The sequence below is a fragment of the Neovison vison genome, chromosome 2, assembly GCF_020171115.1.
Source record: "Neovison vison isolate M4711 chromosome 2, ASM_NN_V1, whole genome shotgun sequence".
NCBI classification, from domain to species: domain Eukaryota; kingdom Metazoa; phylum Chordata; class Mammalia; order Carnivora; family Mustelidae; genus Neogale; species Neogale vison.
This window is the reverse complement of record NC_058092.1, coordinates 1,944,515-2,212,617: the sequence shown is the minus strand read 5'-3', so window position 1 is coordinate 2,212,617 and position 268,103 is coordinate 1,944,515. Positions and strand designations below refer to the sequence as shown.

Below are 268,103 nucleotides of genomic sequence, written 5' to 3'. Positions count from 1 at the left end.
ACCTCCTCCCTGAAGCCCCCAGCTTGCCCCACCCAGGGCTGGCCTGTCCCCCAAAGGCCTGCACAGCTCCCAGCTCCAAACCCACTGTCCTCGCTCGCATACAGACCTTGGGCCTCAGGCCTCCCGACGAGGACAGAGTGAAGCCTTTCATCTCTGCTCCTCCCCCGTGGAGCACCTGGGCTCAGGTGAGGCCCCCGGAGAGGACCTGAGGTCATTCGGAGCCCCACACACAGCTGGCTGGAAGCCGCAGTGTTCTGCTAGTCAGGGCCCATCACCCGCACAAGCAACTGCCTAGGCAGAAGCACGGGGAGCCCGTCTGTGGGAGGGAGGCCGGGAGGCCGCGCCTGCCTCCAGGGCCGGCTGTGCACCTTCCGGCCACCAGCAGAGGGAAGAGATTGTGCTGGAAATACAAAGGGGCCCAGGTACTCGGCGGAGCCCCAGAGGCCAGGAGTCCCCTGCCCGTCCTTGCAGAGGCCCCCAGCTCCAAGCCCCAGACTCATGACCCTGCTCAGTAGCCCCTACTGGAAAGTGGCGCCTCTGCAATTTCTCCGGGTCTCCGGGCGAGAGGCCCAGATGCTGCTTCTGGCTGCTGTGACCCCGCCCCCTGCCCAGGTCATGTCTGGACACAAATCCTAAAATCTGAGCTGCCACCTAGAAAGTGGTTTCAGAAGCTGGGAACTGTCTTTATGCGCCCATCCCCCTTTTCCCAATGGGAGCCAAGGAGAGGCCTCCACTCGGGACGCAGCCGTGCACTCCCAGCCCCATCAGTGGTTCTCAAAGGAGGGCCCAGAGGCGGGGCAAGGCCGGGGAGGCTGTGGGAAGGGCTGCTGGACCAGCAGCGGGGCCGGGAAGTGGGGTGTGGTGCGCCAGCCGTCAGGCAGGGAAAGGGGTTCCAATGCCACTGAAGTTGGAGAGCACTGGCTGAGATGCCCGGAGGGAAGCCCCGGGAGGGCGGGCGCAGCTGCCGCCTGGGCAGCCCCGGGACACTGGGCGCACCTGGCAGCAGAACCAGCCCTCTGGCGTGCAGAGCCGGCGGCCGGCCTTGGCGCCTCTGTCGAAGTAGGTGCCGTGGTACTGCGCCGCCCTGAGCTCCCGGCCCATGACGGCCACGATGCGGGAGTACTCCTCCTGGGCCTCCACGCTGACCACAGAGGCGTAAGAGCTCACCTGGAAGAAACCGGGGACCCTGCTGGATGCTGGCACACGATACCCCAAAGCCCACAGTTGGGGGGGCTTCATCGCCCCTGCCCCGTGCCCCCCGTACACCTGCATACCCCGTGCCCCAGCATCCTCACCCCACGCCCCACATGCCCATACACCTGCACACCCTGTGCCCCCTCTACCCCCACACCCTGCGCCCCACATGCCCGCACCCCTGCACGCCCCACTCCCCCCACACCCCACCTCTCTCAGGTAGCTCCGGATCCGGCTCTCACAGCTGTACCTCAGGTACCCAGACTTAGTCCTGAACCGAGACTCCAAACCTGCCAGGATCAAGAGAGACCAAACCACTCTGGGATCCGCGGCCCTGCCCTCCCGGCGGCAGCCTGTATGCACCGCTGGCCTCGTCTGAGAAACATGTCCTGCTCGCAGGCTCCGGTTCTCTTTGCCTGGGGAGGGGATCCCCAGACCCCTGCATGGGCATCTGGACGCCACCGAGGGCCTGCTGCTCCTGCCCCACAGCCCCCTCATGCACGGGGCTGCAGACTCCTGGGGCTGCTCCAACCCGCCCACAGGCCGGTGACAGACCAGCAAATGGGGTCCAGGCACGCAGTAGAATGTGAGCCAGCCTGAAGAAGGAGCGAGCCTGGGACACATGGGGACAGCACACGTGGCCTTGAGGGCTGGTGCAGAGTGAGACCAGCCAGGCCGAGGACACCCGCTGTGTGACCGCGAGTGAGGCCCAAGGAGGATCAGATCAGAGACAAAGCGGGCAAGCGCGGGCACCGGGGCAGACGTGGGGGACAGCGTCTGCAGTGGAGGAACCTGAGGAAGTTCCGGAGACAGACGGTGGTGACGGCTGCTCGCCAAGGTGAACGTACCCAACCCCCAGATACTACACACTCACACGGGCTGACACGGAAAACTTCATGTCACGCACACGTCCCCAGAGTTCCGAAACAGAAAGGCCAGCCCCAGGGTTGTGAGAGCAGGGGAGCCCGGCAAGGCCGGCCCGGGAGCTGCAGTGGGGATCCAGTCCCCCCTGTGCGGGGCTCTGAGCCCACCCGCCCCCCGACCCCCAGCTACCTTCGAACCACGGCGGGTCCTCGGCCCTGGTCTCGGCCGCGATGTTCCCGCTGACGGTGTGCAGGAGGTCGGCCAGCAGCTTCTGCCGCAGCGGGGCCTGCTCGTCCGACAGCAGCTGCCGCGCGGCCTGGATCAGCCCCTCATGCGGCTTGTGGAAGGCGCTGAGGAGGCGACGGAGGTCACTCACGTCTGCCGGCAGAAGAGGACAGAAAAGCCCGCAGCCCTCGAGCACGGTGCTGGGGAGACACGGAGGCCGTTCAGCCCCGCCTCGCTGCTGGGACTGCCCAGCCTCAGAGATGTCCTGGGCCCCAGTCCTTGCCCAGACACCGGCGAGCCGCTGCCCACGCCTGGGCCAGTGCACCCGCCCCGCAGGTGGTGCAAGGTCGGATCTGGCGGGAGCCACACCAAGCGAGTGGCTGCCCTTCTCTCCCTACACAAAACCTCCCACGTCCTTGGGCTTCCTTCTAGACCGCCCCCTGGGTCTCCCCGCCACGGCCGCTGCCCCGGGGGGCCTCCCACACACCCCTGCTCATGGTCCTGTTCACACCCCTGCTCACACCCCTGCTCAAACCCCTGCTCTCTGCGGAGCAAGCACTGAGCACGTGGGGCACCAGAGTCTACCGAGAGCCTCAGAGACGCCTCGGCGGGCAGAGACAGCAGCACACGGAACGACGCCACCCCCTGCCCAGCAGCGTGGCGCCCGGAACCAGAGGCTGTTCGGTGCACGACAATCAACCGGTATCACCCACCCTTGATGGGCTAAAGAAAAAAAATCCCCAACCACAGTCGCTGCTGCAGAGAAACGCTCCCAGGATGAGGGCTTGGAGAGAAGTTTCTGGACTTCACGGAGAGCCTGAGCACAAGAGGAAAGCGCAGAGAACGTGGACTTCGTCAAAACGGAAAACCTGCGCTCCGTGAAGGAGCCTGCTCCGGGCTGCAAAGACCAGGGACAGAGCGGCGGGAACGCCCACGAGCCACACGCCTCCCACACGCATCCAGAACACATGGTGGGAAAAGACCAAAACGCAACAGTTGCAAACTCCAGTGAGAAGACGGACAAAAGACAAATGCACAGAGACACTTCCCCAGAGAGGACAGCCAGACGGCCGACTAGCTCAGGGAAGGAGCCAACCGCACGTTCCACGGGAGCGCCAAGTCGCCCGCGCGGAGACAGCTCTGCACACCCGTCGGGGCGGCTGCACGGGAGACGGCCGCACCGCCCGAAGCTGGACACGGGACAGGGCCGCGGCTCTGCAACAGTCCGTTCCTCTGTTTGAACAAAACCACTTCACTGAGACGGGTCCCCGCCCCTCACAATGCACCGCGTGAGAGGCACAACCCGTGTCTCCTAGTCCTCGAAAAACAGGCAAAGGTTACATACTCCACCGTGGAACACACCACACTCCCCACAGCTGTCTCCTGGGGGCGCTACCTGGGGCTGCACCTTTTGGCCACGATGAGTAAAGCACCTAATAACAACCGTGCGCCAGTTTTCCTGTGGACTTGCGCTTTCGGTCCTCTGGGGTACACGCTAGAAGCGGGGTTGCGGGGTCACAGCTGACCAGTCAGCAGAGCTGACTCTGCTGGATCATCGGGGGACCACCAGCCCGTCCCCCAGGGCAGCGGCACCGCCTCACGCCCTCCAGCAACGGGCAAGCATCCCAGTCCCTCCAGGTGCTCAGCAGCCCGTGCCCAGCCCCGTGGGGTGTGGGGTGCCCCCCTCGGTGCAGTCTGCGTTTCCCGGGGGGCGAACACTGTGGAGCATCTTGCTATGTGCTTGCTTGCCATCAGAGTATCTTCCTTGGAGAAATGTCTACTCACAACCTCTGCCCGATTTTAAACTGGGTTTCCCTTCGCCGATGGGCTGGAGGACTTCATTTACTCCGGTACAAGCCCCTTACTAGATACGCGATTTGCTCATTTCTCCCATCCTGCAGGTGATCTTTACACCGCCTTGATGGGGTCCCAAAAGTCTTGCATTCTGAAGTCAAATGTATCTACTTTTTTCCTCTGGGTGTTCACGTGTCACGTGTAAGAACCCTTAGTCAAGTTCAAGGTCATGAACAGTGCCTGCCCTGTTTTCTTCTCAGGGTTTTAGATTTCTAGTTCTTGCACTGAGGTCCCTCACCCATCTTGAGTTGATTTTTATGTATGGTGCCAGGCGAGGGTCGGGCCCACTCTTCGGCATGTGGGTGTCCCACAGTCCCGGCGACATCTGGTAAAGGGGGGATTCTTGTCGCAGCGGACGGTCTTGGCACCCCTGGCACCTTCAGCTGATCACAGACACATCAGTTCATTTCCGGACCATCTTTCAATCCCCTGTCTCGACTACCGCTGCTTTGTAGTAAGTTTTCAAATTAGGAAGTGTGAGGCTCCTCCTGTGTTCTTTCTCAAGAGTGCTCTGGCTATTCTGGGTCCCTTGAAATTACATATAAATCACGGATTAGAATCAGCTTGTTGATTTCTGCAAAGGAATGAGCCGGAGTTCCAGGAGGGGCCAGGACGACTTGCAGACCAGTCTGGGGAATGGGGTCAAACCTTCTGACCCATAAACACACTGTATTTTCCCATGGATTTAAATCCTTTTCTTGCAACAATGTTTTATACGCTTCAGAACATAAGTGTTGCACTTCTTTTGTTACATTTATTCCTAAATATTTTACGCTTTTTGATACTATTGTGGATATAATTGTTCCCTTAATTTCATGTTTAGGGTACTCGTTCCAAGTCGGGTTTTGGGTGTATAAAACCTCCAGTGCGATGTTACAGAGAAGTGATGAGAGGACACCGTCGTCTTGAAAATTTAAACACACACTTACGCCATGACCCAGCCCCTGTACTCCTGACTTCTATTCCGAAGGAATGCAAATGGGTGTCCACACAAAAACCTGTACGTGACTGGCCACGCAGGCTTCATATGTAATAGCCCAAAACTGGAAAGCAAAACGTCTCTCAGCTGGCAAACGGGGAAACAAACTGGGGCCCAGCCGCATCACGGAGCGCCACGCAACGGTCCACGGGAACTCACAGCACGTAGACGCTCTCAGGGGCTTACTGCCGAGTGAGAAAAGCCCATCTCAAATGATCACACACAGTGTGATTCCATTTCCTTCATGTTCTCGAAATGACAATGTTACAGAGACAAGAACACGTAAGTGCTTGCCAAGGAGGAGGGACAGCAGGGCTGGGAGGGGTAGGCATGGTTACAAAGGGGCAGCGAGCGAGAGAACTTTGCCAGCGGGGGGGCACACTGGCAAGCACCAACACAGACCAGACACTGGGCACAGCTCCAGCGACCACCCCTTCCCTAGGAACTCAACGGCCAGCCAGGCTGCAAGGAATACGGCCCCTCTCTCTGGTCGGCCTCACTGACAAAGCAGCGCAGGCCCCAGCCCACCCATCCCTCCCTTCTGCCCTCAGGAGTTACTAGGATAGTCAGATGAACATAAAATTTAAATAATGTCAAAAAGAAGAAAGATCATCTAAAACACCCAACTGGACAACGGGGCTCCTGGACAAGAGGAGCGGCAGCTCTCCCTGATGCTGGGGGCTCCCCCTTCCGAGTTCTGTGCGGGAAGACCCCCGGCAGGTCGGTGTCCGCGCCCCCCTCCCCCAGCACCTACCAGGCCAGTCCGGCTTCCCTGCCACGCTCCCGCATCCGCGCCACTTACAGCCTTGCCAGGTCTGGCCCGCGGTGAGAAGCACCAGCTCCGAGCCGTCGGGGAAGCTCCAGAAGTCATCAGCGGTCAGCTCCGTGCCGTCTTCGTACAGGCACAGGCGGGAGCCGGCGACAGGGAGCTGCGGGGAGGCAGGGCGGGAGGCTTCAGTGGCGGGTCCCGAGGGTCGTTCCGTCCGCCGTGCTCCCCCAGGCCCCATGCGCATGGCACCGGCGGACGAAGACCGGGCGGAGCGCGGTCCCGAGTGGCCGCGTGCGGAAACAGACACCCTGCGGGTCGCTCCAACGCACAAGCCACGGGGCCGTGGATCACGGCGGGGGCGCCGTGCAGGACACGCCACGCTCGCCCTCTGGACAGGGGCGCCCGAGGCCCGACCCCCAGGCTGTTTCCGAGAACAAGGCCTGAGGCCTCCACTCGGCCCGCGGGCACCCCGTCAGCAGGACGCACCCCCGGGCGTCGGCCACACGCGCCCGGCGCACCCCGCTTCCCCGGCGGCCACGGCGCGGGGACGGCTCCTCCGGGAAGGGACTCGGGGCCGCGGGCGGACACGGGCAAGCGGTCGGCTCCGGGCCGGCAGCGCCGCGCACACCCACCCGCGCGCCGCGGCGGTCCGGGGCCGGCCGGGAGAACCGCGGCGGTGGGGGCCGGCCGGAGCGACGGGCGAACCCGCGGGGACAGCGGCGCCGGGAGGCCTCTCGGGGGCCCGCAGCTCCGCCCTTCCTGCTGCAGAGGGGGAAACTGAGGCCGCGCAGGCGCACGCGGCGGGCGAGCAGGCGCGCGCGGGGAGCGCGCCGAGACCCTCGGGCAGAGCCGCCGCCGTCCTCGCCGTCCTCGCGGCCGGCAGCGGGAGGCGCGGCCCCGGGAGCCCCCACGCACCGCCGCGCAGCGGGGCTCAGGGGCGGGGACACGCGAGCGCGCGCCGGGTCGCCGCACCCAGGCCACGGGCCCCGCACGGGGCGGCCCCCGCCCCCGCGTCCCCCCGCGCGGGCACCTGCAGGAGGAGGCAGCCCTTCCGCAGCACGTCCTGGCAGCTGCTCCCCGCCACCCCGAACTTCTGGGGGCCGTGCAGGGCCCGCAGCTTGAACGTCTTGGGCTTCCGGGACAGCGCAGACATCCTCAGGGCCTCCGACCCCGCCGGGGGTCCGCGCGCACGCCGCAGAGATCAGCCGAGCGGCGGGGGTCCCGCGACCTGGCGCCTCTGCTGCCGGGACCGAGGGCGCGCGCAGTGCCCCGGAAACTCCATTACCCAGAAGGCCAGGGAGAGCGGAGGCGCGGCCTGGCCTTGTGCGCAGGCGCCGTCCCCCAGAGACTCCATTTCCCAGAAGGTACGGGGAAACGGAGGCGCGGCTCCCCCTTGTGCGCAAGCGCCGTCCCCCAGAGACTCCATTTCCCAGAAGGTCCGGGGAACGGAGGCGCGGCTCCGCCTTGTGCGCAGGCGCCGTCCCTTAGAGACTCCATTTCCCAGAAGGTCCGGGGAAACGGAGGCGCGGCTCCGCCTTGTGCGCAGGCGCGGCCGGGCCGGGCTGGCCTGGTTGTCATGAGAGCGGCGCCGGCGGCCCTGGCGCTGGGCGCAGGCCTGGGCTGCTCCTCGGCGGCCACCGCCGCTGCGGCTCGGGGGTACAGGACGGCGGAGGAGGCGCCTTCTGAGGTCCGGAAGGCGCTGCCGAGGGGCTGCGAAGGGCCCTGGGACCGTGCAGGCGCCGAGGTCCGGGCGGGCCTTCGGTCCTGACAGGTACCCGAACCCCGGCAGCGCGGACCCGGGATGCGCGGCCTGGCGGGGTGGGCGCGGCCGGGGGAGTCGGGGGCCGGGGGCTGGGCCCAGGAAGTCGCGGGCCGGGGGCCGGGAAGCCGGCCGGGGGCGGGCGCCGCCCAGCGCAGCCCCAGGTCCGGTGTGCCGCGGCCTCCAGCGGGCGCCGGGTTCAGCGTCGGGTCCGGCCAGCGCGTCCGGACCTCCCTGTTCCGCTGACCCAGACCCCGGCGGAGCCGCGCGAGAGTGTGGCTCCGCCCGGTGCGGGTCCGGTTTCTCCCGCCCGGTGCGGGTCCGGCTTCTCCCGCGCGCCCTGCGGCGGGTTCGGTCTCAGCCGGGCTCTGCGGACACTGACCGGACGTTACGCGCTCGTGTCTCGTTCAGGTCTCCGCAAAGAGAAGAGTGGAAACGGGGCTTGTCTCCTGGTCTTGTAGCCAAATGTGGCCAAGTTGCGGGGGTGTTTGGGCTTAATTCGTGGATGCCCCAGTCCTGGTGCGTGACTGGACGGCGCCCGCTGCCTGCGCGAGGGAAGCCTTGCGCTCCGTGGGTCGGCGCAGGGGCGAGCAGGGGCGAGCAGGGCAGCCAGGACGTCGTGGACAGCAGCTTGCGGGCCGCTTGCTAATCGCTGAGTCTGCCAGAGAGTTTTGATTTTTCCCAAAATGTCAGTGCTGATTTTTTTTTAAATATTTTATTTATTTATTTGACAGAGAGAAATCACAAGTAGACAGAGGCAGGCAGAGAGAGAGAGAGGGAAGCAGGCTCCCTGCCGAGCAGAGAGCCCGATGCGGGACTCGATCCCAGGACCCTGAGATCGTGACCTGAGCCGAAGGCAGCGGCTTAACCCACTGAGCCACCCAGGCGCCCCGTCAGTGCTGATTTTTATAGTCCGACCGCAGTGTCCTTCGGTGAGGGCGCAAGCGGCGTGCAACACTCCCGAAGCTCTCCCAAAAGGGACCCTGGGGTCCGCGGTGGCAGGGGTCTGGAAGAGGGCGGCCAGAGAGGAATCCTTCCCGGCTGCTTAAAGTGAGGCAGACATGTTGTGCTTGGGGCGCCCAGGCGTGTCTCCTGCCGGTGCTCTGCTTTGAACTGTTAGAGGCAGTAGGCGCTCGTGGACGCGAGACCAGGGACGCCTCTGTTTGGACTTCAGAGGTCCTGTTTTGAGTGTGAGAACCGTAGACTGAGTGTGTGGTCAGGATCAGACCCTGGCTCCCAGTCAGCTGAAGGCACTGTGCCTGCGGGGCTTCCCAGCCGCGTTACCTCGAGCAGGGCCTCCCTGGGCCTCCGTTCCCACGTCTCTAAGGTCCTGTGACGAGAGACCTGTGTCAGAGCTGTGACGAAGCTACTAGCAGGTGTCTAGGGCTGAGGACCGTCCCTGGCGCACGGTAAGTGCTTGAAAGGTAGCACCCCCTGCGAGCCAGAGTGGGCGTAAGAGAACGTGTCTGCGCGCGCGAGGGCGACCCGAGTGGTATTTCAGGTTTTAGAATGTCAAGGGACGCCGTCCCCTTCAGTTGAAAATATTAGTGGACGCCTGCTCACCTCAAGGTGGGCCGGAGGCAGCGGGCCCTGCTCTTAAAGATGATCGAAGGATTTGAGAAACTCAGAGCAGAGAGACAGACGCGAGCTTTTTGGTTCAGGTTGGCAGGACTTCGGGATTCCGAGAGCAGGTTGGTTGGGACACGGTGGGCACTTCAGCGCTGGGCAGGAGCGCGTCGGGAGCTCTGCCTTACGACACGGATGCGGCCGGCCCTGGCTGGGCTTGAGAGGGAACACAGGACCACTGGGGGGAGGGCTCCAGGTGGGGGAGACCTGGCCACCGTCGTGGTCCTGCTCTAGAAAAGACGGTGGGCTCAGTCACAATCAGTCATCTGAAAGGCAGGATCGCGGAGACTTGGCTCGTGATGGGTGGACGTGGGGAGGAGGAGACGCAGGGTAAGTCTGGGCTGAAAGCCCAGGCTCTGGGAGGAGCTGCGGGTGTGGAGGACAAATCCCGTTCCGATGGGAGCACGGGTGGGGCTCTGCAGCCCACCTGTGGACAGCCTCACTGTTCCGCCTCGGCGCTTGCTTTCCTGGATGTTCTGCGTGGAGTTACCTCAGCGTTCCTCTGCTCTACTGTGACATTGTCCCGCTTGTGTCGGGAATTACCGTCTTTAATAACGGGATATTATTCTGTTAGTATTTGTTCAGACGCTCGAAGAAGCCTTGGCAGGTACCAGCCAGTGATTCATTTATTGGAGTAGGTCGTTTGAGGTTCTGGATGAAAGGAAACGTTCTAGATCAGGCATCAGGGATATTAAGATAAGCAAAATCATGCAGGATATGTTTCTATGTTCCCTCCTATTCAGGATTTCAGTTGATCGTATGGCCTATCCCAGAGAACGTGCTGGAAAATTCTTTATTTTCTTAGTGAGGGCTCTTCTTGTTGCAGATACGTAAAGCTAGCTCAAACTGGCTTGCTGAAGGGGATTTGACTGGCTCAGGAACTGGAAAATAACCAGAAGTTTACAAGTAATTTGGGCCTTAAATGTGGCTGAACCTCAGGGTTCCCAAGGCAGCTGTTTCCCCGTGTCAACCTGCTCTCTGGCAAGACCCCCCCCCCCCGGTAGCCGCCAGTAGTCCTCCAGAAATACTCTACAGCTCCAGCCTCAGCAGGAAGAAGGCTTCTCGGGGCGCCTGGGTGGCTCAGTGGGTTAAAGCCTCTGCTTTCAGCTCAGGTCATGATCCCAGGGTCCTGAGGTCAAGTCCTGCATCGGGCTCCCTGCTCAGCAGGAAGCCTGCTTCCTCCTTTCTCTCTGCCTCTCTGCCTGCTTGTGGTCTCTGTCTGTTAAATAAATAAAATCTTTTTTTAAAAAAAGAAGAAGAAGAAGATGAAGGCTTCTCATTTCCTTGTAGCCCCAGCAGAGTCCAGGGGTGGAGCCACACGGGTCTAGCTCGGGTCCTCCTCTCGAGGTCCCGTCCCCAAACCAGCCGCTGCGGTGGGGCGCAGACCCCACAGACCGGCCGGGCCCGGGAGCGGCGCCGGCGGAAGCTGCCGCGGAGGTGCTGTTCTCAAGCCAGGACCGGGCGGGCGCTGACCCAGCTGAACCGGCCGCCACAGCATCCGCCCTCCAAATGATGCTCAGCTCCGAACGGTCCGCCAAACAATGACATAGAAAATTCACCCGACCGGGGCGCCTGGGTGGCTCAGTGCGTTAAGCCGCTGCCTTCGGCTCAGGTCATGATCTCAGGGTCCTGGGATCGAGTCCCGCATCGGGCTCTCTGCTCAGCAGGGAGCCTGCTTCCTCCTCTCTCTCTGCCTGCCTCTCCATCTACTTGTGATTTCTCTCCGTCAAATAAATAAATAAAATCTTTAAAAAAAAAAAAGAAAGAAAATTCACCCGACCGGCATTTGAGTACGTCACGCAGGCCCCGGGTGCCCACTCTTCCCCTGGCCCGGAGCTCCCCGGAGTCGCGCCCTCCCTGCTCGGGCCACGCATTGGCATCCAGAAGCTACCGTGCTGTCGATTAAACCGCTCCTTTCCTCCTTATTTTAGTGTAACTTGTTAGCACACTGGGTATGGTAATTTCTTAACTAACGTAAAAAACTCGGTGCTTATATCTTAACAAAACTCTTCGGTTTTGCCATAACAAAGTGCCACAAAGTGGGTGCTTTAGAACGTCAGGAATGTGCTCCGGGCTAGAAGCCCGCTCTCCCGGTGTCCGCGGGGCCTGCTCTTTGTAAAGGCTCCATGGGAGGGTCCTTCCTGCCTCGTCCACCTTCTGGTGCGGACCGCAGTCCTGGCTGTTCCTGGCTGGTCTCCTTGTCCGTGTGCCTGTGTCTCTCGGACGGACCCCTGCTCTCCTGGCGGGGCCCGCCTACTCCCGCACGACCTCGTCTTCATCCCGTTACGTCTGCAAAGACTCCGTTTCCGACAAAGCTCGTACCCACAGTAGTGGGAGTTAGGACTACATCCCGTTTGAGGGGATACCATTCAACCCACAACGCTGGTCAAGTTTTTAGGACAGGCATTTGGAAAAAGTCAAGATAAGTGGTACTTTAAGTAGAGGTAGAGGCTCCTAGGAGAAACACTTAAACCAAAAAACTGGCTTTTTTCAAAGCAGTGGGAAAATCCTGGTGTGTTGGGGATGATTTTGTCTCTGAGCAAGGTTGAGCCAACACATTCGGTGTTTGTTGTAAAAGGTTACCGGGTTCCTCTGTCTCAAAGAAGTCTTTCTTGTCCTGTACCCAGCCCAGTGCCCAGGATGCCCCACAAGATTGGCTTCGTTGTCGTCAGCTCCTCTGGACATGAAGACGGCTTCAGCGCCCGGGAACTAATGATCCACGCGCCAACCGTCAGCGGGTGGAGGTCACCGAGGTGGGCCAGGCTGGGGCCGTGGGCCGGGGCGGCGGGCTGCCTTCCTCCGAGATTTGTGCTTTGTGTCTCAACTCGGGCCTCAGAACCACGCGCTGTCTGTGCGGTGATGGGCTGGGTTGTTTCCATCTTTATATGTTTCTAAAGAAAATTTCGGGGGCCTTTTTCCCTAAAAGATTAACTGACCTTCACTTAAGAAATATGCCACAGAGGACAGGGAGAAGGGACTGCACACGGCTGTTTAGGCGGCTTCCCTGGCGGCCCACTGGGCCTCCCGCCCCATCCACGTTCTGTGCCAGGCCCCCGGGTGTCACAGCTGTGCTCCTGTGGGTGAGATTTTGTGAACCCCAAACTTCAACCAAGAGCGTCTCTTTCTAGTGATTGTCTAGAATATTTGTATGCCTTTACAAATGCCCCCGGCTTGAGTAACATGATACTAGTTAGTATCTCTCTGTGACCTTCTCTGAAAGTAAGCCTTCTTTGAGGGGTCTTCGGTCGTCGCCAAGGGTAGAGTCCTGGGTGTTCAGGAGCCCAGGGGCCTGCTCGGGCTTCCTGCCCGTGAGGCCGGCTCCCCATCCCCATGTGGCCCCTCCCAGTCCCTGCCTCTCATGTTCCCCACCGTCCTATCACCTCTTAGTGTCCCTGAAGGACAGCTGTGATGCATGCTTGAGCTCTTCAAATGACATTTGAATAACACAGTCCTAGACCCATTTTTTGAAGGATCTTAAAAAACATACAACTTCCAAGTTTAGTCCATGGTTTTCTTTAAACCACTTTGGAGGGGTCTTTTCACAATCGATCCGTAAGTGTCTTCGTGCCCGGAGTGACCTCACCGGCGGTCGTACCGGACTTGGGCAGCATTCGAGGGCAGTAAATACCTTACACACCTGGGGCTGCGCTTGACCGCCGTGGGGACTGAGGAGGCTCGTGTCACAAGCCTGTCCTCGCTGTCCTCCTGCCCCGGGCGCATCTCTTAGGGGCGTTTCATCTCTGATAACTCCAGGCAGCCACACCTCTGGGGTGAGAGTCCACTTGATCTGAGCTCACCCACCCCCTCCTCACCGCACGCCCTCCCCCAGCACCCCTGCGCACTCCCGGAGTTAGACGCGGCGGCTGCCCAGACCGTCCTGCGCTCAGCCTGGTGTTCCCGTGCGCTCTCCCCTTCCTCTCCTCTGTCGGGCTGCTGTGAGACTCACTGTGCAGCGGTGGGTGAAGAGGGCCCTGGGCGCCTTTGGGGCCAGTGCCCAGTGGGCAAAGCAGGGGGATGAGGAGACGGGCTGCCACGGGTGGAGGAGGGTAGCTGGTGCCAGGAGTTGGTTTTTCTGTCACATCTCGTGCCTCTCAGGTGTCCGCACGGAGATGTCAGTCACCAGCTCAGTGATGGGCCTGGACCTGGGGTGATGTCTAGTTGAGGTTCCTAGACAAGCAGGAGGTTTTTAAAGCCAGGATCAGTGTAGGGAGGTCAGTGTAGGGAGGGGAAGGAGCCTGGAACCCAGCCCAGGAGCAGTGCAGGCCTGGACAGAGGTCGTACGGGCTCAGGCCTGTGGGCTGCGTGAAGCCGGGACCGGGAAGTACGCTCGCACACAGCATCGGGGGGCGCAGCGGTGGCCTTGGCAAGAGTAAGTTGTAGAGATACAGGCCAAGTGCCCTGGAGGGGCTGCGGAGGCGGGCATGACAGAACAGCGCAGGTTGTGCCTGCGCAGCCAAGGGCTGGCATGGGACTGAGAGGCTGTGGGCTCACAGGAGGGTTTCCAGAGGTTTCCAGAGTGCTTGTGTGTTGGTGGGAGCGAAGGGCAGAGAGAAGCCCCCCTACCAGTGGGGGTAGGCAGGCTCTGGTGCCGTCCAGGGGAGTGAGCGGGGGATGGGGCACCGGCAGGAATGCTGGTCCATTCAGGGAGCAGTGAAGGCAGCCCCATTCGAGGCCCGTTTTCTCGTTTTCTCGGTGGAGGTGGGGGCCGCTGGGAAAGGTGGCGGAGGGAGAGGGAGCCTGGCCAGTGGGCTGGAGTGGACTCCCCCACGAGGCCGCTGGGCCCTTTGCAGCTGTTCTGTCCTTTGCGGCTTCCCCCTCCCAGGGCCTTCAGCACCCCACTGTTCTAACAATGCAGCGTTTGCAGCTCGACACACGCAGCAGCCGCCGTCTGGGCGCTGTGCTCTGTGGCTCAGCCACATTCAGCTCCTGCAGCCGACGCTTTGGCTGTCCAGCCCGTTCTCATGCAGGCTGCTAATGTGCTCTGTCACTTAGGAGGCGAAACTAGCTCGCCCGTGGACATCGCAGGCTTCTCCTGCAGACCCCTGAGCTCGCGCAGTAGACACCCCCGCTCGGAGTCCCTGAGCAAGTGGCTTTCCGGAACCGGTGGGTTCCTGCACGGAGCGCTTTGGCTCTGCCCTTCCCACCACTACAGCCATTTAACACGATGGGTCTGTCTCGTGCTGAACGTCATTGCAGACCGTTTCATTTCAGACCATTTTCCAGCTGCCAAAAGCCTGATTCCTCTCGGGGGTGGGGCAGGCAGATCCACTTCGAATGGGAGCTTCGGCCCCTGCGGACAGCCAGGCGGTGTGCGGGGCGCCGTGCACGCTGCTGGGAGCCCGCGCGGACTGCGAGAGACCCCACGTGTTTGCTTTCAGGTTTTGCCAGTTTCCACAAGAAATCGTTCTTCAGATGGTGGAGAGGTGTCGGATCAGGAAGCTGCAGCTGCTGGCCCACCAGTACATGATCGCCAGCAAGGTGGAGTTCTACGTCAGCGAGAGCCTGCCCGAGTACTTCGTGCCCTACCAGGCCGAGCGGTTCCGGAGACTCGGGTAGGTGACACGGAAGGCTCGTGACGGGAACTCTTAACCCGACGCTGCATGTCCGAGCGGCGGGAGCGAAGGGCCCGCCTGTGCCGTCGGTCCCGGGTCAGGCTCCCGTGTCGGTCTGAGCCGCTGCCTCTGGGGACGCGCTCGGAAGCCGCGTTCTCGGTGACAGCAGCGTCCGTCTCTGCGCTTGATGCAGAACTTGGTTCCGGAAAGCTGCGTAGACGACAGCTGCTGGGCCTTTCCCAACGCGTTTCCGTCCTAGACTTGACTTTGACCGAAACCCGTTGAGTTCAGTTCCGTTGCGCGCACGTTTTCCGCCCGCGTGAATCGGGCGTGTGCTGTCCCTTTCAGCTACGTCTCTCTCTGCGACAACGAGAAGACGGGCTGCAAAGCCCGGGAGCTGAAGTCCGTCTACGTGGACGCGGTGGGACAGTTCCTGAAGCTGATTTTTCACGAGAACCACATCAACAAGTACAACGTATACAACCAGGTGAGACGCGCCCTCGCCGTGACCGCACCCACCTCCTCGCAGCGTCGCGGGGAGGCAGCGGCGTTTCAGATCGCGTTTAAGTTGCTGGCTTTTGTGGAGGAGTGACAGGCTGTCCGGGAGCCACTGCCCCTCGCGAGGGGGCACGCCGGGCGCTGGGCCGACCCAGTGCGGGGGGCGCTCAGGCTGGCGGGTCGCCCCAACCCAGGGCCTTCGCGTGAGGGACAGGATCCGTTCTGCCGTGACACGGTGATGTTGTGATGTCAGGTTTCAAGTCACTATCCTCTGCTGCTTTTTACAATCCTGTACCGTGTCCACTTGAAAACTTAGAACTACCTCCGCGGCTGGTGGTGTTTCTGTGACGTGACGCTCTTCTGGACACAGCCGCTAACGCTCCACAAGACGAATCCCCTGCATGCACTTGGAGATGGGGTTCACGGTGGCAGCCCGGCTCCGGGTCCTCGTTCTTGTCTCTCCCTCCTGCGCCATCTTTCCGTTCCTTTCTCTCGTCGTTCAGCTCTGTTTCGGCACGACTCACGTAGTAGAAACAGTCGTGTCCGAAGCAGAGTCTTCAGTCACGTCCCGCTGACAGCACCCCCCGCCCCTGTAAGAGGAGGGCCGTCCCCGAACGAGAGTTGCACAGCCAGCATGTGAGCTGGGGACAGCTCTGCGGTGCGGTTCCATGGCTCGGTCCGCCGCAGTGCGCGACCGCAACCCCGAAGACTGTCGGCCCCACAGTAACAGCCCGTCACTCACTTCGGCCGCACTGATGCTCGAGGGAGGGAGCGTGTGGGAAGGGGAGTCCTCCGCCTTCAAGGGGAGCCACGGACCCAGACAGACTGAGCCGTGCTGGCATAGGCTTTCGGTCCCTTGTCCGGTTTTCTGACATGGAACAGACGGGACCCCGTGCTGGACTCTGCGGCGACGGTTCCATGCGATGCTCTGTTAAAACCAGGGAGGTGGTGAGCCATGACCATCTTAGTGTACTGTAGATGTTGAAATAACCATCCGATTAGGCGCTAGAACATTAACTTACATCCTTTACGAGAACTAGTAATGATAAACGTTTAACGTGACATTTCACAGGTAACGCGCTTCCGTGCCTGTCATCCCATCTGCGACGCGGGGAGCACACACCTTGCAGTAAAGGTGTGCGTCACCACGAGCATGTCACACTTAATCTCCCCGCTTCCCTCTCTCTTAGGTCGCTCTGGTTGCAGTGAATATCATCGGAGACCCTGCGGACTTTGGTGATGAAAGCAACATTGTAAGTTTGGGGAGTTTCTTTTTTTTTTTTTTTTTTTTAAGATTTTATTTATTTGACACAGAGAGATCACAAGTAGGCAGAGAGAGAGAGGGAAGCAGGCTCCCCGCTGAGCAGAGAGCCCGATGTGGGGCTCGATCCCAGGACCCTGAGATCATGACCTGAGCCAAAGGCAGAGGCTTAACCCACTGAGGCACCCAGGTGCCCCAGGGAGTTTCATTCTTAAAGAAGAAAATGTATTTCTAAAAACAGAGGATTGATTATTTTTGTCCTAAAAAGTGTGAAAATCTTTATGAAATAGTTGACTAGCCGATAATTTTTGGCAGCTGTAGCGTATTAAACTTTATTTTACTCAAGAATTTTAACTGTGTCAGGGCACCTGGGTGGCTCAGTGGGTTAAGCCTCTGCCTTCGGCTCACGTCATGATCTCAGGGTCCTGGATCGAGCCCCACATCGGGCTCTCTGCTCACGGGGAGCCTGCTTCCTCCTCTCTCTGCCTCTCTGCCTACTTGTGATCTCTGTCAAATAAATAAAATCTTAAAAAAAAAAAAAGAATTTTAACTGTGTCTCCAAAGACTAGGATTCTTGAAGCCTGCAGACGTCTTTATATCACACACCGCCTTTTGGTTCAGGTTTCACGTTGTTCCTGTTTTCCTCTGAGACACTAAGCAGAGCTTTTTCTCCCAAAGACCTCTAGAGAGAAGCTGATTGACCATTACCTGGGGCACAACAGCGAGGATCCAGCTCTGGAAGGAACTTGTACCGGGTAAGAGTCTCCCCACAAGGCCATCGCTCCTAGGACTCTCCTCAGAGTGGCCGAAGTGTGAGTCACCTGCAGAGGATTGCGGGTTCAAGACCCTCTGAATTCCGTTTGGAACTAGATAAGCCACTGATGGGATTGCCTTAAAGACTCTTAAAGATTAAGGTCACTGTTGGACTTAGCACACCTGCATGTATGGCCCAGCGGAGACTGCTCCATTTCCGGTGTGCTCACATCCTGCTTGAGGGCTCCTCCGTGCGCGGGAGAGGTCTGTTGCCATCCTGTGATATTTTATTGGCACGGCCAGCGTCACAGGCAAGAATGGAAGGAATCAGTGAGCCCAGATCGTCAGTCACTAGAGCGTCATCTGATGTCCACTTAAGCCCTCCCCACTCTCCTCCGCCCCGTGATGGTGTGGCTCCTGCCTGCCTCGGGCTGCTGCCCTCGGGAAGCCCGGGCTGCAGGCCCAGGGGAGGCTCCCCAGGAAGCAGGGCTCACTGTCCACCGGCTCGCACACTCGGCACAGCCAGTGGCTCCAGAGTGACCGCAGAAAGAATCTCTCCATGTTTTCTGTAAGCACAAGAGCCCGGCTTCAGAGTGAATCGCCTTGCCGTTGCTTTGGACGGTCTTGCTTCCTGTGGAGCCTCCCTGGGCCTCCAGCCTGGCTGCCACGGGTTGGCTGTCAGTAGGGAGGGCTTGAGAAGTAGAGGTTGTCCCTGAACAGGTGTCCCTGAACGTGTATAGAATGGTGAGGAGAGTGACCTCTCCCCTACGCAGCCCTCGGTCTCCCGCAGCCTCTCCCTGTGCCTGGCAGTAACAGCAGTGCCCTCCTTACCTGTCCGGGTGGGGGACCGCCACACTCCTGTCGGCCCCACCCCTGGGACAGCTCTTTGGCTCTGCCCTCAGTGAAGCTCGAGCTGCGGACGGCGGGCAGCCTCCCCAGTGGCCAGTTTGAGGGTCTCCCGTGGGGGTCATTCAGGTCACTCGGACTCTGATTAAATGAGCTGAGGGCAGTGCGGCCCCACACATGCCCCACGAGTTCCTGATCAAGTTGGCCCCTGGGACGGGCCGACTGCGGTTTGTGTGTCCTGACTCCTCGGCAGTGCTTTCTGGTCTGTGGAAGGCTTGTGTGCGGGGCCCAGCCAGGGCCACCGCTGGGGGGCGTTCGTGAGTCGAGCAAGACCTGTTCTGGGGAAGCTGCCAAGGCCTCAGAACTGTGAGTCCCAGGCTGGATGATGACGCGTTTTTCTGTGCAGCGTTTTCATAATGAAGTCTTTGTTCTCTTCTCTAGGACTTGAAGGCAAAGTAACTCTGACTTAGAAGTACAGTATGGGTTTCGGTAGAAATAGTTAACCTTGGGCCAGTACCAAAGTGTGTTGCTCTTTGGTCCTCGTGAGATTAACTGATGTTCTGAGCTGTGGAGGCTGAGCCCACCACCAGGCCTGGTGGAGCTGCTCTAATGCGTGTCCTGATCTCCAGGAGTCGGGAAGTGTTGGGGGGAACGTGTGATCGTTCCGAGAAACGATGTCATCCTGGGTCCAGTTTCAGTTTATTTTTAGACAACCGAATCTTGTGTGATAAGTCATACTGCCATGGAGACTCGCCCGGATCTATAGGTATCCACGTCACCACCAACGGCTGGCTTACTCTGTGCAGCTGGTGCGGCAGGCGGAGACTTGGAACGCGTCCTCGGTCCGCACTGCTGTTGGGCGCTGAGCCAGGCGCTGCGTCTCAGGCCCGGGAGAAAGCTGCGGCCGCTGTAGGATTTGGAAGGAAGAATGAGACAATGAGGAACGGGCTGCTCAGGTCACTGAGCCGCGCTGGGACCGCTGGGAGGACCTTTCTGCTCTCCCAGGACTTGGGATACTGCGCAGCCTGACCTCCGAGCTGAGGCCGCGGTGTAGCCCGCCTGCATCTTGGTGCAGTCGCTGTGGTGCTGGTGCCGAATGCGGACGCCTGGACCACCCGGGACCCACCGAGTCAGCCTCTCTGAGGATGGGGCCTGGCGGTCTGCTTTGGCTGGGGCTTTCCCCTAGCCTACAAGGGATTCGTGGGCACAGTTGCATCCCTGATGCCCAGAACAGAGCTGGGCAGCGTCCACACTCAAAAGTATTTATGGAAGAATGACTGCACCAAAGGCTCAGATGCCCCTGGGGCTGTTTATCTAATGTCCAGGAGACCTGCCTGCCCGTAAGAGCTGGGTGGCCTGAGGCCCCTTCCTGATTTTTCTGAGCCTCCACTGTCTCGGCAGGAATGCCCCGGGAGCAGGTGTGTGGGCTGCCACGGCTGTGACCGAACCCCTAGCAGGAGAGCAGAGGGCTCCCTCTACCACTGCCCTGGCCCCCACGGCAAAGTTAGTTCTAAAATGTTCATTTTTTTCTTTTAGGAAATCTGACTATATTTCTCCGCTCGACGACTTAGCTTTTGACATGTACCAAGATCCAGAAGTAGCCCAGATCATACGGAAATTAGATGAGAGGAAACGTGAAGCTGTCCAAAAGGAGCGTTACGACTATGCCAAGAAGCTAAAACAAGCTATTGCTGATTTGCAAAAGGTACTGCTCCTGGAGAGAACGGTCTTCGCTCGGGTGTGGGAGAAGGCGGTCAGTGGTCCTGACCGCTGGCGCAGCAGAGGCGTAGGTCGCTGAAAGCTGTAGACACTAGTGTGGGTCCGAGGAGGTCAGCAGAATAAAGTTAGGGACGGATGAGCGCCTAGATGAAACGTAAGTGAAGCCCACGCTTAGCTTGTCTTGACGCCGTCCTAAAGTGATAGACCCACTGAGACGTCTCCTGTCCCCGAGAACTTGCGTGGTGCAGTCCAACGCAGCTGCCGTCACGGGGCCTGGGCGCGGCGCCCCCCCCCAGCGGCTCCGCGGGCGGGAGGCACCCCGTGCCCCGGGGCCTCGCTGCACGCCAGCGGGGGGGCGGGGGGCGGAGGCACGTTTGAAGCGGCGGCCCGTGTGCTTCAGGTCGGGGAGCGGCTGGGGCGGTTCGAGGTGGAGAAGCGCTGTGCGGTCGAGAGGGAGGACTACGACCTGGCCAAGGAGAAGAAGCTGCAGATGGAGCGGTTCCGCAGCCGGGTGTACGAGCAGCTGCAGCAGCACAGCCTCGTGGACGCCGAGCCGGTGGGTGCCCGGCCCCGCCCCGCGGACCCCCGTGTCCTCCGAGGGCGCAGGGGAGCGCACACGGCTCCGTCGCGGGCAGGCCACGGTTCCGACGGGCGGCGGCAGCTCCGGCCCCCACGCCGGAGGGGCTGCTGGGCGCGCGCTCGCTGGCAGACTCGGCGGGGGGTGAGGGGCAGGCCCGGGGTCTCGCCTCTCCTCCCCGGCTGGCCCCCCTCGTTTGTAAGATGACCTGAGGGCAGTGCTGCCCCACGTATGCCCCACGAGTGGCCACGGTGGGGCGGGGGGTTGTGTGAGGAGAACCCTAACAGCTCGGCTTGTAGAGACCGTGTGTCCTGCGAGACACTCCGCCACTGAACTCTAGAAGCCCCAGAGCAGCAGGTGTGCAGCCCGCATGGCACCGTCGCGCGGGACAGGACAGACCCTGGAGCCACGCTGCCTGGGCTCTGATGCGGCCTCCTTGCTGGCAGTGTGGTCTCCGGGTCCTTCCTTAGCCGCTCTGCCTCAGTTTCCTTCTCCCATTTATGGGGTAACATTGTGCATTAAATGAGAACATCTGTCTGGGACGTTTACTACCATGGCAGGCACGCGGTAGCCAAGGTGCAATGACCCAACACAGCCTGCTCTTGCCCCCATGGGGTACACGGCCACGCCAGGGCTGGGGACGCCCAGGTGCTTCCCTACCCCACGTGCCGCGTCCTTGCTGACAGGTGTGTGTGCGTGCTTCCACGCTGGGTGACCTGGGCCCCGGGCTTGGCATCACGCCGGCGCCCGGGTGTGCTCTGTAGGGCACACAGCCGCCATCAAGAGATAGTGGAAAGCCTGGGATAGGACTGGGGCACGATGGGTGCAGATCGTCTCTCTGCCTTCCTAAATGCTTGTGTCACCCCTGCCCCCGAAGGGTGTGGCAACAGCACTAGGAGTGAAGTGTCCCGTTTGTCCCCAGATGCGAAGGGCTTCTGACCTGCCCCTCCACCCCCTGGCTCACTCCACCAGTCCTCGCCACCCACAGCCAGTGCCTTCTCTACCGCAAGAAGAAGGTGCAGCAGAAAGCCGGTTTGCAGAGCCTTGCCTTCAGGACAAGCCTCCAGCGCATCCCCGGGGCCCTTCTCAGCACTCTGCAGTGGACCTCTCCCCGCCCGCCGCAGACCCCCATCTCAAGACCCACGTAGGTGACTCGGTTTCGGGCTGTGTGCGGCTCATTGCGCAGACACACGGGGAGGACCTGTGTGGTGCCAAGGGTGCACGGCGGCAGAACCTTCCTGGCCTGCGTTCCAGGAGAGGGTAAATGTTGACGCCAGAGCGTGGTGGCAGACGCAGCCGGCAGGTAACGACATGTCACTGGAGGTCCTGTCCACAGTCAGAAGTGTCAGGCCTCCCTGCTTCTGTCCCATCAGCCGGTCGTCCGGGACACCCCATCCTTCTGAGCCTCTGCTTTCCTCTCTGTACAAATGTGTAAGCATCTGCTTGAAGGTTTGTTTCCGGGGACAAACGAGACCGTGTTTGTAGGGTGCCCTGCACGAACCGGCTGCAGGAGAACCTCCACGCGAGTCACGCGTGGTTACCGTGTTTGGAGGGTTTCTGTGCTGTGAGTCCCAGAGCACCTCGCTCAGACGGGGGCCGCTCAGGACGTCAGAGCTCGTGTAGGCTTCAGGGCTCGGCAGCTCCGCAGTGTCCTCAGCAGCTGCTCTCTTCCTGTCCGCCCTCTCCATTTCCGTGGTTCCCAGTCTCCCCAGAGCTGGGGCTGCCCCATGCTCTCAGCTTCACGTCTGCGCACTGTCCCCTCAGAGCGGGAGTGCGTCCCACTCTGAGCAAGAGTCTTTGAGTTTGTCGGTCACATGCCTGCCTCCGAGCGAGGATGAGGACCGAAGGAGGACCTTGCTGGAGCCCCAGCCGGCGTGCAGGGCGGCATGGCCAGTGGACTGTGGGGAGGGAGACGGGTGTTGGGTGGGCAGGGGCAAGTGGGTGCTACAGCCCGAGGCCGGGAAAGCCGGCGAGGATGGCACGGGCGCTGCTGCCCTCCCAGGGCACCGTTCTGAAGGCCCCATCTTCCCCGCTGGGAGCATCTCCTCTGGAACATCATTATGCCGAGTCACCTTGAATCCTTTGCTCTAAAATGCCCTAATTTTCCCTTTGTCTGTGTGTCAGCGTGTTTTTACAGCAGAGTAGATTTTAGAACACGAGTAACTCACCTGCGCGCACCCAGTTAATAACTCGGCGGGTGTCCGGTGTGAGTGTCACTGGGACACCTGCCTCGGAAAAGGACTCTGGAATCTGTTCCCGCCTAATTTCCCGAAAGGTTGCCACCTGTGTACGTGTCAGGGGCCCTGGGGATGGAAGCCCCAGGAGGTGGGTGTCCGTGTCGCCCATCGCATGGCGGGAGCCCAGCGAGCCTCTGCGGGGTTGGGGGGTGCGTGTGGCAGACTGCCGTCCGCCCAGAGCACAGGAAGGCTGTGAAGGCTCGTGAGCTTGGCTGGCTGCTTTAGTATCTGTCTGCCAGCTAACAATCACATTTAAAATGAGGCCTGATACCTATTTCTAAGTCACAGACTAAGGAAAAGAACAGAAGTCTTGTCAGGGAAGAAAACATAATCACTTTCCCACTGTTTAAGCTTCATGTCGGCTGAACTGTGGTCACTAGTGCTAGGTGGCAGCCGAGGCTGAGTCTGGGTCGCTTTTCCATTGGGTCTGCAGGGCGCTCAGAAAGGTGTGGAAACCGTGATCTCATGTTTTCAGCTGAATTCTGTCATATAAATTATTCTGATCTGATGCATCTGCTGTCGTGCGGAGCAGGAGGCCTGCGGTGTAGACGTGGTGGCGGCAGGCGGGGAGCCGGGCGAGCTCTGCAACGCCCTTCCTCTCCCGTAGCTCCCGACTGTGCCCTACGACGAGCGGCCCCTTCCCGCCTCGCGGAAGCAGCCGGCGGCGGCCGCCCTGGAGCCGGAAAAGAGTGACACTGATATCAGCGAGGCTCCCAGAGGAGGAGCCGCTGGAGAGCCCGAGCCCTTGACCGAGAAGGCCCTGAGGGAGGCCGGCCCTGCCGTGGATGTGCTGGGAGAAAGCCTGGTAGGCCAATAGGAAATGTCCAGGGACGCAGCCTGGGCCTTGTGACATCGTTGGCTTCCCTTTGGCCTCCGTATTCAGCCAAAGTCTTTCAATGATTATTAATTCTATAAAACACCAGAAACAGGCTAGAATTTAAGATTCTCTGAACGCATGTTCCATTTAGACTGGGGGTTTCTGCTCGTACTGACAGAGCTGGGGTTGAATATCTGCCCCTCCTGGAATACCTGCCCGTCCCAGGGGAGATGGTGGCAAAGAGAGCAGAAGACAGAGGTGTCTCCGTACAGAAATGAGCCCAGTGGGTTTTCCCCTCGTTCCCAGGATTTCTCTCCACGGAACTTCTACTTCCCGTACTTTAACAGGCTTCAGGCTTCAGCATTCAGTGTTAGAGAAATCACTTCCCTAAACACACACGCTTATTCCGTCCCCAGAGACTTTTCTCGGCGTGCCGGGTTGCGCGTTGTCGGGGGGCGGTGTCGCTGCTGTGCCCGCTGAGTCGGGTGGCCTCCGCTCTGGTAGGTGGCAGGGGCCTGCTCCAGGACGTGGGCCTGCCGGGAGGACGCGCTGCTCGCCCTGTACAAGCGGCTGATGGAGACGCCCACCGGGGCCCCGAAGGACGAGCTGAAGAGCACCCTGCGCGCCTCGGTCCTCCTTGTGAGAAGGGCCCTCAGGGACATAGTGACCCCGGTGAGTGCCCTCCACCCTCAGAGTCCCCGCGGCGGTGCCCCAGGGGCTCGGGTGGCCCGGGGGTAGCACAGCGTGTCACTGGGCATGAAGGTTCTCCAGCAAGAAACGTGGTCAGCGAAGAGCCTGTGCCGCCTGTCCTCGGCAGGCCATGTGCGCTGCCCTTGACCGCCATCAGCCTCCCCACGCCCGAGAAGCCAGGGTCCGCAGAGGCCCGGCTCCCGAGGACCGATGAAATGCTCGGTTCCCGATTTTCCTTTTCGCGGAACCCGAGGAGCTTGGTTTTATTCTGGAGGCCCTGGGCCGAGAGAGTGAGCACGCCCGGCGCACACCGCTGCACAGCCGCAGCTGGGAGGGCTCGGGGTGCGGCCTCCAGGCCACCGCTGCCGTCTGACACGCGGGACGAGAGCGCGCCCCTTCCGGACGCGGCGCCGCGTTCAGCAGGTGGTTTCCAGCTCGCTGTCTGCAGCCTCTGGGGCGGTGCGGATGGTCCAGCGTGACGCTTGTGTTTGTCACTGGGGTCAGTGTTTCCCTTGCTGGAGCGCAGTCTGGGACTCCTCTGCTGTGGCCGCTTTTTTCTAGGTTTTTCAGGCTTCTTTAAAATTGTTGAAAATGATGATCACGCAGTACATTCCTAAACACAAACTGAGTAAGCTTGAGACCGCTCACTGTGTGGAAAGAGCCATCCCCGTCCTGCTCACCAGGACTGGAGACTCTTCTGCTCGCCTCCGAGTCGTCGCCTCGAATTTTATTCAGGTACGAAGTTCGTTGTAAAATTCGAAACAGTCAGTGAGGGGCCCATTAGGACGCTATTTGTGTGAATACCTTACCCGTCCCTGCTCTCCTGAGAGCGTTATCGATCCTCCTCGTGACCCCCCGTCCTGCTTGCCTGGTGCTCCGAGAGCCGGAGTCCGCCTCTGACGGGAGCCCGACGCGTCGGATACCGCTCCGCTCAGCACGCGCTGGGAGCTTCGGGCAGAAGGACGTGGAAAACCAAATGGGAATAGAAAACGGGGGGTAAAGAGATAGTAGCTGTGGAATGACTCCGTCTAAAGAGTTTTGTTCGTTCGACGGGCGCGCCTCCTCCAGGCCAGGTGTTGTGGGGAAAGCGACCCTGAGTGAGACCCGAGCGCGGGCTTCCGCAGGTGCCCGGGTTCCTCCCGATCCCATCAGCAGTCTGTGGGGACGACTCCGCAGCTTTCCCGCTCTCTCGGAGGGTCCCAGTTCCAGGGTGAAGAGCCCCCGTCCCGCTTCCTTTAACCTGAGCTCTGGGGGAGGGTGGGGGCAAGTAGGCTACACTGACAGGGAGGCGACACGGTGCCCCAGTCCTGCGAGGGCCCCCGCTCCGTGGGGCTCCGAGTCTGGGGGAGGTGGCGCCTCGCAACAGGCCCTTTGAAAAGGAGGGTGTGTCATCCCTCCGTTTCCTCATGTATTTTTTAAGGGAGGAAGAGGAAGTGGAGACGAGGGGCGAGGCTGAGGGGGAGAATCCCAAGCAGGCTCCCCACTAAGCAGGGACCCAGTGCAGGGCTCAATCCCGTGACCCTGAGATCAGGACCTGAGCCGAAATCAAGAGTCGGGACTCAACCGACTGAGCCACCCGGGAGCTCCCAAGACTGATTTCTGGGTGTGTCGCGGCCCACATGCTTCGGCCTCTCGTCAGTGCTGCTCCTGCGTCCGGTGCCCGAAAGACTTGCTCCTTCCGTGGGCCTCCCACGCCCCTGTGAGCCCAGAGGGGTCTCACCACCCAGAGACCGTGCACCACTACCCTCTAGGCCGACAGATCATAAATAGTGACACAATATCATTTGATTAGAGTTTTAGAAACTAGAAAACCTTTTTCCTGAAGTTGGGAAATCTTGAGGAGTGAAATCTTTAGTTTTAGATCACATTGCTTGTAAAGGCATCATTTGTCTGGGAGTGATCATGTTTTATTTTTTTATGATTTGGGGTTTTGTTTTTAATCATTTTATGTTAAATAGAATACACGCGCATTAGAGATAAACTATTACCGCCATATTTTATTCCCTATTTTTTCCTTTGACATTGACCTCAAGGACTGAACTGAAGTGTACTGAGCTGCCTCTAGCATCTTCCAGTACAGATTAACCCAGTCATGTTGGTTTCCATAGGAAATGGCTTTGTTCAAGGAAGTCAGGTCTCTCCAAATTATCCCATCGTACTTGGTGCAGCCGTTAAAAGCCAACACTTCGAACCATCTGGCCATGAGCCAGGTAGGCCTCCTGGCCCGGCTTCTGAAAGACCTGGGCACCGGGAGCTCGGGCTTCTCCATCGACAACGTGATGAAGGTAAGCGCACCTCTGGTGCCATGCGGCCGAGGCCTGGGCGCTTGCGATGGGCCTGGAGCGGGGTGGGTGTCTGGTCCGTCAGTGTTTGTTGACTGAGCAAACGCGTGAACGGCTGCAGAGAAGTAGCCACCGCTTCACCTAGCAGAGGAGGACACCAGAAGGCTCCGGCTCCTCACTCTGCCGCGGGGCGGCACACACGTGTGGACGCTGGTCCGCGGTGGTGGACAGACTGCAGAGAACCCGTGTCCGTAAGAGAGAAGCACAGAGTCCCTGAGGACCCCCTGTGGTGCAGCGGGACGGGATGCCCTAACAAAAGCTCGGACGTTCTGGGAGAGAGACCACCGGCGCAAGGAGTCCCTCCCTAATTTCAGATGTGCGGGAAGGGAACGCGGAGCGCGGCCTGCGCGTGGCCAGACGCCGAGCTGTGACGCTCTCACGACAGCTCGTCCCCGGCAGCCCCCCCACGAGCGCTCCGCGTTCGCTCCCGTCCGTGAGGGAAGGGGTGGGTCTCTGTGGATCTCACGTGTGCAGCGACTCAGAAGCCTGGACTGGGTCCTCATGGAGTCACATGTGCCATCAGGAGAGGCAGGAGCAAGTCAGGCCACTTCCATCCCTGTGTTTTCTCTACCAAAGTGTGATTTAGATGCTGAAGTAAAGAAGCCTTCGGACACTCCCTCCCCTGGCTTCTGGAGCTCCGTGCCCCACTCACCCCACGCCTCGTCTGGGTCCCTTTTCTGGTTTTCCTTCATCCTCCTGATCTCGTTAACTTTGGAGTGTCCAGGCCTCCTTTTCTCATTTCTGTGCACACACCCTTGCTCAGTGACCCACCCGTGGAAGACACAGTCTCTGCGCCTGCCCTCCCCGGACGCCTGACTCCTCCGGCAAGCCGTGTCCGCCCCTCGTCCCGACGGAGCGCCTGCCTCCCTGGACGCCTGACTCCTCCGGCAAGCCGTGTCCGCCCCTCATCCCGACGGAGCGCCTGCCTCCCCTCTGACCTGCCCCGTCTCGGCCGTCCCTGTTTCTGTAAATGGCAATGGCGTTCTTCTCTTTGCTCAGCAAGTGCTGTGGGCTCTTCCTGCGGATACATCCAGATGCTGGCCAGGCGCCCCCTCTCCCCTGCTGGCCTCAGGTCCGGTCCCCGTCATCACTCGTCTGGCCGCCGCTGCCGGCTCCCCAGTGCACTTCTCCTCCTGACTCGCCCTGCAGTCACGTGGACCACTCTCTGTCTTGCCTCCAAGTGCAGTTTCCTTGTTCCCCAGCACAGAACACGAAGCCTGCCCCGCACCGGTCTGTTCCCGTTACACAGCGCCCTGCTTTGAGATGCCAGCGTTGGTGTCCGTCCCAGTGCGCTGCAGCGGCAAACACACATCTCAGCGGGGTAGATCGGGGAGCGCCGGTCACACTCCGGACAGTCCTGTGCAGCTTGCCAGGAGAGCGGTCCCTGTGCCCCACGCCGGCCTTCGGGCCCCCGTCTCCTTCCACTAGGACACCACCAGCTTCTCACACGACTCAGAGGGCACCAAACAGACGAAGTGAGTCGGGGTGGTGAGGGGGTCTTTATGGGCCGGGCTGCTCCCACCCGCCCTTCCCTGGATGGGCACTTGGGCCCGGGACACGTGGCATAGCTGTGCCCGTGGAAGAAGGCAGCCGGCTGGTCAAGCACGCGGCTGTATCTGGGTCCCCCTGCACGTGGGAAGGATGGATCCAGATGGAGGGAAGAGAAGAAAGAAGTAAATGGAAGTTGAAAGGAGGGGTCAGTTCCGGCTGGAGCGGAGTCCCCGAGCGGCCGACGGGATTGGGCTCTGGCCTAGCCGCAGGAGGGCTGGCTGCATGTGGAGTGGGGAAGTGCACTCTCCACGGATGAGGTCCGCTTGAAGCCTGACTGGACACTGGAGTTTGAGAGACAGGAGCGACGTATGAAACTGCCCCTTGACGTCCAAGAAGCCGAACTGACCAGAAATGCCTCAGGTCGGGTCACCGTGCGCTGCCCAGGACGCCCGTGGCACCTGTCGGGGCAAGTGTGGCGCGGGGCCAGTCAGCATGCTTCTCGGGTCTGCGGGCCCGCTCCGTCTGGCCCGTGACTACACAGGAAGAAGGGATCCCGGAAGTGACTTAGTGACGGACACGTGGGGCAGGAAAGCCTGGAGGGAGGTGACAGATGGTAGAAGACAGGTGGGTCCAAAGCGGACCAGAGGCCCCAGTGGGGCTGAGGAATTGTCCCACAAAGAAGTGGGACAGGTAGAAGGTGAGCTGCAGAGGCCAGGACTCCTCGGGGCAGTGCCCCAGCAGGTGGCCCGGCCCGGGGTAGAACCAGGAGCCTGTAGCCGGCCGAGACGGTGGGAAGTGCGAGGCCAGTGCCCAGAGCCCCACGGGCAGAAATCGAGTTTCTGAGCATGGTAGGGACAGCGCGGGATGGGACAAAGGTGTCACGACGGGTCCTTGTGAGAGCAGTTGAAGTGGATCGTGGCCGACGAACGTCCGTGACAGGAATGTGGGGTAGGGAAAAGGGAGGTTTCAAAGAAGGACAAGCCGGTGTACTGCTTAGAGTATCCAACAAAACCCCGTGTGTGCACCCAGCACGCACGCGCACACACGCACTAGTGAGCGCGCGTCTGGGTGGGCCCCCGAGGCTTCTGCTACCGTGTCTCGTGTCTTAAAGATCCGAAGCAGACATGGCCAGATTACAACGTCGGTTAACGTGGGTGGTGGACACGTGAAGGTTCTTGTTTCCTCTTCCCTGTGACGGGAAGATTTTATAGTATGTAACTGAGTATGAGTCTACGCGAGGGTGGAACCTAGAAAGTGTTTGTTGGCCTGTGAGCGCACAGCTGCGCGCGTACAGCCGGCGTGAGCTCCGCGGCGTGTATGAGGCAAACGGGGAAGAATTCTGTGGGTGGTGGTCTTTTTTGTCCTTTTCAAACTTGTGTAATGTGCCTCTATTTCTTTTATGCTGGGGAAAAATAAACTCTGTTGTTGTCAGACTCCGTCACCGCAAGAACCCCTCCCGACCCGTGTTCAGTTTTCAGTGAGCGCCCTGGAGCACAGAGTGTATGAGGTCCGGGAGGCCGCGGTTCGAGTCATTTTGGACATGTATAAGCAGCACCGGGCTCTTATTCTGGACTACCTCCCTCCAGACGACACCAGCACGCGCAAGAATGTTCTCTATAAAACAATTTTTGAGGGATTTGCTAAAATCGATGGCAGACCTACAGATGCTGAAATTAGGGTAAGTCAACTTTTATGGAATTACGACTTAATCCTCTGTTGAAGCTGTTTGGTCACCCAGTAACCCGGCAGATTGCTCAAGGAGCTTCAGGTGCAGGAGACCAGGGGAAGATCGTCTCCTGAGTTCAGATCCTGGCTGCTCCGCACCCTGCCTGGGAGACTCCGTCTTCCCGTCCGCGAACAGGAACAGTGACAGCCGGGTGGACGTGTGTGGTTTTATCCGTTTATCGGGGAAGCCGGGCAAGGTGGTTTGAGTATCGTTAGTCTCAGTAACTGCCGCAACGTGTAAGAAACGTAATTCATGTGCCATAACGCTCTCCCGATTTGTAAGGCCGCCCTAAAGTGCTCTTCTAATGGCATTTTATTCTGATTTTATTCTAATTCTAATATTCTAATTTCCATACCAGGCACAGAAGAAAGCAGCTACAGAAGAAGCTGAAAAACGAAAGAAAGAAGAGATTAAAGCTCTACAAGGGCAGTTGGCCGCACTCAAGGACACCGAGGTCGAAACCCAGGTTGGGAAGGCCACCGTGTCCCCTACCCACGCGCTCGCCGACGCCCCGACTGCCGTCCCACAGACACAGACACAGCGAGCTTGCTTTCCTCTCACAGGGCCATGTAGATGAGACCTGTAGGCTATGTCGCTTTTTAAAAACGAGCTTCGGGTTGCATAAAAGGAACCGTCCGTCAGCTCGTTGGAATTAGGTACTGATTCCAGGGAGGGGCGTGAGCTGCTGGCGATGGTTAGAGAGGAAACTCCGGGACTAAAGGCAGGAGGGGCAGGCCAGAGTTCCACTTCGCAGCTCCTAGCCTCCCTCAGAGGCCAAGGACAGAAAGAAGCTTGTAAGTGAAGATCCGATTTCCATGCACTGAAGAAGGCAGGTTTCAGGGAACTGTCCCCCCTCAGGAAGTCCCTGGTCTTCAGCCTCCGGGAGACGTCGTCCAGGAGGGGGTCAGAGAGTGATTGCCCTGTTTCTGGGATTTCCACCAGTTTCAGGATGTTCACTCTGTCATTCAGGCCCTTAAGTCGAAAGAAAAGGGGAGGGGGTGGGAGGAGCCCATCAGGGAGCACGAGGTTTCAGGGGTGCAGGAAGAGAAGGTTCTAGAGTGTGCTGCATGGCCCGTCCCTGGTGACAGGACCGCACTGTGCCCACACAGGCTGCTAGGAGGTCGGAGCTCGCGGTGAGGGTTCTCGCCACGGCTCCGAGAGAGAAAACAGCTGAGCGCCTGCTGGAGCGCCTGTGGCCCGGAGCCGTAGTGACAGTTCGGGAGGCGCTGGCCACTGGGAAGAAGAGGACAGAAGAGGAGGGGCTGTGGGGGATGGGGCTCCTGGGGATGGGGCCTCACACCATGGAGTCAGGGTGGTTTGTTTGGTTTTTTTTTAAGATTTTATTTATTTTGAGCAAGAGAAGTGGGGGAAAGGCAGAGGGCAAGGGAGAAGGAGGCTTCCCGCTGAGCAGGGAGCCCTATGCAGGGCTCAGTCCCAGGACCCTGGAATCATGACCTGAGCCGAAAACAGATGCTTAATGACTGACCACCCCCCTCAGGCATGGTCCTTTAGGGCATCCATGTTTCTTCCGATTCTCACAGCCGCCTGCCAAAGCAGGTCCAACTTCCTAATGTTATACAAACAAACAAATTTATTTATATTTTGAGAGAGGAAGAGAGAGAGCGTGAGTGGGGGAAGGGACAGAGAGGGAAAGAGAATCTCAAGCAGGCTCCACACCCAGCACAGGGCCCAACACAGGGCTTGATCTCACGACCCTGAGATCATGACCTGAGCCAAAATCAGGAGTCAGACGCTTAACCCACTGAGCCACCCAGGCGCCCCAGTGGGGAAGCAAATTTTTAAAACTGAAGTGACTTAAAGCACAGATCTCTCAGGGGTTAGCCAGGACAGCCAGGCTGTGCTGCTCACCAGCCCCTCCCCATCACAGCACTGAGCCACAGGGAGTCCCCCACCCGATGGTGCAGATTCCACTGAGGCCACGTGCGCCCCACAGGAATCTGTGGACACGCTGCCGGGTAACCTCAGCCTTCAGCTTTCCCAGCACCTTCATCACTTCTCCGTTTGTTACGTGTTTGCTGAGCACCTGCGCGGTGCCAGGCATGGTGCTGGGCTCCGGGAATAAGCCGGGAACAAAACCAAGTCCTGTCCCCTCCCCTGGGCCACGGCTCCAAGGGGAAGAGACAGTGAAAGAAAGTGCAGCACAGGGTAGCGCGCACAGCCGGCGCGGACGTCAGCCCGCTATCCTCGAACGGTCGCCGACGGTGCTGGGATCTCTTTCTCTGTTGTCTTTATCGCCGTAAAATATCCATAGCATGTTTTAAGCCATGCCTACGGTATCCAGACGAACACTGCGTGCCACTCGGTGCCCTCCCAGGGCTGGCACCAGGCCCACCATCCAGCTCCAGCACTTCCGTGAATGACGGAATTTTTAGACCGTCTGATTGCTCCAGAGTTTTAGAAAAAAGGATTTAAAAGTTACTGATAGGTTTCCTAAGCTCTTCAAAGCACCAAGAAGGTAAAACTTGAAACTAAAATTCAGCTTTCAGCATTGTTTACTTTGTCTCCCTGCAAAACGCACAAACCCATCTCTCAAGAGGTTTTGGTGCCTAAAATCCAGTGCCCCTGAGTTTGCCTGCTGTGTCGGCACAGAAATCGTGTGAGCCAGGTGCCGGCCTCACGTAGTCTGCTGTCCCTCACCAGCTCTAGGGTAGTATCCTGCGCTGGGTCTTCTTCTCCGGGCCCGGCCGTGACCTAAGTCCGTTACTCTGATGCGAAGCTTGATTCTCTGCAGATGCGGCAGACCGTAGCCATGTTTGTAGCCGGCCCCTCACATGCTAGCGTAGGGCCGCCCTGTCACTCGTCTCTGAAGCCGAGAGTCCAGGAAGGCCTTCAACCTCTGTCCCAGACCAGGCCGGTTGGCCCCCAGGGTGCTGTGAGGCGCTCCCAACATGGTCAGTCTTTGTAGGGACGATAGCCGTGTGCGGAGAGCTGAGGAGGAGACGTGCTAACGTGGCTCCCAGAGCTCTGGCCGGGGGAGGACGGTGGGCAGCCCAGGACCTGCGGGGGGAAGGCCTGAGCCCTTCCCAGCTGGCCACCCGCAGTGACATCAGCTGCTCGCGAGGGACCCCTCTGTCCACTCCACGCATTGGAGCTCCCCTGCGCGCTTAGCACCCCAGACACTGTCTGGCCCAGGGAGGGGCCTGGCGGGAGGAACAAGGCCCAGCACACCAGTGGCTGCCTCGCTGCCCAGTATCTGTCTCAGCATGGGGACGCTAGTATGCCAAGTTACCTGCTGAGTCCCCAAGTGTGCTGGGGACCGTGTGTGCCAGAGCACAGAACAGACAGAAATCGCTGTTGTCAGGGACCCTCACCTCTTTCAGTGGCGTCCGATGGTGATGAGGACACACAAGGGAGTGTGTGACAGCAGCCAGGGCTGACGAAGGGCTCCAGGAGGGGCTGCTGGCTGATCCCTCGCCCTCAGGGGACTGGGGTGGGGGGAGACCAGGCCAGAGGAGGAGAGGGCCGAGCTTGGGTGCCAGGGTCCTTGGAGGGGCGGCTGGAGCCCGGTGGCTGGTGTCCAGAGACCACTGCAGACACGAGAGGAGGGGACAGGTGACTTAGGAAGCCGGCTGAGAGTCTCGAGTAAGAGTAAATTAGCCTGGCGAGGCTTTCACGGACCCACCGGCCCTTGCATGGAAGGGCCCCCGGAAGCAGGACCCCCAAGCTGGTGAGAGGAGGCCTGGCCTGAATGGAGAGAATGGGAGGCGTCCGTGGTCTCCCACAGTGTGCGCCGGGGGCTCCGGAGCCCGATCTGCAGCCAGGCAAGCTGGGGCAGCTGCTCAGCCTGGGCAGGAGAGGCTGGGTCCTGGGAGAGAGGACGCGAACCCTTGGTCTCCCCCACAGAGGGCTGTGAGCCTGGGAACTGGGAAGAGCACACCCAGCGTGAGAGCCAGGAACGGGGAGGCAGCTAGGGAGATGGGGCTCGTGGGGCGCCCCAGGCATCCGGGGACAAGGGTGATAATCCTGTGCTGCCCAGAGCCCACGGGCACTGAGGACAGTGAGCCGCTGGGAAGCAGCAGCAGGGCAGGAGCCCGTGGCAGGGCTTGTGAGGGGAAAGCACACGTTTGGGCATTGACAGCACACATCGAGCTGCTACTTGTTGGTGGAAAATTGGAAAGCAGAAGCACTTACTCCTGGACCGACTCTCGCGTGCAGCCGTCTATCCCTGACCTCTCTGTTTCTGTTCTCAGGGGAAAGGAGCCCCCCCGGTGGAGGCGGACAGTCAGGGTAGGTACCAGGCACGGGGCTCCTGGCAGAGAGAGCTCGCACCCAGGAGCCTGAGCGGGGGGTGGGGCGGGGGGGGAGGGAGATGCCGAGCGCAGAGCCCGACACGGGGCTCAATCCCACGACCCCGAGACCATGACCCACGCCAACACCGAGAGTCCGACTCTCACTGATGGGGGCACGCAGACGCCCCTCGACTCGTAGCTCCTAAACGTGTTTCACATCAAAGTGGCTACTACCCATTTGGAAACGTTGACAGAAAGTTACTTTAAATGATTTCTTGTCTCGTTTCAGACACACAAGGAGGGAAAGCAGCCCCACCGCCGGCTGCGGAAGGCCCAGACAATCACTACTTGGAGAAGTGAGTAGCGTGTCTCGAGCGCGGCCCGTGCGCAGGGAAGTGCTTCCTCGGGCGCGGCTGGGTTCTGTCAGCCGACGGGCTCTTCCCCGTCGTCCGTCACCCCTAAGGAAGGGCGATGGCCCTCCCGACCCACGGGCCCCCTTTGCCCCCAGAGACGTCCGCAGCCCGTTTGTCAGACACGGAGCACTGTGACCGCAGATACTTTCCCCTTTGAGTCAGATGTCCTTGTCCTCGTGACCTCGCTGGCGGCTGTGCTAGGTTATGCTGGCAGGGCAGAAGTTGAGGAGACCTTGAGCTTATTTGTCCCCAACACCCGCTCCTCCTACTGCGCGCGAGCGGGCTGTGCCCCCGCGGACCCGCGGCCAGGGCGGGCGTGCGCGTACCTGGACGACTCCCGAGCCTGCGTCCGCGGCTTGTGCTCTCTTCCAGTCTGTGCATCTTCTGCGGGGAGAGGAACGAGGCCTTCACGGAGGAGGGGCTGGACCTGCACTACTGGAAGCACTGTCTCATGCTGACGCGGTGCGCCCACTGCAAGCAGGTCAGTGCCGCGCGGCCCGAGCTCGGCGTCTCGGAGGACCGGCCCGGGGAGAGCTGGCGGGGAGCTCCCCGAGGCGTGCGGGGCTGTTCTCTCCGAGTCTCCCCGAAGGACGGACACAGACGTGACGCGCAGACACAGCTCGGGGACGGTGTGGGTTCTGCTCCAGACCCCCCGGAGAGACGGACCCGCTGTAAAGCCGGTCGGTGACGTTGGGGCTCCCCGGGGCGCACGCTGGCTGCGCGCACACTGTGCAGGGTCTGTGCGGTGCACGACAGCGGGGCGTGCGAAACAGCTTCCCTTCTGGACAGACGCCTCACTGCTAAGAGATGCTGGCCGCCGCCCGAGTCCCCCGCGAGCCGCGGGTCACTGTGACTAACGTAACAAAAACAAGCAAGCTTGAGAGACCGTGAGGGGGACCAGAACGTGACGGACGCACACAGTGAGCAGACACTGTTGGGGACACAGCGCCAACACCACAGAGTCGGCACGGACCCTCCTTCTGTAAACCGCCCGCCGTACTAGGGGCCCGCACGCAAGTCAGAAGCCTTCAAGCCCATGAACCCCGCAGAAGGGCACGCCGTGCCCCCAGCTCCCTGGCCCTCAAAGCCACCACCTCTCCCCGCAGAGTCACCACCGTCCCGATTCCTGACCCCACAGGTCGGTGTTGCTCTTCTTGAGTTGATACAAACGGAACCGTACAAACCGTAACCATCTTGTCTTGTGTCCTGCTGGTCGTCCTGCTTTGTCGCAGGCTCTGTTTGACAGTCCAGGGCCCATCCCTCCGCCCTGCTGTTTTTGGAAATCAGGCCGTGTCCCGTTTGAGGCTTCCATGAATAGCGTTCCTCCGGGCGCTCCAGTGTCCGTCTGCCGAGGCGCCTGTGAAAGCTCTGTTTGGGGTGCATCCCGGGGGTGGAGAGGCCGGGTGCACCCGTGGGGCTGCAGGGCTGATGCAGGCAGTGCTCGGAGGGGCCGCACGTCCACGTCCCGGCCAGGGCCACCTCCGTGCTCCTGCCGCTGGTGAGGTGTGGCACGTGGCTATCTGCTGACTGTTCAGCTGTCCTGTTCTAGAAAATACCTTCTAGTCTCCCGGTGCTGAGGTTTTTTAAAACATTTTCTTTATTTGTGTTTACAAGGGAGAGCGGGAGAGCAAGAGCGAGGGGAGGGGGCGGAGGGAGAAGCAGACTCGCTGCTGAGCAGGGAGCCCGACGCTGGGCTCTGTCCCGGGGCCCCGGGCCGAGACAGATGCTTCACCCGCTGAGCCACCCAGGCGCCCTCTGGTTCGCGTTTTCAGTGAGCTCGCCGGCCTTGCTCTCCTGATCTGCGGTCACTGTTGATGTGTCCGCACCACAGTCCTTGCCAGATTCAGAGCCCACAGCCGGCCTCTCCCGCTTGGGGTCCGGCCTGCTCGTCTTGATGTGTCCTTTGAGTTTAACCTTATCTACCTTGGGGGTGCCTGGGTGGCTCAGTGGGTTAAGCCTCTGCCTTCGGCTCAGATCATGCTCCCAGGGTCCCAGGATTGAGTCCCGCATCGGGCTCCCTGCTCAGCGGCAAGCCTGCGACCCCCTCTGCCTGGCACTCCACTGCTTGTGCCTTCACGGTCTCTGTCTCTCTCTCTCCGACAAATAAATAAAATCTTAAAAAGAGAAAGAAATATTCTCCTATCCCCCAAATTTGGATCCCTCCTGATGCAGTGGCCTTTCAATAACAGAGGAGAGCCGAGGAGAAGGAAATCCGCCTCTGCCTCCTGCCGCTCCTCCTGGGGTCCTGCGCGCATCCTCACGTCCTCACTCGCGTCAGGGAGGGGGACTTTGAACGCAGAGGCCACACGGCTAAGCTGTCCTGCGCTTACCACCCGTGCCCTCTGGAGCTAACTGCCGCTCCTCCAGCCCACCCTGCGCTGCGGCCTCGCGTGCCAGCGCAGGAACCTGACGAGGGGACGCGGGGGTGGAGCGGGGCACCGTGAACGACGGCGGCAGCCGTGCCGGCGGGTGGGGCGGCGTGTGTGAGCTGGGGGGCACCGGCCGGCGGGGGCAGCCCCGCTCCCGTGTTCCCAGACACGTGCTTCCTTCTGCGTTTCGGGACGCAGGTGGTGGAGATCTCCAGCCTGACGGAGCACTTGCTGACGGAGTGCGACAGGAAAGACGGGTTTGGAAAGTGTTACCGCTGCAGCGAGGCCGTGCTGAAGGAAGAGCTGCCCAGACACATAAAAACGAAGGCGTGTAACCGTGAGTGCAGGCTTGGGCGGTGCCCTGCGTCCGTGGTGCCCTCGGCGTCCGTGGTGCCCTCCGCCTCCGTGGTGCCCTGCCCAGGGGCCCTGCCGGGATGGGGTGTCTGGTCAGGTGTCTCCTGCTGCTTGCACGGCTCTCACGGGAGGAACTAAATCCTGTCTCCTTGACGCCATTGCAGCTGCCAAACCAGAGAAGCTGGCAAACCGGTGTCCGCTGTGCCATGAGAACTTCTCCCCGGGAGAGGAGGTGAGGGCCCGGGCGCGGGGGTGGCCAGCCACACATGGGTTGCAGTGGCGAGATTGCTGGGGTCGGGCCGTGATTAGGGCACAGGGAGCGTTCAGAGAGCTCCCTGGTCTGTTCCCGCGCCGCTGGAACGGTTGCTGTGCTCACCTGTCCGCTCAGGTGATTTCCTCCCTCAGCACTGTGGACCCACGGGGGCGGGAGACCCACGGGGGCGGGGGCCTTCGGCTCTGGGGTGGTGAGTGCGAGGGGCTTTGGCCACTGTCCGTCTCCACACTCCTCTGGGTGCTGGGGCCCCAGATGGTGTCCCGGCCAGATCACAGCACACCAGTCCTTTGTCGTGGCTGAACCCGAGCCCAGTGCAGCCTGGAAACTGCAGGTCACAGTAAGTGCGGGCTGTCCTCCTGTGCCCCTTACCCGCCACGCGGACGCCAGCCGGTGCACCGGGGCAGGGCCGTCCACTCCCCACCCGCCAGCAGGTAGTGCGGCTTCGGAGGCCTGCCTCTGCTCGGCCACTTCCGCTCCGACACCCTTAACCACTGCCACCGGCCGGCCACCACGGCGTCCTGCTGCTGGGCTCTCCCTATGCCAGCCCTCTGGGACGGGGCACCACGAGACAGCTCAGACCCAGCTGCGCTCGGCAGAAAACTCGTGCACCCAGCAGTCAGCCTGTACCAGGTGTCCCTCCGTCTCCGAACGCCAGAGACGTAAGGAAGTACACAGCAGAGCACAGGCGCCACGGGCAGGCTTCGCGTCCCACCCCCCGCTTGAATGACGGGCACACATTCCGTCTGCACCCACCGTGTGCCGCCTTCTCGTGCGCCCGGGGACACAGCCAGCAGCGCGTCCCTCGTCTGCACGCGGCCAGCAGCAGGGGCGGACGCGCTCCCGCGGGGCTCACGCCTCCAGCCTCGGCGCAGTGCCGGACGCCGCACGCGGGCAGCACATCCTTGTCCAGCTCTTTCCTCACGGTGGGGACGCGGCCGGCCCGCAGGGCTTCGCGCGGCTGGGTCTGCCGGTGGAATCCCCTGCTGTCGTTCGATGGGCTCTCGTCCCCTCCGTTTGCTGTGACTTGGAGGTTGGCCGGGTCAGATGCACCTTCGAGTTTTAAAACTTAGTTTCTCCTGCGGTTCTCGTAGCTGGGAGTGCGTTCTTCCGAAGCCAGCGGGTTCTGAAAACGAAGTCCTGTGACGACATGAAGTACTTGGCTCGTTCCAGGGTCTGTAAAGCGGGACATAGTGAGGGAACCGAGAGCAGCTGCTGTCCCTGCCCCTGCTCACTGCCCCTCCCGCCTTACAGGGCTCCTCCTTTCCGACGGTCTGGCCTGGTTAAAGGATGCCTGAGTGGTCCGCACAGGCACATGTTCTCTCTCGCCGTTTATTTTAGAATTTCAGCGCCCTTGCGTCTGTGCTCCGCTGGCTTCCATGGCACGGACGCTGCCCTGGGACACCCGCCCCCTCCTCTGGCCGCTGTGTGTTGCGCCGGCTCCGAGTGTCGCAGCCCCCGGCCCCTCTTCCTGCCATGCCCTCCAGTCCCCGGGGAGCAGCAGCCTGGCTCCTGGCTCCCAGCTGTGAGGCAGTCAGCAGGCCTCTCCTTCCCCTCTGCTTCCTCAGCGTCCAGTCCTCCGTGCCGGCTGCCGTGTGGCCGCACCCTTTTCCTGTCTCACGGTTTCTGGGGTCAGGAGTTGTGGGCACAGCAGAACGTCTCTGTGGCTGAGGGTCTCACCAGGCTGCGTTCCCGTGTGGGGCCGGTCTGGGAGGGGACGGTCCAAACTCATCCGGTGGCTGGCAGAATTCCTCTCTTTGTCACGCTAGGACCGAAGTCCCCGCTTTCTTGCTGGCGTCGACCAGGGGCTGCGGTCCGCTCCTGGAGGCCCCCACAGCCCTGTGCCCCGTGGGCCTGCGCAAGGGCGCACACTCCTGTGACAGTGCTCCAGCTGCCGGGTCGGTCCGGGGCCGTGGCTGCCCCTGGTTTCGGCTCTGGCCGGAACTCATCTCGCTTGTCCCTCGGTGCCTGGTTGACACCGTGTGCCTCCTGCTTTGTTTCAGGCGTGGAAAGCTCACCTCATGGGCCCGGCCGGCTGCACGATGAACCTGCGTAAGACCCGCGTGCTGCACAGGGCGCCTGCTCCGCCGCCGGGTAAGCCCCGTGCCCTCCTGCACGTCAGCACCTGCGTGCCAGCGCCCCCCACCCCATGGCACTCACTCCTTGTGTTCTGGCTCCAGCTCTTGCCGAGGAGGCTACTTGTGTGACCAGAACTGCCTTTTCCACACCAAATTCTTGCCGTGGGTCCTGCCCTTCCTGGAGGTTCCCCAAGGGCGTCCTCGAGGCGACGGACACAGGCCCTGAGTGTCCTCGGGCTACAGAGCCCGGTTCTCGGCATCTTTGTCCGTCACCGACCAGAGTATTTAGAAACGCAAAATGAAATAGCGGATGCACAGATCATGCCCCTGTTTCATGAATCATAATTTTCTCTCTTTTATGTCAGATTTAGAATGCGTTTCAGGAAAATACATGTTTCATTAGAAAACTAGTCCTGGCCGCAGCACGGCTGGGGCACAGGTTTGCGTTAGGGAACCTTAGTGTGAAAGCAAGAGAGTCGGCAACACGCGTCTGATGAGACGCGGGTCCTGGGCCGGGTCCGTGCCGGGTGCTGTGACGGACGCCGCCCGGCAGCAGCCTCCTCCGTGAAGGAGGAACTCGGCCCTGGGAGGGCCCGGCCTGAGGCTCGTCAGCCCGGAAATGAAGCTCTTGTCACATAGCCGCTCCTTTTCATTTCCGGAGCTGAGTTTCTGAAGCCCCAGCTGGTGAACGGCCCCGCTCTCCTCCGTCCATCCCTGACGTCCGGCTCCTCCTCCGAGCCCTTTTCCTTCCTCTTCTGCCGGCTCACAAGCCTGTCCTCCTCGGCCGGTGCCGCCACCTGCGGACCGAGGGGCCACTGTGGCGTCCCCGTGGCCTCGCACTCTGTTCACGTCTTGTCTCCCTCCTAACGCAGGGCCTGTGTTGTGTGTGTGTGTGTGTGTCCAGCAGGTAAAGGCCCAGCCGTGGCCAAGGCAGGGACCTCGGGATCAAAGGTCGGAAGCAAGATCCCTACCCCGAAGGGACCGGGCAAAAGCTCCGGGAGGACATACACGAAGCGATGACACAACATGCGTCCTGCCTCCTTTGTCCCCGCGAGGAGCGGAGCAAGTTTCCTGACTCAACCATTTCTCCTAAAATCCACCCTTGGACATGGTGACCGTCCCCCACCCCCGCTGACCCTCGGCTCTCGGCCGTGCTGGTCCTGACTTGTTGCACCGGCCGTGGGGCCGACGGAGAACCTACGTCCCAGGGTCAGATCTGGACCCGCCGCGGCTTTGAGCCGCCAGGCGTCTGCCCCCCAGCCCAGCACATGCAGGAGAGCGCCCGTCTGTTCAGGGGGTGCCAACGCGATGCCCGCGCGGGCAGGCCCTCTTCCCAAGTGCTTGCAGTGATTCCCATAAAGACTTCCCCGGAAACCGCGGGCCTCTTCATCTCTCTCACACGGGGCCGAATTCCCGCCGGTCCATGGCCCCCCAGCAGCGGTGACCATGAGTGTCCCCGGGTGCCTTACCCCAGCGGGGCGCACTCTGCCTACCCCTGCCCGGTGCACCTCCTCACCGTGTCTGCGGAGCCCGTGCTCCCCGCTGTCACAGGTCACTGGGCATGGGTCCCCCTGTGCCCCTTGCCCGGCCAGAGGCCCATGAGGAGTGCGCGGTCCGCGGCGGTCACCACCCTCCCACGGCAGCACCCCCGCCCCACGGTAACCCCCCAGCAGCCGTCCCCCCGCGGCAGTCCCCTGGGCGAGCTGAGGTGGGCACTGTGAGGCTCCAAGGCAGGGCCGCGCCGGGGGTGCTCACATCCCTTACCCACGTGCTGCCCTCAGCAGAACTGCAAGGTGACTGTCACGGGTCCTGTGCTCGCCTGCCCACAGTGTCGGCCGGAGCGCCCCGCTCTTGAACCCCAGGGGCTGACGTGGCGCCGCTCTTGACTCCGGCCTGGGGTATCTGCTCCTTCACGCACGTCATCGGTCGGCCCCTGCAGACCCAGCGCGTCTGCCTCGGGCCTGCCCCTCGCTCGTCTGCGTTGGAATTGGGGCTCCACGTTCATTTCCTCGGCTGGTCCCGTGATACTTACGCACCAGACGTCATTTCAAACGAAGACACCAGACCTCGAAGTCCAGCCCCCTCACAGCTCCCCACCTGCCGCGGGGCAGGGGAGCGGTTCCGCGTGCTTCCCGTGCAGGTGGCCGGGCTGACGGGCCGGTGTGGGTCTGCAGGGAGGGCCCCGTGTCTCGCCGCAGCCGAATCTCCCAGGGGCCCGAGGCGGCTGACCCTGTCCCACCGTGCAGCCGGGACGTGCCCCTCCCCCCCCCCGAGCGCCCGCGGGCTTTCCCAACGGACACCCGGGGTGACAGATGAAGAGTGGGCTGGGTGATTGTAAATAAATACTGAGTTTCTGGCCGTGTGAAACCACAAAGTGTGTCTTAGAAAACCCCTAACAGCTGTCAGAGTCCGTCTGTGACCGTGAATTTGCACGACTCACTCTCTGTCCCGGGAAGGCTAATACCTTCTCGTACGCAGCAAGAGTGAGAGCGAGAGAATTACCAAAACCTGTGACCCCGCCTAACCACGAAAGCGCCCGGGGAGAGAGGACGCAGACCTCCAGTGGGCAGCGCAGAGCGCGGATGCCGGCAGATGGCACTCGGGCCTTTCTGGCCCCGGGGACAGCGGCTCGACCTGCGGCCCGTCGTCCTCCACGCGCGGACCAGCCGCTTCTGTCACGCGAGCTAGTGAAGGAACCATTCCTTCCTCTCCAACCAACACTTCCAAATATAGAAGTCTTATTTCCATATATTGTAACTTGAAAAAGCATTTGTAAAGATATTTAATTTTAGTGACTGGCAAGCAAAATCGGGTGCATTTAAGACCAGTTAGCGCTGCCGGTTCCAGAAGACTCGAGCGGCGGGATTGAAATGATCCCGGGCCGGGACTCGTGGCTGCTGAAAGCCTTGCAGAGCTACAGACTAGTAAGGAACCACAAATAAAAAACAAAAAATTGGGAAGGAACTATAAGATCCCTTGGCCATTTATAAATAAATCTGTAAATTTGGGACAGGAATTAATAATTGACTTTTCACTCCTGAATATGTTGTGCATATTTAATATTTATTTCTATTATTTTCATATTTCAGGATACTTTATCAAGCTAATTTAAAAGAAATGTGTCTATAAATTTGGCATCAGAATACACATGTAAATACTTTTAATGAAAATTTGCAACTTTTTAATGTTTTAACATAGTTTTCTATTTGTCTTTATTTCAGGTACCAGAGTTATAATATCTAACTAATATATTTTTGTTGTTATTTTAGGGCCTAGGGGTCCCCTCACCCTGAGCATATGAACATAATAAAATGGTCACTCAATGTTCTGTCACTTTTATTTCAAGTTTACCATTAAAAGGCAAACGGAGTGTCTTCCACTGTGGCGCGCGGGCCAGGGGCGCGGCTGGGGAGGCATGGGGGGGCAGGGAGTCCACTGCGGGAACGGGGACAGAACTGGCCCCACGCTGCAGGGGATGCGTGGCCACGAGCTCCCTGCTGAACAGGGTGAAGGACAGTCAGCTCCCTGGGACTTGGAGGACGTGGTCGCCCAGCTGTGCCTGCGGTGGAGTCGGCGGGTCCCTCTGACCGTCTCGCTGTGCCCGCGGCGCGTCCGCACGCCTGCGCCCCTTGTCCAGAGGGACTTACCGGCCAGCACGGAGATCTTGCTTTCAAATGAGCAAAAAGGCAGTATTTTCTCTGTTCATTTGTGGAGTGACTTAAAGCTTTTATCAATTTGGGGAATCATAAAATTGCCTCCGTTTTGAAGTTACAATGTGCAGGTTTTCCCTTCCACGAATACTGTTCACGTCAAGCCGACGGCACTGTGTTTCCTCCTGGTTTGGAGCCCAGGACCCTGCGTGGCGGAAGGGCCAGGCGTGTGAGTCGCAGGGTGGGCACGGAAGAGCGCACGTTCCTGAGAAGCACTCCACTCACCCCTGCAGGGGTGTCGGAGAAGAAGGAGCCCCTCCCTCCATGGGCTACTGGAACTGGGTGTGCTTTTGTGCCATTGCGTGTTTGCTCTTAAAAACCAGGTCGGGGGGTGCTTGGGTGGCTCAGTGGGTTAAAGCCTTTGCCTTCGGCTCAGGTCATGATCCCAGGGTCCTGGGATCGAGCCCCACATCAGGCTCTCTGCTCAGCGGGGAGCCTGCTTCCCTTCCTCTCCCTCTGCCTGCCTCTCTGCCTACTTGTGATCTCTCTGTCTGTCAAATAAATAAAATCTTTAAAAAAAAAAAAAACCCAGGTCGGTTCTCCAGAAAGCCGAGCATGTGGTACCCAGCAGCCTTCCTGGCTCTCGCTGGGCCGTGAGCTGAGCCCACTGCATCCGGGATGCAGTTGGAGTGACCTTCAAACTGCTCCTGCTGGGGCAGGGTGTCCCCCTTGGGGTCTTCCGGAATCCTTGCAAGGACCAGTGAGGTTATCGTCAGTGGCAGGCGGGGACACCAGCCCCCTGGAAGTCAGCGGCCCCAGATGAGAACTCTGGATCCTGATAGACCCAGGAGGCCTGTGGACAACAGCTCGTAGTCCCTGCCTCGGTTTCCCCTTAAGGAGTGGAGCCAAGGAGAAGGTGCTGATGAGGCCCAGCCTGGCTAGTGGGTCTGCAAGTTCGGGGAGGGAGCCAGCCCCTAAGCTGAGGGGTGCCCCCAAGCCCTTCATCCCGCATTAGCCTGTGCCTACAGGGGTAGGAAAAGAAGAGACTGAGGCGTGGACCACCACCAGCCAGAAGACCTCAGAACTCCACCCAGCTTCCCAGGCCCCAGGCCCACCCACCTGAGCCTGAGCCCGCAAGTGCTGGGATTGCAGGGGAGGGGCAGGGAGAGTGGGGAGGACCGAGGTCAGATGCCCCATGGAGTGAATTTCCCTGTGCACAGAAGCAGCTCACCCCCAAGCAACAAGCAATGCTCTTGTCTGGCTCGGGTCCTGCAGACTCCCCAGGAGAGGTGCCCTGGCTCCTCTCGGTGTCTTGGAGGGAGTCCAGAGAGGGAGGGCTGGTGTCCTGCCTGAAGGTGGGGGACATCACGGGAACCAGTGCCAGGGGTCTGGATAAAGACCTTACTCTCCCCTTGGAGTATTTGTTTCCCAAATTCCGGGATCCTAGACTGGGGTGGGGGTTCCCCAGCAGTTGGGGGAGGCTGAGGGCGAGCCGGAAGGGGTCCAAGCCTCATTCTGGGCGGGGCCAGGCCAGGAGCAGGGCCAGGAACAGAAAAAAATCACAACCTGTCTTCTTCCTACTGGAAGTTTTAGAAGTTTGCTTTTTCACACTGCCCTCGGCCACCGACCTGGAGCTGTCCTGTATTTTCTGTTCCTGAATGAGGTGGAGATTTGTGAAACCAGACGCAAACACAACAGCTAGACGATGGAGCATTTGACTCTGTTACAATCATGTGGCGTCTCAAGATGCCTTTACGGAAACAGAAACCAGGAGAACACATTTATTCACAACATGCAACCCACAAAGAGCTGGTGCCCAAAAGACACAGAATCTCCTACACATCATTAGGAAAGGCCAAGGGGCTTCCGGCCTGGCTTTGGGAGTGCAAATAGGGAACCAGTTCCAGAACACAGCACGCAGGGATCTGCTGCCACGGTGACAAGCTATCACAAGTGCCGGGACTCAGGGCACCCAGGACTAAGACCAGGGCTCAGCCAGGTGCGGGGGTCCCGGGGGAATCCAGTCCTCACAATCCCAGCTTCCAGTGGCCCCCACTTTCCCGAACTCAGGGCCTCTCCCTCCCTGCTCAAGGACAGCCCCACACCCCACACAGCCATCCCTCTGGTCCTTGGTCTCCACCTTCCTCTTCTACTGGTAAGGATCCTGTGAGCTCACTAGGTCCACAAGACGATCTCCCCATCGCAACGCCCCTCTGAGACTTCAAGTTCCCTGTGCCCTAAAACCTACCACATTCACAGGTTCTGGGGATTAGGATGTGGACCTCTCTGGGGGCCGCCATTCCGCCCAACACACCTGTAAGAACGCCATCTAACATCTATATTGCTTTTCTTTTTTAATATTTTGGCTCTGAATAATATTTTTTTTGAGTTGTGGACAGAACCTGTTATTAGTTTCTTATTTACAGGCCATATCAGTGCTCCTGGTAGTATCATTAAAAGACCATTTTACCTACCTTAGAATATGCCAGTCTTTTCAACTGTAGTCATTTCCTGCCTGTGGCTGCTACGATATGCATTTCACTCAGCATTGCTTGCCTACCAGGTTGTCCTCTGCTTTTTGCCACAATTCCAAGCTGCCTGATGAATTTCCCTTTCATAAGAAAAAAGCCTATTTAGAGAACTAAGTTCAAATGGTCACGATTCAGTTGTTTTATCAAATGCACCAGTGTTGAGAGATTTGCCAGCTATCTAAAGCCAAAAATCGGATGGTTGTCACCCAAATACTATTAATTTACCAATTACTACATGCTATTATCAAATCACCACAGTAATCTTCGAAGAGCTTTGTTCATCCTGTTCATTACTTCCAATTATCATTCAGTATTCCGTTTTTGGAATGACACTTAGAAAAACCTCCAAAACACCTTCAAACTAAAAACAAAGCTTACCCTACACTCCAGTAAATTATCTAATTGAGTATCTGCCCATCACATCTCTTCAAACTGGGCTTAATCTCCAGTGCATAATGTTCCCTCTTCACCCAAACTTGCTCTTTGAAGATGAAAATTCCTATTTTAAGTGGATTTCTAGTTCTTAAGTGACCGTAGAAAACTTCTAGACTTTCTTCTAAAATCTAGAGAAAAATGAACTCTACCATTAAGAATGTTACCGAATGCCTCATGTTTTAGGTATTTTAAACTACTTCACAATATTTATAAATGGGACATTAAGCATTCCAGTAAGTGGGAAGTTAAAATGTGACAATGTAGCAACAAGTTTACTCCCTAGTGATAGAAAGTAAGTTTTATATGCAACACACTAACTTTGGTTTTATAGAATTTCTTAAAGATTTTATTTATTTATTTGACAGAGAGAGACACGGCGAGAGCAGGGAACACAAGCAGGGGGAGTGAGGGAGGGAGAAGCACTGAGCCCACCAGGCGCCATACATTGGTTTTCCAAAAGGCCCTCAGCACCTGGAAGATAGGCGGAGAAGTTTAACAAAGACGAGTGATGGCAATACCAGGAAAAAAAGAACAATACTAGCATTATCAGTATTTACGTCACATAAAAACAGTATTTGCACTAAAAATGGTTCACAATTCATGATACAAATACCAAGGCAACTAACAGCCAATGCATTTAGAGTAACATATAAACAAATCACAAAACATGGAATGAACCGTAAATTCATAAAGGTAAAGACTGAGTGCAATTAATCATTCAATAGGTAAAACAAGTTGATAAAACTTACAAAAATATTTTTTAAATACACTAAATATGCAAGTGGGAAAATGCGGTTAGTGATACCCATTCTCAAATGAAACCGTATTTTCTTTTCAGTACATGTAGGTGGAGTTCTCAGAAAGTGTACTGTAAGCCCCAAGGGACGAGCGTGGAGCCGCTGAAAACGTCAGCAGTGTTCCCGGTCCTGGGCTGTTGAGCACAATGGCCCCGAAGCAACCGGACCCCACGATCCCCAGGGGCATAGGTGAGGAGCCCTGAACGCCTGTAACCCTTGGGTCCCCTTCCTGCGCCTGACGGTAACCAGCACGAACGTCCTGCTCCTCCCTTATCCGGTGACGGATGCCCCGCGTGCCTACACGTAGGGGAAAACACAAGCACACTTTATGGCTTCAGGACACATGCCCTCTCTCTGTACTCCTCTGCCATGCCCGGAGGCATCTGTCCTTGCTTTTCTGATGAAAATCAAAAGCTACGCGCAGAATCCAGCCCCCGTCTCTCCCGGAGGCAGCCTGGCGCCAAGCTCAGATCCTTGTCTGAGAACTTTACTTCAGTGCATGACGATCTAGGGGCTGCTGAAATGAGGACAACTTCCTCTTTTTCTAATTATCATTTTTTTAAGAGAGCGGGAGACTGTGGGAGCAGGGAGGGGCAGAGGGAGAGAGAACCGCAAGTGGACGCCACACCCAGTGGTCGTGAGATCATGATGACCGGAGCCAAAAGAAGAGTCAGAAACTTAACCATCAGGCTAAGCCTCCCATCACTGCTTGGGGTCAGACCTGGGTGGGGGGGGTCCATCACTGCTCAGGGTCAGACCTGGGGGGGGTCCATCACAGTTCAGGGTCAGACCCAGGTTAGGGGGTCCATCACTGCTCAGGGTCGGACCTGGGGGGGGTCCATCACTACTCAGGGGCGGACCCGGATTAGGGGGTCCATCACTGCTCAGGGTCAGACCTGGGGGGGCCCATCACTGCTCAGGGTCAGACCTGGGGGCGTCCATCACAGCTCAGGGTCAGACCCAGGTTAGGGCGTCCATCACTGCTCAGGGTCGGACCCGGGTCCATCACTGCTCAGAGTCAGACCTGGGGGGGTCCATTACTGCTCAGGGTCAGACCTGGGGGGGGTCCATCACAGCTCAGGGTCAGACCCAGGTTAGGGGGTCCATCACTGCTCAGGGTCGGACCTGGGGGGGGGTCCATCACTACTCAGGGTCTGACCCGGGTTAGGGGGTCCGTCACTGCTCGGGGTCGGACCGGGGTGGGGGAGGGGTGACCCCGTCGGGCTGCGGGTCCCAGCCCGTCCCCCACAACCCCGGGCAGCCCCAAACGCCGGCGTAGACCCTTCCCCTCCACCGGGAACCTCCCCGCCGCCTTCTCCCGGAGGTGCCTGGGGCTCTCAGCTCCCCAACGCTGCCGCCGCGGGGCCGCCCCTTCCGGTCCTGGGCGGAAGTGACGCGCCGTGCCCCGGAAGTGCCCCGGGAGGGGCGGCGGAAGCGGCGGCGCGATGGCGGCGGCGGCGGCCCCGGCGCCCGAGGCCTGGCCCGAGCTGGAGCTGGCGGAGCGCGAGCGGCGGCGCGAGCTGCTGCTGACGGGGCCGGGGCTGGAGCAGCGGGTGCGCGCGGCGGGCGGGCGGCTGCCGCCGCGGCTCTTCACGCTGCCGCTGCTGCACTACCTGGAGGTGAGCGGCTGCGGGAGCCTGCGCGAGCCGGGCCCGGGCCTGGCGCAGGGCCTCCCGCAGCTGCACAGCCTCGTGCTGCGGCGCAACGCGCTGGGGCCCGGCCTGAGCCCCGAGCTCGGCCCGCTGCCCGCGCTGCGCGTGCTCGACCTCTCGGGCAACGCCCTGGAGGCGCTGCCGCCCGGCCAGGGCCTGGGCCCCGCCGAGCCGCCGGGGCTCCCGCAGCTGCAGAGCCTCAACCTCAGCGGCAACCGGCTGCGCGAGCTGCCCGCCGACCTGGCGCGCTGCGCCCCGCGCCTGCAGACCCTCAACCTCACGGGCAACCGGCTGGACGCCTTCCCCGCCGAGCTCTTCCGCCCCGGCGCGCTGCCGCTGCTCAGCGAACTGGCGGCCGCCGACAACCGCCTGCGGGAGCTCAGCCCCGACATCGCGCACCTGGCCTCGCTCAAGGTCAGCGGGCGCTGGGCGCGGGCGGGGCCCTGGAGGCGCGGCGCGGCGCGGCGGGGCGGGGAGGGAGCCGTCGGGGCCGGGGCCTGCAGCCTGCCAGCCGGGCCGGCGTGTCCCGCCTCCGGGCCGGGGCCTGCAGCCTCCAGGCGCCTGCCACCCGCTGCTGGGCGGGAGTGGGCAGGCGCGGGCCGCGGTCGGGAGCAGGTCAGCAGCGGAGCCCCACCTGTCCGTGTCTCTGGCTCCAGACATTTGTGATCGTGGCGGGGGTCGGCCCCAGGCACGGCTCCGCGTGAGGCCGCGGGTGTCCGCGCAGTGCCGCTCACTGTGATTTCGCCGATCGTGTTTCCGTCCCGGGGGAGGAGGTTATTAGTCCTTCAGAGGCGGGCGGGGCTGCCGGCAGTCCACAAGTGCTTCGGGTTTTCCTCTAGACCCCACTGTCCAGGGGCTGCTTACCTCCCCCTCCCCAGGCCCCAGCATGATGCAGGGCAGACGGTGCCCGTGAAGCCTGGGAGGCCTGGGGGAGCTGGACACTGCGCGGCCACACCCCCCTCCAGCTCAGAGCCCCCCCTCCCAAGCCTGCCTCCCCCCCCAGCCCTGCCTCCCCCCCCTCCCCCTTTCAGCCTTAAAGAGGCAGATTTGTAGTGGTTCTTCCTCCGAGTTTTCATTCTTTTAACGCAGACGTCGTGAAGCGATAAAGTCCGGGCTTGTGTCACAGAGGTTACTCTCAGGGTATCGTACGCTGACCTCGCAGGTCCGTCTGTCTGCGCAGATCTGAGCGCTTGTGTGCGCGTGTGTGGGTGTGTACGCGTGTGCAGGGGGACAGGAGGGCCTCGTGCTTGCTGGCGTCTGCGGACGAGGCTGGGGCGTGACGCCGGGCGCGGTGGTTGTCCAGGGCTGGAGGCTTCGCTTTGGGGCTGACATGTGACAGACCACGTGTGACAGACCACGTGCGACCTCCCATCTGTCCGATCTCGGCTACCCAGGAGGTCCGTGTACCAGACACGCAGCCGAGGACGGCTCTCCTGAGCACAAGATCGGTTGCTCTGTTTCTCTCCAGATCCGGAATGTCTTCCCGGCGGTTAGGTTTGTTTTCAATGTTCTCTACGACGTGTGCCCACCAGGGACATCCGTGGCCTTCGCGTGTCCCGACACCATCGTTCGGGGGTGTCTTCCCTGCCGAACCCCCACTCGCTATTGCCAGGCTTCCGTCGATCTCTACCACCTGAAGAGCCTGTCTGTGTCGCGGAGGGTGCGGTGCCACAGCTGGTTGAGATCGCCTTTGGGTTTCCATGTCCTCCCGGGGCCTTTTCGCACGGACGCCCCCGGGAGCAGTGCCCCAAGCACGGTGGGAAGCCGCGTTGCCGCGCACGCTGGGGCCGTGCGGTCAGACGTCCTGTCCCTGCTCACGCTGTGGGAAGGCTGGGGTGCGGAGAACTGACTCAGAGGCAGGAGTGTGGGCTCCCCCAGCATCTGGGGGCCGTGCCGCCGGCTCCTGCGCTGCGTCCTTGCCTGTGAGGGACTTGCGGAGACAGCCACGGTGCCGTGAACAGGGAGGACTACGGGACTGGGCCAGAACCGCAACAGTTGTCCCCTGCGCAGCGGGTCTCCGCCCGGGCTGGCTCGCTCACGAGTGCCGCTGGTCCGCGGGCGGGGAGTCAGGTCGGGGCTCCGCTGCGACGCTCCAAAGACTGCGCGCTGTCCACGATGTCCTGGTGCCGCTTCCGGCCCAGCAGGCTAGTCCACGTCTCACGTGGTGGCTCAGGGCTCCTGAGAGTACGACCGCAAGAGCGCTCCCTGAGGCGCAGGCTTGGAGCCGGCGGCCAGGCGTCCCTGCTGCCCCTGGCAGGGGAAATGAGCCAAGCCCCATCCACGTCCCTGGGGAGACCTCGCACGGGTCCCTCGGGGCCACCGGAGCAGCCGCACACGTGCCTCTGCTTGTCCCTCCCCTCACTTCCCGAGTGGGGAGACGAGTGCCTTGGTGCCCGCCCCCTACCGCCCCCGGGGAGCTGCCCCAGACCCAGGTTTGGGGAAGGCCTGACCCTCCTCCCCACTCCGCGCGGCAGGGACAAGGGAGCCCAAGAGAAGACGGAGTTCACTCACCGTGCCGGGCCTCACCGGCTGGACAGCCACCTGACTGAGCCGGGTTCCGTCGACGTCCTGGTGTCTGGCCATTCAGCAGGGCGCCCCACGAGAGGCTCCAGAACATGGGGAGGGGTTTCTCTCCCGGGGCATCTGTCCCTGCACTAGGCTTCTGTCACCCATGGGGCTCAGCTGGCCAAGGATGGCGGCCCTCACATCACTCCTCCCTGCATCACGGGTAGCGGGCTGTACTCTGCCCAGCCAGGGTTCCCTCCCCTCCTCCCGCACCCACTGGTGCCCACACCCATTGGGGCCACCCAGGTCACTCACAGGTGGGAGTCCCCTGGGGTCAGGCTTCACAGAGAAGTTCCACTTGGATTGTGAGACTCTGTCCGGCGCCCAGACCCTGCAGTTTAGGAGTCCTTCCTCCATGCCCTGTCTTCCCCCGTGGCCGCAGCGGTGATGGGCTGCTCGGTGCCTGGGTGGGGTCTGGGTGCCCCTGCCAGGCATGCCCGCTGGAACGAAGCTGGAACAAGGACGGTGGCTAGCTCCCCTCCAGGTGGCCGAGGTGGCGTGTTAGTCTCAGGGTCACACAGCGAGGATTGAGGACCCCTCCCCAGCACACGGCCCGCAGCGGTGGTGGTCCCAGAGGCACTCAGTGGCCACGGCCAGCTCAGACATCTGTGTGACCTGCAGGAAGGGGGTAGATGGGGGGTTTATGAGTCGGCCCCGGGCAGCAGGCAGGTTTCGGGGCACGCGTCCTGTGCAGTTAGTTCCGCTCCGTGTGTCAGCGGTGGGGGTTGGCGCGCGGGGTGAGCCGGGCTTCCGGGCCAGAGACCTGCCCTCCTGCAGGCGGCGAACTCCGCACGACACTCCCCGACCCCCCAGGGCTCCTCCTGCCGCTCCCTTGCTCCCTTCGTGTTCTTTTCCAAGCGTGAACCCGCGCTGAGTCCGCTGCTCTTACCTGCCGGTGCCCACATCGCCACAGGGCTCCCAGCTTCCAGAACCCCGATCTGCCGCCTCCCCCTCCCTGTCCGCATTCCCACGGGGCCCAGCTCGGGGCCTGAGGGGCCCTCTGGGCTCTGACCGCTGCCCCAGCTTACTGCTCTGAGATGTACACGATGTGCTCGTCGCCCCTGAGAGAAGCCCCCCAACCCGGGACCCTCGCACTGTTGGCCGCTGGGGTGGGGGCGGCGGCCGGTGAGGCCCAGCCCCCCCAGTCTCCCTTCCTCGCTGCTCCTCTGCGGCCGGCACATGGCATCCACCTGGCTGGCCTGTTCCGTGCAGCTGCGACGGTGACCCCGATGGAGCCCTCGGGCTGACCAAAGCCCATCAGACAGTGTGGCGGACCCCAGAGCCGGTGTGTGCGGTGGAGCTGGGACAGGCCTCGCCAGACCTGACCTCAGGACGGCAGCCCTCGCGGTGGCTCACAGGCCCGGGTGGGGCCCTGGAAGGGCTCTCATGCCGTCCATCTCCCCACCCTCCCCAGTCCCGACTGGGTGAGGAGAAAGGCCTGGCGAGGCACAAAATGGCCACAGGTGTGGGAAATCGTGTTGCCCACAGCCCCTTGGGGCCTCTTGGTCCCCCCCCAGGGTGACCAACGGCCAGGTCTGGCTTCCTCTCTTCGCCCCGGTCCTGAGTGCGAGACGGAAGCCTGCTGGAGCTGCCCACTCTCTGCGGAGCTCAGGGAGAGGCTCCTCAGCGACATCGGGCCCTGGCCCGGCGTGACACTGCGCGGACTCCCCCCCGTCCCAGCAGCCACAGGATAGCCTCATCCACGGTGGGGGTCAGACTTGTCCCCTCCGCCAGCCGAGCAAGCGGCCTCTTCTGGATCGCCAGAGCCCCTGTTCCCTTCTCAGTTCGTGACCGAGTCTGTCACCAGTTTGGCTGGGCCTTTTAGTCCTGGTCAGGCCCCGGGCTGCAGCCGACCTCGCCCAGCGAGCGGTGCGTGTGTTGTGGGGGGGCGGGAGGGAAGGCCAGGGGGAGGCGCCCCCAGCACTGGGCACACGGGCCTCTCTGCTCCAGAGCCCTCCCCCGGCCGCTTGCCACCTTCCCCTGTGCTCCTCGCAGCTGACCGGCTAACGGGCTTCTCCCACGGCTGCCCCCGCCTGGTCTCCGCTGCGCCGAGCAGGGCCAGTCCAGGGCGCCCCGCTGGCCCAGGAGGAGGACGAGAACGGCCGTCCTAGTGCGGTGCCCCGGGCCGCTGGCTCGGGCGTGCTGGGAAGAGGCGGACGGTGGCTGGGCTCGCCGGTCCGCCTCCCCACAGCTGCAGAAGGGGAAACGGCCCTACGCCGGCCCCTGCGCTGGAAGACCGCTCCGTTAGTGTCCCTCCTGCCCACCGGGCCCTGGCGAGACGGCCCTGCGAGGTGGCTGTCGGGGGTTTCCGGCCTCTCGGCGAGTCTGATGCCGGCCGTGCGTTTTTGTCAGAGCCCGGTCGCTCGCAGTGCCGGAAGGTTCTGCGTGGGCCGGGGGGCGTCACGCGCCTCTTCATACGCAGACAGCAGTGGCGCCGCACCCTCTCCGGGTCAGGGTTGGGGGCAGGGAGCGCAGGCCAGTCGGAGCCGGGCAGCGGGCGTGGCGTTGGCGCAGCGTGTCGTCCTGCCGGGGGCCCTGCTGGGGGCCCTGCTGGGGGCCCTGTGCGTCGGTGCGGAGCGTCCCGCTTGTTACTCGCGCCGCGTTCTTTCTTTCCAACTCGCTTAAAGAGCGTGAGCCCCATTTTGTGGGGAACCTGTTTCTCATCTCCGGTGCTTATCTGTCACCACATGCCCTTGTCCCGAGCTCCTTCCTCTGCTCCCTTCGTCCGTCGGGGTAGTCGTCGCCGCAAGGAACCTTGCAGGGAGCAGGAAGTGTTTCGTGGGGTCTGTTGGCAGCCGTCCCTGCGGCCGCGTGGGCACGGTAGCAGGTGTCAGTCTGGGCGTGGAGCTGGGGACAGGCCACGTGGGGTGGGGCAGTGCTCCGGGGGGCGAGCTGTGACCACGCACCCTCCGTCTCCCTCCCAGACGCTGGACCTGTCCAACAACCAGCTCAGTGAGGTCCCGGCGGAGCTGGCCGACTGCCCCAAGCTCAAGGAGGTCAACTTCCGGGGAAACAAGCTGTCGGACCGGCGGCTGGAGAAGATGGTCCACGGCTGCCAGACCAAGTCCATCCTGGAGTACCTGCGCGGCGGGGGCCGCGGTGGCGGGCGGGGCAAGGGCAAGGCCGAGGGCCCCGAGAAGGAAGAGGCCCGCAGGAGGCGGCGCGAGAGGCGGAGGAGGGAGAGTGGCGAGGGGGAGGAGGAGGAGGTGGACCACGCCGGCAGGCTGCTGCTCCGCGTCCTGCACGTGTCTGAGAACCCGGCCCCGCTGACCGTGCAGGTCAGCCCCACGGTCAAGGACGTCCGGCCGTTCATCGTGGGGGCCGTCGTGAGAGGCATGGACCTGAAGCCTGGGAACGCACTCAGACGGTTCCTCACCTCCCAGGTGGGTGCCCACGGCCCACGAGGGGCTGGCGCAGGCGGCCCTGGGGCCGGTGCGGTGTCACAGTGCGTGTGCCGGAGCGGGCCGGCCCTGGGCCTCGGTCGCAGGGATGGGTGCCGCCTGCTCCTCCGCAGACGCCTCTCCGGTCCTGCCTTGTTTCTGAGATCGGCATTTCCCGAGCTTCTGATGGCTTGGGGGATTTTCTCATGTCTGTAATGGGTTGCACAGTCCCCTACAAGGTGGTATAAAAACGGTCATGTCTTCCCAGCTGTTCCCACACTAGACGAACATCCTGATTTGTTTTCCTGTGCAGTTTGCCCAGCTTTTAAAGTAGGAGCCCCATCTTTGATGTTTGCAGAGCGGCACGTGGCCCGCGGGGGTGACGCCGCTCCCCCCGCGTCCGAGTCTCCTGTGCTCCCGGCCAGGAGTTCAGAGCTCAAACCTCGGTGTTTCCAAGAAGAACTTTGGAAGCCTGTTGTCGTTTGTTCAGGCTCACATTTCGGTTCAGGGAGGCTTCTCTCGGTCTCAGATCCTCCCTTACAGAAAGAAGGGCTTCTGCCCTGAACAGTAAGACAGTTTCCCAGTGCCGGACCCGCAGGATGCATTTGGGCCAGGGAGGCTGGGGGCGGGGGCGGTGGGCAGGTGCTGAGCTCCGCGGGTCTGGCGTTGCAGACGAAGCTCCACGAGGACGTCTGTGAGAAGAGGACAGCGGCCACCATCGCGACCCACGACCTCCAGGCTGTGCGCGGGCCCCTGCTCTATACCGCCCGCCCACCGCAGGACCTCAAGGTGACGTCCCCTGCTCCCTCGGTTCGCACTGTTTCTGTGCGGTTTCCTGGGACGCAGCCGCGCTTGTGCTCTGGGGCAGGTCGGGCGCTGGCGAGGGCTCCCGGGTCACACACGGGCCGTGTTTATAGTTTCCTTGAAAGTCCGCCTGTCGGAGGAGGGAGTGATGAGAAAGTGGTTTCCTGGATTTCCTCAGCTTCCACCAAACACTGTGGTTTGTGGACGGATTGCAGTACCCCTCGTTTGGAGTGGACAGGCGTGAGCTTGGGTTGTCCAAGTCCCTCCACGGGTCTAACTCCCTGTGGCGTCCAGGGTTCCCGGGAGCCGCCGTAGCCCTGGTGCCCAGCAGCAGGCCTGGTTGACCGGTGCCAGCCCCTACCCCTCCCCTCTTGGCCTTCCGGGGCCACAGGCCTGGGAGATGCCGTCGCGTGTGGCATGTTGAAGGTTCAGCCCAGCTTGGAGAGGACTGGCATGTGTGGCCGTCAGGTCCCTGAGTGGCCTCCGTGGGCCCCACGTGCTCACCCCGCCGTCACAGGAGAATGGAAAGGGGAGCCGAGGGGACGCCAAGCGGATGTGCCATGAGCGGAGGACGGGAGTGGTGAGGTGGCGGTGGCTGTAGGGGAGCCTGTTTCCATCCGAGCTCACCAGCAGGTGTCCACCCCACAGATCGTGCCCTTGGGGCGCAAAGAAGTCAAGGCCAAGGACCTGGTGCGGCAGTTGCAGCTGGAGGCGGAGGAGCACAGGAAGCAGAAGAAGAGGCAGAACCTCTCGGGCCTGCACAGGTCAGCGCGCTCCCTCCGGCCCCCGCCCCACGGGCAGCTCCGGCCTTGCCCCTAGGCTGCCCCAACTTGCGACTTGCCCTTATGGGTGTTAAGGGAAACCTCGCGGATGTTGTTCGCTGTGCTGGTAGGGATTCCGCGTGGGTCAGCAGCCGTGGCAGACAGCCTCTGCTCTGGCGGAGCCGGGGCTCAGGCGCTGCTCTGGGGGGATGAGGCTTTCTTAAGCACGCAGGCCCTCACCTGGAGGGACGGGGTCGTCCTGCCCAAAGCACATGCACGGGGATGGGGGAGGGCAAATGCGGTCACCATGACGCCAGGAAAGCCGTCCGGCCGACTGCATCTTGCGCACAGCCCCCGCGGCTGGGGCAGGGTATGGGTGGCCCGCTGCCCTAGACCCACGTGAGCACGGGCTTCAGCACGTCTCCCTCCCCGGCTCTCGGACGTCATGACCTTCCACAGATCCGTCTCAAGAGCTGGCATCGGTCCTGTGCTCCCATAGTTACGCTTCTCTGCGATTCCTGCCCCACAGATACCTGCACTTGCTGGACGGGAAGGACAGTTACCCCTGCCTTGTGGACGCGGATGGCGACGTGATCTCTTTCCCACCGATAACCAACAGCGAGAAGACGAAGGTAAGGCCGCGCATGCGATCCCTGCGTCGGTGGCTGCGGCACGGTGACGTCCCGTCCACCCCCGGACCGTGCAGGCCCCGAGCCTGGGTCCCTGTCCCGCGTGGTGCTGCACCGAGAGTCACCGCGTGTGCGTCCCCGCCTCTCCTCTGGGAAGGGGACGGGCCTGGTTTGCGTGGCGCTGGTTTTCATAGGTTTTTCCTCTGAGCATTTGCTGATGTCTCTGGTAACTTGATTCTTCTCTGAAACTCCTCGGATTTAAGATTCAGAAAACCACTTCTGCTCTGTTTTTGGATTTAAGATTCAGAAAACCACTTCTGCTCTGTTTTTGGAAGTGACAAGTGCTACGAGTCTGCAGACCTGTAAGGAGGTCATGGACGCCCTCGTGCTGGTGAGTCGTCCTCCTGCCCCGTCGGCACTCTGGCCCCAAGGGGCGGTCGGACCCCCCGTGTTCCCGCCGCCCCTCACAACCCCCACCCCCGGTCGCCTCTGAAATGGTATTTTTCCTTTGCAGAAAATGGCAGAAATCAACAAGTACACGCTAGAAAATAAAGAGGACGGATCCCTTTCAGATCCTGACGCCGACACGGTCTCCGGGCAGCCCCCGGATCCCAGGGGGAGCTCAGGTGCCGAAAAGGCCGGGAGCACCCCGCTGGTCGTGGAGCAGGTCCGGGTGCTGGACGAGGACGGGCACCTGAAGGTGGTGTACCCCTCCAAGACGGACCTGGGCCTCGCCGCGCCCCACGTGACCGTGATCCGCTGAGCCCTGGCGCCCGCCAGCCGCGTGGGTCCTCAGCTCTGCCCGATGTGCGGACGTTAAGTCCCTCGTTTCTCTCCCGGTGGTTTGTAAGACCTACCCCTCCCCTGCGGCCGTCCAGCCCGTCCGTCCTGCCGCGGCGAGACCCCGTTGCCGTGGACTTGAATCGTTTTGCCTTTCCGCCGCCAAACTGTTGTACTGAGGCTTTTTACAAAATTCTCAAATATCAGAATTAACTGTTCAAAACATTCTGAAATCATGTGAACTCGGCCACTACCTTCATTCAGGGGAGGAAACACACGGATTGGCCTGGATCTTCAGCTCCAACCCGGGAACCTAAACCGCGTGTTTCAGCGGGCCGCGCCGGGATTTTTCTGCGATCTGGCGGCTTTGGAAACCTCAGCGTGCAGGGGCACAGCCTCAAGGTGTGGAGAGACGCCCCATCCCTAACTAGTTGGCCCCAAATCGTTCTCTTTTTATGAAAAAAAAATCTTTTAGGTGACCTTAGAATTGGCAGCAGCATTTTTTTTCTTGCTCTTGTGGTTGGACGTGTCAGGGTTAGCGTCACAGGCCCCCCGTGCAGCCCGGAGGGCGCAGCCCACGTCAGAACACGTGGCTCGGGGCTCACACGCGGCGCCCTGTCGTGGACTCGGTGTCCGTGGACTGGCCATTCTGCCGTCCACCAGCTCGAGGACAGACGGGGGTGTGCGCAGAAGGCGAAGTTGGAAGCCAGCAGCCATAACGCATGGCCGGTGAATGGTTCTTCAGCGTTTTGTGTTTTAGGTTCTTTCCAGTTTTGAATGTCTTGGGCCCCACACCCACGGCGTGAGTGTGTGTATTTGTGTGTGCAAGTGCACGTGCACGCCCCTTCCTGGAACCCCAGGCCGCAGCCGGCCGCAGGGTAGAGGCTTTCGCTGACCTCCCTGCTTGTTGGCCGGGCTGGGTTACAAGACACCGACTCTGGCTTTTGGTATTTCGTGATCCCATCGGTGTCACTTTCTGTGACCTGCAAGAGACAGTTCGTGTGTTCTGCTGACTTGGGGAGTGTTTGCGGGAGGCTCACTGAACCCGTGCATTTAGCCATCAAAACCGGACACAGGGAAGCAGGGGCGCTCCCAGAGGCACGAGGTTCTCCCAGAGCTCAGCCAGGCCGCTTTCGAGGACCCAGCGGGCTCTCTGGACATCTCCAGGCCCTCCCTTCGGTCCCTGGGCTGAAGGTGCCAGATGGTGGCTTTTCCTTGTTTTGTTAACCCCAGACCTAACCAACATCTGCGCTGGTGGCTCTGGCTTGTCCTCTCACGCGCCCTGGGCTCCCGGGGCAGTGACTGCTGTGGGTGGGCTGGCTGGCGTGGGTCTGCGGCTGGGCAGGCCACATGCCGTCAGCCGTGACCTCGCTGACGCGGGCAGAACTGCCAGCCTGGTGCCTTTCGGACGCAGCCCAGCCCGGTGTGAGGTATGCGGATGCCCCGAGCTTACGACCAGAAACCAGACATCCTTCCTCTTTGCCGGTCCAGCCCGCTAATAAAAGTCCTTTAATAAAAACATCTGTGCCCCTCCCCAGCAATTCCTTCCTTGGCAGTATTTCAGGGTAGTGTCTGGGGGGAAACAGAGGACCTGAACCCCCCCCTTCCCCACCCAGATCTTGCCAGCAAAAAGCAAGAGACACTTAACAACCACACGGGCTCTGCCCAGGGAGGCTGCTGGATCCTCCAGGCCTAGAGTGCCCCTCACAGGGGTACCTGTCCCCGGCAGGTCTCATTCATGAGTCAGATGTGCGAGGAAAGATCTCCTGACAACTCAGCAGGGGGCTGCCCCCTCCCTGGCCAGGGCCCCGGGGCCCACATCTGGCAGAGACAACTCACAAGGTGGCTTGTGGCCTGAGGGCCTCTGCCTGCAGCCTCGCTGCACATCAGCCCGGCTGCTGGTGGGGCCCACGGCAGGGGACATGCGTGTGCGCCAGGGAGCCCCGCTGCACCTGCTCTGTCCTGACACCGCTGGGCCTCGGGGTGCATGGAGCACGAAGGCCGGGTCTTGATGGCTTTTGTCATCGACTAGCCCACGCGGTGCCTCCCCCAAGCCAGGGAGGACCCACAGGGGTCACTGGGCAGTGCTGGGCTGAGCTGGAGGGGCCAAGGGCACCGTCCCAGGACTGGCTCCCCATAGTGCCCCTCGCATGTGGACCACATGTGCTTGCTGCCCCCACCTGCTCTGTGCCCCCTCCTTGCTGTTGGGCCCTGCCCCCAGCCCCTCCAGTCTGACCTGTCCCACACACTCACTGCGCTCTGCCTGGGGCTGCTGAGGCGGGGGGCGCTCTGAGGCCTGCTGGGCGTTTTGGAAGTGGGGGGGGGTAGAGTGACCTCAGAAGTGCTGGGCAGGCAGCCGCCAGGGGCCCTCCTCTTTTGTCCAGAGCCCTGGCCAGGCTCTTGGCAGAGGCCGCACCCAGTCCTGGGGAGACCCAGCCCCTGCACCTCTGGGGAAACTGCCAATGTCCTAGAGCCCATGGAGGCTGTGCAGCCCAGCCGAGTCCCCCCTCCGTCCTTGGGGGACATCCGGCTGGCACCCCTCTGTCCTCGAGTGTGGCCCAACAGGGCTGGGAAACAGTCTTGGAGACAGGTGCCGAGGCCCAGAGACTAGGGCTGACTGGACCAGCCCCTCTGCCCCTTAACCAGCTTCCCTACCCCACAGCCGGCCCCCATCACTGCTTGGAGACCCCAACCCAGGCCAGGCCCACCAGGCACCCCTCCCTCCCGTGGGCAGAGTCGGGGACCACCGGCATGGTGCAGCCATCCCTAGCAGGCAGGCCAGTCTTGAGGGGTCTCTGTCCGCCCCTGCCAGCTTGGCATCTAACACCCAGGTCTGCCCTGTGACCTCCAGTCTCGGGGCCCAAGAGGACCGTGACTGTCCGGCATCTCCTGCCCTCAGCTGTCTGGGAAGCACTCTGCTAAGGTGTTTCTGGCAAAGGTTTTTGGGGCCTGAGCTGTGAGCTTATAGTCTGTAGGTGGGGGTGAACAGAGGGCCCAGAAGGTACCTACTGGGAACAAGGCAGGGGGACTGGACTGAAGCCCTGAGCCGAGAGGCCTTGTCCGAGGCCAGTCAGGTGAGGCAGGAACAGGTCCTACCGGTGGCCAGTCCTCAGGCCTGCCCCCAGGGGCTCATGACCCACAAGAAGGTCCAGCCGGGCAGAGACACATTCCAAGACCCAGAGCCGAGAGGGAGGGAGGACAGGCCCTTCCCACAAGCTTCCCACTGTTGTCCCAGTGCTCTCTAGCTGGCCTCACGCCAGGCAGGCGCTGGGTCCCGGTGGAAGAGGCTGTCACCCATCCTTCATTCAACAGACTTTTAATGGCTGCCTTGGCAGGGAAGTGCCTTCCCATTGGATCTGCTCCCTCAAGAGGGACACCCCCGTTCACAGCATGGAAGACTGGACCGTGGGCCCCAGGCCCGCCCGGGGAGGACCTCTCCCTGCAGGGGCTGTGGGGGTGTGTCCTGCAGCCCCAGCTCCAGCGGGCCCCTCTCCCAGCCACGCGTGTCCCGGCCAGCCACGTGCCGCCAGGCATGTGCACCTGTGTGCCCACGTGCTGGCCAGTGACCACAGCATGGTGGGGGGCGGGGGGGAGGCGTCTGTCCAGAGAGAAGTAGTCTTCTATACACGAGGACTCTATATATGGGGTTCTTTGTACACAAAAGGGTGCTGGTATACAGGGGTCGGTCCGTCCAAGCCCACGTCCCCACGCACGGGCAGCCAGCCCCGAGCGTCCGTGCTGGGCGGCCTCATTTGCACTTGTGCACGTAGTAACCGGTGAGATAGCCGAGGATGAAGATGGCCCAGAAGACGGCCACTCCGCCCAGAACCTTCATGGCGATGCCCAGCTTGCCCGAGCACAGCTTCCGGGAGATCCTAGGGAGAGAAGCACCCACACATGAGCCCGTCCCCGAGTACACTGGGGGGCTAGGCTGGAAGGGAAAGGGCCCTAGGGCAGGGGGACCCCAAAGGAGGGTGGCCTGTGCACTCTGCCGACTCGGGAGACAGGAGGGACCCCAGCGAGGGAAGCCGCACGTGGAGGTGCAGGGCCCAGGCTGGCCGGGACCGCTGGGGCTGGGGTGGGGCGCCCTGCAGCACAGAAGCCACCAGAAGGGTCGAGGAGCCTCCTCCCGCCGGCCTGTGGGCCCTCACCGCTCCCAGCTCCAGGGCGCCTCTGCGCTGGACCCGGCCGCCACGTGGACCTCGTCCCGGCTGCGGTCATCCCACCTGCTGTACTGGACGCTGCTCTCCTGGGGCTGCATGCCGTAGGGCTACGGAAGGAGGAAGGAGGGGCAGGAGGCGGGCTGAGGCACTCACGGGCAGGGAGACCAAGGCAGGCGTGCCTTGATCCCGGTGAGCGCAGGGGCTGGGGCTCTGTGTGGGGCTGCGGTGAAGGCCAGGGTCTGTTGGGGGGGTTGTGGGCTGGCTCCCCCGCCCCATCTTCTCACCTGGCTTCCCAGGGGACCAGGACGCCAAGTGGTCCGGCCACTTGCTCAGGGTCACATGGGAGGAGGCCAAGGCAGAATTCCAACCCCGGGAGGCCGCAAACCCTTCCCACAGGAATGTTAGAGGCTGTCCCCACCCAGCCCAGTCCCAAGGGGGAGGAGAGGGGGCTCTGGCATAGCTGAGGCCGCCCTGGCCGAAACCATGGGTCCTTGACCTCCTAACTGCCTGCCTTCCCTCCCCATTCCTGACTGATAAGGCCCAGAGCGTCTCCAGAGGCTGGGAAGACCAGGCACGGGGCTGTGGCTGGTACGGGCCAGACCCTTCCCGGGAGGCCTGGAGCGTCCAGAGCACCGGCAGCTGTGTCCTGTGTCCTCCAGCCGGTCCCAGCCGGTCCCAGCCGGTCCCCCCTCCCCACTCCCTCAGGAAAAGCCAGAGCCTGTGGGCCTGGGCCTGCCAGGAGTGCAGGAGCTGGAGATGCAGGGGTCTCCCTGCTAGGGACCCCCTTCCACGGAACCCCGGAGAGAGGCTTAAAGGCACAGCAGGCCCACGAATGGCAAGAGGCTAACCCAGAAACTCACGAGATGGCAGTTCGTACCCTCCCGACGCGCTTCTGCGTCCACCCTTCCCCCATCCCAGGCCAGCGGGAGGAAGGAAGGGAGCTTGTCTCCGAACCACAAGACCTGCCTCTCAGGTTGTCTCAGCTCGGGGCACCTGCTTTGCCGTAGCCACTCAGATCAGGGGCTGTTCTCAGGCCCAAGGGAGGCCGCGTGTCTGCACAGTGTGGGCTGCGCTTCCCCAAGCGTGTGTGGGAAAGGGGCTCCAGGTCGACTCTGGGGCTGCCTACCTGACGTCCCCTCCTGCCGCCCATGGGCAGAGTCCCCATTCTGTCCCAGCAGCAATGTGCCACCCCAAATGACAGCCGGGGCCTAAGACAAGCTTCATACCTTGGCTCTTGCTTTCCCACGTCACCAGGAGGCCCGCAAAGGGCTGGAGTGCAGCGGAGCTCACAGTTTCTCACTTTGACCAAAAAAACAGCAGCCACTTTCCTCCTGCCCTCGCGCGATGGCCGGAGCTGCAGCAGCCACACTGCAACGCAGATACCCCTGCAGCACCAGCCCTCTCCCACTCTGGGCTTCTTGAGAAGAGTGAACCCCACCTGCTCAAGCCTGGGCTCCTGCGGCGGGCAGGGAAAGCACTCCCGCCTGATGGAGACTAGGTGGTGGCTCTGAAGCCACCTGGGCTGGACGGAGCCGCCAGAAGCTGGGGAGGTGCTCAGAGCAGGGATCCTGAGGGCCTGGCTCTCCAGCTCCCATCCCCGGGTACCAGGAGACACCCAAGCTGGGCACCCTCTGGGGCTACCACCGCATACCTCAGACCCCTTCTCCCCCAAAGCACCTGAGGCGCCCACAGCTTACGAAGGGAGAGTCCTGGCGTGGGGGCCCGGACTCCGGCGCCCAGGAAGGCGGTCATGCGGTCAGAGCCCGGCCAGTGGACCTCGCCCGCCTCCTCCCAGGCCTCAGGTCAAGGTCCGACGTGCAGCGGATCCCCGAGGCCTCAAAAGAAACAAACAAACAAAAAAAAAACCACGAAACAAAATGAAGAAAAGGTGAAGGGGAGCGGCCCTGCGAGCAGCGGGAGGGGAAGCGGGCGCCGGGGTGTCCCCGCTGCCAGCAGGAGCCGGCGGACATTTCCCGCACGTGGCCTCCCCGCCGGGTCAGCGCTACGAGCCCCCCACCCCCGCCCACCCCGCAGCTCCGGGACTCCCGGGAGGCCCCTCGCACGGCAGGGAGGCCGCGGCAGGCCCACCTCCTCCGCCAGCCTCACCACGAAGCTGCCCCTGACGCGCGCTCCACCGCTCTAGGTCCCCCGCGCGGCGCAGACGTGTCCCGGAGGGAGGGGCGGGGCGGCCGGGGGCGGGGCGGCCGGGGGCGGGGCGGCCGGGGGCGGGGCGGCCGGGGGCGGGGCGGCCGGGGGCGGGGCGGCCGGGGGCGGGGCGGCCGGGGGCGGGGCGGCCGGGGGCGGGGCGGCGGCGAAGACCGCACTGGGCGCCCACCCGAGGCCCTAGGTGTTCAGAGGGCGCGGCGGGAGGGCGCGCGTGCTGCCGGGGGAAAGGCTGTAGGGGCTGCAGGGGAGAGGCAGGGCTGCGGGGGAGCGGGGACCACGAGGGAGAGGGTGCCGCGGGGGCGAGGGGTAGGCAGAGGAGGGGGGGCCCCCGTGGGCTGGGGTCTGCAGGGGAGGGGGCTGCCCGGGCAGCAGGGCCCTCGGGGGTCCCAGGGGTGAGGGGGCCGGGCCACCCCCAGACCGCGCGGGTGCCGGGCACTGGTGCAGAAGCGGGCCCTGGAGCCTCCCGGCTCTGCTCCGACCGACGAGGCGGCCCAGCCCGGCGCCCCCGGGGAGCCTGCGCGGGGGTCCCCGCTGTTCCTCGGCTCCCGCACTGGGCCCGCGGCGAGCGCGAAGCAGGAAAGGCCGGCTGCATGCACAGGCGGGCAGAGGTGGGGGCCGAGACCAGCCGCCCCGCTCGGGTGCCTGTGTTCAGCGCGTCGCAGGGCCGCGAACCTGCGAGGTGCGAGACGCAAACCCGGCGAACGCGCAGATCAGGGTGCGTGGCCTCCTAGAGCTTTCACTCCCGCAGCAGTGACGGGAACAGGAGTCCAAAACGGCCGCCACCGTCTTCCAAACTGGTCCAAGCCGTTCCCCAGCCAGGGGAGCCCCCACCTCATGGGTTTGTGCAGCAGAGGGAGGGAAAGAGCGGATGGGCACCGAGTCTCAGGCCTCCCAAGCCTGAGGTCTCGGGGGTGGGCCCTGGCTCAGTGTGGGGGTCTCCCAGGAAGGGGGGCAGTGTGTTTGTCCCCCAGGCCCCCATGAGTCCCCAGAGAAGGAAGAGCTGAGTCCATGGCCAAGGACAGAGTTTAATTCTAAAGCGAAAAGGCCAGGCCACACAGGGGTGGCCCTGAGCTGGGTCCCCACGTCCGCTGGGCGGGCAGGCAGCGTCTGGGGGCCCGGGCTGCATCTACTTGGAGGTGGTCTTCTTGGACTTGTTCAGGGAGGACAGGGCCTCTGTCTGCTGCAGGGGAGGCACTCTGACGCCTTTCTGTTTGAGCTGATTGTAGTAGTCGGCCCTCTCAGAGATGATCCTCTGTAACAGAGCCGAGGCCAAGGCTGCAGGGACCCTGCCTCTCCCCCCACGAGGGCGGCCGGCCCGCAGCAATGGTGTGCACGGACCGTGGCTCTGTTCTCCAGCGGGGAGAGCTCTGGTCTGTAGTGTTTGCTAACTTCTGGGCTGGAAACACCCGCACCGGCACTGAGCCCACGCCCGAGATGAAGCCACAGAATTCGGAGTTGGGAAGGGATGGCTGCCACAGGCGGGCAGGAGTCCCCTCTCCCCTGAAGCAGCGCCAGCTCCACTTACGTCCTCCAGAATGTGGAGCCACCCAGACCAAGAGACCTCAGAGGCCATCGAGTCTGTCCCGCACACAGGGAGATGGCCGGCCCCTCCCTCACCTCTCCTGCTTTGGCGCATCACTGTTCGGTGTCCAGCAGAGGAAAGGGCTTCTTTCCTGGCTACTGGGGGCTCCTGATGACTCCTCCCGTCCCTCGCTCCTTCCCTCGCTCCACACCAAGCAACAGGAGCCGGGGGGCACAGGCCTCTCCCCAGGCCGTCTTGCAGGTCCCCCCACCAGGCTGTCGCTACCCTACAGGGCCCCACCCCACGACACAGAGGAAGGAAATCAGGGCTCGGGGAAATGTGGGTGCTGGAAGGTCATAGGCACCTGCTGAGGCACAGGCCGTGCCATGGGAGGCTCGGAGCGTGGGGACAGAAGCGGCCCCTAAGGAGAATCCACGGGGCCCTGCGAAGAGCACGTGACAGTCGGGGGCTCTTCTCCCAGATCCCCGCCCCCAACGCCGTGCCCAGAAGGCAGACAGGCTCTCTCCCATGTGCAGAGGGCGGCTCTAGGGCTCAGCGAACCCAAGAGGCAGCCCACCGCTTGTCAGCCGAGGCCCACGGACGTGGGGGGCTTGCTCCTGCCAGCCCCAAAGCCTGCACTGTTTCTCCTAACGCCCTCCCGCTGTGAGGCCTGTGCTTGGGGTCAGCGAGATGACAGCCTGAACCAAGGCCAGGGAGGGGGGCCATGGCCGGGTCCTGCTGAGGTCCTAAGAAGCACCCCCCAAAGAGGACAGAAGCTGGTGGGGGGGTGCTCCTGCTGCTGGCGAATCTCCAGGACCTCAGCAGCTTGGCCCCGTCCCCACTGCACCCGGGAGCTGAATGCTGAGAGCAGCCCAGCCTCACCAGAGGGAGATCTGGTCAAGGATGATCCCGGGGTACACAGGGAATGGTGACACAGCCAGGACAAGAATGGGGATCCCCTCAGTCCCCAGCCACAGATCAGCAAGGGGCACCTTGGAGACAGCCTCAGGGACCAGGAGGCAGCCCAGTGCTGGGGATACCTGCAAAGCTTCTAGAATGTCATTGTCAGAGATCTCAGTAGCAAAAGACTTGGCCCCGGAGGTGCTGAAGGTGGCCTGGATGATCTTGTTTCTCAGTCTCTCAAGCTGTGAGCAAAGGCAAGGGGGGAGCCAGTCACGCCCACCCCTGAGGGAAGCTTTCCAGATGGTAGATCTTCACAGCTTTAGGAAATGGAAGTGTTTGGAGAGGCCACAGGTCCGCCAGTGAGCTAGAAGGTGCCCGATCAAAACCCAGACCCAGGGCACTGGGCACTCGGCCTTTAAGACTTTCTACTACCTTTTTTTTTTTTCATTGAAGAAGTAAACCTGTACAAAAAAAAGAAAAAAACAGTACAAGGTCTCCAAAGCGTCCCCAGGCCATCCTGTCCCCAAGGGCACTGGCATGGCCCCTCCTGCCCTGGGGGGAGACTCTGTGATGCCCCCGGGGAACACCCTGCCCGCGGATGAGCCCCTCACTGTTAGCAGCGAAGGGAACACCAGGCCCTCCGTTGTCCCTCCTGTTGCCCTCCCACTGTCCTCCAAGCCCTTCCTCCTGCTCTCGGGAGGGTGAGGCAGTTTGCGCTTGGGGTCAGTGAAAGAACCCTGTTTGCATTAGGCAGCCAGGAGCCAGGCGGTAACCAGGCGTTAACTAGGATGGAGGTAAAGCTGTCTAGTCTTGCGGCCGACAGCATTGTCATGCGAGTGCTGTGTCCCAGCCCACCTCCTCCAATCTGTACCCCAGAAGCACTCAGACGGGTCCCCCAAGTTCCTCGTGAACAGAAGCCCTGACAATGCAGAAGTGCCACATGGGAGCCAGCCTCCAGGGAGCCTGCCCCACCTCCATAGGGCTGAAGGCGGGTCCACTTTGCCCCAGGACAGCGTTGAAGTGACAGAGGGCATGTTAGGAGCCCCTGGATCTTGGGTGGGAGGGGGCTTCCTTTCTTTCCAATGTGGATTGAGGCTAGCTCTGAGCTCTTCCCTATGGGGTGTAGGGGTTACCAAGCGAATGGGGGCCTTGCCCCCTGTACTGGGAGGTGACTTCTGCTGGGCAGGGGTGATCGTCACCTGGGTGTCCAGCCACAGTGCCCCACGGCCCGGGCTGTCTCAGGCGTTACTCATGGGTCACGGCATGGCACTGTTCCCTGCAGACCCCAGACCTGCCCCATAAACTTTCTCAACACGGCATTCCAAGCACTACCAGACTCCAGGGAGAACCAGAGGGGGCCACCACGACTCACCCACACTCTGGCAGGGGGACCACCGGATGATCCCAAACAGTTTTAGGAGAGCGAGGGTGCCCTGGGTGATGCTGCCAAGCTACGCACCGGGAGGCTGGCCCCTGCGGGAGTGGGGGCAATCACGCCCGCCACAGCAGGCACTGGAGGGCGGGGTGTCCCTGCGAAAAGGACTTTCTCTTTTCTGGTTTTTGGATTCTGGATCGGGTCGGCTCTTGGCTGATTTCCTTCCGGCCCGACGGCCCTGCGCCTCTGTCGGTGCCTCTGCTGGCCTGCAGCATGGGCGCTCTGACACGGGGTGGGGCTCTCCGCACCCCAGCTGCACCCCCGCGCAGTTCGAGGGGGCTGGAGGGTTCCTCGCCCCTCCAGCTGCAGGCTTTTGTGTGAGCAGCGAGGACGCTACGAACACCGGCTTCCCCGCACCGTCCGACGGGTCGGGAAGCTTCCCGGAGCCGCCCGGAGCCGCGCCGGACCCACGCGCGCTCCCCGAGGACGACAAATAGACGGCGTTGCCCCGCGCGCCCGTCCCGGAGCGCTCCTTCCAGGCCGGCTACCCCAACCCTCGTGCCCCTCACGGCGCAAGCCGGACGCGGTCCGCCCGGCCTCGGGACCCCCTCCCGCCACCCCGCAAGCTGTGCGAGCCCCAGCACCCCTTCGCGCTCCCTGCCAGAGTTCCCGGAGCGCCTCCCCTCTGCGGGGGCGGGGCTAGGAGGAGGAGCGCGCCGAGGCCCCGCCCTCCCCGCGCACGGCCCCGCCCACCCGGCGCGCGGTGGCCTCCCGCGGGGCGGGGCGGGGCGGAGGGGCGGAGGGGCGGAGGGGCGGGGCGGGGCGGAGGGGCGGAGGGGCGGGCGGGGCGGAGGGGCGGGGCCTACCCGGGACTGGGCGCTCTCCAGGGCCACGCGCGCCTGCTGTTCCGCCTGCTGGATCAGTTCGTTCTTGCTCAGCATCTCCTCCTGCAGCCACTTCCGTCTCTGCAGGTGGTTCTGGTTCTGGCTCACCTGCGCCTGCAGCTGGCTGACCTTGGCGTCGTACTCCGCGATGGCGCGCTCCTGCTTGTCCAGTTGGCTCTGCAGCTCCGACACTTGCTGCAGGGAGCCGGGGAGGGCAAGGGAGTTGGCCCCTCGGCCCAAACGGGTCGCCTGCGTCCCCGCCCGCCCCTCCCGAGAAAAGGCAGCCGACGTTCACGGACCCCCGGTCGGTCTGGAGCCAGCGACGGCGGAGGGGCTGCGGGAGCGCGCGCTTCCCGGCCCGGGGGGCTGCCGCAGCCGGGGCCCGACTCACTGCCAAGGGCTTTCCCACTCGTCTTGCCGGCGCCGTCAGGACTGACGGCCAGAACAGCGACCGGGCTGTTCAACCACACCTGGCGGCCACCTGGCGGTCACCTGGCAGAGAAGAAGGTTGTCCTTCTCGATGATGCCCGTCATCTCTTTGAGCTTCTTGTCTTCCCTGAGGTTGGAGAACTGGAAGGCAGACGGGGCGGGGGGGGGGGGGGTGGGTTGGTTCAGGGGACTTGGGCGCAGGGGGGGACAGATGGAACGCTTGAGCCTCAGCAGAAGAGGGGAAGACAGCAAACACGTGGAGAGCTGGAGAGCAGGGCCTGAAAGGCCAGATCGTCAGCCAGCAGGGGCGGGAGTCGAAAACAAGCCCAGCTCACTCTTCTGGTCCCTAAATCTCAGAAAACCCGGTGCTTCTGGATCTGGAGCCTAATGTGGGGAGGATTGGTGGGACTTTTCCACAAACCGAGAGCTGCAGACCGGTCCCTGCCCTCAGACGGCCGGGAGCCTGCACCATGGTCACGTATCAGGAGGCTGGATGTCGGGGGCACAGCAGAGGGTCTCCGGCTGCGGAGGTGCCAGGCTCAGGGGAGGGTGGACCCCCCAGGCTCCAGAGGGTGGATGCGGGTGCCAAATGTGGACGCCCATGCTGTCTTCCCGTTTTGGCTCCCAGAACACCAGTAGCTAGGCCTTCTCATTCTAGGCAAGAAATTTCTAGGTTCCCAGAAGAACTAACAAGATGACCTTCAAACGCTCGACCCACACGTGCCCATGCATGTGAAGCATAAACTTACTACCACGTGCTCAGAGACCCCACTCAGCTCTGGCACGAGTGAGGCTCATGCCAAGACAGGGACGCAGGGCAATTGCAGGGGATTACAAAGGTTGGGGAGGTTGAGCCCAGCTATGGTGAGTGTTCCGTAAGGGACAGACAAGATACTGAATCGTGAAATGAAAGAAGAAAGGACGTTCAGAGAACAAGGGAGAGCTCAGAAGCCATCCGTGGGAGAAAGCAGAGCACAGGAGCTGACTGGGTAAAGTGCTGGGAACGTGGGCAGTAGAGCAGATGACCCGGAGATGGGGAGCAGAAGGGAGCAGGCAGCAAGAGGAGGTGGTACAGGGGCCCGGGGACTCCAGGAGGAGGGTTCAAGAAACAAGACAGAGGGAAGAAAAAACAAAATAAACAATGTAAACTTCCAGAGCGGAGTTTCAGAACACCTGGGACAAAGACAGAGCCCCGCGGTTTTCTGTAGAGGCAGCAGCGGACCCAGACCGCAATCCCAGGCAAGCCAGAGTTGGGAACGTGCAGGGCTTCCCCCGGCAGCCCCTGCTGCAAGGGCGCACGGGCCGTGCCTTACTGCGGATGCAAAGTGCTCTCCCAGCTGCGGTTTGGTATCCCGCCAAATTTATTGATGTGTACAGTAAGGACATTAGCAGAATAGGTGCCCCCCAGATTTACACACAATCATTCTTTCATCAGAAGACTTCTGCAGGATGCGCTCCAGTGAAAACACAGGAGTAGATCAGAAAAGAAAAGAAACCTTAATCCTCTTCGGCAAAACCCGTATCTGAGTCCCAGATGGGCATGAGCTGCTGACAGCCATACCCCGAGCCCCCCATCGTGGTGGGACGGCACTGGCGGGAGGCTGACCTCCTTGTGCTGGGGGGCCCAGGAGGGGGAGTGAAGAGGGAAGCACTAGACCATGCGAGGATGGAGAAAATTCCAGGATGGACATTAGAAGCATGCCATCTGGAGACCTGCAAAGGGATTCCTAAGGAAGAATTGAGAGCAGTTGGCCCCGGGGCTGGGCACACGAGAGGGCCAGGATGGGACACGCCCCTGTTGGATGAGAAACCTGTGAGATTATTTCATTTTTTAGACTGTGCTCATGAATAACTTCGATAAAACGAAACGCTTAGCACAGGCGGGGCTCGGGGGACCGGCATGTGCTTAACCCCGGGACCTGAGCATGTGGGGATGCTGGTGAGATGGCCAGGAGCCAAGCAGGCCAGGGAGGACAGTGCGGGCCAGTGGGCAGTGCAGGGCCAGGGGGTGTGTGTGACCCAGGACGGGCCGTCCCGGCTCAGGATGGCGGGGGTGGGTGGGGCTGCTGGTGCCCACTGCGTAACGGGCACGGCCACCTTGTCGGACATGGCTTGTAACTGTTCCTTCCGCTCCCGGAGCTCCTTCCGCAGGGTCTCGTTCTCCGTGCTCAACGTCTGCAGTTGGGCTTCCTGGAAATCCACTTGGCGTTGTAAAGATGCGATGGCCCCTGCGTGAGGCGTGGGGGGGAGGAGAGAGAGGGCCGGGGGCTGGGACGCCGAGACAGATGGGCTCCGTGGCCCCAGGCTGAGGACGGCTGCCTCCTGCCTGTGTCCCTCAGTCCCCTGGGCCTCCCTCCCTCCGGGGGCCCCCGGGCCCCCAGCGCCCCACCTGTTGCGAGCGAGTATCTGGTCCTGGTGATCTCCAGGTCTGCCTGGAACTCCTGGATCACCTGCTCGTACCCCTCCAGCTGGGCTATCAGCTCCTGCTCAAAAGCCTCCTCCAGGGAGCGGGAGCTCCGCCTGCACTGGTCCTCCTCCTCCTCCTCCTCCTTCTCCTCCAGCTCCAGCTCCACCTCCTCCTCCACCTCCTCCACCTCCTCCACCTCCTCCACCTCCTCCTCCTCCTCCAGCTGCTCCTGCTCCTCACCCCCCTCCTTGGGTGCAGCCCCCTTCCTGCCTGCTGGGCCCTTCCCTTCCTCGTCCTCCGCAGCCTCTGCCTCCGCGCCTGCAGCCTCTTCCTCTTGGCCGCCAATGTTGTCCAGGTCCTTGCCAAGGCAGATCAGGGCAGACTCCTCCTGACACTGGGAGAGGGAGGGGGTCCTGGGCAGGAGTGCAGGGGCAAGGGAGCACACCGCCCACTACCTCGACAGTCTCTGGAGACCACCACTGCCCAGCCTCCCTGGGGCAGGAGGGCTGGAGTCCCTTTTCTGGGAGCTGCCCCGCCACCCTGCATCTGGTTCCCGCAGGCGTGGTTGAGGCCGATGTTCGGAGCTGCAGGGAGCACACCAGCATTGCGCAGCAGCCCCGGACAGCTAGCCCGGGGCCCGCCTGCCCGCCCAGGGTCCGGCCCGCCCGCACCTGCCTCCAGTGCTGCAGCAACTCCTCGTCTCTGAAGAAGGTCTTCAGGATGCTCAGCCTCCCAGCAGGCTTTGGCACAGGGTCCTGGAAGAGTCCGCATGAGCCCCAGGGTTCCGAAGTGCGCCCTCAGCTCCCCCAGGTGACCTGCTGAGACCTGTCCTTTTGCAAGGAGACAGTAGCCTCTCCACATTGCCGGGGAGAGGGGGACCCGGTGTCTTCCTCCCAAGGGCACTGTCTTGGTGAGAAAGTGGGTGTTGACCTACAGATGGGCCCTGCCGGGGGGATGGTGACCAGCCAAGGGACAGCCCTGGGAACAGTGTGGTTTCTGGCTCCCCTGGATCAGCCCGAGAGAACGGCCTTGCAGCAGTGGGCAGCCCTGCTTTGATCCAAGAGTGGAGGGCCAGCCTGATATGCCCCCGCTGCCTGTCCCTGCAGGCCCAGTGTGGGCTTACGCCTCTCTAACAGCCCCCAGAGGCCCGGGAACAGTGAAGGCAAGTGATGCTCCCAGGCCTCTTCAAACGCCTGCTACCTCTGCCTCCCCCCGCATATGATGCCATCCGTGTGTGTGGCAGCTTTCTCGGGTGGCATCTTGGGGATTATGTGGTGATCTGAGGCCCCACCCCACCTCATGCGTGCCCCTGGCCTAATGCCCGGGTGTACCCCCAGGTATGAAGGAAATCAGGTTTTTAGAAAGACCAGGTGACCGACTGCCCCCCACCCCCAGCCCCAGCCCAGGATCTGCCTCATTCAGTCCTCTGCCCAGACCTGCGGAGGGGCAGCTCCCCGCTCCCTGCTTTATAGGCAAGGACCCTGAGCACCCGGCAGCCAGAACAGATGGGGTGAATCCGGGCCACCATGCCCACGGGGACCATGGCTAAGCCGGGGCTGGAGGCTTCAGCTGCTGGGGGCCTTTCGACCTCCAGGATCTCAGAGGGGCCGGCCCTCATCTTACAGGTGAGGAAAGTGAGCCCAGAGAGCCACATGACCTGTCCCAGGTGTGAGAGCAAGCTGGCAGCCTAGCACAGGGGTCTGAGCTCCCGTGAGGACATGGCAATCTTCCAGGATGATGGGGCCTTAGCCAGGGCCCTGCGGCCACCAGGACCTTCAGGTGATTGGAAGCAGAGCCTGCGGCTCGGCCCCTACTCACCTTCACGCACTGGCACACAAAAGTCTCCTGGCCTTTGCTTTTCAGGAGGCACTTCAGCTGCCTCTTCAAGTCCTCCCTCTCCTCCTGGAGGGCCAGGACCTCCTCCTCTTTCTTCCGCAGCCGCAGCTCCAGCTCGGACAGGCGCTTCACCTCCTCCCCCAGCGACAGCAGGCAGTGATCCTGGGCACAAAAGCATGGGCAGCCCTGGATGCCGCACGGGCTCCCCCGACCCCCCCTGCCCTCTCTGGGCACCGGCACAGCCACATCTCCAAGCCCACAAAGAGCTGACATCCCAGCCACTCCTGCCCACAGGCAGGGCCCAAATCCTTGCTGGGAGAGGCTCGAGCCACCTCCCTTTCAGGCCTGGGCCTGACCAGCCCCCAGTCGCAGTGGGGGACACCGTTCTTCCCTTCTTCCGCTCGGCCCCGCACCGAGCCGGCAGCAGCCTCCAAGAACCACCTCCTGGGGCGGGTCGGGGAGCCAGACCCTCCTCCCCTCCCCCTTCTAATCTCATAATCTCAGCAGTGGAGACGGGGTATGACGTGTTTGGAGACAAGGACTAGCCATCGGCACTTTGAACAGAGAGCACAGAAAAGGAAGACCCTGGGGCCGGCGGTGGACCCCACACCGTCCCAGGAGGGAAAGGAAAGGAACTCAGAACTCCTCCAGATATCTGGGATTGAAGTGCTAGGCTCCTGTGAGGCCCGTGCATCCAAGAACCAGAAGGCACAGAGGAAGTGAGAAAATGGCTCAAACAGAACGATACTGAACATGATCAAGATTCAACTCCACAACTTCAAGATATCAACGCCAAGTATTGAGACTGAGCTGCGGTGAGGACAGACTCACAGCCGCCCACGCGTGGGCCAGGGCAGGCAAGGAGACCACGCCTGGGCATCCACCGGAGGGATCCGGGAAAGGGCTGCGGGCTATGGCGGAAGGGAGGGGGCAACAAGGCCGGGAGCGCAGAGGCCCAGGCGGAGGCGGGAGGGGGAAGGGGCAGGTGTGGCCGGACCGCGGGGATCTCACGGGTGCACGGGATTATGTACACGATTTAGCTAAAATAGCTTGGCAGAAAGCACACTCCTTCCCCCGGGGCCATGGTGATCCAGACCCATGCACCTGCCTCGCAGCGGAGACAGAAGGCTGCCGGAAAGGGAAGGCTCGTGTCCCCCCGGGGCCGCTGAGTGGGCATTGTCCCAGCGGGTCGCTGTGGGTGGTTGTCTTGCCTCCAGGGGAGACGCGCTACCTCTGCCGGCTCAGACCAGGTGGAGACGAGAGAAAGAGAACCCTAAGGACAGCTTCCAAGCTCCTGGAGGCAGCCAAGCCTGAAGCCCCTCCCGTGGCCCCCTCCCACGAGGGAGCGTTCTCCTTCCCGCGGTTTGCCAAGAACTTCGGTCGACATAGACCTGCGTGTCTCCGCTTCACTCTAGCCTCGGGCTTTCCCGAAAGCTGTCCCAGGATACGGCACTTCTGATCGCTTCTCGGCCTTTTGGCTAAGATCAAGTGTAGGATACGGCACTTCTGAAACGGCGACGTCTGTCAGAAAATGCAGAGCGTCGGGAGTAAAGGTGACATGAAGGCCCGCGGAGCCGCGCCTGGGCGTCCGCACCCACCAGCGGCCCCACACGGCGCGGGGCTCGCTTGCGCCCCCTGTCGTTGTCTCCCCTGCCCCCTGCAGCCAGGAGCGGGTCTGAAGAGACCATCGGGCACAGGCTCGGGCGAATCCATCTGAAAGTTTACACGAAGCAGACGCATTCCTTGAAAAACATGGAAGCAGGAGGGAGAAGGAAGCCGGAGTCTCTTCCCAGGAAGCGAATCTGAGTCGGCAGCCCCGGCCCGTGGGGGCTGTCCCGGCCATGGGGCCTCGGAGCCGGATGCCTCCCCTCACGCAGACTCTGCCAGAGAACACAGCAGGAAGGAGACGGCGCCTCCGCACGCCCACGTCTTGACGGCTCCCTTTAAGGCCACAGTGACTCTGACGCCGGAGGCCCACGAGGGAATGACGGGACCGGCGGGCCGGGCTGTCGCCAACAGTGACGCCGAGTGTGACATCACGGCCGGTGACCTCGCAGGCGGGCCTCTGCTCACGGAGCCGATCACTACTGTTTCCAAGAATATATCCTCTTCAGTGGAAAAGGTGGGTCAGAGGTATGGATGGTGACGTCATGAGACGTGCGGCCCCAGCTCGCCGGCGGGGACAAGACCCTGTCGGCTCGGCCCGCCAGAAGGCCCGAAGGTCTGGAAAAGAGCCGAGTCCTGGGAGCCTAAGGAGGGTCCTGGGGGTCCTTTTTGGCTGCGTCTGGGGACCTGCTTGGACAGCTAAGCAGACACCCGAACAAGAGGGCTGGCCGGGCCTCCTCTCAAGCCGGACACGCGCGGGGGCACCAGGGTCGCGCTGCCGCTCAGGGCTCTGCACCCGCGGCCGTACCTTCTCGTGGATGACCGAGATGTACCAGGGTAGCCGCTTCTTCGGGTAACTCCGCGCCAGGACCGGGCTGCTGGGCACCGGGCTCATGGTCTGGGATTCGCTCCTCTTCCGCAAGTAGTTGAACTCACAGGCACTCTTACTAAAGGGAAGGAGGTGCCCTGTGGAGAAGTCACGGGCGTCAGACTCTTTGCGGGCTGAGCTGCCCTGGGGCCTTCCACGGGGGTGTCCTCCTCGCAAGACCCCGCAGGGAAACCCTTCACTGCCCAGCTGGGCTCCTCCACGCCTCCTCCTGCTGGCCGTCTACGTCCGTCCCTCCCCATCTGTCCCTGTGTGTCGGAGAAATGGAGGGAGATGGTCAAAACAGCCCTTGGAGACCCCCAGAGGGTGGGAGCCAGGACACCAGGGGTCACGCTCATGGCCTGGACATTTGTGTGGGGTTTCCTCGCATTCAGACCTCTGTGTGCCGAGATCATCTTTGGATAGACCGAAGCAAGCCCATTTGTGTGTGGGAGCAGCACATTGTACTCATGGAGGGACGCATCCTCTGTAAGGGCCGTAGGGTCGGGCAGGGGGTCCTGGGAAGGGAGTCCCATGCGGCCATGATCAGGGAGCCCCGGGGGGAGCAGCGGCCCTAGCAGGTGCAGGCCGAGGCCTCAGAGCTTGTGTGCCACGGAGAGGACCCGGGGCCATGCTCATCCCGGCGCAGCAGGCCCTGCCCTCACCGTCCACCGTCGTGTCCGAGGCCCGCTGGCTGCAGGACGGGTCCTGGGTCACCTTCCAGGAATCAGAGCCCGTGCACAACTCCTCAGCCACCTGGGCCGAGGTGGCTGAGCCTGCAGAGGGTTAGAAACACCTGCTGAGGACAGCGAAGGCCACATCTTCCCGAGAACTCCCGGGCAGGGACGACGATTTCCTTTCTTTTTAAACTTCAAGTGGGGTTGAAGGTGACTTTTCTCGGTGGATGTATGGGATTGAACCCTGCGACTAAGTGCAACCACGGCTCCGTCGTCCTGCCTGCGACTAAGTGCAACCACGGCTCCGTCGTCCTGCCTGCCATTTCTGTGCCCACCGGGAACAGCCCAGGTGCAACTTAATCTCTGCAAACTCGTGGTCCTCCTGAAAGGTCCTGGAAGAGCCCGAGTTCCCTTCTGAAACATGACTCAGCCTCAAAGTCTCCAAAAGGCCCTTCTACCCAGAGGGGCAGACCCCATCTCTCCCCAGCCATCAGGAATCACGCCAGTGGCGGGGGCCCCATGGACTGCGTGTAAGACACAATGTGGCCCCTCGGCCCACCCCAGCGCTGCCAGAATTCATGGACTGGGAATGCTGGCTGCTCTCTGAAGTTCCAGCCCTGAGAAAGGGGAGCTCAGGGCCTGCAGGGGTCAGGGCTCCTGCTTCTGACATGAACAAGGCCCCCCATCGCTAGCCACAGGCGCTAAGCCTCCATGTCCCTGTCTCTGAGGACAAGGCCATGTGTGGGGATGTGGACCAGTGCAGGCCCAGGCACTGGGAGGTGTGGGGGCACTGCCCGGCCTGGCCACTGTCCCCTGTGACCTCTGAGTGCCTGGCTGCTCTCTCAAAGCCTCCTGCTCTCCCAGGTCAGAACGACGTGAGGTCACCCCAGACGGTGGCTGGGCCCCTTACCGGGGTTTGTTCCTATCTTTGGTCTCATGACCTCTTTCCTGCAGCTTCTAGAATTTTGAAGCTTCTCCCTCTCCCCTGCTCCCAATCCTACTGAGTCTGGTGAGTGAGACGAGAGGAGAGCAAGAGGCTTTTCCTTCCCCTAGCCCTGCCTCAGCCGTGGGCGCTACGGCCGCTGCTTCTGCGCGCACAGGGAGTTCCCACCACGGGCCGCGGCTCTGGCTGACCAGGGTCGGGAAGGTCATCCCGCTCCTCCTGGGAGGGAGGTCGTTTCCACGGGCGGGGGCCCCCTCGTGGGCGGCTCTCACCATAATGCGACATGGACGTGGCCTTGGTGCTGAACTGAGGGCAGCCAGGGCGCTCGAGAAATGCCTTTCTCAGCTCATCCAGTTTGGCCGTGAAGCTGGTGTCCTCGGGGCTCGGGGCTTGCTTGTACTCGCCCTGCTGGAGTGGGGACAGCAAGACCCTGGAAGCCATGTGCACCAACCACAGCCCTCTGCCCCCGTCCCCAGGAACCGCAGACTTCAGGATAGGCACACGCTCCCACTGGAGAAACTGCCGGCATCCATCTGGGGCCCGACTCTCTTGTCTGCCTGAGCCCGCGGTGGATTCGGGAGCCGGCCGGCTGTTCTGTCCCATCCTCCTCCTCTCTTCCCCCTACTTCGCTTTTTTTCGAGCCGCCCCACCCCCGAAGGCTTAGGGCAGAAGGCCACCTTCTCTCCCAGGCTTCCGGGCTGCCAGTTCTTTGCACGGCCGGAATCAGCCCATCTTCGTCCATCATCAAAGCCTACTCGGAAAACTGTGTGAGGCGCCCAGGCCCTGAGGTTTTCCGTCAAGGGCGGGAAGCAGGCCAGCCCCGCATTAGCTGCGCCGTGGCCCGGCTGTCGCCCTTCCCAGACCCCGCACCTTCTTCCTGTAGAAGCGGCTGATGGCCTGAGCCGACTTGCTGAGGGACTGCTGTCTCCGGCGGAGCTTCCACTCCGGGACCAGGTTGTCCCGGCTCGCCATGCACTGGAGCAGCATCAGGCCCTTCTCCATCAGGTTGGGCACCGTGCTCTGCTTCTCGGGAGGGCTGGCTCTGCCGACCGGCAACATCCTTGGGGCAGGGCGGGAGGACCGGGGGGTGCCCTGCACGGACAGCCCCGTGCGCCTCTCTGCCTACAACAAGGTGTCGAGGGGAGCAGGGGCTTGAGGGTGGACCCGCTGCCAGGCACAGCCCTGGACACGACCAACTTTGGAAGCTCTACGTCCTGTGGGATCCTGGGAGCGCGTGTGGCATCACAGATGTCTCCATAGCAACCACGCGGGTCATCCGTCTTAACTGGCCGGGACCTGTCCTCACCGGGAAGAACGGTGTATCTCAGCCTTTCAGCCGTGCGAGGGGCTGCTTCCCTCTGGGGCAGTGCGCAGCCCACACCTGCACCCCTGGCTCCCCTCGGGGTCAGCCGTCCACGTCTCGGGACTTCGGTCTTCTAAGTACTTCACCTCGTCTCTCCACCTGTATCCCCGATGCGACGGTCACCGCTCGACTCTGTCACCTTTCCCTTGCAGTAATCTCCCCGCGAGTTTTGTGTGACACACTCTTAATTTACGTTCACTCCCTCTACCTCCGTCCCCGCCTGTGCCCAGCAGCCGGCCCGCTCCCTCCCCTGCGCGTCCCCTTGTCCCAACGCTGGGCTCGGGTGTCACTGCCGGAACAAGTAGCGTGCTAGGCACCCGGGGTTGAATGAGGTTAGAGGTGGCCCCCTGGGCTCCTGGGGAAGACCCCTGGCACGGGCACCACTGTCCTCACCCCCTCAGTCTGACCTTCTGCACCCCCACACTGCGGAGTCCTTGACAGCAGCACCTGGGCAGCCCACTGTGTCCCGCCAAACGTCGGTGAAGCCTGCGGGTGCTGGCCTGCGGTGAAGTGCGCCTGGTACTCGGTGCAGACGTGGCTCCGGGCATCTGCCCACAGTCCTCCTTACCTGTACGGTGCACACGCACGTCTGCGCAAACATCTCCCCTGTGCACACAGTCCCCCAGGAAGCACATTCGGTGATGATGGGATCCGGGGCGGGGAGGTCGGAAGGCGGCTGGAGCCCGGCGGCCGGAGGTCAGACCCCAGCGCCGACGTATTGGGACCTGCACGTCCCTGTCTAGCCCCCCACCCCTCTGCGCCAGCTTGCTTGTCTCTGCCGTGGGGGTGCGAATGGTACCCATCTCCCAGAGTCGCTGTGCGGATTTACTTGGGAAACAGAGAGAGAGAGAGAGAGCTGTAGGGGCACCTGCTCAGTGGAGCCCTGACGCCGGCTGCGCTCACCGCTGCGGTCCTCACCCTCCTTCGGCGTCACCGCGTCCCTGTCCGGGCGACCAGGAGCACCCGGCGGTGGAGGCTGCGAACCTCGGGGGCGACTGTGAGAAGCCACCGTGCCGGCTCCTCTTCACCCGTGCGCGTCGGCGGCGATCTGGATCCCACGGACACCATAAAGCAAATTCCCGCTGCCTTTGCCTTCCTTCCTGTCGTTTCGACGCCCTTGGTTCCTCACTGAGTCCTCCCTTACGGAGCGTCTGCCAGGCGCCAGGCACTGCCCGAGGCCCCAAGGGCACCACGGAGGCGCCCAGACGGCCCGCGTGGCGCTGTGACCCAGGCTTCTCTTGACCACGGGGCCTGTCCTCGCAGGGCTGCTGCTGGCGGGATTCCGGAGCAACGGCTCTGACCTGGCTTAGACGCGTAGGGAAGACTGTTCCAGGACTGCCGCAGGGACAGAGACGGAAACTCCACGCTGAGTACGGTGGGGGGCGGGGGCTTCAGTCCAGGAGCAGCAGGAGAGGTCGTGGGTGGAGATTGCTCAGAGGGGACCGCAGGGGCGGGGGGAGTCTCACTCAGGACAGGCTGAGCGCTCGGACGGAGGGCCTGGCACTGGGGGGCTCGCAAGAGGCACTTGGTCACTGTCGGCGCTCCAGGGACTCTCTGGAAACAGGTCTAGGATTCTTGCTGGAACCCGGCTTGGCAAGAGTGGGGGGGGGCAGGAGGGTGGCCCCGGAGAGGCCTGACAAGTGCCTCCCATGGGCCAGGCTCGGCGATCCCGGCTGGGAGAGGGTCAAGCAGTGTGTGCCAGCCACAGCCGGTCAGGGACCCGGGCTGACGAGGATCGACCTCCTGGCCAGCGTCTGGACCTGCATCCAGGAGGCAGGAGGAGGGGGCTCTGAGGGCCCCTGGTTAGCAGTGCTTTGGCCTAGAAGTGAGGCCCTCATTTCTGCTCACCTCCGACCCCCACAGCAGACCACCGGGCATGCAGCGTGACAAAGGCGAGGGGAAGCGCAGGCCGACCCCGAGGGCCGGCATCACCCTACGTCTCCCCAACACCCTATATTGAAGTCCTAACCCCGGGACCTCAGCATGTGGCCTTACTTGGAAATAGGCTCATTATAGAGGTCATGAGGATGGGTCCCAGTCCGAATGGCTGGTGTCCTTACAAAAAGGGGAGACCGACGCAGACTCTCATGGAGGGAGAAGTCTCGCGGGGGTGGAGGACCCGAGCAAGGGCCCTATTCGTCAAGGACTGCCGCAGAAGTAGGGGCAGGCAAGGAAGGGGCCTGCCTCCCCTGCAGGTTTCCCAGGCAGCGCGGCTCTGCTGACACCGAGACTTTGAACTTCTGGCCTCCCGCACTGTGAGAGCTTGGGAAGCTGGTATAGCCTCCCTGTGCTGGCCCTGAACATCGGCATTCGTGGGAGCCACACGGCTGTTCCCGCGACAGGAGACACGCCCCAGGGCTGGGCTCGTGGACCTAGCGAGGCGTGCAAAGTGCCCAAGTGGAGATGGGCCTTGAGGCCACGCGCACCCATAAGAGGGGCATCCCGCAGTCTTGGAGGGGAGCAGGGTGAGGAGGACCCTGCAAAGCTCCCTTTGGGAGGTACCCTGAAGCTGAGTCCTGAAGGTCGGGTGGGCTCGGGCCAGAGGTACCTGAACCTTCAGGCAGGAGGGGCGGAATCCTGCAGGATCTGAGGCCCCTCCCTGGTCCCGGGCAGCTCAGTGCACCTGGGCCTGGAGTTTACATGGACTGAGGGCAGCTTCTCAGACTGTGCCCTGCGCGGGACTTGCCTGGGGAGGGGGGCGCTTGTGAAAATGCCGATTCCCCTTCACCAGACCTCGGAGCGGCTCCTTGCTGCCCAGCTCTGCCAGCTTTCTCTCCACCCTGGCACTGGGTACCCCAGGGTGGGGCACAGGGGCCCCGGTGTTGCCCAAAGCCAACCTCTGACCCCTGGCAGCCGACCGCGGCTCTTGCACCTGTTCGGCCTCAGGAGAGAGGCTGCCAGTCCCTCTGAGGGGCCTCCGGAAATGTAACTCATCTATGCCAAGCCGACTTTGCCTACAGATGACCCCCCAATTTATTGAGGAACCGTGGAGATATTTTCACATGAGGCAGCGGTAAACCATCTCATTTTTACAGATTCATACCAAAACCCCACCAATAAAGTACGCAACGCCAGTGACGTGCTTAACATGCTGGACTTTTCCTGGTCTATGCAAGCCTTGAACAGGCTTCCTTTCGTCCTTCTTTTCCCCTCACAAACACGTATGCCTCCCACGTGCCGGGCTCAGCGCTCCCAGCTGGGAGAGGGTGAAAACTCCATCTGCTGGGTCCCTTCTCTCAGGAGGCCTGCAACCCAGACATCATATGAGAAGATGAACAAAACAATTGGCTCCTTAATAATGCAGAGTTCCAAATAGAATCATAATCGCTCTGGTTGCAGATTAAAAAGTTAGAGAAGATATTTGCATACCCATAGTCACAGCAACATTGCTCACCATTGCCAAAAGCAAGAAGTGACCCAAAGGTTCATTGGTGGGTGAATGGATCAGGAAAATACAGTATGGCCACTGCAAATGGAATATTACTAAGCCCTGAAAAGGAAGGGCGTTCAGAAGCATGCCACAACATGGAGGAATCTTGAGGCTATCATGCCAAGTGAAACTAGCCAGCCATGAGAGGACAGTCACCGTGAGTCACCCAGACGCTGTGCCGAGGGCAGTGAAACTCACAGAGACGGAGAAGGTGTGAGGGTGGGTGTGGGGTCTGGGAGGGGGAATGGGGGTTAATGATGAGCGGGCAGAGCTGCAATCTTGCGAGATGAAAAGCATTCCGGAGACGGACAAGGCACAACAACGTGACTGTCCTGATGCCACCGAGCTGTATGTGTAAAACAGCCAATTTCGTGTTACTTCTATTTTGCCATGATTTTATTTAAGGAATAACTTTTTTAAAGGGGTCAAAGAATCCTTTTCTTCCCCTCTGACCTTTCTTCCTTCTCTAGCGGATGGGGAGGCGACAAGACAGCATGAGGACAGGTCGGGAAGGGCCCAGAACTCTCCAGGTTGTCACGGGCTGAATGCCCACATTCTGTGTGTTCTAAGGTCCCCCTCGGCACCTGTTGGAGGCAATCACACTGCTCCCTGTGTGGTGGGAGCATCTCCTGCAGGCCTGACCCTCTTCTGGGCACTGGGATGGAAAGATGGTAGCCTTGTCCTTCCTCTTCTTAAGTTCCAGCAGAGGGAACACAGAAGCACAGCAGTAGACACACAGACGCATTGTGGCTCGTGGTAAAGGGCTCCAAAGGAGAGATACCCATGGGAGCAAAGGGGGAGGTAGTGGCAGATGCCGTGGGCAGGAGAGGATGGACTCTCATGGCGATGTCAGGGCCCAGAGCTGATGCCAAGGAGTCCAGCCCCAGAAAATCAGGAAGAAGAACATTGCTGGCCGAGAGCTGCCCATCAGCTGTGACTGGGAGTGACCTTGGTCTGCTCAAAGAGCAGAAGAGGCCAGGTTCTTGGGACCTGGACCCCTCATGGTGGAGGGGGTAAGAGCTTTGGGGGTACAGCTAGAATCCCCAAGGGTGACTCCTACTGTCCTGGTTTCCTGGGGGCATCATACATAGCACAGCAGACCGGGCTCACAAGACACACGGCTGTTCTCGGGCACTTCCAGAAGCCCAAGGTCAGATGTCAGCAGAGCTCTTTCCCTCTGAGGACTGTGAAGGAGACCGTGTTCCCAGCCTCTCCCTTAGCTGCTGGGGGTTTGCTGGTGGTCGTCTGTGACCCTCGGCCATAGGGGCCTCTTCCCTATCCTGGCTTCTTCTTTGCAAGGCGTCCTCTCTGCATGTGCCTCTGTATCCAAACTTCCCCTTTGCATGAGGACGCCAGTCATCCTGGATGAGGGGTCCCCCTAATCACGTAAACCTCATCCTAACTCAACCAATTCCATCTGCAATGACCCTGCTTCCTAATAAGGTCATGTTCATGGGTATTGGGGTTAGGACTTTAACATGTGAATTTTGGGGAGACACAATTCAACCCTGGGGCGGGGGTATGGGGTAGCTGGTGACACCTGATATAAGGAGACAGGGTGTCCCCTGCACTTGGTGGATCCCTGAACTCTAGCTCTGGAATTAACAATACACTGTATGTCAGTCAGGCTCTCCAGACCCCATGCCCCAGCCTCAGGGCGCCGCAAACACGCCAGGGGCATAACAGGCGCTTGAAAACCGCGGGGCTGAACGAAGCAGCACTTCAGGCTTCACGGACCGGGAAGAGAAACGCAGTAAACGCGGAGGGCGCTCCAGCTTTTTCCTTACTTGATTCGGTAAACTGTCAGGGCCGGTGCCAGGGCCCGCCTCGTGGGTACTGGGGACAGCGCGGTGACGTGTGACCTGCAGAGCTTAGTCCGTCCGCAAACATTGGCTTTACCTTCCTTGTGACTCCGCCGTGACCCAGGACGGCCTCCTGAGTCCCCGGAAGGAGGCCAGATCCCGAGCGGGCCGCGGCTTAGCCGGTACCGGATCCCGAGCGGGCCGCGGCTTAGCCGGTACCGGCCCGTCCTTGAGCAGGGCCCGGCGTCGTGCTAAGACGACGGTCCTCAGCGGCGCAAAGGAAGGCGCTGCGTGTCCAGGGAGGTCGTGGCATGGACAGGGGCTCGCTCAGTTTCCAGCTGCGGTCTTTGCACCTTCTGTTTTCCCCGCCCCTCAGCAGGAGCCCGGCCCCTAACCCCGCCGAGGCCCCGCCCCTCGCCCAGACCCAGCCCTTGTCAGAAGCGCTCCGGCTCCGCCCCGCTTCGACCACCCCCGTAGGCCCCGCCTATAGTCCCGCCCCTCGCCCAGAACCAATCCCTTCTTAGAAGGGCCCAGGCTCCGCCCCGCGCCCAGAGCCCCGCCCCTCACCTGGAGCCCAGCTCCCCAGCCCCGCCTATACACCCGCCCCTCGCCCAGAACGAAGCCCTTCCGGCCCCGATCGCGCCCCAAGGCCCCGCCTAAACCCCGCCCCTCCAAGAGCCACTCCGGCCCCGCCCCGCGCCCGGAGCCACGCCCCACGCAGGACCCGGCGCCCTACCGCCCCCGCGCTTCCGGTTCCGGGGCGGGGCGGGGTCGCGGGGGCTTTCATCCGCAGGGCAGCGGCGGGGGCAGTGCGCGCCTGGCCCTCAGCCTCCGCTCGCTGCCGGGACACCCCCGGCCTGCGGACCCTGCCCTCCCGCTGGCCTTGCTTGTCCCTCCCGCCGCCCCCACGCCGTGGGCTCCTGGCCACGTGGCCGTGTTCCCGGCTCCCGGAGGAAACGGCCGCCGGCCCTTGCGGCGACCCGACGCTCCCGCTCGCCCGGCGGTGTCCGCGGAGCCCCGGGCCGTCGGCCGTCCGTGGGCTGCGACGGGCGTGGGGCGAGCCGGCGGCGCGGGGCCGTGGCCCGGGGAGGCGGGGGCCGGGGTCCGCGAGCCGCGGGGGATGGCGGTCCGCGGGCGGGCGGGGCCGGGGTCGGGGGAAAGACAGACGGACAGTCAGACGAGCAGATGCGCGGAGGCCGCGGCCCCGGCCGCCAGGCAGCGAGGGGAGCTGGGGCGAGGCGGGAGCGTGGAGAGGCGCGGGGCGCGCATGTGGCCGCGCCGGGTGGGGCTGGGTCCGCCGCCGGCCGCGCGTGGAGGAGGCGCCCGGTGGACCGAGGAGACCCCGCGGGGCTTGTGCCGGGGTAGCCGCGCGGCGCAGCCGGCAGGAGGGCAGGGAGCGGGTGGTCGGGGCTAGCAGCGGGTCGGAGGGCTGCGCGCCGACGCCGCGGGTCGTGCTCCGAGCGCCCTGACCGGCGCCCGCGCCGTGCGTGGACGGCGGCCGCTGTGCTGCGCTGCCCCGCGGGTCCTCGCGCCGCTCTGGGGGAGCCGCCCTGGGGGGCCGGGCGGGGCGGAGGCGGGAGACGCGGGGTGGGGGTGGGGCAGAGTGGCCGCGGAGTGGGACGGGGTGTCCGGAATGGAGAGCCTTGGAGGCCTGCAGGGTTCCTCAGGCCCTGCCCCGTCTGTCGCCCTGCGGAGTGGGACCTGAGTCCTTTTCAGGTAGCCGTGGCCAGCAGCGGAGCCGGACCCCGGAAGCCGGACCCCGGAAGCCGGTGGCATTCGGGACGCGCGGCCGGAGCCGTCTGGCAGGATGGCGGCGGCCCGCTGGTGCTGTCAGGTGCAGCCCGGCCAGCGCGGGAGCAGGGCCGGCCCCTCCCAGCCTTTACCGTCGCGGGGCCTGGCTGCCCGGTTTGCTGTCACACTGACGGCGCCTGTCCACCGGTGACTGTCCCCCGAAGCCGGAACTGCTCCGGAAATCTGATCCCAGTTACCCCCTTAGGAGGGTTTGAGCCCAACGTAACACACACAGCCCATTCGGAAAATGTTCCGCTGACGGGCGTACAGTAACGGGCTGTTTATCGCCTAAGCACGTCCATGAATGTTGAAGTTCCCACGTTTCTGGAAAGCTGGCAAAGCGTAGATTGTAGGTTACGTATGATGCTCCCTGCACGCCCTTCTCGACAGAGTGTTCCCGGGTTTAACTGAAGCGTGGCGCACGCGGAATGAACACCCTCTACCAGAGCCGTACAGGGACAAGGGCCTGAGCTCCAAGCATAAATGTGAACTGAACAACTTGTCTGGCCAGCCCCCTCCCCTGTCCCCAAGACCCCCTCGGGCCCCCTGCCGTTTCAGACCCAAGGGTGACGGCTGTCGGCTGCGGAAGGAGCTCAGCAGATTGTTACCGTCTGCTGGGCGCGTGGCATGCTGGGCTGCCCTGCCCTGTGCTTCCGCAGAGGCCGGCGGCAAGTTAACCGGGGCCCGTTGTTTACCTTGAGGGCAGACACTGGGATGCTGCTGAGGTGACCGTCAGAAATCCATCCCGCATTGCTCGGATCAGCTTCCCTACCTTGTCAGCAGCACTGCGCCCGGACTCCTGGGGTGTCCAGTAAGGGCAGGTGAAACGAGGCGGCACGAGTCCTCGGCTCGTTTCCCTGTTGCTGGGGCTGCTCTGGATGGTTGGCCTCACGGTGCGCAGCCAGCACTGCGACGGAGATCGCTCTGAGTCCCTAGATCGGCCCCGGGGAGAACGGACACCCTCAGCGTAGGGTCACCGCCCAGCTCTGCATTTACTGTGGTCTTCGCGGATTTTCTTCTTTACTGTTCTGTACTCATCCGTGTCTAGGTCTCCTGCACGTCTTGTCAGATGTTTTTGGAGCCGTTGGAACTATTACTTTGGTGGAGATTCATAAAGAGAAGCCTCGCCGAGATGCAGTCTCACACCTTACTGCTCCCCCACACCGATACTGAGTTACTGCCCCCGCAGGAGGAAGGAGGGGCTCCGCGCCCCAGCCCCAAAGCCCAGCCAGTGAGAGACAGTCCCAGTGCAGACCCTGAGCTCCCAGTTTGCTACAGTGGACCCTTCCTTTAGCACAGCCCTCCCAGCTCCCCGTTCCTCTATAAAGTGTACCTCTCTTCTGTTCAGACCTGCCCGTGGTTTCCCCGTCACATGCTTGTCCCAGGTGGCTGTTCCCCAGAAGCCCATCTTTTTTTTTTTTTTTTTTTGGTTTTTTAAATTCATGACAGAGTGAGAGAGGGAACACAAGCCATGGGGGAGCTGGAGAGGGAGAAGCAGGCTCCCCACTGAGCAGGGAGCCCGATGCAGGGCTCGATTCCTGGACCCCGGGATCATGACCCAAGCCCGAGGCAGAGGCTTAACAACGGAGCCACCCAGGCGTCCCTATAAACCCATCCTTTGCCGGTAGAAGCAGCTGCCATTTTAGTTTTACAGTTAACACTTTTTAAATTTTCTTTTTTCATTGTTTCATTGCTAGTGTATAAAAATATGATTGATTTTCGTGTAAGAAATTGTGTTCTACGACGTCACTAAATTCCCACGTTCTGTTGATTCACTGTAGGGACGACTTTCTTCTTTCTTCCTAGCTGGTTTGCTTTTCCTTTTCTTGTCTCATTGCACTGGCGGGGACCTGCCCTGTGATGTGGAGTAGGAATGTGAAGAGCCTCGTGTTGTGCCCCGTCAGGGTGGAGGCCTTGCTCGTTTACGAGTGCGGTGCCCGCGGTGAGTTCTGCCAGGGGGGAATTTGCCTTCTGTTCCTACTTCACTGAGCGTTTTTGTGATGAGTGGATGTTGAGTTTTATCAAGTGCATTTTCTGCATTAGTTGAGACGATGAAGGAATACGCAGTCAGCCTTGCCTTCTCCCAGAAGCGCGCTTGATTGTGCTGTATTACCCTTTTTATACATTGTTGGGTTCCATTTGCTGAATTCCTGGTAAGAATGTTTCCGTGTTGATGAGAGGGTTCTCTGTAGCTTCTTCATGGCGTCTTCACGTGGTTTTGGTTTCAGGGTAATGTTTGCCTCACCGGGTAAGCTGGGCGTGTTCCCCACCCCAGCCCCTCCGGCTTCCTGGACATGATCGGGCACTAACTTGAGCTCCATAGGGTGCTCCGTAGAGTGAGTCGACACAAACCTGTAACACCAACTTTTATCTGAAGTGGACTTCTTCAGTATTCCGTAAGAGGCTTGGGCTCTTAAGTCATAGCCTTTTTACTCAGAAACTGGGGGCTGACCATTACTTATGGGAAAGAATTCTGGAAACACTCCGGGCCTGTTTCTGAAGGACACAGAGAGTGCTTCTCCCAGAGGGCCACCTCACCTAGGACTGACCTCTTGGCCAGTCAGGGACAGGAAGGCTTAACGACAGAAGGGGCCACTGTGCTTCTCGAGCTGGGATGTCCTTTGAGATCTAAGATTTTTCTGCAAACATTTCATAACTCCGCATTTACGTTTTGGTGATCTGAATATTAGACCATATTTGGTCATCTCTAGGGGCTGCATAGACTCAGGCCACTCCCCTGGGGTCCTGCCCTGGCCTGGCCGCTCGGAGCCGTGGGACCCCGCCGTGTCTCAGAAGTGGGAGCTCCTGCTGGTTTGCAGCGCCGCGTTCCGAGTCCGTGCTCGGTCGCAAGTGGCGGTCTTGTCGCAGCTCCTGACCGCTGGGCGAGCACTCGGCATTCAGTCCCGTGGTGTGATTCCAGGGACCGAAGGGTGGCGTCCGCCGGCATCGACACACGGACTCTGATCGGCCTGACGTGCTGTGAGGGGAACACCTGTGGCAGTGGGGGCGGGGCCAGAGTCCTCAGCTGGGAGCCGGGGGCCCTGGGAACTCCTCTCGGGGACACCAGCAGCTGGGGGCGTTCTCTCCGCGGGTGTTCTCTCCGCGGGGCTGCTCATTGCCACAGAGTGTCAAGTGCACGTGTTCTGCGTTTAGCGGTATTGCGATTTTGGGATTTGGTTTTGCAAGTTAGTTTTGGCTTAATAGTTACGTGAGGAATTAATACCTGCTTTTATGTTACGTAGGTTATATTCAGAATAGTTTAAGTCAATGCTGGAAACGCAGGGAAGTTTCTTCCTTCAGAAGGTGTTTGCATGTTACTCAAGTTTGAGAAATACCGATCGAGATCCCGTCTGCCCTGACAGACTTGGAGGTGGATGTATTTTTCTGGGCCTTGTGCTGTCCTGTTAAAGGCCCGTGCCTGACCCCTTTTGTCTCCAGGCATAAGGCTCTGAGCGCCAGCTGCCAGGCCTGACGGTGGTCCGGGACCGTAGAGAAAACACGGTTGGGATTTCCAGGCCGATCTGTACTCAGTGCTGGGATTTCCGGGTGTGGCGTGGTTTTCAGGGAAGGGATGTTCTGCGGGACACCTGCTTTGGACGGGCGACCGCTGTCCTGCTCGGGGGCGCTGGCGGTGGCCGGCCTTCAGTCTGCGGTGCTACCCCAGCAGCCTCCTAGTGACTTTTGTTTTCAAGGACATACAACGATGTCTCCTACTCAGGGTACTTTTTTCCAAAAAGCTACCCTGCAGTCTCGAAATGATCTCTCATTTCCAGAAGCGAGAGTTCACTGGCTTTTTCTGTCCGAGTGTTCTATGTTCTGAAGACGCCTGCTGGCAGCGGGGTCTCGAGGGGCGGGTGCCGCTCAGGCTTCAGGCTCAGTCCGGCCGGGTTCTGCCCCTCACCGGCTTTGTGACGTTGGGCCCAGCCTCTCCGAACTGCTCTTGCTTTCTCTGAGACGCAGGGAGTGTGGGTCCCATTACTGGGTCTTGACCAGCGTCTCAAACCGCTCCTAGTTCCGCAGGAGCGCGCTGGGCGGGGGGTGTTTACTGAGGGATAAAACAGAATGGCCTTTGCACTGCTGAGCTTAGGATCTGGGAAGAGGGATGGCTGCCGAGCAGGTGAACGGCCAGGTACCTAATTACAAAACTCACACGGTGCCTGAGGCGTTAGCATCCAGACGACAGCGTGGCGGGCCACTGTCCCGCTTGTGTCCAGCGAGCCGCGTGGCTGCTGGCCTTGGAACTTACCAGCTTTGGGTGGGCATGGAGGGCTGTGGTCCCCAAGAGACTCTGGTGCGGCATTTGGCCCCGGGGCTTGGCTGACCAGAGGTGCTTGCAGTGGGCAGGGACCAGGGCAAGCCCAGGCTCGGTTCCGTCCCAGGCGCTCTGAGCCGGCTCCGCAGTTCTCACCGGAGCAGACCCGCCGGGCGCGCCTTGGGGAAGGTCCATCGGTTCCGCCTTCAGCGGTCTGTGCCCAGCAGCTTCCTGGGTCTCCTGAGGAAGTCAGATGAGGACCCCCATCGTGGATGTGCACCTCGCTTCCCTTCTGGCCAGAGGGCCCTGCGGTGATGCTCCGGTAGCAGCCCCCCAGGCTGGCTGCCGGCGTTGGCAGCGTTGGCTCACCTGTGACATGTGACATGGATGTCATCAGCTCGTCGCTGGGAGGAGTCCCTCCAGACACAGCGTTTGCCCTGGGGAGCGCCCTCTGTGCGGGTCAGACCGCGGTGTTCCTTTTAGGGCTCTCCTACCACCGTCCAAGAGCTGGGGGTCCGTTCAGGACATGCCCCCCCACCCCAGTTTGAGGAGCAAGTAAAGGAATGCGAAGCACGTATCAGAAAGTCTGAGGAGTTAGGACCAAGACGGGGGCAGTATCGAATCTCTCCACTGTGACAAAGGGCTGAGATGCGTCACACGGAAACGTTGCGTGTTCAGTGGACTTTCAGATTCAGTATTTTAATACGCTCTGCTCTCACGGCTCTTCAGTGACCGGCCCTTTTCTACTCTCTGAGTCGGAAAGCTGAATGCCGGGGAGGGAATCCCAGCCGGGCAGGGCGCGCGCAGAGCAGCGGGCCACCTGTCAGCAGCATGGGACAGTGAGGCCAGCGGAGGAGAACCGGAGCAGCGGGCGGCTCATCTGTTGCCGTCGCGGGCCCCTCCCTGGAGCTTTGCCCTCGCCCTCTGCTTTGCCTGGATGCGTCCGTCCTAGGCTCTGTCCTAGGCTCTGCCGTCCTGCAGAGGTTTCCTCGGATGTCATCCCGCAGGTCTCTTGCTGACCTGACTTAGTGCTCTGCTCCACTCATCCCTGCCCCGCGTGCTTAGCACCTGGCCCTGCCTCGGTCCAGTGCCGACTGTAGCTCACTGCACACACACGGTGCCTTCTCCGTGTTCACACATTCCAGTCGGGTCTGGCCACCGCGGCCTCAGGTGCACGGTTCTCTGGGCACCTTCCAGACCCCCTGGGCGTCTCCGGCTGGGGCGTGGGCCTCTCCCCGCTCTCTTAGACCCCGGCCAGGCATCACTGGGAGGGGTACCGAGAGCTCTTCGGACATGGTCTCAGAACCTTTCAAGGTCGGGGAAAGTCACAGGAGGAACTTGGATACGTGTGAGGGAGGTGCTTCCGGCAGGAGCCCCTGCAGCGTGGGGCCCGGGGGTCAGGGCAGGATTGGCTGGGTGGGCTCCGCAGGGGCAGCTGAAGCTGTCTCGGGGGGAGGCGCAGAGCTGGAGGTGGCTGGGCACGCTGCAAACTAAAGGTCACGTGCAAGAAGCAGGCTGCAGGGTCCCCTGGGTGTCCGGGGCAGTTGTGGCGCAGCGGTGCTTAGAACCAGGCGGTCATCCGGGAGCATCTGCGCAGGAGGCAGGCAGGCGTGGGAGGGCACCTTTCCTCCAGGTCCAAGAGCTGTCCCAGCGCCCCGTCAAAGCCCGTCCTGTCCTTGCCGGCGTGCAGACTTGGTCTTCGGAGGTTGGCGGGGCGATGCGTGGACGCCCTTCTCCTCCGGGGGCGGGGATGTGCCGCCTCCTTTTCCTTCTGGCAGTTCTTGCCGGTCGCCGGGACGCACGGCTTGCGGAGTAGCCGGCCTCCTTTTACCCGGAGCATCGTTTTTGCCTCGTGCAGTGGACACGGGGGAGATGTTTTTATATATCTGTAGTGATTGGCTGTATTGCTCTTATCCTACTTAAAAAAAAGTGTTTCTGAACAAAGATACGAAAAGCACCTTGTGCTGCGAGCGTTACCGTGTTTGTTCCTCAGACGCTACCTTTCCCCGTTTCCCGTCCAGTCCAGAGGTGTCGGCGGGCTTGTCGGCGGGGTTCCTGTGTCAGTGATGGGGTGAGGGCACGGTCCGCTCAGCCCTCCACAGTGGGCCTGGGATAGACAACAATTCTGGGAACGGGACGAGCAGCTTTGGCTCAGAGGAGCGTGTGTGAATCAATGGGCCCAACCAGAAAGGTGGGGCTGGGGCCCCGGTTGGTACATCTAACCCCTCCTGGCCCCCCCCCCCCCCGCTTCTCCAGACCCCTCTTGACCCCGCTCCCCGGCCTCTCCAGATCCCTCCTGGCCCCTCCTGGCCTCTGCTGGCCCCTCCTGGCACCCCCTGGCTTCTTCAGATCCCTCCTGGCCCCTCCTGGGGCCCCCCACCCTGGCTTCTCCAGACCCCTCCTGGCCTCTTCTGGCCCCACCTGGCCTCTCTGGGCCTGCCTGCCTGTGGGGTCCCCGTGGAGCTCTCCCTGCCTCCATGAGTGCCAGAGGAGTGTGGGGATGGCTCCTTCTGGCCTTAGTGTGTTTTCTCTTCTGCTTAGTTTTAGCCTAATGCCTAAAAGACTTGGGCCCCCGCAGGGTGAGCGGACTCAAGAGGTCTAGTTTGCTGGGGCATCGCCCCGTCTCCTACAGGCCGGAAGTGCAGAAAGCTGAGAACCAGGAGAACGCAAGGGAAGCCCGATCCGCGTGGCTCCGGCCCGAGGGGGCAGACGGAAGCTCGCCAAGTTTTGCAGAGAAGCGTGAACGTGCTGGACTCCAGGCCGCTGGGGGGCTGGTAGTGGCCTGCCTGCACCCTGCGTGAGCTTTCCGAAGTCGAGACCTCTGGCCGTCCCTTGGATGAGGGGTCGTGAGCTCGAGGCCGAAGTCAGGCCGGTGAGGTCAGGCAGCTTTGCGCCGACAGAACCCCGTGTGGGCGCCCGGGTCTCTCTTGTGACTAGGCAGCCTGAGCTTGCGGCTCTGCGGTACCCGCGGCCTGATGCCACCGGAAACCCCGGAGATGCCCAGAGGGGCTGCTGCAGGCCACAGCCCCCGCCGGTGGGAAGCCGCTGGCGCGTGCCTGCTGTTCTCTTCTGAGTTACTCAGAGACCGCCTTCAGAATGTGCTCTTTATTATGTTACAAAAACAAAATTTCCCACAAAACACAGCTAAAAAAATAACACATTTTCCCAAGATTACATTACCAAAAAAAGTTAATATCATTGGAGTAGATCCATTAATACTGCTTGAAGGAGCATCAATTACATTAAAAAATGGGTGTTTTTGTTTTGTTTTGTTTTGTTTTTTTTGTAACCTTAGAGCATTAAAGTGCTTTACCCTATGGAAATAGAGAGGTGGCCGTCTGCATTTGAGACCTATCCCTGATCCGTGCATGTGGGGTCCTGGGCCATGGAAATGACCGCTCCCCGTGGCCCAGCCCTGGTGACGAACTTTGCACGCAGCCAAGCCTGTGGGGAGCCGTGAGGGGCGCAGGCCCCCCGGCCACAGCGTGCTCACTGGCCCGAGCCCAGGCCGGCTGGAGTCCGTCTCCAGGCCGCTTCCCAGCCAGAGCGTCCCTCCTGCCCCTTCGCCCCTGGAAAAAACCCCGCCCTCAAGGCTTATTCTTGGTCTTCGAGTTCTGCAGACCTGGAGTTTCAGACCCGCGTGGTGTTGCTCCCGACCGTCAGCACCGTCTCCTCGGCAGGCCCGATTCCTACTCAAGTGATTCTCATGCCTTGTTCTCCCCAAAGGTGCTCACTCCGCAGCACAGAGAAAGGCTCCAGGACGGCGTGTGCGGCCTGGGGCTCCGTGGCAGGATGACCTCCTCCCTCCCCTCTTGATGTTCGGGGCTCTGCCTGCCGCACACCAGCCCTTTCCTGGGCACCCAGTGGGGCCCCTGTGGCATTTCCTGCTGGATTCGGGCCAGCGGAGCCCTGGGCTTGCCCCCTCCATCCGGGTTCCAGCCAGGTTTGCGGACCGACCCCAGCGAGTTGGGGATGAGTCCCCAGCACCTGTGGTGGAACAAGGGGGCACCACTGGGGAGCCCCAGGGTGTGGCCACGGGAGCACTTGCCAGACCCCAGCCCAGCCTTGCCGCCCAAGGCAAGAGCACGATAGTGTACTTCTTCCCCGGCCTCGCGGTTGGGGGTGGTGCATGACGTGAGAAAACCGTGGCAGGGGCAGCTGCACGCAGCCCTGAGTCCGCGGCCCGTGACCGTGGTCCTCTAGTGCAGTGCGCACCTCCCTGGGGAGACGGCAGAGCCCCATGCGCACGGAGCCCCCCTGGGCTAGGGAGCAGAGTCTGCTGCACGTTGGAACGAGCAGGTTCTGTTGCCCCGGTTGGCCCCTGCTGAGGGTCAGAGCCTCCTGGTGCGCGGACAGCCCTGGAAGCTGGTCCCTCGAGGGCACGGTGCGGGGCGGGGCTGGACGGCATCACCCCAGACGCAGCCGCTCACATCCGCACAAACGATGCTTTCGGTCGGTGTAGACTGGCCACAGGAACGGGCATGGCTTTCCAAGGCGAAGTCCTGGTCTGGAGGTGGCCCCCAGGGTGGGCTTGGGGTGGGGCTGGCCCGGGTTCTCTTCTGGGGCTCCCTTCCCCTGCTGGCCAGACTCTGAACCACCACGCAGCAAGGACCACACCCCCTCCTCCCAGGGCGGACCGAGGGAGGGGAGCTGGCGCTTTCCCACCACTCCTGGTCCCATGTGTGCGGAGCGGGATGGAGCTGGAATCCTGGACGCCCGTGAACACGGGGTCTGAAGAGGAAGGCGCCCCCCGTGAGGCTCAGGGCAGCAAGAACGAGCGAGGGCTGCGTGTCCACTTTCCCCAGCCTGGAGGCTTGCCTGCCTCTGTGGGGCGTCGGTGGGGACCCGCGGGGGAGGGGCTCACCCATGTTTTGCAGGCGTGGCAGGGGCGGCTGAGCTTGGGAACAGCCACGCACTGGCACCCCCACGGGCCTTTCTCCCGCCTGCTGGAACAAGGCGGCATCTCTGTGGCCGCATGTCCTTCCGCGGACATGGTGCTCCGTCTGTCGTGTGCTGGCCACAAAGGCTCATGAGGTTCCTTGCAAATGAAAATGGCCCCATGCCGCCCCCAGCCCCCAGTCTGCTGCCCCCGGGGGTCCTCATGAAGGCCTACAGCCCCACTGCCTGCCTCAGGACCACCCCTAGAAGGACAGGAGGGCCCTCCCCAATCGGGGCTTCCTCGAGTCCCACAACGGGTGCACCTTCCTGCCGACTGCTCCCTCCGCCTGGAACGGTTCTCCCCGCGGCCCTGAGAAAGGTGACCCACTGCCCTGCCCCCAGTTTGCCAGGGCGGCCAACAAAGCGGAGCTGTCCCATGTGGAGAGCTTCGCAGCCACACGGCAGGTGTACCCAGCCCACCCCTCCACCGCCCCACCGCCCCGTCCAGCGTCGGAGCGAGAAGCTACCCTACCCTCGCCTGGCTTGCCCTCTGTTCTAGCACAGCTTGTTGTACAGACCTGGGGAGCCAGGAATGCAGGGTGAACTTTGCAGGGAATATCAAGGATGAAAGCAAAAAATAAAATGAAAGCTGACCCACCAAGTACAAAGAGAATCATTTTATCAAATATGGACAATTTCCAGTAGTCCGACGAGCATGCTGTCCGCCGAAGGGAGGCGGCTGTGGCCAGTGGTGTTGGCGTGGGTGTTGGCTGGTGGCCACTGACCAGAAGTGTCCTTGCCTCCCGGGAAGGACCGTGGCAAACGCACTGGCCCCTGGGCCCCTCCATTTCCAGGGAGGTTCTGGTTTTCCTCTTTGGGCAGGAGGTGGAAGGTAGCTGGTTTGCAGAGTGAGGGACAGACTGACCCTCCAGTCCGGCAGAGGGACCCAGCCTTGGGCAGAGACAGGGTCTGAAGCATCGACCCAAAATAAACACGTTTTAGATACAATCCTGGAGCCGCTCAAAAGACATGGAAAAATACTTTGGCAGTCCGTCAGCAGAGGCGATCCTCGTGTCCTGAAGGATCCCGCTGGGAAGCCGCGGAGCCCTAAGGAGGACGAGGCCCATGGTGGGTGACGCCGGCCCTCGGGAGCACCCAGGGCACAGGTCCCGGCCCTGGCACATCACGCCCGCTGTCCAGGGTGCTGCGGGGTGGGCCTCGCCTTTTCCTGCGGGCACCGCCTCCACAGGCGGTCTTGGACAAAAGCAAGAGGAGACCAAGCCAGGCTTCCCGGGCAGTGCAGGCCAGGGCCGCCGCCCGCCCTGCACTGTGCCCTCGGCGCCCGCTGTCCTGCGGAGCCCCGCTCCTCAGTGAATCTCGCTCTCCGTGAACTCCTCTTTGATGGACTGTTTTCGGGACTTGCAGTCCGGGAGGTCGAAGCCAAAGTCGGCCCACTCATCCGGCCCCGCGCCCCCGCCCGGGCCCCCGCGGTTGGGGATGGTGATGGTGTGGCGCACGCGGAAGTGCACGGCCTCCATGACCCGCTGCCGCTGCAGCTCCCCGGAGCCACCGATGGAGAAGGTGGAGGCGTTGGTGCTGGAGCGGATCAGCTGCGGGGCACCGCCGTCCTGGCTCTGCTTCAGGTCCTGCAGGCCCCTCCAGATGGTCATGCGGTACTGGTCCGGGATCTTCAGGGCGCCGAGGTCCTGCGGGAGCCGCGGGCCACCGTTAATGGCCCCGGCTCAGGAGCCCCCCCCGCCCCCCAGGAGTGGACCGCGTCGGGCAGAAACGGCGCAGCCAGTGCCGCACGCACGAGGCCCTGGCCGTCCGTAACCGTAACCGGACAGCTGAGAAGGTGTGTGTGCGTGTAGGGGTGACGTCGCTCCTGGGCTCCTGGGTTCTGTGGACCGGCCGAGCCCCTCCGCAGCAGGCCCTGTGAGGGCCAGAGCAGACCACCCAGCCCCTGCACCCTCCCCGCCAAGCCTGGTGCCGGAACTAGCCCGGGCAGGAGTGGGTGGGGATGGGAGGGGGAGGGCTTTCACCTGAGCCACTGGCCCGCAGCCCTGAGTGGGGCGCCGAGCCCCTGCCGGCCGCCGAGCTGGAACCCCCCGGGATCTGAGGCTCCCGAGGCTTGAGCTTGGCTAATCACACGTTAGAGCTCAAGACAGCCCTAGGCTGCGAGCAAGTGACGTCTTTCACAGTTCAGGAGGGACTCCCTTGTATTCCCGGTATTCTTGTCCGACCCAGAGGTCGGCCATGGCCCTTTGCTTCTAGCCTGGCACCGTCTGAACCCAGGACCCACCATGGTTGTGGGCGCACAGCAAGGACTGTCTTGCTTTCTGTGGGCCTCAGTTTCTCCCCGTGTAGGTGGCACTCAGCTGCACTAGCTCCGAGACCCTTCTGGCTTTCGCAACTCTCCGTGCTTTGGGAACAGCCTGTCCCCCACATCATAGGCAGGTCAGCCGCTGGGTCTGAGGGCAGCTTCGCAGCCACATGAGCCACGCCCTGCCAGGGGCCCGGGGGAGGGAGAGTGGGGGGCCCCATCCAGCCACGGCCTGCGCAGCTGACCTCGCCCCCGCCTCAAAGGCTGACTCGCTAGGAAGCCAGACGTGAGAGAGGAGGTTGGGCTTGGTCTCAGAAGAAGTGTTTTCCTGGATTTCCCCGCCTCCCCTCCCTCGGTGAGAGCAGGAAACCGGGCGCTGGGAGCCAGCAGAGGACGGCCGGGACTGGGCGGGGCGCCGGGCGCCGGGTCCGGCCTGCCGGCTCCGGCCTGCGCGCGGGCTCCTACCTCGACGGTGAGGTTCTGCAGGTGGTAGACGCTCTGCAGGCCCTGCGACGTGAAGTACTCGATGCAGTTCGGACACCCCAGCCCCGTCAGGAAACTGCGGGGAGAAGGCGGTGTGCACCGGCTCTAACTTCCCAGCTCACGCTCAGTTGTGTGGCCTGGCGCCCCGCCTGCCCTCGGCCGCCCCACGAGCCCCTTGTTTCATGCTCTCTCCCAAGCACCTGTTGGGCGCTCCCTCCCGGGCCCTCCCCGGCCACTGTCTGGGCTCGCGCGGGCGCAGCGGATGGGCACGAGGACAGGCAGGAGGGGCCTGAGGTCAGTGGCTTCGTGGCAGGACCCGGCAGCAGCCCACGTACCTGACCAGACTGGGGTCAGCATGGTAGGGGGGTGGTGGGGTGCAGTGGGACCCCGAGACCATGGACTGGGCACTGTGGCTGCCGTTCATCTCCCCGCCGGTCGGCAGGGTGTGGCCGTGGTTGTTGAGGATCCCGGGGCCTAGGCAGGTGGCAGTGGGGACTGTCAGGGCCCGTCGGATCGGGCCTCCCTGGCTCTGCAGGGCTGGGAAGAGCACACAGTACGGACCTCCCCGTGGCGGGGAACGGACAGAGGGGCTGTCCCGGCTATGCCCGTGCGAGACAGCCACCGACGGCTCCGAGCTGGGCGGCCGTGTCCGCAGCCGGACCCTCGCTCTGTGCCTTCCCAGCCCGCTCCGGGCCCCGCCCTGCCCGAGCCACGCACCCACGCGCCCCAGGTGCTCACCCATGGGCCCCAGGTTGGGCCCGGCCGCTGAGCCGTGCGGGGGCGGCTGGCCCACCAGCTGGTTGACGGAGGGCAGCTTATTGACGCCCCCGTGCGCTTTGCTCATGGGTGACAGGACAGGCCCGTAGGGCGCCGGCTGCAGGTGGCTCCTGCTCAGACAGCGACGGCGCCTGGTCACTTCCCCGCGACGTCCGGGTGCTGGGCGCCCCCTCCTCACCCGCGTTCCCACCCAGACCTGGGCCGGACGGCCCCCGCCTGCCCTCCAGAGCAGCGAGGGGCGAGCCGGCCCTGCCGCGGGAACCAGCCCGTGGGGCTGCCGTGCTGAGCCCCCTCCCCACTGCCTCCCAGTCAGTGGACACTTAGGAGGCCCCCGTGGGAGAGGCGGGGCGGAGGCCCAGACAGCGTGGGGCACAGAAGGCTCCCTGGAGGAGGGGGCACCAGGTGGGGGCCCCGGGTACCTGCCCTGGCGGGGGCGGGGGTATGAGGGTGTGGGGGGTGGGAGGGCGGCTTGGGGCCCTTCCTGGCCGTGTCAGCAGGGCGGGGGCGGGGCGGGGCGCACTCACTGCCGCTGCAGGAGCTGCTGCTGCTGCTGCCGGTACGCGTCCACCAGCTGCTGCGGCACTAGCTCCATCAGCTCCAGGCTCTCCTTCACCTTCATCAGGATCTCGAAGTTCTCCCGGCCCCGCACCTGAGCACAGACGGGGACCCTCGGCACAGGTGCCTGTGGGGTCGCGGGGGCCTTTCGCCGAGCCCCCTAGCGTGCTGCGGCCCGGGAAGCCCCTGTTCCCCAGGAGCAGGTCTGCAGCCCGGTGAGCGCCCACCGTGCCCCCCTCCCCGTCCCCGGGGCTCTGCACACTCAGGGTGCCGGGCGGGCACGCACCAGAGAGGGAGCTTGGAGAACCCGGGGCCTCTTGTGGAATCAGCGTCACGTAACAGAAGAACCGTCCCAGCAGAGCTCCTGTTGCTCTGACCCCGCGGTGGCCGTTTAAAGTGGGGTCACAGATACCGTGATCCCTGACGCACCGTCCCCTGGAGGGGTCCGCGCCCCCCACCCCGTCAGCAGGACTTCTCATGTGTGGGGGAGGGTAGCCCGCAGAGTCGCTGCCTCGGAGCTGCTTCCCCGGGCGCCCCGTCCGCTGCCTGCCGAGCCCCGGGTCTCAGCCCTGAGGACGCCAGGGCCACTCACGTGCATGTAGTACACGTCCTCGTCCCCCTGCCTCCTCTTCTTCACGTTGGTGCCCAGGGCAGGGACGGCAGGGGGGCTCTGTTTGAAGGCTGCGAGGGAGGCAGGCCACACGCAGGTCAGGCCCGCAGGATACCCGCCACCCGGTGCGAGCTGACCCTCACGTGAGTGTGACCGTGGACGGGCCCCGAGACCAGTCACCCATTCGAGAGGGGCCGACCCAGGGTGGGGTCGTGCCGGATGGAGCTGGAGCCAGGGCACCCCGCGGCTCGCACCCCGAGGCTGTCCCGCTCTGACAGCCGGGGCGGCCCCCACGCCCCCACGCCCCCACGCCCCCGCCCGGGCCTCACTGCGCTTGCCGGCGGCACCGTTCTTGGCCGCACTCTCGCTCAGGGCCTGCTGCTCCCGGAAGTGGTCCTCGTCAGCCTTGCGGTCTCGGCCAGGACAGGCGCAGATGCGGCCCTCGAAGGACCGGCGGCCCAGCACCTGTCCGCTGGCGGGGGGCCGGCGGGGGGCACAGCCAGGACCATGAGCCTCGGGGGCCTGCCTCCAGCCCTGCCAGCCTTGCTCACCCTCCCCAGCCACCTCATCCAGGGGGCTCTCGATAAGCCAGTGAGGGGACGCCTGAGCTCCCGGCCGCTCTGGGACACCAGGTCCCCTGCCGTCCTCCCAAAGCCCAGCTCCTGCTCAGGGAGCCCTTGTGGCCCGGGGTGGGGCTGCGGGGGGGGTCCGCCCCTCCTTAAACTCACCTCCAGGGCCAGCGCCATCCCTTACCATGCCCTGGATTCAGGTGCAGCCCCCAGCAGCACTGCCCCAAGCCCCCACTCCAGCCGCCCTCACCCACGTGCCCAGCAGACTCACTCCCGGGTCTCCAGCGTGATGATGATGAGGATGGGCCGCCGGTTCATGCCTCCCACACAGCTGCTGTTGCACATGAAGTTGTACAGGATGGTCGTGAATTCTGTCCCCACCTGCACACGAGAGCAGGGTGGGGGGCCAAGGCCGGGCTGTCAGCATGCGGGCCCCAGACCACACCGGCGGGGGCTCCTGGGCTGGGTCCTGGCTGGGGAGGCACGGGATGGAGGCGGTCCCTGCCCTGTGGTCCTCGGCCCTCCACCCACCCACCTGCCTGCATCTACCTCCTGTCCACCCCCCACTCATCCATCCATCCGTCCACTGTCTGTCCACCCACCCGTCCAACCCACTCACCTGCACGCACTCGTCCACCGCCGTCCGTCTGTCCGTCTGTCCAAATTATCCACTCCCACCATCCGCCCACCTACTCATCCACCATCCAGACCATCCATGCATCCCCCCGCCCGCCCGTCCGTCCGTCCATCCGTGCAGTGCACAGAGCGCCATGTGCCACGCAGGCTCCCGGCACAGAGCCCCGTGGTCTGGTTGCTCCAGCATCTCCCGTAACACAGACTAGCGGTCAAGCCCTGGAGGCTGGGTGTGGGCAGCAGGTGCACAGGTTTCTGTGGGCACAAGTGTGTGTTCTGCTTGCTGGGGCTCTCCTGGGCAGAAGGGAGCACAGCCCTGCTCTGGCAGAGGGATGGACCAGAGCCATCTGAGTGGACCCCCATCTCCAGCTCTTGTGCTGTTTCCCAGGGAGTCTGTGGACAGCCGAGGCATGTACCCAGGACTTTTGACCCCTGGGCATCCCAGGACCACAAAATGGGCAGTTGTCATGGTCTCCCTGGGTCAGAAGAGAAAAGTCAGCCGCTGGGTCGGCAAACCTGGCCTTTCACGGAACTGCTGGCACACAGCAGCCACCAGGGGGCAGGAGAGCCCCGCTTTCCTGGGGGCTCCGGCCCGTGGGAGGGGTGCTGGGGAAGGAGGGACGGCGGGTGGGCGCCCTGGGGGGTCCGATTGGCCAGGTACAGGGATGGGGTTTGAACGCGGTCTGGGGGCCAGAGTCAGGCAGAAGAAAAGTGGGGGCTCCCGGGGCCCACTCACCCTGGGGAACACGGTGCACAGGCCGGAAGGCTGCGACCCAGCCCCTCCCCCATCCTACCCCCAACCCAGCATCCCTGCTCAGCCCCCACCCCTACGTGACTCCACTGCCAGCTTTTCACTGCAGCTGGACCCTCACAGGAGCCCCCAAACCTGCTGCTGCCTTCAGGTCACAGCAGAGCCCCGGGGCAGGGGTGGGGGGCTCTCCACCCCACCCACCTCCCACTCTGGCCTCACCCCTCCCCTCCAGACCCTGCCTGCACCCTACCCATCTCTCTCCCACAGCCAGAGAGGGCCCGAGAGGACCCCACCTAGACCTGTGCACGAGTAGTCAGAAATGGGTACTGGGTGCCGGGGCGGTGGGTGAGGGCAGGGAACTGCTCCCTGGCAGGACTGGAGACGCTGCGGCCACTGGGCAGGCTGGCGGAGGGGACGGAGGGGACGCGACCGCTCTCTGACCGCCGGGCCCCCACCCCCGTGCCGGCTGCAGGGGCCCCGGCCTACCTGCGGGGGCTCATAGGGAACCATGACGCTCTGCCTGCCCGTGACGGGGTCGTCCACGTACTGGGAGAGGCTGTTGCCCTCCACGCGGATGAGGTGGCTGGCCGGAGCAGACTGTCCTGCCGGGAGGGGACAGCGCTTCAGAGGGGTGCCCGGCTGGGGTCTGGGGAGAGGAAACGGGGAGCCCGCACTGCCCGCCCCTGCTGCCTCCCAGCCAGGGGGCGAGGCCAGCCCTCCCCTGGTCGGGGTGCCCGGTGCATCCCGGCCGCTGGGCACAGGGGCTGGAGGTCTCACCCTCGTTGAAGTCCCGCCCGAGCTCATGGTTGGGGCAGCGCTTCACGACCTCGGTCACGTGCTCCGCCTTCTTGTAGACGGGCATGGCGCGGATGATGGTGCCCGGGGGCGGCGGGCTGGACACCTTGATCTGGATGGGGCAGGTCTTGGCGATCTGGCAGTAGAGCTTCTTCAGCAGCGGGGAGTACTGGAGGGGGTGGGGGGTAGGGTTCAGGCCCAGCCCCAGCTCAGCGCCCCCAGTCCACAGCCCCGACCCTGGCCCTCTGACGACCCGCTGGCCCCTTCGCTGAATGCCTCCAGCCATCCTTCCTCCAAGTGCCCCCTCCGGGCACCTCTCACCCACGTGCTGGCACCTGGCCGGTTGGGGTGCAGGGAGCGCAGTGGGGCTTCCTGTCTGGATCTCTCTGGCTGGAGAGGTTAGCACCACTACGTCCCTCTTAGGGGTGAGGACGGCAAAGGCCAGGAAGTGAGGAGCTGCTGGAGAGTGCGGGCTGGGAGGCGGGTCTGCCTAGCCAAGCCCGGCTCTCCCCACGGTCAACCTTCAGCCCCCGGACCGCAGGGGTCTGAAGGAGGGAATCTGCAGCATTACATTTGTTTTTAAAAACCCAGAGTTAGGCTTTTCTGGCATTTTGATGAAAAACGTGGGTGAGACAGGCTGGGAGCCCCTGTGCCCCGAAGCTTCAGGAAGGAACTGCCTAGAGCAGCGGGTCAGCGGTTGAGCTCTGCAGCTCGGCAGGGGCCACTGGTGTGGGGGCCTCTGACCTCAAGGCTCCAGTCCCTGCCGCTCGGGACCCTTTTCCAGGGAGGAGCAGCGCCCAGGGGACCACATCACCCACCTGAGGACCCTGGCCAGCTCCTGTGAGTTCCAAGGTGACCCTGATGGTGGTCACAGGGTGCCCACGGGTTGCCAAGCAGACTGGCTTCTGGGCACCCATCCAGGCTCCTCATGCCTCGTGCTCCTATCCTGACTCGCAGGACACTTCCTGTTCCTGCCCCTTAATCCCCATGCCCCCCACAAAGCTCCAGAGACCTGGAGTTGCCCATCACACCCCACAGCAGTACAGCCAGGGAAAGTGTACTGAGCCAGGAGACAGTGCCGCACAGAGGCTTCCGGCTGGGGTCTGCCACCACCACGTGCTGCATCGCAGCCGACTGGGACCACGGACCGGGGCTTAGGGTTTACGGCGGGACCTGTACCCACCACGGTGTAGTCAGGGCAACACAGGCTGGGTGCTGGAGCTGCTGGGCAGAGGCAGGCCTGGTCTAAGCCCCCAAGGAAGCTGGGGGCCCTGACACCCTCAATCCTGCAAAGATAAGACCCCCACTGGCCACCAGAGCTCCCTCTCTGGTCATCAAGGGACACTGTGGCCCCTCAGGGACTCATACCCTTAGCAACTCCCAAGTATACAAAAGACAAGGGGTGGCAAACGCAGGGCGATGAGGCTGACCCACAGCCTGAGACCAGGGGGACTCCAGGGCCCTCAAAGCCCTGGGCCCCACAGTGGGAGCCATCCCTCCCCTGACGAGTTGGCCGGGGCTCCCTCCCGGAAACACTCACCCACCCCCAGAGTGGAGTCCAAGGGGACACGGGGGGACACGTGGGCTGAGGTCTCCCTAATGGCATCCTTGGGGTGCTGGGCCCTGTTCAACTTTCCTGTGGTGCTGAATTCAGTATGTGCCCTTCCCGCCCCCATTATGGATGGGAATTGGATGCCCCTGGGGCTCACCTCACAGGTGCCCCACTCACTGGGGTCCCCCGAGCCCAGTGCAGCCTGCCACCCCATACCTGAATACCTGAGATCCCACCTCTGGGAGGAAGCAGAGTCCCCAGACCTATTTCGAATGCAGGAAAGAATGATTCCACACAGCCCTGTGAAGGGGAAGGGTGAGGCACGGCTGGGAAAGCAGAAAACAGGGCTGCCTAAGGGTGGGCTTGGGGGGCCACAAGGGGAGTGAGGGGCCACCTGCTTGTTGTTGTGGGGTCAGCCCTGCTTCCCAGGGGTGCCCACTGACCTCTAGTATCCCCATCACTCCCCAAAGCACCAGGGTGGGCCATAAGCTTGGCACCCTGCCCAAGGACTGTGCCCAGAACAGCCCAGCCCAGCCCAAAGCAAACACTGGGTGCCAGTCAGTTCACACCAGCTCTCTGGTCCATCCACAAGCGAGGCTTCAGAATGGGTCCCTGACCCTCACACAACGTTCAGGTAGTGTCAGGCAGGGAACTGCCTGGCAAGCATCGTGGAGGCAGGAGAGCAGTCACCCAGGGGACCTTCCTGGTGGAGGAGGGCCCCACAGGCAACCAGGAGCCTTAGCTGGATGGCAGGGACCTTCCTGAGCACGACGGACGACACGGTGAAGCCCGCAAGCGCTGTGGGGGGCTCCTGCCTGCCAGGCCCTTCGACTCTCTAGGGAAGATGGGCTGAGCACTCCTTCCAGCTGCAGAAGGATCCAGACTTACTGGAGGCACCTGGACACCACGCGGCCTGGTACTGGCCGGACTCAGCTAGTGACCAGTGGGTCCGAGCCCTTCTGAGGCAGCTGTGGATTCCCGGGGGCATCCCTGTCCCCTGCAGGGTCAGCAGGGACCCCAGCAGGGCCCACGGAGGTGTCCCGTGAGGGGTGACCTGGGGCTGCGGGGGGCATGCAGAGGACGCTCAGAGAGGGTCCTGCTTCATCCCTGAGTGGGGGCCGAGTGGGCAGACACGCTGAGGAAAGGCCTGGCCTGGGAGGGGGACAGGTCATAGTCACAGGTGAGCAGTGGGAGAATGGCCTTTGAGGTCCCGCTCTGGTGCTTGGCCGCTGGGACGCTGTAAACCGGTAGACCAACCTCTCCAGGCTTTGGCCAGGCGTTGACTGACCACGCGTAATACCCATGGACTCCTCTGTGCCCTGATCATTGCCACGGGAGAGGGTCCCTGTCCCCTCTGGGAGCAGTTCTGAGAGTGCCCCCAGGGGCGTGCAGACCCTGCAGTCCCCTCCCTGGAGCGACCACCCAGCGGCCCCTGTCAGTCAGTCACCGACCTCCAGCTCCCTCCGCAGCTGCCCCGAAGGGGTCTGTAGACCCCACAAGGGTCAGGAGACTTGGCTCCCCGGCCAGCAAGGATGGTGCAAGACTCCAGGCGCAGCCCCGGGCTCCGAGCCCCGCTCTCGAGGTCCTGCAGCCCAGTGGGGCGGGGGTGCCCCAGGGGTGCTCTTCGTGTCAAGACTCCAGCGGCGGAGGTTTCCCGGGAAAACAGCGAGACCCGCGGCGGCGCGGGTGGGCGGGGGACGGGCGCGCCAGGGTCGCCCCGCCCCGGGGAGGAGCCGCCGGGAGCTGTCCGCGGTACCGACGCCGGAGACGCTGGGCGAGGAGAGAGCGCGTGGCTTCTCCCTCTGCGTCCCCGGCAAGGCCACCACCGGCCTTGGGCCTGGCCCCACTCCCACAGGGGTGTCCCCAGTCCCGGTCCTGTCCCGCCATCCCCAGCTGGCTGCTAATATGTCCTTGGGCACGTGCACAGGCCAGCCCCATCTCTGCAGGGGGTTGAGCCCAAGGAGGAAGCTGGGCCCTGTCGGAGTTTCTCTATACCCTGAGCGTGTGGCTGGGCTACAGGGGCAGGAGGGGGCCCTGGGGTGGCCAGACCTGGGGTAGGGCCAGGTGGGGGCCTGTAGGAGATGAAAGCCTTCTCAGATAACCAGGTCTGTGTTGAAGAGGGCGTGAGCCCCCACCCTTCCGACAGCTCCATCTCGCCTACCCCGGTAGCTCCTGGGCCCCAGGCACTGGGCAGGTGGGGAGGAAGACTCTTGGGTCCCATCTATTCTATAGAAAAGGTCACGTAAAGACACTTCCTTTCCCTCCCTCCCTCTTGCCTCTCCTTCCCTAGAACCGCTAGATGGATGTGTTTCAACAGATTCTGAGCTGATAAAATCTTATTTATCTTCGGCTGTTGACACAGAGCCGTCTGGACTTGCCTGCCCCGGGATGTGCGTATTCCTCTGCGCCTGCAGGAAATGGTTTGCCCGAATGCTGGTGTGTGCCCACCCCTGCCCTCCCCCACTCGGGCCCTCCCCCTCCCTCCCCCCGTCAGAGTCCGCGATGGCCCAGTCTGGCTAGGAGCCCAGGGCCTGGCGGGGCTGGCGTGGGGGTTGCGGGTGGCAGGCGCGGGCAGCTCTGTGGCGTTAATTTCCTCGCGCCCGCTCCCGGCAGCTGGGTGCCCGGCACGGGCAGGTTTGGGCAGGGGAGAGCGGAGAGGTGATAATAAGTTGTCTGTCATTTTCCAGGGACGTGTAGCGTCTTGCAAACCGCAAATACCGTTAACCAGCTTGGGCGAATCTGTTACAACAGATTCTGGAAGACGGGGCCTGCGGTGGGGGGGGAGCTTTTATTTTTTTTAATTATTTTTTTTTTATATAGTCCACTTTTATCTGCTTCCCGTGCGTGCCTGGGAGTGTGCAGAGCACATTTCTGTCCTCTCCCTGGCTACAGGCTCCTTTGAGGACCTGCTCAAGGCCACAGACCCATCTCTCCCTAGAGAAGCTGTGGGTTCATAGGGCAACCCTCGAGATCCACAGGGAGCCTAGGCCCACAGCCCCATTGACAGACCTCCTGGGTCCCCTTCTTTCCAGGTAAGGAGGGGCCTCATGAGCTACATTGCTGCACCCCGTCCTGTGTTCTCTCCCATCCCATGGAGTGGGGAGCACGGGGTGGGCTCTGATCCATGTAAAGGAGGCCTGGACAGGACAACGGGGAAGCTGCCAGCCCAGTAACAATCACCCCAGCCCACTTCAGAGCCCCCAGGGTCAGGAAGCAATGAGAGTCTGGGCACAAGGAAAACCACGGCCAACACCCCACCTTGGCCTCAGTCCTGCTGGTTGGAGGCTCCGGGGAGCTGACCCACAGCCAATGCCTGCAGACGTGTCTGATGAAAAAGGCTGCATGATCCCCCAAGAGCTCCTGGCTCAGCGAGGGGACAGATGCATCTGTCGACAGACTGGACAGCGGGGACTCCCCTCGCTGAGAGCCCAGAGGATAAACTGGAGGCAGAAACAAGGCTTTGCAGGTACCGAGTGACCCTGACCACTGTCCAGGGGTGTCCCCAGAAGCTGCTACCTGGAGAGGTTGGTGTGGCGCTGGCGGGGACACCCCTTGGGAGCCAGGTAGCCTATCCTACCACATCCTAGGGCCAGGTCCCACACAAGAGAGCAGGAGCCTGGGACTCTCGGGATCTGGAGGTACCGTGCCCCGGGAAATGGAGAGCATTCCCCTCTCAGTCCCTAGGCCACAGGGCCTTGGTCCTGCTCAGTCCCTCGTGGCACACATGGCTGCGGGCCAGCAGGGACACCCTCCAGTGGCTTCCATCCTGGGCTAAGATCAGGGTGGGCAGCTGTGTGCATGGAGCTGAGCCGGGAGAGAGGTGTGTGGACACCAGACCAGGTCTACCGTGCAGAGGGCAAGAAGGCCTGGGAGGACAGCAGGTCAGGAGGGAAGCCCCCCCCCCCGCCGCCACCTGGGCATTGAGAGACGCAGTGGGCACAGAGGGCATGGGAGGGCCCCGGGGTTCTGGGGACACCATGTGGGCTGCAGGAGAGACCGGCAGACTGTGAGCCCCGAGACAGGGTGTCTTTACCCTGTTTCTCTAGGGCTCCCAGGGTATCCCTCGAGGCGACCACTGACACCAACACCTCCTCTCCGCTGGGTCCACACTCCTGGTCTCCACCCTCAAGGTCATGCGCTGACACCAGAGAGCTGCTTCCGAAAGCTGCTGACTCAGCAGGGGGAGACAGCACCGAGACCCCTGAGCCCCATTTGTCGGCACCAGGCGTGACCTGGTCCAGGAAGACTCAGAGGTGCGCAGGGGGACAAAGCCTGGACATGGTGCTGGATGTGATGCGCTTCTTCCTCTGGCCTGGGGTCAGGGGCAAGGGGACCAACAGGTGGGGCCCTGCCCTTGGCCTCAGTGATCCGGGCCAGGCACTGTGGGAAACTCTGGGCCTCCGTCCAGTCCTTATTCTGTAACCCAGGTGTGTCATCTGGCTTCCCCTGGGCCCCAAACAGGGGACCTTCAGGATAGAGTGGTCGGGGACACAGCTGGGCTTGCAGAGAGCCCCAGCACCCGCACCAGGAGCCACCCTCCTGCTCCAAGGGCACAGAGGGCGGCCACATCTGCAGCACCGAGATCTGCCTCGGCCAGGCCCAAACCCAGGTTCCTCTGCCCCTGAACTTGGTTTCAAGCTTTGCCAGCTGGAGAGCCCTTGCCTGCGTGTCCTGGCCTCCTGGAGGAGGCAGACACTCCACTGGCTGGCCCGGCAGGGAAAGCACTCTGGCCAGGACCCAGTAAGCAGGGCTGAGAGCCAGCCCACAGAGCTGGCGGCTGGGGACGGAACAGGGAGGCTGGCCAAACATGGGGCTCTGCTTGCCCCAGAGAGTCCCCTCGACTGCCAGGGGAAAGAGTCGCCCCCCCCCACCTCTGACTTGTGGCCTTTTGAGAGGGCTTGTCCTTGTCCACAGCGTCTTCTGCTCAAAGACCAGTCACTAGATCCTCTGCCGCGGGCACACTGTCCCGGGACACGCCGCTGGTCTGGCGAGCGCAGGCATGACGGGCCGTCTCCTTCCCCCAGTGTCCTGAAGCTTCCCGATCGCCTGGGACTGGGGCCGGCCCAGCGGCAGGTGTGTCAGAGGGGGAGAGCTGCAGCCACCGGCCACCACCGCGGGAGCTGGTGTTCAGGAGGGGACCCAGAGCCGGGGCGGGTGGGCTCCAGCGGGGTGTCCCGCACACACGGCCCTAGTGCCTCTGACCCTCCTGCCACAGAAGCTGCAGGCCGTGTCTCCACTGCCAGACCTCAGTTCAGGAGGTGCCCTCCGGCCAGGAAGCCATGCCAGCCGTGTCTTCGGTGTAAAACTGCACTCAGCCAGCAGGAGAGGAGCCCGTGGCATCTCTAGTGAGCTCTGGGACACCCCAGACGTGTGTGTGTGGGGGTCATTTTCCAGCTTTTAATGCAACAGTTGGCTGGAATCCAGTTTTCACTGAACCTTGTAAATATCCAGGGATGTGCGTGGGGCAAGGAGAGTTTGGGCCCCTGAACATCTCGTCCCCTGCAGAGTGCAGTGGCTCCTGTGCCAGGAGGGATGGGCCCACATGACCTGACTTCATTCCCCCCATGAGGAGTGGGGAGAGGGCACCGCGCCCCGTGCCCCACGGCAATGGTGGAGGAGGCAGGTCTGCGATCCCCGGGGGGGAACCTGGGCTTAAGGCCACTGCAGGGTCCCCCAACAACCTCTGAACGTCTACTTCACTGAAGCCCAGAGTGCTGGCCACTTTTTCAAGGGGGCTCTTGGGCTCTGACATGAGCCATAGGGTCATAGCCCTGTGGCCCCCCTGGAGGTAGGGGGTCTTTCACATGCAGCCTGGGCCTGCCCCTCCCCCTCAAGGGAGCGGCTCCTCTTTCTAGTTCCGACACCCTAGGCTTTCTGCCCCCTCCTCCTCCTGGGGTTGCCTGGACAAAGCCCAGGTGTGGCCGAGGGGCTTCCACCTGGAGGCCAGGGGGGCCGTGGCCATGGAAATTCTGAGGCCTGGGATCCGTGAACTTGAGCTTGGCTTCCAAGTTTGGGATCTGAGAAAATCCTGACACAGATTTCCCCCACAACTGACCACGGAAAAGCTCCCCTGGCTGCTTGGCCAAGACCCTCATCCAGAGGCCCCCAGGGCCAGAGGGGAGGATGCCCAGGAGAAGCTTTCCTCCTCCAGAGAGGCTACTGAGCCCGGGGGTTGGGGAGCCCGGCTGGGAGACGCACAGGGAGGGATGGGGACCAGTGGTGGCCCCAGCCCCTCCGGCATGCACGCCATCCCTTCCTCTGCTGGTCAGCCAGGAGTGTCCCGTAGAGCAGCTTGTTGGAGGACGGTCATTTGTCACCCCACACCAGGCAGGGAGGACAGGTGCTGGACCCTCCCCGGGGGGTGGAAGCTGTTACTCACTTGCGGGCAAGCAGGAACCCAGGCTCCTGGGGCCCAGATGGATGCTCTGGGCCTCTGAGGGTCAGCCTGTCTTTCCGGCAGCTCACTGGGGGTCCCGGGACGTCCCCAGAGCTGGGAGAAGACTGCTCACTCAGAGCGCCCCTACACCCACAAGGGCGCACAGATGCTCCCCCCAGGCTGCTTGACGAAAGCCAGAGCTCGGGACCCCCTCCCCTCCTGCCTTTCCTGGGCCTCGGTGTCCCTACCATGACTGCCGGGAGGCCGGGCCTCTCCCGCGCACCGGGGTGGGGGTGAGGGGGTGGCCAGCCCCTGTCACAGTCAGCCCTGCCAGAAGGACATTCTAGAATCTACGGAGCCAGATCCATTTTGGGAACCAGTCCCAGAAAATAGAATTCTTCATAAAACATTGATTATATCAGAACGCATGGACACCCACCCCCCAGGGGGCTCTCCCTCGAGGCCCCTACGGGAGCCCAGGTGGGGAGGGGTACAGGCTGCCCTGGGCGCACCCCTCAGCCCCTGGGACTCCGGGCTTCCCGGCCCCACTGGGGCGTCCAAGGCCAAGTTCTGTGACCTCCGGGCCCTGGGGCTCCAGCTACACAGATGGAGAGAGAAGAGGTGATGCCCGGCTCAGGCCAGGAACCGCGGCCGGCCTGCAGGACACAGGTCCGCCCCAGGACCTTCCCACAGTACAATCCGTGCAGTCTCCCCTGCTCACTCCTCACCCGTCTCCACGACAGACAGAGCTCTTCCCGGGCCTTAAATTCGTGTAATTGCTTCTGGTGCCAGTAAAAGGTATTAATTCCTCTTATGCATTCCATAAACTTTTAGGATAACGCAATTGATACCGTGATCATGTTGGGACACCTCCGCTATTATTTTCCTGCTTGCAAACCTCCGAGGGGCTGGAAAGTTTTCTCCTGAATCCATTAGTGTTGACTCAGCCACATTCTGCCAAGAACCCCAGGGAGAGCCTTTGAGCCTCCCCGCTGCCTGCTTTTCCCGGACCCTTCCCCACCAGGAGGGTGAGGTTCACCCTGCGTGCACTGGCTCACCCCTGGGACGGAGGGGCTGGCATTCACCCACGGTCACGTGTGGGACAGCTGGAGGCCACTCAGGGGGGCGGGCCACGGGGAGCCCCCCAGGGACTCGCTGAGCCCTTCTCCCACCCTGGTCCACCCTCACTGGCCTGCCTCACACTGCCCGGCTGGACCAGGGCTCCAGCCATACACGCCTCTTGGCGGACCCCGGAGTCCCCCTCACACCTCCCAAAATGCGAGGGCAGTGCCCTTCCCTGGCGAGGCCCAACCCGGGAGCCGGAGGAGACGGAGCGGAGCGAGCAGGCCGGCATCCAGATGTCCCATCATCGGCTGCTCCTCAGGACTCCTGGGTCCGGCTGGCCGTGTCATTGCCGGCCCCTGGGGGACCCCGGGACAGGAATGGCCGTCAGGGCCCAGAGGCCAGGCTGGAGTGTGCTGGGTTTGGAGATAGGGACAAAGGCACGAACACTGCCATCCCTGGCCGGGCTCTATACCGCCCACCGGGCCGAAGAGCATCATTGCCCTGGGGGACCAGCCCCCGCCCACAGCCCTGGCCATCCAGCGTGTGTCTCCCCACAATGCCCCGGACACAGGACAAGCCCCAGACAGAACAACCCCAGAGCGGCCACGTGTGGGTGCTTCCTAGGCACGAGGCCTGTCCGTCCGCAGCGGTCCCAGGAGCCAGCGCGCTTGTCTACAGGGACCGGTCGGGCTACAGCCCGCTCTCAGACCCAGGCCCACAGCCCTGCAGCAGATCCGAGGCCTGAACCCTGCCTGGTTTAGAACCTCGGAGGCTGAACACACACCCTTCCCGTGCTCTGCGATGCGCCACCCGGCCGTCCTGGCCTCCTGTGGGGGAGGAGGCCTTTGTTGAGCCCTGGGTGGCGACTAGAAGCAGCCGGCACCCGGCACACGTGTCTGTGTGCATGTATGTAGTCTCACGTGTGCATGGAGTGCGTGCATGGCTTCACAGGTGTGCGAGGCGCCTCATGTGCGAGCTTCGTGTGAGCACGCTGGCCTGCGAGCAGAGGGTTCGCCTCGGGGCCCAGGGAGCACACGTGTGAGATCTGGGCGCAGAGGGACCCCCTGGGGCCGGGGGCACTCGCCGGGGGCCTCGGCCAGGCAGAGGCCAAAGACCCCATTAACAGCTGTGGTCCCCGTGAGGACCGGAGAGGGTGTTTTTCCCGAGCAAGGAAAGGAGTGAAGGCAACAGTCGATTTGGAATTGTACTTGAGAAAAATACGAATTATCTATCAGTTACCAGCCGGCCGGCTTGGCGGGGGCCACGCGGGGCGGGGTGCCGAGGCCCAGACGTGCGGCCAGGAAGCAAGTCCGGGCAGCGCCCGCGCAGCCAGACCCCCAGAGTTGGGAGCAGGCAGTGGTCCCCATCCTGCACCGTGAGCCTGCCCACCCCCTCCCCAGGCCGGGAAAGGAGCCTGCGGGGCGTCTGCTCCCAGAGAGCCGAGGAGCCAAAAATCTCATTATCAATGTCTGTCGCGCCTCCACCCTGCACTGATGGGGGCTGGGAGGGGGAGCTGCGCACCAGCCGCTCACTCTCCCCTCCCCCAGCACAGCTGCTGGGGGGTGGGGTGGGGTGGGGGGGGATAGGGTAAGGGGTGGTCAGAGCTTGGGGGCAGAGCCGCTGGGTAGAGGTAAGCCTACCCCTGTCCCAGGCATGGCTGGCCAGGGCAGACCACTCCATGCGGCCACGTGGGGTCAGACAACTGTGACCCGCCATGGGCCCTCCAGTCCTAACACTGAACCTCTGACAGGAGAGGTGGAAGCAACTGGGGGGTGGTGGCAGAGACCCCAGGCAGGCTGTAGGGGCACAGTCAGCAGAGGGGCAGCTCCTGTCCCTCTCTGAGGACCAGCTCAGACCATCTATAGCACTCCAAGTCCCCCAAGACCCTGCAGAGACCCCACCAGCATCCTCAAACAGCAGAGAGAAAGAGCCAGGACCCACCCCCAAGGCTTGCTAAGATTCCTAGGGGTCCAGCTGCTCAGGTCTTGGTGCCAGTTTTGGTGTGGGAGGGGCTGGGACCCTCCCCTGAGAGCCCAGAGAAAGGGCTTAGGAAACAGTATGAGCATGGACATGGAGAGGGAGTGAGCCTCCTGCCACCAGAGGTGTGTAAGGCATCTCCTGACAGCCAAACCTCAAATCTCGAGTCGGGGGACCAGAACCGTACAAGCAATAAGAGAATCCCCCCGTGGGTATAGCCGTTGTCCAACAACCTCACCCAGGAGGACCAGCTCTAGGGCACCCGGCCCGGGCCCTGTGTGCGGCTAAGGAGACACTAACAGCCGCTCCTACTGCGCTAGCCCCAGCCGTAGGGACAGCGTCCCTTCTAAGGAGCAACAGCAGCATCAAGGAAACGAGAGAACGAGGACGAGGGTGGGGCCCTAGACCAGGTGCCCCGCAGCCAGAGATGGGTCAGCGGGAGGGGTGCCCAGCCAGAGCGAGAACCAGAGAGAGCTGCAGGGACCCCCGGGCCTTGGATCCCAGACCCGGACTGGCCCCTGCAGAGCCAGACGGGTCTCCCTGTGGATCCACCCCCCTACAGCCCTCCAGGAGCGTGGGAAAACCACAACCTGGCCAGAGGGGCAGTGGGGGTCGTGAGACCCTGTTCTTCATGCGGCCGGGCCGCAGGGTCCCCTGCTCTGTGCTCACCAGCCCCGCAGGGACTTCTCTGTCCAGGGGCCATTTCCAGAGGCTGGGGGAGACCACAGAGCTGCTGTTCCCTGGAAGGGGTGAGGCTGCCCCAAGGCCAGGACCTACTTGGTGTCCCAGGGGGAAGCGTCCTGGCAAGCGTCCCCATCCTCCTCCTGTGTGGGGGCAGGAGAGCTGGAGGGCCCCCGAGGCTGCCTTTCCTGCCAATGCCCCGTGTGCCCTAGACTCAGCAGCGAGCCTGTGGTCTGTCCCTGGGGGTCTCAGAGTCCCTGCCCCCGACAGCCCTGTGGTCCGTCTCCCAGCTTCACCCACCTCCGTTAGGACCCTAGAGCCCCAACCTGGAAAGCCAGTCCCTGGGATGAGCACTTCCTACCTGCCTAACATGCTGCTTGCCCTCCCCTCCACTTTCCAGAGTCAAGGTAAACTCAAAGCACCCCAGGGGGGCCGCGGAGCACAGCATCCAAACTGGCGGAATCCCTGCGGGGGGCCAGAATGCTGCCACGGGCAGGGCGGGCGCAGGGGCAAGGCAAGACCCGAGTCCACTGCGCCTGTGAACTGCCCCCCACCCCGCCCCGACTTCCCCTTCGCACACTGGCACTGGAAGATGACAGACCCGAGGCCAGGCGGGCAAAGCCCCAGCCTGTCAGCCACCGGACAGCAGAGCTCCCTGCCGAGGGCACTCCCTGGAGGAGGCGGCCGAGCCTCGGCGCCCGCTCACCCGCTCACCCGGGACGGCATTCTCACCCGGACCGGACTCAAGCCCCACCGCAGTGCGGGGATGCCACTGGTCTGTCTCTGTCCCACGGACCTCCCTGCTGAGCTGAGTCTGCCCCTCTGCGGCCCCGCGGAGGCTGGCCACTCTGGCCGCACGTCCGAGGGGTGGGCACGCCCAGAGAGTGCCCAGCCCCAGACCCGCCTCCTGCCCGACGCTCCTCCCGGCGGTGGTGGGCCAGGTGGGAGCCCCGTGCGGACACCCGGCTGGTCCTCCCTTGCTGCCCAGCCGGCTGGCCCCGGGGGCGGGGGGCGATCAGCCCTTCCCATCCCACACCCCGCGGATGCCCCTGGGAGCAGGGGCGCCACTCACCGTCCAGGTGGCTGACTTGGCCGTGCTGGACTGCTGGAAGGTGACGTCGAAGTGGTGGGGGCCGGGGTAGTCGGTGTTGGAGGGGATGGCCGGTGCCGGAGACATGGTGTCGAAGGTGGAGCTGGGCTGCGCGTAGGGCGAGTGGGTGGGCACGCTGGCCGCGTGCTCCGGGGTGTAGGGGCTGGCCGAGGCCCCGCGGCCGCTCATCTGGTCCATGGTGCTGCTCAGCAGATTGAACTGGGACTAGCGTGGGAAGGGGGAGGGAGGGGGACACACAGTCAGGCTGGAGAGTGGAAGCGCGGCCGGAGGTGTCCTGTTACAGGAGCCTTAAAGGGCCAGCAGCGCAGTCATCCCAAATATTTCCCGTCCCCCCCCCAACCCGACAGGTCACTGCTTGTGTTGGGATAAACTGACATATTCACCTCACCCTCCCATCTCCATCAGCCTCCACGGAGCACACCTGGAGGGCAGCTGCTAGTGGGGGAGGCTCCCTGCCCCTGGACCTCCTGGCGGGGAGATGGGCTCGGGCTTGGGGGGCAGTATCCCCCTCGCCGGTCCCCCCCACCCCCGGCACAGCATGAAGCAGGGAGACCCTGGGTCCAGGGAGGCAGACAGGGCAGGGGGTGGTCCCAGGGTGTGGGGCCCCGGGTCCCCTTCTGCCACCCACAGCCTCAGCGCTAACCTGGCCCTGGGAGCCCAGCCCCTCCCCCGGGGCCACACCCTCAGGAACACACCGAGGATGCATCCCCAGCCGCCTTCTTGGGTCGGTCCCTGCCTGGAGCTTAAGGAGGCCCCAGCAAAGGAGGGGGAGGACCGATCAGATCCCTCCTGGAGGGCCAGAGGGCCTGCCGGGAAGGCATCTTTCCCAATCTGGAGGCTTCCACCGGAGGTGGGTTGGGTCAGGATACAGGGCTGCTGATACTGGCCAGAGGGGCTTCTAGGCACAAACATGTAAGCTGCCCTCTCTCTGTGCCCGGATGGCCATGATGGCCATGTGGCTTATTTTAATCCTCTCTGTGGGCCTGAGGCGGACACTGTTATTATCCCATTTTACAGATGAGGACAAGGACACTGAGGCGTGGAGGGGGAGTGATTTGCCCGGGGTGAGGAGGTGGCTCCAGCCACCCTCAAGGCAGCCACCCTTAGAGGGGACAGCTGGGGACGGACAAACAGGGTCAGAGGGCCCGAGGCCCCCCTTGGGGGGCAGAGACAGACTAGCAGCCAGTGCAGGAAGTAGGGAGACTCGGGGCCCAGGGAAAGCTCACCCTGCAGCCCCCTCCACCGGCCTGCCTCCTGCAAGCTACGAAGCACAGGAGTGCGTCCGTCAGGGCCCGAGGGACCCGCTGCTCAGTGGCTTCCGCCCCCACCCCCGGGGTCTCCTTCTCCATCAGGAGCCGGGGTTCCTCCCGCTTGGCACCCCCAGGAAGGCACACATCCGCCTGTCTGGTCTGTTAGTGACAAGGATCTTTAGGGCTTCTACTGAATGCTCGGTACAAGGGATGCCCGAGGGGGAGGGAGGTGACAGGTGACAGGTGACATTGTTACTGAAGCCCTGGTTTGGGGTCCACTGGAGGGCAGGCCAGCGCTTTCCTTGGATGCTCCCGCCCCCTGCCCAGGCCTGGTTGAAGCTGCCATCCGGAGGGCCCCTCGGTGTGGGGGTGGGGTTGATAAATGCAGGGCCCAGTCCACCACCAGCCAGACAGGAGACCCCTGCAGGACACCCTGAGAACCCCTTCCCGCTCTGGCCCCCCCCACCTTCCTAGCTTCTTGTGCCTTCTCCTTTCCCCCCGGGGAGCACCCCCCAATGACAGGTAAGTGGAGAGACTGGCAGGTCCACGGGTCAGAATGGTACCGACACCTCCGCCAATTAAGGAGCGATGAAACAGCCAGGGGGACCATAGCCTTGCCCAGAAGTGTTCTTGCTGGGGGACCTGCTGTGGGGTCCCTGCAGAGAGGCTGGGCGGTGGCCTCAGGGGCTGGGAGGGGCTGGGGGCCACAGTGACGGGGAGCCCAGCTTCCTTGGGGCATGAGGAAGGTGCTCTAGGAGTCACGATGTGGACGGGAGCCCAGAGCTGGGGACGTTGTCTAAACCGCGGAAATGCAGGCTTTGAATAGGCGAGTTGTGTGTTCTGCAGAACGTGGCTCCATGAAGCAGTTTAAAACAAGACAGGCGGCAGAGGAGCCGGCCTCCCATTCCACGTGGGGCCCCGCTGGGGGACAACCCCTGCCCTGCGCCCCCCCATCCCCAGGGCACGTCGCTTCCCTGTCCCCTCCCGGCCTCTGGTTTCTGTCTCCCTACAGGACTGAGGGCCTCACAAGGACTGCCACATGTCCCCACGCGTGGGACTGTCCAGTACATAGGCACCGGCCACGTGGGCACGTGGAGCGTGGCCGTGGCGAGCCAGAGGGGCGCGCAGCACCCGGACTTCGGACACTCGGTGCCACGAGGAAGCGTAAAAAGGAAGGATCCGCGCTCGGCTTCACACTGAGCACGAACTGAAACGTTCATCATCCCAATACACGGCGCACATTATTACATTGTTTCCACGGGTTTCCGCTTACTTGTTTTCTACACAACTGCTGGAAAGTGCAAAATCACCCCAAGGGTCTTCTGCTGGAGGGCGCTGGACCCTGAGCACCTGCGCCCGGAGCTCCAGCCTCCTTCCCCCTCCCTGCCTCACCTTCCTGGGTTCCAGGCTCCTCTTGGGTGAGCGGCACTGCACGGAAGTGGAAGGGGAAAGGAAGGAAGAAAGGAAGGAGGGAGGGGACAGTAGGAAGGACGGGCACGAACAGGGCCTCCTGCTCAACCGAGCGGAGAGCCCCATGGGTCCTGGGCTGGGGAAGACAGGGTGCCAGCCTGCTCCCCAATCCAGAGTCCCAATGACCTCTCTCTTCCAGGACAAGCCAAGGCCCCACGGAGTGAACAGGGAGCGGCTTCCCTGTGGCCACCCAAAGGCTCAGTGAGGACAGCCCGACGCTCAGGACTACTGTCCTTGCTCTGTCTCTGACAGGAGGACAGCCCAGGCCAGCAGGGCAAAGGGCCCCTGTTCAGGGGAAATAAGAGGCAGGCCCATGATGGCAACATTGTTCAGATTTTAACTTGTCCACATTCTTTCCCAATCTGAGGTGGGTGCCAGGGAATTAGTCACTGAACCAAAAGAGCCGGCTGATAGCATCTGGGCGGGCGCAGGAGCCACGAGGCAGGAGGGAGCTGGAGGCTTCCAGCAGGCAGGTCCCCCAGAGATGCGAGGGAAAAGCTCTGCACACAACACCCAGACCGGGCTGCAAGCTCCCTCCCTCCCTCCCTTTGCCAACGGAGAGAGCCTGTCTGAGGCAGCCCGGAGTACGGAGTACGCAGCCCTGGAGTACGCAGCCCTCTGACCCAGGGCACTTCGTTGACCCCCTGTCTGGGGAACTCCCCCCTCCCAGGGGAGTAGGGGACGGCGGCATCTTGTTGGGTCACTGGGCAGGTGATAGCTGTCCCTTCGAGTCCTTCTTGGGGTCCTGTCCCCCCAGGAACACCTCTGACTGCACCCCCAGGTGCTGTGTGGGGCCGACTGTGGGGGGGACCCCACTGGTCGCATGTGGATGTGCACGCCCGTGTGTGACTCCCTTCCTTCCCTCCCTTTGCATTCCTTCCTAATGGAGATGGGGAGGGCCGTGGGGGACCAGCCCCTCACTCTCTCCCCATCTCTCTTCCTACGCCTACCCGGCACAGCCTCACGGAAGGCTGGGGAGCAGCTCGTCCAGACCAGAGGCACCTGGAAGCTGGGGTGAGACCCACTTGGCAGTGGGAGAAACCCGGGCAAAACCAGGACTTTTTTGGTTTGTTTTGCTTTCAATCAGAACTCCCAAGAGAGTGGGCTAATTAGGACATGCCCGGCCCCAGGCGGCCCACATGTGCCTACATGTGCGTGCAGAGCGCCTGGGCCCGACCCAAGGAGGGCTGCGAGCAAGCAGGCGGGGGTGCAGATGCCGCGGTGGCCTCCCCTCCAGGTCGGGGCAGACGAGGAGCCGGGCCTGCCTCTGAGACCGGCAGGCGGGTCGGGCGCTGGGGGTGGGGGGTGGTTTTGCGCCCGGAGGGTCAGCGGGACGACCCGGGAGCTCCCTGCACCAACAGGAAATGGGCTCCCCAAGGCTCTCTCTGTCCGTTCGCTCCACAAACGCTTTCTGCTGCTCTGCCGACTTGCAGGGGACACTGTGCAGGGCAGAGAAGGTCAACCTGCCCTCGGGACCCATGCAGGGTGTTCGGCTCTGCGGGGGGCTAGCCGGGCTCCCATGGTCAGCTCCTCTCAGACCAGGATCCCCCCTCACGGTGGGCCCATTTCTGCTCAGGCACGGGCAGGTCTGGGGGGCCACGCACTCACGGGTGTTCACACGCAGGGCTCAAAACCCACGCAGGGATGAGGCAAGGGGCTTAGACCTCAGGCTGCCAAGGGAAGGGGCCACCGGATGTGATGAGGGTGAGTGGAGACCCCCCACCCCCACCCCTGCTCCGCGGATGGCCTGGGCTATGTCTGAGCACCTGCTCTCCTCTGGAAAAGCAGCGGGACTGCCGGGGCCTCGGAGTCCCAGGCAAGGAGAATGCTTCCCCGAGGACCAGCAGGGAGAGGACGAGGGGACCCCCTGGGGTGCAGCTGTCCCGGCTTCCAGCACCCCCGGCCCTGCCGCCGCGTCTGCAGCCGGGGGTCCCGTCCTCCCCTGCGGATCTGCTGGGGGTCTCCCCAGCAGCCGCAGCAGAGACTAGCTCCTGAGCTGAAGACAGTGACAGGAGAGAGCTGCCGCACTCACACGCGGGGACTCTCCGGCCCGTCTCAGCCTTCAGCCCCGTCCCCAGACCCTGCTGCTTTGATCCATCCCACGCCCAGGGGGTGGCAAAGAATAGGGGCCTGGTGGGGGGTCAGAGGCCTCACCTCCCGTGCACCCCCACCCCCATAGGCAGCAGAGGGTCTGGCCTGCCCACTGGTCCTCGAGCCCCGGGAACTCAGCTCAGCCCAGCCCCACAGCCCCGCCCCACGGCCAGACATCCTAGCCCAAGCTCCCAGCGCCCTTTGCTGGCCAAGCCAGGGTTGGGGGTCCCTAAAGGTGGTTAAGAGCTGGTGACTGGCTATCTCAGAGCACGGGGTCTCCTGGCCAACCCACGGCCCGCCTACAGGCCTATCTGTGTGCCCAGGTCCGGGATGAGCGGCGCCCATAAGGACCACATCCTGGGGCAAAAGCCGAGAGACAGAAGGGACTTCCCAGGTCCAGCAGGGCAGAGCAGGGCTCTGAGGTCAGGAGACGTAGGGCTGAGGTCCCCGCCCTACCTGTGTGACCCAGCCCGGCACTCCACCTCTCATCTGTAAAGTAGGGGTGAAGCCATCGGTCGGTTATGGGGATCAGGAGGGTCCAGAAAGGCTATAACCCGCAACTTTGTATCAGGAGGAAGAACCCCTGCCCAGGACACTCCCCAGATCCAGGAAGCCCTCCGTGCACGATGCACTCCTCTGTCCTCGTCCGCACAAAAGCCCAACAAGGAAAGGGCCGTAGACGAGGCAGGCCCAGCTGGCCCCAGGCCCTCATCCACTCGCCCAGAGGCCAGCGCTGAGCCCGAGGCACAGATGAGGGGCGAGCAGGAGACCCCCGTGTCCCAGAGAGGCCATGTCCGCCGTCCTGTCATGCCTGGCCCTGAGCGGATGCTCAGAAACTCTGGGCTGGATGAAACAGAGCCGGGAACTCACGGACGGACCCCAAGGCCCGTGTGGGCCACGGCCTCCACTCCTGTTCTGGGCGTCTCTGGGGCCGAATGCGGGTCCTGCAGGAGCACCCGGCAGAACTGGCCACAGAGCCCGCAGCCAGCCTGCCGGCCCAGGGGCCAAGCCACCTCCCTGCACCGGAGCCTGGCTTCTCTTCTCCTCCCCATGCTCAGCAGCCGGGCTTCTCGAGAAACGGGGCTCCCCCGGCTGCTCGGGCAGCCGTCCCTTCCTGTGAGCAGGGCTTATGCAGCTGCCTAAGATTCCTGTGTTACGTGTTTGTTTATATAAAACTGATAAACCAGCTCAAATGAGGTTTCGGGACACGGACGGAAAACAAATTGTTTCTGAAAGCCTGTGCCCGGCTTGCTTCCTTGTGCCCTGCTCACTTCCCAGCGTCTGTGGCCCCCTTTGGCGGACTCCGGGCGACTGAGATGGGGAAAGCAAGAGCACAGGCGGGCTGTGACCGTGCGGTGGCCACAACACGTGTGTTCTCGGGTGTCGCACGTGCTCTCTCCGGAGGGGACAGGAAACCTTGTCGCTGAAATTTGCGACTCTTAGTATGTCCCCAAAGGCTCCATTCCAGGCTGACTCACTCACGCGTGGAGGGGACTGGGGGAGAGGGACGTTGTTCAGCCTCCTCCCCGCGTGGGGCCGCACAGGGGCAGCCGGGGACACTGGGTTCAAACCCCAGTTCAGGAAGCACCCCTTTGTCTCTGCCACAAGGACACACAGATTCCAAAGACAGAGCTCCTGCACCTTTGGGTGGTGACATGGGGTGGCCCAGGGGGCTCCCCGTTCCCAGCCTCCTTTGCATACTGCTGTCTGTACCACAGGGCTTTTGCTCCTGCTGGTTCCCTCCCGGGACAGCCTCTCCTCCCCGCTATAGAGCCTTCCAAGGCTCACCTCCTTCCAGAGGCTTCCAGGCTCTCCTCCTGCTTGTGTTCTGTGTTCTGGGGCTTTCTCTCCCACTTCCCTGGTAGAGTAACAGACATCAGGATGCACGCCCTCCTGGGTTCATATCCCGTGGGGTGTCCACTTTCAAGCCAGCTCTGAGCCTCTAAAAGCTGAAGCTTGACCAGCACCAGGTCGGGGCGTGGACACGCCGTGCGGTCAGAAGCGCAGTTTGTGACCCCCAACCCGAGCTACCGCCAGCCCATCGCCCGGAAGCCTCACGGATCACGTCAAGTCAGGGAGCACGGACGCTGAGCGCCGTGCGCATCACGGACGCGATGTTCTCATGAGGAAGGAAGCTGGAGGGGAGAGATCGCATTCAGAGGGGCTCAGGAAGGGGAAGCCCATCTCCGGGCTGCAGCCGGAGTCCGCCCACCCGTGGACTCCGGCAGTTCAAGCCGGTGGGGTCGGGTCCACTGGTTTAAGAACCTGCGGCAAACGGCTGCCCCGGCTGCCCCGCTGAGCTCAACGCCCCCGCAAGTTCCTCCTGGACACCGAAGCCCATGGCCCTCCCCGCGCAGAGAGCCCGCGGGGTGGGCCGGCCTGCAGCCCTGCCCAGGCTCTTCTCCTCTGGGACGTGGGCCGGGCTCACAGGGATCACACAGGGGAACGCCGGGCCGGCCAGTCCCGACTCTCAGAGTCCTCCATCCGTCCCCAAGAGGCCCAAATGCCACTCGGAGCAAATTTCCCCATGACCTTTCCGGATGTGGAACGTGGCGACACAGCTGGCCTGAGGCATCGTGGGCTCCTCTCTCCTCCCTCCGACCCTCCCCACCAGGCCTTGCTGGGAACTGGTACCATGCCAGGCCCCCTGGCTGTGTCCACTGCTCCCCAAGCCTGTGGCACCACCAGCCGCCTGTGCAGCCCTAGGGCCTCGCAAACCCTTCTCCCTTCATGGCCCCAAGGGAACAGCCTAGAGGAACAGTCTTCGTGGCCCCCCCAAGGCCAGCTCCCGCGCACCCCACATGCACTGCGGGCCCAGCACAGGGTCCCACCCTGCAGCCCCCGGCAGAGAGCTGCCCTGGATTCCAGCCCTAAGCCTAACCCACGGTGGGGCTCCCAGGCTCCCCGGCCCCTTCCTCGTCCGCCAGCTTCTGCCCTCCAGCCTCCAGGCCCTACACAGAGCCCACCTCCCCCGGCAGCTTCCCGGCTCTGCTGCCCCTCCCGGCCAGGGGCTGGGGCTGAAGCTGAGTGCGGGCACCGTCTACCCCCTCTCCCGCACTGGGGGAGGCGCTCTGGGCCCAACCTGGAGCCACACCCCTTTGATCTGAGAGGGCTCTGCCTGGGGTCTGCTCCGACCGCCCCCGTCCTCCAGCTCCCCAGAAGTGCTAAGACTTCTGCAGAGTGTGAAACTCCAAACCCCCTGCTCCTCTCCAGCAGGCATGTCTGGGCTCGGGGGCGCCCCCAGCCAGACGTGAGTGACTGGCACGCCGTGCGCACCCGGCTTTAGGGGGAGACCAGCGGCCCACTCGGAGCAGGACGTCTGTCCCGCGGTGCTTCCCACAGCATCTCCCGGAGTCTGTGATTAAACGGGTGGAAATGCCAACAAGACCGAACGCGTGCCGGGGGAGGCGCCCTCTCCTGAAAATATGCATGAACGGCGTCTCCTCACCCGGGGCGGAGGCAAGGCTTCCTTGCCCCATCCTCCGCCAGGGCCATGTGGAACTTTCCACACCTCACGCTGGAGAACCGTACCCCCAGAGGCCCGCTCCCGCAGCTGCCAGGGCACGTGTCCCCAGGACATCCCTGCCTGCCTCCCCCTGCACTCAGCCCCGCTGAGACACGGGGGCAGTGGCCTGCAGCAAGGGCCTCACAGGGCCCCCGGGGGCTTGGGCTGTGCCCTGCCGGCCTCCATGGGGCGGCCCATGGACACACAGGCTTTATTTTAACCCCCAGGGCACAGCCCCATCCAGGATGTCCAGGGTCTGCAGCAAAGGTGAGGCACAGCTCATGGGGTACCCCTTGGGTCTGAGCACCGCTGGGCACAGTCGACCTTCCTGCCTGGCGCCCCAGAGCCTCACCTTACCCAGGCGTCTGCCCTGACATCCTCCACCCACCTCTCCCTGGTCTGTCTGTCTGTCCATCCTGCAGGTGCTGATCAGGCCCCGCCCACACCAGACCTCACCAAGGGGCCTGCTGCTCTCCTCCATGACAAGTGCCATGAAGGTGACAAGGACGGGGAGGGAGAGTCACGAGTGTGCCCCCTTCAACGGCCGGGACCCAGGATGGAGAAACAGCCACGCACCGCCTCTGCGAGGCTCTCAGCCGCTGGCTGGCTCATTGCTTCCCCAAGTCAAGGCTCTGGGGTGGACAGAAGGGCCGACCCAAGCCCCTCCCACCCGCTCTGCTACCCGACAGCTTCCAGGCGATAGGTGAGGGTAGCCCGTCCCTTCCCCACACATCTCCCAGGGACCTCCGGGGCACTCGCCGGCACCTCGCACACGTGGCCCACAGCCTCCCGCAGGGGCCGGCAAACCAGCGCGTGTGTAGGGGCTTCACACTGGGCTGAACGCAAACACAGCCGGGCAAGGCGCCGGGGGAGACGGGCCGGGCACAGGGAAGCCTCCAGACTGGAGACCAGAGAGCAGCACCCACTGCCCGAGGAAGGGCGGAGGGGGATGGTTCGGCCAAGAGACCTTGGGATCCCAAGCCAGAGGCCGTGACGTAGGCCGCGGAGCGGAGCAGGGGGCTGCCACGATCCCAGGACACATGGACGGGCTTCCCAGGACACACGGACGGGCTTCTCATGAATGGGAAGCTGGATGGTGCAGCAAGGAGGGTCAAGAACAGCTCCAGGTTTTGGCCAAGGCAAGGAAGAGTGAATTTTCCACTCGCCGAGACCAGACACACCCCCCACGGGGCAGGCGGGAGCTCGGGGTGGGCTGCAGAGGGGCAGCGGGTCCTGGGACCGCGGGGACAGACCAACAGCCTGGCTGCGGGGGCCGGAGCCGGGACAAGCGGAGTGTCGTTTCTGTGAGCCTGCCGAGTGGGGGTGATCCCTCTGTGCCCCCGACGCACGCTCTGGTGTGCCCCTTCTGGAACAGTCCATCCCTGCTGGGCCCCCAGAGCCTCGTGCTCTCCCTTCTCCAGGTCAGGGAGAGGGTGCCTGGGGCCACCAGCCCATTCTGCAACCCAGACCCCAGCCGCTCTGGTCTGGCTGTGTCCTGCGACAGGAGCCCCTCCCGCCTGGTCCCCAGAGGCCCGTCCACGTTGCCGCCTGCGACTCCTCCTTTCTGTTCCCCGCGGCACCCTCTCCTGGCTCCAGGCGGCCCCTCTCGTCTCCTATCTGGTTCCTCTTCCTCCGTTCAGCCCCACCCAGGCCGGGACCCCTCCCCCTCATCTGCGCCTGACATCTGCCCCCAGTGTTCGGCGGCCCTCTGCCCTGCCAGGCTTGTCACACTCTCCCTCCTCCCAGACGCTGAGGGGCCACACACAGCCGAGCTCACTCCTCACCCCAAATCCCCCTCCCACGGTCTCCCAACCAAATACACAGGTGGCAACTCCCTTCACCCAGCCTCCTGGGTCCAACCTTGGTCGCCTTTGCCCTCCCCACCTGCCCACCTCCTGCCCACCCGGGTGCTCCCTCCTCCCTGCTCCCGCCTGGCCCCAGGTGCCAGGGCTGTGGGGCGCCGTGCAGCGGCCTCGGCCCTGCCCCCCGGTGGCCGCCCCGAGCACTGCAACAGGGGCTCCTCTCAAAATCCCCCGCACCATCTCCTCCCTCCCCCTGATAGTACCTTGGACATCGGAAGCGCTGAGTCCCTATGTCTTGATGCGCGGTTGGCGCTTCCCACCGGGGCCCTTCCTGCCCAGAACCGCGCGGTCTGCAGGAACGGAGAGTGACCGGACCCCACGGCACGGGGGTGCTAACTGCTGGGGCCTCCCGTGCGGCTCCTGGAGCGCGAAACCCGGCGTTGTCACGGCACACGCCTGCAGGGACCCACCCGACTGGCGGACGGTGGGCGGGGGCAGGTTCCGATGCCGATGCCGACCTCCCAGCTCCAGCCGCGTCTGCAGCCCAGACAGCCCTGGGCCCCAGTCAGCACACAGGCGCGGAAAGAGCCAGGGGGTCGAACAGGGACCGACGAGCGAATAGTGGAACAGCCCCGAAGAGCAGCAAATGGGAAATCTCGAGATGTCCAAGCGGGGAAGGTCCGTCGCAGGTGCCCGCTCTGGATCGTGCGCAGCGTGGCCGCGGGCGAGAAGGGCCCCGAGTGGGGACGCTGGCGGGTGCAGGGGGAGAAGCTGCCACATGCGGAGCCCCCACCCCCTGTGCCAGCCAAGCACCCCAGAACGTGGGAGCCCCCAAGGCAGGAGTTGTTCAGCCCTTGATGGAGAAGCAGACCCCGAGTACAGCGAAGACGGCAGGGAGAGGGGGTGTTCCAGTGCCCAGAGTGGACCACAGCCTGGCGCTGGCCAAGCAGGTGCAGTGGACCGCACAGCGGTCATGGACAAGGAACAAGACCACATGGGAAGCTGGGCTGGGCGCCCCTCCCCTAAAGGGTGGGGCAGCAGGGAGGTGACCCCACCAGCTCCTCTGAACAGCCCTATTTGTTCATGTTGGGGTTTTGGCTGGTTTGGGGCAAACCCCCTCCCTCTTTTAGGATGTTTACACGCAGCGGGAAGCTTCTGTCTCCCTCTGGGATAGAAACAGGAAGCAGACGCTTCTACAAGTCACTGTGCCCAGCCCAGCCCACCGCCCCCGGGGGCAGAGGCTTCGGCGTCCACTTGCCCCGGGGCCCAGACACCCCAGAGCCTCTGCTCAGAGGATGCTTGCCGACCCGAGATGTCTGTGGTCGACACAGAACCAACCCTGCTGGTCCCCAGGTCAGGGGCTCCTACCGCAGAGTGGACGCCGGTGGCCTTCTGCTGCCCACTGCTCCTTCCACGGTGCCACAGAGAGCCCTGTACCCCCCGCCCCCTGGGAAGGAGGCCACGCAGCAGCCATGCTCAGCCCTGCCTCATTCGGGAGAAAGGGTTTTGTCAGAGTCCCCGTGTGCCCAGGCCTCTTGCTGGCCAAGCAGGCTCGCTGGCCTCCAGAGCCCAGGTTCTGACTTGGGTTGTGTGCGTGAGAACCTCAGTGACAGGGACACGGCCCCTCCGGGTTCCCACCCCGCCTGCACAGAGAGTCTGGGGGTCCGAGTCTGCTTGCGTGCCATGGAGCCCAGTGACACATGTAGTGGGGAAATGGCCAGTGACAAAGTGAGTGACAGAAGGGGGACAGAGAGGCAAGATGTCCCCTCCCCAGCCCAGCAGCTGCCCACACTAGTTTCAGACAAAAAGCTCACGTTGACGGAGTTTCCAAACCTGAGTGCACGGAGCCGGGGCCGGGGTCAGGCCGTAGAGATGCCTCACGCCCACCCCTCACCCCTCTTGGGACACACACACACACCTGTCACTCTTCCCATGGCCTTGCTGGGGACACACGCCCCCAGGCACAAACACAGACATGCCTGTGCCGGCACACGGTGAGCACAATACACGTGCACACGTGTTCTCACTCACGGGCACACTCACATGCTCTCACACGTAAGCACACGCGTGTGCTCACACATGCCGCCGAGAGTACGCGGGTCTCTAGGGGTGGCTGCAAACCCAGGTCCTTGTGGCCCGGGCTCCTGTTCTCTGCCCGTGCAGCTTGGGAGCGCCCGCACTCTGTCCAGTGGTCCGTCCTCTCCCTCTGCCCGCTGCTGGGTCTCCCACAGGGCACAGATGCCAGGGCCCCGCTCTGCCCGCCTCCCTCGCGGGAAGAGCGGTTCCAGCCTCCACCTGCTCAATTAGCTGCCTGGTGCCTGGCTGGCCCCGGGGACCCAGCAAGTCTGGAGATGAGCCCAGGTCCCCAGGGCCCAGGCTGTGGAGACCAAGCAAACCTGCGGCCCCTTCCTTCCTTCCCCTCCGCCAGGCTCCTGCCTCTCTGGGAGATGGCGACAGGACACCCGAGGCCAGCTTGCTGCAAGTCCTTGACCTTGAGCCTAGACCCAAGGAGCAGATTCCCAGGAGAGGACGCTCCGGACCTGGGAGCAGGTGAGGGAAGCCTCACAGCCCAACCCCCAGCGGCAAGGGCGACCTCCAGGGTCCCCTGAGCTCCTGGCAGCCGGGGACAGGGCAGGGCAGATGGTGGCCCCTGAGCCTGGGACAAAGTCCCCAGCCGGAAGCGGGGGAGCCTCAGAAACTCCCACATCCCACGGCAGCCACCCAGCGCTGGCCGAAAACCACCCGTCCTCCTCTCCCAGCCAGTGGGCGCCCGTCCCAAACCCCACCGGGTGCCCCCTGTGTCCAGGACCAGCCCCCAACCGTGCACCCTGCCCAAACCGTCCTGCCTCCCCGGCTCACCCTGGATGGCGGCCCCCTCCCGGCCGCAGGCGCCCGGCCAGCAGACCGCTAAGAGAACAGCCCCCGCCCGCCTCCCGGCTGGACCCCCCGAAGAGGATGGCGCGGGTCCGCCCCTACCGTGGTGAAGTGCCGCATGGGGTCACTGACGTACAGCATGGTGGGCGCGCGGGGGCCTGCACACGCCGGGGGGCTGGCGTGCCGCGGGGCGAGGCATGGGTCTGCGTGGCCGGGGGCCGGGGCGGGGGTGCCCACTGCGGGGCGGGCCGCAGCCAGGTGGGGAGGCGCCGCGGCTAGCGGGGCGGGAGCTCGGGATGCTCCCGGACATGCGGGCCGTTCACTGGCATTTTCCTTCTCCCGCAGCTCTGTCAGCCGCATCTAACAACAAAACCGGCGCCCGCCCCTCCGTCCCTCCTGCCTATTCATCACGGTCCAGGCAGGCCCCGGCTTGCCCACCGATGTGTCGGACCGCACCACGGGGCCGCGCGGGGAGGGCCGGCGCTCGGGGCCAGCGCCTGCCCGCCGTCCTGCCACGACCGGCTGCCCCCAGAGACGCCGCCCTTGGGAGGCTTGGGGGGCCGTGGGCCTCCGCCCCTGAGCACCAGGGGGCCAGCCCGGGGCCCCTGAGACCTCTGTAGGTGAGGCCGGGCCACCCCCGAGGGAAGTCGTGGTGCTGTGGCCCCAGAGCCCTGGGCGGAGCCCATCTCCCTCCTGCGCAGGGAGCACGGTGGTTCCCCGGGGACACCCTGAAGCCGGATGGAGAGGAGAAGCACCCGGAGACGGCGTCCCTGGTCCACCCGCTGGGAGCCTTGCTCCCGGCACGAGCCACTGAGGCGTGGCCCAAAGCCGTGGACGAAGCGGGGGACGCAGGGTGCTCGTGCTCTGGTCCCTGATGCTGGCTGTGTCCCCCCACAGGGGCTGAGCTCCTACAAACAGCGATGCGGCCCAGAAGGGGGACGGCTGGGCCCTGCCCGTCACAGTGTGCCAACCCCGAGACCCTCACGACCTCCAGGCCTGGGCCTGCATCCCCACGGCCCACCTGGCAGGGAGGTGGCCGTGGTCACCATGACGCCCTTCCTAGGGGCCAGAATCCTCACTGGAAGCAGGCAGGGCGTCGGTTACACAGAGATAAATCACGTATGTGGCCCTGGACGTGCCACGCTCAAGTTCCAAGGCCCCAACAAGAGCTTACAGACCCATGAGGCGCTGGACGGCCAGCCCATTCTCACCACCTCCCCAGCCACCTCCCGGCTCCTGCGCCTGGAAGCCCCGGGCTTGGGGCAAAGGGGGCTCCAGCCAAGGCCCGGCAGGGCATCTGCTGACCAGCCCAGAACCCTAGAGACGGAGAGCCGGAGGCAGAGACACAGCCCACTCCCAGGACACTGGCTGTCAGCTCCCAGCGTGCTGGGGGCCCCCCACGCATCATGAGACCACGAGGAGGGGGTCTGCAGAGAGGTCCAGTTGGAAGTTCTGGCTGGAGGCAGCGGCGGAGAGCCTCCTTCTCCCGAATGCTTGAAGATGGGAAGGCCTGGGGTGGGGAGCCCCATCGCCACCCCCGCCCTGGTCCTGCCCCTCAGTGTCCTCACGCTTTTGGAGGAGGCTGAAGTGCAGGTGCCTCGTGGGCTGGGCAGGTGGGGGGACAGAGGACACGGCGCCGGACAGCAACAGGAGGGCTCGACCCCCGCTCCCACAGGGCGCTGTGTGAAGTTGGGCCCCTCCCCAGCCTCTCACGAGGTGTGTCCCCTCTGGTCAGGGCAACGTCTCGCCCTGGGGCTGGGGAAGCGCAGCTGTCGGGGAGCAAAGGAGAGAAGAGCCTGAGGGGAGAGTCCCCAGGAGTCCGGCACACAGGAACCCTGTGCGGACTCTGCGCCCCAAGGTGGCCCCAAGATCCGCAGTCTGGCTCGTGTCCTGCATCCCCTCCCCGGGCGGTGCTGTGAATGCGGTGACAGCTGCTGGGATTAGGTTACAAACCAGTCAACTCCAAGTCGACAGCAGGGAGACTATACGGGTGGGCCAGGCCTAATCAGGTAAGCCCTCCAAAAAGGTCAGGGCAGCAAATTCCTAGCTTTATCACGCACTCCCTGTGGGCCAACAACTTCCTGCTGGCCTCAGGGAGCACGCGGCCAGGTGGTAGAGGCACCCCAGGGCAGCAGAGGGTGGGCAATCTCTAGGAGCTGAGAACGGCGGCCCTCAGCCAACAGCCAGCAAGGAAGTCGCGACCTGGGCTTGAAAGGTGCAAGGAACTGAATTTTGCGAATAAGCAGAGTCTGGAAGAGGCCCTAGGCCGGATGACACTCAGCAGCCTGGGAGACCCTGAGCAGGGATGCGGGGAAACAGGCCGGACTCCTGACCCATGGAGACTGGGAGGCCACGGGTGCTGTTTGAAGCCACCAAGTGGGTGGTGAGATGTTGGGCAGAGGAAGCCAGGGCTCTGGAGTGGCTCAGGCCGCGGGAAGGGCCCGGGGACCTAAGCCGGGCCCAGGGATGCTGGCCGCCCAGAGGGAGGACACCAGGCCAGAAAGGCGTCTTCCCTTAAGCCCTGGTGGGAGCATGGAACACAGAGGACAGAGGGGCCATGGCCCACCCACACTGCGGGGCACCACCGAGGAGGCTCGGGCACCCCCACAGCGAGCCCAGGCCAGGCTGCGGCCCTGGACGGACCGAGAGCAGGTGTCCACCTGGGCTGGAGCCCCAGCGTCTGCCTGAGCAGCATCTGCATCCTGTGCATTTGTCCTAAGCCCTGGCTGTCCAGGGCACAGGGACCGGGAGCCGGGGACTCTGTCCCGAGAACTGCCCCCTCCTCACCCGGTCATCAGCTGCTTCCCCCAGGTCGCCTCCAAGGTGGCCTCACCAGCTCTCCTGATTCTAACGCACTAGAGATCGCACACGGGCCCCTCCCGCAGGCTCAAGGCGGCGGGAGAAGCCGTGGGGTGTGCCTTCCTCCTCCCTCGGGCACAGGACTCAACAGAAGGGCCCCAGGGATGTGCCTGCCAGAGCCAAACTCCTCCCACGCCGTCCTGACCACCCACAGGCTCAGTGCCCCCCACAGGGGAGGTCACAGGGCTGACCCCAGGACCTGGTGCTTGGCTCTGTGCCCCTAGAGGCGCTCCCACCATGGCCTGTAGAAGGACGTGAGCTTGGGGCTCACTGGGAGGCAGGTGGGGTCCTGGAGCTGACCGTGAGAGCTGAGCCCCCTCCCTGGCCTTGAGCTCCACCCCAACACCTTCCTTGGGGCCGCGGAGCCTCCCTGAGGAGCGGACGCCCTTCCCGCCCCCCTGCACACCTGCCCCTTCTGAGGCCCAGACGTTTCCGGAGAACCTACTCCCGGGGTCCACACTGGGCTGTGCCCTCCCTTCTCCTGCTCTTGGGCAGAAGTGACCCCTCCCCAGGCCAGAAAGGTCTGCCCCGTGGGTGACCACGGGGGTCTCGAGCCCAGGCGTCTGCCCGGCTGTGCGGCTCTCTGTGGGCACCTGAGCCCTGGGCAGGTGGTGGTGGGCCCCAGCCCGGATCAGCTGCGCTGCCGCCCCTGCGGTCACAGCCCGCCCCCCCCATGGTCCACCTGCCCACACCAGCTGTCACCACAGAAAGGCGCTGGGAGAGGCGGGAAGAGGCTCGGGGAGGGTGTGTGGGGGCAGGGAGCCCCACAGACTCTGTAGGGGAAGCTGGAAGGAGCAGGTGCAGGGAGGCGGCCAGGCTTAGCGGGGTACCCGCCATCTCCTTTTCATGCCTCATCAGAGCTGGGAGGGGGCCCCCTCCCCCGAGAGCCTGGCCCTCGTTTCGTCCCCAGCTCAGAGGGGACACACAGGCCCTTAGTCCACACTCAGCCGCAGCGGAGTCCGGGGGGGGTGGGCATCAGGATTCCTCCTCTGGACACCTGGAGGACCCACGGCGGGGGACTTCATCCTGTCTGGGCCCCCGCCCCGGGACCGTGGGGGGCCTCCAGGCCCAGCGCAGACCCCACAAGACTGCCCTCCTCACCGCGTCCGCTCACCCTCCTCCTCAGGCCCCGGGGATGCTGGGGACCCAACAGGCTTCTCTCCCGCTGCAGGAGACGGGAAGCGACTGGAGAGGGGCCGGCGCTGGCCGGTGAGCCACGTGGGGTCGGCTGCTATGGCCACTTCCCAGGGCAAGGGCTCTTCCTACAGGGACCCCCCGGTGGACGGGTGGCCACAGAGGCCCTGGGGTGTCAGGGCCTTCCCGGGCACAGCTGCTCCCAGGACCCTGATCCCTCTTCAACACGGAGCCTCGCCCTGCCTCCCCCTGCCTCGCCCTGCCTCCCCCTGCCTCGCCCTGCCTCGCCCTGCCTCGCCCTGCACAGCACCTAGCTTTATCACACGCTCCCTGTGGGCCAGCCACCACCCTTGTCCTCGCCGGGCTGACGACGTAATGCTCTCACCCGCTCAAGGTACAGACAAGGAAGCTGAGGCCTGGGGAGTTAAGTAACCACCCCCCATGCCTCACCTGGCAAAAAAGTGGTAGGGATGGGATGGGTCAGAATGCCCCATACCCACGAAGGCCTCCCTCCACGCCCCTCAGCTGTACGAGGAGCTGGGACGCTGGTGGCCATGACCTCAGGGAGCTCACCCTCCCCCCAAGAATCCATGCCCACACACAAGAATCCACCCCCACGGCCGCTGAGAGGCCAGCCCCCCATTCCTAGCCCAGACACGCTTGGCACCCCACATCTCCCGGGCAGACGTGGGGGAGCGCCTCCCACCCAGGGAGCACCTGGGACCGCCCCCTTCGCCTACCAGAGCGCAGAAGCCCCTCTGGACACCGGCGCCGCGGCGTGCTCAGGGCCCTCTGCCCTCAAGGGGTGAGCGGGGCGGCTGGGGGCGCGGCTCCCCACACTCAGATCACACTCGGGTCCGCCCTCCCTAGAGCTCCTGCCCCTCCGCAGAGTGGACGGTGTGAGCGCCTGGCAGTCGGCTTCTGACCGGGAGGCGGCCACTTAACAGACACCGTGTGGAAGGACTGCGTGGCCGGCGGCCAGTTGGAGGGAGAGCCCGGCCCCCCAGCCACGAGGCCCCCTCGCAGAAAGCCCCGAGGGACCCGGACCGCGGACTCCCTAGTGAGCCTGCTCTCCCCGCCCGCGCTCTAAAGCCACGCATAGGCTTTAAGTTCACCGATAAAGAGCAAGTCCCCCAAGCCCCAGGCCCTCCTCCCTGGCCCCACATAAAGGCAGAACCCCCCTCTGCACTCTCTCTCTCCCTCCCTGCCACTGGCCGGGTGCCCCGGGGCCCGCCACGTGCCCTCCAGCCCTGAGAGTGACGAAGCCTCTTTCCAAGCCTCTGCGGTGCGTCCTGCCGCCATCAGAAGCACGAGGGTCGGTCCAGCCGCCGAGCTGGCTCCGTGAGGGGCCGTCTGAGCGGCTCGCGCCCCAGACGCCGCCAGCCGGCAGTGACATCACCGACACACTGGGGAGGACACTCATGCCCAGGAGGGGGACCCGGGAGGGGAAAGGTCCAGACCCTTGGCCCCTGGGGAGCACCGGGATGGGGCCGCCCGGCCCGTCGAGCCCCACCCTCCCCCTGCGTCTGCCTCAGCTTCCTCCCCTGCGACATGGGAATCGACAGGTGGGTCGCCGTGAGCTGCTCTCAGATAGTCTGAGCGAGGCAGGAGGCCCGGGCTGGGCAGTCAGATTTCTCAGACCCAGTATGAAGGGTTCTCGGGGGAAGCCGGGGACCCTGGAGCTCCCTGCCCACCACACCCCACGCCCGGCGGCCACGGCCCAGGTGGCGTGGGAGCAGCCTAGTGTCCTCAAGGGACACAACTAAGGACACGGGGGACCCTCCTGCCCCCACCACTGCCTGCCCCCGGCCCATGCACATGCCTGGAGCCCCCACGGCCCTTGCTGGTTGCCAATGGCTCAGGGTTCCTCAGAGGGGATGAGGGGCTCCAACTGTCTGAGGGAGGGGCCTGGCCCTCCCGGCCTCCACGGTTCCCAGCACTGCTCTGGCTCCTGGCCTGGTCCCCTGAGACGGACACGCTGGACGCAGCACAGTCACCTCCCAGGGAGACGGGGCAGCCTGGGGTCTGGCGGGGGCTGTCCCGAGGAGGCAACTGCAGGGGGGATGCTGGGGACGGCAGGCGGCACTCGGCCTCCCGGGGCCCAGCGGTCCTCACACCTGCTTCTTAGGCTCCACCCACAGCGACCTCCTCCTGACGCACAGGGCCTAGGACGGCGGTGCACCGGCTTGCACAGCCCTGACTGCTCACCAAGACGAACACCCGGGGCGGTAGGACCTGGGACATGGCAACGGGTGTCAGGGCCTCGGTGGTCCCTGCACACCCCCATTCGGTCCCTCCTCTTGAAGCAGCAGCTCAGTCTTCCTTTGGGGCCCTCTTCCCACTCCGCTCCATCCCATCTTGCCCCTGTCCCACAGGACCCAGGCTCATCAGAAGCACGAGGATGGCTCAGATCTGGACCCCAAACCATGTTCAGACTGCTGAGAGGCAGGCCTCTTGGCCAACCAGCAAAGAGGAGTCCTCCCTGCAAGGAGGGTGATGCCGGTGGGGCCTGGTGCCCTTCCACAGAGACTAGAGGCTGCCTAAGCACAAAGCCACTGTGGAGGAAGCAGGGTAAGAGACAGAGGCAGCGGTTGGATCACCTGGATCCATTCCTACACCTGGATCCAGCCACACCTGGATTCATTCCTACACCTGGATCCAACCACACCTGAATCTATTCCTACACCTGGATCCAACCACACCTGAATCCATTCCTACACCTGGATCCAGCCACACCTGAATCCATTCCTACCCTTGCACTAACGGTTTTAGGAGCTGGTACATTTCCTACTTTGCCACTGAAACGTCCTGACAAACCCCCAGTGCCTGTTTCCCGACTCTGTCGTCTCCAGGTCAGGACCAGGCTTACGGCCGCAGATGGCAGCCCCACTCACCAGGACAGGCGTGGTCATGCCCTGCAGGTGGTAGACATCCATGCCAGCCTCTGGGCCGCCCACCACCTCGTTGTTTCCTTGGCTGGACTGGGGAAGGTCAAAGTAGGTGCTGTCTGGTTCCCTGGGAAGACAGGAGCAGAGCCATCAGACCCAGACCACCCAGGCCGGAGCTCGGGGCTGGCCCTCCGCTCCTGGGGGCCCTGCCCTTCAGCCCACTGTCTGTCTCCTCTGCCAGCCTCTCCAGAGCTAGGCCAGCAGGGAGGCGTGGCCCCACCGGAGCTCTGTCCCCTGGACCTCTCCTGGCCCAGTCTCTGTACCCTACATCCCCAGGAGAAAGCCTAGGCCAGTAGCCCCACCTCCCCCTCATCCGGCCCGAGTAGCCCAGTGGCTGGAGACGGTACTCACAGGGAGCTCCAGAGATGCTCGAACGTGGCCCCCTCGTCTGTGGAGGTCGGCTGGGACATCTTTTCTGCACCCAGCCCGGAGGGCGGCTCGCTCTGTGAGGAGGGGAGAAGGACCCTGGTGATTTGGGGAGGCCGGCCCATGCCCTCCTTCAGCATCCCCGAGGGCTGGGCAGGGCGGTCACCCCTTGATACCCCTCACTTCATCCTCCCCGTTCGCAGGCAGGACCCCACCTTGCAGAGGGACAGGCCTGGCTCCAGACCCAGGTCAGGGAGGGTGCCCTGGCAGCAAGGGCTTCTCAGAGCCACCCCCTGGGGGGGGTAAAACAGCACCCCCTTGCAGGGCCCTTGGGAGCTCGAATTGGAAGTCCTTGCTGTGCCTGGAGCACAGTAAACACGGGGACCGGTGTGGCCGCTATCACTATGAACTGTATCTCTAGGTTTGGTCTTCAGGCCTCGGGCCAGGCCTGGGGGCTCCTGATGCCCCAGGACATGAGGACAGCTCAGATCTTGGGTCACCCCCTTCTTGGGAAGGGCCCATGCAGGGCAGGCCCTGGGGCTGGAGCCGAGCCTGGGGCGAGGCCGGCTGTGCCCCGTGGTTGTAGGAAGTCAGCCAGCCGACCCGCTCTTAGACAGGGTTCTCCCCTGTGGCTGGACACAAAAGCAGTTCGGACCCCACGAGGGACCCCCAGGCCAAGGCCGTGACGCTGTCACGGGAGCAGGATCACTGTACTGTGGACCCCCTGTCACAGATGTCCAGGGACTGGGGTGCCCAGACAGGCCAGCCTTTGTCCCAGGGTTTCCTCTCCTGAGAGCGTCCACACCCAGCTCCCACCCCGCGGTGGGCCTGCCATCCCAGGGCCGGGGCAGGCAAAGCTGGGACCCCTGTCCTCCCGTGGCGGGAAGGGGCAGGGAAACCAGAGCCTGCCCTGCCTACCACCCCTCCAAGGCCAATGTGGTGTCTCCCCTGAGCCAGCCTCCGGGTCCTTGGCAAAGGGCTGTGGGAATCAGCTTGGCCGCCGTCCGCCTGGCAGTGTCCCAGCGGGCAAGTCCAGGCCTGCCCCCAGCCGCTGGGGGAGGGAGGGCGCACCCACTGTGTGTCCCTGCGTCCCCAGGTGGGCGGCTGCTGGTGGGGGTCTGTGGCCCTCTCTCGGGGCCGCCACTGCCAGGCCACTGGTCTCGGGAGCAGTGCCGCGAGTCAGGAGGGCGGCCTCAGGGGCTGGGCTGGGCCCTGGCGACAGGAGGCCCGAGGGCTGAGGCGGGCTGGGCAAGGATGGCCTGGGCCTGGCAGCTCAGAGAGCACTGGCCCCAAACCAACTGTCCTGCAGGCTCAGAGAGGTTTCGTGCCCGGCTGAGGTCACACAGCACAGCTGTATGCACGGGAGTGACCGAGGGTGTTTCCCCAGAATTCAGAATTAGTCGCCCCGCCCCCCCGTCGCTGTAGACACACCTTTAGCGCACGCTCTTCCCACGAGGGTGTTTTTATACTTTACTTTGATGAGAGAGAGAAAGCGTGTACACGTGCAGGCAGAATCCCCAGCGGACTCGGTACCGAGCCCAACCTCACGACCCCGAGATCATGACCTGAGCTGAAATCGCCAGTCCGGCTCTCAACCGACTGAGCCCCCCAGGCGCCCTGACCCCCCACGGGCTTTAACAGGGCTGGGCGATGTGGGCTGGCGTGCCTCCTGTTCTGGGGCGGTCACTCCCACCCCGGGCCACGCTGTCCACAGCACAGTGGAGCCCAGTGCTGGGTGTGGCGCTGGTCACCCGGTAATCCGGGTGGTGGCCGTCGTAGGCGGCGTAACGCCAGCTGCCTTGGCAGAAACCTGCCCCTGCCGCTGCTATGGGGGGCCCTTCCCGGGCGAGCAGGGATTGTCCGTGGAGTGGCCTCTGGGGGTGGGGAGTGCACGCCAACAGGAGGCCGTTTGGGCCCCCCCTTCCTCAGTTTGCTGATGGACCATCCAAGCCCAGAGACGAAAAACACTTGGCTGACGTCACACAGCAGACGGTCAGCAAGACCTCGCCGATCTAACCCCGGCGGCCGGAAGACGCCAACAGCCCACACCAGCCCTGCACGAACGGACAGATGCGGTCCATCCGTACAGCGGGGCGTCCCTTGACCATGGGAGGGAACGAAGCAGGGCCCCTCGTGGCGGCTTGCATGAGCCTTGAGGACACGCTGCTGACCGAGGGGACCAGGTGTCAGGGTCCGCGCAGGACGCTCCCGCAGACAAACCCGCAGGCCCCGGAGGCAGGTCCCCAGTACCGGGGCCAGGCGGAGGGGACAGGGACGGGGTTTCCCTAGGGAGTGGCGGAATGTTCTGGAGCCAAATGGAGGCAGACGTTGCACAGACTGTGACTACGAAACGTCACTGTGTGGGTCACCTTTTAAAGGGTTCGTTGTATGTTACGTGAATTTCACCTTGATTTAAGAAAAAAATGAATCAAAAAACCGAAGAGGCTGGGGTAGTGTGTGGGGAGCCCTGGAGCCGCAGAGCACGGGCTGGGCCCATCGGCCGCAGAGAAGGGAAAACTCCCCATGTCCCCAGGCCCAGCGTCCCGGAGCCGGCACGGGAAAGGGGACACACTCCGCCTCGAGCCCCTGTGCCTCCCTCCCAAGGGAACAGCCAGGGAGGTGGAACCCCAGAGTCCCCCCACCCCAACCGCCAGGGGACACAGCTGGCGTGTCTGCCCTCAGCCCGCACCCTGTTTCGCCCCGAGCTGCACCCGGTCAGGCCGGCTCTGACCCAGGGGGAGGGGGCAGGGCAGACGGAACCTGTCCGGGCAGAGGGAGCCAGTCCGGCCACACTGGACGGCAGTAGGAAACTAAGTGACCCCCTAGTCCCTGGGGCCCCTGTGAGGGCCGGAGAGGCATTCCAAGGACTCCCCAGACTCTCTGCTCGGCAAACCCCAGGTCCACTGCTCCCCCATCACCACTGCCCAGGCCAGGCCCTTCCTGGGTCCAACCCGGCCCCTGCAGTGCCCCACATCAATCCCCTCCCTGTCTAACCCCTCGCCCCAGTGGGCTGTCCCTTGAGTGTAGGCAGAAGGCCCCAGTGTCTCGCTGTGGCCAGCAGACCCTGACTGCAGGGCCCACCCCCACGCCCCTCGTCCCCCACAGGCCTCCGCACTACTGTCCTGGGCTGGGGGCACTGCCCAGAACCTGGGGCTCGGGTCAGAGGCCACCGTCTCCAAGAGGCCATCCTGACACCCGGTCAAACCAGCTGCCACGACCCTGTCGTTACCTGCATCCTTCTCTGTCTGAAAGCAGGTCCAGCCTGAAGGACTCAGAGACACAGTAGCCTGCGTTTACCTGTTCATGTCCCGCTGGGCCTCTGCCCAGGGCGGGCTCCAGCCGTACGCAGCCAGGCATGCTCCCGTGCAGGGCGTCTGTCACCGTCACCCCCACATCATCATGCTCCCCACCGAACCCCATGTTAGGGAAGGCGTCCTGTCCTACCCATTGGGCTTCCCCACTCAGCCACGGGCACGGGCCCCGGGCCCGGAAGGGACTTCCCTGCTGGCCTGAGACCCCAGCAGTGCGCCCCCGCTTCAAAGGCGCTGATTTGATGCACCTTCCCAGGGCGCCGGATAGGCGGTGGGCAGAGCACCGGGTTCTTGGTTTTGGCTCAGGGTGTGATCTGGGGGGGTCGTGGGTTCAAGCTGAGCACGGAGCCTGCTTGGGATTCTCTCTCCCCTTCCCTCTGCCCCTGTGTGCGCCCTCTCCCCCTCTCTCTCCTTCTCTCTCTCTCGGATAAATAAATGAATCTTAAAAGGAAAACATCCCGGGGCGCCCCGGGCTCCCACCACAGGAGCTCAGGAATCTGCAACTTTAAGTGGCACCAGGGGGTTCACCGAGACTCTGGGACAGACGCTCAGGGAAAGGGCCTCGAGCAGCCCAGCCCCCCCCACCCCCCCACCCCCGCTCCATGGGGCCCTTCCCTGTCCACCTGCAGGGCGGCCGCAGCCTCCACTGGTGACCACTCAGGATCTTCATTTCGGCAAAATGAGGGTCCAGAGACTTGTGCTGCCCTGTTCACAGGATGCCACGGGGCCCGAGACCAGAAGCTACCGCCTCCTTGACTCTCAGTCTCGCTGGGAGGCACCCCCCGGCCCGAGCCAGGCGCACAGAGCCCAGGCCCCTGCGTCCACGAGTCAAGGGAGCTGCAGACCCTGTCCCATGGGCCCTGGGAGCTCCTGTTGGCCACAGAGACGAGCAACACTGATATCGGGGTGAGGACTGGGGCCCGCACTGGGCACCGGCCCTGGATACCAGGGGCCCCTCCTCTGTCCTCGGGGCAGGGGCAGGGTCATCCCTGGACCCGCGGTGGCGTTTCATCTGAGGACGGCAGAGGTGAAACCCAGAACAGCCCCTTGTCAGAAACACCAATGGCCCCAGTGACCCGTATTTTAAATTTGGAAACATGGCTCCTGGGCCTAAGGACAGTTGGCAAATGCGGCCCACCACCTTAAAGATCACATGTTCGTGGGCGGGGGACAGGCCCCCGAGGAAACGTCTGTGAGGCCATCACCGAGGTCCAAGTGCGGGACACGGACGGACCCCTGAGGGCCTTCAAGGAAGAGCAGGTTCCCTGCAGGGAAAGGGCACTCAGCCTCGCAGGGAGCAGGGCCCCGGGTGGGGTGAGGCCGTGGGTGTGGGCGCCCACGAGGCCCAGGACCACCCGGCCAGGGGCAGCGTCAGAAAGGGTACCCCAGGTGTCCCCGCTCTCAGGGCGCTGGGCCCTGCTGGGGGCTCTACTGATGCTGCAGCACCTCAAGGAATTTCCAGCAAATTCCTGTTACTCGGGGGGTGTTGCGGGGCTGCCGGCGAGGCCCCAGGACCCCCAGAGCTCGGGTGGGCTGGGGGCACCGTGCGGCCCAGAGCCGGAGTAGAGGTGCAGACAACCCCCTCCTCTTCAACTTTTGCATGTGACACACGGGATTGCCGAGTCCCCAACCCAGCGGTCCCCGCCGGAGCCCCTCGGCCACATCTGCCAACATTTTCATCGTCATCCCTGGTGGGGGAGGGGTGCTTCTCGACACCCCCCAATCCCTGTGGTCCCCTCACAGAGAATGCTCTAGATCTGGGGTCAGAGTTACAGGGGAGACCTGGGGCCACACCACTGCTTCTCGGTGCTGCTGGCCAAGCCCTGGACAGGGCCTCCAGGAGCTCACACCCTCGGTCACGCCCAATCCCCACGTGTCCCCTCCCTGCCCCCTGTCCTGTCCCTGTGTCCCCTCCCTGCTGCCTACCCTGTCCTTACATGTCCCCTTGTCCCCGTCCTGTCCCCACGTGTCCCGTCCCTGCCTTCCATCCTGTCCCCTCTGCCCCTACCTTTCCCCACATGTCCCCCCCACCCCACCCCCATCTGTGTCCTCCTAGGCCAGGCCAGGCCCCAGTGTCCTCCAGGAAGCCACTGTCCTCCCCGATCCCTAAGCAGGACACCGTCTTCTCTGCCTCCCATCGCCAAGCGGGCAGTGGAGCACAGCTTCCTCTGCGTGGTCCCCAGGAGAGCCCCGCTTGTCGGGCCAGATGGTGCCCGTCCCCTCCACCTGCCCCGGGCCCCCACACCGCCCCTGATAAGCTCCTGTGACCTGCTGACACTCGACCAAGGGAAGCACCCTGTGTGGGGGGGGGATGGTAGTCCCCACCCCGTTGGTGGCCACCCCCTCCCACTGCTTGTAGAGTCCGGACAGGGAGCGGACGCTTGGCCTGAGCACAGGGAGGGCAACACGGAGCCATCGGGATTCCAGCATCTAGGGAGGGAGGGCGCTCCCTCCGCCCAAAGAGCCCCGCTCTGACCCTGTCCCCAAACACTCCGTCGCTGCTGTTCTTCGGGCCCCGCGGGGATGACAAGGCTCCTTCCCACCGTCATCTCCCCGTTGCGCTCAGCAAACTTGGAGCATCGCAGGAAAGGACCCCGGGGCCTTCCCGGGCCCCTTCCAACCAGCCCCGTGGCCTCGAGGCGACTGCGGACGCTCTGGCGCCCAGAAGGGCCCTACCTGGGTGGAGGCTCCGGCAGCCGGCGGGCGAGGACCAGGGAGCAGAGCTGCGAGAGGGCGCTTGTCCCCGGCCCAGCGGAGTCCCCGCAAGATGCTCCGGGCCCAGCTCCCGGCCCTCGGGGCCGACGGGCCTCTGCCGCCTCGATCACCCCCCAGAACACAGGTGGCCCTCGCCTCGTGGGGTGCGGCCCGGACGGCCTGAAGTGCGTCCCTCCTCAGGGACCCAGGCCAACGGCCATCTTTGCCCGCCCCGCCGGCTTGTGGCCCAGGCCACGTGGCCACGGGAGTGCTGGGCAGCCCCGGCCACGCAGGGTGCGGGAGGGGGGTCAGGACAGGGCTGGCCGGATCTGCGCCCGGGACCTCCTGCAGAAACACGGGGCCCCACTGGGCCTGGTGAGGAGGACGTGCCTGGGGGCCTCCCGTCCCCCTGCGCGGGCTCAAGAGGGGCGCGCGCAGCGGCAGCCAAATTTAGCCTCTGCATCTGGGCCAGGGCGCACTTGTGAAATAAGAAAACAGCTGGAGGCGCCTGATTACGCTGCCCTCCCCGCCTCCTCCCTCCCCGGCCAGGGCCCACGGGAAGGAGGCAGGGCAGGGGGCAGCCTCAGAGCCCCCTCGGGCCCTGTTTCTTCCCATCTGCCAGCCTCTTACCCGGTCACGGCCAGTGGCTGCCACCTGCAGCCGGCAGGGTCTGGGAGGCCTTCGTCGGGCACCCGGGCCTGGTGCGGAGGACTAGGAGCCGCCAGCCGTCCGGGTGTGAGTCTGGGGGTCGGCTTAGCACTCGTGTGAGCCGCACGGCAACGTGCCCGCCCCTGAGCACGTGGGCTTGGAACGCCCGGGGCCGTGGGGCTCCAGGGTCTGGCTCTGGCCGGGAGAGGCAGTCGGTTGAGCAGTTTTGTGAACCCACGATTGAAAACCCCGACACCTGACAGGAAAGGGCTGTCACAGACCAGCTCCTGCAGAGGAAGTAAACCAAGAAACACCCAAGCATCGCCAGCCGCTACAGCACCCCGAGGGGTGTGGGGAGACCAGCAAATCTGCCGCTCCTTTTACTGTCGAGGTGGAAACACGCACAGAGAGGGGAGCTCACCTGCTCAAGGACACCCAGCAAGTTGGGGCCCAGAGTCAAACCCAGCCATCTGGCTCGGGGAACCCTGCTCTTGACCCCGCCCTCTACCCGGCCTGACCCTCCCCAGCCTGCACACTGGGCATCCTGCCTGGTAAGCCCCTTGCCCACCCCTTTCTTCACGCAGCACCTCAAAGCCCCACCTGCCGCGAGACACCCCCCCACCCCGCCGCCCTCTGCAGATCTAGAGGCACCCCTCCTCCGTCCCTCACCCGACCACGTGCAAGTCACGCCTGGCCACACAGCTCCCGTCCCATGGTCTCCGGCTCAGCGGCTTGGCCCCGTCACACACCCCCAGCTCCCTCTCCCCCTCCGTACACATCCACGCAGCCCACCTCTGCTGCTCTGTAGCTGTGCGACAGGGGTACTGCCTGGACAGGTGTACTGCCTATTCCGAGCCGCGTGTGCGGGGAAGAAGGGACACACTGAGCAGGGTGCTGACCCCGACACATCCCGGGAGCCTGAGAATCAGCAGCAATCCGCAGCGGACCGACGGTTCCTTACAACCAGGGGTCAGTGGAAGAAGCAGCCAAGCCCTGGTCAGGGGTTGCGATGGAGAGAGGCTGGGCCTGGTCGCTGCCCTGTCCCTGGCTCGTTAGACACACCACCCCGTGCCCCGCCCTGGTCTGTCCAGGAGCAAGGCACCTGCAGAGCGAGACACACCAGCATCCGGTCACAGCATCCTCCTTCACAACGCCTGCCCCAGCTGCTCCTGACGCTAGAGGTCCCTGCCCCCGCCGCTCGTGGCCACTCTTCCCAGGACCATGGCTGCCCGGCACACGAAGGTGGCAGCCGGTCCCTGTCTGTGCAGGGGCGGGAGCTGCCCTCTCTGGAGGGGCCTCCACCTTAGGGACCTGCTGGGACAGGGTCGCCACAGGGCCTGGGGCCAATGAGCAGACACTGTCCTCTTGCCCCTGGGCTGCGGGCACCGCGGTCCTTCTGATCTGTCTCCCCCCACCCCCGCAGCCCTGTGTCGGGGTCGCCCTTCCACAGGCTCCTAAGCTCCTCCCCGCGGCTGACAAGACTTCATCCAAGTTGCCACGATGTCGGCCCATCCATCCCCCCTCCCTCCAGAAATGTCCACAGAGCTGCCGCTGCCCACGTCCTGTCCCTGTCCCCAGCCTTGGGGGCATCTTTCTGATAATGGTGCCCCGAATCTACTGCACGCTCCCTCGGTCCCAGCCCCGGCCCGAAGTCGTAACTCTTCCTCGTAACGCGGCAGGAAGGGAGACGCTCTGCACCCCGACTCTCTCCAGACGTTCTTACAGCAGCACAGAGAGGGTGGGTCTCCCGCCCTGGGCCACACAGCTTGGAAGGTCAAGGCTAGGTTGGGGTCTGCTCTGGCCCCCACCAGGCAGCCCCGCCATCCAGGAGCCCCCGCTACCGGGGGACAGACAAAGCTGCTTCCACCGCCCACGTGAAGGGCGGCCTGAACGCGTGCAGACCACGGCCAGGGTCAGCGCGAGGGCACATGAAGGTCCACATCAGTGTGGCCTTCGGAGGTCTCCCAGGCTGACGTTGGGCCTGGGGTCCAGGGGAGGGTGGGCACCCACCGAGTAGGGGGAGATGGGACTGGACGGCGGGCTGGAGAAGGGACAGGCCCGATGGAGAGCACCCAAAGAGCCCTGAGCCCATGGACTTCGGGGAGCCGGGTTCAGGGTTCAGCTCATGTGGGGTGCAGTGGGACGTCCAAGGGGAAGGTCATCCTGGCAGACACACGGGCCCGGCAGCCAGAGGCGGGTGGTCCGTGAGGCAGGCCTCGGTGGGATGCAGGTACGGCGGGGGGAGGCGGAACAAGTGGACTGTCCTGAGGGTCGGGGGCAGGCAGCGAGGACGCGGGTCCTACCCAGGACCACCCCCTTCCAAGCCGGTTCCGGCCGCTTAACGCCGCCCTCTTCAGCAAAGCTCCTCCCAGCTCCAGACCCCGTACCTCCGGCCGGCTAGCAGCTTCGTGCACATGTGGGGGTCTCTCTCTTCCCACCTGTGGGGCGGCCACGGTCACAGCCCCCACGCACGACTGAGCTACACACGGGCAGCTGGCAGGAGCCCTGGGCTGGCTCATGGCTGCAGAGCGTGGCTGTCCATCCGGCTGTGGGGCCGTCCGTAGCTGTGACTGAGTCATCATTGGTTCAGCCCTCATCCCGCACGCGCAAGCACTCCCACACGGGAGGGGACAGGACCGCGGCGCACCCCACACCCCTCACCTGGGTGCGCTGCCTCTGCCTTCCTCACATGGAGCCCGGGGAAATCACCGTCCCCTGCAGGGGGGCCGGGCCCCCAGGATCCCTACCTCAGGAGCCCAGCCGTGAGGGCAGGACAGCGGCGGCAGGGGACCGACACAGGGAACGGGCCCTGCCGTCCCAGTCCCCGTGGAGGCCGCCGGGCGAAGAAGAGGGGTGGGTCAGCACAGGCTCTTGGGCTCCATGCAGGTGACAGATCCTGGACGAAGGGGGCCCCCCCGAGAAGCTAGGGAGTGGCGTCTTCCTTGGCAGGAAGTGGACAGTTCCCAGCAGGCCCGTGGGTGGAGGCTCCAGGATAACTTCTGCCCCCACCCAGCCCGGACCCCGCCCGGGCCCCCCAGGAACAGGTGGGGTATAACGGAGCGCCCCGCCGTGCCTGGTCCTCCTCACCCAAGCACCGTCAGAGGAGCCCGGGCATTGCCTCCCTGCACTGGCCTGTCTGCTACCTGTGCCCCCTACTCTCGGGTGCTGGGGTGGGGGGCACAGTGGGGAGGGGCTCTGTTCTCTGGGGGGGCCCGAGGGGTGTCTGCTGTGCTGTGCTGTGTGGCAGGGAGGCGGTGTCAGGACCCCAAGCTCAGGCCTGAGAGAGGCGGGCCAGGCTGAGTCCAAGCCTACCTTGGCGGGAGCCCGGGCCCCGAGGGTCGAGGTCGGCGTGGAGGGGAGGCAGCTGGGAGGCCCACGGCCCGTGGCTGGGCAGGCAGGCGGTGGCGGCAGCGTCCTGGTCGCCTAGGCAATGACATTGGAGCCAAGGAAGCAGGGAGGCCAGCCTGGAGCCAGGGCAGCCGGGGCGGAGCGTGGCCGGGAGCCCTGAGGCCGGCAGGCGATACCATGCCCTCCGCACAGTGACCCGGTGACAGGCCCAAACCGCCAGGAAGCAGACCGGGAGCCGGGGAGGGGGCGGGGCGGGAGCCGGGGCGTCCACCTGTGTGTGCACGCCTCTGCCCCGCTGCTCCCTGTAGAAACGTCCGGACGCATGCACAGGCCGCGACTGTCCCCAGCCTCGACCCAGCTGTCCCCCGGCTGGAGCAGCTTCCACAGGTCGTCCCATACACCCGCGATCCGTCTGCCGAGGGTGCGAACAAGTGCGGAGCCGACTCCTTCAGTGTTGGGTCCGGCCAGGCAAGTGCTGACCTTCAGCTGTGTTTCTGCTGCCCACGGGGCACACGCGTGGACAGATAATTCAGGTAATTCAGCGTGACAGGAGGCCTTGCCACCACATTCCAAACTTCCCAATCACGGGAAGAGCCCCGCAGCCTCTGCCCCCACGGCCCTCTACGCCTCTGACCCCGGCCCTCGGGCTCCAGCTCACCAGGACCTTTGCTATGGCGTGGGCCCCGCGGGGGCTCACCATCACCTCTGGGTCCCTTTGTCACATGAAATAACGTGACTCTAGGCTCTGAGCCGCAGCTTTAGGGAGCCCTCAGGGACACACCCTGTCGCTGGGAGTCAGCGAAGGCCACTGGGGCCCCCCAAGCCAACGCCAAGCTTCACGCTGGCCTGGAGATGGGGACGCCGACCACAGCTGGCGTCGGTGGCTGCTCGTCCCCGCACAGGAAGGGCTCCCGGTCCTGCTCCTTGAGACACAGCATGTGCCCCTCTGAGACCAGAGGTTGCCTGGCTCCAGCCACGGGTGAGGGGAGGTGGGGGGACGCCAGTGGGGTCTGGCTGCCCTCACTCCCGTCAGGGTCCCTCCTCAGACCCCCACCCCAAGCCCCGCACAGGGATGGGCTCCCAAAAGCGAGTCAGGAAGCCACCCCGCCAGCAGACCACGGATCCACCACACGCTTCCTCTGCGTGCGACACAGGTCAGACACGGGCTACGGTGCAGGCCCGGGAGAAAACCCCGTCCCTCGGGCCCATCAGCAGAGCGAGGCTCGCTCGCGGTCAGGCGGCTTCAACAGCACCAGCGGTGAGTGAGGCGAGCCCTGGGAACGAAGCACCACGGGGAGGACCTCCCGAGCCGCCCAGGGCACGCACACATTTCCTGCAGCCTGTGTTTCCTCTTTTCTACTCTTTCTTTCTGTTTTCTGGCAAGCCCCACGCCCAGTGTGGGGTGGATCCCATGACCCCAAGACCAGACGCTCGGTCGCTGCGGAGCCCAGCGGCCCGGGCTGTCTCTGTTCTCACCACCCAGTACAGTCTTTGGGCCTGTGTCCCCCAAGCACCAGGTGGGCCAAAGCTTTGCCACGTTGGGCACGCCTGCTGGCAGGGTTCCAAACACCAAGGCACCCGGTGGCGCAGGAAAGACCGAGAGGACAGGCCCTCTTGCCTCCCCGCCCCCACCCCACCGTCCAGACCAGACTGATCCCCACCCCTAAGAACAAAGAAAGCTGCTCCGGGGCCCTAGGGGGTGGTGGGGGTGAGGTGGTGGGGGTTAAGGTCTGGCGAGCCCTGGGCCTGCTTGCACGAGGGAAGGGCAGGTGCCCCATAAGCAGTGACCGTGTGTGAACGCACAAATAGAGTCTTAAGTGAAATATGGCCTATTTCTGCATTCTTTTTTTTTAAATTTATTTATCTGACAGACAGAGATCACAAATAGGCAGAGAGGCAGGCGAAGAGAGGGGGGAAGCAGGCTCACCGCTGAGCAGAGAGCCCTACACGGGGCCCAGGACTCTGGGATCATGACCCAAGCCGAAGGCAGAGGCTTTAATCCACTGAGCCCCCCAGGTGCCCCCTATTTCTGCATTCTTTTGGTGACTTTTGAAATCCAGAGAGCTCAGAAATCTAGATTTTCCCTAGTTCTGGGACAGACTCCTAAGCTCTCTGTGACCCTTGCTGCTCATTTAGGGTCAACATCCCCTTATGCTGGGGCACTTGGGTGGCTCAGTAGGTTAAGCCTCTGCCTTCAGCTCAGGTCATGATCTCAGGGTCCTGGGATTGAGCCCCACATCAGGCTCTCTGCTCAGCGGGGAACCTGCTTCCCCCCTCTCTTCGCCTGCCTCTCTGCCTGCTTGTGATCTCTCTCTGTGTCCAATAAAGAAGTAAAATCTTAAGAAAAACATCCCCTTGTGTTGTAGGAACTGGGGAGAGCTTGTCTGTGTGGTATTTCCCACAGACCCGTCGGTGGTGTTCTAAAATACAGGATTCAGGTACTGTGCTACTTTTCTAAAATACATTTTTTTGAAGTGTGAATTCCGACTCTTTTAAAGGGGACATGGGATAAGGCATGGTGAGCCTCTGCTTAGTTCTGGAAACCTGATGGCATCCCTAGATCAGGCCGGGAGACACCCAGGAGGCGGGCGTGGTGCTCTGGGACCAGGCGAGCTCACCTCAGCTCCCCACAGCCTCTCCCGGGAGGAGGGGAGGGCCCTCTGCCTCTGGTCTTACAGAAGCCAAGCTTGGAAGGGGTTACAGGAGTAAGAGTCAGGGCGGTTTTGAGTCTACTTCTGGATGATTCCTAAGCTAGCCTCCCTCACTGTGACTTTTGTCACCTTTTACCATGTGAAGTTTTGTCGAGGAAATGCAAAAAATTGGGCAAGTCGGAAAGGGCACAGCAGGAGTCCACACCGCAGCCTCTGGGCCCTGGGCTGGGCAGCTCCCGCTGAGAAGGGGACGGAGGGGTTTTCTCTGCGGTAAGGAAGGAAGGCGATCCCTCCAGGCTCTGCTGCCCAGAAGGACCCTGGGCCCAGACAGCCCCAAGCTCTGAAAGTGCAGCCCCCCACGCTGCATCCTTCTCGCGGAATGCGCTCCCCCAATTACTGACCCACACAGTTTCCTCTCAAGGGGAGACTTTCCGTTCTCAGGCTTCCCAACCCCAAACCGGCCAGAGGGAGATTGGACAGTGTGCGTGGACATACACCGACCTCAGTCTCACCATCGTCTTTTCTGCTATTTTTATCAGAATCTGTCACTTCCACATTAATCCAATTAGCGTCCTGTGCCTTATTCTTACGTTTGCGCCTTTGTCGGGGAAGCTCAGGGACTCGCTCCCCGCTCTGCACCTCCTCCCTCATTACTGCCAAGTAATTAGTCGAGGAGCATCCCTGATCAAAAATTAAGAAGCCAGGAGCAAGTCGGGGCATGCCTGCCTCCAAGAGAAGAGAAAACGAAGGGGGATGGCTAATGAGGGGCTTTTGTGGGTGGTCGGGGACAGGGGGAAGCAGAGAGCGCGAGGGGAAGGGGAGCTTGCCCTTCAGAGTGTCTCTGATCCTGGCGGTCCCATCTACACCCCAAAGAGGAGCTGCATGTCCTCTGAGCACAAACTGCTGGGCCTCCTGGGGAAGCGCTGGCCGGCAGGTCTCTCCATTTAACCAGCTGCCCCCCTTTTCTAAACGGGGAATGCACTTTTCTCTCTGGTGGCCCCAATGCCAGCCAGTGAGTGCTGTGCCCTCCTCTGCAGAAGGGACACCTGTGTCCCTGGCCAGCCCACACTCTGCAAGCAGCTCTGTCACCCCACACAGGAGGCCAGGACCCACATCTGGGACCTGCTGCCACCCTCCCTCCTTGTCCCCACACAGCCTGCCTGGAGCGTGCACCGCCCAGGTGAGCCCTGAGCCTGCAAAGGAGAATCCCCTGGGTCTTGCTCACGTTGTGCAGAGGATGGAGAAAACATAGCCCAGGAAAGTCACCTCTAAAATCCCAGGCAATGGGGCAGGCGGGGGAGCGGGCATTCTCCCTGCACACTTCAAAGGACCCAATGCAACCCCCTTCAAGGGGAAGCTACCAGCCCAATTAGCCAAAGGCTTCCCCAGCTGCCTGCTCCCTCCCTCCCCCCAGGGCCCGGCACCTTGGAGCAGCCGGTGAGCAATTAGTACCCCTTGCCCCCGCCCCACAGGCACCCAGGGCCACTGGGAGTGGTTCTGCCAGCTGGCACTGGGTGGGGACAGCCGGGACAGGAACTTGCCACCTGCAGCCACTCCGAGATGCCCATCCACCCCCTACACAGGGTACCCAGCCCAGCCCTGCCCACTTGGGCCCCTGCACTCTGGCTGGGGACCTTGGCAGGCCGGGCAATGCCCAGGTATTCTATGCCTGCCTGGTGGAGGAGGCAGGAGTTCCTGGGTGCTTTGTGTGTGCCCTCGGGGTTCCGGTGTATTCCTGCGGCAACTCATGGGAGGGAAAGGCTAGAGCCTCCCTAGAGAGACAGGGCACAGAGGCAGATGGGTGGGCCCCGAGCTCCCATACAGACACCCAAGGCCTAGGGAGGCCGAGCTGGGATCTGGGCTGGTAGCTCCGCGCCAGGCGTGCCGGCATGCACAGTCACACCCCGGTGTTGTGGGACGTCTGGCCCCTAGACGGAGAGCGTTTCTGTGGTTTAAACCACCCACCCTGTGGCCAGTTGAGTTACGGTGCCCCAGGAAACTTAACACAGCTATCAAAGGACTTAAAAGCAAGTTTGCATCTACTTCTGCCTGCGATTCCTTACAGGTAAATCAACAAGATCCCCAACAGGTCTAATAACTCAGTTTCAACTCGGTGACAAGCACAAACGAAATTTTGAGATTTCTGCGGCAATGGTCATGCACAACGAAAATATTGGTGATTCCTCCAGGGGAAGAAGTCACTCGTACCCCTGTGGGGGGGCTTGCTGCCTGCATTCCACATGCACAGGGGACGCCAACATTCACTTGCCCGCAAACACTGCAGGAGGCGCCGATTTCCCCGATTTCCGACTCGAGTTTACAACACCCCGAACTTCCACATTCTGCTTTAGATGGTTCCCAGGACCAGGGCTGGGCTGTGTCTCCTGCTCAGGAGGCTTTGGTCCCGCGGGGTTGGGGGGGGGCGCTGCTCAGGCGCTCTGAGGCTCTAACCTTGGGCAAGTGCACAGGCTGTCTCCCCTTCCCTCCCCTCAGCATCTGCCTTGTGGACTGTAGTGAACGTTAATGGGAACAAGTATATGGAGGGTTCAGCTAAGTACCCGGCTGAGCCACCACGGAGGGAGGGGACGGTACCAGAGGGGCTTAGCCAACACTTGTTAGGCTGGATTTTTTTTTCTCTCTCGGGTCTCTGACTTAGGGCAGCACGTCCCAGGGAGGAGAGGGGGGAAGAGCGCTTTTGATGAGCAAATGTCTGCTCTGCCAGAAAGTGCACAGAGACGGGGTGGGGGGGACAGACCGAACGTTTATAACCGCTGTGCTCATCTCTCAGACCTATGACTTGTCTTTAACTTGAACCCCAATGAGCAGGGGAAGCATCTCTAAACCAGAACCCATTTTCCTCTACAGAACACACGACGAAAAGATTTTCTAGGAGTCTCCCATAACTTACTTAAGAAGGCAAACTTTTCAAAGGCGACATTGCTGTGTGTTTTGGTAACACACAGGTAGATGCTGCTAATTACAGGTGTGTGTTCTGTGTTTGTTAAAGAAGTCTGGGCAGGACCGGATGCCCTCAGCAATGGGAAAATGATCCACAGTGTACTGGGTGAAGGTTGGGGGGATGGGTCGGCAAGAAAGCTTTTCCCACCAGGAGGGAAGACCCCCACCCAGAAGAGCCAGGGAGTCCTGCTGCATTATTTAGCCGCCCCTCTGTCTTTTTCCCTTTTTTGTTGTATGAAGTTAAGTCACCAGAAAATGACATATTTTAAAATATTGTCCCAGCCTTCCCCCAGAAATGCCCGAACTGGGAAATAAAGGTGTGCCCTCCCTTTTCACAGGGGCTGGATAGAATAAACACACTTGGAAAATGCTTCTACTTTTTTGCAAACCCAAAGTTCACTATGTGTGCAATGGCTTTTTTCTCCGTTATTTTGTTTTGGCCACGACTTTCATATAAGTATCTAGAGGACAGACTCCCCTTGAAACTGTCTCCCATGCGGATGACCACGTGGCTTCTACTCCCCCACCAATAAAATGAGTTCCCTTTCGGGTGTCAGAACCTCGAGGTGAACATTTGCCTCTCTCCTTAAGCCCTCAGCCTCTCCGCCTCCTCCTCCATTCTAGCTGCCTCCCTTACTTGTGTTCAAGGCTGTAAATCCACTCCTGTATGTGGGTGGGGCATAGTCTATAAATAGATCCTGAACGGAGGCATCTTCCCTATCATGCCGGACTGGGGCTATCAGCCTCCGCCCAAGCCCTGGGCAGATTGCTGCCCCCAAGTCAGCCACTCCACTCCCTCTGCGGGGAGGAGATCTGTGGCCGCCCCGCAGCTTCCCAACTCAGGAGCAGCACCGAGGACCACAGCCGTCCCTCTGGGCCCAGTTAACGGACGCCAGGCATGGCCTTGTCCGTGGAGAAGAAGGGATCAGGCATGGCCTTGTCCGTGGAGAAGAGGGGACTTGGACCTGAGGATCCTGACTCCTACATCTACCTGCTTAATGTCTGTACCAGGCCGGCTCTCCCATGGGCTACCCTTCCGGATTTGGAGACACTGCCCTGTTCCCTGTAGCCTTCACCAGAAGGTCAGCGAGTGGCGAGGTGCCTAAGTGCTCTGGGGCCAGGGCCCAGGTAGCAGCGGCCAGAGCAGCTCACCTGCAGCCCTGACCAGCGGACGACCGAGCAGGCGCAGCCCTTCCACCTCTTTTAAAACCGCACGCACAATCCGCAAATGTGTACGTTGCAAAATTTCAGACATCCTGTCTTTTTGTCCTCAATGCAATGTCCTTTTAGCTTCTGTGAGTACATCAGATGCCAGGCGGCCGGACGGAATAGTCAGCTCCGCGGGACAACGCGATATAGCTCGCTTCACTCATTTTCTTCCGTAGCTAATTATTACAGCTCAACAGACAAACGGCAACACGACAGCAACAGAGTCAGTTGTGCGGGCGGTTCCCAAACGTCCAGCTCTTCAATGAACAGACACAGTCCATTTGGACTGACTGACCTCTGGTCAGAAGTTCGCCATGCCTGGCCTCCTGGCCCCTTGCTGGTTGACAGTGGTCTACCTGTCACCCATCTATTTATGTCACATGTGAATGCTTTCTGCATGTCCACTTAGGGACCAGGCGACAATACAAGCTGAGTAGGAAGGTAATAATAGCTTCCTCCCTCCAAAGGCTGAGGCCAGGAGAAGGAGAGGGAGGCAGGATGGAGGTGCTGCTTCCCCAGGGTGGGGGGGGGTGCTGCCTCTGCCCCTCCTCTCTCCACCTGGACACACTCAGAAGACAGGCTGGGCACCGGGTGGGGGGGCAGCTCTGAACCACCTGGAGGTGGCCCTCTGGAACCGGAGCCCTTAGTCACTGGCTCCACCGAGCTGGCTTGGTGGCCGTGCCCAGTTCTGCTGATCCAGGGGAGCCTGGGTCTCGCTCAGCCTTGGGGAGTGGGGGAGTAACACGGCAGGATTTGTGCAGCCCTCCTGGGTGCACACGGAGGGGCAGAGGCGGGGAGGACCTCCTCTGCGACCTGCACCTCCACCAACTTCCACCCGCTCCTGCACTACCCCCCAGCCTCTTCCCCATCACCTCCCCTCGGAAGTTGGGGTGGACAGGGGTCAGCTGGAGGAAGGCCTCGGGGAATCCCAGCCCCAGCGAGGCTGTTCCTGGCCCCAAAGGCACTCGGACAGGACCCCGCATCTCTTGGCCGGGCTGAACTCTGCCAGCTCCCTGCCACCGGTGCAACCTCCAGGAGCCGGTTAGACTCGGGAGAGACACCCCACGGTACCCATTCTCCCTGCGCCTGCACGCTGCCTCCCTCCTAGCAATCCCTAGCTTCGGAGCCTAGTGCCCCCCGCGCCCCGCCCTGCGCTCGGCCTTGGCAGGCCGCGCCGCGCTTCCTACCTGGTGCGGTCGGAGCCGGGGGCATCGACGCCTGAGCCGGCGGGCGCTGGCCCCGTAGTGGGTGCAGGGCGAGCGCGGGCTGCCCAGGCGGGTTAAATGGGCGCGGGGAGGGGAGTCGCCGCGGGCAGGGGCGGCCGCGGGCGTTAGCGCCTTGGGCCGCCAGCCGGGCGGGAAGGCAGCGCGGGCCGCTCAGCGCGGCGGGAGGAGCGCGGGCGGCGGGGCCGGGCGGAGGCCGAGGTGGCCGCCGGCGCCCCGCCCCCCCAGCTGGCCGAGCGCGAGTCGGGGTCTCGGGCGCGCTCTGCCCCGCCTCCTTCCCGCCGCCTTTTGGCGCGCGTGGCCCGGCGCAGCCTGCTGGGCCGCCTAACCCGGGGCGACGCGGGCCGGGCGCGGGGGCTCTCCCGCCGACGAGCGGGGACCGCGACCCTCCGCCGGCTTGGGGGCGCGGGCAAGGGCGCACGGGAGCGAGGGCGGAGAGAAGCAGACTCTGCGTCCTAAAGCCTTGTTTTGGCCTAGACGCCGCATTTTCCCGACACCCGGGGCTGCCCTCCCTCCCCCAACCGGCGCTGGGTCCCTCCGTGCCCCGGGTGCTCAGACTCCAAGGAACAGGAGAAGGGCCTTCTTGGTCCGCGGAGGGTCCGCCCTAGCTCCGGGGCACAGGGGTGAGGGTCAGGGCCACAGGGCCGGGGGTGGAGGGGTGGTTTGGGTGGGGCCATTTGCCCCCGGGTGGCTCCGGGGGGACTCGGAGGAGGGCGCGACGTCTACACTGTCACCGACCCAAGATCACGGCCCCGCCCGGCGTTGCAGAACGTCGGGGACCCTCTGGGAGAGACTCTGGCCCCAGCCCACGGCCTTCCTGGGCGGAGGTTGTGACGCAAACATTCCCAGGTCGCGGCCCGCACCCTGCTCCCTCCCCTGGCCACGGCCTGCTGGCCCCGGGCGCCGGTTTCTGTTCTGCGTTCTCGCAGGTACGCGTGGGAGTCCACGGCGACACGTGGATTGTGCACTTGGAATTGCTCTCTACGCGCAGAGACCCGCCTCAGGGCAAGTCTTCCCTCGGACGCGTGACATTTACGGCTCCGGGGGCTGGAACCCACGCAGGGCGGAGCTTTGGCCGCAGAACCCACGCGCGTGTCACTTTCGGAGAGGCTCTCGGCCGCAGGCCCCTATTGTGCGCTGCGTTCTGGGGCTCACGGGACCTGTTATCTGCCTCCGAACCGCCGTCCCCGGGCTTGCGTGACCCTCACGGCAGTGTCGCCTGTGGAACTGTGTCCGAGCCGGGCTGGTGCAGACCGGCTACTCCAGCCGCAAGGGTCCGCCTCTCACCTGGCGCGCCTGGCTCACTTCTGCACACCTTCGCGGCTCACCTCCTGTTTGAAGGCGCGGGGGTTGGGGACACAAAGACGAATCACTAGGACGGACTGATTTGGCCCGGGACAGAAAAGGCTGGCACCGCCTACCCGGACGCGAACACGCATCCCCTACGGGTTTGTTCCAGGAAGCTGGGGGGCGTCCGCGGGGCGCAGGCGGGGGACTGTGCGCATCCAGGCGTGCGGGGGAGCCAGGCTGGGTCTGGGTTCCCAGAGGGAGGGTCGAGGCGCGTGTCCGGTTCCGCGCGCCCCGGGAGGGTGGGGAGGCGCAGGCAGGGCCTGGGCAGGGCCTGCGGAAAGCCTTTTTCGGGGAAGGAGGACCAGGGGTTCCCGGAGGGCGAGAGGTCAAGGCGCTCGCTGGGGAGCGAGCAAGGTGCGCGACGCTGACGCAGGTGCGCGCGGCCCCGCCTGCCGAGGTTCCCGGCCCGCCTCGGGCCTTCGGCCGGTCCCTCTGCTCTGCGCGGAGAACCGGAGGGTGCGCGTGCCCCCCGGCCGTGCGGAGCCCGCGTCCGCGTAGTTCTCCCCAGATCCCGGTGCCACCCGAGGCGGGCGAGGGCCTCGCGACAGGCAGGGCGGCCGACGCAGCTTCAAAGAGCAAACGAATGCGGACTTACACCGCACGTGTGGAACAGCACGCGCGTGTGCACGATTGCGTATCAGCACGCGCGTGTGCACACGGCTGCGTCTCTTAGGCGAGCGCGTGTCCGTGTGACTGTGCCCGCGTCGTCACTGTCCGTGCAAATGCGTCCAACGGGACGTCCCTGCACACCGAACTTCAGATAGCGGGGACTCTTTTAGTGTAAGTGTGTCCCGTGCGGTTTGGGGGACATTTATCCGCAAACATGATTCGTTGTTTGAAATTCAATTTGAGCGCACGCGCTGCGCCCCGCCCCGCCCCGCCCACCCCCGCGGGAGGGGACCGCCTGCGCGGGAAGCGGCGCCAGGCGGCGCGGGATTGCGAGAACTACAAGCCCCACAATGCGGCGCGGGCACCCGAGGCCCTGATAGGCTGCGCCGTGCTCTCGTCCTCCGTCACTTCCGGCCGCGGAGGTAGCGGTTGAGGCTGCTCTGCAGAGCTGGACTGACGTTCCCGGGCCCCGGGCTAGGCGGCCGCCATGAACTTCTCTGAGGTGTTCAAGCTTTCCAGCCTGCTCTGCAAGTTCTCCCCGGACGGCAAATACCTGGTGAGCGATCTCGGGGCCTGGGGGGAGGCAGCTCGGGGGTCCGCGAATACGGTCCTCGCTCCGGGGACCCAGGCGGATGCCTGGAACAGGGGCCCTGGGGCACGGGGCTCAGGCTGGGGTCTGGGCGGGGGATCGGGCAGATACCCCGAGTGGGGGGCAGGTGACCCGGCTGCATAGTAGAGCAGGGCCTCATGTCGTGGGGGGGCTCAGGCTGGGGTGGGGGAGGGGGACCGGGCAGATACCCCGAGTGGGGGGCAGGTGACCCGGCTGCGTAGTTGTGCAGGGGCTCGGGGCAGAGGACTTGGGCAGATGCTCCAAGCAGGAGCCCCGGCTTGCGCAGGTGCCAGCCTCCCTGCCCCTCGGTTTCGTCCCTCAGGGGCAGGCAACGGCAGTCCTGCTTCACACATTTGCGGATCCGAGGGCATCAGCTCATTGTCCGGCTGACACGTAAGGCAAACTCCGGACTCCGCCGGCTGTGGTCTGGTCGGGTGCAGTGGTGGGCGCCAAGGGCGCAGCTACTTGGTCTTTTCCTGCCGCCTTCACCTGTGTCTGCCCCGGGCCAGATGAATGATGGGAGGAATAGCAGTCTGTGTCCCGACACACGGCATTGTCTGCACTCCTTTGAGCTTCTAGGACTTATTATTATTATTATTGTTCATTATTGGGGTGACAGAATGGTGGGTGCCGAACTCACTGAGCGACTCCATCTGGGCAATGTAAGCTTTGAAATAGGCCAGTATCATCAGTGTATACCCTCAGAACCTTGTGTGGGGAGGCAGGAGCAGGGAGATACTGGACGCTGGAAATCCAGTAAGAAAAGATCATGCCTTATAAAAGTGCGCTTAGTCGTGTGTCTGAACTGAACCATGCCCCATGGTTCTTTCTCAGATGGAGACGTACTGACATTCCTGGTGTTGGTCTAGGTCTTTGAGAACACAACTCCTTTGTAGAGGTGTTACTCTAAATCACGTAAACCGGCATTCAGCTAACACATACATAACGTCTTCTGCTTAATTCACCCCAGAAGCCGTGGTATGTTACTCAAAGTGCTCCCCATAAATTAGGTCTTTAAAAATAATTTCTGAAAACCCCAGTAAATTGTGGAAAGAAACACTGTATTACTTTGCTTCCTTTTTGTTGCCCTGTGGTTTCTCGCCTTGGTGAAAATACTGCAGGACACTCCATTATAATGTTACTTGAATCCTGTTCTTTGAAGGTCTATCCTAAATCCTAAAGAAAGTAGGTCTGTGTTGCCATTTTAATATCTTGCAACAGATTTGACAGTTTCATAAGTGTCGATACAGATGTTGCATTTCATAAGGGGTTAATTGTAACTGATCAGAAAGCTGCACTGTGACCCCTGTTTCTTCTGATCCACAATTGCCCTCCCCTCTCCTTTTGACAAAGAAAACTCATGAGCCCCCCCCCTCCTTTTTTAAAGATTTTATTTATTTATTTGACAGACAGAGGTCACAAGTAGGCAGAGAGGCAGGCAGAGCGAGAGGGAAGCAGGCTCCCCGCTGAGCAGAGAGCCCGATGCAGGGCTTGATCCCAGGACCCTGAGATCATGACCTGAGCTGAAGGCAGAGGCTTAACCCACTGAGCCACCCAGACACCCCTCATGAGGCCTTTTTAAGATGAAAGTTCATAAAACACAAACCAGTAATCTAGTTTGACATTGATAAGGATAAGAAGGAAGCCATTAACATTTAAAAAAAAGTTCTTGATTTCTTAGTTGTAATCTAATCTACAGTCAGCACATAAGTAAATTCAAATTATTTGCTTAGATACGGCATTATTAACAATGGCCATAAACTGTGTTCGGGAAAACAGCATTGACACTTACACATCTTCCCAGTCAGTATTCGGAATGAGGTGGTGCAACTGTAGGAAAAATGTCCCTGCTTTTCCCTCCTGTGCTGGGGAAGCATAGTTGTGTGTCGTCCCACACGTCTCTTTGGAGCCCCCAGGATACCAGTGGGGTGTCCTACATCTCCAGTCAGTTCTGGCATGATCCGCCTGGAGACCCACAGGTGGACAGTAGGCACCCCACATCAGAGGCCAGCCACAGTGGCAGGCCTTCAGGTTCCCGACAGACCCTTCAGATACTCACAGAACTCAGGGAAACGCTGGCTAACAAGCACGGGATAAAGGATACAGGGGACTAGCCAGGTGGGTAGGACAAGGTCTGGGAGGGTCTCGAGCACAGGAGCCTCGGTCCCCATGGCGAGGGGGTGGGCTGTGTCATCTTCCCTGTGTGGTGTGTTCGCCAGCCTGGAAGCTCTCTGAACCCCATACTGTTGGCATTTTGCAGCGGCTTCCTCGTGATCAGTTGTTAATTCCATTGCCAGCCCCTCTCCTCTCTCTGGAGGATGGGACGGAGCTGAAAATTCCAAGCTTCTAACCATGGCCAGTGTTTCTGGTGACCAGGAAACCCACCTAGAGTTGCTTCATTAGAACAAAAGATGCTTCTGCGGCACCTGGGGGGCTCAGTGGGTTAAAGCCTCTTCCTTCGGCTCAGGTTATGGTCTCAGGGTCCTGGGATCGAGCCCCGCATCGGGGAGCCTGCTTCCTCCTCTCTGCCTGCCTCTCTGCCTACTTGGGATCTCTCTCCCTCTGTCAAATAAATAAATAAAGTTAAAAAAAAAACAAAAACGAAAAGATGCCCTCCCGTCACCAGGAGGTTTCAAGGGGCTCCCGGAGTCCTGAGCCAGAGTCCGGGGCAGAGGCCAGTGCGGATGCTCTGTTCCCTCGAAGTCAGTGAGCCTTTGCACAGCATCCTCACGTCTCAGTGGCCCTTCTCGGCGAGGACCCGAGACCTCGGTCCTCACTTCCTGTGACTTGTCTGCGGGGCTCGAGCAGCAGCGCCCTTGGTTAGTTCACAGAAGTGCTCGTCCCACGCGGACGTGAGTGGAAGATCACTCAAGTGGAGAGTTTTAACAGAGTCCTTTACCCTGGCACGCCACAGTTTTCAGACGTAGTTTGTCTATGTCGACTGTATCGTGGGAGAGCTGCTCTGTTTGGAGCGGGCGACGCAGTCGGGAACAGGAGGCGGTGCCGCTGGAAGACCCGTCTGCAGGGAGAGGAGGACGGGGAGCTCCTGCACGGGGGGCGGGGGGGGGGCGCAGATGCTCTGAAGGCCCCTGGCTTTACACTGTAGACCACGGACGCCTCTCCGTTCCCTTGCAGGCTTCCTGTGCGCAGTACCGGTTAGTGGTCCGGGACGCGAACACCCTCCAGGTCCTCCAGCTGTACACGTGCCTGGACCAGATCCAGCACGCCGAGTGGTCGGCGGACTCCCGGTTCATCCTGTGCGCCATGTACAGGCGGGGGCTGGTGCAGGTGCGCTCCCCGCAGGGCCCGCAGCCCCGAGGCCTTCCCAGAGCGCCGCCTGGACAGGGCCATCACGCTGTTGCCCTCATGGTTTGGGGGCGGGGGAAGGGCAGTGTAGTTCAAAGCTAGTTTTGTCTTAAAATTATTAGTTTTAACGGTTTAAGTACTTTCAAAACAAGAAAACACTTCGATCTTCTTCGTTTGTAACCACATAGACTTCCGTACCAGAAAGCGTTCAGAGACACTGAACGTGCACTTCGTGGGTTTTGGGAAGCGCACCTGTGGCGTATAGGTCCGGAGTCTCCTGAAGGAGCTCGTAGGGCCGGCAAAGGGAATGGCCTGTTTAAACTCAGCCCAGGGAGGTCACCCAGCGCTGTGGCTTCATGCTGCCGTCAGGCCCCGGCCCCTCAGGAGACCCTGGGAAACATGCCCTGGGTCAGGCGCTGGGTTCCGCGTGGTCCGTGTGCTGATCTGTCGCGGTTCTGCTCGCTTGTGTGTGTTGCAAACGCAGGTGTGGTCCTTGGAGCAGCCGGAATGGCACTGCAGAATCGACGAGGGCTCGGCCGGGCTGGTGGCCTCGTGCTGGAGCCCGGACGGCCGCCACATTCTCAACACCACCGAGTTCCACGTGAGTGCGCAGGCGCCTGTCCCTGATGGCTGCTGTGAAACCGCAGCCGTGAGCGTCCGAGGAAGACGTGTGGCTTAAGCCATCAGTGTTAGAATCACATCAGTGTCGTTCTGTAATCTTTTTGACCAGTTTTAAAGAAAAAGAAAGCAGATTTTTAAAAAAGATTTTTATTTATTCACTTGACAGAGATCCCAGGTAGGCAGAGAGAGAGGAGGAAGCAGGCTCCCTGCTGAGCAGAGAGCCCGATGCGGGACTCGATCCCGGGACCCTGAGATCATGACCTGAGCCGAGCGCAGAGGCTTTAACCCACTGAGCCACTCAGGCACCTCAGAAAGCAGATTTTTAAAAAATTCTTCAGCTACAATTTTAAGGACTTAAGCAGACCCTCTGACAGTAGGAGGTGCGCTCTGCTGCATAGCAGCTTCCGTTTTCCCCTTCAGCTGCCTGACCTGTTTTTAATTCTGCAGCAAACGGCTTACTCAGGCCACGGAGTGGGAGACTATGGGAGGCTTGAAGCCCGTCTCGGAAACTGCTAAGTCGACACTGTTTTCTTTCCCCTTTTCCTCGACAGCTGCGGATAACTGTCTGGTCCTTGTGCACAAAGTCTGTGTCTTACATCAAGTACCCGAAAGCCTGTCAGCAGGGTGAGTGGCCGGAGCGGCTCGAAGCCTTTCCGCGTGCCTAGGGTGCGGGGAGCGCGTGCCCTCTTTATCACGGACACTTTGTGGGCACACGTAGCCTCGGCAGCGTGTCCGTGTGTGCCAGCCCTCTGCCTCCGCACCCAGACCTGCTAATGCCTCGTCGGTGACGTCCCACGTGTGTCTCAGAGGACGAGGTGGAATCAAAGGGCCTCAAAGAAGTAGGGTTTACACGTGGTCCCCTTCCCTGTCGGAGGACTGGGGCCCAGGTGCCTTCAGCTCGTGCCCCTCCCGGGAGCACCCCCCACCCCAGTTCTGAACTTCAAGCCTCCAGGCCTTGTGGCGGCTACCCCTGTGGTCGCCGTGCCTGGGCGCGCAGCCAGGTGACCTCGGGAAGGTGCCGCACGCCCGTCCCGCTGCTGCCAGGACCTCGCGGTACTGGTTCCTGGACGCGCGGTCTTACGTCTCATTTCACGAGCACAGTGAAGCCTTACACGATTTGAATAGTTTTCCATTTTTTCTGTTGCCATTAGCAGTTTGGAACTTGAATGAAATGCAACTGCACGTTCGTTTTTATCTGTAGAACTTGGATCTCAGTGTCTCTGCGGAAGGCAAACACATTTCCTGAGTGGAAGCTAAGTCTTCTGTGTGTTCTTCTGGCTCACGACGCGTGAGATGTGGCCCAGGGCTTTTTGAGCTCATACGAACTGGAAAATTAACATTTTCAACCAAAGTCTATTTCCAGAGTCTTTGCTTAAGTTCACTTCTTCCAAGTAGTTAAATTCAAAGTCAAAATTCAACGTGTAATGACAACCGACTTTAAACCAGTGGAATTCCCTGTGACTTATTTTCTAAAGACGTGACGACCCGTGTCCCGTGAGGTTCGAGGCGCACCTTTTAGTAACGTTCTGCAGTTCCCGGGTTTTCTCGCGGGTCCCGGCCCGGGGTCTGCGGGGTTCTGCAGAGCAGCCCAGCGGGCGGTGGAGCCCGGACCACAGTCACTGTGTCGTGGCTCTCCTGTGGGCTGTGTGCACCCGTCCCTTCCCGTGGCCTCTACTTCCCTTCCCATGCCCCGTCCCTCCTCGAAAGTGTGGCTCCTCCTGCTCGGCCGCGGACAGCAGGCCCCGTTCCTCTCGGCAGGGATCTCCTTCACCCGGGACGGCCGCTACCTGGCGCTGGCTGAGCGGCGGGACTGCAAGGACCACGTGAGCATCTTCGTCTGCAGCGACTGGCAGCTGCTGCGGGTAGGGCGTGCTCAGTGATCCTGGGGGCGTGGGGGTGGCCGACTCGGGGATTCCTGGCAGCTCCGGGGCCCCTTCAGGAGAGTGGGCGACAGCGTGACGTCATCTCTCCGGAGTGCGGAGCATGGGCCCACCTGGTGTGCGGTGGACGTGATGTGCCGTCCTTGGGAGCCTTTCCCGTTTGTTAGTGTAGTGGGATTTGCGTGTGTGTTGCTGAATGAGGAGGACGAGGGCCTACTCTTGGCAAGATGCCAGGGTGCCGGGGTGCTGGGCAGCCCAGGGCACAGAGCCCTGCCCCGGCTGGGTTTACATCTGCAGGAGGCTGGGTGCAGAGAAGCTTCTGGAATGGGAATGGCCATTCCATCAGAGCACCAAGGAGTCCTCGCTGACTGGGCATGGAGGGTCCTGGCACGATCTTGCCTGAGTTGGCCTTGCAGGAGTGAGGCTGAGCAGGCGGGAAGAGGAGGGAGAGGGGAGCATGGGGAGGGCAGCGTGAGGGGCCGTGCTGGGCCCTGTCCTGCCTAGTGGGCTGTAGCCACGTGCTGGCCAGCCTGGGACCTCCTTGTTGCTCCGGCAGGATTTTAATGATGGAAGGACAGAGCTGTAGATACTCTTGTCCATTTCTATATAAAGAAATTAAATACTAAACATGTAAAATAAAAACCTCAGTTATGAATTGTGCCTTTGTTTAAGGAAACACTTTCAAAAGTAATGTCTCTCCCTTCTGCCTTTGGAAGCACTTTGATACGGAGACCCAGGACCTCGCAGGGATTGAGTGGGCCCCAAACGGCTGTGTGCTCGCGGTGTGGGACACCTGTCTGGAGGTATAGAAAGTGACCAGGTAGACCTCTGTGACTTAAGTGCTGTGACCTGTGTTTACCTGAGGTTCCGCGGTGGCCTGGTTAGCCTCCTGGGCTCCGATGTGGAGCCGTAGTCCTTTGACCACAAAGTCCTTACGTTTGTGGCCAAGGTCCCCACTGTCGCCTCTGGGTGGGGGGGGTCCTGTCTTCTCTCCAACATCCCACTCGCTGTCCGAGTCCCGCTGGCAGGTGTCCGTGTCCTTCCCGGGCTCGGGTCAGCGTGAGGCTCAGCCACCACGGCGTCTCCTTAGTACAAGGTCCTGCTCTACTCCTTGGACGGCCGGCTCCTGTCTGCCTACTGTGCCTACGAGTGGTCCCTGGGCGTCAAGTCGGTGGCCTGGAGCCCCAGCAGCCAGTTCCTGGCGGTGGGAAGCTACGATGGGAAGGTGAGGACAGAGCAGTGCACGTGGGGACGCCGAGGGCCCAGCGCAGGCCGGGGCCTCACGCACACGTTCTCTCCCCAGGTGCGCATTCTTAATCACGTGACTTGGAAAATGATCACAGAGTTTGGGCATCCAGCAACTGTTACTAATCCCAGAATAGTAAGTCTGGAATGCAGGCCTCCATCAGGGCAGTATTTGGGGAAGGGAGGTAGAAAAATGCGCTTTTCTCTTCACACTGTTCATTGTGATACAGGCACTTACATCACTAGAAACTTCTGTCACTGTTTTTCTTCTCTCTCTCTTTTTATTTATTTACTTATTTTTAAAGATTTTATTTATTTGACAGACAGAGATCACAAGCAGGCAGAGAGGCAGGCAGAGAGAGGAGGAGGCCAACTCCCTGCTGAGCAAAGAGCCCAATGCAGGGCTCCATCCCAGGACCCTGAAATCATGACCTGAGCCGAAGGCAGAGGCTCAGCCCGCTGAGCCACCCAGGCACCCCTCTCTCTTTTTTCAAAAAAAAAGATTTTATTTATTTGACAGAGACAGCAAGAGAGGGAACACAAGCAGGGGGAGTGGGAGAGGGAGAAGCAGGGTCCCTGCTGAGCAGAGAGCCCCATGTGGGGCTCGATCCCAGGACCCCAGGATCACAACGTGAGTTTAAGGCAAATGCCTAATGACTGAGCCACCCAGGCGCCCCTAGAAACTTCTGTCACTGTAACATTTCACAGGATTAGAGAGTGTCCTTGCCCTATCCCGCCCCTCCCCAGATGTCACAGATCTGCCCCCGCTCTCGGCACTGCAACCAGGGCCTCCCACCTGCAGGCACTGAGCATCTAGGGCTGGAGAACCAGACCAGAAAAATAAGGTGTGGGTGTCCCTGAGCAGGCAGGGACTGGCAGCGTGCTGAGGGATCATGGCGTCAGATGCCAGGAAGAAGTGATACAGGATCTGAGGGAGAAGCGGTTCAGGCAGTGGAAACAGGAAGTGCAAAGGTCCTGAGGCAGGTGCTGGGGGCAGGGGCAGCCCAGCAGGGGGCAGACAGACCCTGACCTTGGGGAACTTGCCCACAGATGAGAAACATGAGTGAAAACAGAAGGAAGAGAGGGGGATACCTAGGGAAGTGAGGCTCAGGCGGGGCCCTGTGGAGGCACTGGGCTGTGGGCAAGGTTGTGGGAGGCCGAGTTCAAGTGGGCCGGCCGTACTGCCCTGGAAGGGTGTGCTGCAGGTCCTTCCAGCCACAGCCACAGCGCCTTCTAAAGCTGTAGGGCAGGCCGGGGCTCCTCACCTCCTCGGACATGGGCCTGTCAGGCCTCAGTCTGTAGATGCCCCCTCGTTTCCTGGGCCTTGCCTCCTGGGAAATGCCTGTGCGTGCTGGCCGAGCGGCTGGCTGCGTGATGCAGGTTTGTACACCGCCAGCACACACGGAGGGCATTAAGAACCCCACGAGGGAGCGGGTGTTGCTGGGCAAGGTCCCTCCTGTCCCCAGGAATGGTAACCCTTGCCACGAGGTCAGGCATCACCATTATCAGGTGCGGTCACCGCCTGTGCTCCTGCCCGTGCCGAGCGGGCCAGTGGCAAGACTGTTGTGTGTTCCAGGTGGTGTATAAGGAAGCCGAGAAGAACCCGCAGCTGGCGCTGGGCCGCCTGGCCTTCCCCCCGCCCAGGGCAGCGGCCTGCACGGCCTCCAGCACAGAGAGCAAATGTGAGCAGCAGAGGGCCGGGGCCATCCGTGTTCTTCTTTTGTTTTCTAAGATTTTATTTATTTATTTATTTGGCAGAGAGAGAGAGAGAGAGCACCAGTAGGCAGAGAGGCAGGCAGAGAGAGGGGGAAGCAGGCTCCCCACCGAGCAGAGAGCCTGATGCGGGACTTGATTCCAGGACCCTGAGATCATGACCTGAGCCAAAGGCAGAGGCTTAACCCATTGAGCCCCCCAGGTGCCCCTGGACATTGATTTTTTTTCTTTAGGTATATTTTCCCTTCCCTGTGACCCCTCCCAGCCAGCAGCCCTCACTCGGGGAGCGGTAGAGCAGGGGAAGGTGTCTGCTGATTGTATCTAAGTGCTGGACCCAGGCTGGACAGCTGGTGCTCCGAGGGCGAGTTTCCTGACTGGGCAGGTGTCCCCTGGTCAGCGAGAGAGGAGTGGAGCAGTCCGTCCGGGGGCCTGCAGCCGCGGGGCGCTTGTGGGTCTCGGCCATGGGGTCCCCGCTTCTGTGCGGCGTCGCGCAGGCTTTAGGACAAGAGGGGGCCCTGGAGCAGTGGCCAGGCCGGGCTCCGTCAACACCCCCAGTGGGGCAACCTGGACCCAGCGAGCACACTGCCCCCCCCCCCGCCTTCTCTTCCTCTTACAACCTTTGACTGCAGGTCTTACAACGTCGTTTAAGACTTTCCCGTAGAGCAGTTTAACTACACAGCAAAGTCGAGGGGAAGGCCCCGAGTTCCCACACACCCCTGTCCTGCGTGGCCAGGCATCTCCGCCCTGTGGACCCCCCTGCAGGTGCATTTGCTGCCTCAACGCGGGGCACAGCTGAGCCCCGATTTCATAGGCGTTTGCCTGACGTGTTCACATGCTGATGTCGTTCTGCACGAGGGCCGGGGGGCGGCCATGGTGGGGTCTCAGATGTGCACACCACGACTACCCCGCAGCATCCTCTCTTCCAATGTTCTAGACGAGATCGCCTCGGTGCCAGTTTCCTTACAGACTCTGAAGCCCATTGCTGACCGAGCAAACCCGAAAGTCGGCATAGGAGCGTTGGCCTTTAGTCCGGACAACTACTTCTTGGCGACAAGGAATGGTCAGTGGCCACAGGCCTGCACCAGGCCTCTCGCGGTTTCCTTGGGTGCCCAGGCTTTCAGAGCCAAGGAGAAGAAACTCAGGCTTCCCAGAGTGCTGCGTCCTCCCTGGTGCTGGGACGGCGTGCCCACGGAAGCTTCTGGAGGCGCAGGCCTTGTCTGGCAGAGCAGCAGCCGGTCGACCACTGGCCTTGTCCTGTTTGGTGAAGAACAGGGTCCAGGCAGCAGGACGGCCGAGGGCCCGTTTTAGACAGGGAGGGTGTTTATGGTTTTTCAGGGCATAGAAACAGTCGTTAGGCCTGGGAGCCTGGAGGGAGGGGCAGGGACTGTGCGGCCCACGAAGACCCCAGAGCAGCAGCACCCATGGGTCCCGTGGCCCAGCCTCTGGGGCGCGGTGAAGAACCGGGCACCTGCCGCATCTTCCCTCCTCAGACAGCGTCCCGAATGCCGTCTGGATCTGGGACATACAGAAGCTGAAACTCTTCGTGGTGCTTGAGCAGCTGTCCCCGGTGCGCTCCTTCCAGTGGGACCCACAGCAGCCCCGGCTGGCCATCTGCACGGGCGGCAACAAGGTGTACCTGTGGTCGCCGGCGGGCTGCGTGTCGGTGCAGGTGCCCGGGGAAGGTGAGTGCGGTGTTCCTCTGAGTTCTTCCTGGCCGGCCGCGGGCGGGACTCCAGCGGACGGGCACAGCCTGGCTCGTTTGTGTTACTGCCTCGACTGTGAAGCGAGGTCATGGTCAGTGTCTTCGGGTAAACGTCACCGCCAGTCCCCAGCGTGCACTCCCTGGCATGGGCCTGGGGCTCGCAGCGTCTCTAGGTTGTAAGAAGGCCCCCCGAGCTGATCTGGGGCTGTGGCTGGGTCTCTCTGGGCCCGTCCTCTGCTCGTGGAGCGTGGGGTTCCTCTCAGCCTTTAACCCTCTGGCCACCTGTCTTTCTCCAGGTGACTTTCAGGTGCTTTCTCTGTGCTGGCATTTCAGCGGGGACTCACTGGCCCTTCTCAGTAAGGACCACTTCTGTCTGTGCTTCCTGGAGACCGAGGAGAGAGCTGGCACAGCCTTCGGACGGCCGGGTGACCACACCTAGGCCGTGTGCATAGCCGGGTCCTGGTGAGACCGAGGCAGGACGGCTGGCATGTGCCGGCTGCAGAGAAGGGATGGGCTTTCCTGGGGGCTGCTCCAGCCATGGTGGCCCACAGGAAATGATTTGCTGTTATTTTTCTATAGCATTTTTGTAAATATGTATGGTACTAATTTTTATTTAAAATAAGTATTTCCTAATTCATAAAATGGCTGATGGCTTGCGTTCATGAAAGGTTTGGTTATGGGAAGGACTCCTTGTTTCAGGTTTTGGGGTCACTAACAGGAAGGAACTGACCCCGTTTCTCCCTTAGGCGGACACCTGCTCTGCTCTGGGGCCCCGATTCCCCATCACTGGGTGGGGTTTCTGGACAACGGGCTTGGGCTTCACATGGGCAGTGTTCTGGAGTGCAGGGAGGGGAGCCCCGAGCACTGGCAGGGCGGTGCCACACGGGGAGGCAGGGAACGCAGGCCCCAGGGCCTCTGGGTCAGGTCTGCAGAGAGTCCACCCTGGCCTTCTGTCCACAGCAGTTCCCGCCACCTCCCGGTCCAGGGGCGTCTGACGGCGGCCAGGACGGAGAAGCACCAGTGCAGGAAGCAGGCTTCCAAACCTGGCTTGGTCGGCCCCGCCAAAGGCTCAAGGCTGGTGTGCTCGCCACTCTCTAGGTTTTTCTCTGGGCAAGCTGCACCAGGACAGGAATTCCTTACCCGAATGTGCACAGCCAGTTGGCAGGCTTTCAAGGCGAACAGCTTCAAAGAAGGAAAGACATCTGTTCGATTGTAACTGTCTTTACTACGAGACCAAAAGCGAAGGCTCGAGACCCAGGTGGCGCGGAGGCAGCCTTTCGATGTGCACAAGCCGCCGCGTTTGGGTCCCAGCCACGCGGACTAAAGCCAGGCCAGAGCCGTGGATGGGAGGGAGAGACCGTGAGCCGGCACTTCAGGCTGGGGACGCGCTGCCCGTGGAGCCAGCAAGCGGACGGCAGGTGCGTGAGCGGGCGGCGCTGCGGCTCCCACCGGGACACGCTCTGCCGGCGGCCGCGGCTCAGGCGTCGTCGGGCCAGTGGACGGCCCTGGGTCGGTGTGGGCGTCGTGGTCACCGAGCCCGGGGTCAGCAGCGTATGAGAGGAGACGCTAATACGGTCCCTCTTTCCAAAAGGGCATCTTGAAAAGCCAAGTAAGCGACCCCCATTTTAAATAGGAAACGAGAAAACAAACCTAGACGGGGCAGGTCGTCAAACTGTTTGCAAAGAACTAAGAAGGTGACTCAAATGGATGAACTGTCTCGAAATGACTTCCTGCGGACGTCCGGGCCCGGGAAGGATGCCAGAGGTACTACACAGTACAAGTTTACAAAAAGTGTGGCTTTGGGTCAAACACGTATTCACACAAAGCAGCTATTCACTCGGCAGCGCGAGGCAGACTGTCTCTCGCTTAGTTTGGCAGTCTGGCTTGTTCTGCAATTAGCTTTAAGAAAACGGATGAAATTTCAAAATACAAAACTGGACACCAAATAGAAAGGTATTTGCAACTACGGGCAGCGGGGTCAGGGACCTCCCCGGACGGAGCAGTCCACACAGCACTGGCCTGGGGCCCGCGGCGCCAGCAGGGAGGTCCCGGCGGGACCGCGCGTTTATTGACACGCCAGCGCACTGGGCGGGGAGGACCACGAGAAGCCAAGTGCAGACACTCCAGGAAAAGCATGGAAACAGGTTCTAGAAGACGAAATGCCAGCCAAAACAGGGACAGCTAGCTTCCTTTTCGTCCGTAGCTCCTATTGCCAGATGCCCACGACCCAGCTAGGGCACAGAATTCATGTGACTATTCTAATCGCGCTCAGACCCCTAAAGGTTCACAGCCCCGACCCTGCAGGGGCCGCAGAGCCGGCGTGTCCGACACCCCAAGTTCCCTCGTCTGCCTGTGGCAGCGTCTAGAAGCCTATTTTGCCTCTGGTCATGGAATAGCCCAATTTAGCTTCGTTGTTAATGAAGGACATCAATCCCACGTAGGTCTCAATGAGGAGGGGACGCTCCAGGACCAGTACACCGTTGGCTTGCCCCGGCAAAGGACTCTCTTTTTGGGCTTTTTTGACAGCTTGGATTAACATAGCTTTGAAGCTTTCCAACTTTAAAGAGAGAGAAAACATGTTGCTGATCAGCGATCTACACCAGGAAAACCCCACCCAGTTCTGCACCAGCCCCCGTCGCTGCCCCTGCGTGAGAGGCCTTTCCAGCCACAGCCTCCCAGTCCCTCAGCGCCTTCTTGATGTGGCTCTCTGATTAGCCCCGTGCCATGCGGACACATGACGAGCCGCACAGGGCCTTGCCCTCCGCACGTCACAGCAGATCTGCAGTCGGGACCCACCTAATCCCTCTGCCACCTGCCAGGCCAGGAAGGAGGCCACGGTGCACGGATGCCGAGCGGCGTCCCAACTATGGCCTCACCAGGGCCCCAGGGCGTCCTCTCCTGGTGAACACAGACTGCCTGGAACCCCGCGAGGCTCTCCTCCAAGGCGATGGGGCCACAAGGGGCCAGGCTGTACACCCCACTGACCAGGAGCCACTAGTCACATGGGCCTAGTTAAACAAGCTAACCCTTCTGAAATTTAGACGTCTGTTTCCTCAGTTTACTACGACCGTTCACGTGCTCCACAGCCACATGGGGCCGCGGCGGTGAGCAGGGCAGGGGAAGCGGCTCTTACTCGGCACAGAGAGGCGGTCTTCTCATCCGCACCGGCCATCGGGTGCTCGATGAACGTGGCGTAGGGCACGTTGGTGGACCAGGGGTTCCACCTGTTTATGAAGGAAGGGCGGCTCTGCTTGTCCCACTGAATGCGAATCCCAAGACCTTCTCGCCTACGGAGAAGAAACGAAGAGCTCACTCGGCCGGCCCCAGCGCTCCCCCACAGCCCGGCCAGGGGTGGGGACGGACACGGGGACGCTGCTCCACGGCCACCGACAAGACCTGCGGCGCTTCCAGCAGAGAACTTCTGGGCTCCGGGAGTGACCGCGGTCGCCAGTCGGCACGCGCCGCGCACTCTGGACGCGACAGACGGAGAACTGGTGACCCCGATCTTTCCACGATTACCGCAGGTTAAGGGGCCACGGGAAGACTCTGTGGGTGGGCTGAGCACACGGACGACAGGCCGGCAACTTGAGGGCTTTGTCCCCAAGTTCTTGCTGCCAGCACCCTCGACAGGCACAGCTTCCCGGCCCCAAACCCAGGCTCTGCAGCAGGCTCGAGGCGGACAGCCCAAGCCTCCCGACCCGACTGCAGTCGAGGCTGCCCACGGGTCAAGATCACTCCCTCCTGACACGGGCCACTAACTGCTCTACGTTTAACTGGCAGGGACATGTGTAAATGGACATAACACACGACCCTTTTTCCGTCAGAACTCAGCCAGAGCAGGGCGAGACCTGACCCGGTCCCCCCTTCCGGGCCAGAGGTAAAGTGCTGGGTTTGGCGGGCCCCATCCCAAGAACGCCGGGTCTGGTCTGCTCCGTTTCGCCGCCAGCCTCGCGGCTCTCCTTCCAGCGCTCCCGCGCCCGCAGCCCCCGCGCCGCCCACCGCAGCGGCTCCAGCATGGGCAGACCCAAGGCCGCCGGGAAGCGAAGGCCCCGGCGCGGCTCCGCTCGCGGACTTACTTGTTGAGCGACTTCGGGGGGAACTGGAACTCCCCGCAGGAGATGGTGTCCACCGCGCTCAAGGCCACGCGCACCACCTGCCGGCACTGAAGGCCGATGAAGTCGTACTTGCAGATGAGCAGCGCCTGGTCCGTGATGAGCACCAGCCGCTCCTTCTCGTTATTCCAGTGGTCGACCCTGCCCGCACACGGCCCGTCACCGCGCGGCCCCGCGCCCGCGCGCCCCGCGCCCCCGCGCCCGCGCCCCCCGCGCCCCCGCGCCCGCTCACTCGGTCAGCAGCCACACGCCCTGGATGTCGCCGTCCTCCACCGGCCGCACCACCACGCGGATCTCCTCCACCGCCTGCTCGATGGTGCCGGGCTGCGCGGGCGGCGGCGGTCACGCTCCGTCCGCCGCGGCCCCCCGGCCCCTCCTGCGGCCCCCGCCCCGGCCCGGCCCCTCCCCGGGACGCCCGGCCCGCCTCACCCGGAACACGAAGTACTCCTTGACGCGGGCGCGGCGCGTGGGGTCGTGGACGCTGAGCGGCCACAGCGTCTGGCGCAGCGGCGTGCCCGCGCCCGGCCGCCCCCCGACCCCGCCGCCGCCGCCCGCGCCGACCTCCTCGCCGGCCGCCAGCACCGCCGTGGGGCTCGTGCCCGCCGAGTCCACCGAGTCCCGCAGCTGCAGCATGGCCAGGCCGGCCGCCGCCCGGGACCCCGAACCCGCGCTCCGCACCACAGACCCCAGACCCTGCCGGAAGAGGCCGCAGTCCCGTCGCCGTCGCTACCGCCCCCGGCCCCGCCCCAGCGCCGGCCCCGCCCCGGCCCTCCCCCTGGTCACCGCGGTTGGCTCGGCCCCGTCGGTCCCGCCTCAGACTCCGCCCTCTCCCACCCCCTCCTGCCCCGGCAATTGGCTCTTCGCCAGCCGTCTTCCGCGATTGGTCCTTCCCGCCGCCAGTTCACAATCGCTCCCGCCCCTCTCCGCGCCGGAAGCGCACGCCGCGCGCCCGCCCATTTCCTCTTGACGCGACGGGGAGGGGGCTCCGGGGCTGGTTGCCAAGGAGACGCAGAGGGTGCGCTCGGCGTCCAACGCCAGTTACCCGCTGAGAAGCTACTGGCCCCGCCCGCGGGCTCCGCCCCCGCCGTGCGGTCACCGTCTCCGGACGCGCCCCTCACTCCGCCGTCTCACTCCGCCGTCTCCCTCCGCCCCCTCCGAGGCCCCGCCCCCGCCCCGGGCCCCGCCCCCCCGCTCCCCCCTTCGACGCCCCCCTCGCCTGCGGTCCCGGCCCCCGACGCGACCCGACGCCAGAAGGGGCCGAGGGTGCTGGAGGCGCTGCCCACGAGGCCCGCACGGCCGGGCGCCCCGGACGCGGAGCTATTGGGGGGCCGCTCCGGACCGCGCCGCAGCGGCCTCCCTGCTCCCAGGACGCGGCCCTCTCAGAAGGGGACACGGAGGCCCAGGCCACTTGCCCCCGCCACTCAAGGGTCAGAGCAGGACTCTTGCCCCCAAGCGTCCCAGGCCTGCTCTAGTCCGCCAGACCCTAGAACTGCGTCTGTTCTTCCTGGGGTGGCGGCTTTGGCGGGAGCGGGGCCACCTTCGGCTTCTGCCCTGCTGTCCCCCAGGGCGTGGTCTTCGCCCAGGTCAAGCCCCAGGCTGTCTTCATCACCGTCCCCCTCGGGGAACCCAGGGGCTGTGCATCCAAAGCCCCACCCGGCAGGTCACTTGTGACTTCCACTGCCTGGACGCGTGCCACCCACTTACTCCCCCCACCCCCAAAGCTGTCTGGCCTCACCCCTGCTGTGTCCATCCTGCAGCACCGGTTACCCACCCGGCATGCACATGCCCACGCCCGTCCCTTAGGAGAGCTCGGGCGCTGGCCTCTACGGATGTTCGCGCCTTGGGTTTATAGCCACTTCCAGAGTTAAGTTTCCCCAGCGCCCCAGGATGGCCACATACCACTGTGTGCGCCCCCCGGCTTGGAGAGGGCTGGGGGCGGGCTGGGCCCTAGAGTGGAGGCTCTCACAGGTGATCCACAACTCAAGGATGGCCCAACCTTCTGTTCCCCAGGACCTCCCCCAAGGAAGGGGGCTGCAGGGATGCGCACAGCAGGTCCTGGACACCACTGACCGCCCCCCCCCGGCACGTCCTCCTCTACAGAGACTGGGTGCTCCAGAAGGTGGAGAGAGCCTGCCTGGTGCGGCGGGAGGGCTCGGGTCCTGGATCCCCCACCAGAGACTGACACGAGGGTCTGCGCTTGAATAAAGACAGCCGGGAGGAAGGGAGCAGGCCAGAGCCGTCCTGCAAGTACACGCTCAGGCTGGGGGAGTGGGCCGGCCCAGAGGGGACACCTGCGCCGGGCACTGCTGCTGGGGGGATTTGGGATTTTTCTGTTTCCAGAAGTTATGGGTCATAGCCAGGGCAACAGAGGCTGTGTCCAGTCATCTGAGGGACGACTCCTACTGGTAGGGGGTGGGGAGAGTTTTTGGCCCTACAAGGTTCCTGCCAGAGCCGCTGAGGCCACCCCCCCGCCCCCCCAAGCTGAAACCGCAGTAAGAACACTGTATAATGAGGCTGTGGGTCCCTGTGGGCTGGAAGGAAGAGTCTAGGCCCGGCACCTGCTTTCTGGGGCAGCCGGCCCCTGGGGTGGGAGACCATGAAGTCACTGCCTCCCACTGCCTCCTCGGGGCTCCCGTCTAGCAGCCTGCTCTGTCCATACTGGAAAAGTTTACATGGTTTCCTCCTTGGAAGAACACAGAGATCTCACACATGCCGAGTGGGTGTGCCAACCTGGGTAGCACAGTGCTTCTACCTGCTCGGGCCTGCTGAGGTCGGGTGGGACAGAGGCCCCTGCCTTCTCTTGACTCCGGGGCCCATGACGCCCTCTTTGGGCCCTGTCCCTGGCGGAAGGTGGCAGAGAGTCTCTCTTCCCTGGCAGCCAGAGTCGAGCGGAGCCTCTTTGCCCAGTCCCTGTGGGGTGGGCCTAAATCAGGCCCCAGAGGGACTGAGCCACTGGGCCGGTGTCCTCTGACCCCTCTCTTGGGTCCCCTCTCCATATGGAGGGGAGTCACAGCAGAGCCAGGGACCCGTCCAGGCTGGCAGCTGTAGGCTCAGGAGGCCCTCTTTCTGGACCTCGTCTTACAGGGTCCTGCGGGGTCCTGCAGGGTCCTGGCTCCTCTTACCTCTGTCCACGAGGACTGGCACAGTGAAGCTCTCTGTGCCTCAGTTTCCTTCTCTGTTGAGTGCGGGTAATGGGCCTTCCTACTTCCAGTGGCTGTTGGCAGGCTGAAATGAGTCGATGTCTGTGGTGTGTCCAAGTTCCCCACCGGGCCCAGGTTCGAGCCCCGTCAGTCTCACCGGTTCCCCTTATTCATGCTGGTCCCAAGTGCCCGTATGTGTGCAAATACTGCCTTTGCTCCCAACACGCATGCATGGGGGGCAGTGTTTCCCCCTTTTATGGAGAAGGAAACAGTCCCAGAAAGGTGGTCACTTTTCAAAGGCCACGCATCAGCCAGATGCTAAGACCTCCTGAAGTTCCCAGCCCGAGCTCCCGCCCCCCACGGTCTGCTCCCGTGCCGGGGGTCCCGTGCCGGGGGCAGACAGACGGGAGCCCTTCCACTGAGACAGTGACAAAGCAGTGGGTTCCCGGCACAGTGACCTCCAGGGGCATCTCCCCAGCGTGGGGGTTGGGAAGGGGAACCAAAGTCCAGGGGACGAGGCTGCCTGCGAGCAGGTGTTTCCCGTGGTGGGGGTGGGGGGTGGACAACCAGCCCCGAGCGCCCAGCCGGCCCTGGCTCTGAGTTCTGTCTGGCCTGTCGGCACGTACTCAGGGCTGACTGTGGACCCATCACTGAACCTCCTGCCTCCCTTTCTCGTCTGGAAAGTAGGACTGACAAAACCTGGTTCACAGGTCGTCGTCCGGAGGCTTCCAGGGGCTGATTGGTACAGAGGGGACCTGTCGGAACAGCCCTCCGTCAGCGTTTGTGCCCCGACGGCTCAGCCCGTGGGGATGGCCGGCAAGCGCCGTGCAGGGCAGGGGAAGGCAGACAAGGGCCCGACCAGTCGCGGTCCCGAGGAAACCACGACCTGGTACCCAGGGGTTGGGGTGCGCTTCGGGCGGGAGGACACTCCCTGCTCACAGATAAGGTGTAGAGGGGTGAGTCTTGGCAGGAACAGGATGAGCGTCTCTCTTCTCCAGTGGGGAGGGGGAGCTGGCACTTCGGGTAAAGGCACTGGGAGGAGCAAGGGGGTCCTTGGGCGGCTGGGGGCCTCGCGGCTTTGCACCGAACCCTTCCACACGGCAGCCACTGGGCGTGGGAGGGACCAGAGGCTGGACTAGACTAGAGATCGGGCGATAGGCATGTCGCTGGGTTGCTGGGGTCCAGGACAAGGGAGACGGGAAGGCAGGTCCCATGAGGGAGTATTTGCCAAGGGTGGCAAGGGGTGAGACTTTCACCCCACTTGGGAGCGAACAGGGTAGGCTGCCAGAGGACAGGAGACCCTGGGTCACAGGGGACTGTCACAGGCAGGGCTGGGCGTTGCTGGCGTGTCCGGCGGGTCAAGGGGGAGGGTGTCCAGCACTGTCAGAGAGGTGGTCCTTGAGGCTGCGTTTCCAGTCTGGCTAGAGGCGGCGGCAGGACAGGGACTGGTGACTGGCAGGGCAGGTGTCGGAGGAGGTCATGGAGAGGACGTGACCATGGGTTACCCTGGAGCTGCCCCTCACGCTGCCCTGTCATTGGGACACAGGCTCTGCTCCCATTCCCACGGCAGGAGCCACCTCCAGGGCCACAGCCTTGAGGTCATCGCGGTGCGGTGACGGAGCCGGGAAGGCCCCTGAACAAACTTTAGTGTCAGGAGGGTGTGGCCATCTCCTTGGCTGGTGGCGCCCAGGAGAAGCCTCGCAGGGAAGTCAACCCCTTCCAGAGACTGCCGCCCGCCTTCTGCAGCGCCCGCCTCCTTCTCCCGCTCTGCCCGCCCCGGAGACATGGGGGCAGCAGGAGGGACAGGAGAGATGCCCTGCGCGGGCGCCCTTGACCTCTCTGTGGGGAGGGGGCCTGTCTGTGAGACGCCTGGGGGCCGCCTCGGGATCCTGAGTGCAGGAGGCCCGGAGATCCGTGGTGGGTCCCACGCACTGGGGAAGGGGTGCGGCGTGCACGGCGGCCGGCGAGGGAGGCCTGGGGCTGTGCAGTGGACTCGCCTCCCCTGTGGGGGCTTTAGAGGGACAGGGAGGCCCAGCTAGAGGCTGAGGGTCGGGCCAGAAAGCTGGGCGGGGAGCAGAGGGGAGGCTGTGCGGGCACCCACCACGCCTGGCTTCCGGCCAGCAGACGAGAACGCTCGGTCTGGCAAAGCTAGAGGGCACAAGCCGCCACCTACGGAGGTCCCGGCGCCCGCGACGGAGCCCGAGAGGGACGCTAACTGGTGGGATCCCTGAGAAAGTGAGGCCCGTGACGGGGAGAGGGTCGTGACCCACCGTGCACGGAGGTCCCTGGGCTGTCCGACGCCGGCACCGCGGAGAACTCTGCACGCTCGTTACGCTAGACTTCCAGGAGCAGAGGAACAGACGCCGAGACCCCTAGAAGAAGGCGTTCTCTCCGTCTCTTCACGTTGTAAACCCCATCGTGTCCGAAATGGAGGCTCCCGGGGATAACGGGGGCGCTGCCCACCGTCGCCCGGCCCCGCAGGGGAAGGGGGCTTCGACCTCATGGACCCCGCCTCGGAGGCCCCCTCGCCGGCCACAGCGGCTCAGGGGCAAAGACGGATCTGAGATGTCTTCCCCACGCGCTAGGAAAGGCTTCCGCGGTGAGCAGGCACTGGACGCCTTCCGCCTTCGCGACACCTGCCGGACTCGGGGGCTCCGGGCTCCAGTGACCCCGGGGGGTCCGTGTCTGTCTCCGGACGTCGCCGATGAGGGCTCCCGGCGGGCCACGTCTCCTGACGTCCGGGGCTGCTGCCCAAATTTACTTGTAAAGGGGCTTTCTAACCTGTCCTACAGAAGCAGCTTTGATATCGATCATGTACGTATATAAAATTGCAAGTGTTCTTTTGTCTGGTAACAGGACAAAGTTTCCTTGGACTATGGGTCTCTCTTAATGGGATTGTGAAAGGTTTTTCCTTACCTTTGAGTTCATCCTGGGGCGCCTGGGGCGCTCAGTGGGTGAAGCGTCTGCCTTCGGCTCAGTCATGATCTCAGGGTCCTGGGTCCCGGGTCCTGGGATCGAGCCCCGAGACCCGCTCCCTGCTCGGCGGGGAGTCTGCTTCTCCCTGTCCCTCTGCCCCTCACCCCGCTGTGCTCCCTCTCTCCCTCAAACAAATAAACGAAATCTTAGAAAAAATAAAAATAAGAGCCTCTGAATTTATCTGCCAGGAAGACGGCTTCTGTGTTGGATCGCAAGTGTTTCCTGGGCCTCCGACTGTCTCTGTCGGGTCTGTGATTGCTCAAGAAAACGCAGTCTTCTCCAGTAGAACGGTTGTTTTTTAATAACCGTGTGACCTTCTAGATTTGCCTTTGAAGCCTTTCATTATCATTTTGATTAAATGGTATTGTTTCCCAGTGACCTCAGACCCCAAAAGTCAAATTCTAAAAGAAGTCTTATTGACCTTGAACTAAGTTTGGGGTTTTTGCCGAGGTCCCTGGACCATCTCCAAAGATGTGTTCTCTCTCCTTTCGCAGAGAGAGGCCACACTGAGGAGGCTCACGGACACGCTGACTCCCCGGGAAGCACGGTCGAGCTAGAAGAGACCCGAACTTGTCCTGTGGTAGGTTTCCATAAATCCCCAAGAATCTACCGTGTCCTGGCATACCGTCAGCCGCGGGGACTGTAAGACGTGCCAGGCGCGCCGCGCTCCGCCGGTCAGTGCTGCGCAGCCAGCGCTCAGCGCCCCTCCGGCCCCGGCTCCTCCTCCGGGCTCTCTCCTCCGCACGCGGTCACGGCTTCTCTCCGCTGCTCTGCGGGAGTGTTTCTGCACACGGGCTTCATCCTCTCGGAGACGCATGGAAGAGACCCCAGGAGGACCGGCTTCTGGTCGCCGCAGCCCACGTGTCTTCACCTGGAGGGGCCGGAACCGAGGTCTCTCCGGTGCCTCCCCAAGGCTCCCTGCCAGTCCCACGCCACGCGCCTGTCCCTGCTCTCCCTCCCCACACTCCTGAAACGGGCGCGTTTCATGGATGACACAGTGGTCACCTGTGAGACACTCTGCGGGCCTGGCTGGAGCGTCTGTGAGGAGGCAGGTTGGACCGTGAACACGTCCCCATGACGGACCACAAACAGTCAGGGTCCAGGCACGCCATAAAGTTTCGGGGACTTGTCCGGTGAGGTGACATGCACACGTCCCCAGAATCTGTGATGGAGAAGATGCTGGCCTGCCCGTGCCCTAAGAACAGGAACGAGGTGCAGGGCTTGGGGGGGACTTGGGGGCCTGGGAGGACTTTTATTCCCCACCTGTGGGCGCTTTGTCCCTGATGCCGCCTGGGGAAGCGGGCGCGCGGGGGCGGGGCCGACAGCGGCCTCGGGGAGAAAGGCCAGGGGAGCTGGTTCGAGCTGTGGGCAGCGTGGCAGCCGGGCTGCCTCGCACTTAGGCCGTCCGGGACTCCGGTGGGTACGGCTCGGGCGCCGTGGCCGAGACAACAGCGGGGGCCCGAGGACTCGGACGGCGGCTCTGGGAGGGGCCGGAGTCACACAGACCCAAGCCGTGCGCATGGCGCTCCTCCAGGAGCCTCTTGCGAATGAACTGCCTGGCGTGGCGGGGACTTGCCTGCCCAGTGCGGGGGCGAGACCATCTTCCAGCGGCCACCTCCGCTGTGGCGCAGGGCCCCACGCTGGCCACGTGGCACACCTGTTCGCAGCGGAGGCACGCCCTGTCCCAGGGTCCCCAGAGACGCAGCCCACAGTCCACAGTCCCCAGAGACGCAGACACTACGAGGCCCTGTGGGGAAGCCCGCAGCTGCTCCAGACACCCGCACCCCTGTCCCCGGGGTGGCCCCTGCAGCCTGTGGGGGGCCAGCACCGCCTGGAGTGCGGGCAGTTCTGTCAAGGCCGTCCGTCCGTCCACACGTCCACACGGCCTGTCGTTACTGCTCTACCCAACACCGACCCCGTCTGGGTGGCGACAGGGACAGACCAAGCAGCCTGCCGTCTGGCGGGCAATCCCTCACGGGCCCCAGCCATCGGCCCTGCGTGCCGGCGGCTGTTCTACAGGGATGGACCCCACGGCTCCGGCAGTGGAAAGCCGAGGGGTGGTGATCCCGAATAAGCCTTTGTAGGGTCAGGATACGTGAAAAGACACATGGGGTGGCCGGCCGGAGCCTTGGTGGCCCTCACTCTCTTCCCCGTCCTGGCTCCTCAGGAAGATGACGCCCCAGCCTGGGGATAAGCCCCAGCAAATGACGCTTTAGTGGCTGCAGCAGCCGGGGCGGGGGCTGTGGCAGCCCTCAGACGCCAAGGATGCTGGGTTGCCCTTGAAGTCCAGCGACCTGGTCAGTGCAGGGACGGCCGGTCCTCTGTGTCCGTGACCCGACTCAGGGCAATGCTGGAGGAGTCCGGGGCCATCAGCCAGAATCCCCAGCTCACAGGGGCCCGGCACGTGCATCGTACTGGCCGCTCCTCTGAGCGAGGGTTCCACATGCCCCGGGCGTGTGCAGACGCCGCCTCTGGCCCGACCCGGGCTGTCCCGGCCCCACGTGAGCCAGGCTGCCCCCGTCGGAGAAGCAGAGCCCCTAGACGGCGATGGGGGTTCACAGGTCATGACGTGGGGGCTCCCCCGTCCCTCTAACCCGCAGCAGCAGGGGTGGGGGACAGGAGGGACGGACGAGCAAAGCTGCAGATGAGGTGACTGACCAGTAATGTCGCCTCGCTGGGACCACTGAGGTACGACCCAGGTTGTAATACCTTTCAGCGACCCCCTGCCCAGACTGGGATGCGTGCGGAGATGTCCAGCCCTTACCGACGCTGTGCGGCTGGCCGGGCTGGCAACGGGCTGTCCTGCTGGACGGGCTGGGCCACCGCTCGCTCTCCGGGGGCCCCGTTATTAGGCCACACACTCAACCTGAGGAAACGCAGTGTAGTCGGCATGGACCGCACACCGAGTCCTGGCCACAGCCCGCCCCCGGCCGGCTCCTCATGCCCGACTGGGCTGCCTTCCCGCCAGCTCCGTGGTGGGCACCCCCGAGTCCAGGCCCTGAAGCCGCAGCTCCTTCTCCGCAAGGCCAGGCGGGCTCACTCCGTCGCTTACAGGACGATCGTTCAGCCCCAGCCTTGGGCCGGGAGGACGCTACAGCACAGGACCAGCCTCGCTAAACTCACCCACCAGGCGGCATTCGAGGCCGGTGGGGCCCCGGAGAGAAGGCTGTCGTCCGGAACAGGAGGCCTCAAACCTCCCCGCTGCCTCTCAGGGAGGCACCCGCGCCAGCATCCAGAGTTCCTGTGTTTGGACCTGATGAGTCCCATAACGAGTCCTCCTCGTTAAGTCACACCGAGGACCCAGGTGAAGGCCTGGAGTGCTCTGACCGCCGGCTGGGGGCATTGACTCAACCCAGGCTCCAGATCACGGGGCTCTTGTTGGAAGAAGGATGTTCTCTCGGGAATGACTGTCTTAACCTGTGTGTTCTCTGGCGTGGGCCTGGGCTGTTTCAGGGGCCCCTGCCTACGGTGCGGCCGGAGGCCCCTGAATGAGCCACGTCCACGCTCACGGCTCCTCTCGCTGGCCACCGAGGGTCCACCGCGGAAGAGGGGCGCGCGAGATCGCGAGAGCCAGTCACGGGTCACTGAGGGCCGGGAGTTGCGACCGCCGGTGGTCCCTGGAGCTGGCCCTCACCCTGCCCTGTCACTGGGACGTGTGCTGGGCCCCCCATTCCCATGGTGGGAGCTGCTCGCAGGGACGTGGCCGGGAGGTGGTGTGGATTTGAGACTGTCTGAGCATACCGGAGACTGAGCCCCGCGGAGGCCTCTCCGGACTTTAAGATTCTGGCGAGCAGGTGCGGGTGCCTCGACTCGACTCCCAGCGGCCAAGCCCAGCCTCGGGAAGAAGTCCCCTTGCTCGGCACACCTGCTCCCTGCCCAGCTGGCGCGTCGGCCTCTCTCCATCTCTCCCGGCTCCGTGTTCCGCAGCCGGCCCGGGACCCAGCGGCTGGAGGGATGACACGCGGGGGCCCCGTTGGAGCGAGACTGTGTAGGGAAAGCGAGAGCCGGACATCCGGGTGCTGTGGACCACGAGTGGGGTGCTGGAGCCGGACATCGGGCGCTGTGGACCACGAGTGGGGTGCTGGAGCCGGACATCGGGCGCTGTGGACCACGAGTGGGGTGCTGGAGCCGGACATCGGGCGCTGTGGACCACGAGTGGGGTGCTGGAGCCGAGACACCACAGAGAGAAGAGAACGCTCTGCCCAGCGGCAAGCCCGCGCCTCCGTCTTGGGAGGAAAGGCCGGGCACGCGAGGGCCCAGCGTTTCTCAGGATGGCGGCGGCAGCGGGTATGAGGAGAGGACGCTGGCCAGGGTGCCTGAGCCTTTGGTGGGCGAGGGGGGCACCCCTTGGGCCCTTTGTTCAGGGGACCACAGAGGGAGGGTGCAGCCGGTATCGGGTAAGGAACACCGTTGCTGGTGCAGGGTTCCCGGGCGGCCTCGCCGACCTGCCGCTCCCCGGGGCTAACACAGCAGGACTCGTCCTCAGCTCTGCAGCCCGGAGGCCTGTCGGGGAAACCTTCCTGGCTTTCCCAGCAACTGGTGGCTGCTAGCAGCGCTCGGCCTCCCTCGGCCTGGAGCCGCATCCCGACAGCCTTTCTTCTGGGGTCCCACGGCCGCCTCCCCCGTGTGTCTCCCTGCGTCTCTTCCTCACACCGGTCACGTTGGGCGAGAACCTGTCTGATGTCGCAGACCCCGTCTCCAGACGAGGCCCCTTTCACAGGCCCGGGGTTAGGACTTGACGGATCTGTCTGGGGGACACGACTGCTGTAGCAGGTGGCCCATCTGTACTCGAACGATGACAGGGCCCATCAGAAACCGCTGGGCGTGGGACAGGGGACGGAGGCTCCTGGCTGGGTGCCCGTGGGTGTGCAGTACTTCTTCCTGGGGACTTTGGACAGCAGGTGGCAGAGTAGCCCGCGCGCCAGGGCCTTCAAACCAGAGCGCCTTCGCACAGCGGGGCATGAAAACATAATTCTTCTCTTCCCAGGAGGACTGGGAAGTGCGGATTCTTATCTTAACTTTCAGATGTTGTGGTTTAGTGTTTTATGAAATCAGGGCGCCCCACCTTTGGTGTCTGTCTCCCATGGAGGCAGCGGTCAGGGACACGAGGAGCCAGGCTGGTGCAAACAGGAGCCCCACGCGGGGGATCTCAGGGCTCTGGGCGTGCAGGCTCCCCGCGGTGGAGGTCAGCGCACGGCCCAGAGAATGTTCCCATTCACAGGGTCCACGGGCCACGCTCATTTTCCAGAGTCAACGCACCCTGGGTGAGACCTCTCCCTCCAGGGTGGGACTGGGCTACTGCGGGGTCGGCTGGGGCTGGGAGGCCCCGTGGCCGCAGGGAGGCATGGAAGAGCGTCACGCGGTGCCTGCAGACGGCCCACGGGCTCGGGCCCGTCCCAGCAGAAGCAGGGACAATGCTGTCGACAGAGAAGCACCCTTCCCAGCAGAACGGGGGCTATGGCCTTGGGGACCTAGAGCCAGGTTTCCAAATGTGGCTTTAAGGCGAATCAGCAGATTTGGGGAATCGAAGGGACAGCTGTCTTGTGGTTTCTAGAAGCCGCGTTGTTTTGGTGGCCACGTCTGTCACACCCGCTCTCGACCAGAATGTTGGTTTTGCTCTGTCTCCTCCAAGATGCCCACCTTGCTGGGCCCAGGTGCCCTGAGAGCTGTCTCTGCACCCGCGGCCCAAGAAAGATGCGGGATCCGTGAGAGGGTCTGGCTCTGAGAAGCTGCCCTGGGGTGAGCTGGGGCCGGGGGGACTGGGGTGGGGGCCGGGAGTTCTCGGAACGCACACTGGGGATCGGTGCTGGTTCCGGTCAGCACAGGCCGCGCGGGGAAGGGGACACATACGACCTTGTTCCTGAGAAATGCCAGGGCCGCCCCGCAGACAGCGTGTCCCGTGACAAGTTTCCGTATCTCCAGGTCTCGGCTTCCAGAGGAACCTCTGCTCTCCCAGCGCCTGAGAGCTGCTGAGATCCTGGCGAGAGGGGCCCCCAGCATGCCCTGTGGCCGGCCAGCTCCCCTCTAGGCCAGGGGCCCCACGGACAGGCCTGGTCTGCCTGCCTCGCACGGGCTTCCGGTGCCTGCCTGAAACATTCACAGATGCGGTGGCTGAAGCAGACGGCCCTCCTTCTCCAGTTCTGGAAGCCAGAAATGCGAAATGCAGGTGCGGACGGGGCTGCTTGCCTCTGGGGGCAGCGAGGGACGACTGTCCAGGCCTCTCCCCTTCCTCCTGTCTAGGGGTTGCTGTGACCTTCGCCCGTAGTCCCAAGTCTCGCTCTGGTCTCCGTAAGGACACCTGTGACTGGGTCCGGGGCGATTTCATCCCAAACACCTTTAACTTAATTACGTCCCCAAAGACCCCTTTTCCAGATTGGTCTGTGTGCAGGTACTGGGGGTTGGAGCACGGATCTATTCTTTTGGAGACACGATGCAGCCCACGATACCCCGGTCCTTGGTGTGAATGGCGTGGTGTTTGCTCTTGCTGGAACAGGCGGTCTCCACCACCCTGGAGCCGTTTCGGGGCCTGACGCCTTTCCCACCGCTGTGTGCCGGCCTGGGGATGGGGCAGGGGAGCACCTGTGGTGGGGTTCATTCACCGAACAGCAGTCGGAGTCCAGGCTGAGTGGGAACCAACTTCGGAGGCACGGCTCTGAGGAACAGAAAGACCACGTCCGGGGCCACACACGGGACATGAGAGCCATCTGGGGGTACGCAGCTCATCAGCAGAGGGCCCGACCCAAGGCCCTGCTGCAGACCCCCACGCTACGGCCTCTGCTGCAGGAGACTGCGTTCATTTCTCTTCTGGGGCAAACGAGCAGAGTTAGGAACGAACTTCAGAAGCAGCCGCTCGGAAACTGCCCACAGAACGGGCATACGGGATGGCCCCCATCTCTGGCTCCAACAGCGTGGATTCACCGTGGCCCCTCCCAGGGCTGAGCAGCCCTCTGCCTCCAGGCTGCACAGAGGGGGCAGGTGGGAGTGGGGGATTCAGGAGACAGTGAACTCACCCTGCTCTGGACTGAACTGTGTCTGTCCCTCCCAAACCCACACGTTGAAGCCCTAATTCCCTGTGTGCCTGTATTCAGAACAGGGCCTTTCCAGAGGTAATCAAGGTCAATGAAGTCGTAAGGGCCCTGATCCTCCAGGGCTGGTGCCTTTTAAGAAGAGGAAGAGACCAGGGGCACCTGGGGGGCTCAGTGGGTGAAGCCTCTGCCTTCGGCTCAGGTCATGATCCCAGGGTCCTGGGATCGAGCCCCACATCGGACTCTCTGCTCGGCGGGGAGCCTGCTTCCCCCTCTCTCTCTGCCTGCCTCTCTGCCTGCTTGTGATCTGTCACATAAATAAGTAAAATGTTAAAAAAAAAAAAAAAAGAAAGAAAAGGAAGAGACCAGAGAGCTTTCTCCCCCCCGCACCGCCTCCACCAGGTGAGGACGGAGAGAAGACGCGCCCCTGCCACACACCCGGACCCTGCAGCCGGCGCCTTGATCTTGGACTTCCAGGGGACTGGGAGGAAGTGTCTGTGTTTAGCTCGCGGGGTCTGTGGTGCTCTGTTCCAGCCGCCGGAGCTGACGGGGCACCCCCGTGGCGCTGCACTGCGCTCTGTGTGCTTTACTGGTTTCCTCGGGTTTACAGGCAGCACAGTAGGGGGTTTACCTAAGGTCCCCAGAGCCAGACCCCTGTGTCCGTTCTCAGATGTGCAGTTCACGGGCTGGGGGCTTAGGGGGGCTGTTCCCCGCTCGGACCTCCGGTTCCCCATCTGCGCAACGGGAAGGCATCGGGCCGGCCTGGCAGCCCCCGTCCCCAGAGGAAGCTGAACCTCCATGTGCTGATGAGGCTCAGAGAGTTGGCGGGGCCGGGGGGCAGGGGCTAGACAGCGGCTGGTCCCTCCTCACAAGCCCCCGACCCCAGCCAGGCGTCCTGTGCTTCTGTATGAGGGTGATGTGAGGGCCAGTCACCCAGACCACGTGAAGTGCTGGACCAAGAAAGAGGGTTTGCAGCCTCGGACATGAGCCTCGCCACCGGGGGTGGGGGTGGGGGGGCTCTGCAGCTGGGCCTGGCACGGGCTCTCCCTCCGCACCGTGTGTGACGGACGGGATGGCTCCCCGCTGGCCCCTCGTCTGGTTCTACCCAGCCCCTTCCCCTGCTCTTCAAAAACCTCCTGAGGGGGTTGTTTCCACCCCAGGGACGCCCAGGACCCTGGAGCACCTGGTCCTCACCCCTGGGGCTGGTGAATTCCAAACCAAAACGAGGCGGGTTGCTTGGCTGGTTGATTTTTAGAGGAATCTCCACGTCCAACATGGGGCTTGAGTCAAGACCCGGAGATCAAAAGCCTCGTGCTCTCCTGACCGGGCCAGCCAGGTGCCCCCAACCAGGTTTAAATGGGGGGAGAGAAATCCTCCAGAGGGACACTCCTGCTCTCCAACGCCTCTGGGGAGCCCGGCACTCTTCGACCGCAGGCCGCTGGCCAAGAACACGCTGCAGAATCAGGGCAGACGTGTCCAGGGCGTGGTCGGTGACCAGCCGTGTGGGTGTCCAAAGGGCAGTGTCCAGGGGCACACGGAGGGCTGCGGAGGCTACACCCCAGCTCTTCCACCCTCTGCCCCACAAGGGAGGGGACGGGGCACCCGTCCGGCAAAGGACCGAGCGTCCGCCGCCGAGACTTATGAGGGACGTTGGGCTGCGGGCTGCCCCTAAAGACGGGCGCCTGGGTCCGAGGTCCGTCGGAGTTGGTCCCTCGGTCCTGGGACTTGCAGCCAGAGAGGAGCGGGAGCGCGAAGACTGGGGGCGAGGACCCGAGGCGGGCTGGGGGCGGGGCTGGTCGCGGGGACCTGGGAGGGGCCGGGGCGGGGTCAGGGCGGGGGGCGGGGCCCGGGCGGGGGTCTGGGCCGGGGGCGTGGCAAAGGCGGGCGGGCTCCGGCGACCCGGCTGGGCGCGCAGTGTGGCGCGAGGCGGAGGCGGGCGGGCGGGGAAGCCGGACCTTCCGCACCTGCGGCGCCCGCGGGCTCGGCGGGCACCTGCGGCTGCGCCCTGCGCGTCCCCGGGCCATGGCGCACGTGGAGGCGGCGGCTCCGAGGGCCCGCCGGGGCCTCCTGTGAGCGGGGGACCGGAGCGGGGACCCGGCGCGGGGCCTCGGGCACGATGCCCGTCCTCCCGGAGGCGAGGGCGGCGGGGCGCGCGGTGGCCCTGGCTCTGGTGCTGCTGCTCCCCGCGGGGCCCGCGGGCGCCCTGCTCCGCCTGCAGCCGGGCCTGTGAGTAGCGGGCGGGGAGGGCTCCGCTGGACGGCGGGAGCCCCTGGGCCTTGGGCAGCTTTGTCCCTGGGTCTCTGACACAGTCGGGCGCTTGGCCGTAGCTGGGAGGTCGGGGCTTGAGTCTGGGGGCGCTTCGGTAGCAGGGCCGCCTCCTCCTTCCCTTTCCCCGCCGTCTCCCTCCCCTCGGTAATGCGCGTCCCCGCGCGCGCCGGCGGAGGCTGCGCTCCCCTCGGGGTCCTTGCGGGCAGGGTCTGGCTGGCCACGGCTCGGAGAAGGCAGGAAGGAAGCAGACGGTTCTCACATCCTTCCAAAGCCTGCCTCCTGGGGCCTGGGGGGCCTATGCCGGGGCGGGTGCGCCCAGACAGGGGGCCCCTGGACGTGGTTTATGTATTAAACACGTGCGTGCTGGGGCGGAGAGACAGGAGAAGGAATTCAGTACCAGAATGGGCAGGAAGAGAGGGTCAGGGAGCCAGCTGAGATGAATTCAGTTTTGAAAGATGATTCCCCAATGGGCCGTTTAGCGGTCTCTCTTAAACAGCAGATCAGTCCTTGCGCTGGCGTCAAAGGACGGCTAGTGCCAAAGCGATCGGGGGAAGAGAAGGTGAGCCATCCGCCGGCTGCCCCCACCCCAGGGCTCCTGCAGGGTGTGGGGCCGGGACCTGCACGATGGTGACAGGCTGTGGAAAGCTGCAGCGAGGCAGGAGAGTGGCCTGGCCTGGGTTAGGGACTCCTGCCCAGCACCTGGCCGTGCAGGATGGTCACTTCCAGGCAGAGCTGGGCGAGGGCAAGTCCTGGCCCCAGGGCCCCTACCCTGGGTCTTGCTTTCCCCCAAGCAGGAAGGTTTCCTTGTGGCCTTTCCAAAGGAAGAGGGGGTCTTTGCATCCAGAAACGTGAGTGGCCCTAGTCCCGACTCTCCGCGTGACTTCTGCTGGACACTTTCCTGCGGTCCCAGCTAGTCTAAGGGCAGCTGCAGCCTCAGAAGGGCTCTCACAGTGGGGTCTGGCCACTCAGCCTGCCTGCTCTTTGCAGCATTAGTGGGGGACTTTCAGAAGCCCCGACCCCTGGGAATTCCAGGGTGCCAGTCAGGGGGATAGCAGCTGAGCCCATGCGGACGGGCCCCTCCTTAAGAGGTGGCTTCTGCCTCAGCGTGCTCATGGAAACTGCTTGTCACCTCCTTGGGCCCGTTTCCCTGAGATCCCGAAGAGTGTATCCAGACGCCTGTGAGTCGGACCTGCTCACCTGGGGCTCCAGGAAGCCTCAGGCCTGGCCGGGGCAAGCATTTCAAACCAGCAGTAGTGGACTGCCCGAGACGCCTTCTCTTTCTGCTTCATGCTCGCCCAAAGCCCCCTCTCCCCTCTCTGCTCCATCCCCCTCTTCCTCCTCATGGAGCCTTCCACGTGGCAGGGGTCGCTGCCCCTCTAGGGGCCTGTGTCCCTCTTTCTTGGTGGGGCGTCTATTCTCAGATCGCCCCAGGCGTGTTGAGTTCTGTGACACCTTGGGGTACGCCTTGCTCTGCTCTGCCGTCTCTGGTTGTTTCTGAAGCAGCTGGTGTGGGCCCGGGATGCAGCACGGCGACAGCGGGCACTGCCGGCTGGGGGAAGGCAGGAGGGTGGGCGCCCTTCTGCGAGACCCCCGCAAGGTGACAGAATTCGCTCTTACAAGCCGGGGGGAGGGGGGCGGGCAGAGAGCAGCCAGCGTCCCAGAAGTTGCTTCGCTCACACTGGTGCTGTGCCCCCTGCCACGCTTCCCTCGGGGGAGATGTGATGAGCCCACAGGGCCTGGCACAGGCATCCCTACCCTCTGTGGCTTTCCTGAGCCACCTGGTGGGCCTCTGGGGGAGGCTAAGAGAAGAGGGGTGCTGGGGGGAGTCCCACTGATTCACAGCCCTGGGCCTCAGGGGGCCTTTGTGGACCTGTGGGAGCCTGTGACTGGTTCTTTGGCTCCCACTGGCTGGCCATGTCCAGATTCAAAACCCTGCGACCCGTCTTTATGTATCTGTTGGCGTCTCTGAAGTGAATTTCTTATGGCGGAGTGGTTGGCTTTCCTTCCTGCTCCGTGCACACGGCTGGCCCAAGGCTACTGGTTGGACTGGCGGGAGCAGGGTCGGGACGGGAGACGGTGTCCCCACGCACTGGAGTTCCAGCTGGCTGCGGTCCTCGGCTGCGGGGCTCCAAGCTGCGCGCCGGGAAGCACGCAGGCCAGGGGGACCTGTGTTCAGAGGCCCGCTGCGGGGTCGCAAGGGGAGCCTGTAAGAACAGACGTGATGCAAACGCCCCTCGGTAGCCTGACCTCTGGACAGGGGTGTGTGCGCCGAGTAACTCGGTGAGGCTGGCGGTTTCTCCCTCCCTCCCAGCCCGGCTTTTCCCATCTTCACTTCCTCACCTCGGGGCCATCATCCGGGGACCCAGGGGCAGATGTCCCGCAGAGCTGTGTTCTCGTCGTCGTCTGGGAATTGCCTTCCCTCCCCAGATGGGAAGCAGGAGCCCACGGCCACTTGGGCTGACGCTCGGGTCTGTCTGTTCCCTCCCCCATCCCACCCCCTCCACCCTGCACATGGAGACGATGGCCAAGGATGGGCTTGTGAAGGGCTGGGAACTCCCCAGAAGAGATCATTCCGGAGCTCACCCTGGCCCTGTGGGGCCTACGGGGAACCCGCAAGGCTGCAGCGGTACCTCAGGGCCGTGGGGGGCCAGGCCTTAAGGAGGAGTCACGCAGGTGCCCCGGGATGGGGACAGGGCATGGGACAGTGACTGGAGGCCCCTGCGGTTTGAAGAGAGCCAGGAAGGGGCCGTGTCTTTGGGGAGAAGCCAGCCCACCCCACCCTCCTCAGAGGAACCCGGCTGGCCTCTCAGGTGTGGCAAAGCTTTGCCTTCTCTCTGGGACTTGGTGAAATTTGCCTCCCTCTGAGGCCCACACCCTGGTCCCTGAATCCGGGCACGCCTGGGGCAAGCTGTGACCCTCTGCTCCCCTCCCCTCCCCTTCTGGAGCAGGGCTGGGCCCCTTCTGCCTCTTCTCAGCCTCCTTCTCCTTCCTGAGTGTGGCGGGCTCCTGTCCATACACTTGCGGGCAGGGGCTCCTGGGGGCCGAGGAGCCCGGCATCCCGGGGCTCCCACTGTGGCCCCCACGCCACGCTCCCTGGAGGCTCCCCTCCTTCTATTCCTGCTCGCTCTGCTTGTCCTTCCTGGAGCCCACACCGGCCCAGCCACGTGCCTGGCACCCGCAGCTCAGGGGCCATCTCTGAGGCCGGCATGGCTGGGGACGAGGCGGCCTAGAACAGGAGTCACGTGAACGCGGGGTTGAAGCCACTGTTCCCACGGGCCCCCCAGTACCCTGTTCAAGGGGGCAGCGGTATCTATCCTTTGGGGTCAGCAGGATTAGAACACCCCTGTGGGCGGCATGGGGGCCCTGCCTGGAGGACCCTCGGACAGGACCCTCTTCCTCTGAGGCCCACACCCTAGAGCCGGGGCCCGCCGTGGGGCCTGGCCGTGGTCTGGACCCCACCCCCGACGGCTCCACACCCCAGCGTGAGTGTGCAGGAGGGCTGGGGCCCGCTGGCTCTTGGTGGCCAGGGCGCTGACGTCTGTCCTCTGTCCCAGGCCCCACGTGTGTGCGGAGCGGGAGCTGACCTTGGTGGGCCGCCGCCAGCCCTGTGTGCAGGCTTTCAGCCGGACCGTGCCCGTGTGGAAGGCGGGCTGCGGGCGGCAGGCGTGGTGCGTCCGCCACGAGCGGAGGTATGTGCTGGGGTCCCCGAGTCCGGTGTGGGAGCGGGGTGACGAGGGTGGGGGGCTGTCCTGATCTCAGGGCCTTCGGGGAACAGTGGGGGCCCTGCAGGGAGGAGGGGGTTCTGTGGGAGGGGGCTCTGAGGCGGCGGGGTCTTGTGGGGGAGGCGGGGACCGCACGAGAGGTGAAAAGCGGGGTACCCAGCCTGCTAGGCTCTGCGGGGCTGCTGAGGCCGAGCCCAGGCTTCATTCCCAGAAGAGCCGACGCGAGACCTTTTATTGCTCAAGATTTTATTTCAAAATCAAATTAAGGAGTGCCTTTGCATACCTCTCCACATTTTACAGACTCGGGCTCTGGAATCTGCGCAGTTGCAAAGTGGGGCGGTGGGGGGGCCTCCGCGCGGGTCCCTCCCCTGGCTGGCAGCCGCAAGGCCTCCGGGTTAGGTGTGGGGAAGGCGGGAACGGGCCTCGGATGGGGTGCGGTGTCCAGCTCTGCAGTGAGGCCTTTGGGAGTGGCCTGCATGGTGTCCGTGGAGGGTGTGAACTCCCTCTCTGGGAGCTTGGTCGTGTCTGGGGACAGTGGCCACTGCCTCAGGTGAGCCCAGGGGCCGGGGACGCTGCTCCAGGTCTTCTGGTGCTTGGGATGGCGGGGATCCCAGGCAGAAGGGAAACGGCTCCCCTCGTGCTTCCCCAGAGAGGCCCCTGCGCAGTGTCCCCAGCTTGGGCTGTGTCCCCCAGCCGCCTACCACTTCACTGTGAGCGGTGAGGCTGCCGGGAGCACCGTAGCCCCCGGGCTGGAGAGTCAGGTAGCTCTGCTGAGAAGCCCCAGGGTTCCCGTTGCTGGCTCCTAGGCCCCCAGCCTGGGTGGGGTGGGAACAGAGTTTTCAAAGCATCCGGGTGCCTTCAGTGTCCTGGAGGGCATCTGGGGGCGTGGGAGGAAAGTCCCCCTGCCTGGGAGGTCCTTGCTGTCTGTCACTTGGGGCAGGGCCTGTGGGGTCTCTGTCAGGCTTCCTGCTCCGGGGCAGAGGCCCACCTTGCCTAGCTCCAGGTCTCTGGGACCCTCCCTTTGGGTTCAGCAGGAACAGTTTGGGTCCCTGGCTTGCTTGGGGGCGAGGTCTGCGGGGTCTCCTGGCCTGCAGTGCAGCTGGGGCTCTCCCCGCCCTCACGGGCTGCCTCCCCTCCCCCTGCCCCCCACTCCATGTGGATCTGTCTCACCACTGCGGTGTCCTGTGGGGTTTCCTGAGACCCGCACCAAGCACTCGCTGGGCCTGGCCCCACCTCCCTTCTGTGGGGCTCCTGGCTGGGAATGGGTCGTGTCCCTTCCCGTGATCCCGCAGTGGAGCCCCGCGTGCTGGCTCCGGGCACTTGCCCTAGTGCCTCATCCAGATGGTCCTCTGGCAGCAGCCCTTGGAGCTGGCGCACTCCCTTTCCTCCTTCTGGAATGCACAGAGGCTGCGGTTTTCCTGGGAGGCGGGCCCTACCCCCTGGCCCCCTGCTCCCCATCTGCCGGTCCGGGGCCGGCTCTCCTGGTGCCTTGGGAGCACCCTCCCCTCAAACCAGCACGGGCTGTGCCAGGTCTGAGGAGCCCCCGGCAGTGTGGAAGGCCCCTGCCCCTTTGCGGCATACAGTCCGTGCAAAGGGAGGAGGAAGGAGGGCTTGGAGGCGCCAGGAGCCCCACGGAGCCCCTCCCCCCCGTCCAGGTGTCCTGCCCTGTGGCCCACGCTCCGAGGGGACTGCACAAGGTAGAGATGTGTGCACCAGCCCGGCACCCCCGTGTCCCCGTCGCCCTTGACCCTGCTTTGAGCCAGCTCCCCGGCTGGGCCAGAGTCCCCGTGATTGTCCCTGCGAGCTCTTGCACCTGCCCGCCTCTGTGAGCCGCGTCCCCGCGACCTGTCCCACGAGGGCTGCAGCGGAGCGAGGGGTCGGCTCCTGGGGCCTGAGGGGGCAGTAGGCCCACCCGCTGTCTCGGAGGGTCTGTGACTTCTGAGGGTGGGGGAGGTGGCAGATGGGCTGGTCGTCTCCGTTCTCCGGGTGACCGTGAGGAGCGGCACGTAGCCCTGGGAGAGGAGTAAATATTTACCATGGAAGGGCCCAAACACTGTTTGCTCTGCCAAAAACTGTCCACTGCTGTGGTCGGTTTCCCTCCAGGCGAGTGGATTCATGTCCTGCCAAAGTGGCCTTTTGCAGAGCTCTCCCGAGCGGCCGTGCGCGGCAGGAGCGCCTGAATTCATGCTTCCGGGAAGTGGCCTTGTTTGCTTGTTTGTGGGGTCCCTGGGCTTCCCACGGCTCCCCAGGGCTAAGCCCCAGCAAGCGGAAGGGTGTCACGTCACCTGAAAACAGTGGTCTGGGCCCTTGGGCTGCTCCTGGGGCTCCAGGGTCCTTGACCCCACGGCTGCTGGGGACCGTTCCTCCAGACAGCGGTGGCACAGGCTTGCAGGTCCGAAGGCTGCAGGTGGCCACGGGGCACCCCCTTCCATCACTCTCTCTGCTTAGCCTTCGTGGGAGCTGCTCCCGTCCTGAGTGGGAACTGGCCCGGGTCCAAGGCCTCCCCCGAGAAGCCTTCCTGCCTGCTCCCCTCTGATCTTAGGGCTGTGTGCTGGTCACGCTCTGGTCCTTCTGCTGCTCTCCACGGCGCTTCTCCCGGTCACCCTGTCTCCTCAGCTCAGCCCTACGCTCCTCAGGTGGGGAAGGGGTGCCTCGCGGATGCCCTAGAGCTGTCTTGCTGTGCCCTGGTGGGCTGAGAGCCTGGGGTCTGAACTGCCGCCACCTGGGTCGCAGCCCACCCAGCGCTGGACCTAGGAAGCCCCACTTGTTCCTAAGCTGGGCACTTCAAGTCAGGCCCCCGGGGCTCAGGTCTGGCCTGGTGAGAAAAGCCAGATGTGGGGAGCTGGCCCGCAGCTGGGGTGGAGAAGGAGGGGGGTAGCACCCGCCCCCCCCCCCCGGGAGAGCTGGCCGGGGCCCTTGTTGCTGGCTGCGGGCCGGTCGCCTGCCCCCTGCTCCCGCTGTCTCTCTTCACGTGGCTGCGGCTCTGCTTTGGGGCACAGACCTTCCACCCGCCGCTAAGCCTCAACCTGCTGAGCTTGAAACGGGACAGGTCAGAGAAGCGGAGCAGGGAGGGGTGGGGTGAGGGCCCGGAGCGTCGGGAGATGCCGCCAGCCCTGCGTCTGCACAATGAGTGATTCCCGTCTCCCTTCTTTTCCAGAACCATCTACTACACCGGCTACAGGCAGGTGTACGCCATGGAGGCCCAGACCGTGCTCAGGTGCTGCCCGGGATGGAGCCAGCGGCCCGGTGACCAGGGCTGCCTCTCCCGTGAGTGCCCCTTCCCGACCCCGAATCCATGCGCTGGAGGCCGTGTCTGAAGGGGACATGGCTCGGGGGGCTCTGAGCAGAGGGTGTGAGGCTGTCTGCCAGTGCTCGGGCTCCTGGCTTGGGGAGGGGGTCTGAGGGTGGCCCTGAGCCACGCACTGCTGTCTGGGGGCTCAGCTGCCTCTCCAGGGTCCCGTCATGGAGACGTCCTGCCCCACCATAGCCATGGCCTTGCTCTGGGTCCTTCTTCTCTGTTCCCGAGTGGGCCCTGGGCTGGGCGTTGGGCCCCTGGCCTCTGCGGACTGTTATCTGTGAGACTGTAGCGCCTGTCCTGCCTCCGTCCTGGTGCCCTGGGCCGCAGTCTCCCCTTCTGCTTCATGGAGGTTTGCCACGGCCTCCCTGGGAGGGGGGTCCTGATAGAACGCGAGGGAGCGGAGCCGTGAGTCCGCACGCGCGAGCCTCACAATGGGGCTCACAGCGCTGGAGTCGGGCTGCAGGGAGTGTCTGGGGAGCTGACCCTGGCCTGCGGGCGTAGGCACAGGTGGGCCGGCAGGGGGTGTGGCGCAGGTGGGCGGTCCGCTGGGGTTGATGGGATAGGAGGTGGCAGCATCCCCTCCCGAGGGAGGTAGTTGCAGAGGTCTGGCCTCCCCTGAAACAGTGACGGGGCTCGCCCTGACGTGAGGGATGGGGCCATGCAGCAGGGGTGGCGGGGTCCCAGCTGCCCCACGCTGGGACAGGAGCTGGACCTCGGGGGCTCTGTTCCAGCCTGGCTCTCCGCCCCTGGGTCCCTCCACGCACAGGCAGCAGGGGAGCCGCTGAATGGGGGCAGAGACGCCTCTGTAGAAACTCCAGTGGGAAAAGGGAAGAGAAGGTGCTGGTGCTGTGTTTCTGGGAGAGGAAATGAGTAACTCTCCCCAGGAAGGGGGCAGGAGGGAAGAGGAGAAGGAAGCAGCCCCGGCTTCCCACGTGGGCAGGAGAGGCTCAGGGGACAGGGCGGACGCCTGGACGCCCGCCAGCCGGCCCTCCAGCGGGAGGTGCCCCAGCCCCCCGGCCCCGGCAGCAATGCCTCTCCCCACCCTCTCTGATCCCAGGGACGTGTGTTTCCCCTGCTTCTGGCTTCCAGGAAAACAAAGGAGTCTGTTGACTGGGGGTGTGGGGTGGAGGTCAAAGCTGAGGGCCCTGGTTTCCACTGAGACAGGGCTCCTGAGGCCTGCTGGAGGCAACCCTAGTAATCCGGTGAGCGGTGGGGACAGGCGGAGGAGGCAGGGGCTATGGCACCGGGGGGGGGGGCGGTGGGGGAGCACGGCCTTCTATGTCTGGGGAGGGCCGTGGACACGCAACCCCATGGCCGGCCTGGAGTGGGGGGCCTTCTGCACTTGGCCTCCAGGGCTGGGGGAGTGGTGGGTGTGTACACTGCCATGGGCAGGGGGACGGGAGCCAGGGGGCAGGTCAAGCTTGCTACTGCAACGTTCCCAGCTTCCATACTCCTGAGCTGGGGTCGGAAGGCTCTCGGTTTCCCCCGTGTCTTGGAGCGACCTTCCCAGGGTCGGGGCTGCCGAGGAGCAGCGGGGTCCAAGGGCCAGCCGCATCCCGGGAGGCCAGGTTGGAGGCAGGCCCCGAATGCTGGGTTTTCAGGGATGGGAGGCTGATCTGGCGCGGGTCCGTGGCCATGCCAGTCTGTCCCTGCACTCTGGCTCAGCGTGAGCTCCTGGCCTGGCCTGCGGCTCTGTCTGCCTGTGCTGGTGGCCAGGGAGGAAGGCGGGCTCTGCCTCGGCCTCGCCAGCTAGTAGGAGGGGGGTACAGGGCTGCGGGGCAGGGAGCTCGCCGGCAGGTGAGACCTAAAGCCGCCAGGGCAGCCTTGGCCTTGCAGAGGTGGAGGAGCTGGGCTGGGGACAGGGCTAGGGTGGTGAGGAAATGGGGGCGTCTGGGCCACAGGGCCTGGCCTTGAGGGTCCCGGTTGTCCGATTGGCCTGGAGACGTGGACGGGCTCCCACGTGTATCCTAAACTTGAGGCTTTGTCTTTCTTGTTTTTTAAAAAAACAAACATTTTAGTGCAGGATTTACTTATTTCTGTGTCTGGATTTGATTTGAAGGAAAAGGCCTGGACCTGGCCTTTGGGACACCTGCTTGTCCCCCCGTGTCTGGGTCACCGGCCTGTGAAGGGAGGGAGGGCCAGAGAAGGTCATGTGGGGCAGAGCCTGGGCCTGGGCCCCCGCTCCCAGGGATGGCTGTTTCTCAGCCGGGGCCTGGCAGGGAGCGGACGCTGCTGTGACAGGGGTGCGGGGCCGGGGGGGCACAGAGCCAGCTGTGGCTTCGATGTGTGGATGGGCAGGGCGGGCCTGCAGGGGCACGGGGGTTGTTGGGGGAGGCAGGAGCCCATGTGGAGTGCTGTCCTTGTGGCCAGAGCACAGAGTGGACTTTCTGCTGTGAGCAGAGTCCTCGGTCACTCTGTTTCCTGCCCCAAACGGAGTGGGTGCCCAGAACCCCCAGCCCCCGGGACGCCCTGCCCTGCGGTGCCGGCTGAGAGGCTGGGGGGTGCCTCTGGTCCCCTTCTTGCCGGCTTGGGTGTGGGTCCCGGGGCTGGAGGCTGGGTCGGGGCCCCCAGTGGGGAGAGGCGCTCACTTCCTGTGCGGGGGCCTGGGAGTCAGGAGTCTCCGCTTTGGCCCTCCCCATCCCTGTCCTCTCCGGCACCGTCCCCCTGTCCCAGCCCAGGCGGTCTGCAGAGGCGCGGGAGGCTGGGTCGGGCTGGGGGCAGGCCCCCTGCTGCAGACGGCCCCAGCCGGGTGAGACGTCCTCGCTTTGCGTGACCTGGAACCATAGCCACAGGGCCCCGTGGGCTCGTGTGGGAGTGTGGAGCAGACGTCGTGCCGTGTGGGAGAATGACAGGAAGCCTCTAAGGGTCCCTGTGACTTCTCGGGGACGCACTCAGCAGCATGGATGACCTGGAGGTGACCAGAAAGGAAAAAAGGCTGCCTGGGTGGGGCGGCGTTGCCTGGTGACCAGGGGCTCTCGGGTCTGCGTGGTACGTGCGTGCCCACGAGCGGCTGGGCGCTGACCCTTCCTGCTGTTGGGGTGCCCGATTCCCGCCCAGCCCCTCCCTTGATTCCACGTCCCTCTCAGTGGGGTGTGGCTTTCCCGGACACCCCCGTGCCCAGGGCCCCGGCTCTCCTCATCGAAGGGAGCCCGAGCATGAAGGTGCTGCCCGCGGACCCTAACTTGGAGACACCCAGGAATGAGGTGCCAGGAGGATGCCCCGCGGCTCCTGCCCTGAGTCTGTGCAGCCTGAGCCCCGGGCACCGAGGAGGCTGCAGGGCGGACCGCAGACCCTGCGCAGCTGTGAGGAGCCGCGCCTGCGACGCGGGATGGCAAGGGCTTCTGTGGTCTGGGAAGCTCCGCGTAAAGCACAGTGAAGCAGGTTCCGTCGTTGCAGGACTTCTCAGAGCCTTTAACATGCTCATGTGGCCTGTGGGTTCCTGAGAAAGGCTATGTAGTATTTTCCAAAGCAACCCTTTCTTTAAAAAGAAGGGAATAAAAAGATACAACAAAGTTGAAAAAATAAACAGTGTCCCTAAGCGTGGGGAACAGCCGGGCGAGCGGCGGGACGTCGTCCGTGCAGGTCGGACAGCGAGCTCCGCACGGTGCTCAGGCGCAGGAGTGGCGGTGATGGAGGCCAGGACCGGCCCCCCTGCAGTGGAGCTGTGGTGCTACGGCGGCGGACAGGCGGGCAAGCACACGGTGGTTCTGTGCCAGCCTAGGCCGCTCTCTCCGGGGAAGGCTGGGGGGAGGGGCGTCTGGCTGGTTGGGGGCTTGGTGGGGGGTTGGGCGGGACTTGGAACAGCTCAGGTTGGCTCTCTGGGGGGCGGCGGTGTGCCATCCCAGTGCGGGGGATCCTTCCTGCTTCGTCCGTGGGCTCCCCGGCGTACGGCTGCGCCCGTGTGTCCTCCTCTGTCTCTCAGCGGGGCCTGCCGGGATCCGTGTGAGCTCAGTCCCTGCCTTCGTCATGCCTGCAAAGACTTTTTCCAAGTAAGGTCCCTTTCTGAGGTCCCGGGGCCCTGGTGAGGACAGGGAGCCTGTGCAGGGTCTGGCTGGGGGAGGGACACGGTCTGCTGCAGCGGGCAGAGGGGACGCTGGGCTGTCAAGGAGCCAGCTTGGGCCTGGTCCTGGCGGGTAGCGGAGCATGGTGGGAAGTGGTCGGATTCTGGACATGTGGATGGAGTGGGAACTAGGTCTACACGGCGCGGCCGTGGCTGGGCTTTCAGGACCCCACGTGTGCCCGGGCTGTGTGGGGCACAGTCTTGCCCTTGACTCTGGAGCTGACCCTCGGAGGCGACCATGGCCTGTGGAGGGCACTGTAGGGCGGCCACCCAGAGCTGTCCCCACAGGCTGTCCTGGCCTGTCGTGGTTGCTCGTGTCTTACCACCCAGGGCATGCCAGGCCGGCTGGGGGAGATCTGTGGCCTGTGAGGGCTTCACAGGAGTGTGGGGGATTGACGTGGTTTGTTGTCACAGGAGCCTGGGATGGGCCACGTGGTGGGCCCACGGGACAGAAGCCAGGGCTGCTGACCCGCTCGCAGGCGGGCCCTAGAGCTCTTCCTCCCTCCTGGGACGTGGCCGTCTCCTCTGTGATCCTGGAGCTGCGGGAATGAGTGGCAGGAAGGCTGCCGGGGGCCCCGGGGACGGCTGCCTCTGCCTCCTGCCTCGCGGTTCACTTTTCCTTTTCCGTTCCGGACGCGTGTCAGCCCTGCGCCCAGTGTGGGAATCTGCACGGCCAGCGTTCTGGCTGTCCTGTCCTCGCTGTGGACGTGGACGCCCTCACGGTTGCTGGGGGCCGTGTTGCTCTGCAGCGAGCCCCTCACCCCCCCGGCTGTCCCCAGATGTGGAGTCACAGCCGGACTCGTGGTGCTGCGTCAGGCACGTTTGCACGCGCGTGCACACTCGTGCACTGGGCTGGCGTGCTGTCCACCGGGAGCTCACCCACGTCACAGCCTCACAGGTGTGTGCGTGGTCCACGCCCGTGCTCACGCTCCCACGGACCCGCAGTCACACACACTCACACGCGGATGATCCCCACGTGCGGATGTGCTCTCCCTCAGACGTGTGCCCACACCATGTGCTCATGCACACACGGGCTCCCGTACGCACATGCGGGCACGGGACACGTCCATGCTCCCGCACACGCGCACCACGTGCCAGTCCGCTGACGTGCGTGTGCGGGGCTCACGGCCGCGGCAGGGCCTGCACGCCCCGAGCACATACCCCTCCCCCGTGCGGCTCTGCCATCCAGCGCGGGGTCCCGGGCCCGGGGTGACTGCCTCCCTGCAGTACGGGTCTGGGATGAGGGGAGGTGGGGCTAGGGGCTTGGGGTCCCGGCCTCCAGCTGCCAGCTGGCATTGGGTTGAAGGCCAGCAGGCCTCCAGCAGGATGGGGGGACCAAGCAGGAGGGACCCAGGGCCTGTCCTGCCCCCTGGGCTCCCAGGGACGTGGCCTCCATCTGGTAGCTGCCCCTTGATGGGAGACGGGCACTGAGGGCCCCATTCCCGGCCACCTGGGCGGTTCTGCCAGCACCTGGGGGGGTTCAGAGATGCTGCCCTGTGGCTTGATTGATGACTGAGGACTGCCCCGAGCCGCGGTGCTCATCCCGCTGCCCTGGGGAGCACAGTGCGGTCCTCGCCGTCACCCCCTCCGTCTGGGCTCCCCCCACCCCCCCTTTAGTCTGAGGCCCTAAAGATGGTGGACAGAGGCGCTCTGTGCCGGGTGCAGCCCCACCTCTGCCTGGTGCTGGCTTCCCAGGCCGGTTGCTGCGGGACCGTTGGGAACACGCGTGTGTCTGCTTGGGGTTCCACCCTGCTGTCTGTGCCCCAGCAGCCCCGGGAAAGTTCCTGGGCCCCTGGGCTGCGTAGCACACAGCCTGTCTCTGGCTGGCCCGGTGGCTTCGGTCACGGGCAGGACAGGGCGTGGTGCTGGTGCCGCTGCTTCCCTTGCCGAACCTGGGAGCCGGGGACCCACGGACCGGCGGGGGTCGGATTGGGAGCCTGTGTTCGATTGGGCCTCTCTGAGGTTTCTTTTCTTTCTTTCTTTCTTTTTTTTAACTTTTTAATTTTTTAAAATTTTTATTTATTTATTTGACACATAGAGAAAGATCACAAGTAGGCAGAGAGGCCGGCAGAGAGAGAGAGAGGAGGAAGCAGGCTCCTGGCTGAGCAGAGAGCCCGATGCGGGACTCGATTTCAGGACCCTGAGATCGTGACCCGAGCCAAAGGCAGAGGCCCAACTCACTGAGCCACCCAGGCGCCCCTCTCTGAGGTTTCTGTGAGCCAGCCCCCCACCGGGAGCTCACGTGGGCCCCCACACCTACCACGTACCTCGGTGGTGGGCTGATCCCCCATTGTGGTGGAGGAGCTCTGGCCCGGAGAGGCCCCTCCCAGGCTCCTTCCTGAACATTCTGTTGGCTTCAGGGAGGGGCTGAGTTTGCTGCAGGCCTGGCCACGAGGTGCCCTCAGCCCCAGCCAGCAGACAGCCCTGGCCCTCCTCTGGGGATGCTGAGGGGGAGGCAACATAGGGATGGGACTCCGCTGCTCCTGGGCCCGGCCCTCGTGGCAGAGAGTGGACGGGAGCCAGAGGCATCGGCACGGGAAGTCCGTAGGAGGCCGAGCAGCTGGGACAGATCGTGAGAGAGCAGGGCCCAGGCCAGGAGCTTTGCTTTGGGTCTGAGTCCGTCCCTCTGGCCCCGGCCTGCTGGAGCTACAGAACGCACATGGGGCTCGTGGGCCTTTTGGGCGGAGGTGCCGGGGAGAAGGCTGACATTTGTGCCGCACGCACGTTTGGTGAGCTAGGCCGTGTGTTCAGAGCCTGTGGGGGTGGCCCCGGAGACCAGGAGAAACTTGTGCGCCTGGATCACACCTGCCCCGCCTAAGGCCACCCCTGCAGGCAGCTACTTAGGGAAGAGCAGAGCAGGGCCCGTGGGCCAGCCATGTGGCAGTTCGGGGACGTGGCCCGGGCCCACACGGGCAGAAGCCCAGTGCTCGCAGAGGAGCGGAGCCCCGTCACTACGTGAGCCCGTCCCAGGGAAGGGGCCGCCCCTGCTCCTGCAGCAGGGTCACGTGAGGTCCAGCCGAGGGCAGGTGTTTCGTGGCGTCGACCGTAAGAGAGCATGGCCGGCGTTAAGATGCCACAGGTGTCCGGGGCGCGTGGGTGGCTCCGTCGGTCGAGTGTGCGACTCTGTTTCGGCCCAGGTCACCTCATGGGTCATGAGACGGAACCCCGTGTCAGGCTCCGTGCTCCACGGGGACCCTCGTCCCTCCCCCAACCCTGAGCACGCACGCACACCTGTGTGCTCTCTTTCTAAAATCAACCTCTTTGGAAAGGAAGGAAGGAGGGAGGGAGGGAGGAAGGACGGTGTCCAGACGTGCTGCCTTCACCCTGGGGACTGCGCTCCCCAAATCCGTCATCCTGCAGACTGGATGCCCCTCGGGGCCCCGCCAGCCTTTGGTTCTGGGGATGTGGTAGACCCACCCTGTGTCCCCCCCGAGGCCCCAAGGTCTGGGGCAGCTGGGGTGCTTTGTGGGCGACCCCTGTCCCGGCGCCTCCAGCCCCATTCGGCACACCAGGGAGGGCGCGGTTCCTCCTTCTTGGTTCAGGTGGCGGGCGGGGAGCCCATCAGCCCTGGGGTGGGCTGCTGCGGGCAGCGGGCCCGGCTTCGGGCTCAGACGGGCCGTGGAGCAGACACTTGGCGGCACGAAGTTCGCCGAGAAGATTGTGTCCGTGTTGCAGATCGCCCGTCCTGGAGCTCCACCCAAGTTTGTTTGTTTGTTTCTTCCTTTCTTTCTTTTTTTTTTTTTTTTTTTTGGTTTTGTGTATTTACTGAGAGAGCGGGAGAGAATGAGAGAGAGAGAGAGCCCAGCGGAGAAGCAGGCTCCCCGCGCAGCAGGGACTCCAGGATTCCGGACTCGATCCCGGGACTCCGGAATCATGACCGGAGCCGAAGGCAGTCGCTCCAGGTGCCCTTAACCCGTTTCCGACCCACCGACTCACATCAGACAGAACACGTGTGCGCAGGCCTTGCCCGCTAAGGCATCTGGGCCGTGGGAAGTCGGCGGGGGTTTGGGGCAGAGGGAGATGCGCGCATGATGGTTCCTGGGAGCCTCCTCCAGCCCTGTGGGACTCCGCGGCTCGGGCCCTCCCTCTGCCGGCTCGGCCCTCGGACAACACGGCCGCCCACGGCAGCGGACCCTGTGGGCGCCCCCGGCCCGGGTCACCTGCGCCGGCCCTGGTATTTCTGACTCTTGGGAGGCGGTTCCTTCAGGGCTCCTGAAGGTCCTGTGGCCACAGGCCTGGCCAAGCTGAGTCTGAGGGCCGGTCCCCTGGGACCCCCCGGCCCCGGCCTTGGGAACATAGCAGGTGTTCCAAAAAAATACACTGTTAAGTAGAGAACACATTTACTGCTCGGAAATCTCTAAATTGTCTGCAGGGCGCCCGTCCAGCCTCCGTTCACGGCCACAGGTCAGGTTTGCCCGGTGTCTGTTGCTGACCTGGCGCTTCTTCCCACACGGGGTCGCCTGGGTCTCGCGGTGCGTGTCAGACACGTGGGTCTGGCAGCCCGCCTCTGGCTCCTGAACTCTGTCTGCCACGTGAGCCTTCCCGTGCTTGCTTGGGCCGCATCCTTCCTCGGCCTCCGGCGGGGGGTTTTGGGGTCCTTGTCTGCTGTCTGTGTTGCCCCCTTGGAGGTGTGGTGGGAGTCGGGCTGTGCCCTGCCGCTGGAGGTGACCCTCCTGACACAGGGGAGGCGGGTGACGGCCAGGATGGGGTCGACGCTCTCAGGGAGTCCGTGGGCACGGTAGGGAGCGGGCCGTGCTGTGGGTGCATATGGTGTGTGACATTTGGGGACAATGCCGGTTGTCCTGGTCGTGGCAGCCAAGAGCGCCCCTGGGGTCTGAGGGATGAGCTCACAGTATGGACGGCTTTGTGCTCAGTGGACAAGAAGGCCACAGCGGCCGTGGGGCGGAGAAAGCGGGTGAGCAGGGCGAGCCGTGACAGTGGCCCTCACTGGCCCCGTGGGGCCGGGGGTGCTGGGGGAAGGTGGGCTCCACGTACCCTGGAGCTAGGTTCCAGGCCTCTAGCCTCTGGGAAGCTGCTGCTGTCCGCGTCCTAGGTCGGCCCCTCGGCCGGCCTTCCCTGAGTGGGCTCCGGGGTCACGGTGCGTGCCCTCCCCACCCCCCTGCGGCGCCGTTTCGCCCCAATCCCCCACTCCTGCATGTTTCAGACACGTCCTCCGGCTGCAGGTGTGGGGCTGGAGGGGGGAGGCCGGGAGTTCACTCGTAGGGGGGCCGGAGCAAGGGGGAGCACTGCCCCCAACACTGGGACAGCAGCCACAGTTAGGGGACAGAGAGGAGGAAGCATTCCACAGACGGCCCTCCTGACCCCAGGCTCTACGCAGAGGCTCCTGGGGCCTGCTCCCTGCTCTCGGGCTGCGTGGCCTGGGGCCACGTGCCGCCTGTCTCTGAGCCTCCATGTCCTCACCAAGCACGGCGTCCGTCCCAGAAGGCTGCCTGGCCCCATGCACTGGGCCGACAGCCCTCTGGAGTTTCTCTTCCTGCTCCTGGTGGGACCCGTGAAGTGACCCATGAAGTCACTGAGCCCATGGTTCGCGCCAGGCTCCTGGAGGCTTTGGGGGTAATCACTGTGCCAAGCAGCCCCTCACCCAGTGAGCACCCCTGAAGCCTCCGGGCTCAGGGCCAGGCTGGTGGGGTCCCAGGTGGGAGACCAGTCCCCCGCCTTGACTGTACCCCCCCGTGCATGGGGATATGACGGGAGGTGGCTGCAGGGCCAGGAAGTGGGTGCTGGGGTACCTGGGCCAGCGGGGGTTGGGGTCCTCGCCGTGTCGGGGCTGGCGGGCAGTTTGGGGCTGCCGGGTCCTTGAGGGCTGCCTGCCCAGTGTCGCGGACAGGCAGCGTCCGGCCCTCACACTTGTGCTGTGATGGTACGATGGGCTTCACTGACCCCTACACCATGGGTGGGCAGCCTCCTGGCCCAGTGGGGTGAAGTGTGGGGAACGGTCTGGGGGCAGGGGTCTTCTCTAGAGAGGTAGGAGGGGGCCCGCCCGGCCCAGCCCAGAACCCTCCCTCCGTCCCTCCTTCCGGGCTCTGCTGGCCTGCGCTGGCATTGTCCCTCCTAGGGACGATGGTTGGCACGGGCGTGAGCTGGAGGGCTGGAGTCCTCAGCGCTGGGCTGCCTCTCCCTCCCCACCTCCTCGAGAAAATGAAAGGGGGGCCTTCAGGCTCTGGTGGCAGTGCCAGTGTGTGACCCAGGACAGAGCAGAGCTGGGACCGGGACCCGACGGCAGGGTCGGGGCTGCTGGCCTGGGTGATGCCCCCCCCACCCCCCAGGGTTCGGGGCTCAGCTCTCAAGGTGCAGTCTGGGGTTCCATGGGAGGGCTGTCCTCTCTGTGGCGGGGCTCTGGGTCCTGTCCAGCCCGAGATTTTGCCTCCTGGGGGACATGGGAGAGGGTCCCCAAGGACACTGTGTCCTGTGGCTGGGCTGTGGGTGCCCCTGGGCTGTTGCCCCTCCTCTCACGCTTTCTCTCCTCTCTCCACAGCCCACTGCAGCGCTGGCATCTGTTTCAACGGTGGCCACTGCATGCCTGGCTCAGCCCAGCTATGCTACTGTCCCCGAGCCTTCCAGGGCCCCCGCTGCCAGTACGGTGAGTGGACAGTTGGTCATTCTCCCCTCCACCGCCCTGCTCCTGTGGCTTGTCTGACCTTCCTGGTGGAGGGTCAACCCTGGGACGCCCGCGACAGACGCCCTGCACGCCGTCATCTTAGAGCCCCGCTGGCCAGTCGTGGCCTCCAGAGAGATGGGTGGGGGCTGCCCGGGGTGCTGGGCAGCTGGGAAGTGGCCTGGCCTGGCGCCACTAAGCAGCTCTCCTGCCGTGCTGGGGACCCTGGCGTCCTTCACGAAGAAAGACGCGGGGGCATGCTGGGCCCTACTGGAGGCGGCTGGTTCGGGGAAACCGGACACCTCTGTAAATCGATACGTCACGGAAACCCGTCTATGCCACCCGCCCTTGAACAGAAACCCAATGGAGTGAATTTTCGAAACCTCATTGGCTTTATTAACTGACTCGAGTCAGGCAGGATCCCATCTCGCAGAAAAGAAAGGTTTTGAAAGGGAAGAGAAAGCGCATGAGAAAGGAAATTATCAGCCGGGCCACTTGGCCCTTCCCGGGGGGACGTTTCCTGGCTCCAGTGTGGACGGAGCTGGCAGCTGGCGGGTGCCGCTCCGGGCTGGGGGCTTGGTGCCCCGACGTGGGGCCTTCGGCTGAGTCATGCCACGTTGGGGGCTGTGCCCACGGGGGACACTGACTGGGTGCCGAGCGGGGCGTCTGGCTCCGAGGGGCCGCCGGGCTGACTGCGCAGACGCTGCTCCTGAGTTCTTGGTGATGGGGCTGCGAGAGCGTTTCGCTGGGGTTTCCTGCTTTGTCCAGCGTCTTCGGCGAGCATGGAGCTCTCAGGCTCCCGTTGGAATAGGCGCAGGCCACGCCGCCTGCTGAAACGAAATACCCCCAGACGGTTTCCGGTGCTTTGAACCTGCTCCGGGCGAGCAGCTGGGCCTCCTTCCAGGTGGATGCCGGGGGTTCTGAGACGGGGGCTGGCCGCTGGGGTTGCTGAGGATTGGAGAAGCTGGTCAGGCGACTGTGCTTGCATACCCAATGCCCTCTGTTAGCCGGAAGGTTCTTGGCTGAGCTCGGTCCTGCTTCTTCGAGGGCTCCGTGGGCTGGGAGGACTGAGGCCCGGGCCATGGAGTGAGAGCCGGCTGTCGAGAGCCCTCCAGATGCTGGGGGGCCCCTGCCCTATGCCCTGGTGCCTCAGCCGGACCTCCTGACGTTAGGACCCTGAGCCCCTTGGCGGGCTGGCCAGGTGTGACCTCCCACCCCCAGGCAGGCTGGGTCCAGGCTGGGTCCAGGCCCGGAGGGAGGGGCAGCTGTAACAGCTTGGCTCCTCTCCGTCTGGTGCGTGTTTATGGCCACAGGTGGAGGTGGAAAAGGCCTCGAGGCCCTTCTCTGGTACAGCCTTGGTGAGCCGCATGCAGCTGGGGCTGGGATCCATTCCGTTTGGGGCGAGAGCTGGTCCCGGCGGCAAGCTCCCTTTCGGGATGTTGCTGGGACAGGGCTGGGGCCGGCTGTCGGCAGTGCAGATGCTGTGGTCCCTGCTACGGGCCGCGGGCTGTGAGGGGTGACTCTCGAGTGTGGCCGGCCTGGGGTCACACCCTCCAGGAAGTGGCTAGGGTCACCTGCCCTGCCCCTGTTCCTCCATCCCTGCGTCCTGGCCGCCGTGGGCTGCCCCTGCGCTCCTGGCCTGGCTCTGTCCGTGGGCCCAGCTCTGAGCCTCCCGGGCTGGGGTCCCCTCTGGCATGAGAAGCCTTCCCCACCCCAAGACCCTGACACTTGGCCTCCTGGTATTGGGGACTCGAGGGCCTCAGGGCACACGAGGGAGGGAGCTTAGTGCAGCGAGTGGCCCTGTGTCCAAGGGAGGGGGCCTCTCTGGCCGGGTCCCAGGGTCCTGGGGCCACACCCCTGGGGCAGGCTCAGACCCACACTCAGGCTCTCTGGGTGGGCAGGAGCTGTACTCACAGCTCTTCGCTCTAGCTTCATGGGCCTGCGCTCCAGACTTGGCTTTGCCTGCAGAGCAGCCCTGCCCTCCACAAGGATGGGGGTGGCCTCCTGGGGGCCGGGGCCTGGCCTGCACCACATCGGCGTAGCGCGTGTTCACCGTGCGGAAGGAGAACCCAGGTCAGGGAGGTCAGGCAGTTGCTTGCCACTCAGCAGAGCTGGGGCCGGGAGTGCGTTCTGTCCCAGGGAGGGCTTGGGACCTCCTACCGTCTCCCAGTGCAACACGAGACCTCCGTAGGGCCCCAGCAAGACCTTCTCTGGAGAGAGAGGGGCAGATGCCCTGGTCCGCACCTTGGCCTGACTCTACACCCGGGGACCTGAGCTTGTGACAAGTCTCGGCCCTCTGGGACGGGTGGGCCTTGTGCTGTAGGTGGGGCCTTCAGGAAGCAGGAGGTCCAGCGGGGCAGCAGCTGCTGGGTGTCCTCCTGGGGAGTGGTCTCCTGGAAGAAAGGCTGGACATTCAGGGCTCACTGTGGGCTAGACAGACAGGGCTGGGTGTGCAGGGTGGGCTGTACGGGGGGGGGGTGTGCTGGGCAGGGTGTGTGGGCTAGCAGGGCCGGGTGTGCAGGGGCGGGTGTGCAGGGGCGGGTGTGCAGGGTGGGTGTGCGGGGCTGCCTGTGCAGGGGCGGTTGTGCAGGGGCGCCCCTGCCCATGCCCCTGCCCGCACCCCGACAGCACCACCTTCCCGTCTCTCCGTCTGGCTCTGGATGAGGCGGGCGCGGGCTTCAGTCCAGTTGGGAATATTTAACTACCCCCCAATTATAATTGATTCCAGTTTTGAAAATAAAAGCCATATTTTTTTCTGGTTCCCCCAAATTCTTTCATTTGAATCAAAGCATGGGGGAGGGAGGCATCCAGAGTGCAGAGGGGGAGGGGGCCCCTAGGAAGAGCCCCTCCTCTGCCTGCCCCCTCCAGGGGGGAGGGGAGGCGGTGGCTTAGCCCTTTGTTCCACCTCCCCCCGCCCCATCCCCCTCCAGGAAGGCAGAAGGCAGGGACACAAAGGGGGTCTGTGCTGGCGGAGCCCAGGGTGGGGGCCCGAGTGTGCAGGGCTCGGCCCCCCTTGGTGCGGCCAGAACTAGCTTCCGTGTCATGTACGTGTGATCCTGGGCAGCGTCCTGGACCCTGGTCATTCCATGTGTCAGGTGGGGAGGGAGAGTGGTTTTCTGCGGGTCCCAGGGGTCGGCACAGGTGAGGCCCAGCGCCCCCGTGGGAGAGGGGTTGGCAGCGCTGTCTCCCCCGAGGCCAGGTCTGCTGGGCCTGCGGGCATGATGGTGGGTGATCCGGTGGCCGGGTTGTCCCAGGCTCTGGGGTCACTGCCTGCGCCGCCTGCCCCGGCTCCGTCCAGGGGCCTGGGGTGGGGACACCCTGCGGATGAATGGCCCCTGCCCGTGGTTCAACACCATCTGTCAGCAGAGGCGGCTGTGTACCGCGGGAAGCCCTCAACCCAGGCTGGGCTCCTGGGGTCCTGTCCATCCACTGGGAGAGGTTTGCACCCGCAGAAAACACAGCTCTGTCCCCCGTCGGCACCCAGGTCACACGTGTGTGCTCCTAGCGAACGTGGTAGATGCCCCCCACCCCACCACCCACACACGTGCTGCCTGGCTGCCGCCACGGGGTCTTTACAGGAAAAATAGGCAGGAGACCCAGCCTAGGAGTGTACGACCTCTCCACCCAGCTGTGCGCCAGTCCTGTCTTGGGACTGGATCTCACCTGACCTCGTGGGACGCAGGCAGTTGGAGAACTCAGGTCTGGGTTACCTCGGGTAGCTTCTCGGTCCCAGAAGCTTTGGCTTTGGTTCCCTCTGGGCCTCAGTGTCCTCACCTGTAAGACGGGTGGGTTGGGTAGGTCTCTGTGGCAGTTCTGGGACTCAGGACTCTTAGCCGAGCAGAGAGCTGGGCAGCCTGGAGGGCTTCCAGGAGGAGGTGGGCCTGTGGGCTGGGGAAGGTTTGGGGAGGTGCAGATGGTTCAGGGTGGGGTTTCCAGATGAAAGAGAGGAGAGGAGAGAGTGAGTCAGCCTGGAGGGCCTGGGGGGGTTGCGGAAGAAGGGTTAAGCCTAGAACCCCCAGGGGCCTTGGCCGCCCCCTCTGGGCCGGTGGAAGACCTGAAGTCAGGACGGCCACTTTGGGGACGGCCACAGGGGACCCAGCGTGACCTGCTCCCCACCCCCCACGCCAACCCAGCAGGGACCGAGGTCTGAGGTCCTGCCTGGAGCCTCTGTGCCCTGGTGGGTCCTGCCTTCCGAGCAGGAAGCCGGTGGGTGGGGGACCCTGGGTGGGGCTGGAGGCAGCTGTTCTGGGAAGTAGAGGCAGGCGGCTGCCCCGAGGGCTTGGGGGCGGGAGGCAGGCCCTGCTGTCCCAGCCCCTGGCCCCGGCTCAAGGGCGGCTCTGTTCCTAAATTGGGATGATGTCTCAACGGAGAGGGAGCGGGCCTCCCGGCGCTGCCCTGTGTCCAAGGGTGGGAGTCTGACCCCTGCCTGGGGACCGGACGCCACCAAAGACGGCTCTCTGCGAGCTGCTGTGACCAGGCCTGGGAGCTGCTGCTGCTCTGGGAGCCTGGGCCTCATGGGGGTGGGGGTGGGGAAGGCAGCCAGCGCTGCCCGTTCCCGAGGGGCTGGGGGCACAGTTCCAGCACCCGTGGGCTCCTGCCGCCTGCCGCAGCATTGCCGTCCCGAAGCCGGCGGCCACAGCGGCCCTCGCCTGGCCTGAGTCCTTCGGAGCAGCTCAGCTCCACATCCCAGGCTCCCGGCCTGGCAGCGCCCTCACACCTTGCAGAGGAAGGCCCAAGGCGGCAGGCAGAGCAGCTCTGGGCGAGCCCCGGACCCCGGGCTGCTTTCTGGGCAATTGGAGGGTGCTTCGGCCCTGTGTCCACTCCACCCGTCCGAGCACAGGCTGCCCAGGGGGCAAATCCTAGCAGACGTGCTGACAGACTGTTTTGAGGGTTCCTGGGGCTCGTGCCTGGCTCCCCCTCCGGGCAGGATGATTAATGAGGGTCTGTGAGCAGGTCTGGCATCGGCATCCGGATCTGCTCCCGGGTCTTGGCGGCTCCAGGCATTCCAGAGCAGGGCCTGGCCCTCTGTGCCCGGGTCGAAATGGGGCCTGGGCAGCATCACGCGGAGCCAGGCCAGCTGATAACAGGCCATTACTGCAGGAGGGGAGGTGGTGGGCAGGGGTGCCGACGGCTGGCTCCGCGGGCCTCCAGCCACCCCGGCTGCGAGGGGGCTGCTGCCCGGCTCGGTCTCTGCGGGGGCTGGGGGTTGCCCCACCTCTTGGGGTTCCACCTTGGGGTCCTTGGAGGTCTCAGGGGGGAGGAGGCCACTTCCCCACTGAGCCCCCTGCGGCCGCCCATCCTGCCTTGTGCCGGCTTTCTGTAGGGCAGTGTCAAGGCCAGAACGGAGCAGGGCAGGGCGCAGGCATCCCACGCATCCGAGCCCTCCCCGGCGGATGTGACCGCCCCGACCTGGGGACCCTCGACCCGAAGCAAACGGCAGGGTTGCTGCGTGTGTGGGCCTGCGAGCCCCTGGGGCAGAGGAACCGGTTGGTCCTATGACCACTCGGTTTGACTGGACAGTTTGGGAGATTCCTGGACGCCGGACTCCTGGGTGCTTGCCCCCGGTTCCTGGCAGGGAGACTTCCTGGCCTAGCCCAGACCCGGAGCGCGCACAGACAGAAGGGCCGGAGCTCCCGGGCCTGCCCCTTGCACCCGGCCCTGAGTGCCCGCCCTCCACTCTCCCAGCTCCCTGGGCCGCCCGACGCCCCCCGGCACGGCCCTGGCCTTCCGACGGGCCGGCTTCCTGCTCACGGTCTGTGGCTTCCCTCAGGGACAAAGACGGGCATTGCCTTTTCTGCTCAGGGACAAGGACGGGCGAGTTTTGCAGCAAACCCATGACAGGACTTGTTCAGCAGGAGAGGCGCTCCACACCTCGTGCACCAAATGTCTCTGTCCTGCGCCCCGTGCATGCTTGGGCTGTGCCCTGGCCGGGGTTGGGGGTAGACGGTTCTGCCCGGTGCTGGCCCGGCTTGGGGGCCTGGTGAAGGGCCAGCAGCCTGTGTGACCCTGGAGGGCGCTGGGCCCTTCTGGGATCCCAGGCTCGTCGTCCCAGAAGTCGGGGGCACAGGGGTGGGAGCTGAGGTCTCCGGGGGACCTCCCACAGGTGTCTGTGCACTGTGGGGCAGGTGGGCTGGGCTCGGCCGCAGAGTTCTGGCTCCCTGTCCTGGTTTCCCTCACCTGTGGGACCGCCATCACTTCAGGGTCTCGGTGCGGGGGTCCTGTGCCCGCCCATTCACCGCCAGTCCTCTTGGGCTGTGTTTGCCCACGTCTAGGGGCATCCTCCAGGCTGAGGGCAGGGCAGGCTGGGGTGGGGGTGGACCCGGGCCAGCTCTGGGCTGGGTCCAGGACAGACATCACCTCCCAGGAGCAGCTGTGCTCTGGGGCCAGCGTCTCTAGGCACTGCCAGGTCGACAAAGGCCCACAGGAAGGGAGGGGCAGTGTCCTGGGGAGGAGGTCGCTGGTGCAGGGCGGGTACTTGGCGCTGGGCAAGGACCTTTCTCTTCAGCCCCTGTGGGGACAGCACCTCCGCTGTGGGGGCACCTGGAGCTCGCATGGCCCGTCTCTCTTTTGGGCTGCGTGTGGGGTCCCTGCAGTTGGGACGGCCCTGTCAAGGCTACGGGACTAGGTGGGGTCCTCGGGGGGCAGCATTCCGAGCCCGGTGGCGGTCCTCTTGTCTGCCCTGTTTTGGGGTGACATGGCGCAGGGCTGAGTGGGTGGCCTGTGTGTCCCCTGGCAGCTGTGAGCACAGGTGGGGACAGGCCACGCTGGCTACTGTGCTTACAGCCCCGTGGGCCGTCCCGTGTTCTGTGTCCTGGGAACAGAGGTGGAGCCATCCGGATTCCCGTGTGAGGGGCAAGGCGCCAAGGTTTCTGGCCCTTCTGTGCTTTGTGGCGAGAGGATGGCCCGCCTTGGCCCCACCAGCCCCGGGATGTAGCCGCCAGACCCAGAGCTGTCGGGAAGGGCCTCCTGTGTGCGCCGGGGAGTGCCGGGATCGTGCGGGAAGGGTCTAGGCAGTGTGGCCCCTCTGCTTGGGCGCTCAGACTGTTGGAATGCCCGGAGGCTCGTACCCCACCAGCCCTTTGAGGCCACGGACACCCCTGCTCCCCATGGGGGGGCAGACGATGGCTAAGCACGTGGGGCGGCGGGGCCCAGCCTGGAGGGCTGTCTTTGGGAGCGACCTGAGCGCCGGGCTGGGGCAGTGGGGCCGGCCCGCGTGGGGCTGTGGAACGCGGTCAGAGCCCCGCCAGCCGGCCGGCCAGTCCATAGTCCGCGTGGAGGAGTGGAAGCTGCCCGTTCCCGGGACCAGGCTCCAGGAGGGCGGCAGCTGGGCCCCGAGCCTGGCAGAGCTGCCTGGACCTCCGGGCCGTCTCTCCAGGTGGGTGGGGACCTGGTCCCCCTCGCCCCGATGCCGTGGGGCAGGGATCTGGTTTTGTTGGGGAGGCTGCCCTGGCCTGAGGACCCAGGGGTCGGAGGAGGCTGATGGACAGTGTCTGGCCCAGGCCTCTTCCTCTTCCAGACTGAATTGTGTTCCGAGGGGAGGCAGGCTGGCTGTGGCCCCTCCCTGTGTGTCCCAGAGGGCAGGCCCCAGGCCAGGTCTCTGCGGGGGCCCTCCGTGTGCTGTTAGAGTGGGTGAGGGGCGGGGGGCTGCACAGCCTGGCCCCCCCGTGCCCCTGCTCACAGCCTGTTCTCTTCCGTGGGACTCACTGCGGCGGCAGCTACCCCGAGAGCCTGGGAGGCAGCCCTGAGGGTGCTGGTGGGATCCGGTTTCCGGAGGAAGAGGGTGTCCTGGGCCCCACGGCACACGGCTGCTGGGATGAGAGGACAGGCAAGGGGTACGCCCCGGGGCAGGTGTGCACACGAGGCCAGGCTGTGTTCCCTGCCCTTCTCCATGCTGACCTCTGCCCTCCGCCGGCTCCGGGCTCTGCAGTCGGGATGAGGAAGGCCCAGAGGCTGGGGTGGGGGGACATGGGAGCCCCTAGCCAATGGGCCCTCCGCCCCCGGCCAGCCAGCGGTGCCCCCAGCATTCCCCAGCCCTGCCAGCCTTTCCAGAGCTTTCCGTCGGCAGCAGGAAGGCACGAGGGAGCAGCCATGGGGAGGGAGAGGGCTCACAGACCCCCTCCTGGAAGGGGCTCCTGCCCCAGCACGCCCAAGCGGGTGCCCACCCTGCCTGCGCCTCAGGGCGGGCACCGGCGCCCTCTGGTGGCGGCGAGAGGCCAGAGCGGCCGCGCCAGGCCCCTGGGCTTTCAGGTCCCTGAGTTCTTTAGCGGCTCCTGAGCCAGTCCAGCCCCGTGATGGCTGGCGTCACCTGGGGTCACTCCTGACAGCTGCTGAGGCCTGAGGGACACCGTAGGAAAGAGGACGAGACCCAGCTGGGCCCCTGGGTGAGAAGGAGGGGGGATGGCCTTGGAGGGCGGGGTGTGAGAGCGTGACTGGGGAGTACAGGGGTGAGGGAGGGGGCAGGAGGGGTAGAAGTGACAGGGTCCGCATTGGTGGGGACCGCGGCTCCGAGGGCTTAAGTACTCACCACAACGTGAGCTGTGAGCCGGAAGACCTGGGGGGTGGGCAGGGCCAGCGTAGGGGGTCTGCCAGGCAGGGCCCGAGTCCGGGTGGGTCCGCTGGGGCACAGGCAGGGGGTGACTCGGCACCGGTGACTGAGAGCCCGGCCCCAGGACTGCTGGAGCTTGAGGTCGGGACGGTGAGGGGCGGAGAGGAGAGAAGGCGGACTGCGGGTCAGGCCCGGCCGGGGAGGGGTGCCGTGAGCCAGCACAGGCGGGGGGAGGGGTGCCGCGAGCCCAGCTCACCGTGGGTGTGAGGGAAAGAGGCTTCCCAGGCTCTGGTCTGCGGGGTGGGGGAGCATAGTGGCCTCTTTCCTGACATGGCAGAGACCCCGGCCAGTGGACACGTGCGGCTTCTGTCTGCTCCTCTGTGCCAGGGGGGTGCCCTCGGGCCTGGGGCTGTTGCCTGGGGCACCTGTGCCCGGGCAGGGTGTGGACACTACAGGGCCCGAGGCTCCAGATGCCGGGGCGGCCACGTCGGCCTGTCCTGTGTTCCCATCTGTAGGTCGGGCACTAGCCTCGTCGTCCCTCCTCCTGGAGGCATCCTGGGAGCCAGAGGAGGGCTCTTCACAGAAAGAGAACGTGTGCCCCCGTCCCCGGAGAGCTAGTCACCACCCTTCACCTCCCTCTTCCAGCAAGTGCTCCTCCAGCCAGTACTTGCTGGCTTCCACTGTGTGCCTGGTGCTGCCGCGGGCAGGTCCGGAGCGGGGGGCAGGCTTCCTGTCACCAGAGCAGCGACACAGGTGCAGGAGGGAACGCGTAACTTGGGCCTGGCTGGCCCTGCCGGCACCCGCAGGGACTTACCCTCAAGCGAGGTCCCCAGTGGTTTTCAGAGAGGCAGTTGTGAGCTGGGGGGCCATGCGTGTCTGCTGAGGGTCTGGGCAGCTGGGACAGGCCACCTCCAGGGGAACTGTGACATATGGGCAGGCCTGGGGTGCTGCTCACTGTGCAAGGGCCCGGGCTGGGCAGGGGACTGAGCTGGCTGGCAGAGCAGGAGGCCACTGGGGACAGGACCCTTGTGTGGCACAAGGAGCATAGATAAGAGGTGGGTAATGCTGAGGTCCCCAGTGGGCAGTGGGATGCTTCTCTGGAGAGCCTGCCCGCGGGAGAGTAGGGCCTGAGCGGGGCCGACTCCTCCCCTCTGCCACAGCCACTGCTCCGAGCAGGCCGGGGCCAGTGCTGCCGACCCCACTGGTGTCTGGGCGGGGGCGGGCCTGGCTGAGGGGCTCCTGGCGGGCTAGGTGCACAGCTGACCAGAGGTTCAAGAGCGTCCAGCCCCAGGGCTGCACACCAGGGAGGCGGGAGGGGCCAACGAGGCTTCGAGCACTGTTTCAGAGCCCAGCTTGGGACTCCCCTTCCGGGGTGGCTGGGCTCCCAGCGAGGCCCCAGCCCCGTCTGGGTAGAGTTCCAGGCTCTGTTTCAGGAAAGAACAGGGAGGTGCTGAGTGCCCCAAGCCCTTCCTGATCGTGGCCTAGAAACTGAGCAAGATGCAAAGAGGGTGTCATATCCTGTTGTCCAGACCAGAGGGTGGACGCCTGGTGACAGGGCCTCCGAGGCCTCTGGGTTGCATGGATCTCGGGTCTCCACTGTGCAGGGGATTGGATTGGCTGTGGGTGGACTGGCTGAGTCCAGAAATCAGGCTTCTTGGGACAGAGAGAGACCTGCGCACATGTCCAAAAGGAGACACAAACGTGCACAGCACGCACAAGTGTACACACATGCGCACACATGCACCGTTCACATGTGCGCACACGCATGATGCTGGCACACATGTGCACAACGGAGGGACGTGCACACACGCACAAGGTACACACACGCAGGATAAGGCATGTGTACGCATATGTGCACCGCACAGACGCACATGCACAAGGCAGACACATACATGCACAGGCAGACACACGTGCACATGTGTACAGGGAGACATATGCACACACGTGTACATATGCACACACACGTGCACAGGCAGACACACATGCACACACACGCACACACATGCACACGTGCACGGGAAGACACACATGCACACACATGCACAGGAAGGCACACATGTGCACACATGCAACTGCACACATGCAAGTGCACACATGCACACTTGCTCAGGCAGACACACGTGCACATATGCACACATGCACACAATGCGCACACGCACATGCACAGGCAGACACACGTGCACATATGCATGCACACATGAACACACGTGCATAGGCAGACACATGTGCACACACATGCACAGGCAGACACACAGTATGCACACGCACAATACACACATGCACAGGCAGACACAGTGCACATATGCACGCGCCACACATGCACACATACATACACACATGCACACGTGCACAGGCAGACACACGCACACACACATGCACATGTGTGCACACATACACACGTGCACAGGCAGACACACACGCTCACACCTGCACACGCGCATACACATGCACACGCGCACATATGCACATGCACATACATGCACACACGAGCACACAGGGACACACGTGCACATGCAGACACACACGTGCACATATGCACACACGCACATGCGCGCACATGTGCACAGGCAGACACATGCACGCACGTGCATAATGGAGGCACGCGCACACACTCAGGCGCACACACAAGCACACGCACGGAGGCTCACATATGCACGCAGACAGAAGACCCAGCTCAGTCCACACCAGCCCTTCCTCAGCCTCACCCCAGTCTCGGGCGCAGCCACAGCCGCGGAAGCTGTGAGCCATCCTGGGAACTCGCTGGCGGGGGTAGTGGAGACCTGGATATTTGGGGAACCAAGGAATGTTCTTGGCTCTCTCCTGGGCCTTTTACATTTTGTCTTGTTTTCTGGGAAACAAATGGGAAAAAAGCCCCATTCCCACATATTTGAAAGCTGATTTGTATAAACAGACCAGACCCGATAACTTTCAGGGTAAACAGAGAAACTGTCTGATGTCAGGGAGGCCTCTGTGCATCCTGGGCTGATGGCAGGAGGCCGGGGAGCCCTTCTGGTCCTGCACCGGCTCGGTCCACTTCCTTGGGTGCCTTTAACGACACCTTCCTGTCCCTTGCCCCTGGAGGCCTGCTTGGGAGCCTTCGAGGCCCCTCGTCTCCAGTTTTGCCCAAACTCCTACCCCATCTCGCACCTCAGGGCCCTGCCTGGGCGGCAGCTGAGAACCCCCCACCTCTGGCCGTGGTGCTTCGAAGGGGGGCCCCCCAAGGTCTGTTGGGAGCCCGAACTTCCTTTTTCCACTGCCTCCCGCCCAGAGCTAGTGTTGGCCTCTGCCTGGTGGGATGGTGTCCACCTCGCCTTCCGAAGGCGGCCTCCTGCTGGCAGCCCCTCTTCCTTCCTGGCACCCCGTTTGCCAGAGACAAGGGTATGTCTGATGGGCAAGGAGCCTCGCAGCCTTCTTGACCCCAGGCCACCTCTGGGCCTGGCCTTGGGGACACAGGGGGCCAAGAGCTGAGTCCTGGAATCTTCCGGGAGAGGCCTAGAAGAGGGAGAACCCAGTACCCCAACTCTTGACCTGTCCTTCTGACCTCCCAGAGGGGACTGCCGGGTGACCCTGGGAATCCAGAGTGGGTGAGGCCTGTCTGCCCTTTCTAGGCGACCCCCTCTTGGTTTCCATGGTTTCCCTAGAAACCACAGACGGGGGTGGGGGCTTGATGGGTCCTGGGACGGACTCCCTTGCACCTGGGGAGCTTCCCCTGCCTCGCAGGCTGTCCTCCTGCAAAACCACGTGGACTGCCGCGTGGTCTTAGACGCCTATCGCCGAGTGACGCAAGCGTGTGTGAAAAGGCCACGCTGTGTGGTTCCAGCTTCAGGACATTCTGGAAAAGGCAAAGCCGCAGAGACTGCGCAAAGATGGTCGTTGTCAGGGCTGGGGGAGGACAGGTGGACAGGTGGGGGAAGCCGTTCCCCGCGACACTGTCCTGCGCGCACATGCTCATCAGGGCCCCAGAATGCCTAGCGCCACGTGTGAGACTCGGGTGAGCTGTGAGTGTGCCTTCCTGGTGCTGCGTCCGTCCTGCCGCCGTGGGGATGTGGCAGCGCACACAGGTGGGGTGCGGGTGCGGAGTAGGGCTGGGCTGTGTTTGGGGAGAAGGCAGCCCGTGGAACTCTTCATACTTCTGCTCAACCTTTCCATAAACCTCGAACTTCTCTAAAAAATAAAATCTATTAATTCAGACCAAAAGGAAGCCAGAGCCCCGCGTTCTTTGCCACAGGCCTGACCTTGCCCGACCCCGTCTGGAGGGTGTCTTCCTGCTCCTGGGGTGGGGTCAGCCTCCTGGCGTTCTTTCCGTGCCTTTCTGTGTGTTCTTGGTCATTGCCCAGCGTGCGGATGGATGGGGACGGCTCGATGGTTCTGTCCCCCTGCCTGTCCCCCGCCGTCCGCCTGCTCAGGGCACTGGTTTCTAACCGTCATTGTTACAGTGATTGTAGCTTGATATTTGAACGGTCAGGTCGTGAGGTTCCTTGTGTGAACTTAATTCTGTCTAGCACACCGTTTTGGATTGGCCTGTAACCATGGCAATCCCATAAAACGTGTGTGGCGTTTTCTGCCCCCACCCCCCGCCGTGGGTTAATGGGGGTCTCTTTGGACCCAGGGCCTAGAGTTCCATCTGGGAACTGGCGAGCCGGTCACGCACAGAAAGGTCCAGGTGACCCGTGGGCCCTTAAGCCACTCTGACCCCGGGAGTTCCTGGCTGGGGCAGGAGCAGGGAGGGGACCCCGGGCAGAGGCATGATGGCCCCTCAGCACAGCCAGAATCATGCCGTGCCCAGGTCAGGGACGGCTGCTCTATCTGACGGGCTGAGCCCACCTCGAAGGGGGGCCCATGGCCAAGCCCCCTGCCCTGGGTGGCGATGGGATCTCTGAGGAGATCCTCAGCCAGGGCCAGGGGTAGGTCCGCCCCTGGCTGCCGGCTCCGCTCCCTGCCCCACCTAGTGCACGCCTCCCTGGAGCCAGGAGGCCGGGCCTTGGCCCTGGCCCGGGTGGGAATGTGTCTGAGAGCGGCAGGGACAAGCTGAGGCCGGCGCCCGTCGGGGCAGCACCATGCTGGGAGAACGTGGGGGGCTCAGAGGTTCCCTGCAGCCCTGGGGGGTCTCCGTGAGTCTGTAGTAGGCCCGCGCGGCTGTGGTGGAGGGTCGGGGTCTAGGGTCCCGTCACGGTGGGCCTGGGCCCCGGGGCCGTGCTGCTTTGGGCTCTCGTTTTTTACCCAAATGAAATTAAATAGTGGCGGGTGCCTCCGGGCTCTCTGAGCCCCCCGCCCCCTGCCCCGGGTCGCCCTGGCCGCCCTCCACCGCGTGCGCAGCTCCCCCGTCTTAGAGACGAGGAAATGGGCGCAGGGGGTGGTTGTGACTCGTCTTGTTCACTCGGAGGCTGGGAGGCCCAGGCAGCCCGGACCCGCGCCAGCGAGACCTCAGCCCTCCCGTCGGGCGCTGCCTGGCCCGGCTTCCGGCACGCACGGAGCCGACTCGCAGAAGGGCCTCTTGCGGCCTCGGGCGTCTCGGGCGTGGGGCTCGGCGGGGCATGCCCCGGTGGTAGGAGGTGCTCCCTCCGAACTCCTGAGGAGGCCCAGGTGCAGAGGTGGGTGTGGCGGTGCCCATCAGCCAAGGGACACCAGCCTCCGGAGAGGGTGCAGGAAGCCTCAGGAGGCTCCTTGATTTCAGCTCGGGGGCGCTGATTCGGGGCCTCTGGCCTCCAGGACGGTGGGAGACAATACCTTTCCGTTGGTCAGGCTCCCCGGCGGTGGTCCTTTGTCCCAGCAGTCTCAGGACACGGTATGGCCACCTCTGGCTGCAGCTAGGACCCCCCAGGCCCCCTTGCCTGACTCCAGGTGAAGTTCCTGCTCTCCTGGCTCAGAGCCAAGTCCCTTCTGCAGCTTTGCCCTGACAGGGACAGGGGCCCGGTGACCTGGCCTACACTTGGCATGAAGGTCCTCCAAGGCTAGTTTGGAGCCCCCACAGGGCCTTGGATCACCTGTCTTGGGGGCCTGAAACTCTGCCAAAGACAGGAAGTAAGGTGTACGGGAAGGGGGCTCCCTCGGGCTGGGGCGGGGTGGGGTGCCTCTGCTCCGCCCTACTCTGCGCGGGCTCCCACGGCAGGCCCAAACCTGTAGTGGCCGGGAGCAGGCACAGGGGCCCGCAGGGCGAGCTCCCACAAGGAGCACCAACTGTCCCAGCTCCCCGAGGGAAGGGGGTGCAGCTGGGCTCTGGGGGTGGGACATTCCAGGGGAGATAGGCAAGGCAGGCCTGAGCCGCGCACACGCACCCTTGACCCGGGGGGAGGTCCCCATGTTGGTGCCTTCTGGCTTGCTGGCTGTGGGAGGCTCCCGGGTGGCCCCTCTTCCCAGATGCTGAACCTCTGTCCTGTGGCAGAGCCCCCAGGGAGGCCCTCTCCAGGCCCCTCGCACACACGGCTCTTTGTGAAGGGTACACAGAAACGGGCCCCCCGTGCCTGCCGCTGCGGAGCCCGGAGCGGCTGACTGCGGTTCAGCTGCCTTTCCTCGGCCCTCCCTGACTCTCTGGGGGACACCTGGCTGCAGGGAGGGGGTTCCGGGGCTCCTTGGCAGGCAGTGCTTCCTGAATCTGGCTGCTAACAGGTAGCCCCAGGCCTGGGTGGACTGTCCTGCAGATTCAAGGCACAACTGGCTCCCTGCCCCGCCCCTCCCTTGGGCTTCAGGGCCTTTCTCTGCGCAGTCTCGGTCTTCCTGACGCAGAGTGAGACCCCCGTGCTCGTGGCCTCCTCTTCCTCACAGACAGGGCAGGGGTTCCTCTGCCCTCCCCCCCTACTTCTTTCTACAGACGCCCATCCAGGGACTGGACGTGCTTGGGAAACACGGGGCCGGAATAACTGTGGGGGGCCCTGACTAGGTCACCCAGAGCAGCCAGGCAGGGCAGGGGCAGGGGGAGAGGCTTGGGGTCCACTGGCCTCATGGGGGTCTCAGGCTGGGAGTAGGGGTGAGAAGGCTCAGGAGTGCAGGGCTGCCCGGACAGGGGAGGGCAGCCTGGATCCGGGGCCCCGATGGTCAGGCTGGGGTCCTAAAGTGTTGCTCTGCACCCTCGGAGAGTGGCCACGCCTTCTCACTGTTCCTGCCACCCGAGGCCAGGGCCGCAGGGGCAGCTGGGTCCGTCTGGAGGGTGGGGAAGGGTGAGGGGCCACAGGGTGGCACCTCTGAGGCCATTGAGGTGGCGCTCAGGTCCTGCCAACCAAGCGGTGGCGTTTAGCACAGGTGCTCTCGGGAGCGTGTCACCCCACGTGCTCCAGAACGTGCTTGTCGCCCCTGAGGAGACCCCGTGCCCACCTGTCCGCCAGCCCTGGTGGCCGCCCACCTGCTCTCTGGGTCGGCAGTGGCCTGCCCTGCACGGTCCCTGCAGGGGGACGCCCAGCGTCGGGCCTCCACCGTCTGGTCTCTTTCCCCAAGGGGAACGTCTCCGCGGTTCAGCCCCACGAGGGGGTCCTCTCCGCGGCTGATTTTCTGTGGTGGATGCGGCTGGTGTGTTTACCGTTTGTCCAGTGCTGGATGTCGCCCTGTTCCCAGGTCCGGCCGTCATGACCTGGGCTGTGATGGACAGTCACGCACGAGTGTCCGTGTGAGTCCTGCCTTTAAGTCTTCTGGGCACGTCGCCTGAGCGGAATTGCCGGGTCCGTTGCTGACTGTTTCATTTGTTATGGGAGGCAGTGTTCTCTGTGGGTGGAAGGGTCTTCCCGGAGTGGAGAGAGCAGGGAACAGGACACTGTCCCCATCCTGCAGCCTGGCCTCCTGGTTCCCGTCTCTTCTGCCACTACCGGCAGCTTTGGGGAGGGTAGGGGTGCCCGGGGAGGGGCTTGGGGAGCAGGAGCGAGGGACAGCCAGCATTTCCGGGTCGGCGTCTGCATCACATGCCCACGGGAGCCTGGCTTGAGGGCCAGAGGCAGCATCCCTCCAGAAGATGGGGACAGTGACCCCAGCACTGGGAGGAAGCCCAGGACCCCTGGACGGAGGCCGGAGTCTGTGGGGGGCTGCCACGCCCGCCTGTGGGAGGGGGCTCTGCTGTGCCTCTCTAGTGAGAGGCCGGGGTCTGGGGGTTGCGTGGTTCGGAGTCATGCTCTCTGCCGGTGTCTGCATGGGCCCCGGCTCTGGGCTAGGGATTGTCTCCCAGCAGCTCAGAGCAGGGCTGGGACCTGGCCTATGACCTCCAGATTCTGCCTGGGCTCAGGCTACCCCTGAGACCTGCCTGTCGGAGGGGCCCGTGGGGGGCCTCTGGGCTGGAAGATGTAGCCCCAGACTGGCTTTGTGGGCGGGGAGGGCAGGGAGACCCCCCCCCCCCAGAGCAACGCTGGTCCACACCTCCCAGGCCAGAACCGAGTAGGGCCTGGGCTGCAGAAGGAGTGTGGGCTGCCGGCCGTCACCTGCTGGCACTCGGGCCCAGTGCACCCCATGCTGGGGTCGCTGGTGGATGGACGGGGCCCTTTACAAGGAGCCAACCGGTGAGGTTGTGAAGCATGCTGGCCTGGGCCCGCATTTCCTGGGATCTGCTTCCAGAAACCCTGTGCAGACCTGGAGCCCTGACAGAGGCCAGGCTGGGGCCCAGTGCCCGGGAGACGGCCTTCCAGCTCTGGGGCCACCTCAGGCCGCTCAGGGGCTCTAGGCCCTTGGCTGCCCGCCTCCCTGTGGCCCCATGGCCCCAGCCTGTGCCTGCCCGGTGAGCCAGCCCAGGCCTGGCTGCCGCATCAGGGAGAGGTCATCGCTGGCCTCATCCTGCCCCTGGCAGGGCTGCTGACCCCCCTGGGGTCCCCACAGAACCCACCACTACCCGCCAGCCCTATCCAAGGGTGCAGTGCAATTGTCAGACAATGGCTTCAAGCGGGGCAGTGACCCTCCCTGGCTTCTGTGCCGTCCCCTTCGTCTCCCCTGCTCTCCCCTTGCCCAGGATGCTGGGTCCCTTGCCTGTGTCCTCGAGCCCCAGCCAGGTGCACAGCAGGGACTTGGCAGAGGGGAGCCCGCCAACTCTGGCCCTGGTCAGGATCACGTCCTGTGCAGTCTGGGCCGCCGTGGCCTAAGGAGGGGCCTGGGGGAGGGGCAGCCCCCCACCCCCCACCCTCCTGCCTCTCTTGAGGAGTGTGATGTTCGTTCTGCCGTTGCCAAGGGTGTCCTGCGGCTCCCTGTGTGCTGGCCTGGGCCGGGCACAGAGACCCAAGACTACTGGGGTCCTGTCCCTGTGCTGCGGGGGGCGCAGTCCAGCCGTGGGCGGAGACAGGTGCCGAGCCCCCGCCTGACGCTGAGCCCCACGGGGCTTCCTGGGGGTCCTGGAGCCGAGGCATCCTGCCCGGGGCTCAGGGGCATGCGTGCCCAGGCCCCTGTCGGCCCTGTGTGCCAGCAGCTAGAAGGAGCTCCCCGGGTCGGCGGCCGGCCTGCCTGGCACACACCCTCCCTGTTCCCCACTGTGCAGCCGGAGGTCAGGACCGGCCGGAGCTTCCCCGCGCCCCTCCCACCTGGCGCAGTCCTCGTCTGCAGGCTGGCCGCTGTGCTGTCTCCCCAGTCCCACGCTGACTCCTGCCCCGGGCACCCCAGCTCTGACCCCTGGGCTGGGCCAACCTCTGTCTCATCCTGTGTCATTCTCTAGGAATTCCCAGAAAATTCCTGGCTTTAACCTCTGCAGGCCTGGGCGGACGGTTGCCTCCCGGCCCTCTGGAGGAGAGTTCCGGCCACAGCCCTGCCGGTGGGACTGTGGCCGGCTGTGACCTCAGTTGGACTTGGGGTCTTGTGGGGACACTCCCAGGCAGGGGCAGAGGTGATGAAGCCATCGGGGGAGGCTTGGCCTGGCTGGGAACGCCAGCACGGGGCTATCTGAGCTCTGAGGCTCTGGGAGAGCGGCTGCTCCCTGTGTGGCCAGGAAGGGCCGGGGCTTCCAGTAGCAGCAGCCTGTGCGCCGCGCTGGCCCCTGACCATTTGTGTCCTGTGGCACTTTGGGGTCTCTGCGTGGTCTGTGCCTGCCTCTGGGTCACATTCCCCACGACACCGGGGGAGCTCAGCCTTTGGCCTTGAGAGGTCAGGAGGAGAATAGGGCCCCTCTCAGACCTCGGGTAGGCAGCCGGGGGGACAGGGGTGCTGGGGGGCTGAGGAGACTGCTCCTCCACTGTTGCCCTATTCATGTCCCTCTCCCGTTGGCAGCTGTGACTCCATAAGGTCCTGGGACCAGGAGTGTGTGGGGCAGTGATGCGGGTCTGGGGGCAGCTGTGAGGGTCTTTTCCCGGCCTCAAAGCGGTGGGGGGGGGGCTTGATTCCCTGGGACACTGACTGCAGGACCAGAACACGAGCAGAGGCCGTTCTCGTGAGGACCCAGGAAAGCAGGTGTCGCTCCTGTCTGGGAGAGCAGGACCCCCTCCTGGGCCAAGCCGCTTCTGCATGGCCTTCCCGAAACCACCTGCCCCCAAATGCTGCAGGCAGGCTGCTTTTCCTGGGTGGGACCCAGGTGCGCCTGCCTCCCTGGCTGCGGGGCGGACATGTCGGGTGTCCCCCTCTCGTGGGGTCTGTCTGCAGGGGTGAGGTTTGCCCATCTCTGCTGGTCCGTGTCCTCTTAGGGCCTCTCAGGTCTGGGGCTTGGGGTGGGCCGTGGCTGGGGTCTCCCCGCCGCTCACCAGTGTCCTCCTCCACAGACGTGGATGAGTGCGCCGACGGGAACGGGGGCTGTGAGGACCAGTGCTCCAACACCGTGGGGGGCTTCTACTGCCGCTGCCCCCCTGGCCACCAGCTGCAGGGGGATGGCAGGACCTGCCAAGGTAGGTCCCGGGCCCAGCCCACCATCGCCCACGGCTGCCGTCCCCCGCCTGGCCGGGCCGGGCCTGGGGTCGCCTCCTCCTTGGTCCCCAGGGCCGCCCTGCTTGGGGCCCCCGTGATGGGGCCCTCTCTGCCCAGCCTCCTCGCCATGCCTTTAGGGCGTCCACGTGTCTCCGAAAGTGAGGCTTGGGGGACTCAGAGAACCTGTTGTGGGTGGAGGCCACCCTGGGGGCTGTGCTGGGGGAATATGCGGTGGGGAGGGTTGGCGTGGCCAGTGGGCCCGGGCACAAGTGGGGGCGGAAGGGTGGGCCGTGTCCCTGGGCGTGCGTGCGGCACTGGTGGGCACCGAGCCCTGACTCAGGCTTGCTGAGGCCTGGGCCGGCCCCGGGCAAACTGTCTCCCTCAGCCAGCAAGATCAAGAGCAGACAGGAGATTCCTCTGGGGGCGGAGAGGGAGAGGGATGATTAGGGGCGAGGCAGGCAGAGCTGGTACTAACGCTGGTACCCTTCACGCTCCTCTGTCGGCCGTTGCCCCCACCTGACTCCGACCCCAGGGCTGGCCCTGGCCGTATGGGCCCCTCTGAGTGCGAGCCCGTCGGCCGGCGACATCGGGCCCCTCGCCCCATGTTGGACTGATGTCCCCATCTCCGTGTCCCGGGAGAGCGCCGTCTCCTGCTGGGCCAGCCGGGGCGGCGGGGGGGGGCGTCCGTCAGAGGGCCAGGGTGGGTGTACAGCCTGCTGGGCTGGGGTCTGGGGGTGCGGGAGTCTGCCCTGCAGAGGGCCTCTGCACACATGGGGTGTCCCTGTGCGGATTCTCCTTTCCAGGGCTTCCACGGCCAGAAGGAGTCTGGAGGGAAGGGAACTAGCGCAGCAGGGACAGGGGTCCTATGACCGACGGAGGGCGGGCGGGAAGGACTCCCCCAAGTTCTGGCTTTGGCCTTGGTTTCCCTTTCTGAGAAGTGGGTCCCCTTGGGATGAGAGAACCCATGGGGTCTGTGCTCCCCCCAGGACGCACCGCATGCAGGGGAAGTTGGGGCAGGTGTCCCAAAAGCCAAGGTGTCCGGCAAGGTGTCTGGCAGGGTGTCTGGCAGCCCATTGACGCTGTAGAACCGCGGGGCTGGGGATTTGGTGCCAGTGAGGAGAGTCCCGGGGGTCTGGGGACTGTGTTTGAATGTTCCCACCTGGGAGCCTCTGGCCTTCCGAATGAGGCAGCTGGACGAGTCCCTCCTCTACGGACAGCCTCGTGCTCCCCTAAGCCGGGTGCAGGTGTTGGTGTAGTGCACGAACTGGGGGACCCAGAGCGGGCCATGTCCAGGGCAGTCCCATGAACCTCAGCCCCTTCCAGCCCCCCCGGCCTCCGCGGATCCCAAGGAAGCCCTAGTGCAGGACACACGCTTCTTCCCCTGGTTCCCCCGGGCTTCAGCCCAGGCACCCCTGGAGGATCCCGCTCCAAGCCCCTGCCTGCTGCTGGCCCGCCTGGCCCTTCTGGGCCTCGGCTCCTGCATCCGGGTCTCCAGCCCTGGGAAACCGGCTTGTATACAGTCTGAGATGGCCTCAAGGTCCTCGCCGTGAGGGGCTTTCTAGCCCAGGGGCCTCCCAGATAGGGGCTGGACCTTGGGTTTCCCATCCGAGATCTCCCTTCTGGTCCTCGGCCCCCAGAGCTGGGAGAGCAGCCCCAGCCCCTTGTCTGTGTCCGGGAGGCCCTGGAGAAGGTGTTGGGGCCGCTGCACAGCTGGGGTTTGCTGACCCGTGCTGCAGGCTCCCAGTGCTGACCTGGGGCCCCGGCGGCCGGGGCGGGTCCTGGAAGATAAATGTGCATTCCAGTCACCGGCCAGAGCCCTGCGCCAAGTCAGCACAGCACAGGGCCAGCCTCTCTGAGTTCCTTTAGGAAGCATTGGAATCCCTTAATCCACCAGGTCCCGAAGGGCAGGCTAGGCTCTGCCATCTGGCACAGCTGTCCAAGGGCAGCGCTGTGGACAGAATGACCAGGAGGGATGTTAGGCCAGGGGCACTGGCCTCAGACCCTGCACCCCGCAGGGCCGGCCCTTTCTTCCCTCCCCACCCCAGGCCGCTCCTTGGCCTCGGCCCCTGGGAGTTTGCAGACCCCTAGCCCTGCGTGTTTGGGATGGCTGGAGCCCCGAGTCACCGCAAGGCCGGCCGCCGAGAGCCAAGCGCCTGCTGTGTTTTCTCTGTCCCCCTGCCAGCCCAGCCCAGCCCCCCTGAAGCTGCAGCTCCCGCCAGCACACAGGACTGCTGGGGCGGCCAGCGGCGGTGAGCGAGCAGAGCCAGCAGGAAATCAAGATGTTACCTCCGAGGGGAGGACGGCTCTGCTCGCTCACACGTAGGGTGGTGCGCCCAAGGTGACCGCGGGGTGAGCCCAGAAACCGCTCCCGGTGATGAATGGACACTATAAAACCCTGAGTGCTGGCGCGGGAGCCTGGCTGGAGGGCGCCTTGGCCCTCGCACCAGGAGCATGGCCAGGCCCGTGTGCTTGTCATGTTCTGGGACACCGTCCTGGAGCAGGAGCCACGAGCTCTGGGAGGCGGGGGAGCCGGGCGCACGCGCGTCTCCTAGGCGAGGCTGCATGGCTCCTGCCGTCTCTGGCTTCCCCGGGTGCCGACTCGGCCTGTGTCTGCCTCCCCCCCCATCTGTGGGCGGGGGCTTTAGGGAGGCAGTGGGGCTTGGAGAGAAGGGCAGCCCCTCTCCCTGTAAAACTTGTGTCCTGGCAGCTCCAGGGGCTCTGGCCCTGCTCTCCATGTCAGCACCTCTGGGAAGGCCATCCCAGCGCTGGGCCCTGGCGTCCGCGAGGTCCCCATGAGCCTCAGCTTGGTACCTTGGGTGACTCTGAAACTCAGTCTCTTTATCCAGAACGTGGGACGAGAAAGACTCTTGCCTCTCCAGGAACCGCAGAGGAGCCGGGAAACCTCTCCAGGCCCCTGGCCCAGCGTCTGTGGGGGCGCGCAGCCCCAGGACAACTTTGGTGGGGAAGGGGGGTGACAGGGAGCAAAGGGCCATCCCACCCTGAGCTGGACCCGTCCTCCACCTGGCCTCGGGGCACTTGCTCGGTGAACAGGGTCCTCAGGAACCCGGCCCTGGGGTTGTGGAGACCACCCTGAGGCCAGGGTAGGGGGTCTCCGCACCTGCCCCAAGCCCCGCCCCACCCCACAGCGGGCTGGTTGGGTACGAGGTCGGGTGTGTCCCATCTGGGAGATGTGGCCAGCTCCATGCTAGGCCAGATGGTGTGGACTGAGGACCGCAGTGACATTGCTCCTGCTGGGGGGAGGGCTGCCGTTTGGAGAGAATGGGCTGTCTCCCGGGGGGGACGTGAAGCCCGCAGGCCCGCTTTCCCACGGTGAGCCACCCGCCGTTCCCACCGCTCTGACCCCCCTCCTCGCAGAGATAAGGGAGGCTCTGGGGAGGGGGCAGTGGGGCTGCGGGGGTGGGGGCTGTGCAGGGAGCAGGGGCTTCCTCCAGAGGAAGGCCTTCTCGGCCCAACACGAGAACAGCTGGCTCTTTTGTGGGGTGCTGGGTGGGCTCACCTCGGCTTCTTGGTTTCGTCTTAGGGCGGGGTGGCCGGGCAGGGCTGGGGTCTGCATGGGGGTGTCTGTGGGGACGCAGTGTCCCTGCGTCCCAGCCCCCGTGGGCCCAGCTCCGGTGTCTGCACTGAGCAGGTGGCTCTCAGGCCCCCCCGGCCGCCAGGGGACACCAAGGGGACCCGCTGCGAGGCACGTGTGCTCAGGGTAGTTTGGGCACGAAGCAGCTTCTCCGTGGCCTCGCCCACCCAGCCACCCACCTCGGCCGTGGCCACGGGCTCCAGGCCTGTCCCCTTCCTGGGAAGCCGCTGGGCAAGAGCTTCTCTCTCCCTCCCACCCTGCCTGGCCTGACTGCTGGCCTGGCCTCCACCGGCCTCCTGGAGACGGCTGCCTGCGTCGCACCATCCCGAGGGAGAGGCAGGAATGTGGGAAGTGACAGGCCTTGATTAGGAACCTCCAGGGCTCGGGCTCGGGGCCGGGAGGGCCGTGGGCGGACTGGAGCCAGCTGTGCTAGCCTGCGGCAACGCCCTGGGGGGGTGGCCAGGGGAGCTGCTGGGGACCCTCATCATGGCGCCTGGGGGGCACCGACTGCCCTTCCATAGACCTTCATGGGGGTGGGGGCTTTCTCTGACCCTGTCCTGGAGTCCTTGGTCCCTCCACCCACCCAAGAGAGTCTCAAGGGAGGTTCTTTGGTTTCCCAGGACAACCCTGCTCTCGCTAAACCCGGAGAAGGGGAAGGGTGGCGGGAGCCATCATGGCGACCGCAGGAAGGACGTCTTGTCTCGTCCAGCGCGCACTGCAGGCCGGGCCAGTTCCGCTGCTGGGGCTCAGGCTGCCCTGGGGCCCCACCTTATAAAAGGCAGTGGGGGCCTGGGGTCATGTCTGGGCTCACACTGCTGGGGGGGGCAGGGAGCAAAGCCCGGAGTGATGTCCCCTCCGGCTCGGGCCCCGGGTTGGGGTCCCCGTCCTATCCCCTCCGGCTCGGGCCCCGGGTGGGGGTCCCCGTCCTATCCCCTCCGGCTCGGGCCCCGGGTGGGGGTCCCTGTCCTATCCCCTCTGACTCGCCGGCTTCTCTGGAGCTGGGGGAGCCCCTTGCTTGTTCCCTGCCATCCAAGCTGGCAGGGCCTGGCACGTAGTGAGCGCCCGACAGGTGTCTGTGGAGTGACCGGCTTGTCTGGGTCCGGAGACCGGGACTGGAGAAGCCACCTGGCAGGCTCACTGCACACCTGCGGGCCTCAGAGCCCAGCCTGCACGCACTCAGGCCTTCTGGTCACAAAGCCCCTACCTTACTCCTGTCACGGCCTGGTCCCCTGGTGGCCTGTCCTCTGGACACAGCTGAGAACCGTGACCCTTCCAGGCAGGATGGGTGTCGGCAGCCGGAGGCCTCCGCCGTCAGGGGCACCGAGAGTAGAAGGCTTTTCTTCTGCGACGTCAGCTTTTCCTTCAGCTCGTGAGCACATGGGGCAAGTATGCCCTTGGGTGCGGCCAGCTGGGGAGAAATGAGCGTGGTGGCCACCATCGGCAGTCAGAACCCGCTGGTGACAGCCTGGCCGCGGGCCTGCCCATGCCCTGAGCCCGGGGGAGACCTCAGGTGAGCGGCCTGCTGAGCCCTGGTGCCCGAGGCCAGCGCTGGGCCCGGGGCTGGAGGCTGAGCGGCTGGGTGCAGGAGCTGGGAAGGCCGGTTCCAGTCCCTGAGCCCTGACCTGTCGCCGGCGTGGTCCTCACGCTCTGGGCTCGGCCAGGGCAGGCACACGCGTGCTCACGGATATCCTGCCCTGCTGCGGGGAGGGCACGGCACAGAGTCAGGCTGGAGCCTGTCCCTGTCCCGGAAGCTTCCGCCACTGAGCTGGGGGCCTGCTGTGGGGGGGCGACCACTTCCACCCGGAGTTGCTGGTCCGGGGTCTTGGCCTGGTTGCGGGTGGCAGTACATGAAGCTCACGGGGTCAAGCCTGGGGAGGGAGGCACGTGGCCCTCCCAGCCTGGCCGCTGGGAAGGGTGGCGAGGCCACACCCTCCACTTCTCTCATCTCTTGCCCCGTCGGGTTGGGTCCCTTCCCTGTGAGTTTCTGCTCATCCTGAAGGCCCCCTCCCCCGCCGCGTGTCCAGCCTCCTGATTGGATTCTCCTGCCTGTGGCTCTGTCTCTCCCTGTGGAATGACGGTCGCACCTTCCCCGCCCTTGCTGGCTCTTCTCCAGGCCGCTGTGGGAGGCAGGTCTGGGCTGAGCCTCCATTCCCATCGGGCCCTGCTGCTCTGGACCCTGCTGGGCTTCTGACCCCACCCTGGCCTCAGCCGGACCCCAGAACCCCACTGACAAGCCCTCCTCGCTCCCTGCTCTGCCCCGAGCCTCTCTGGGGATGGGCAGCTGTACCAGAGCGCAGACGGCCAGACCCCAGGACTAGCGCATCTTCCATGATCAGACCGCAGGGAGGAGGAGTGGGTGCTGGAACCGGGGCCTGGGGCTGGCCGGGTCAGAGCTGGGGGCGGTCCTCTGGGCTCACTTGTCCCTCTGTATTTCAGGTGGACAGTGTCCGCCCTGGGCTCAGCCTGTGCACTCGGTGGCCTTGAGTACTTGCGGGGTGGCCTGGGGGCTCAGAGGTGGGAGGGGCTGATGGCCAGCCCTGCCAGCTCCCAACTTGGGTACCTGCGCGGGAGCATACAGGCTGCTGGCCCGGGACACTGGCAGAGCTGACCGCCAGTCCCGCGCCCACAGCGTCGTGCACTCAGGTGTGGCCTTCGGGTGGGGGATGCGCAGCAGGAGGCGTGACTGCCGGGGCCCAGCCGTCTGCGCGGGCTGTCGGGTGCTGGCCTGGCCGTGCACTCGGCTGTCCATGGACTGCTTGATTCTGGCCATCTGTCTGGGTTCCTGCTGTGGACCAGAGCCAGGCCCAGGGCTTCGGCCAGGGTCCCTGCCCAGCATCCTTACCTGCCTCTGAGTCCTCAGCCTTGCACCTGCCCTGATGTCCTTCGATGGGCTGGCGAGCACGCATGTGCCCTTCCCTGCTGCTGGCCACAGGCTGGCTGGCCACCTTCTCCAGGAAAGCTCCCCATCAGTCAGTTTTGCCATCTCCTCTCGCCCGAGTGCAGGTGAGCTCCAGGGCCATCTGGGCAGCTCAGCGTCCTCCGTGAGAGCCAGGCCTTGGCGGCTGTGGCCCAGGTGAGGCTGTCCGCATCCCGGACTCAGGCACTCCCAGGGCTGGACCTGGCCTCCCCATGGCCTTTGCACGGCGGCCGGGGAGCAAGACCAGCAGCCGGCTGCCACAGACAGGGCCTCGTCACGCGCACACACGTGTGCCCACGTGGGTGGGAGGCCTCAGGCGCCGCTCCGGGCCAGCTCTCTGGGGTGCCTCCCAGGCCAGACTCGGCCCTGGGCTCTCTGCTGTGGTGCCAGCGTCTGATGCCCCACGAGCCGGCTGGTCCCCGGAGGAGAGCGTGTGGGCTGGAGGCTGCCCCACCTTGGGCTCTCGGCGGGGGGGCATGTGTGAAAGAAGAGGGGCACCCCCATTTCCGCCTGGCGCCAGCCAGGGACAGCTGCCGTCGGGACTGGCCGCTGGGCTCTCGGAGACAGCCCTGGTTTTAATTTTCCTTCCCTCTACTTGGGTGAGGAATCCAGCCGAGTAATGGGTTTACCATGAGGCTGGCGCGGGGACCGGCCAGCTCGGGCTCCTGAAATCAACTCAGGCAGCAGCCGGCGGGGGAAGGCGTGGGGGAGGGACGGGGGTCTGGCGTCCCACGTGCAGGCAGGCTGGACCGCGTGTGGCCCCAGACCAGAAACTGACCTCCGGACCTCGGGGTGGAAAGAACCAGGCAGGCGTGGGTCACCTGAGGGCCCAGAGGAGGCCGGGGGGACTACTGAGACCCCCCCTAAGGCCAATGAAGAGGGGCCCGAGACAGAAGCCTCCTCCAGCCCCTCCCTGGCCCTTCTTTCCTGCTGCTGGGGGTCCTGTCTGGGGCTCTCCGGTCGCTGGCCTGTCCTGTTACAGTCCCTGTGCCCACTGGGACGCTTGCTTGTCAATGCTCGCCCCGGGAGGGACACAGGACCTGCCTGACTTCAGCAGGGGCCGGGAGGGGAGAGTGAGTTGAGGTGCTGACAGAGCCTGAGCCCGGGCCCCGAGCGTCCTGGGGCGGCCTGTCCTTGCCCCCCTTTCCTGTGAGTGGGGTCCAGTCCCCGCCCCCACCCCCACCCAGCACCGGGGCTGCCTGTGGGTGCCCCGTGTCTGCTCCTCCAGTCAGGAACCTGCTGTGCCCGTGGACCTGCATCCTCAAGTCTGGGCACCCAGGGATCCTGGGCAGTGACTTCTGGGGGTTTCTCCGGTGCCTCTCCTCTCTCGCGCCCCTTTCCCTGCAGAGGGTTTAGCCCCTCCTGAGACTCCGGGACCGGGGAGCGCCCAGCCCCCAGAAGACCGGGAGGGTCCAGACCCACGGTTTCCCCCTCAGGGACCAGACAGGGGGCCCGATGCTTTGGCCTCCTCGGGTGCTGCTGGAGGGCCTGCCCGCTGCATGTCCAGACCCCCTGGGACAGACACGGCACAAGTGAGGGAGGCTCCGCAGTGCTCTGCTTCCTGCCCCCCCCCACCTCCGTCCCCGACCCAGGAACATGTCCCTTCTGCCCTGGAGCCCCATGTCAGGGGCCTGTGACGGGATGGACCCAACCCTTGGGTAAGTGGGGTGTTTGTGGGGTGGCCCGGGGCCCTCACCCCAGCCTGGGTCCTGGCGAAGGAGCCCAGTGGCCGCCCAGCTTGGAGAGGAAAGCTGGAGCCGGCCTGCGGGGTGGGGGGACCCGCTCCTTCTGCTGACACAGACATTCCGAGGGGCAGAGACGCCCAGCCCGCATTTCCGCATCGAGAAAGCATTTCCCAAACAGCTTCCAGACCCCACAGCCTCGGGCCTGGATGCGCTTGGCGGCACCGCAGCGGGGGAGGGCGCAGTGGGGCGGCCGTGGGCACCATCTGCACGGCTGATGGCATCCCGCGCTTGGCGGGCTGCTCCCCGCGTGGCCGGGCCCGAGTCCTCCTGCCGGGCCTCGTGGGGGCTGGAGTCCCAGAGCCCTCCGCGGCCCCGCAGTCCTTCCGGGTGCGCTGCTGGAGCGCATCTCATACCTCGCGTTGTCCCGGGCTGCTGCTTCCCAGACTGCTCTCTGCCCTTGCCAGCCCCCGCCCCCGCGCAGGCTGGAATGTATAGCCGTCCGCATGCCAGGGTGGAGGCCGCCCCTCGGTGGGACGAGAGGGCCTGAGCGGTGCTTCCCCGTCAGCTGATCGGGATGCGCAGGCGGCAGTGGGAGCCCCAGGGACATGGCTTTGTGGGATAGGGACTGTCCTGAGGTCCCTTGGCTCATCTCAAGCTGGTGTGGCCAGGCTCCAGGATGCCTTCTGGGCTGTGACTTCATCCACCAGGGAGCAGGGAGGCTGGGTCCCAGGACGCTACCCCTAGGACCCTCGGCTCTAGACGCTGCCGTGGGTCTTGCTGCTTGGCCTAGGGGCAGGGATCCGGTGTGCAGACCCGGCCAGGCGCTTGGGCTGATTCTTATGGACTCTCAGTGCCGCGTTTTCTGCATCCGCTTTCCCCCTCCTCTCGCACGGCAACCTGGGACGGTCTTCCCTTGTTACAGACGGGGAGACGAGCACAGAGGGGTTTGTCCCCTTGGTAGCAAGCTGGGGGCTGGGCACGGGGAGACCAGCACCGCCCCACAGGGAGCCATGTGTGTAGTCTTAAGTTCTCCCGAAGCAACACTACAAAAACTAAGAAATCAGGGACATTGATAGTAATGATCTATTTTACTTAATGCCACATATCCAAGTAAAACCACTTACACGTGAAATTCATATAAAAAGGACTAAGGCGATTCCTCCCTTCTGTTTTGTACCAAGAAGCTGGCGTGTTCTACAAGGACGAGGGGCAGCCCCCGTGCTCAGTGGCCATGGGGGCTTGTGGCCCTGCCCTGGGACACAGGACAAGGCAGACCCCTTTGCCAGGGTGGGCAGGACTTGCGGGGCTACACGAGGAGACCAAGGCCGGTGCCCCCCGCTTCCTGTCTGGCTCTTCCTCCTCCCACGGTCCTGGTCCTGAGAGACCTCAGGGTGGGGGCTGCCTAGGACTTAGGGACCCCTCGTGGGCGTCCCTAAGAAGGGCGCTCTTCTGGGCTGTACCTGGGAGTACCCCAGGCCCTGCTGCCTAGCGGTGAGGGGGACCTCAGAGTCAGAGCTCCCGATGGTGTCCCTCTGCCCTTCCCTGGGACACAGAGCTTGTCTCCACGGCCTCCTGACCCCTGCCTCCTGACTGGTGGCCGTGGATGAGGGGACCCTTGGCTTCCCGTGATCACTGGTTTGTGAGCTGTTGGGAAATGAGATTTACACCCCAGCGACAAAGTGCCGCCCCGTGCGGAAGGCGCCGCACGGCGATCCGACGGCGTGCCCATCCGGGAGACTTACGGGAGCTCCCAGGGTGAGACCTCCGAGTTCAAGGGCTGGTGGGCCGTTCCGACGGCGGACAGGAGAGAGGCTCACCCAGGAGGCGCCGGCAGACAGGCAGGCAGGCCCTAGACAGGCCCTAGGCAGGCCCGTTTCTGCCCTGCCGGGCGCCTGGCAGGCAGGGAGCCAGTGGGATGGGCCGGCCTCTGGACCGGGGGCAGGACTGGGTGAGGCGAGGTGATGCCTCTCTCCCTGGACCTGGCCCATAGGTGGGCTGCGCAGAGTGCCGGACCGCAGGGCCTTGGCCCAGTCCTTGGCCAGGAGGTGGCGGGCTGTCCTACGCAGGGTCTCCGGGTGAGACCTCAGGGGCCGGCAGGGGTTGAGGGTCAGATGCTCATGAGGCCCGTATGCCTAGGTTCTTAGGAGGCTGCCTGCTGGGGACTAAGCTCGAGCCTCAGGTTGTGCCCTCGAGCGAAGGCCCTGGGGGTTGGATGTGCCTTCGAGGCTCATGTAGCAGGACACCTAGGGCTCGCTGCCCTTGATAGGGTGTCCATTTTCCCTCTGACCCTCCCCCACCTGCTGCAGGGGTATAGGGACTCCCTCTGGGTGTCAGCCCCCGGCCAGAGGAGGACCCGACGACGGTGCAGGGAGCTGGCGGGCTGGGGGCTGCAGACCTCTTCCCCAGGTGCCTGGCTCCCACCCACCTCACACTTGGCAGACCCCGGCCCACCTAACTGTCCCTCCGAAACCCCCAGTGGCATTTCCAGGGTGGCCTTCTTTTCTGCCTGGGTGTCTTCCCTGTAGGTGTGGGAACGCATGTGTCCGTGGGCACGCATGTGCTCGCACACGTCTGTGCGGGGGGGGGGGCTGTGTGTGTCACGTGCGCATCTGCACACGTGGGTCTGTTTGTGCACGTGTTCCCGCGGGTCCGCCGGAGGGTGCCTGTGTGCCTGCGCGGGGCTCCGCGTCCGGGTTCGAGAGCGCGCGCCGGAATGCACGGGGCGAGGGGCGGTGCGCGGGGGCGGAGGAGGGGGGGCCGGCGTGGCCCGCGGGGGCGGGGCGGGGCGGGGCGGGGGCGGCCCCAGCGCCTGGAGGATCTGGCCTTCACCTGCGGGGGGCGGAGGGAAAGCCGAGAACAAAAAGGCGCGGGGCGGGGCGCCGGGTTCAGAGCGCGCGGGGCGGCTGGGGTGCGCGCAGCTCGCCGGCCGGCCATGCGGGCGTCCCCGGGCCGCGGGGCCCTGACGGCGCTCTGGTGCCTCGGGCTGCTGGGGGGCCTGGCGCGCGTCGCGGGCACGCACTACCGCTACCTCTGGAGGGGCTGCTGGCCGTGCCACCTGGGCCAGGCCGGCTACTCCGTGAGCGCCGGGGACCGGAGGCCAGGTGGGCGCCGGGCGGACTCTGCGCGGGGTGGGGGCGCCGGGCTCCGCCGCGGGCCCCCTCTGCACCTCTTTCTGAAGCCGGCGCGGAGGCTGAGAACGCGGAGGCTGCAGGGAGCGGGGCGGGGGCAGTGCCGCTGGCGGCCGCTTCCTCTGGGACGGGGCCCTTCCTCCCTGAGTCATCGGACCTTCCGTGCCCCCCTGACCTGGCTGCGGGTCTGCTGACAGCCAAACGGTCTCTTGACCGGAGGGAAGAGAAGCAGCCCCTTACATTTGCCTGTGGCATGGGGTGGGGGGACTCCCCTGCCCCCCCCCCCCGCCCCGGCACTGGCAGCTCTGGGTTTGGGGGGTCAAGAAAGAAGACAGTTTCAAAGGAGAGCCGTGGGGTCCCTAAGCAAAGTCTGCCCTTCCAGGGTCCCTAGAGCCCCTTGGCGGTCGTGTACCGTGGTGGCAAGTGCCATCCTTCCCATTTCCTTTCCCAAGCCTGGGGTGTGTGGCCACGCCGGTGAGCTGCACAGGGAGCCCCGAGACCCCAGCAGCTCATGGACAGCGGATACTCCCTTGCCCGGGTCTGTCCTGCCTCTCCCTGCCCTTCAGATCTGGTGCCCGCCTGGGCCGGCCTCCCCTCAGGAGCGCCTCAGAGGTTGGGGCCCTCATCCTCGGACCGGGAGGTGGGCCCTCCCCTCCCCTCCAGACCAGCCCTGGCCCCTGAGTGTGGCTCAGTGCAGGGCACCTGGTCTTCTTGGCGGCACTGGCCCTGCTCCGCTGTCCTCTGGGCCATGTCAGCTGGGTGTCAGGCTGGGTCCCCACGGGGTGGGCAGCCCTCCTCCCACTCGGTGGCTCAGCCACAGCCAGGCCGGTGCTGTCACCCTCCTGCTGGTGACCGTAAGCGGGCCGTGTAGCCTCCAGAGGGAGGCTGTGTGGGGCTGGGCTTTGGGGAGCTCCCGCCCAGCTCGGGTCCGCGCGGCCTTGTGGAGAGGAGAGGAGGGCCCGGGGATGATAGGGTGATATCTCTGGGCTTGAGGACCCTGGGGCATGTGTGGGGGCAAGCAGGATTCTGAACTTGATAACCACGTGCGTGGCCTTCCTGGCGGTGTCCCAGAGGGCCCAGGTTTCCCGGGGAAGCATGGGTGAGGCTTTGGAGGAAGGGGCTGACGGGGCAGAGCACCTGTCTGCAGGGCGCTGTCTGCTCCACCGGCCTGAGCCCCTGGCCCGGGATGGGGGCGCCTCTGTGGGCTCCCCGCGGCATCGAGACCGGCTGCCCAAGGACGACCGGGGAGTCAGCCTGGTGTCGGCCCGGCGATGTGTCCCCCTGTGCCAGGGTGGGAGGCAGATTCCGTCAGCAGGCCACCGAAGCTCCAGCCACACAGCTCAGCCTGGGGAGGCACCAGCTGCTCCCCGGGCCCCCGGCTGCTCCCTGTGCGGGCGTGAGCTGCCCCGGACGCGTGGCGGCTGGGCCTCAGGCTGCACAGGGCTGGGGGTTGTGCTCCAGGCTCTGGTCCCGGGTTCCATCGGCTCAGCCTGGGAGGCTCAGGGCCTTCAAGCTCTCTTTCAGAAACCCCTGGGGTCGGGGACACCCAGGCCCCCCTCTGTGCTGTCTGCAAGAGGGATATCTTCTCTGTAGTTCCTGAGGTGTCAGTGCCCAGTTTGGGGTGACTCAGGGCCCGGGTCCCGTGTCAGGAAGCACCGTGTGAGGGCCAGTGTCAGCTGGAGAGAGCAGGCCCGCGGGACAGGCCCTGGGGAGGGCATCTGGCTCCCAGAGAGCACAGCGGACCTCACTGGGGGGCGGGGGGCAGGAGGCCGGGCTGGACAGAGGCCCCGTATCTCCCCATCGTCCTGTCCCCACCTTTAAGGGCCTCGTGATGACTGTGGGCCACCTGCAAAGTCCCTTGAGCTGGCAAGCCTCCAGGAGTCAGACTGCGGACCCTTCTGGGGGCCGTTACTCGGCTGGTCCCGCTGTCCTTAAAGACACCGAGCCTGTGGCTCTCAGTCCCAGCCACGGCCGCAGGTCAGCATCTGCCGGTGGCTGGAGTTGGCGGAGGACAGCGGCCCCCACGTGGCCGCCTCGGGAGCCGGCAGGCACGGTGAGGGACGCGGGTCCTGCATCGCTTCCTGAGAGTCGGTCTCCTCCACGAAGGGGCCCCGGCGGGAGGTCAGGTGGCCGCGTGCCCTGCTGCCCTTCTGCAGGCCTCCCTTGCCCAGAGGGCTGAAGGGGGAGGCCTCAGGCTCTTCAGCTTTGAGCTGCCTGCTGCGTCCCAATGCCCGCGCGGCTGACAGTGCCCGGGGGCCCTGGAAGTGGTGTCTGAGCATCATTGCGCTTGCCGGGCCACGGCTCACAGACGCTGTCCCCGCCGGGGCCGGGTCGCCGATCACCAGGGAGGGCAGGTCCAGGGGCCACTGGAGAGCTTGGGGCTGCCGTCCGCGTGCCAGCCCCTCCCACCGGGGCCGCCGTGGGAGATGGCTTGCAGACGTGGCCCTGTGCGTCTTAGCAAGGAGCCGGCTTTCTGTCCGCTGGTGTGGACACTTGAGTCTGAATGTTCCTGTGCGGGCAGCGGGGGGCCCTGAAGAACAGTGGTCACGTGAGTGGGGGTGGGAGCCAGGCCGGAGGCCCCGGCCGTCAGGGCGGCCCAGCTGCAGGGACCCTGCTGGCCGACGGCGGCCTCCTGCCTGTGCCTCCCCGAGAGCTTTGTCCGAGACTGTCCATTTGCTGTCCTTGTGGCCCAAACGGCTGGTTGACGTTGTCCTGGGCTCCCCGCGTGTCCCAGACGGCTTGCTCAGACCTGCTCAGAGCTGCTGGAGGATGTGGCCGCCCAGCCAAGTGTCCGAGCAGCCTCTCCCCCAGCTGGGGTCTGGAGCGAGCCGAGCGGGATTATGAGCTGCCGGCCAAGAGCAGGGTTCCCGGAAGCCAGTGTCCCTGCCGGCCAGCGTCCCTGCCCACCTGCGTCCCTGCCCGCCTGCGTCCCTGCCCACCAGCGTCCCTGCCCGACTGCACTTCCAGCCCCAGGGTCACATCAGGAGCACAGCAGCCACTGGAATGACGCCCTGGCAGGGTTGGTCTGGACACTGAGGCTGCCGTCCACCCGCCACCCCACAGACAACACATGCCTGGCATGTCTTCCCTGAAGTTTCGCTAAGCACCTACTATGTGCCTGGGGCCACATCCCCCACGGTCGCATCTTTACCTCCTCTCTGAGCCCCCGTGGGGGGTTGCCCGCACCTCCCTTCCAACCACTTGCCACCCGGCTGACTCTCCCATAAGAGGGCCCTGGGTCCCTCTGTCCCCCACCCTCCTGGGGAATCTGCTGGGGCCCTTTGACCTCTGTCTTTAGGCTTCTTCCCGAGAGCCACCCGTGTCCATCCTGAGAAAGCTCTGGGCTGCCGTGGGCAGAAGAGAGCCTCCCCGTGTCTTTGGGCCTCTCCCCAAGGCGCTTGGCACGGCCCTGGGGGTCTCCTCGGACTGACCCCGCCTGTGTGCGCAGCAGAGGCCCTGGCCTCCTGGAGTTGGTTTGCTGTCATTTCTGGGACTCCAGGTCTGTTCTCTGCACGTGGGCCGGTGGCACGGCTCCCGTGTGTGTGGGAAGCACAAGCTGGCGGGTGGGCACGGGGAATGGCCAGGGGGAGCCTCGCCCTGTACCCCCCTTTTGGCCCCCTTCACAGGCGGCCTCAGATGGCTGGCATTTTAGGAGAAGGGAAGCTGAGCATTTTCCCGGGAGGACACCAGAGGCTGGAGTGGTGCCTTGTCGATGCTGGAGTGGAGCGTCTGTGTGTCTGTCTCCCTGCTTTTGTGGTTGGGAAGGCTGGCGTCTGAGAAATGCGGACTGGCTGAGGCCCGGCATGGGCTTCCGGCCCTGTGCCTGGTGTGCCGGGGGCCCCGGTGTCTGCAGCAGCCCCCCCCTCGGTCTCCGGGTCAGCAGCCCCCTCCCTCGGTCTCCGGGTCTCCCACGCAGTTGTGTCCCTCCTGGCGTTAGCTGCGCACACGGGTGTCTCAGCAGCCTGTTCTGACCACTTCCGTCGCTGCCCAGCCTCTCCGGGGGCCCGGGTTGGTGGATGGAATTCTGGAGGGAGGGATGAGAGGTAAGGGCAGCTCCCAATTTCCCTGTGTCTTTGCGTTCCTGCAGGAGGAGATGACCCTCCTGGGGTGCAGGCCCGCAGGCCCCTGGCTCTGGGAAGGGTCTTTCTGCTTCTCTAGTTTTTGGCTGGGCTCCTGGGGTGGCCCCATTGGGCTGGCCTCATCCACTCCTGGTTTGCACTTTCTCCGTGGCCTGGGGCGCTGTGGGCATGGGTGCTGCTCTGCTGGCTGGTGGTCTCGGATGGAAGGTGTTCTCGCAGCGGCGTCTGGGACCTCCACGACGTCCTGTCCTGGGGATGTTGCCGGTGGTCTCCCGTCCCCCGGCATGGGGAGGCCCCCGGGAGACCCGGGCAGATATCACCCACGTTAGTTTCCTGGGACCAAAACAAATACAACAGTAGATGTTGATCCTCTGACTGTTTTGGAGGCTGGAAGTTCAACATCAAGGTGCCGGCTGCTCCCTCCGAAACCCCCAGGGGAGACCCTTCCTTCTCTCATGCTTCCAGCCTCTTGTGGCCCCACCTGGTTCCTAGGCTGTGGCCACCTCATCCCAACCTCTGCCTCCCCGCGTGTCTCCTGTGAGGACCCTGGTTGCTGGATGTACCCCCCCCATCCAGCGTGGGTAACTAATTGCATCTGCCTCTGAAGGTCACGTTCTGAGGCTCTGCGTGGATGTGAATTTGGGGGGATGCTGTTAAGCCTCCTCTCCCCTAGCCAGAGCCTGAACAAAGGCATCTCGTGCATTACTGGCTTTTCCTTTTGGGCTCACGGGTCCCAGAGAAGCAGCTGGCCCTGTCCTGAGAGTATTTCTGGTCCGGACCTTCGGGGTAGAGGACGAGCTCCAGGTTCGGTCTCAAAAGGCCCGAGAAGCCGGGAGTCCCCACCCCCAGCCCAGGGCCCTCTGCAGCCGCCGCCTTGTCCAGACCACGGCTCCCTGTGTTGTGTCTGACCCCCAGGGCTCCCCACGTTCTGGCCACCCCGAGGTGGCGGCTCTTCCCCCCAAGCGGGCTGGCCGGGTGTGAGGGAGGGGCCCTGCCTTCTCCCCACTCTGCTCCGGCAAGCGTGGGCTCGGAGCGCGGGCACCTGAGCGGGGTTCCACTGTGAGGGCGCCTGGACCGGGGTCCCTGGGGCGGCTGACCCCCGGCCCGTGTCCCTGTGCAGACGTGGATGAGTGCCTAGTGCACAACGGTGGCTGTCAGCACAGATGCGTGAACACACCAGGCTCTTACCTCTGCGAGTGCAAGCCCGGGTTCCGGCTCCACGCGGACGGCAGGACCTGCTTGGGTAAGTGTCCAGCTGACCCCCACCCCGGGCTCTGTGCCACCTCCCCGCCTGGGTTCCTGGCCTCAGTGGTGCCCCCACCCTCCTGGCTGGGCCCACCGGGGTGGGGCTGGGGTCCCCATCCTCCTGGACCTGCTCAGGGGCTTGTCCTGCTGCGTGTGTGCTGCCCCTCAGGGCTTTGGCTGGCCTGTCGCGGGACACTGCGCCCTCCTGAGTCCCCAGGGCCTGGCTCCCCCATGCCGAGGCCAGACCCTGTGACCCTGGGGTGCGGAGGCCAAGTTCCTGGGGTTCCTCTCTCGACTTGGGGAGGAGCCCTTGGGCCAGCACTCTCTGGAGGACCCTCTCAGCCGAAGCTGTGGTGCTGGGTCAGCAGGGGCCCAGGGCCTGGGGACCAAACCTGGGGGCGACTTGGTTGCTGGCTTGGTGGGGGTGGCTGGTAAGGGCAGGGACAGGGCCAGCATGAGGCCACTCTTGGCCTGCAGAGCTGGGGTTCCTGGGCCCTGGTCCCCCCACCCTGGCCTTGGGAAGCTTAGGGGGTTGGGCTGTGGCAGGTCGGGAAGAGAGAGCTGAGAAGCAGGACCCCGACCCTCAGTTCCTCTGCAGGGCCTTTGTCTTTGGGGAGTAGACTTGTTGGAGGGGCCCTGGCCACAGCGTGCTGTCCCTGCAAGCATGGAGGGCTACCGGGGTGAGGGGGGTGGTGCCGGGTGCCCGCTGAGGTGGAGGATGGAGGGGCTGCGGGCCGGGGTCTGGTGTTGAGCCCTCCGCTCGCTGCCCTCCCGCCTGATCCCTCTCCTGCCTGGCTCTGGACACAGGGGCCCAGGGCCCGGGGCTGCTGTGACTGCAAGGCCATGTGATGGTCATTCTCGGGGGGCTGGTGCGGGACACCCCTCACTTCCACCCTGGAGATGCGGAGTGGGCCTGGCAGGCTGCAAGCGGCCTCATCCCTGCACGCTGTGCTGCAATGTGGCAGGGCGGCCCGCCAGCCCCGGGGGGCCCTCCGGGCACACACACTCTCACATGTCCGGGCGCCGCTCGGGGTGGGAGGCAGCTGCTCCGCCGTTTCTCCGGGGCGGGAAGTGGAAACAGATGTGGGAAGTGTTGTAATGTGCTTCCAGACAGACCCAGTGGGGGTTGCTGCCCCCAGCTGGGGGTTAGGGGAGGGGACTTCTGGGAGCCTGCTGGTTCCCCCAGGCCCCTGGAGATCCCGGAGAAGGGTGTCCCTGGGGCCCGGGCCATGGTGGGCTGGGCTCGGCCTGGGGGGTGCCCACGGTCCCCTCCCTGCTAGGGGCTCCCCTGTGAGGGGCCTGGGGCTGGGACACCCCGCACGTCTCTCTGGTCTCCCCACCTGCTGGTGACGCCTTCCCTGAGGTGCCTGACGGCAGGAATGCCTGCTGGTGTTGGGTGAATAGCAGGCAAGGGCAGGGGTGCCTTCCGGGCCATGGAGGGACAGGTCGTGGCCTCGCGGAGTGTCCTTCAGCTGCTGCCTGCGGGAGGCCTGGAGGGGCGCCCCTCGTTCTTGCCCCGGCCCCCAGCCCACCCCGGCTGCACTGGAGCACTTCCCGGGCGCCCTCCCTGCCTGTGCTCCAGGAGCAGAGGTCTCCGTCTGCGGCATTGGCTTAACTCAGACATCTCCTCGGGGTTTGCTGCCAGGGCTCCTGGACGTGGTCTGCACAGCCTGGCAGGAAGCTGCTGGGACCTCACGGCCGCTCGGCGGGCAGCCCCAACGCCGTGCTCCCCGGCCGGCCCCGGCTCTCTCGGAGCGGGCACCCACCTCCTGGCACCCCGTGGACTCCCCGTTGCTGGGAGTGGTTTCCGCAAGGCTGTTGTTGGGCCTCCCCCCTCTCGACTGGAACCCCCAGCAGGACGCGCTCGGTGCCCCGCTTACCTGCACGCGCCTGGCTCTTTTTGGTGGCTTCTTTGTACCGGCAGCTCCCGGGAGCTGACGCGCTGCCAGGGTGCAGGCCGGGGCCCGGGGTCCCCCGCGGGGTGGGGTCTGGAGTTGGGGTGGGTGTGTCAGGCTTGGTCCCCTTGGGAGCTGCCTTTTCTGGAGGGGCCTGGGCCTTGCTGAGAAACTTCCGGAGGGGACAGGCCTCTCCAGGGAGCTTCTTCGCAGGCAGAGTGGAAAGTGTTTGATCTTCTCGCTAATGCACCTTTTTGGCGTCCGAGGGACCTGCCCAGCTGCAGCGTGTCCTTGGGTGGGTAGGTGGGGACGAGCTGCTTCCAGGTGGGGGCCTGGTGGAGGGCATTGCTGGACCCTCCGCGGGCTCTGGGTGGGGGAGCTGGACTTCCTGCTACTGGAAACTCTGAGGGCCTGTCCCCCTCCTCTGGGATTTCAGGGTACAGGACACGGGGAGGAGCTGGGCCTCCTCTCACTGAGGTTTACGGGGCACCCTCGGAGCTCAGACCACCCTACGGCTACAGGATGCTCACGGGAGGAACTGGGATAGGAACTCCCTGCCCCCAGCGGGGCCCAGCTGCACAGCTGCTCTGGAACCCCTCCCCTGGGGCCTGCTGGGAGCCTCTTCTGGGGGAGGGGTGCCCGGAGCTCCCCTGGGACTTTGCAGGAAAACAGCCCCAGGCGCCCACTCCCGTCCAGCAGCTGGGAGTAAGAATTACCGAGAGCTGGAAGTTGGGGTGGAGAAGGAGCTCCCCCCGCAATCTGACCGTCGTTCCTCTGATGCCATCATGGGGTCCTGAGGGATGTCGGAAGTCCTCAAAGGCACATTTGAGTGGGGGCCTTGAAACACACAAGGGGGGCCTTGAAACACTGTGGAACTTGCCTCCGAGGCAGGGAGAGGACAGGAAAAGCACAGCTTTCTCCCATCTCTCCTTTCTAGAAGGTCTGATGGAAATAAAACACAAAAAGGTTTTCATTCTTCAAAAAGAGAATTTGCAAGAAGGACTTCGCCATCAGCGGGAAGCCCCGGAGTGCCACCCACTTAGCCTGGCCCCAGAGAAGGGGACGCGGCCTGGCATCTGGCATCCTGGGGCTCTCCATGGCCAGGGAGCCTTCGGGATGTGTCCTCCAGCCTGGGGTTGCGAAGAGCAGGGCCTCATGTTAGTCTGCCCTGCCGTCCCCCTCGGAGCACGGAGCTGGCCTCTCTCCTTTCCCGACTCGGGGCTTAGGGCCTGCAAGTGCTGGATCAGGGGATGTGTTTAGGGAGGGCGTTCTTGCTTCTCGGCGACATCTCGCGGAGATCCAGCCTGTGAACCCATGGAGAGCCGCCGCTGGGCACTTTAACACTTGGGCCTGGGAAGCCCACTTCCCCTGGGCAGCTGGGCTCCCGGTCACCTGTCCCGTGGTCCCTTCTGGATCCTGCTCTTGGACGTGGCTGCTTCTCCACGTCCCCTTAGGCAAGTAGGACCTCAGGGGGTCCCTGTGATATCACTCTCTAGTAGTGGGGCCCGCGGGATATCCTGGGCCAACCACTTGGAAGACCTGGGCTCTCCATCCTCCCCCACTCCCGCCCCCCACCAACTGTGCTGGCAGCATGCACTCCCCACCCCTTCACCAGTCACTGGATGTCCTGGTTCCCTCTCCTAGGAGTCCCATGGGCCTGTGGTGCCCACGGCGTGCGGGAGGGGCTCCCCAGCTCTGCCTTTCCCTGGGCCTTGGGAGTGTCTCTTTCCCTGCCAGGCCGGAGTGTCTCCCAGTGAGGGGGCAGCGAGGGGAGTCCCCAGGGAGGCCGCATGGCCCCGCTGGAGGCCCCAGGCAGCAGGAAGGTGGAGATCTCCAGGCTTGTCTCCAGCCCCATCCCCGCAGAATTGTGCCTTTCTGAGAACGTTCTCCAGTGGCCCCCACACCCCCAACCCTGCAGGCTGTGACTGCTAGAAGTCGCCTTCCCAGCCCTGAGGGGCCTGTGGGTCTGGTTGGGGCCACTGGAAGGGCAGCCCCGCCCCTGGGACGCCCCGGGATGCTGTGGCTTTGCTCAAGCCCAGGAGCCCAGCGATCAGCCTGCCAGCTCCCGGGGGTGTCCGGATGGTCCTGCTCCAACCCAGGGGAGCCAGGGGCAGTGGTCAGAGCCCGGGCTGGACGAGGACACCCAGCAGGGAAGCAAGGGCAGCCGGGGCCGTGCAGCGGGGAGGGCTGGAGCCTGGTTGGGGTCTGCAGGAACAGCCTGTGCGTCACACCTTTGCTTTACCCCGAGGTGGGAGGTGTGGGCCGGCGGTCGGCACGGCCTGGGTCCTGCCCCCCCCCCCGCCCCTGTGGCTGTCTCTCTCTGGCTCGGACTCCAGAGTGGTGGCCGCTGGTAGGGGTGTGGTCTGTGACGAGGCTGGCCCAGCCCTGGCACGGGGAGAGGGCGGTCACTTGTAGAGCCGCAATTCCTCGTGGTCGCCTGCCGTGCAGGAGCCCCGGCCGAGGGCGGGGAGCAGGATGGCACGCACACAGCCGAGGAGCTGGCCACCCCTGCCCGGAGGGATGGGGTGGGCAGAGCCCGAGTGAGTCTCCCCTTCTGCCCCGCCACGCTGGCCGTGTGCCCAACAGAGGGCTTTCCAGAAGGAAGGACCCTGTGGGTGGCCTCTGGCCACACGTGGTGGGAGGCTCTTGGGACCTAGAAACCAAGCCAGTCCGAGGGCCATAATTACCAAACCCCGTGAAGGCAGCGGGGACCAGAGCCACCCCAACCTGCCCAGAAACCACGGGGCTGGGTGTGGAGGTGGTGGCAGAGCCGGCCGGCAGGCTCGGCGAGCTGCTGACAGCAACACCCTCCCGCGGGTGGCCGGCCGGACAGGGTCGCCGCCCCACCTGCCACTCCACCTCCGAGTCACTGGGATGCCCCCGGGTCCGAGTCCGTGCCCAGGTCTCCGGGCTGTCCCCGTGCCTGCAGCCGCAGAGACCCTGGGCCGCGGGCAGAACGGCCCCCCCCCCCATGTCCCTGCCTCCAGCTCAGGTAGCCCCAGCGCCTTCCTGAGTGGACGCTGTGCCCGCAGGCCCCTGGGTGGTGGCGGCCTCTGCTGGCGGGAGGCAGGCTTGCAGCTCCTGGAAGCCGCCTGCGTCGGGCTGGAGCCGGGGGTCCCGGAAGGCCCTGAGGGAGGGTCTGTCAGCTCAGGGCGCTGTAACAGGTCCCGCCACAGAGCAGCTTGAAGAACAGAAATTTATTTTCTCGCCGCTCTGGAGGTGGGAAGTTCCAGATCACGGTGCCGGCCAGTGGGTCTGCTGGGAGGGGGGTCCCCCTTCCTGGAGGCCCTTCTTCCCATGGCCTCCTGTGGCGGAGAAAGAGACGCAGAGATACAGAGATCTCACGTCCCTTCTTATAAGGACACAGGTTCTGCTGGATCAGGGCGGCACCTTTATGACCTCATAAAACCAAACGTTTCTCCACGAAAGCTCTGCCTCCGAGTTCATTCACATCGGGGGTTCAAGTCTAGGGGTACACCTGTGAATCTCAGAGGGCCACGAACACGTGCCCCGGACCTCCTGTTTCTGCCAGGCTCTCAGCTTTGCTGTGGGTCCGAGCGGGGTCCTGATTGGTGGGAGCGCCTGGGCTGGGACGTGGATTCCACGGCTGGGTTTTGAAGCGACCCGAGGGGCCTGGAACCCTTCCCACCAGCTCTGGGCACTGGCCACACCCAAGCCGGCCCCTCCCTGAGCTGCACAGCCCAGTGCCCAAGAAAAAACCTGTGTCGATGAGCTTTCCGGGAACCCGTGGCCCGGGTGTGCGGTATGACACGGGGCTTGGCTCCCCGTGCACACAGCTTGGGAGCATCTGGAGGTTAGGACTCGGTCGGTCGGCATAGCACAGGGGTGGGAGCCTGGGCTCCCTCTGCTTGCTGCCTCCCCCCCCCCAACCCAGTGATTTCTCCCCCGCGTGCTGCCCCGGGCCAGGTGCCTGATTGTCCCCGGGCCTGAGTTGGGGGCTTAGCCCGGCAGGGGTGACTCCTGGGCCCTCCTGGGTTCTCCTCCCTGTCCTGCCAGCCCCCCTGTTCTGTGCTCCACGACCCTCTCTCTGTGTGCCTGTCCCACCCTCTCAGGGGGGCGCTGGTGCCTGTGATGTCTCAAGTGAGATGCTGCTGGAGTCGTGAACCCAAACAGCCCGGGACTGGGGGTGCTTAGCTCATGCTCGGAAACGTCTGAGTGATGGCGGTGGCTGAAACGGAGCATGTCGGCGCGGACTCGGGTGGTGGCTGGGGGACAGCAGACAGTGGCTGCCCTGCCGGCCTTGCTTGGGCCCAGGCCTCATTTCTCTGCGGCTCTGCTGTGCACAGGCCAGCTGCAGCAGGAGACCCAGCCGATGCGGCTACCCTCGTGTCCTCCCTGGGCGCGGCCCCCAGGGCTGGGACCCTCAGCAGGAGCTCCCTGACCCTGCGCCTCCTCACATAAAGAAAGTGAGCACGCTCCCGAGTGCCGTGTTCCGGATTGCCCAGACCCGCTTGCCCTGTCTTGAAGGGAGTTCCTTCTGCCTTCTGTGGGGTCTGGGCGTCCTCAGAGACCCGGGGCCACACGCCTGGTGGCTGCGCCTTGGCACTGGCAGGCCTACCGCTCCTGCTTCCCACAGAAACCGCTCCCTCGGAGCTGGAAGCCAGGCTTCTGGGCCGCAGTGGCCCTCCGTGGCAGCCCCCCACACACGCCTGCCCTGACCCGATAGGTGACCGGATAGGAGAGGGAAGCGTCAGAGCCCCCACTGCCCACAGCTGGCCTGCTGCCTCCTCCGGGAGCCTCCCAGGCTGCTTGGCCTCCGACCTTGGAAGCGCCGGCTCTCCGTGGGGCCCCGTGTGGTGCTCTCCATGCCGGGTGATGCCGGCTGGCCCTGGAGGGTCTGTCTACAGGTGGGGCATGCGGGTCCAGAAGCAGATCACAGTTTGTGTACCCGGCATGTGGGCCAAGCCGCAAAGCCAGGCCCGTGAACCCTATAGGAACGGTGTGCCCCTCGAAGTCCCGCTTCTGGGACAGAGACAGAAAGGAAAGAGGCATGGGGGTCCTGAAGGATTCTGCGGGAGGTGGTCGGAGCCCGATGAGGGTGGGTCCCCCGGCTGGTCATGCCCCTGGGCTGTATCCGCCGCGCCTGTCTGTGTCCCCAGCCATAAACTCCTGCGCCCTGGGGAACGGGGGCTGCCAGCATGACTGTGTCCAGCTCACGGTGACCCGGCACCGCTGCCAGTGCCGCCCCGAGTTCCAGCTCCAGGAGGATGGAAAGCGCTGTGTCCGTGAGTGTGCCACCCTGGAGATAGCGCTGGGGCTGGGATTCCCACCGGGACTCCCCTGCTCCCCCTGCCACACACCCACCGGGGAACCCTGAAGCCCGAGCCCCAGGCAGCCGCCGGCACAGATCCTGGGCTGGCCTCCCCGCGTGGCCGCTGGGGCTGGAAGCAGGACGTGGGGGAGGCGGGGCCCCTTGGGTGGTGGAGCACCGTCTGGCCCCCAGTGGCTGTGGTGGGGAAGCCCCTTGGGCCGTGCTCTGGGATCGTGCATCTGCTGGGGAGCAGGAAGCCCAGGATGGGGCTTGCGGGGGCTGGCGCAAGGAAGGGCTTCCTGCGTGTTTCTCAGTTCTCACACCGTCCTAGGCTCCGTGTGGGCGTGTGGGACCCAGGTCCCGGCCCTCCCGGACGGGAGACGCAGGCAGGCCCCCACTTGGCATCTTGCTCTGGGGTCTCGGGCCTGCCTGTCATGGGAGGAGGAGCTTTGCTGATGGAGATGCTGGGGCAGGCTCGGGTCGCGAGATGTGGAAGTGGGGGCCGTGCTGGGGTCAGACAAGAACTGACAGTACCCCAGCACACACACCCCTGGCCTCGGTCCTGGCCGGAGTGAGGTGGGCCTGAGGGCTGAGCCGTGGGGGACAGCGGCATGGGCCCGCAGGGCTCCTTAGGTCGGAGTAGGAGGAGGCTCCGGAGGACTTGGGGTGTCTTGGGGGTTCCCACACTGGGGAGAGGGGGACTGAAGAGCTGAGCCCTTTAGACTGGAGCCCCCAGCAACAAGAGCCCTGGTGGGGGACTCAGGAGAGGCCTGGGCACCCCAGATCTGCTCAGCCCCCGTCTTCCCTCTGGGCCTGTGACCGCAGGGAGGAACCCGTGCGCGGAGCGGAACGGCGGCTGCTCGCACACGTGCCAGGCGCGCCGCGGCCTCGCCCACTGCAAGTGCCACGCGGGCTTCCTGCTGGCAGCCGACCGCAGGTCCTGTGAAGGTGAGGTGCCCCCCCGGCCCCAGCCGGGCTCTGCACCCCTCCTTGGGTGGGGGACGGGGAGGGGACAGGGACACAGTCAAGGAGCCCGAGTCTCACTCCGGCAGAAGCAAGCGGGAGGTCTCGGGCGGCTTCTCAGTGGTTATGGTATCAGCTTCATGGTACGTGGTCAGGGAAGCGGGGTGGGGGGGAGGCCGTGGAGAGAAAGCAGGGAGCATCACTGGAGCCCCAGGAGCTCCCTGCGCAGCCGGCTTCTAGATGTTTCCACGGCTGTCGTTAGCGCACGCACAGAGAATCGTCCGGGTCCCGGCCGGTGCTGCTCTCTGGGAGGTGTTCCTTCATGCCTTGCTTCGGGGGCGCGGGCTGCGGGGCCGGCCACCTGTCTTACCCCGTCATAGGAGTTTGGGGGGTCTTGTGTGTCCCCCATCACTGTCGGGGTACGTCCAGGGCAGACGGTGGCCATTTCCGGGTGGGGGTCTGAGCGCAACCCCCACGGCTCCGACCCTGGGAAGGATCGTTTCAGGCGCCCTGCATGCCGGGGGCCGTGGCGGGCTCGGCAGGACACCGGGCCGAGGGTCAGCTTCACCCCGAGGGACCTCAGGGGGTGACAAAAGGCAGTGTTGGGGATCGGGCACTCCCAGCCAGTGCTGTGGGCAGGAGGCTGATGATGGCCCCTGGTGTCCGCCCCTACAGGCAGGCCTTGGAAAGGCCCCGCCCCGGGGCCGGCCCGAGACCCAGCCTGGTGGCTGGGGCAGCAAGGCTGAGGGAGGTGGGCTCAGATGGACCCCCTTGCCCGATGCTGCTGGTCCAGACCTGTGCCCTCCTCACTCTGAGAGGGAGTGTGGTTCTGACTCCGAGGGCTGTTGATGAGAACGCCGAGCTCCAGAGGGCATCTTGGGGCAGGAAGTGGGGAGAGAGCCCTGGGTCTGAGCCCTGAACCCCACTGGGACCCCTCCACCCTGAGGCCTCCACTGGGGGCTGCACCTCCCAGAGGCCTGCGTCTCGAGGGCCCTCCACGCGATGTCTCCTGTGCAGATGTGGACGAGTGCGCCACAGGGCAGGCCCAGTGTGCCCACGGCTGCCTCAACACCCAGGGCTCCTTCACATGCGTCTGCCACGCCGGCTATGAGCTGGGCGCTGACGGCCGCCAGTGCTACCGTGAGTGGACAGCGGGCAGGCGCGGGCACCCCAGGCTGTGGAGGGACCTGGAAGCAGCAACACAGGCCCCCAGGCCTCACGGGCACTGGCGTGCTGGGGCTGGGCCAAGGGCCTGGGCTCTCCCGTCATCTAGGGACAGTGCTGGGTGTGGGGGCTGAGGTGGGCCCAGGGCGGCAGGGGTATGTGCAGGGGGGTGGGGTTTGGGGCAGAACATTCCAGAACCCTCCCAGCCCCGGAGCTGGGGGCCACCCATTTCCTGTTAGGATGGGCCTGGGGGCTGCCAGGTTTGGGGGTACTGTGGGGGGATCGCCAGGACCCCTTCCCACGTCCCTGCGGGGGGGGGGTCTCCCGGCAGGTATCGAGATGGAAATTGTGAACAGCTGTGAGGCCGACAACGGGGGCTGCTCACACGGCTGTAGCCACAGCAGTGCGGGGCCGCTGTGCACCTGCCCCCGGGGTTACGAGCTGGACGAGGACCAGAAGACATGCATCGGTGCGCGGCGGCGTCCTGCCCGCAGCCCCCCGCCCCGGGCCGTGCCTCGGCGCGATCCTGTGACTCCACAGCTCCCGCTGGGCCCCGTCCGCGTGCTCCTCGCTCTGCTGGAGGCTGGGCGGAGGGTGGGCCCTGCTGAGCACCTGGTCCCGCACCCCGTCGGCCTGTGTCACTGAATGCCCCGGTGGCTGGCAGTGGCACCCGGAGCCCTGCAGGGTGTGCGGGTCCTTCCTTGGGGGGGAGCGGCTGCGAGATGGACTCCCCAGCATGTGCGGCCCCCAGTCTGGCCCCCACAGCTGGCAGGACTGCCCCAGGGCCGCGGCGTGCATCCCGTGTGTCCCTGGGGCCAGGGTGGTGCCTGGATGCAGGGCAGCATGGGCGGGGCCCGTGTGCTGTGGGCGTGGGAGGGCACGCACGCGGGCAGGTGCCACGGCCCTGTGTGTGTCCCGCAGACGTGGACGACTGTGCGGCCTCCCCGTGCTGCCAGCAGGCCTGTACCAACAGTCCCGGCGGGTATGAGTGTGGCTGCTACGCCGGCTACCGGCTCAGCGCCGACGGCTGCGGGTGTGAGGGTGAGCGGTCACAAGGGGCGCTGAGCGGGGGGTGAGAGGGGCCCTGCCCGTGCCCCGCCCCAGGGCCCTGCTTGGACACCCGCTTCTGCAGGGCCCTGCCACCTGCCTGTGCCCATCCCCCACACCGGTCCATCGGGCGCAGGATGGCTGGCGTCCGCCGTCCTCCTGATGCTGGCCGTGGAGGTGGCCTCCCGGAGGGGCCGCGACCTCAGTCCAGCGGGTGGGGGCGGGGTAGGAGGGCACTGCTTCCCGGATCCCAGAGGATAGGCCCCCGCAGCCCCGGGTTTGTCCGCAGATGTGGACGAGTGTGCGTCCGGCCACGGCGGCTGTGAACACCACTGCACCAACCTGGTGGGCTCCTTCCAGTGCTCGTGTGCGGCCGGCTTCCGGCTGGACGAGGACCGCAGGGGCTGTGCCCGTGAGTCTGAGCCCCGCCCCACAGCCCCCAAACCTCTAGCACCTGCTCCGGGGGCCCCTCCTCTTCCCTTCTGCTGCGGGGCCAGCCTGGGGCAGCAGGGTGGGGGAGGGGCTGGCCATCCGCATCCTGCAGAGCAGGGGGCTCCCCGGGGGTCCTGGGTGGTCCGACTCCTGCCCTGTGCAGGTGACACAAGGGAGGGAGGACAGTGTCCAAGGGGAAGAGAGCTGCCGCGCCCCCACCTCCCCGCCCCTCAGGAGGGCAGCTGGGATGCTCCCTCGCCACCATGCTGAGGAGGGGTGAGGCAGGGCTGCGGGGCAAGACCAACGGGTGGGGCTCAGGCTTTGAGCCCCCTCTGGGCACCAGCCCTGAGGGGCAGGAGGGTCCGGTACCAAGGACGACAGGGGGGTGGCAGGTACTAAGAGGCTTTTGTGCCCCCTCCCAGCCCTGGAGATCCCCGAGGTGGACCTGGACGGCCAGCTGCCCTTCGCACGGCCCCTCCCACACGTCGCGGTGCTCCGGGACGAACAGTCTCCCCTCTTCCAAGACGACTATGTCGGGGTCCCGGAGGAGGAGGAGGCGGTGGCGGCGGAGGTCCGGGGCGAGCACACACTGATGGAGAAGTTTGGTGAGAAGCAGGCGCAGCCGTGCGGCTTCTGCTCACGGGGACCGTGGCCCGTGCTCCCTCAGCCTGGCCGCTGCCCGCCCTGTGGTCTCGGTCTCGGGGAAGAGCCCGGGCGTGCTCTCATTTGACCAAGGCTCAGAGAAGGTGCTGGCTTTGCCCAGCCGCGTGCAGCAGAGTCTGGCTGGACTTGGGCCCTGACGTGCCCTTCCTCCTTGGTCTGTCCCCAGTCTGTCTGGACGCCTCGTTTGGCCAGGACTGCAGCCTCACGTGTGACGACTGTCAGAATGGGGGCGCCTGCCTCCCGGGCCTGGACGGCTGTGACTGCCCCGAGGGCTGGACCGGCCTCATCTGCAATGAGAGTGAGGCCACGGGGCTGGGGGTGGATGTGATCTGTGGGACCTGCGGCAGCCACCCTGGGCAGGGTCCCGGGGACAGGCAGGGCCTGGGGGCTGTCCCTCGCAGATGGTCCAGGGCAAGCAGACCAGCAGCTGAGGCAGCGAAGAGTAGCTGGCGGACGGGCCGGTCCCGTTCCCGTCGCGGGTGCGGCAGCGAGCACCCAGGCCTCTCGGCAGGAAGGTAGCTGGCGTGCCTCTGAGACCCAGTCTCAAAGTCCGTCGGGTGACTTCGGGCCAGGCCTGTGGTGCTGGTCGGTCTCCGGGGCTCTGCCTGCTGAGAGCCCCGATGAGAAGGTGGACGTGCCGGAGCTCGGGGGAGAGGATGTGGCCGTCGATTAGGGATGTCTGCCCGGGGTGGGGCTGGGCCGGGGGCTCCCGTGCTGCAGCGGGGGGCTCTGGGCGGGGGCTTCGGAGCGGGGCGTCTCGCGCCCGGAAGCGTGTCTCAGTGTCCCCGGAGGGGCTGCCGGGACCAGGGTCGTCCTGCAGGCTGGCGACCCTCGCGCTTTGCCGTGCCCCCTACAGCGTGCCCTCCGGATACCTTCGGGAAGAACTGTAACTTCTCCTGCGGCTGCCTGAACGGCGGGACCTGCGACCCCACGACGGGCGCCTGCCGCTGCCCTCCCGGGGTTGGTGGAGCCCGCTGTGAGGACGGTGGGTGCAGCCCCGCCTGGGACCCTGGAATGTCCCTGGGGTGGAGGGGATGGGACATGACCTCTCCCTGCCCGCTTTCTCCTGGCCGCCTGCCTTCAGGGAGCAGGAGGGGGACGCGGTGACGCGGTGAGAGCGGTGTGGCCTTCTCTCTGTTTGCTTTTCCTGGGGCCCAGCCGCAACACGTGGGAGGACTTGGCAGACTAGCACGTCTGCCGTGGGGTTCCCTGCAAGGTAGTGAGCTCCCCGTTCCTGGAAGCATTCAAGTAGAGCTGTTTGGCAGCTGGGTGGGATTTGCCTGGGCCCATGGCTGCATGGGACAACCCTGCTGTCCTCTCGAACTGTGAAGTGTCTGCATGTTTGGAGGAATTTGTGGGTCCCCACAAGGGTCCCAGGTGACTGATGCTTTAGCTTTAAGACCCTTAGAATTCGGCCACTTTGGTGGAGACTGTAGCCAACCAGCTGAGAACTTCCCGCTCAGCAAGGGGGTAGTTTCAGTTCCTGGAACTCATCCCTGGGGCTTCGGGATGGCAGCCCTGCGGGGCCGTCCTCCTCCCCGCTCTGGTCAGACCTCACGGCTCCTCGGCATCCCTGCCCTTCCCTTGGAAGCCCGCCATGCACGGGCAGCTGCACGTGAGGGACTGCGTCCTTCTGGCCCCGGACTCTGCCTTCCCCTATCCGATAGGTTTCTTCTCCTTCCTCTTTTAAGGACCCTCATGGGTTAGAAGATAACCCGGGGTGGGGGTTCTCACCAGCAGATTCTGGGGACTTAGGTGTGGACGTATTTCGGGGTTACTGTCTAGCTCCCTGTGGCCCTTCAGGAGGCAGGCCTGGGGCAGGACTGAGCCCGAGGGAGGCGCTTCAGGAAGGAAATCCAGATGCACTCTCCTAGCCTGGGGCCCCCTGAGCTTGGTCCCAGGATGCTGGCCAGTTGAGGCTTCTCTGGGGGTCGGGGGCTTGCTGGGTGACCACCGAGAAGTGGACGTCAGGATGCACTAGGTAGGGTGGGATACAGGGTTTCAGGGTGAGGTCTCTGTGCATCTCCTACGCGTATGCTCAAGAATGTGCTTGGCTTCGCGCCCTGGGCCATCCTCCAGACCACAGACGCTGGGGAGACAGGCCAGCCGGGGCCGAAGGCCATATGCATGGCTCATCTTGGGTCTGCCCTGTCCTCGTGGTGCCCTTGTCTGCCCCCTGGGCCCCTCCCCGTCTGGGATGCAGAGTCCTCAGGCGCTGGTGGCCCTGCCCAGGGGGCCTGGGCCCCTCCTAGCTCCTGTGCTGGGCACAGGGCCCCTCAGAGTATCTTCACGGGCGTGGGACGCGTCCAGGTGGGACTCAAGAGGCCGTGCCTCTCGCAGGCTGCCCCAAGGGCTTCTACGGCAAGCAGTGCCACAAGAAGTGCCACTGTGCCAACCGTGGCCGCTGCCACCGCCTCTACGGGGCCTGCCTCTGTGACCCGGGGCTCTACGGCCGCTTCTGCCACCTGGGTGAGTCCCCTGCCCTGGCTGCTGGTCTCTGGGGGTGGGGTGGTGCTGCCACAGCAGACCCGCATGCTCCCATGCCTTGCTGCCTGCACCCTGGCTAGGGAGGGACCCTTCCTCTTCGGAGGGCAACGCAGGGCTCAGCGGGGTCCCCCGGCTGGGACCTGGGCCCCAGGGACCCAGAGCCATGTCCTCTGGACTCTGCTGGCCTTTGGGGTGCCTGGGGGGGGGCGTGGTCCCCGGCCTTCTGTTGCCCCCTGTCCCACAACCGGGTTAAGGGGTCGGCGAGAGCTTGGGCAGGGGCAGACCTCCCTCGGAAGCTTCTGGGGATGGGGCTTATCTTGGCTGTTGGAGTTTGCCGGCAGCAAGGGTGAGTCCTAAATGCCCAGTGGGGCTCCTTGAATCTCCAGGGGTTACCCAGGAGGGGTCACCCCTCCCTGGTAGGCTGCGGGGTAGATGACGATGAGCAGACATCATCTGGGAGCTCCGTGTGGTGCTCTGTAGAAGGATCATTTAAAGTGGGGGAGATGGGGATTCCGAGTCTCTGGGCTGCGAAGTGGCGGGACCCAGGGCAAGGACCTGGACTGCGTGGAGACCCGGATTCTCGTCTGTGAAACCAGCGCGGTGGTCCCAGTGGCTGGGGCGGGTGGTGCCTCTCTGCATGGCTTTCGGGGGTGGAGACCCAGGAACCGGGGAGGGGCTCACGCACACAGGTAGGCAGCCCCCGTCTTGGTTCTGTGGTGCAGCCTGTCCACCGTGGGCCTTCGGGCCCGGCTGCTCCGAGGAGTGCCGGTGTGCGCAGCAGAACACGCTGGCCTGTGACCGCAGGGACGGCAGCTGCTCCTGCAAGGCTGGCTTCCGGGGCGAGCGGTGTCAGGACGGTGAGTGCAGGGGTGCGGGGTGGGGGGCCCCGGGCTGGCTGACCCTGCAGGCCCCTCTCTCCTCGCCCCCTGCAGAGTGTATGCCAGGCTTCTTTGGGCCTGGGTGCCTCCAGGCGTGTGCCTGTCCTCAGGGTGTGGCCTGCGACCCCGTCAGCGGGCAGTGCGGGAGGCCGTGTCCGGCCGGCTACCAGGGGAAGGACTGTGATCAAGGTCAGTGGCTGGCCCCAACCCCCGGAGTGCTGTGACCAGGACGGGGAGCCAGCCAGGCCGCCTGGCCCCACCCTCATCGCGCAGCGGTGACTGCACTGGTTGGCCTGTCCCTGTGACCGTGGTCTGGGCTGCTGGGGCAGGAATGGTCTGTGCGCCCAGGGAAGGGGTCGCGTCTTCCAACGTTGTGTCCTCCCCCCCCCCAACTTGTTAGCTACAGTCCCGGGGGGCTGGCTCCCTGTCCTGGTGGGCCCGAGTCTGTGGGACCTGGGCAGCTGCTAGAGCGCAGGCTCGGGCTGGAGGTACAGCGCGGCGTGTGGCCTGTGATGAGCGCTGGCCTGGGCTGCAGGGTGTGCGTGCAGAGCGCTGGGCCCGGCTGGAGGCCCCGGGTTCACACACCGCAGGCAGCCCTACTCCCAGCGCGGCTCCGGCCCCACTCACAGGGTATGGGCTGCTGGGGGCCTCCTGTGGCACCTGGTGCATGAGCTGTCCGCCCCTGCTGGCCCCGGGTGGAGGGGGACCGTGTGTAAGCACGTGGGGGCTGGCTTGACCTCCCCCTAGCATGGTCTGTCCCCTCTAGGGAACAAGGAGGGGACCCTGGGGACCCAGCCTGAGCTGAGGGGTCAGTATCTCCCTCTGCGGCCAGGCCGCATCCTCTGGAGTGGGCGTCCTGGAGACCACAGTGATGACCTTGTGTAGGGCTCTCGGGTCCCAGGGGTCCAGGAGGGGTGTGTGGCGGCTGCTGGGAACCCGGCCTGGACCCACCAGCCCGATGTGGGGCCCGGTGGTGTCTGCCTCCCTTTAGGGTCCTCCTGTCCCTGTGGCTCTGGCGAGTCATGGGCTCCCCCACCCAGGCCTCTGACTCTAGGCCTTCCCTGCACCCGCACGGACACTCGGCAGAGCGCTGGTCACGCTCCCGTCCCCCCGGTGGCCCACGGGAAGCTCTTCCTGGAGACGCACCATCCCTCCCTGACCCTCCGCAGCGGCCCCGGCCCCGTCAGCCGAGGGCACGCAGGCGCCTTCCCGGCTGCTTTGCCTTCTCCAGTTTTCCTCTTTCCTCTGACAGCTTTCCGCGCCCCAGGGACACCCTGCAGGAAAGGCCACGCGTGTTTTTATAGAAATGATGGCCCCCGCTGCTGCTGGGCCTGGAAAGATTTACCATCCCAAGTGCCTGTCTGCCAGGCTCTCCGGGGCCGGACAGGACGGCTTCAGCCTTTGCCACGGGGCCTCCTGCTCCCCGGTCCCTGCTGTGTGGGAGCCCGTGTGCCCCGCTCTAGTCCTGCAGATGGGCCCGTGCACGGTGGGGAGTGACCAGGTGCCTGCAGGCCACGGGCCCGCAGGACAGGGTTCAGCAGGCTGTGTCCTACGTCCCCACGCTCCCTGAGCTCCCTCGTGCGCCTGCGGAAGGTCTCCGGGCCGGGACTGCAGCCCTCCTCTCCCCCAGGGCTGTTTTGATCCTGGGGGCTCTGATCACAGCAGCTCCCTCCGGGGGCTGCACCCGCCTTCCTGGGCAGGGCTGCCCAGGTTTCCCCGTGGGGCAGGCTGTGTGCAGGGTGGTCGGGCTTCTGGCGCAGTGGGCGGGCGGGGCTCTGCCTGTCCCCACAGGGAGGTGAGAGGCTCCGGGTCCCCACGTGCTTCGAGGCAGCCCTACTGTGGGCACAGAGCCCCTGGGCCAGTCCTTCTCAGAGGCCCTCTTTCCTTGGTCTCCACTCTTCCCCAGGGTCTCACTGCCCCTCTGCTGGGCAGAAGAGGAGGGGGGCCCAGGCCTCCAGGTCCTCCACACCCTCTGAACGTGCCTGGCTCCCATGGCAGCCGCCGTCCTGCTGGGACAGGGCCACAGCTGGGGGTAGAGTGGTGTCTGCAGACCCCCACCTCACCCCACCCCACGCTCTCTGGGGATCTGAGATGGGGGCAGACTGTCCTCGGCTGGGTGGGGTAGGACGGAGGGCGGAGCTGCTCCCAGCTTGATGCAGGGGGCTGGGTGCCCACAGAGTCCATCCTGCTCCCCCTTCTCCATGCACGGCCAGCCCGAGCAGGCCCCTCCCTGCCTGCGTGCCCCAGGCTCTGCCTGCTCCTGAGATCCCGTGGTCCCCCGGGGGACCCTGGCTGAGCCCATCAGCCCTGCTGGGGCGGGGGTGGCTCCACAAGGGGGTGTCTGAGGCCCTTCCTGTCTCTTCCTGCAGAGTGCCCAGGGGGGACCTTTGGTGTGAACTGCTCGGGCTCCTGCTCGTGTGGGGGGGCACCCTGTGACCGGGTCACGGGGCAGTGTCTGTGCCCCCCAGGGAAGACGGGGGACGACTGTGGGGCAGGTGAGCGGCCGTGGTGTCTTGTGATCTCCTCCCTTCCATGGGCCCGCAAGTCTGGGGGGGGTCCCAGCCCTGGGCCCTGTTTGGGGGTCCTGCAGCCTGCAGACCCCAGGCCTGTCCTTAGCGGCTGAGAGCCCACGCCGAGCCACCCTTGGGTCTGCGCTGACCCGGGAGCACCGGGAACCTGTCCGTGCGTTGCCAGCCTGGTCTCTCTGGTCCTGTGGTTTGCCCTCCAGGCTGCCCCCGCCCGTCCTGGGGCAGAAGCTCCTCTTCTGGGGGTGGTGCTGTGCGGCCCTCAGCCCAGCGAGGGGTTGGAGGTTCCCATGACCTGTTGTTCCCCCTCTCCTGGGCCGTGATGCAGGGTCAGCAGCCAAGTCACACGGGGCCAGCGAGACCCTAGGGGATACTGACTGGCGGGGGGGCTGCGTCTAGACTGTCCGGAGGGGCGCTGGGGGCTCGGCTGCCAGGAGATCTGTCCGGCGTGTGAGCACGGCGCCGCGTGTGAGCCCGGGACCGGAGCCTGCCTGTGTCCCCCCGGTTACACGGGCAGTCGCTGCCAGGACCGTGAGTATGGGTCCCCCGACCCACAGTACGTAGCCCCGACCCTGTGCCCCCGCCGCCCCGGCTGAGCCTCCCCCTCCCCGGCCCCCGGCCCGCAGCATGCCCAGCAGGCTGGTTCGGGCCCGGCTGCCAGATGAGATGCTCCTGTGCCAACGATGGGCACTGTCACCCGGCGACGGGTCGCTGCAGCTGTGCCCCCGGGTGGACCGGCCTCAGCTGCCAGAGAGGTGGGCAGCCCAGGGCTCAGGGTGGGGGGCCAGAGCGGGGCCCGTGGCGGGCCCGGCCGCGGTGCCTGCGACCGGCCGGGCCCGTGCAGGCTGACCGGCGCTCTGTTGCAGCCTGTGACGGCGGGCACTGGGGACCCGACTGCAGCCAGCGCTGTGACTGCGGCCCAGGCCACGGGAGCTGCGACGCGGTCAGTGGCCTGTGTGTGTGTGAGGCCGGCTACACAGGCCCGCGGTGTGAGCAGCGTGAGTCCTGGGCGGCCCACCGCCGCCGCCCCATGTGCACGCATGCCCACGCCCTCACCAGGGGCTCTGGCCCCGCCCGTCCGTCTGCGGGACAGGGGAAGGGTCTCGCTCCCTGAGCTCCCCGTGTCCTGTCGGGCCCAGGCTCGCCCGCCCCCCGCAGCCTACCCTGGTCTGTGAGGTCACCTGGAGCGTCAGGCAGGGAGAGCAGGGACCTCGCACCTGGAGGAGGGGAGGACCGAGGGCCATGACCTTCTGCGTGTGTCCCCCACCGCCCCCCAGGCCGGGGCAGCTCCAGAGGCCATGCCTGGGGCTCCCACCTCCCCGGGTCGGAGGAGAGTGCCCCACGGTCCCCGCCCCCCGCCGGGATGACAGAGGGGCAGGCGCGGCTCGGTGGGTCTCCCCGACTCGGGCTGACAGTGGGCGGGGGCTGCCTGTCTCAGGGTGTCCCCAGGGCCACTTCGGGCCGGGCTGTGGGCGGCGGTGCCAGTGTGAGCACGGGGCAGCCTGTGACCACGTCAGCGGGGCGTGCACCTGCCCGGCCGGCTGGAGGGGAACCTTCTGTGAACGCGGTGAGCTGGGGCGTGGGCCGGGGTGGAGGGCGGACCCCGCCGCCTGGACGTGGCCCATCACAGCTGCCCCGTCCCCTCCGCTCTCCGCTCTCCGCAGCCTGCCCGGCGGGCTTCTTCGGCCTGGATTGCCGCGGCATCTGTGACTGTGCCGCCGGGGCCCCCTGTGACTCTGTGAGCGGCTCCTGCCTCTGCCCTGCCGGCCGCTGGGGCCCCCGCTGTGCGCAGGGTGCGTGAGGCCCAGGCGGCCCCAGGGGCTCCAGGAGACGGGCCGGGGCCTCCTCCTCGGTGTCTGCAGCTGCCAGGTGGCCACTTAGAGACGCCGTTGGCCATGCTGAGGGGTGCCCAGGCCAGAGGAAGGGAGGCCTGCCCAGCTGCCCCAGGTCTGCGCGACCCCTCCGGCCCCTGATGGCCCCCTCCCTCCTGCAGCCTGCCCTGCCCCCACCTACGGGCACAACTGCAGCCAGACCTGCTCCTGCTTCAACGGGGCGTCCTGTGACCCCGTCCACGGACAGTGCCGCTGCGGTCCTGGCTGGATGGGCCCCACCTGCCTGGAGCGTAAGCCCACCCCCACCCCAGGAACACCACCCCCTCCCCACTGGGGGTCACACAGGGTCACATGGGCGTGGGATGCCGCAGGACAGGAGACTTGGCAGGAGCGGTGGGCAGGGGGGCCGGGGCCTGTTGCGCCCCCACGGGGCACCTGGCACGATGAGGGGGCGGGCAGGGAGGTGCCGAGCTCCCCAGGGCGGGGTTGGTGGGCCCAGGGTGGCCTGGGGTGTGTCGTCTTAGCGGCGGCCCTGGGAGAGGTCATCCCCGTGAAGTCTGGTGCTGGGTTTTGAGGGGACCGGAAGGTGCAGGACCGCCGGGGCTGCCTCTTGATGGGGGCGAGGCGTGGAGCCCACTGGGCCGTGCCGTGCCGGGCTGCTTGCTGTGAGCGGCTCCCCTCCTCCCGCAGCCTGTCCCGCGGGCTCGTACGGCGACGGCTGCCAGCACACCTGTCTCTGCCAGCACGGGGGCACCTGTGACCCCGTCTCGGGCCGCTGCACATGCCCCGAGGGCCGGGCCGGGCTGGCCTGCGAGCAGGGTGAGCCTGGGAAGGGCCGAGGAGGAGGGGGCTGGGGGAGGGCCGGGGTGTCCGTCCCGAAGTACGCTGGCTCAGCCTCTACTCTTTGGGGCATGGGGGGGCTTTCTGCGGGCAGGTCTGCGCTGTGACCCTCCCCCAGGTCCCTCTCCTCTTCAAGGACGGGGCCCAAGGCTCTGAGTGGGGGTGGCATGGCTTGGGTGGGGTCTCCTGGGCCCCGGCGGCGCGGGACACTCCGGGGTACCGTGCCCCACAGAGTGCTCCCCGGGGCGCTTCGGAGCCGGCTGCGAGCACAGTTGCGGGTGTCTCAACGGCGGCGTCTGTGACGGGCGCTCGGGCCACTGCCTCTGCCCCGCCGGCTGGACCGGGGACAAGTGTCAGAGCCGTGAGTGGGCCGCATCGGGGGCTGGGGTGCAGGGGGCACCGAGGAGGACCCACTGGTCCCGTCAGTGGGTGGCCTCAGCCTCGCTCCGGGGTGGAGGGCCCCGTGAGGTGGTCCCTTGGCAAGTGGGAGCAGGGGCTGCCGTCCGAGCTCCCGGGGGTCCCCTGGGAGAGGGGTGGGGGGCATGTGGCTCTCCTCGTACCCGGGAGCCTCTGCCTCGTCTCGCCCACTGCAGCCTGCGCTGAGGGCACGTTTGGGGCGCGCTGTGAGGAACGCTGTGCCTGCCGGCGGGGGGCCCCCTGCCACCACGTGACGGGGGCCTGCCTCTGCCCCCCGGGATGGAGAGGCTTGCGGTGCGAGAACGGTGAGACCCTGGGCCCCGCCGGCACCCTTGGGTGGGACAGTTCTTGGCGTGGGGATCCCTCCGGCTGCCCCAGGGCTCCCCACCACCCCCGCACTGGCTTCCTGCAGTCTGTCCGCGTGGCTGGTTCGGAGAGGCCTGTGCCCAGCGCTGCCGGTGCCCGCCCGACACCGCCTGCCACCACGTCACTGGGGAGTGTCGCTGCCCACCAGGCTCCACGGGGCCCGGCTGTGATCAGGGTAGGTGACCCCACCCAGGGGGCAGAGCCGCTGGTCACGGAGGCACACGGCCCCCGGGCTGCACCCGACTCCTCCACACGGGGCCAGGACGGACCCCAGCCCGCACCCCTCCGGGGAGAACTGTGGACGGAAGTGCCCACTGGGCTGTCCTCGGGAGGGGCTGCTCATCCCAGGGCCGGGGGTGGGAGGCCAGGGCGCCAGGCCCGGCCCCCAGCCTCTGGCACCTGCCCCGTCCCTGCAGGGTGCCCCCCGGGGCTGTTTGGGCCTGGCTGTGAGGAGCCCTGTGGGTGTCCCGACGGGGCCTCCTGTGACGCAGCCACCGGGGCCTGCCTCTGTCCTGCCGGCTTCCTGGGGGCGGACTGCAGCCTGCGTGAGTGGCTGGGGAGGGAGGATGTGGCTGCTCCCTGGGCCTCGGGGGTGGGGGCCCAGCCAGCCTGGGGGGAGGACAGCCCGCTGACCATCTGTCTTCCGGATTCTCCCACTGCGCTTGGCCCCAGGCTGGGCTGAGGTGGAGGGTGTCCGTGTGACCCCAGTGTCTCTGCTGGCCGGCTCTGGTTCCTCCTTCCCACACCCCGCAGGGGCTTGTGGACCTCTGTGCAGACGGAGGCCAGCTGGGCATCCCACCGAGGACAGCGCCCTTCCCTGAGTGGTGGGGACGTCCCACGGGTTTGGGAAATTGGCTGGGCCGGCAGGAGTGGGTTGGGGGCAACAGGGACTCACTGTCCCTGCAGAGCTGGCCTGGCCTCCAGCCGAGCTGTGGGGGGAGGGGAGATGCCAGGGTGGGCAGGGGCAGGGGACGTCCTTGCAGCCCATGCTATCTCTGGGTGACGTGGCACAGAGAAGGGGAGCCGGCGGGGCTGGCCACCGTCCTCTTTCCTCCCGGCAGGCTGTCCACAGGGCCGCTTCGGTCCTGGCTGTGCCCACGTGTGCCGGTGCGGGCAGGGAGCAGTGTGTGACCCGGTGACCGGCAGCTGCTCCTGTCCCCCCGGGAGGACTGGCGTCCACTGTGAGCACGGTGAGCGCCCGCTCTGCCTGCCTGTCATCTCTCACAGATGCCGTGGCGTCAGCCCTCGGGGAGAAGCCGTCCGTTCCCAGGGGAGATCCAGGTCCTCGAGCCAGGGGTGCATGTGGCCAGCTGCCTCCGCTGATCCCGTCAAGCCACTGGCGGGGGCCGGACATGGTCCACCCAGAGCCTCTGAGCTGGAGGGTCCTGTGGCTTTGTCTGAGGACGGGGCCAGCTGCCTGGCTCAAGTCCTGTGGCACAGTGTCCTCCTGGCCCTTTCTGCTGGGTCTGGAGGCGGGGGACCCTGGGAGAAGGGAGGCCTGGAGCCCAGGGTGTAGGGGGGGGACTGAGCAGTCATGGGGCTCCCGCCCGTGACGGCAGTCCTGGGCCCCATGGCCCCTTAGCCCCTTGGCCTGGCTCCCACCCCCAGTCCCTGGTAGGTCAGAGCACTCTGCCAGCCTCGGGGCCTCATCAAGGGGTCAGCGACCCTCCCACTGACCCCCTAAGTCTTAGCCTGTGGCAGCAGAGTTCTAACCGCTGGGGCCTGGCACAGCCGGGCTGTGTCCTCATGTCCGGGGACCTACAGCAGCTGTGGGCCAGATTATGACGGGGGCCATCGGAGAGCCCAGCAGCCTGGCCTCCTCAGCCTGGAGGATGGGCCTGTGTGGAGGCCACCACCTCCAGGAAGGCTGCCCTGACCAGCTTCTGCCAGCTGGGCAGGCACTCCCCGCCCCTCCTCGGTGCTCAGCCGGGCCTGGCATTTGCGGAGAGGAGGGGTGAGTAGGCAAGATACGGCTGCCGTCTGCTCCCCGGCGCACGTGGGCAGAGACCGGCCCCAGGAAGTGTTTGTGGAGTGAAGGTGGTGGGGACATGTCCCCGGAGTGTGTCCAGTCCCGGAGCTCTGAGTGGTGCCCGACTTCTGCCCCCAGGCTGCCCTCAGAACCGGTTCGGCGTGGGCTGTGAGGGCGTGTGCGCCTGCAGGAACGGGGGCCGGTGCCACGCGGCCGACGGCAGCTGCTCCTGCGGCCTGGGCTGGACGGGGCCGCGCTGCGAGCTGGGTGAGTGGGCAGACCGAGACCCGGCTGGGGAGGCGGCCGCTCTGGACCCCCGAGGAGAGCACGAGGCCGCTGTGGGGGGTGGGTGAGACCCCCCGAGGTCGTGAGAGTCAGGCTAGTGCCTGGGGTCCGCCTGCTCCCCTGCTCCTCTGCTGCGGGAGACCGACCTGCGAGCTCTCTCCTCAGCCTGCCCTCCCGGTCGCTACGGTGCCGCCTGCCGCCTGGAGTGCTCTTGCCTGAACAACGGCACGTGCGAACCCGCCACCGGCACCTGCCGCTGCGGCCCCGGCTTCTACGGCCAGGCCTGCCAGCACTGTGAGTCCCGGGTCGGCCACCCCGGCCCCCGTGGCTGCTCGTCCTGCGTGGGAGATCAGGGCCCACGTGGGCTTCCATAGCGAGGGCTGCCGTCCCTTTCCCTCCCGGTGGCGGCCCATGAGATAAGGCCGGGCTCCAGTCCCCATGGGACTCCTCTGGCTCAGGGTCCCTGAGAGCAGGTGAACCTCCCACTGGAGCCCCAGATTTGATGGGGGGGATCCACGCCCAGGTGGAAGAAAGGGCGGGACGGGCCCATGAACCAGGACCTTCGCTCACGGGGGGCGGACTAATGTCGGGGCTCTAACTGGGGTGTCCTTCAGCCTGTCCCCCCGGCTTCCACGGAGCTGGCTGCCGGGCCGTGTGTGCATGTCAGCATGGGGCCCCTTGTCACCCCGTCAGCGGTCAGTGTGTCTGCCCTGCCGGCTCCTCCGGCCAGCTCTGCGAGAGGGGTGAGTGTCCGTGTCCCGTGTGCTCCCCTGGCCTTGCCGTGTTGGGGAGGGGATGGGAAGGGACGCTGAGTCCACTGCCCCCCACCAGGGTGTGAACCAGGCTCTTTTGGAGAGGGCTGCCACCAGCGCTGTGACTGCGAGGCAGGAGTACCCTGTGACCCCGTTACCGGCCAGTGCCTGTGTCCCCCAGGGCGCACAGGGGCCGCCTGTGACCTTGGTGAGTCTGGGGTCCCGCTCGGCAGGGCACGGGCGGGGGTCTCTGCTGGTGGAGGACATTGCTTGTGCAGGGGGCCCCTGCCCTCCACTGCCAGTCCCACTCTTCTGTACGGGGGTACCCAGCGTGGGTCTCCTGCTCCGGGATGTCAAGGGCTCACCCTGCTCTGTGGCTGGAACGGGAGCCCCGTGAGGTGGGAAGGAGCCTCCTGACCTGCCAGCCTGCTTGGACATAGAAGGGCCTGTCCGCGGCAGGCTGTGCCTCTGCCCTTGCTGTGGCGTGCTTGCCTTGACCTGGGGCATCCCTGATGGCTCGGCCCACCTTGTCAGCCCTGGGCTGGGCCGGTGCCCAGGACCCGGCGCTTTCCCGTGTGGGAGCTCACACAGGGCAGGAAGAGTGGGGCCCAAGAGGGCTCTGCTTCCTCCAGCCCTCCACAGGGGGCCGGGGGTGCCCTGGCCGGAGCAGGCAGGATGGCCCTCAGGCCCGTCTCCCCTCCCTCCCGCCTGCAGACTGCGCAGCGGGCTTCTTCGGGCCGGGCTGCGTCCTGCGCTGCGGCTGTGGGGCCGGGGCGGCCTGTGACCCCGTCACCGGGGTGTGTCACTGTGCGGACGGCTACGTGGGGCCCGCCTGCCAGCGAGGTGAGTCAGGCTCCCGGGGGTGGGGGAAGACCACTGGCTCCCCAGCCCCGCCACGGCGAGAACCCGCCCTTCCTCCCCACCGCCGAGCTGAGCGGCCAGGCCAGCTGGCGAGAATGCGGCGGTCCCCGCGGGTATGCTCGGTGCCTCAGGGGCAGGGACACCGCGCCGGACCTCAGGGCAGGGTTCTGCTGCCCCCGTGGGCCAGGCCGGACAGTCCAGTGTAGCGGGGCACCAACCAGCCCCCCCCCCGCCTTGCCCTGTGTATGTGAGCCCATGCACACGTGGGCTCCAGTCTGCGTGCTGAGCCCTGTGTGTGTGCACACCGGTGCCCGCCGGCTCCCGCACCAGCCCCGGGCCACGGGGGGGTGGGGGGTGGGGCGTGACAGCGTCTTGGCCTCTTGGTCCCCACAGCCCCCGGGGGAACATGCATCTGCAAGCAGAACTCGGGGTGCCCCTGGAGCCCCCGGTCAGCTCGCCCAGGCCGCCGAAGGGAGGGGAGATGTGTGCTGGGAGGGTGGCATCCAGGCCCGCGGGGACGGGCTGTGTAGACAGGGGAAGCCGGCAGCCAGTGGGGAGTGGGGAACCCCATCTGCGGGGTGGATGTTGTATATGCGTGTTTTTGAGCCTGGCAGCCCGGCCTGGCTGTTAGGAGCCCTGGGGTGGGTCTCACGGCGGCCGGTGGTGGAGGCCAGCAGGCTGGGCAGCGGCTGTGGACAGAGCGTCCCCATGGCGGCACCTGGTGGTCAGCTGTGGTACTGCATGGCGGGCCCCGTGCCGTCCTGGCTACCGGGACATGTAGCTGGGGTCTGGGCCCTGGTTGTCACTCTTCAGGCCAGTGGGAAGGAGGAGAGGCAGGGCTGTGCTGCCCTGCAGTCCTGGGCCCTGCCCCCTGCCCTGGAGTGGACTGGCCGGCTTCTTGTAGAGCCCCCGCCGTGCTGCTGGGCTGGGGGCACTGGGAGTTTCCTCTGGGGAGGGAGGAGCCCCGCTGTTGGCGCAGGTGTGAGCAGGGCCCGGGCTTCGCTGGGGAGGACCCTGCAGGCCTGGGTGAGAGAACGGCCTTTGCATGTGGGCTATCACTGGCCCGTGACCAGCAGACGGAGGCCAGAGGACGGATGAGGACTGCACACCAGCACACAGCTCGGGCCCCGCGGGGCAGCGGGCGAGCCACAGCCTGGACCTCACAGATGGGGCGGAGGCCGGGGAGGGAGGAGGGGCCGGGCTGCCAGGGCAGGAGGGGACACGGGAGGGGTGAGCCCGGGGCTCCAGCAGCTTCGAGAGTTTCCACCTGCCACGGCGCTGACCTTCTCCCCGTCTCTACAGCGGCCTCACAGCCGACGTCTCGCCGGCCAGCACCGGGGCTCAGCAGCGGGGCCGAGAAGCACTAGCTCAGAGACAGCCCCCAAGCAGGCCCGTCTTCCAGGCGCCTCGGCGACGACGGACGAGGGGCGCCTGTGGGCCGGCCAGGACTCAGCCCAGGCTGCCCGGCCCTGCAGCCTCTCGCCGGGCAAGGGGAGAGAGGCCCTGCCTGGCCCAGCTCCAGGGAGTCCAGGCGGTGGGCCCGGCCTCCGGCTGCACAGCCACACAGCTGCGCTGGCCGCAGAAGCTGGGGAAGCCCTCCCTCCTGCCTCCCTGCTACCCGCTCCGCACGCTGGGTGGGGACTGAGGGCAGGTGCAGGTGCAGAGAGGGGTCCCTGCGCTCCGGGCAGGTTCTTCTGGTGCTAGGCCCTGGGACTGCTGTGCGCGGCCCGGTCACCTGCCCTCGTAGCCCGCTGTATTTATGGAGATGTATTTATGGGCGGCTGACCACACCCGCTACACCCCTGGGCCCTGGAACACTGCCCGTCCCTGCCTGCCCCAGGAAACCCTGCTGCGGGACTTTGGGGCCCCGTGGGATCGCTGGGCACGAGCTCCCGTACATGTGCAACCCAGAAACCCAAGAAAGAAGCCACCGCTTCCTCGTGGCCTGTGCCGTTGTTGCTTTGGGCTCGGTGTGCGGCCCTCCCAGTGCGCCCACGGGAGTGTGTTGGGACAGGAACCTCCTGCACACCAGGGAGGCACCACAGCACCCGCCCCCTGCCCCATCTGGTCCCTGCTCCTCCCCGGGGGTGGGGTGGGCATAAGGAGACTTGGGGTCTGTCCAGGTTCCCGGTGCTCTTGGGGGGCACGCGGGAGCTGGTCTGTGTGTGGGAGCGTGGCCCCGCGGGGAGGAGGCTGGCCGAGGGCAGGAGTGACGACATGTCTTCAGGGAGGGTACAGCAGAGGGGGGTGACGAGCATCCCGGGGGCGGGCGGCCAGTGGACTGGGTTGGACCCAGATGGCCTCACCTGGCACTTAGGGTCTGAGCTGTAGCCCCCTGCGACCCCCCCACCCAGCACCAACCCAGCTAGGGGTTATCCTCAAGGCAGAGGGTCTGGTGGAGCAAAATGAGGGGGTTCTAGCGACTGGTCGGTCTCCTTAACCAACTAGGGAACTGCCCGTCCATGAAAATGTCAGTGGGCTGAGTCCAGGCTTTCCAGTAAGTGGAGTGAATGCTCGGAGGTGCCAGGGTGCCAGGCTGGTGACCACACAGGGAGAAGCCGTTCTGGGAGGAGCGGTGCGGAGGGCAGCCCGGCGGCTGGACAGCGGGTTCTGCCATCTGGGTGCTCTGCTGGGAGGCAGCAGGGAGCCTGGGAGGAAGAGGATGGGGGGAGGAAGGTTAATGGGAGTGGGGGAGGGGAGGTGCTGGCCTCCTCTGGTGAGGCTCTGGGGCACGAAGAGGAACGTGTGGGGAGCAAACACGGGAGGAGGATCTCAGACAGAAGCACTGCCTGTGTCAGAACTGGAGTAAGAAAGCCACAACGTAAGGAACTTTCAGGAAATGACCAGCAAGGAGGGGTCCTAAAAGGCCCAGGAAAGAACAGAAACCTGCCTGTCAGACTTGCAACTCTGGAAACCAGGACAGTGACATTCTGTTCTCAAAGCACCAAAGAAAAATTTCTGGAACTCGGAAGTGTGTGCTGTCTGAGTGTCTGAGAAACAAAGCCAGGGTTACTCCCGGGGGCTGACCTCGGGAGCCGGAGCTGAAACCCTGGCCAGAGGGCGCTTGCGGGCAGGGACAGCAGGAAACACAGCAGGTGCCGCAACACATTCCCGTGTCCGCTGGTGGCAAAGGAGAATGAAACATTCACCGTGACTGACCACAGAGGCTCGGGAGCAGGGGTGGGGAGACCGTGCTGGGTCCCTCCCTGCTGGGGAGCGATGTGACAGACCCCCGCGGGCAGGGGGAGGGCCCTGAGCGCATCCGCCTCCCAGGCAGACAGCCCTGCTCCCTGCAGGAATGCGGGCCCACTGGGCAGCCTTTCAGCCCCTGGAGGGCCTGTCCTCGCTGGGGCGGAAGGTGGGAGGGAGAACCAGTAGGCTGAGAAAGCAGATCCGCAAAGCCCATGCATGGGGACAAGGGACGGTCAGAACCCAGGTCCCAGGGTGGTCTTAGACCCTGCCCGACGGTATTTTAACGGTGAAAGATGCCCCGGAAGGCTGGACGTAGATGCATACGAGGTAAATGCGAAGAGGGCTGGGCTTCGAGCTCCGGGGTTTCAGGGGGAACCTGGGAATCCGTGTGCGGACGGACGTCAGCTCCGGACAGTGGAGGCTCGGAATGCCCAGGACCGAGGCTGGAGCAGCTTAGAAACCGTGCCCGCCGGGGAGGCTGATGTGTTCTTAGAAACCCAGTAACTAGGTCAGGCAGACAGGCCACGGGCCGTGAGAGAAGCCCAGTAAGCTTTAGTGCACGGGGGCACAGCCGGGCTCACAGCCGTGTGTTCGTGCTGTTCCGTGCACAGAACTCACGTCTGTGTGTGTAGACGTCGCCGTCACA

At 64.2% G+C, this 268,103-nt stretch overlaps 12 protein-coding genes across 31 annotated transcripts in view; 5 read left to right on the top strand and 7 right to left on the bottom strand.

The window, feature by feature from the left end:
• DFFB (DNA fragmentation factor subunit beta) overlaps nucleotides 1-7,129 on the bottom strand; it is a 12,645-nt gene extending 5,516 nt beyond the window's left edge. The window contains exons 1-6 of one of the 2 annotated variants that reach the window (XM_044236998.1): nucleotides 6,916-7,129; nucleotides 5,896-6,045; nucleotides 3,646-3,659; nucleotides 2,248-2,483; nucleotides 1,405-1,484; nucleotides 997-1,167 (exon numbers count right to left, since the gene is read on the bottom strand). In XM_044236998.1, coding sequence (XP_044092933.1) covers nucleotides 997-1,167; nucleotides 1,405-1,484; nucleotides 2,248-2,483; nucleotides 3,646-3,659; nucleotides 5,896-6,045; nucleotides 6,916-7,038 — 774 coding nt within the window. In that variant the 5' untranslated portion in view covers nucleotides 7,039-7,129. The remainder of the gene's footprint in view (nucleotides 1-996; nucleotides 1,168-1,404; nucleotides 1,485-2,247; nucleotides 2,484-3,645; nucleotides 3,660-5,895; nucleotides 6,046-6,915) is intronic. The other variant, XM_044236997.1, reaches the window with a different exon arrangement.
• Nucleotides 7,130-7,480: 351 nt separating this feature from the next.
• CEP104 (centrosomal protein 104) lies at nucleotides 7,481-42,707 on the top strand. 4 transcript variants are annotated; one of them, XM_044236996.1, is made up of 22 exons: nucleotides 7,481-7,656; nucleotides 11,898-12,023; nucleotides 14,649-14,822; nucleotides 15,171-15,309; nucleotides 16,511-16,573; nucleotides 17,260-17,336; nucleotides 19,717-19,885; nucleotides 20,300-20,455; nucleotides 21,399-21,620; nucleotides 23,321-23,518; nucleotides 24,035-24,202; nucleotides 24,782-24,955; nucleotides 26,329-26,505; nucleotides 29,525-29,731; nucleotides 30,138-30,245; nucleotides 33,991-34,027; nucleotides 34,319-34,385; nucleotides 34,815-34,923; nucleotides 37,010-37,148; nucleotides 37,330-37,397; nucleotides 39,440-39,530; nucleotides 40,422-42,707. In XM_044236996.1, the coding sequence occupies exons 2-22, from the start codon at nucleotides 11,911-11,913 to the stop codon at nucleotides 40,532-40,534; spliced, it is 2,769 nt and encodes a 922-aa protein (XP_044092931.1). In that variant the 5' UTR covers nucleotides 7,481-7,656; nucleotides 11,898-11,910; the 3' UTR covers nucleotides 40,535-42,707. The 4 variants fall into 4 exon arrangements, with proteins under 4 accessions (XP_044092931.1, XP_044092930.1, XP_044092929.1 ...); XM_044236995.1 differs by having other exon boundaries at nucleotides 29,486-29,731; XM_044236994.1 differs by having other exon boundaries at nucleotides 29,486-29,731; nucleotides 40,419-42,707.
• A 5,665-nt stretch (nucleotides 42,708-48,372) lies between these two features.
• Nucleotides 48,373-59,017, top strand: LRRC47 (leucine rich repeat containing 47). The gene is made up of 7 exons (XM_044236992.1): nucleotides 48,373-48,993; nucleotides 54,069-54,527; nucleotides 55,197-55,313; nucleotides 55,977-56,092; nucleotides 56,619-56,721; nucleotides 57,020-57,109; nucleotides 57,233-59,017. Exons 1-7 carry the CDS (start codon nucleotides 48,373-48,375, stop codon nucleotides 57,479-57,481), a joined length of 1,755 nt encoding a protein of 584 aa, XP_044092927.1. The 3' UTR covers nucleotides 57,482-59,017.
• A 1,781-nt stretch (nucleotides 59,018-60,798) lies between these two features.
• On the bottom strand, nucleotides 60,799-63,829 carry SMIM1 (small integral membrane protein 1 (Vel blood group)). 5 transcript variants are annotated; one of them, XM_044236273.1, is made up of 5 exons: nucleotides 63,768-63,829; nucleotides 63,339-63,496; nucleotides 62,888-62,960; nucleotides 61,650-61,768; nucleotides 60,799-61,373 (listed from the first exon to the last, which is right to left on the bottom strand). In XM_044236273.1, exons 4-5 carry the CDS (start codon nucleotides 61,757-61,759, stop codon nucleotides 61,247-61,249), a joined length of 237 nt encoding a protein of 78 aa, XP_044092208.1. In that variant the 5' UTR covers nucleotides 61,760-61,768; nucleotides 62,888-62,960; nucleotides 63,339-63,496; nucleotides 63,768-63,829; the 3' UTR covers nucleotides 60,799-61,246. The 5 variants fall into 5 exon arrangements, with proteins under 5 accessions (XP_044092208.1, XP_044092205.1, XP_044092206.1 ...); XM_044236270.1 differs by having other exon boundaries at nucleotides 62,888-63,029; nucleotides 63,359-63,496; XM_044236271.1 differs by having other exon boundaries at nucleotides 63,359-63,496.
• A 1,124-nt stretch (nucleotides 63,830-64,953) lies between these two features.
• CCDC27 (coiled-coil domain containing 27) lies at nucleotides 64,954-78,332 on the bottom strand. The gene is made up of 12 exons (XM_044236269.1): nucleotides 78,144-78,332; nucleotides 77,546-77,681; nucleotides 76,319-76,429; nucleotides 75,597-75,754; nucleotides 73,166-73,345; nucleotides 72,019-72,102; nucleotides 71,588-71,741; nucleotides 71,038-71,168; nucleotides 69,004-69,081; nucleotides 68,494-68,706; nucleotides 66,390-66,494; nucleotides 64,954-65,079 (listed from the first exon to the last, which is right to left on the bottom strand). Exons 1-12 carry the CDS (start codon nucleotides 78,330-78,332, stop codon nucleotides 64,954-64,956), a joined length of 1,665 nt encoding a protein of 554 aa, XP_044092204.1.
• A 17,119-nt stretch (nucleotides 78,333-95,451) lies between these two features.
• On the bottom strand, nucleotides 95,452-144,500 carry TP73 (tumor protein p73). Of its 6 annotated transcripts, XM_044236982.1 has the most exons (14): nucleotides 144,387-144,500; nucleotides 135,332-135,423; nucleotides 134,927-135,047; nucleotides 115,009-115,251; nucleotides 102,268-102,454; nucleotides 101,977-102,092; nucleotides 100,378-100,487; nucleotides 99,867-100,009; nucleotides 99,520-99,608; nucleotides 98,897-99,021; nucleotides 98,334-98,482; nucleotides 97,931-98,069; nucleotides 97,578-97,671; nucleotides 95,452-96,495 (listed from the first exon to the last, which is right to left on the bottom strand). In XM_044236982.1, the coding sequence occupies exons 2-14, from the start codon at nucleotides 135,388-135,390 to the stop codon at nucleotides 96,157-96,159; spliced, it is 1,914 nt and encodes a 637-aa protein (XP_044092917.1). In that variant the 5' UTR covers nucleotides 135,391-135,423; nucleotides 144,387-144,500; the 3' UTR covers nucleotides 95,452-96,156. The 6 variants fall into 6 exon arrangements, with proteins under 6 accessions (XP_044092917.1, XP_044092921.1, XP_044092919.1 ...); XM_044236986.1 differs by lacking the exons at nucleotides 115,009-115,251; nucleotides 134,927-135,047; nucleotides 135,332-135,423; nucleotides 144,387-144,500 and adding an exon at nucleotides 114,651-114,773; XM_044236984.1 differs by lacking the exons at nucleotides 115,009-115,251; nucleotides 134,927-135,047; nucleotides 135,332-135,423; nucleotides 144,387-144,500 and adding an exon at nucleotides 114,643-114,771.
• Nucleotides 144,501-145,479: 979 nt separating this feature from the next.
• LOC122899368 lies at nucleotides 145,480-150,120 on the top strand. Of its 3 annotated transcripts, XM_044236988.1 has the most exons (5): nucleotides 145,480-145,880; nucleotides 146,502-146,605; nucleotides 147,714-147,785; nucleotides 148,144-148,268; nucleotides 148,420-148,558. In XM_044236988.1, the coding sequence occupies exons 1-5, from the start codon at nucleotides 145,670-145,672 to the stop codon at nucleotides 148,556-148,558; spliced, it is 651 nt and encodes a 216-aa protein (XP_044092923.1). In that variant the 5' UTR covers nucleotides 145,480-145,669. The 3 variants fall into 3 exon arrangements, with proteins under 3 accessions (XP_044092923.1, XP_044092926.1, XP_044092925.1); XM_044236991.1 differs by lacking the exons at nucleotides 148,144-148,268; nucleotides 148,420-148,558 and adding an exon at nucleotides 150,064-150,120; XM_044236990.1 differs by having other exon boundaries at nucleotides 148,144-148,558.
• A 5,660-nt stretch (nucleotides 150,121-155,780) lies between these two features.
• WRAP73 (WD repeat containing, antisense to TP73) lies at nucleotides 155,781-167,061 on the top strand. 2 transcript variants are annotated; one of them, XM_044236980.1, is made up of 13 exons: nucleotides 155,849-155,903; nucleotides 156,280-156,350; nucleotides 159,093-159,245; nucleotides 159,748-159,864; nucleotides 160,436-160,508; nucleotides 161,643-161,746; nucleotides 162,481-162,567; nucleotides 162,855-162,989; nucleotides 163,068-163,145; nucleotides 164,586-164,691; nucleotides 165,657-165,782; nucleotides 166,213-166,404; nucleotides 166,721-167,061. In XM_044236980.1, the coding sequence occupies exons 3-13, from the start codon at nucleotides 159,222-159,224 to the stop codon at nucleotides 166,861-166,863; spliced, it is 1,185 nt and encodes a 394-aa protein (XP_044092915.1). In that variant the 5' UTR covers nucleotides 155,849-155,903; nucleotides 156,280-156,350; nucleotides 159,093-159,221; the 3' UTR covers nucleotides 166,864-167,061. The 2 variants fall into 2 exon arrangements, with proteins under 2 accessions (XP_044092914.1, XP_044092915.1); XM_044236979.1 differs by lacking the exon at nucleotides 156,280-156,350 and having other exon boundaries at nucleotides 155,781-155,903.
• A 568-nt stretch (nucleotides 167,062-167,629) lies between these two features.
• On the bottom strand, nucleotides 167,630-171,231 carry TPRG1L (tumor protein p63 regulated 1 like). Its single transcript, XM_044236981.1, has 5 exons — nucleotides 170,966-171,231; nucleotides 170,769-170,860; nucleotides 170,501-170,677; nucleotides 169,558-169,711; nucleotides 167,630-168,981 (listed from the first exon to the last, which is right to left on the bottom strand). The coding sequence occupies exons 1-5, from the start codon at nucleotides 171,167-171,169 to the stop codon at nucleotides 168,787-168,789; spliced, it is 822 nt and encodes a 273-aa protein (XP_044092916.1). The 5' UTR covers nucleotides 171,170-171,231; the 3' UTR covers nucleotides 167,630-168,786.
• An 11,832-nt stretch (nucleotides 171,232-183,063) lies between these two features.
• On the bottom strand, nucleotides 183,064-190,145 carry LOC122898855 (translation initiation factor IF-2-like). Its single transcript, XM_044236535.1, has 6 exons — nucleotides 189,951-190,145; nucleotides 189,422-189,595; nucleotides 189,098-189,171; nucleotides 185,407-186,004; nucleotides 183,531-183,610; nucleotides 183,064-183,208 (listed from the first exon to the last, which is right to left on the bottom strand). Exons 1-6 carry the CDS (start codon nucleotides 190,143-190,145, stop codon nucleotides 183,064-183,066), a joined length of 1,266 nt encoding a protein of 421 aa, XP_044092470.1.
• Nucleotides 190,146-205,423: 15,278 nt separating this feature from the next.
• On the bottom strand, nucleotides 205,424-214,934 carry LOC122898827. Its single transcript, XM_044236508.1, has 8 exons — nucleotides 214,872-214,934; nucleotides 212,854-212,916; nucleotides 212,443-212,709; nucleotides 212,166-212,321; nucleotides 207,305-207,415; nucleotides 206,547-206,851; nucleotides 205,556-205,664; nucleotides 205,424-205,441 (listed from the first exon to the last, which is right to left on the bottom strand). Exons 1-8 carry the CDS (start codon nucleotides 214,932-214,934, stop codon nucleotides 205,424-205,426), a joined length of 1,092 nt encoding a protein of 363 aa, XP_044092443.1.
• A 19,148-nt stretch (nucleotides 214,935-234,082) lies between these two features.
• On the top strand, nucleotides 234,083-267,236 carry MEGF6 (multiple EGF like domains 6). Of its 4 annotated transcripts, XM_044236974.1 has the most exons (33): nucleotides 234,083-234,266; nucleotides 239,493-239,615; nucleotides 246,633-246,758; nucleotides 247,610-247,732; nucleotides 248,765-248,887; nucleotides 249,243-249,380; nucleotides 249,833-249,952; nucleotides 250,248-250,370; nucleotides 250,813-250,995; nucleotides 251,220-251,351; nucleotides 251,910-252,038; nucleotides 253,394-253,522; nucleotides 254,263-254,397; nucleotides 254,473-254,607; nucleotides 256,788-256,913; nucleotides 257,343-257,474; nucleotides 257,570-257,698; nucleotides 257,810-257,941; nucleotides 258,382-258,510; nucleotides 258,608-258,736; nucleotides 258,937-259,065; nucleotides 259,466-259,594; nucleotides 259,848-259,976; nucleotides 260,209-260,337; nucleotides 260,445-260,573; nucleotides 260,815-260,943; nucleotides 261,460-261,588; nucleotides 262,506-262,634; nucleotides 262,818-262,946; nucleotides 263,267-263,395; nucleotides 263,484-263,612; nucleotides 264,119-264,247; nucleotides 265,568-267,236. In XM_044236974.1, exons 1-33 carry the CDS (start codon nucleotides 234,098-234,100, stop codon nucleotides 265,630-265,632), a joined length of 4,278 nt encoding a protein of 1,425 aa, XP_044092909.1. In that variant the 5' UTR covers nucleotides 234,083-234,097; the 3' UTR covers nucleotides 265,633-267,236. The 4 variants fall into 4 exon arrangements, with proteins under 4 accessions (XP_044092909.1, XP_044092911.1, XP_044092912.1 ...); XM_044236976.1 differs by lacking the exon at nucleotides 246,633-246,758; XM_044236977.1 differs by lacking the exon at nucleotides 254,473-254,607.
• The last annotated feature ends 867 nt before the right edge of the window (nucleotides 267,237-268,103 follow it).

Coding starts and splice junctions, on each gene's coding strand:
- CEP104 (XM_044236994.1), top strand. CDS start 11,911: ATGCCCCACAAGATTGGCTTCGTTGTCGTCAGCTCCTCTGGACATGAA. Junction 24,203..24,781: donor TCAGGGACATAGTGACCCCG/GTGAGTGCCCTC, acceptor GCTTTTTTCTAG/GTTTTTCAGGCTTCTTTAAA. Junction 26,506..29,485: donor CCATCGACAACGTGATGAAG/GTAAGCGCACCT, acceptor TGTTGTTGTCAG/ACTCCGTCACCGCAAGAACC.
- LRRC47 (XM_044236992.1), top strand. CDS start 48,373: ATGGCGGCGGCGGCGGCCCCGGCGCCCGAGGCCTGGCCCGAGCTGGAG. Junction 48,994..54,068: donor CGCACCTGGCCTCGCTCAAG/GTCAGCGGGCGC, acceptor TCTCCCTCCCAG/ACGCTGGACCTGTCCAACAA. Junction 57,110..57,232: donor TCATGGACGCCCTCGTGCTG/GTGAGTCGTCCT, acceptor TTTCCTTTGCAG/AAAATGGCAGAAATCAACAA.
- SMIM1 (XM_044236273.1), bottom strand. CDS start 61,759: ATGCAGCCCCAGGAGAGCAGCGTCCAGTACAGCAGGTGGGATGACCGC. Junction 61,374..61,649: donor GCGCCCTGGAGCTGGGAGCG/GTGAGGGCCCAC, acceptor TTCTCTCCCTAG/GATCTCCCGGAAGCTGTGCT.
- CCDC27 (XM_044236269.1), bottom strand. CDS start 78,332: ATGTTGCCGGTCGGCAGAGCCAGCCCTCCCGAGAAGCAGAGCACGGTG. Junction 77,682..78,143: donor GCCGCTTCTACAGGAAGAAG/GTGCGGGGTCTG, acceptor TCCCCACTCCAG/CAGGGCGAGTACAAGCAAGC. Junction 65,080..66,389: donor ACATTCTAGAAGCTTTGCAG/GTATCCCCAGCA, acceptor GCTCTGTTACAG/AGGATCATCTCTGAGAGGGC.
- TP73 (XM_044236982.1), bottom strand. CDS start 135,390: ATGTCCCAGCCGACCTCCACAGACGAGGGGGCCACGTTCGAGCATCTC. Junction 135,048..135,331: donor GAGCATCTCTGGAGCTCCCT/GTGAGTACCGTC, acceptor CTGTCTTCCCAG/GGAACCAGACAGCACCTACT. Junction 98,483..98,896: donor CAGCAGCTCCTGCAGCGGCA/GTGAGTGCGCCC, acceptor CTGTCTGAGCAG/GAGCCACCTGCAGCCGGCGC.
- LOC122899368 (XM_044236988.1), top strand. CDS start 145,670: ATGCACAGGCCGCGACTGTCCCCAGCCTCGACCCAGCTGTCCCCCGGC. Junction 145,881..146,501: donor CGCGTGGACAGATAATTCAG/GTAATTCAGCGT, acceptor CGTGCGACACAG/GTCAGACACGGGCTACGGTG. Junction 146,606..147,713: donor CGGCTTCAACAGCACCAGCG/GTGAGTGAGGCG, acceptor CTTGTGTTGTAG/GAACTGGGGAGAGCTTGTCT.
- WRAP73 (XM_044236979.1), top strand. CDS start 155,835: ATGAACTTCTCTGAGGTGTTCAAGCTTTCCAGCCTGCTCTGCAAGTTC. Junction 160,509..161,642: donor CCCGAAAGCCTGTCAGCAGG/GTGAGTGGCCGG, acceptor TCCTCTCGGCAG/GGATCTCCTTCACCCGGGAC. Junction 163,146..164,585: donor CTGTTACTAATCCCAGAATA/GTAAGTCTGGAA, acceptor TGTGTGTTCCAG/GTGGTGTATAAGGAAGCCGA.
- TPRG1L (XM_044236981.1), bottom strand. CDS start 171,169: ATGCTGCAGCTGCGGGACTCGGTGGACTCGGCGGGCACGAGCCCCACG. Junction 170,861..170,965: donor AGGAGTACTTCGTGTTCCGG/GTGAGGCGGGCC, acceptor CCGCCCGCGCAG/CCCGGCACCATCGAGCAGGC. Junction 168,982..169,557: donor AGACCGCCTCTCTGTGCCGA/GTAAGAGCCGCT, acceptor CTCTCTTTAAAG/TTGGAAAGCTTCAAAGCTAT.
- LOC122898855 (XM_044236535.1), bottom strand. CDS start 190,145: ATGCAGGCCACTCCCAAAGGCCTCACTGCAGAGCTGGACACCGCACCC. Junction 189,172..189,421: donor TCCTGCACACTCACGCTGGG/GTGTGGAGCCGT, acceptor CTCCTGTTCTAG/GCCGCCTCGTCCCCAGCCAT. Junction 183,611..185,406: donor GCTCCCGCTCCTCTCTGGCT/GCAAGTCCCAGG, acceptor CCCTCTGTGCAG/CCTGGAGGCAGAGGGCTGCT.
- LOC122898827 (XM_044236508.1), bottom strand. CDS start 214,934: ATGGCTCACAGCTTCCGCGGCTGTGGCTGCGCCCGAGACTGGGGTGAG. Junction 212,710..212,853: donor CACACAGTGGAAGCCAGCAA/GTACTGGCTGGA, acceptor CGACGAGGCTAG/TGCCCGACCTACAGATGGGA. Junction 207,416..212,165: donor GGCTCACAGCTCACGTTGTG/GTGAGTACTTAA, acceptor CCCGTCTTACAG/GTGAGGACACTGAGGCCCAG.
- MEGF6 (XM_044236974.1), top strand. CDS start 234,098: ATGCGGGCGTCCCCGGGCCGCGGGGCCCTGACGGCGCTCTGGTGCCTC. Junction 250,996..251,219: donor CACACTGATGGAGAAGTTTG/GTGAGAAGCAGG, acceptor GTCTGTCCCCAG/TCTGTCTGGACGCCTCGTTT. Junction 260,574..260,814: donor GGGGCCCGGCTGTGATCAGG/GTAGGTGACCCC, acceptor CCGTCCCTGCAG/GGTGCCCCCCGGGGCTGTTT.